The sequence below is a fragment of the Sebastes fasciatus genome, chromosome 10 (genome assembly GCF_043250625.1).
Source record: "Sebastes fasciatus isolate fSebFas1 chromosome 10, fSebFas1.pri, whole genome shotgun sequence".
NCBI lineage: Eukaryota > Metazoa > Chordata > Actinopteri > Perciformes > Sebastidae > Sebastes > Sebastes fasciatus.
The window spans coordinates 15,863,595-16,091,001 of NC_133804.1; the positions used below are offsets into that span (position 1 = coordinate 15,863,595).

The 227,407-nt window shown below is 41.1% G+C and overlaps 1 protein-coding gene and 1 long non-coding RNA gene across 5 annotated transcripts; one reads left to right on the plus strand and one right to left on the minus strand.

Moving 5' to 3' along the window:
• Nucleotides 1-30,636: 30,636 nt before the first annotated feature.
• LOC141774821 (uncharacterized) lies at nt 30,637-32,747 on the plus strand. The gene is made up of 3 exons (XR_012595474.1): nt 30,637-30,784; nt 32,360-32,439; nt 32,596-32,747. It is a non-coding gene; the product is annotated as an uncharacterized LOC141774821 (long non-coding RNA).
• Nucleotides 32,748-99,385: 66,638 nt separating this feature from the next.
• On the minus strand, nt 99,386-226,569 carry fgf13a (fibroblast growth factor 13a). Of its 4 annotated transcripts, XM_074648489.1 has the most exons (7): nt 225,960-226,569; nt 225,581-225,749; nt 168,742-168,909; nt 131,850-131,960; nt 123,418-123,521; nt 106,240-106,438; nt 99,825-101,358 (listed from the first exon to the last, which is right to left on the minus strand). In XM_074648489.1, the coding sequence occupies exons 2-7, from the start codon at nt 225,627-225,629 to the stop codon at nt 101,222-101,224; spliced, it is 768 nt and encodes a 255-aa protein (XP_074504590.1). In that variant the 5' UTR covers nt 225,630-225,749; nt 225,960-226,569; the 3' UTR covers nt 99,825-101,221. The 4 variants fall into 4 exon arrangements, with proteins under 4 accessions (XP_074504593.1, XP_074504591.1, XP_074504590.1 ...); XM_074648491.1 differs by lacking the exon at nt 168,742-168,909 and having other exon boundaries at nt 101,081-101,358; nt 225,960-226,091; XM_074648492.1 differs by lacking the exons at nt 168,742-168,909; nt 225,581-225,749; nt 225,960-226,569 and adding an exon at nt 137,947-138,280 and having other exon boundaries at nt 99,386-101,358.
• Nucleotides 226,570-227,407: the final 838 nt, after the last annotated feature.

Below are 227,407 nucleotides of genomic sequence, written 5' to 3' on the forward strand. Positions count from 1 at the left end.
CACACATATTTTATTTTAGTTTAATAGTTTGTCAATTTAAAACATCATTTTGCGAGTCAAGAAAGTCACAGTTTGTTGTAAAACTGTTGAAGTATAAGACTGTGAAAATACGTGATTAGAAAGAATACACACCCAAAATTTGGGTAAGTGATGTCTCTCTCGCGGAAGCTACGATGCCTGTGTGTTTCATATTTAGATGTACTCACACGAGCAACGAGTCTAGCTCGTTCTTTCGCTTCCCGGCTGATAAAAAGACCAGCAGTCGCTGGATAAAACACATCAGGTAAGATAACGTTTCATTAGTGGCTGGAACACAGCTAAGTTAGCTAGCTAGCTAGCGTTGGTGACGTATATTGTGCGAGACGAGAGATGTAGTTCACTGAGCGGTTTCACACAAAATGAAATGATACTACGACAAACTGTGACTTTCTTTTTAAATTGACCAACATGATATGTGTGATTCATGGCGCAATTCAAACGGGATCAAAAGGTATTTGTCTCTCGCCGTTGACTACCGTACATATTTGTTCCGAAATAAGGTCCCATGGGGTCCACTGGAAGGGGAGGGACTTCTCCCTTCTATAGTGGCAATGGAAAAACTAGCAGTTCCGGGCGACTATGAACAAGTTTCGTCTTGCTATGCAGGTTTTCAACATTAGTACAGGCCGTCGTATCAACATCCACAACACCAAAGTGTTTGCTGGGGTTGTTTACATGGATCTGACATTCACAAGCAGATCAACGGTGACTTTCCCTCCCACTTGCAGCCACAGATATAGACTTGCTGGCTGTCCTTCCTACGTGGCAGGGCAGCGTGGCGTCCCCAGGCTCGTTGGCACCGCAGCTGTCACCCACAGGATGGGAGAGTGGCAGGGTCGATGGCTCCGCGGCGTGGCTTCTGGCAGCATCCGTCCCTTCCTGGCCCGGCGAAAGGGCAGGGACGGGGAACCCGGTCTCTCAGAGCATTGATCGAGGGCCAGCCCTCCATTAGCCACCGTCGGAGCTAAAGGTCAGCTAAGGCCAACGGATGGGTCCTGTGTGCGCATCCTATGGAGTGACTCACTCTCACACCCGGGGAGTGAGTCCTTATCACTTTGGTCTGTGCTGCCCCCCTGCTCCTGGTGGACACATGACCATAGCTTTTCCTACACACCTCCCTGATGGGTGGACGCAGGCTAAACCTAATGCTATTTTTTGTTTGATGTCAGCCACATTATGCGTCATTGTTGCTTTTAGAGATCTTACTATCTGCCGCCACATTAAAAGAGCCTTCCTTCTAATTTTCCCCCAACCGAAATTGCTTAATAAATGAGCAGGCCCTGATTTACGCTGATGATCACACAGCAACACAAATTGCATCAAATTGCTCACCCAGAGATGGTGCACCACATCGTGCTCATCACTGAGTGGCAACTACTGCCTGGTGTGGTTTACATTAATGCAGTCAGGCTGTGAAAAGGGGATAATTGTGGTGCTAAATGCTGTAGAGGCTGACAGGATCCATTTCTTGACTTGTCAAGGGCAGCAGTGATAGAGAGGGTCATGCCGGGGTCTACACACACACATGGAGGCAGATGAGCGAATTTGCACCGACATGCATGCACACATGCAGGCACGCGAGCACACACACTGACAAAAATCAGCCACACTCCACATAGAGATGATTGTCTCCTGCCTCTGTCAGGTTGTGCTTTTTTTCTCCAGCCATGGAGACCTCATCCTGGGAAATTGAGCAATTTCTGATTGAAAACAGTGGCGGTAATTAGAGCACTCACTATTTGTAACCACTTGGCATTGCATTAGTATGCAAAGCTGGCAGCCAGCTTATCTTGGGGAAAACGTTTGTTTCCTTAATTGCCCTCTTAGGACAAAAGTGAAGGGGGTGGGTGGGGAGGGAAGAGAGTAAAATGTTAACGTGCTGCAGCGAGAATGGAGCCTGGTGTGTTGAGGGGATGTGACTCCCTGAACACAGGGGTTAAACTCCACTAATAGGCTGCATACAACACACATGGGCACACACAGGCACAGAGTAGCAGCGGAGCACTCATACACCCACATATGGGCACACACTTTGCGTTTGGCACACGGGCACACGGAGGCACAGACAAAAAGACAACTATGACGAGCGCACACATTCCAGGACACACACAATTAGGCACAATTAAACTCCATAGACATACTGTAAAATTAGACATGTAAAAATAACCGTTCACCACGCTAATGAATTCTTTAAATAAAGAAACCATTAAGACGTGAAGCAGGAAATGAGCTTTGTTCACTTTCATTCTGTCTCAGACATGCACAGCACATGTCCTGGAATACTCCAAAGTATTCATCATCCCTTGTCATCCATTCAGTGTGAAGCTTTCACTGCATTTACCACAGCTTTCAATGCATCTGAATAGTTAATAGTGTTAAATCTCAATCCTACATGACCTCTTCTCTTACAGAGAGGAGGCGGATGAGTCTTTCATGTCAAATTCTGCTGGACATCTCCTGTTCACATGTGTTCATGGGGTGGACATGGACATCTTGACTGACTGGACACTGATGGGATGAAAACAAAATGTTCCAACATTGAAATGATACTTTTTTTGCAGTGAAAACTAGAATTCAGGTTTTCAAAGATGCATTTTTTTTTTTTTTTTGCACCAGTGACTCATGCTGCCTTCTACTTTGCTGAATTACTATGATTCCCCCTGATTGTTGGACAGGAGTATCTGTTTCTCAGAGGAACAGATTCACAAAACACAGAGGAAACATTGTAGAATTAAGACTTTGTACCACATGTAAAGACAGTGTGGGACATGTTTACTTGTAATAACCACCTGTGCACATGTGGAATCAGTTTTTATAATCCTCACAATAACAGAGGCTTCTGAATAATTTGCTATTTTCAGAAAATATTTCTTGTTCCTTCATGAAAAAAAAGACATTGGTGTGAAGCTTTATTCTTTAAGAAAAAAAACTAATAACGCAGAAACAATAAAGGACGTGGCTGTTGAAGACAATTAACCCTTCACTTGCTTCAAACATGAATATTTTTGTCTGTTTTTCTAAAATATTAATAAAAAATCCTTAAATGAAATATAAGAAACTGTTGAAATGTTCTCCTCTTTGAAGAGGTTATCAGCACACGTTGAAAGTCCCCTAATCCGCTCTCTCACAAACACACACAGACGCAAAATAAATTCATATTAAGCAGAATCAAAGTCAGTCAGTGCGCTTTTATAGGCGATCTAAAGTCTAATAAAAACTGTATTTTTAATACCATAATATTTGGGTGATACACCATAAAAAAAACCTGAAAACGTCAATGATGCTAAATGTTTGTTTTTACCAATTATGACTTTAACACTAATGGTTTGCTGTTTTTTATAAGAAGAGGATGATTTCTAAATCGACATATGACAATTATAGATGAAGTGACGATTATTTACATGAATGACTTTTCCCCGAATGGGTCAGATAATAACACAAGGAGATATCTAACGGATTTTGGTGTCAAAATTGAGCGTCTGAATATGTTATTTATTCTAAATAAGCATGTCATGATGAAATAAATCCCGGTTTATATAACATGCAGCAAATTATTAAGCAAATAACCTAAAGAAAAAAACTCACAGCGGACAGATGTAAAACACTTCTATATGAAAAATAAGTTTTTATTTCTACACTTCAGCAGAAAGTGACCGGAGGCTCGCTGCTGCTGCTGCATGCAGGTGGATGAATCCTGATCTGAAAGCATCGAGGCCTATAGGCCTTCTGATGTCCTCTGGTGACTCAGCTTCTCATTAAAACACATCCCGATGATCAGCTTTTATTTATAATCACTAAAATGATAAAAGGGTCATTGCGTTACATATAGGCCAATTCCACATTAATTGGTGCCCCGATGAAATAACGTTTCCTCTTTCTTCTCAGAGATCTGGTGCGTCTCATGTTCACGATAAGGCAGCAGAGAGTGGAAGAGAGAGTAAATACAAGTTTCTGGAGAGAAACAGGTTGATAAATAAAAAAATAAATAAAAAAAAGACTTAATTTCTCTCCCATCAGCAACACAAATTAAAAAAAAGAGGATCTTATCAAAATAAAAGCACCTGACAGGGATGATGGACACCTGACCTGCAGCATCACACATCCTCTTTTAAATGATTTCTGATTATTAGGATGATTGATAGATAGATTAATTAGCCAGAGCTAATAAAACCAGAATTATCTGGCTTTAATTGGTCCAAATAGGGTTAATTTATTAATTATTAAGCGATACGTGCAAATGTTTATATTTACACCTCCAAATACAGTGCACGCGCAACTCACGTGCACACGCAGCGGGTGGGCTGTGTGTGTATGTGTGTGTTGAGGGTGTGCAACATGGCCACATTTCCTGATCATGTCAATCAAATCAATCGTTCCGGCTTCTGTTGATTATTTTTGATTTGATAATTAAAAAAGGTTGACCAAATTGTGGTGAGTTTAAGACATCAACAGGATCTTCTATTATTCTTTGTAAATTATAACGACTATAATAAAACCAGAATGGTGTGCAACTTGAAAAGGAGTCCCCCCCCTTCAGATCATGAAGGTTTTTGGGAATGTAAGACTTCCTTAAAGTTGTGAGGGCCAGAATGGCTTTAGTAGAGCTCAATCAGTGTCCGTGTGTGTACACACCAAGACCAACAAAAGCTGAGGCTAATCCACCTAATTTACACAATGCACAGGGCTCCTGTTTACACGGGATATACCCACATACCCACACTGGGCCTCTGTCTCGTCCTCCTGCGTCTCAGACCGGACAGAGGTAGAATATACTGTTGGTTCTCTCTCAGAGGAATGAATGAATGAATGAAAGGCAACGTGAAGGAGCAAAATCTGCATCCAAAGCACATAATGTGGCGCATAAACTTTCATTTAAAAAAGAGCCATCAGCATATTTTGCACTTGTTTATTTTTTACCTGCTCACACCTTATTTCATAAAGCCACTTCTTTCTATAGAGGGTAAAAAAAATCCAATTTTATATTTTATTGAAGCATTTTTGTCAGAAATGTTGCAAAAAGTCTCTTCCGCGAAATGTGCAACCTGATATTTACTAGATTTAATTAACGGATTAATGCTATTTATTTATGTATTTATACTTATAACAAGACTGGACAGTAACGAATATCATCATAGGAATACTGCCTTTTTTTTCTTCCTTTTTTCCTATAATAAAACAAGACTCTCGATGCAGCACCTGAACACATCACACAGACGAACAAGGGCAGAATGAACCTAAAGGATTATAACCAGGATATAAAGCCTATATGAGTCGAATTGATTGAATTAGGCTACAAAAAGTATTCATTTTGTACCTGGACTTTAAATGCACCAATAATGTAAATATAACCAACCGTTTACAGCATCAAGTCCAGTTTATTGTTAGCTGTAGGCCTACTGTAATATTAGCTAAATGTTTTTGGCCCATATACTTCTATTTTTGTTTTGTTTGTTTATTTACACATATAACAAATTAAAAAAAATACAATATATAATTTTCAATTGGATGTGAAGGAGAATTGGGGCTTGAAAAGTGTCATTCTCCAGGCAGCACATTACATGAAATAATTACAGTGATGTAAAATACACGATTTGTATATATCAATAATTTTAGACATAGTAAAAAATAGTTTTAAAAAAACGACACATAGTTTAACCTGACGACAATGCATCACATAAACACCCATCAGTTATGCAAATATCAAGAAGACTCATTCATAAAAACTAACTATACGCTCATGTGATGTATAGAGATTTCAAATCGATCTATTTCTATCCCTGTTTATGATTTCCATATATAACCTAAAATAATAATCAATCAGCTCGACCTGTAATTATTTTCCACAACGTCTTTTCCCGTATTATCCAAAAATATATAATAAAAATATATTTATTGAAATGTATTCCCTTCATTTTTTGTTCTGTGTGGCGTTCGAGTACACACATTGTGCATGGGGCCTATTTGAACAGCAGGCTTTTTATGATAGGCCTAAAATAAACACCAAATTGTGGATTTTCCTGCGATTATAAATAGCCTATTATTAAGATAGATATTTCAGATTCCTTTTTGCATTCCTTGAACGCATCCAAAACGATTCCAATACCTATTAAAACCCCATTATATTCACAAATGCTCTCCTTTCCGTTTAGATCTTCAAACACTGAATGCACCATTGTGTTATTTTATGTCTTTATCACCTTTTGTCTATTTAGGCAATAAATTAAGAGCTCTGGCACCTGCGCGTTTCTTTTTTTAATTGCTTTCATTTACAGTCCTAGATCTCCTGTTTATTTGTCTTGGAGCTCTTTTATATCTTCCGCCTGTCTGGAGGTGTGTTTTTCCATAATAGCATTTCTTTTTTTTTTCCAGAAGGGGTAATTACTTTGGCACAGCCAGGTAAATTCCGCCGCTAAATTGAAATATTGTGCTTTAATCCTCCCTAAATCCCAATTCTCAGGACACGGAGATGTGAGCAGCGGAGGAGTCATGCGGAGCTGCGGGTGCTTCTCCAGGTGAGCGGCGCGTCGCAGGGGGGCGGAGGGATCTCCTCTCTCCGTCAGGAGCAGAAAACAAGATTACTAGATCTTTATCAACGAAACCCCCCCCCCACCCATCCACCCATCCTCCTCTCACACAGAACAGCAACTCCACTATCTCTGCTTCACATAGAAAAGGTTGCATAATTAGCAGGAAATGATAAGTTGTTGGGTTGGTAAAATGAATAAGTCATAAATCAACATGTTTCTCAGGGGCTTTAACAAAAGAGAAGCAGGTGAATGGAAATGAATGAGGAGATGCAGCAGTAATAGGTGCTTGATATCTTTGTTTTGCATGCCATTGGAAGAGCTCCCAACATTTATAAAAAAAAATATAGATTCCAGTTTGAAAGTATCTTGCAGGAGTAAATGCTGGCAACTTCACAACCTCTGCTTCATATAGAAAATGTTGCATAATTAGCAGGAAATGATCAGTTGTTATTGGGTCATAAATTAACTTCCCTGCATGTTTCTCAGGGGTTTTAACAAAAGAAAAGCATGGTGAATGCAGAATTAACCTAAAGGATTATATAGCTTATTGCGTTAAATTGATTGAATTAGGCTACAAAAAGTATTCATTTTGTACCTGGACTTTAAATGCATCAATAATGTATTTATAACCAACCAACCCAACCAACCAATGAATGAGGAGATGCAGGAGTAATAGGTGCTTGATATCTTTGTTTTGCATGCTATTTGAAGAGCTCCCAACATTTATAAAAAAAACCCTATAGATTCCAGTTTGAAAGTATCTCTCAGGAGTAAATGCTGGCAACTTCACAATCTCTGCTTCAGATAGAAAAGGTTGCATTATTAGCAGGGAATGATAAGTTGTTGTTGGGTTGGTAAAATGAATAAGTCATAAATCAACTCCCCTGCATGTTTCTCAAGGGGGTTTTAACAAAAGAGAAGCAGGTGAATGTAAATGAATGAGGAGATGCAGCAGTAATAGGTGCTTGATATCTTTGTTTTTGCATGCTATTTGAAGAGCTCCCAACATTTATATAAAAAAAAATATAGATTCCAGTTTGAAAGTATCTTGCAGGAGTAAATGCTGGCAGAAGTTTCTGCTTGTCATGGTGCTGCCTGAATTTACCTTCCCCGTATCTTTAATTTGTAGTCACCAGGAATAAAAGGCTCAGCTCTGGCAGCTCCCATGTCAGTCTTTGCAGGAGTGGGTGACAGAGAACAGCAGAGGCAGATAGCATGCTAAAATCACTTCACTAGAGACCCCACATCAAAGTAGACCAAACCTCATATTGAGTGAACTTTTAAGCCAGCAAGACTGTGTGACATCAGAGCACCTAAAATGAGACTGTCATGTTTTTTCAAACTTCGCTGAACACAGGCTCAAAGACTTGAGAAGTATTCAATGCTGTTCAAACGCACACACACTAAGATTAGCAGTCTTTGTCTTACAGGAGCCTCAAAGACCAATTAGATTGAGAGACGGCTGTGACGAATTTGTCAAAAATAAGATGATAGATATCACTTTGGCAGTGAGCAAACATGGCTGGGGGATTTCACTCAAGCGCAAGTCATTGACAAGGCACTGTCAGGCAATGTGTCATCTTCAGCAGACCTGCCAGTTGACAAGGATGCAGCTTGGGATTGAGACTGATCAATTCCCAAACTGCCAACAAGACATGGCTCTGATAGCAGCGCTTTATTTTGTGAAGTCAAAAAAGTACTGCTTTGCTTGGATATATTGTCAACTTTTTATATGCGTCCCAAGATACAGAAGTAGGAGACAGTGAGCAGCAAATTTCAGATAAAGAAAAACATATTTAGGTTTCAAAACGTTGGACCTTCTCCCATTTCTGTTTGGACACGCTGGTGCATAGTGCACATGTCCTGCTTTGCTGTTTAATGTACAGCAATTCAACACGTCTAATACTTGAGCTCGTCTTCGGCCACGATTCCTAAAGTGAAATCCAATACTCAAAGCACTTTCCTCTTCAAAGTAGTTTCCTGTTGTGCTTTGTGACCACAATAGTGTCAATCTCGTACTTTGAAAGCCTCGTCTCCGTGTCAGCTCTGAGTAGCTGTCTATACATGTCTGCGAATAGAGTTGAGGCTTTGATGGCTGGTCTGAAAACAGTTGGGAACATTATGACAAAATCCAAAAAAGGAAAAAGAAATATTTCTATTGATTTTGGCTGCACATGAAATTTGACCTGGGGTTTGTGAAATTGCTTTCATAAGCAAAACATTGTGTTTGATGGTTACAGTGGATCGCAAACATGAGCTAGTTGGCTGAAAGGCGTTGTGGGAGATATAGGGAGGAAATTCCCAATCAGCTGTAAATTACAAAAGGAAGCTACTTAGAAAGAGCAGCATGTAGTGTCATGTTTGTAATTATTATATTGATATATTAAGGCTGTCAATTGATTAAAATATTTAATCACGATTAATCGCAAATGAATTGCAGATTTTGTATCTTTTCAAAATGTACCTTAAAGGGAGATTTGTCAAGTATTTAATTCTTTTATGAACATTGGAGTGGACAAATATGCTTGTTTTATGCAAATGTATGTATATATTTATTATTGGAAATCAATTAACAACACAAAACAATGACAAATATTGTCCAGAAACCCTCACAGGTACTGCATTTAGCATAAAAATATATGCTCAAATCATAACATAGCAAACTGCAGCCCAACAGGCAACAACAGCTGTCAGTATGTCAGTGTGCTGACTTGACTATGACTTGCCCCAAACTACATGTGATTATCATAAAGTGGGCATGTCTGTAAAGGGGAGACTCGTGGGTACCCATAGAATTCATTCACATATCTTGAGGTCAGAGGTCAAGGGACCCATCTAAAAAATGTCCATAACAGTTTTTCCTCTCCAAACTTTAGCGCAAGTTGGAGCGTTATTTAACCTCCTAACCTCCTCCACAGCAAGCTATGTCATAGATGATACAAATAGATTCCTCAGGTTTTCTAGTTTCATATGATACCAGTATCTTCACTCTGGCTTTAAACTGAGCCCGCTACAACCTAAAAATCACAAGTTGCGTTAATTCGTTAATGAAATTAGTGACGTTAAAAGATTTTGCGTTAACGGGTTATTATCGCGTTAACTTTGACGGCCCTAATAAAAACTAATGGACAGTTTTGATTAACAAATAATACCAATACCAAAAATACCAATCATTTGCAGCTGCCAGATGTTCATATTTCAGTATTTGCTGCTTTTCTTTGTTCATAATTTAAAATCGAATTTCTTTGACTGTTCATCAGACGGAACAAGCAATTTGTAGATGAAGCCTTGGATTATGAAAACGTTTAATGGCCATTTTCAAAATCCTAATTAATGGAAAGAAATCAATGCTATTATATAACGAATCAATACTTTTAGCCCTGCCTTCTACTGTATTTCTGTTCGAGATGAATACCTTTCAATTTCTACCACCATGAATCGTGTCTTCTTGTTTTCCCTGATATAATAGTCAAAGATATGAGGTTTGTGGACAGAGAAAAAGCTCTTAGCGTTGTCCTAAACAATGGCCGTTTGAAAAGCTGCGTTTGAAGCCACGCCAAGTGATCGGGAATAACCAAATGACAATAATCAGATGAAAAGAGAGGCAATCTCAATAAACTTTGTCATTCAACTATTCAAGGTTCAATCATATCAGAGGTGTTTTGCATAACTATGAGACCCTGGTTCTAATCCTCAAAGGGTTTGGGGGCTACTTGGCTTTGCACTGTAGTCATTCAAGGTCTCAACCCGGTAGGAAATATGGGCTGCCATAGCAACACAAAGATGGCCTCTAAAGGCTTAGCATAATTCTTCCCTAATAGAAAAATAACAGCGGCAAATCCCGTCCTTAGTGAACTGGCTTATTTGACAGAGGCAGACTCCCACCTGTGAAGCACATAGTCACCACGCCAATGCGCTAAGACTACGATAAGATGAAAAAGAGCCCATCTCTGGATGGGGATGGGCGGCCTAAGCTCAAGCCAAATTCTTTCTCTTTCTCTGAAGCTGAAAACAGCCCACAGTGTGTCTCTGACTAGCTTTAGGTTTTTGAAGCTGGACAATATGAGCTGCCAAATGAATCATACTCTCTATATAGTACTTAACTTTGAAGTGCTTAAGCCATACTCTGAGAAAGTTTTGGCAGGAGAAGATAGCTTATATTGGATCAGATCTCAGCCAGCGAATTGTTTTCACCTCCTCTCTCTGGTTTTAATGTTCACAGGATGTTCTAGTGGTAGCAGTGTGGCTTTAGGATGTTCTAAACCTGCCTGGTAACCGCTCCTCTCCCTTCTGATTGTGATCACAAAATATGTGATCCCCCCTCCCTTTCACCCCTCCTCCCGCTTTGTTGCCAGGTACCACAGAGATGGATTCTTGTCACTGTGTGAGTTGCATCGGGATGATGAGCACCGCGGTGGAGAGAATAAATTACCGCCACACTTTAGAGTGGGAGGCATGTAAGTATCAGCTGCTACAGCAGTGCGTTGCTCTCTGCTTATGGAATCGCTAATGAGGAAGCGGTACCCGGCGATGTTGCAGCCATGGTGATCGAGCTAAAATCAAAGGCTTTATGAAATCATTACTGTCAAAGCCGGCTACGGAAATCGCATCTTCCTGCCACTCGTCTTATTCAGCTGCGTTTTGAAGGGTATGTCAGTCCGCCGGGATGAGTCCTGCTAGCTCATTCCTGACTGCGTATAATCTCATCATTGTCGGCGATGTTTTCCCGCGTCACGGCGTTCAAGAGCATGCAGGCGAGATGACAGAGCAGAACTGAGAGCAAGATTATCGTTATATCATGATGTCCTCTCAGCTCAGGGCAGAGAAAGCTTTTAATTCGCTGTTACCTAACAACTATATCGATATAAAAATCTGATTCTCGTCTTAATATCTTAATTTCATTGAAGATAAATTCTCCCTATCTTAACATCTGGCACTTGTGGTTCAGATAACCATGAGGGTGATGTATTAGTACTCTAAAGGGACTTTTTTGTCATGCAAATTCACCAGCTTTCTTTTCTTATCAATTCATCTTTTTTGCTGTTGGGCAAATATGCAAAATTCGCATATTAATATTCAATTCCTCCTATTATATTAAGAGTTTTTCAATATATCGCCATCAAAAACAATATCTTTTTCTTTGCCCTTTATGCCTTGAGATTCTGCTATGGCAATGAAAGCCTCTTCACTGGATCCTATGCGTTCCTGCGGCTTGCCTATATTATGGCGTGATTGGCAGTGGTGCCTCCACATTAATGGCCATATGTGGGACTGAATCTGTTTTATAGTGAACAGCAGAATAGAGTAATTTAAATCAACACTGTATGGACGACTGTCCAATGAGAGGCCAGAAGGGAATCCCGCTGAACGCCGGCCCTGTAAGCCTCCTGTTTCAGTCCTACGCCGAGCACCTTCCTACATCAAAGCTTGCTCAGCACCGCGTCTCTAAGATTCACATCTCCAGGAAAGAATGGCCTCTGCTGAGATATGGGCACCTCTGGCCTCATTTAACGTGCACGGTCCCCTCCCCCCTCTCCAGGCCTGAATCCGAGGATAGAGTGGCTATCTGACGAGATCACACAGAGAGGTGCGGGAACTTAAAGGCAAAGAGTTACTGTGCATCCTACCAGGAGTCTCAAAAGGCTTCTATTAAAACACGTTCAATATGCCGGTCAGGGCTTTCAAAGTGCTGCACACCCTCTAGCCCCGGCAAACTCAAAGGGCATCCGTGCACATTCAGTGAGGGGAATCTGGCCCCCATTAATTTAATGAGTCCAGGGTATTAGTATGCCATAGCCAGCTGCGAAGTCTCCCTTTTTTCATCTCTGGCGGAGTTTTAAGGAAAGATCCACCAACTTGGGAGTGACAAAGGAGAGCGGGGAACGAGGTGCGCTCATCTAATCTGAGATCAATTTCTAGCCGTCAGTCCTTGGAGGGCAATTTCCAGTGGTTAAGATGTCTTTGTGCAAGCTGGAAATCCAGATAAAGAATGCAGAGTGGCACTTTTACTGTCACCCAGAGAACTTTGTAGTCTCTTAATCATGATTGCATCCTCCGAAAACAGACACAAAAGTTGTAAAAAAAAATAATGGGCAGGGGATCGGTGCTTCGAGACATATTTGCATAACATATTTGGAAACATGCTGTGGTCATTATAGCGCGGCGAGCCCTTTTTTTTTTCATTCAAATCTTGTCTACAGTCACTTCACAGTTAATTAGCTTGGTAAACAGCGACGTTGCTTTCTAAAGCTCTAACACCTGACTTAAAGAAGAACGCGCAGCCTGTCGCTGCACAACGAGCTGACATGTAACTGACAGTCACCTGTAAGAGATTACAGAGACAGTGGAGTTTACCACGGCCTGTCAACCAGGAAGTAGCAGCTGCTGGAGCTAATTAAAGGCATAGCAACGTGGTAACATAGCCCAGCTCAGGGCCACATCAAACACTCCTCTTCATGCCAGTCTGGAGTCTCATCTCTGGGATGTTGAGGCCCTCTGTGACCTGCGCTGGGAGCCTGCTGGGCCCTCGGCCTGACCCGAGAGCTGCGGAGTGAATCAGAATAGGTCAAGATCACCGTGGGGTGCACCTGGAGCAGACTTACCTGCGTCTGTGCATCTGCATACCAAAACGTGGCCATGCGGCTGCGTGGGCGCGGGTGCGTGGACTCTGACCTGCACAACAAAGCGAAAGAGAGAGGCAGGGTGAGAGGTCAGGAGGAGAGAGGAGGCTCAGGGAAAACACACGTAGGACGCTTTGGCTAAACACGATCAGAGGAACACATATGGCTCAGCTGAGGTAGAACCAGATGCCCTCAGATGTCCTGCTGAAACATAAGCTCAATGTAAACACATCACCTCAGTACGGATTGTGCTTAAGTTATGCTTCATTTAGAGATAAGCTTCAATTAAGAGTCAATAACACTGTGTTTATCTCCTGGTAAATTACTTATATTTTCCCAGAAACAAATGTGTTTCTCTCAAAATAACACTGAGCTCAGTCGTAATGAGCACTCTCGCTGAACAAAAGTACCTGAGGCCCACTGAGGAAAGGTTGTTCCAGCCAATATTTATAGACACGCGATAAAAGACAGAAGATAAAAGAGCGGGTAGTTGACTCTCACCGGTCCGTCTGTTTCTTCTCTCAATCTGTATGTCAGCTGTGGAGCCTAACCAGAGACACATATCCAAACAAATCTTTTATGAAACCACTGCTAAGATGCAGCCAAAGCTATGGAAATAGTTTTATCACAATAGAAAACCCAAATTCCTCCCATTAATATTGATTTAATCTGCATAAATAAGTTTATTTATGCAGGAACTATGTTCCAAATCACATACTTTTTCTTTTTACTCTTAGTACGTACTGCAGCTGCCCTTACAAAGTCTGCACTGTTGCATGCAGCATGCATACAATTGGGACATACTACTTCGTAAAAATAAAATTGCATCTTGAACTTTGACCCTCTTGCTCATATCTCCGCTGCGCAAAGGATTGTGGGTCAGAATAGTCAGAAAAGCATGCTGGCTTGCGTACTGCAAAATGCGACTGGATGTAGTAGGACGTCCTGGTATTTTTGGCATACTGCATTTGACATACTATGTTGGAACATACTAAATCTTTTTCTGGCATACTAAATAGTATGGTAGTATGTAAGGCTGCCCCCTCTTAGTCGATTAGTTAACTAATTGGTCATTTTGGTCATAGTCGACTAAGATTTCTTTGGTGGAATAGTCTTTATTTATACTTTTTTCTTACTGAATGACTTATTTCTAAGAAACTTATGAGCACATCTCTGGTAAACACAAGATTTAAAGTGGTGCTTTTGTGTGATTCTTTGTGAAGAAACTCACTGTCGATTAAATCAACTAATCAATTAACCGATAAAAGTGTTGTATGAGTGTTAGCTGAATAAGAATTTCTTTGGTTGAGGACAGTCCTAGTAGTATCCGTATTGGAATGCACAGCATGTTTGAATATAGCATCGCCATGTTTTGTTTAAATTTTCATCCCCTTCTGAACCAAATGTTTTCCTATTCACTTATGTCGAAGTCAGCTTTCAAGTCTCATAAACGGCATTATGGGGTTGATGAGCACGACTACGACATGCTGATTCAACATGGAATCTAAAAGGAGCGTGGCAGAAGGGCGTGGGCGTTGCTTATGTCCAGTGATCTGGCCCTGTTAGGTGGAAGGATCTGGATGGATGCTGGTGGTGCAGGAAGACATCTGCAGCGTGGCACCATGGGGCGTCTCCCCGGGGAGCCACGCTGCAGCACGCGGTCCACCTGAAGCAGGGTCTCTGTCTCCACCTGCCACACGGAGCGCTGACACATTGTCTCGCTGCGATGCATGCAGGCAGACCTGTCTGCAGGCATGTCACTGTCAGCCCAGACAGACACCCGTTTGCCACCGTCTTGGGGAAGGTGAGCGCAGCACGTCTGACGTATGCAGAGCGCATATTCACCATCAAAATAGAGGATTTTTTTCCTAACACTTCACAATAGCAGTGAAAAATTCAATCCGGCCCAGGTTGGATATTTTGTGCGCCTGCCGAGCAGCAGGCCTGAACAAAATGAGAAAGCCCTTGACTGGATTTGGGGGGCCTAATATTATTCTGCCACCGTGGGCAGCCCAGGTTCTCTTGTTGTGTAAAATAGAGTGAAGGCAACTTTCCGCTTCACGTCTTTATGGCCTCGTACTCGGAGTGACGGGCTGTGAGGGTCTGAGTGCTGTGTTCTTTCAGCAGTCGTCGTGTGGTCTCAATCTCTTTACACTTTTCCCTGCCAGGCTCCTCTCTACCAGGCCTCCCCAAACTGTGTAATCAGCAGATGTCTTTATAGAGCAGCCCACTGCCACATGCACACCCCGCATTCTTTGCCAATTTCATTTTGGCAATATTTAATTTTTTCTTTTAGATTATTATTATTCGTTGGTTGGTTCTTAATGTGGCCTGGGGTTGCAAATATCGCTTCACTCAGCAGTTTGTATTCACATGCCTGAAGGATATATCCCGAGTGTACTTAGGTTAGTCCGTTCTATTATACCGCAGACCTGCTGATTTAAACAAACTGACGTAAAGTAATTTGACAGAATCCCTTGACCTTCGCAAAGACAAAGTCAAACCAACTGAGCAGGTTTTAGGGCTCAACATCCCTGAATAGTTTCAGTTATATAATAGTATTATCAGCAAAGAAACCTAGGACTCTCACTTTTGTGAAAAAGACAAAAAAAACTGTAACAAAAATGCAAGTTATGCTAAACTCTAATGCTAAACATACGATGATGTGAAATGTATTAGCAGTGAAATTTGCAGTCTTGCACTAAAATTATTAAAAAAAAAAAATACCTGGTATTGCAATGCCTTATTTTCACTATGATGACATGGACATTATAGCCACACACATACATGAGACATTAGTCATAATATCAGTGCAGTACTTCAGTATAACTTTGACGCACTTTACTTGGGTATTTTAATTTCATGCTATACTTTATACTTCTACTACACCACATCTCAGAATGACATATTTTACTCCACTACAGCTATAGCTATAGGGCTGCAGCTATTGATTCATTACATTTATCAATTACACGTTTAGTCTATGAAACATCAAAACGTGAAAAACAGCCAATACAACTTCGCAGAGCCCAAAGTGATGTCTTTGTTTATCTGAGTAATAGTCCAAAAACCCCAAAATATTTATTTTACTGTCATAAATGATAGAAGCAAGCAGGAAATCCTCATATTGAGAAGACCAATTGGGCATTTTGCTTGAAAATGTTTGACACAATTAATCAATTAGTAAAATAGTTGCTGATTCATTTTCTTTTTCGATTGACCCATCGATTAGTCGACTAATCTTTGCAGCTGACAGTAATATATAAAGTAGGTAAATTTAGCTCCACGGTGTACACCTAGAGCATTAAAATGCTATATGTATATGTAGTATGAATCTGATAATATAATATATGATACATAAATGCAACACTGACAAGAATTCATATACTGCCTAATGAGTACTTTTACACTTTATCTTGCTGTTAATACTATTGTACTTAAAGGTGCTAAATGCGAGACTGGGAGCATTTCTTTTGCCTCCGCACGGCTCTCATCATGGCGACAGCTGAGCCGGGCGGCTAGCAGCTAACAGTGCAAACAACAGCAACAGTGTTGACAGAGCTGACAGTGTTTACCTGAGGGGGAACTGGAGGGTGGGTGCTACGCTTACTCGAAGACGCTGTTGGTCGGAATGGTGTTATCGGCTGTAACCGCCGTATGAGAGTAGTGCAGAGCGGCGGCCGTGAGCTAGCCAGTGTGGCACGCTCACATGCACCAAAAGGCACGCGTGGCCGGCCTGGCAATGTCAACAAAGCAAGGAGAAGCTCGGATTACAACACACACAGAGGGAGAGCGACTTCATTCTCTGTTCAGGTGGACGTTACTCCTCTATATCTTTACATGGCTAATAGTTGTTTGCTGCTATATTAATGCTCTGAATATCGTATAGAGCACCTTTAAAGCTACTACAAGGAGTTTTTAACTGTTTATGAAACAGCCTCAATTTAATACTGATGCCTCTATATGACTTACATAAGCAAACAAGACCATCAGATGTGTTTGCATTTTCACAGGCAAAGTTTGGCAGTGAGTACGTTAGCCAGTTAAAAGAAGCAGGAGGGGATTTTTCTGTTGCGAATTTTATTTTTGACGTTATATTTTGCAGTTATGGCTGATACTGGTGCAGGATCAGCAAATAGAAAAAGAAAAGAATTGACGAACAGCCAAAATAAAAGCTAGAAGGTCGGACACGCAACAGAACAGAGAGAATTGCGGGATTTGAAAGGATTCAAAACTGTCCCTCTAGGCTCTAGACTGGTATTTAATATGTCTATTTTATTTATGAAATACATTGCCAGTGTTTCCTCTAAGATTTTTCTGTCAGCAGCGGGGGGGAAGGGGTTTTGTTGTAGCGCTGGGGGTCACAGCGGGGTGGTGGTCAGCGGCAGAGCTGAGTCTGACCTGTGTAACTTTCTGTTGCTGCCGTTACACAGGTCAGACCCAGTGCTGCCGCTGACCACCACCCTGCTGTGACTCGCTACAGCCGCTAACTGAAGGTCCGTCACCGCCGGAGCTACCGCCTGCTTTGTCGAGCAAAGCAAGCACTGCAAACTTTCTGTAATTACGAGCATGATGAACAACATGCTCCAGGAGGTCGACAGTGTAAAGTTGAGAGGCTAGACCACTGAAGTGAGTAAATCTATTCATGTCCGAGTTTTCTTTCACTCGCTTCCGGGCAAGCTAGATCAAGATCTTTATGTCACTACCGCTTTTGTCCAGAGGGGCTGCCAAAATTAACACAAAATGAAAGTTCCTTGTAGTTGCTTTGAGTAGAATTTTGAAAGACTTTTACTTGTAACAAAGTATTTCTACAGTGTGGCACTGTACTCAAGTATCGGAATACTTCTCCTACCAATGTCCATATGTTTGTACATAAGTCAGAAACAGTTTGAAAAACTAACTTTTCTGGCCTGAACGTGGCCCCTCAAGGCCCATCGATGCACTTACTATGGGCATGTGGCAGCATGCGTCTCCTCACCACCTGGGCACCATCAGGGCACCAACATGCCAGTGCTCCTCGTCTGTCACCATCTCCAATGTTGCTGCAGAAGGTGGCAGACTTGTTAAGGGTTGGGTTCTCGTGAAGGGAGCTGTCAAAATTAGCAGCGTTTCTGGTTTGTGTAAAAGGCAAAATGGGTCGCGCGCCGCAGCAACAGCTAAGACCCAAGAGGGACGCCGTGATGTTCGGCGCTGAGAAATTATTCATTACTGTATGTTATCACATCAAGAAAATATTTTCAAATCTTTCTCTCATTACCATCTGAAATAACCTGCCAGTTATGGGGACTAATTATTTCTTCTAATTGTGTCATATTAAGTCATATAATAGTGTTGATACTTCTGTCACTTACCCCTTAATGTCTAACCTGACCTTTGATAGCGATTGTGTTAATGACAACTCCATGAATTCCCTTTTTATTAATTGGCGATTTTGCTAGTGTAATGACACGGAGATAGGGAGGTGTGTGTGTGTGTGTGTGTGTGTGTGTGTGTGTGTGTGTGCGTGTGTGTGTGTGTGTCATAAGTGATGATGTTAGACTTGTGCACTTGGCAAGCATTTTTTTTCCGCTCCATTTGGTGACAGATTGGGTTTAAATAACATTATAATCTTCACAGTTGTGACTCACAAACCTCAGCGTTGCAAAGTTGGGGTGAGGTTTAGCACTTGAGATGAGGACAAGGGAGGACCAGGTCGCCTCGCTTCGTCTTTTAGTTTATCGCTTTCTGCTGGGCCTGATCTGGGCCTCAATGAAACAAGCCTTCAACACTTATTGTTGTCAATCAATCCAGCCAAACCCATTCTGTCTCCACCTATCCCGCTGATCCAGTCACTGCATATCCAGAGCGTCTAGTGATATAAATGCTTAAGACACTTTGGTGTGACGTCCAAAATGCTTTAAAATGTAAATACAGCTAACCAGCTGATATTTCAACTGAAAAAAACATTGCAAAGGTTGTGATATTCAGTAAATCCAGGCCAATGTTTTCATGCTTTACAAGAGAAAAGCTCCACATTGATTATGTTGCATTGTGGGGTGCTTAACATTGCTGAATGCTTCTTAGCAACCATGCTAGCAACAGCGCTGCAGCTTTTGACATGACTTTGAGTTTTTCCGCTGAGGTCATAGCAGGGTGCGTCTCCTCCCTGAAGCCCAGGTAGGAGGGCATGCAGGGGGATCTTTTTTTAATATCTACGCTCTGGGCTCGAAACCAAATACTAAGGTTGCATCAACTCCCTGAATCGGTAGTATATTGTACGTTACTGTCGGCCCTGCCAACCCTCATCAGCCATGTTTGTTTTTGCTGGTGCTATCAAAAGGCTAACTGCTTTACAGCACCTCCTGGTGCTCCGCGGGAGGAAACTTTCCCTTCTGGAATAAAGAACTCAGCCTATAGATTTAAACGTAATAACAACAGCCTGCTTCGCTATGTTTTTATCATTCAGTTTCATAATTTAACTAAATGTTGTTGACTTGTAATGATTTTTGCTCTAGGGATCCAGTATCTGGGACCTTTAAAATACGATGTGAGGATTTGGATAGATCGACTTCACTCACTTCCTGCTCTTGTTTGTTGCCCTTTAACTTTTGTTTGGCTAAACCTGCCTGTATGGCAGACGGTGCATTAACTGTGACGTGTCCTTTTTAAGCAGCGAGCGTGGTGTGCTTGTTGTCTGAGAAAGATACACTGGGATGTGGCCTTTTTGCTCTAAAGCTTTGCTTACGCTTTGCTTTGGCGCACTTGTTCTGTCCTGAGCTGCCTGTCCTTCAAATCCAGGGCTTAGTTTGAGGTGGGGCACAGAGGAGGGATGAGGGCTGTCACCGCTGCTGCTGGGGTGCCCACGCCAGCAGTGCATGGAAACTAATAAAGACGCACACTGGCAGGACCCCGCCGACCAAGCAATGAGATGTCACCATAAACAAGCTGCAGGACGTTGGCAGTCAAACTTCCTGGTTATATAATGATGATCCAATTGTCAGCATTGTATAACCAGGAAGAACACCTCAAGTGTACTGCACAAATCGCAATTAATGTTTTTGTTATTTATGGATTTTCAAAAACGTTAGCACCCCTTTGTTTAATATTCTCCACTGTTTTTTATTTTTTTATTTAGGCAGATTTTTGCCAATCCCTCCACAGTAGAGATGGCAAATGTCGTCTAGCATCGATGCTAGTTGAAATTATGTGTTTTTAAAAAACAGAAGTCGAGCAGTAGGTTACTAAATCTCCTCACTTTGTCAGTTGCACTTCCTCTTTCAAACTTGCACATCCGAGTCCTTCAAATAAGCATCAACTTCAGCACTAACATGTGCACAGGTCACATATCATGTATGTCACCTTTTTTTGGAAATATTGAGTGACATGCAGCAGATATTCCCAGAACAAAAAGTGAAGAATGGCAGCGCTCAGCTCACAGACAAGTGTCGTGATGTGATGTGTCGTGATGGCATGACAGGTAATGCCATTGACAACAAATTTTCACCCGAAATATACATCAGCAGTCAAAATAGAGTACTGATAAATAAGAAATAGGACTCACATGTAGCCCAGATATGACTGCATGTCTTCAAATTTGAAAAAGCAGCGACTGAAAAGTGTCAATCCATCAATATCGAGTCAAAATGTAGGTTAAAATGGCGTACAGTATATTTCAAATAATCTCTTAACAGTTAAATTATTTATTCCTTTTACAAAATATATCTCATTTCGATTAATTTAACTCCAAAACATCATTTCTCAGATTGCATAAATTATACCTATGTGAAAAGAAAAAAGCCTGAAGACCAAACAGCAGGAATAACACTCATGGAACTAAAATATAAGGGAGCTTTAATTTGACGGTGTGAAATTGGAGCGCCTTTGAAGAACGTCCACAAAAACCTACTCCCTATTTATTTCTCGTCAATTGTGTGACTCTGACATGTCCCTTTTGTACACTAGAATTATGTCCGGGCTCATTTAAGGTGCATTTAGAGAAATATGTGACCAGAACCTTCAGGTGAATCAATTTAACTCGACAAAGTGAATGTGGGGCCTCTGTGATGTAGCCAGGCCTCCCACTTCTCTCAATGCATTCTTTTTACAGATACTGAGACTGTGTTCACAATACATCATTCATCATCATCAGCATCAGCATCATCATCATCAGCAGCAGCATCATCATCATCATCAGCAGCAGCATCAGCTCTGTTTCCTATTTTCAACGTATTCTGATTGGTACCAAATCATTCAGAATATCCGTTGCAAAACAAAACACGTTTATTCTAGTGCTTCCCTTTTACTAAAATACCAATAAGGTAAAAATATATATTTTTTTAAACTTTAGAAAAAAGAATTACAGTATTTCCATAATAACGAAATCATTAAAATAATACCACGGCGCATTAAATTGAAACGGTCAAATGTTGTTCGATGTTGAACTTTTACTTTTCTGATTAAGTAGTACTCCATAACCGTTGACTTTTAGTTAGGTATTTTTAAAATTAAATTAAGACACACAATAATTAATTTGATATTGTTACTGCAATTTAAAGCTGAGGTTGTAGGGTATGTGGTTTTTGGTTGGTTTTGGTTTTGGTTTTATTTTAGTTTTGGTCAAAACTAAACTTTTAAAATGAATCATATTATGGTAAATAGTTTTATTCAATATATAGATGTAGATAACGAAATACAAGATAAAAGCGATAATAAAAAGCAAGGTATTTAAATAGTTTTTATTCTAATTTTAAAAATACACAAACATTTAAAATTAGTATATTGATAAGATGAGTAACAGGGATATCTTTTTTTATTTGATTGTAAAAAAAACTATTGCTAAATTAAATAAAATGTAACAATCTCACCTTCAGTGAGCACAGGGTTTGTTTTTTTTACAATTTTTTACACAATTTATAAAATTGTAATTGAGTGTGCATGAACTTGGTTTTGACCTCATATACACACACAAATACTTTTCACTAAAGTGAAACAGTTATAAATGGACATTATAGTTTCTATCGTAGTTTCAGCAGATGGAGAAAAAGAAAGTTATTGTTGCATTGTTGAAAACTTTTCCAGCTTATGTCAGACAAATGGTATCGGCGAGAACAATCGGAGAGTGATTATACTTTGTGTTAGTTTAGCTGTTTGTTGAAGAAGCCATCTGTTTGTGCGATTCTTTGTAATTCTTTTTAATTGTTTTTTTTTTTCTTTTCATTTGCAAAACTTCACGCGCGGCATCAAAAGACAACGAAATTCATTAGCTCTCTATTTCAAGGTGGTATCTAACTGGCAGAAGATTCTTTTATTTCAAGTCGTTTTATTTCTTCAAGGGAGTATTGTCTCGAATGGGAGGCTCTCATCACAGTCTAATAATATGCAATGATAAATAAGAGGCAGAGTTTTTGATCAAATCAGATGTTTCTGCTAGATTGAAATGTGAAACTTGTCTCAGTTTGCAGAATGAAAGGCCACCATCTGTTTTTTGTATGCTCATCTGCAGAGAGGACATTGAACTGTCAGCAGAGTCCCTCCTACTTTATCAGGACACTTAGACGTCCCCACAACACACATCTTCAATTCTATACCAAGCTTTTGTATCGTATTTACATCAGTGGGTCAACTGTATTGAAAGTGCAAACAATAAAGGTGTTCATATAAATTGTTTTAATTATGTTAACCGTTATAATGTCATTGTGGAGGTTTATTTTAAAGTCAAAATCTGATTACAACATTCAAATAAAGTAGTGGTTTAAACAAATAAAATACTAAATTTAATTTCCATTATATTTTAAAGCTTCTTTCTTTCTTTAACCTACTTTAAACTGTCAAAGAAACTTATGGAGCATAGTGTAAAACCCCCCAAAAATATATTCACCCCCATAATCTACACTTTAAAATCAGAGATCAGTGGGAAAGTATACTGGGAGAGAAAGTTACCAATCTTATCCTTTAAATCTCGATGACAAAGAAAAGTATCTCTCACATGATTTCCCAAAGTTAACCTAACGCATAGGGAGAAAAGAAAAAAAAAAAAGGATAAAAAATGTGAAGGCTTTCCTTGTGTCATAGTATGAAGGCTTTCATCTGCAAAGACTCAAACAGACTTTCATATGAAGCTGTCACATTTTACTCATCTCATAACTCACAATCCTGGCTGAAAACATTTAAGTAGTCGCTCGTTCTATAATGCTGAAGTCTGTTGGAGTGTGTGCCGTTATTTTATGTACACTGCAATGGTGTAAATAAAAACAATCTCATGCTAAAGGAAACTATGACACGTGTTTTAAAAGTCAACCTGGAGCTGCAATGTCAGGGGACCTTTGAGAGAGTGAGTCGCTTCTATAACACAGAACATGCTGCAGATGTGAAACTAAATGCACGAGGAAGTGCAGTCAAACTGAGTATTAAGCTGCTCAAATGAGCAGGACAAAATGAGAAACCATTCTGTGTGTCGTGCGCTTTAATATTGCGAAAAATCAGCTATGAACGTGCTGCTTTCAAACAGCATTCAAAGAGCATCAGCTCCATCTTCTTCCTCCCCTGCTAGCTTAGCAACAGCGGCCATTTTGTCTGCATTTGCATTGGTCCAGACGTCTTTCTCAGGTCATGCCTCGTTTTCTTTTGAAATATTGCTCGGGGGATGATGGTAACATCAATTTTGAGACATTTCGCAGGAACGAGATCTCTTAATTTGTGCCTTTAACCGAGATATGTGCTGGAAAATGTGGATTATATATCAGGGCATGCGCCGTGCATGTTCGGAGCAGTATTGCTTTCATTTCCTGCTCAGACAGTGTTTAGTATGAACCACATGACTGTCACACAAATGCCTACAAGACACATTAGTGTGCACAATACACACACACACACACATATTGAATAGGATGAGCTGATCCCTTCCTTAGAGTCTGCGTCAACCACCCGCTGCTCCCACCGCCACATACGTAGACAACCAACCACAGGATGTATAAACCCAGCTGTCCAGAGGTCACCTTGGCTTGAGTGGATGCATAGTGGCAGAGTGGACCACCGCCATCCACGACAGCTCGCCTACCAACATGTGTTCAGCTCTCGTCTCTCACTGGACCCTCAGTCACGCTGTATGGGTGAGTAGCACAATCTGTACTTTCTTTTTAATATCTGCACCATGGAGGGAAAACTGTGATGGACAGACCTGCTGCACTCTCATGTCTTTCAACTCTTTGAAAATCTGCAATTTACACACACGTCATCAATTAGTTATGCTTCTACCAATTAGCGTCTTCCTTTTCGACTTTGCCAGAATAATTCACAGGAAATCAATACATTTTTAATCTGGTGGTTCACAGTAGTAGTTAGCTCGGGCTACCAGGAGACTACTGTAAAACGCTTTCCTCCATGCCCTTAAATAGAAATGACCACATCATGGAGATATTTTCATGTATGAGATCTTCTCCAAATTGCGTCTTTATGAAACAGCAGCTGTGCAAACGTACAAATAAACACAGCTTTAACAACTAAAACATGCTGACGTGTTAACTGTCTCTGCATTTGGGAGGTTTATGGGCCCGTTGTCACCTCACAGGCCGAGCCTCCAACCCTGACTACGCTTACACGGACCAGGTACTAACTCTATGTTGTCGCAGACAGCTCTTCACACACACACACACACACACACTCACACACACACACACACGCAGACACTCACCTCTGCACTGCTGCAACACACCACTATGGAAACACTGGAGCCTCGTCTGATTCTGGTAAGGTCCAAAGCGTCCAGGTTATTGGCACACAGGGGTAAAAAGAAGAGAAAGCCTGGGAGTGAGGCCCGAAGACTGGGCTCTCTGTGTTTCCAGAGAGCCTCCCTGACCACCCTGGTAAATATAAGAGAGCAAATCCTTTTCAGGTTGAGAGTATGACACGGGACTGCCACATAAATCAGTGCAGGCCCAGCCCGGCACAGGCTGGGAACGCCATGGGAGTGGTAGGCGGCACTACGGTGAGGTTTTTGGGGAAGGATTATGGATTGAGACGTACAGCTGGGAGGCTAAAGTTACACTTTTCATTACCACTTCGAGGGGGTCTTGGCTGCCTGGAAGCCAGTCAGATTTGTGAAGACCTCTTTCTCCCCCTGGAATGGTTGTAATTCTGCAGGCGCATTCTTCACCTGAGGACAATTGTTTTTGATATAGCAAAAACAATTTGGTGAAACGCGATGGGAAATGCTGTTTTTTTTTTTCTTTCTATTTTTTTGCCAATGGAAGAATGAAAAAATAAAAGAAAAAAGAGAGGGCATTGTGAAAAGTCCTCATTCACCAAAAGACCAGAGTAAAGAGAGAGCAGTATGCCCCCTTCTGGCTCTTTTCTTCTCTCCCTCTTTTCTTCTCCTTTTTTCCCTGGCGTCTGGAGATGTGAAGAAATGTCTTTTGATCAGCTCTGACAGAGCCTGGGCCATGTGAAGAGGGTGGCTAGCGGGACTCTGCCAAACCATGCGAGGCAAAAATGTTCCTAATAAGAGAGTAATAAGCTAAGGAGTGCTGGGTGTCTGTCTGATCCACATTCTGGGTACTGTTTGTGCCAGCACACCCAGCGCCGTCTGACGTGTACCCGGCTCTCATCAGCCTTTGGACTGTTTGCCAGGTCACTGCGTTTCACCTGGCCAGTCCCATATGCTCTCACCAATGCTGCAATAGCCTGAAATTTGGATCCTCGTGGGTACAACAAAATTGAAAGTGGGAGCATTTCTATTTCTGATTTTACACACATTGCAGGATGTTCAGAATGTAAAACGTGTTTCGTATTTGCTTTGCTGGAAATATACAGGGGTGGAAAAATAAAGTGCAGGTTGGTTTTGAGCAAAGCAAATTTGTCTCACCTTGCCCACACAACATCAACTTGGGCTATTTCCACAATTGACTGCTTCCATTGTATGTGTGGGTTTGAAGTGGTCACATATCAAAGGGCTCTGTCTCTGCAGGGTGGATTCTCTGGTACTCTGTGGAGCACAACAAGGAGATAGTTACCTCTCACAGCTTCTCACTGCAGCATCCCAGCCCAAATAAACACATCACCTCCACTGCAGGGGGAGGAGGACAACAGCACAGCTGCCAACCCCCTCGCTTTTTTCCTACCCAGCAGCAGCACCAGCCAAGTCCACAGTGCTGCGGGGCATCCCAGGCATGAACAGGTGCTCTGTTGGTGGAGCTGGGCCTGGTTTTAGGCCCGTCTCTGGGCCTGTGCTAAGTGCTGGATGTGTGAGGGCTGGTGAGGACTGGCTGGCCAGACTTTAATGGTGTGTTAGTGAGTCCTGGGCTCAGCACTGGTAATTATGGTGGGGAGAAGGCGATTAGGCAGCGCTGAGCAGCCCAGCGAGGGGGACGGGCCCACGCCCAGCAGGGAGGGGAGTCCTGCCACGGGAGGGACCAATCAAGTGTAAAGCCGAGCGCAGACCCTGGGCCTTGGTTCAGTGGGAAAAGGCTTGGCCACTGGTTCAGAGCGCCGCAACTTTCACGGATTAGTAGAGACACTATTCTGAAGACTGAAAGGGGGAACACAGCACGGAGGCAGCATCAATGCATGCGTGCACGCACACAAACACACAGTCTCTCTCTCTTTCCTTTTCTCTCTCTCTCACACACACACACAAAACCCACCAACAGCTGGGAGGAGGGCGACAGCCATTGCCATATTACCATAGCAACGGCATATCTCACATTTGAGCCCAAATGAAGACACTTTGGGCTGCAACCGGGGTATTTTTTCTCCCAGCTAATGGAAGTATTTTAATAGTTTCTCTCCGTGCTTGTAGAACGCTTCCCCCTGACTGAGTTAATGAGCTGCAATTGGAGGTGCTCGGTGCATCAGACAAGCATCTTGTCATTTTGCAAATTACAGGATATCTACACTGCGATTTTAACTTGTGTATTTATGTGGCAAAAAGGGGCTTCAAAATAGGCTGGGAAGACTTTCAAATTTTGGTTAATCCTCATTACTTCCTTAGGTCCACTGTGGAATTTAGTGCAAACACGTGGATCACATCTGAGAGGAAGAGCACTTTCAAGTAAAGTGATTGCAGTTTGCTCAAATTAAACAGTTTTCAGTGTTCAATGCCTTTAGCAGGTCCAACAACTTTGAAGAATAATCTTATGCTGCGCTCCGCACGCATTAGATCCTTTTATTCATTTGGGTTTAAATGTAATTCTTGAAAAGCAGATAAGAAACTGGAGAGCTGTTAAAAAGTGGGGTCTGGTGCTGTGTGGAAAAAGGGCCTTAGTCATGATGCAGTGACTAAAGATGACAAATCACTTAAAGCTGCAGTGGGTAGAAATGGAGTAAATATCATGTGCTTCTGTGTCCTCCGGTGTTCTCCAGTGCTCCTAATGGCATCTGCAAGATTTCACAGACTGGAGGAAAACAACCAATCAGAGCCAAGCTGGAGCCTTGCCGTCTCTGAGCAGCTGTCAATCACTCGCGAACTCTGATCAAAATGGTCAAACTAGGCAGCGCTGATCAAATATGAATCAATATTCTGTTACTATAATGCCTATTTCTCACTTCAAATGTTTTCAGAAACATCTTGTAGTGTACTGTTTAGCTGTAAAATTAGAAAGTTTGTGACACGGCTAGATGTTTTAAAGTCTGTAAACAGAGCCATGAGGAGGTGCAGAAGTCTAGTTTTCTCTCAGAACACTTGAATTACAATATGCTGAAAGGTTATTATGGGATTTTTTTGCCCAGTGATGCAAAAAACTTTCTGTCTACTAAAGCTTTAAAAGAGCTTTAAGAAACCTGTTTGTATTGTGGAAACTCTCAAAGTGTTGCAAATTGATTCGGATACACTTCCGAAGAACGTGTCACTTATCTTGGAACTTTCTCATCACAATAAACAAATTAAATAGACCATTTTGAATCGCCGTGTTGGCAGTGTAATCTAAAATTTCACCGGTATACTGTACGCTGAGAAGCGTATTTGCAGTGAAAACACAAAGTGTAACTATCACAGTAAACATCTGGCCTTGGCTGCTGTTGTTGAGGGAAACATTGGAGGCTTTTCATCAAGCATGACAAACGTCTTCAGATTCCTCAGCGTGACTGTTTTGGTTCAGTTTTGTCCTCATTTTTGGAGAGTAAACACGTAAATGGTGACGCTGATTTGTTTCTGGATGGGGTATGAGAGCTTGAGATCTATTCCATTCTGTTTAATGGCGTCTCATTCCCAGACAGCCAGTATGTCTGTGTGCATGTGTGTGTGTGTGTGTGTGATTTAGCATTCTTTGAGATGAGGAGAGTACTCCTGTATCCAGGGGCCTCCCCCCCATCCCGTGCTTTGGGTACTATCATCCTGCAGCTTTCTCTCTCTCTCTCTCTCTCTCTCTCTCTCTCTCTGACACACATATACACACACTTCCTGTCTCTCTCTCTCTCTCTCTCTCTCTCTCTCTCTCTCCATGCATTGCTCATCATGCTTCCACTTTGAAGTCACAGCTTTCTCTTTCCCCTTATTCTGTCTCTGTGTGGCTTTGATTCACTAACATTCTGCACATAGTTCCTCTAATGCCGGGATCCTCGTGCCTCATTCTTCCTCCTCTGCCGGCGTAGGAACGGTGAGTCCCTCTCGCCTTTGAAACGACGTCCATAAATTGCAACTTGTCAAGTGTCATTTTCCTTGTTTACAGCCATTTTGGGCTCCCACTCCCCCGTGTTCCTCCCTTGTGTTTCACATTTAATTGCACCAATAACGTTGGTGGTGCTCACCAGCTCTGCACATGCAGCTTGTTGCCGCTAAGGGGGTGCGGAAACTATTAAAATATTTTCCAGGCTTTACGAGTTTTCTGTGGATAATTTGTGTGGATATATCCCACTGTGTTACCACCAACCAGGAGAACAGAATGAGATTGTGCTGTGGCCTGTGTTACAACAGTGAGAGGGAGTCAGGAAGAGACGTAGGGCGAGAGGAGGAGTTAGAGAGGAAGAAGGAGAAGGTGAGTTAAAGTCTGTACAGGAAATCTGCACTAAGTGTTCCTAAAGAGCTTGTGTTTTTCCTCCCCTGCACAAACAGCTTAATTTATTGCATGTCTGCTGGAGTCAACAGCCCTTTATAACCCCACAATAATTTCCCATATGTTCCATATATCACCACAGAGAGAGAGGGAGGAGGAGAGAGGGAGAGCGGAGAGGGAAAAAAAGACTGAGGCAGCAAATACGTTCAAGACCCTACACACACACACACGCACACACACACACAGGATATCTGGCCAACCACAGCAGGGACAATACCCTCGTCTTAATCAGACCCGCATTGGTATGTGTGGATGTATGTGTTATTCCCAGCACACCGCTACACCTGTGGGTGGGCCATGAAATATTAAACACTCTTGCTCATGTTGTTTACTTTCATCATTAAGGGAGAGAGTCCTTGATAATAGGAAACTTCTCTCCTCTGGATCTGCAGCGGGGAGTACCTTGTAAGGGTCTGGCACAACCTCCACTCCTCCAGCAGGACCAGTTTGTTCTTGTCAAAACCCATGTGCCACGACGAGGCTGACGAGGTGTAGGAGTTCTGAACTAAGAGGGATTTGAGTCAGCAGTCCTCCAAATCTCCTGCTTAGTTTCAGCGTTTGGAACGAACACGGATGGGCAGAGTTTTACCTGTGCACTGTTGAAAGGCTATGAGTAATGAGTGTCCTTGTTTATGTGTGACTGTGTGAGCAATTACACACCACAAACAAGCATTTTATGAGCACTCAACATTTAATAAATGGTTTAAAATGGCATTTTAAGTGTATTGATTATTATTATTATATAACTGTGTTTTACTATCGTCACCAACCCACAGATGGAGTTCTAGTTGTTGACAAATAGGCCTTCCTTAACCCTCATCCTAACAACTAGGGTGCCCGCAGACTCCAAAAACGCTTTATTATATCATTGCAATTTATTTATATAGCACTTTCCACATTCAAACATCACAAAGTGCTTAACAAGATCATTATGTAAACATACAAGAAAGAGCTCATATAAAAATGCTGTGACCACATGAGCCATGTGATTAAGAAAGGAATAAATAAAACAAAATGCAAAGTACATTTTGAAGAAGACAGACACAGATTCCTCATGTGTTCTGTCTTTTTTCGTTTTACACAATATGCAGATTAACTGTAACTTTCCTAAAATGATAATAATTATTTTTCCTTCACATGACATTAACAATACCTAATAGTGTTTTTAGAAGTTAACATTTTACTATGATGGTTGTTTCTTACAGTAGTTTATTCTTGGGGTCCCCCAGTCGGTATAGTCCTTGTATGTTAAACAGGTTGCTAGGTAGAGGGTTAATAAACATTTATATCTGTTTATAACTACATTGTGTGTTATAAACCATTTATCATAATGAGTAGCTCAAATCAAGCAATCTGATTGGTTCATAGCCGGGATATAATTACCACGGCCTTTGCACTTTCAGTATCACTCCGCCTCTGAGGAAAAAACGTCAACACAGAACAGGTTAGTTACCTACAGATAGAAAGTAACAAAGTTAGCTGCTAAACCCGCAACAAAATGGAAATAAAATAACTTTGCTAAACGTCATCCAGCGCTACGTGAAGAGGAGGTTGCCAGAATACAGGCTACTAGCAGGTAAGCTACGCAGCAGAAATAGACTAACCACTGCCTCTGCAGCACCACCATTCAGAAGCTCTCTGATGCTGGTCTCTTGACACGTGTGGAACCAGGGCAGGTGATGCTGAAGTCTGTTGTAGTAGGGTTTGGTTAACCCAGGGGTCAGCAGCCTTTACTATCAAAAGAGACATTTTAGGCAAACAATAAATAAAAAAAAATCTGTCTGGAGCTGCAAAACATTTGAGCATTGTGATGAAGGTAACACAGTTTATAGTCTAAGTATATAGTATAAGTCTAATGCAGTGAGGGCCAAAGAGCAAATGTACTACAGAGTATTAGGGCCACATTGAGGGAAAAAACATCTGAGATTTCCAGAATAAAGTCATAATATTACGAGAATAAATTCATACCTTTGCGAGAAAGAAGTCATAATATTACAAGAATAAAGTCATAACTTAATGAGAAAAAAAGTCGGAATATTATGAGAATAAAGTCTTAGCTTTACGAGAAAAAATTCGTAATATTACAAGAATAAAGTCATAATTTTACAAGAAAAAAAGTCGTAATATTACGAGAATAAAGTCTTAACTTTACGAGAAAAAAGTCGTAATATTACGAGAATAAAGTAATAATTTTACAAGAAAAAAAGTCGGAATATTACGAGAATAAAATAACTTTACGAGAAAAAAAGGCGTAATATTACGAGAATAAAGTCATAACTTTACAAAAAAAAGAAAAAAAAAGACGTAAAATTACTACTTTATAATATTATGACTTTATTCTCATAATATTATGACTTTATTCTCATAATATTATGACTTTATTCCTCGAAATCTCAGATTTTCTTTTTTTTTCCTCAATGTGGCCCTAATACTCCGTCGTACCGTCGTACTATAGACTTACAACAATGATAAATAAAAATGAAAATGTAAACAAAAAAACAGTTATTCATTTCCATTTTTAAAAATCCACATGGAGCCACTGGAGAGGGACTAAAGAGCCGCATGTGGCTCCGGAGCCACAGGTTGCAGACCCCTGGGTTTACCAGACAAAGATTTAGTATGTCCCAATATATAGTATGTCAAATGCAAATGCAGTATGCCAAAAATACCAGGATGTACTTTCCTGACTATTCTGAGCAAGAGGGTCAAAGTTCAGGACAAGACAAGCGTTAGGATGACAAAGTACGTCCCAATTGTATGCACACTGCATGCAACAGTATGTACTTTTTAAGGGCAGCTGCAGTATGTACTAAAAGTAAAAAGTGAAAATAAAAAGTATGCGATTGGGTGTTAGCCCTGGTTTAGGTAGGGGGAAACACATATCGACAGGAAACAGTTCTTCTGGGAAAAAAATTCAAGCTGGGACTCTAAGGTCAGCTCAGGCCTGTCTCAACACATTCACAACAGACTACGTGTACTGTAACCGTATTTTTTTTGTTCACTGTTAATAGCTTTTAGTTTTTACTATATACAAAAACTGCTTCAGAGAACATCCAAAATAGTTAAAAACAACCAAGTGTCTTCAGTTTCCAGAGGAATAAAGAATATAGGTTATATAATTTAGGAGTGTTTGCACCTGTCATTTCCTCAGAGCTCTGACTGGACTTGTGTTGATCACCGTGAGGCTCTGGTAGCTCTGAGTACTTCCACCTGACAGAAAAGAGTATACAGGTATTCATTTTCAATATTATTTCCATGCATACACATCTCCTGCTTTCCTACAGAGTTGTAAATTATATATTATATATTTTGGTGGTCTACAGTTCTGAGTGTATCTGCCTTGTGTCGTTTTGATTTACACATTTAATTTAGCATTTTTAACACTAGCCAGGCACTCAGGGCCAATCACCTCTCCAGGCCGCCGCCGCTCCCCATGGCCAGTCCGGACCCGTGTGAAACCTCTATCTCCAGAGCTATTGTGAGCCGTAAAAGAGAAGCAACATCCTCGCCACGCCAAGCAACACACCACCACCTGACAAAAAAGGCAAGTCTAGTACAAGCAACTATCAAAGTCATCCAACTGATGCTGGACAGTTTTTCAGTGGTTGCTCAATAAATGGCAACATATAAATAATATAATAAATAGCCAAATAATGAAATCAATATAAAGCTGCCTCCGTATGTGCAGGCAGTCAGCCAGGAGGGCCTATTTGAACATTAATTATTTACCATAGGGCCTATACCACGGCCTGTCGTGAGCTGATCAAATGTTCATATACATTATATATATGCTAGATGGGGGTGGGGGGGGGGGTTATATAAATGTGTATATAAATGCACATTAAAAATAAACAAATACCGGATTTAACTGAAGCGTAGTACAATAACATGTTATCTAAAACACTTATTTCCATGTGGTATATGATAGCAAACAAAATAATTTAAAGGTGCTTAACGCAAAATTGAAAACATATCTATTGCCTCTCAACATGGCAATGGCTGAGCTGGTGGCTTGTACTTAACAGTGCTAACGGCGCTAACAGTGCAAACAACAACAACACTGCTGACAGAGCTAACAGTGTTTACCTGAGGGGGGACCGGAGGGTGGGTGCTACATTTCCACGACGACGACGATGACAATGGTCAGGACGGTGTTATCAGCTGTAACCCCCGTATGTGAGCAGTGCAGAGCGGCGGCTGTGAGCTAGCCAGTAGGGGTGGAAATCACAAGTTTCATCACGATACGTTATTATATAGATTCTTTGGACAACGATAAGATATTTGCTGATGTCACAAAGTCTGCCACCTGATATCATATATCATATGTCTATTTAACACAATCAGTTACATTTATCTGAACTCACAAAAATCAACTAAAATATGATTTGACAATTTTATTACTGGGCTCTACCAGACATTTAAATGAAAATCAATCTAATAAGAATAAATAAAAAGTGGGAATTTCAAAATAAAGGCGTGATGACATGTATCGATGTTTTCACTGTGCGTCAATGACATTGGTTCGTTGATCATTGAATCAATACATCAATCCAGATCAATGTATTGACCCTCATATGTATTACAGCCCAATATATTAGCCAGTAGGGCACGCTCACATGCATGAAACTGCACTAAAATGCAGGCGCGTCCGGCCCGGCTACGTCAACAAAGCAAGGAGAAGCTCTGATTACTACACACACGGAGGAAGAGTGACTTAATTCTCTGCTCAGGTAGACATTACGTAAGGGATAATGTACAGCGAGCCGGTCATTGTTGTGAAAGAATCCCCGACAGGGCGATGCTGCACCCCGACGCGAAGCTGTACATTATTACACGGCTACTTACTTAAGAAATCAATATTTTGACCGCCAGAGTACGACATCAGAGCTGCGCCCATGGCAACGCAGAACGCCGTAATTGACCAATCAGAATCGAGTATTCAACACAGCCGTGTAATAATCCTCTATACCTTTACATAGCAACTAGTTGTTGCTGCTATATTAATGCTCTGAATATCAAGTAGAGAATTATCCTGCTGTTGGCTGTATTCTTCTACATGACACATCTGTACATAGAGTAGCTTTGGTAGGTTTGGTGGTTTATGGTTTGTGAGTTTTGTCTCTAACTTCTGTCCTTTGACATGGTACGGATGTGAACTTCACTCAGACCAGAGAAATGAAGAAACTAGGCAGCCCCCTGTTGGTCTGCTTGATACAGCCAGGGATGGGATGGGATTGCGGAGGTGGGGGCCGGCTGGTGGGGGGTTAGGCTGGGGTGCCAGAGAGCTGATCGATCTCCAGCTGCAGGTGGCCGAGCTGGAGAACAGGCGCCGTGCGCTCCAAAACCTGTCCTGACTACCAAGCAAACTGCACACACAGGCACGTACGCACAACCAAAACGGCACAAATGGAGGGACTATACGCTCCAGCAGTCATCGGATCAGACAGACGTACTGACTTGAGAAAATAGTTTAGAGATTGATTCAATATTTTATTATGATCCTTATACGGAATGCTTCATCGTTTGATGACTTCTTACATGATAACAGAGCAACAGCTGTGAGGAGCTGTTATGTTTGGCTTAGCCTGTGATTTATGATGTATAATAAAGCTATATTCTATTTGTTAATGTGCTCAGAAAATGCTTATAATGGATGAGCATTGTGTTTGGAAATTGAACTTCCCCTTTAATCATCATACAGAAGAAATTGATGATCATATACATCTCATATTCAAGTAAGGGTTAAAGCTGTTTCTCTCCACGTATCCACAGATGAGTGAATCATCAAGTTATACGGTGAGAGCAGCCCCATCCCCCTGCAACTCCTTATGCATAAAGAAATAGGTTAAGCCTTGATGTTTAAATCACAGGCAGACTTTAAATCTCCTAAAATCCTTTCATGCTTGTTAAGACAAACGGGTCTTGTTTGGGAACACGTCTTTAAGATCATAGTTTGTAGTGGCAGCAGCTACGTTTGAATCAATATAGGATGCAACGGTGTGAGAGACGGATGCAAAGCTGGAGACGGAACACAGGAAGAATGAGAGTATTTCACTTTAAAGTTTGTCTATCCTGAGAGCTTTGGCAGCACTGCAGACGTACAAGTTAGCTTAAAATGAGAGAATGATTTAGTGTTTGGGTCCCTGGGGATGGAAACTGTCTGGACACAGTGTGCACTCAATAGCAGATCAATATCTCTACAATATCAAGCAGGCCCAACCTGGCTCCCTCCTCCCACTATCCCGAGCACAAACAACATGAAATGAAATGTTATTTGATGTTACTCTGTGGGCAGATGATTGAAGGTTGCCTTAGGCTAAAGAAGATTTGGTAGGAAAAGAAATCTTAAATACGTCCCCGGTGCTTAATGACTTACTGTACTTACAGGCGCTGCAGTGAGAAGCACAGATGTATCACAGGTATTGCCGTATCTTAACTCAGGTCTGTTGCTGTAACCTTGTAGGCTTGTGCGCTCAGGGCTGTAGGATGCAGAGTGGAGTTTTACTGCCTCTCTAAAATCAAACAAACAGGCTTTATTTGCCCTTTCCTACTGACACACAGGGAAATTATTATCCTTGTCGTGCAGCAGTAAAGAACTGATATTAAAGCGCTGATGAATCCAGTATGTTACAGCTGAGGCTACCAGTCTGGCTCATGAATGCTTATAGCAGTTGTTAGAATAGAAGGAAGAGAAAATTGGATCCTGCTTGAAACCCTGACCGCTCACTGGATACATGATGAAAGCCATATCCTCAGAAATGTGTATTAATGTTCCCCAAAGATTGTATGAAGATTAGGGGAAGATATGTAGCAGTGGCTTGAAATGATTCACACGCTGCAACTGCCATTTGCCAGATAAGAGGTTCTTCTATCCCACTTCTCCTTAGGATTTCTGTAACGTATAGCAAACAAACGCTGCCTTTCATTTACCTCGGAAATCTTACGTCGGAGCTGGGAATGACGTCACACCCCGGTCGGAAAATTGAATATACCAGTTGATAACTAGGGCTGTCGAGGTGAAGGAATTTCCCCTGTGGTGAAAATGACTGGCTCAACATATGCAGTATTATTGTAACTTTTTCTTTGCAAATTGTTTATCCTGATTTTAGTGCTATATAAATAAGCTTTATTGTTAGGTATTATTAGGTATATTGTTGCCTTTTAAAGCCCCCTCCAGTGTGTTTTGCCATTTTATAACTTAATTTTGTTCTCAAAGTTTAAAAAAAAGAAGGTTGTTACTGAAATGGGAATATGATGTATGATTACAGTAGAAGCTGTAAGTCATATGTCATCCTCGTTTGCATCTGAGCAGCGGCAAACCATTAAATCTGTTTATCTCAGTCAGTTTGTCTCTAGTAAGTTAGCTAGTTAGGTGTAGTTAGCTAGCCCAACTTGTTGCATCAGCTCATTTTATTTTTTGTTTCCTCCGCCTTACTTTAGTGTGTTTATTTTCACAATGGCATTTGTGTGTACGGTGAACAGGTGAAATCAACGCAGTGGATTATACGAATTAACTCACTGACTGTCTCTCTCACTCCCTGTTTTCTTTACCGTCTCCTCCTGCTGGAGATAAATTAACGAAAAGCAGCCAACGCCGTTTTGGAGGTTTGCCGAGAGCGCAACTTTCAGCCCAAGAGAAAACAAAGAGAAAAGTCCTGTTACAGAAATAAACGAATCACAGTGCAGCCCGGTGCGGCGTCGGTTGCTGGGAGCTGAAGCAAGAGCGGCCGATGCTGGTGGACGGCGCACCTCCAAAACGTCCTGAAACTGCATTTCCAACAGCGGACCTTGCCAACATGTCTATCCGTCTTCCAGTGCTCTGTGGCCGGCGTGCAGCGGTGCGGCTCCTCGGTGCAGCAGCAGCCTAACGGCTGCCTTGCTAGGAGGAGCGGGTAAAGAACAGAGCGAGTGAGAGAAAGTCGGTGTGTTGCGTTAATTCTTGTCCCATTTGTGGTCTGATAAACAGTAAATTCATCTAAACTGGTTTAAACTGTGAGGCGGAGGTGCTTTGGTTGCTATGATATGGAATATCAAAATTTCGACACAAGGTAGAGTACTTGCTCTGAATCGAAGGCTGAAGCATGAAGGGAGAGAGGATGGACCCGCAGGTCTATGTGTATTCATTTCTCCTCCACTGTTGTTGTTGTCCAGCACTTGTAGCTACACGTAGGATGTGACGGTTGGTAATTATGGATTTTTACCCAAAGTTGAAGATTTTTCAACTCTCTGCGAGCAGAAAAAAACACCAAACATGCAGCGCAGAATAGACGCTCAGCACCTCGACACGCTGCTGCTGTTCGTGGCGAAGTGTAAAAATGCGGCACTCAGCCCTTTTGATAACAACACATTACGCCGTTGTTTTGAGCATACAAACACTGTAGCGACATGTCCACTGATAGAAGATTTAATGAGACACAAATAAGACAGAAGTGCTAATAAACAGTATATTACGACATCTTTTTTACTGTTGATGCACGGAGCAGCCATCTTGGATTTGGAGGTCGAGGTTGGTGAGGTTTGTCTAACTTTCCGAATTGGAAATCCGACTTCAGGGGGCGTTCCAGTTGAAATTTCTGACCGGGAACTCGGAAATTCCGTCTTCCCTGTTCAAATGGAACGCAGCAAAAGACACAGAAAAAGAGGAAATCATGTAGTTGATTAGAGGAAATGAGTGAAATGTCAAGGACTTCTCTTCATCACCAGAAAAGCCTCCTCCCGGTGAATGAGCTCTTGTGAAAAGACTGCAGCATTCACCCACTATCCTATGCAAACAAGTTGTCCAAGAACCACATTGTTTCAAAGGACCTTGTGACACACAAAAAAAGCGGGCAATGTCTTGGACACACATGCTATCCCAGACTCTTTCACGCCCAGGCTAAACGTTTAGCCACCCTGGCTAATTAACTGCTGTGAAAGAGCGTGCATCAAAGGGAGGCGGAATTTGGAGACTCTCTGACCAACCCTCGGGTCCAAGGGGTCAGCCCTCTCCAAGACAGAAGTTAGGACGTCCTGGCCCCGGACCTCTGGACGCTAACCCTTAACCCCTGCTGGAGCATATCAAAGCTCCGGCAGCAGAGGGCTGCACAGACGTCCCCCCAACAATAACAGGAGGACATCAAAGAGCCGCTTGGAAAAAGACGAGAGGAAAAATAAAATAAAAGCGAGCCAATATCAAATTCCCTCTTATTCTGCAGATATTCCAAAAAGATGAATATAATTAATCTCTCCAAGTTGTCATGGGTCTAAAGGGCTCTTGCTGTGCTGCAGCCTCCTTGGGGCACTTGAGGAGAATTATGTGATTAAACAGACCTGTGAATTCTGGACACAGGCGGAGAGAAGAAAGCTGCAGTCCTCTTCATAATGCCCCTAATGAAGTGGCTGGTGGCTCCGTCATCCCTGGCCGGGCCTTGTGCAGCCTGTTCACAATCTGTCTAATGACAGAGCGGGGGCTGCCGAGCGCACCAGTGCTTCCCAATGAGCCACAAAGGGAGATCACAGGCTCCATTGTGGCTAGGCACAGGAGCTTAGCACTCATCAGGCCCAATAAACCTGTCTCTAGTCAGGGTAGGACACACCCCTCCGCCGCCAGCCAAGAGCCCCACGCAGCACACTCCTTCAGTCGCTCACTCTGTCATTATGACATCAGGGTGACATGGCCTTATCACCCGCTGAAACACAACGTACACTCTCCCTCACTACTGTTTATATTTACATGTTGACACTGGAATAACAGGCCTTTTTTCTCTCTTGGCCACTGCGGTCGTGTGTACTGTAGTGCGGATAATGTATGGGTATGTATCTGCATACACTGGGTGTTTACTTGCCCGCCCTTTCGCCTCCATTTTAAACAGGGCCGCTCCTCTTGGCCTGCGCTGCCTCCCGGAGCTCCTGCCAAACGTATGCAAATGAGCATGTCCACAATGGTGCCCACAGCTGCACGCAGTCGGCCAAAGACAGAGGACAAGGCGGCCGTCCCTTTCATCCGTAACCCCTGATCCCCTCTCAGTGACGCGTCATGTTCACCCCAACGCTGGTCCTCGCCAAAGAACCATGTCGCCTCCCAGCCCAAATACCCGCTCCCCACCGCTTTTCCTCTATACACACAGATGATCCTTTGGCCCGGCTGTTGGGAGCATTGGACAGACTGTCCGGCTCAGACACTCTGCGTCGTGATACACATACCTCCGCCCTGTCGATGGCTCTTGAACCTTTGTTCGACCAAAGTGAAAAAGGAAATGTGGGGAAAAGTAAACAACTTGTGCCTTTTTTTTTTCCCTCCACGCTTTTTGAACAGGCTTTTCCTCTGTGGTCATTATTTGGGCTAAAATGACTGTGCCGAGTGGACTGGGACAGAGGGAGGGAAGGAGGGAGGAGGAGGAGGGTTACCCAAAAAGAGTGGGGGTAAAGAACCTGATTGCTTTAATCTCAGTGCTCGCGGCGCACCCCTTTTCATAAAGCTCTTTGGCCGTGTGATTCAGACCCAGGCCCCAGTGTTCTGCGCCCCGCCATTGTTCTCACATGAAAATCAATTCCCTTGAAGACCCTCCTTAATCCCGTTTTTGGCGTCAACAATGGCCACTTGTGCACGGCCTGATAGACTAAGAGCCGGGATGATGCGGCTGTCTGCTCTGATTCCAGCCCATTCAGGTAACGGCGGCCCGCATCACTTTGTAGTGCCAAGTGCAGGACTCGACAGGAAGACGTTTGCGATCATAATTTCCTGCGGAGCAGAGGCCCAGGCACCCTACACACCCACAAGACTTTTAATTAGGGCAGACAACCACAGAGATTAGAGATCAGCCTGTAACAATGACTGTCCCTTTGAACGGGCCTCAGCCTCCATCCCCACTGAGCCCATATGGAGAGCATAGTGCCATGATCACGCTAATAACGATCACCTCAGCAATAGCACGCAGCAGCAGTCTCCACACTGGACCACATGTTCTGCAGACCTCTCTCTGTATGCAAATGGAATAATATAGTGATGTTGGCGGTCAGACTCAATCGTACTCAACTAAACTTTCATTTGAGTAAAAAGTATAAAAGAAAAAAAATTGAATTTAGTTTTTTTTTTTTTAAAGCTAGACTTTCAAAGGAAGATCAAAGCTTCTTCTGAGGTGTCTTGAGGACAACCCAGAGTGGTTTCCTGCAGCAGTGTGTTCATAATTCACTTTTCGGTTTCAGGTAGATTTTCAGATGCTCACACGTCTGTTTGTGTTGTTGAAGACAAAAACAGTCATGTCTCGGCCTGTCAGGTGCCGGTTCTCGACAAGTTCTGATGTCCGCTGGTCTTTTTTCATTAGATCCACACATCAAAACAGCGCAGTTCCCGTGATTGCTGGACTCAAGATATATAAGCTTTGATGCAGCCTTCCTCTAACTCTCCAAAGAGCAACAGGAAAGGCAGCAGAGAGCCGCATCACAGCAACAATCCCCCTTAATTACAGTCAGAGCTATATCTAAAAATCCTGATGAGGGATACAAAGGCCTAAGTCTACAGAAGAGATTTCATTACTCGTTCCTCTCCTTACCTTTTCTGTGTTTGGCAAAGAAAAGGAACAAAGGAGGAACCCTACTGATTGGAAACTAGCAGAACAGTGAAACAACAGGACACAACTGATCGCTCATGCATGGCTGGGATTAGGATAAAAGTAGAAAGAGCACGGAGAAGAAAGCACACAACAAAAGGAACAGGGGACTGACAAACTTTTTTCTTTTTCTTTTGTGGTGAAAAGGATGGAATGAAAGGTCTGGTCATATGAAAAGATAGATAGAGAGAGAGAGAGAGAGAGAGAGAGAGAGAGGGAGAGAGAGAACGATTACCACACAGAGGCGGTCCTTTTTAGCCTCTGTACGCCTCCACTCGCGTTCCTTTTAACCAGCTACATGAAAGATAAAGCTCAGGTCTCTGGTGGCCAATATGAGACAAACATACCAGATAAAAATGAATTGTTTATCACGATATTAGTATTAATTCATTCATTATTTGTTTAAAGACGAGGTGCTTACGTGCCAGCCATCTTCAATGTGAATTTCTAAGAGCACAAGAATGGAACATTGTGATTCCTATTGACCAACTGGCTTGTGAAAGTTGTTCATTACACACTAACTAACAAGACGGCACTCTTTTCAGCCCCTGCCTCCACTAAGTGGAGATCATCCAACAATACTTTGAGTGCCTCCCCTGCCTTTGGCCTCGGTTCAAATCGTAGTCTATTCTTTATTTATCTCCCCCGACAAAAAAAAGGAGGGGAAGGCAAGTGATTAGAATTTCTGTCTTTGACTTCTCCTCATTTAAGGGGGTAATTGTGAATGTGGGGAGGTGATGGCTACGCCTCTGTTTCGGCTCGTTTTGAGTGGTGCACCACTCATCCTCCCTCAGTTTGGACCAAGGGTGAGTGGGTGAGTGGAGGGGGGGGGGCATAGTTAACTTGTCTGGAGGTGAATGAGGTCACGGTGTGAGTGTGAAGAAGAGCACAGGCTTCCTAGATAGAGAGGAGGAAGAATTAACAGCTACTGTGTGGACAATAGCAGAGACTTAACTCACAGCTGAACACCTCATAGTGTTTGTGTTTCATTCAGTGAAGTGTTTGCATCCAAAGTAATTAGGTTGAAATGTACTATACGGCACACAAACTGCATCAGGCACCTCTGCCATTATGCGAGAGGGTTCGTTGTATCGTATAACTGATGAATTACAATTTTCATAAACTGGTGATAACCACAGATTTTCTGCTACGTTTATCTCCTATGTTTCGAGTTTGGTTATTTATAAAGCACAGTTAAAAACAACCAGAGTTAACCAAATGCTGTACCATAAAATAACATAAAATATCACAATGTAACATGGTAACAGCAAAAGGCAGTAGGGATGACATAAACAAAACTATCCCATACACAAATAAGTAAGTAAAGAAACAGGTGGAAAATATAAAACACACAAGTTGTTGATGTATCACATGTTCCCTACTCATAACTGAAGTATTTTCCCAGGTGGCATTGCATGTCTGCAGAAATCTGATGTGATGTAAGAGCATCATTTAAGTTTTTAGAAGGGCTTACAGGTTAAATAACTCTTGTTTTGTCCCACAAACTCCACTGTTTTGTGTGTAGAAAATAATAACAATAACTACAAATTTCTTCCATTATTTTTCTGCCAAATTCTTTTTTTCATTTCTCTCTGACCTTATAAACAACCCAATACTGTATGTAGAGAAGTATTGCAATGTGAATCCTTCACTTTTAAACAAACTGGACTTGCACATTTGATTAGGGCTGCAAATAATGATTATTTACATTAACCTGTCGATTATGTTCTCGATAAATCGATTAGTTGTTTGGTCTATAAAAAGTCAGAAAATGGTGAAAAATGTTGATCAGTGTTTCCCAAAGCCCAAGATGACGTCCTCAAATGTCTTGTTTTGTCCACAACTCAAAGATATTCAGTTTACTGTCATAGAGGAGTAAAGAAACCAGAAAGTATTCACATTTAAGAAGCTGGAATCAGAGAATTTTTATACTATTGTTTTCTTAAAAAAAAATGACTCAAACCGATTAATTGATTATCAAAATAGTTGGCGATTAATTTAATAGTTGATCGATTAATCGTTGCAGCTCTACATTTGATGAAGGTGACAAAATACAATAATAACCATAAAGCATTATTATTATACCAAATAAGGAAATATCTCATGTTTTGCATGTCATACAGGCTGTGCATGAACAAATATATATTCAGTGTATTTGCCTAAAAGTCATTCACAGCAAAAGAGATGTACAGTATGTTATCGTACAGATTGATGTTCCTTTGAGGTCAGTTAGACCCTATAACTCCCTGCTAGACCTCTTATGAACAAACTGTTATAAAGCTTGCATAACAGAAATCCAAATAGACCTAATTGGGAATGGGAGGGGGACTGTCAGCACCGATCACAGATGTAGAGCAGATGAAAAAACATTGTATTTAACAATGTTAAGCTCTCTGAGACCCCAAACAGAAGCAGTGCGTCATTTTCTGTAGCCAACGTCCGAAAATGTCATCGGTTCAAAATCAGGTTTATAGGCGATTCTCATATAATTAGGAAACGTCATGAAGTATTAAGCTGATGTGTTTTTGGAGCTGTGACAGAGGACCTGAAGTCTCCAGTTGAAATAACATACTGGTATTCATTATCACAGTGAATCCAGATAATATAACTGCAGTGTGAGAAGCAATGTGTTAGAATGACTTAGATTAAGGTTATTGATAATGATGTTTTTTTTTTTTTAGCATGTTGAATTGTAATCAGAGAGCAGTGTGCAATCCAAACTCTCCCTTTTCTGTAATTGTATTTATAAAACCTTCATTGGATTGATCAGGATAATAGCAAAAACAAGGCTGGAAATAACTGGAACTGTCCTTTAATTCTGTAAGTGCCTCTTGTGAGCACTGATGGATGCGGAATAAGCCGACAATAGCAGAGAACTAAAACTCAGTTTGATAGATTTTGTGTGCAGCATCACATCAGCGAGTCTCTGGAGCGCGCAGAAATCCCAGAAATACAGTTCGGCATAAATGAGAGAGATGAGTTTTTAAGTGGCTGCTGAGAGAAAATAGTCTGTCTCACTGGCCAGCTGTGCATGCACCAGCGAAAAATACACACACAGCCGCAGTGAAAGCTGTGTGTGGTTTGTATCTGCAAACAATAACTACAGGCTTGCACTGTAATACATTCACAGGCATAAAAAACTTGCTAATGTAAGTATCTTTTGTTGCTTGACCATGACATTTTGTCAGAGTAAACACTCGGTTTGTGCAGCTTCTTCAACTGTAAAATGAACACTTGATTTACACAATAATTAATCCTCTCGATGAGCATCTTTTTGCTATACATTTTCTGGATTATTTGCAAATAAAGAAGTAGACATTCTCTATTAAAGAAGTATTTATTCTTCAGTTTCTTTTTCCCAGTATAGGGGCAGTCTTGATAAAATCTTTGTGCTGATGGTGTAGGATAAACATGAAGTATTATGGTAGCCATCAACCCAAAAGTGACAGAACTACAGCACCTCAGGTCTCATACAACCAGAGGGAAAATGTAGAATTAGATCACATTTAAATGCATCATCAAGTGTCACTGACTTCTTGGAGCAATTAAACCAAACTAGAAACCACACTAAAGGTCTCAGAACACCAAGTCCGTATTTTTGGTCCGAAATTGTTGCATGTTTAAAAATAAATACAACCTCACATTGTGTCATCCAGGTTTAGACACCGACTGTGAAACATTCGTCCGTCATTAAAGTTTTTGAAGCAGGTTTGATTTTCTGCGTTATCCGGCATCCGTAAAAAGCCAAAAGAGGGTTGTTTGACCACTCAGAGCCACCGTCCATGCAAACTTCATCATCTGAATTAGCATGTGGTAAACATTCACTCCCATCTCCCAGCACAAAGCACTCAAGCTCACTCAGATTTAAATCAAATTTTTGTAGTGGCCAAATTACTACTTCCGTGTCGTCATATGATGCCATTGGGCCTAAAAAGACTTTTTCCAATAGACTTACATTGGGAATTGAGGTAAAACAACTTCCTCGTACAAACACTAGAATAGCCCTTATTTAAATCATTAGGTCCTAAAAGTTGTAAAAATGCACTAATGCCGAATCCAGAGTTATTTTCCTTCCTCCCAGACCGAGGCTGGAGCGAGGGCTGGGAGACGGAGTTAAAGAAAACGCTACTGCGCCTGCTCCATGGGCCCAATGGATGCGGAAGGTCGGCGGGAGATCTGGGTCATTTTATACTCGAAAGTCAAGGCTTCATGCGCTACTGAGAAACTTTCATAGGAATGAACGGGAGCCCGCCTCCAACGCTGTATCCAGCTCGCTTTATACATCCATGAAATCGCTTCATGATAAGGAAATGAAAGAATAGAGAGATGCGTAATTTAAAGACAGATTGTGGCAGGGGATTGCAGAACAGCTTGGAATCGGGGATGGTCGCAAAACAAAGGATGTAGGAAAGATTAGACAGCAGTGATTGTGGTCTAGGCAGCTAGCTTCTTGCTAATGTCATTCATTCATTAGCCTATTTTAGGACTAACGCTATCCATTGCACCCACGTAATTAATTCAGTTTCGACCTGTATTCCGAATTTTTGCAACGAAGAGAATAATAAAAGTGCAAGTTTCTGTGTGTAACGATTTTTATTCGATGTCGGATTAAAAAAAAACGCATACGAAAAATATAGACTTGGTGTGCAAAGACCTCAAGCCCCTATCATACATTAACTAGCAAAAATAACCTGTTTAAACACACACAGACAGGCTGTGCATGTGCAGACACACACAAACAACAATGAAAACAGTCAACAGAACAGACAGACTTATTGTCACATGTTATTCATATGTTTGCTTAAGTGCGGCCGTCTCTTTTGAGGAAGTCTCTCACTATTATCCTGAAATATAAACCACGCATGTCGTCAAAGTGGCTTTCTGGAAAACAATAGTGTCTGTCCTCGAACGCAGGGGTCCGTGGAGGGGATTTTTCCGTGCCACCCCCGATTCTCTCGTGTCTTGCGGATGGCTCCTCTAATCGCCGTGACTGGCTGACCTTTAGGCCGGTCCACTTCTGGGATTTACAGCTTTCACTGGCTTGACCTTTGCCACTCAAACACTCCTACAGACACTCCCTTCACGTGAATCCAGCCCCAAAGCCGGTACAAGAGCTACTGTGGGCCGGTGTGTCGGCCGCCACTGCTACCTCAGCATGTCAAAGCCTCTCTAGGTGGTACGATTCAGTCGGTGGTTCATTAACCCCCACCTCTGACCACCTCTCTACCCCCTTCTCACATAAAGAAAGTTCCCCTTTTGGCCTGGAGCAAGGTAGACCTGCTTAAAGCTCGGCCTAATGACGTGTGCCATGGTAGGGGAGGCTAAATGCCACCACCACATGTGGGGATGATTACAGGAAGTGGTGCAGAGTTGCAGGGGACCTCGGGACTTTGGGGGGTGGGTGCGGGGGACTCAGTTGGGGCACAGAGGCGGTGAATTCCCAGAGGCCATTGTGTCGAGCAACTCAGCACAAGCCCCTTCCTGGCCAGGTCACGCAAATTTAGGACCCAATGAAATTTAGGTCCGATGGGGGGTCGTGCTCTCTTAATCTTTAATTAAACAGCCCTCACACTTTGCCTCAGCAGATTTAAAACAAAACAATACAGAACAAAAAGTCTTCTTTTAATGCTAAGTACATAAGTGGGGCGACACTGCAGTTTTTGGGCTTTTGAATAAAACCCGCCGGGCTCAGTCTCAGGTCGAACTTCTTAGTCTATACTCAGCACTCTCGGAAACACAGTAGCTAAAGTAATACAGCATTTCCTCTTTGGGGGGCAGTTAATCACCCCTGAGCAAACGTGTGCGCTGGAGCGTGAAGGCACCATTTCTCGCACACTTCACAATGAACCTTGTTTTAGTCCGCTGCTCTGCTCCACCCTGCCACATCGGCCAACACTGACAAACCGCAGATTGCTTTTGCTGTTATTGGGAAAAAAAAATGGCCAGGGTGAGATTATGATAAAACAATAAGAATAACAGGTTTGCCCTTTGCCCAGCAAACAGTTTTAACAGACGTCTTTGTCAGTTTTTATTTTGACTCGCCAGATTGAAGCTCCACTTCTCCTTCTGTAAGACTTCAAAGGTCATAAGTTATTATTTATTGCCTTGTTTGACTGTGGCTTATGAAAACCCCAATGCCTTGATAGAGCAAGTTGGTAACCTCCCACCCAATGAAGTGGTCTTTTCTCTCTTTTCTCCCAGACAAACAAAAACAAAACAACAAAGAGAGGCGGTACATAAAGGGGCTTTGGTCAGATGGGTCACATGCTGTCCATTGAGGCTCCGGTCCATCAAGACCATTCAGCCGGCTCTATAAAACCGGCAGGCTGCTTAAATACCTGACAGTGAGAAAAGAAACAAAAACAAAGAGAAAGAGGGGGAACAACAGATAAAATAAATAAGACAGCCCCTGTGACTGATGTGTATAGATGGTGCCGGAGAGTCACTGACAATTCAAGAAATGTGGCTGTTGCCACAAAAGGCGGCTGGAAAATACTGAAGGAGCTTGCTGGGCACATTTTTTAGGCCTTTCCCACTTGGACCCCCTTTTGAGTCTTTGTCTGTGCTCTGGGTCCATGAGAAAAGTCAATCACACACACTTGGCTGTAGATTTTCTTTTCCTTACAGCAGTTAGTTCCCCAGTATTAAGCCAAAACCAAGATGCTCTATGTTTGTGTAACTAATTAAAGATGGGGATCTCTATTCCAGTGAAACAACAATTAAAGGAAATAGTAGAAATACAGTGCTTTTCCTGTCATACCCCGATTAAGATGTTACTCATATTTTAGCCGGAAAATATGGCAACATCAAAAGATGAGTGGAGAAGAAAGATAAATACCGGGCAGTGATTAAAATCCATATTTATGCAGCCCAATTTTCCTTGCGAGGGAATTCAATGTGTTGGTTAGCTGGCTCCATTTGATCTGTGCAGAGAAAAGAGATGTCTGAACCTCGGGGGCCTGTGATCCCAGGCTAATGCATGGGCAAAAACAGTCAATTATATTGTAAATTATGGGGAGAGGGGCGTCAAAATGTTTGAACGCCACAGTTATTTTTTTTCTTCTTCATAGATTAAAAAAGTCTGTGGAACACAAAACATGTGGAAATAAACAGGTTGGATCAGCGAGCATTTGGAGAATCAGATTTATCAACACTGACGTTCAATTACCGCGAGGTGATCGCGCAGTTTGTGCGACAGAGCGGCTCTGTTCAGGCAGACAAACAAGACAAAAATGACATGACCTTAAAATACCTCTTAAACCTCACACGGCACACAACAATGACATGGGGATTCTTTCAGAGACTATAAAGCAGGAAGTTTGCATCGGTGCCGCTCTACTTCTATGCCTGTGTCTCTTTTCCTGTCACAAAGAATAGGCTAAACAGTAAGATGTTGTTTAGATCTTTTATTTCCCAATTCCAGTCAAGTAATCCACCGTTGCACCGAAACCCCCTCCTTCTTTAACAGAGCCCCAGAAGAATTCAAGCTCCTCTGAAGCCTGCAAAATAACAGTAGTAGCAAAGTTTACTCTTTATTTGAATGGGAAGTGTTTTCATGTTCAAGCCGAGGAATAAGTGTATAATTTCCCCAATGCCCCATTTTCTTGCAGTGTTTGCTATAAATCAGAGTGTATGTGCCCTTGGGCCGTGTCGCGTGGGGAGCATTTACACTGTGTATCAAGCCTGTGTCTGTAACCCCACGTTCATTCTGACCCTGCAGATATCCTGTAAATCACAAATATTAACTTAACGCTGTAAACCAGTCTGCAGGCCTTTATGCTGTTTTGATCTGCATAGTGTGACCTTCTAATCCAGACTGATCTCTCTACAGTGAGACAAATACTCTTCATTAATACTGTGCATGTTTGATGAGATATTTTATCTGAGCTTTTCAAATTTTTGATTAAAGTAATAAAATGATCAATCAATCCCAGCAGTTATTGATGGGAATTGTATTGTCACTCATACTTAATCCATTTGTGCCCACAACTGACATTTTTAATTTGTTCCCTGGGCTCGCCTAAGCACAAATGTGCACAAATTTTCAAAATCGATCAAACCGGCTGAAAAGTGAGTTTTTCTTATCATACTATATCTAGTATTTGGGCACATGGGACTACTGTTTTTGCTCCATTATATCTCAGGAAAAAACAATAGTCCCATGTGCTCAAAGACTAGATATAGTATGATAAGAAATTGGCTGTATGTCAGAAACTACAAGGATCACAATCAAGTGTTTGGTATCTCTGAGCTCATAACAAGTTGAATATCAAGGATATGCTCACATATGCAATGTAAAAATCCTGATTTTGACTATTGATAAAATATAAATATATGTTTTTTTTCATGTGATCTAGAAACATCAAAGTTGTACTGTTAGATACTTGCCCAAATTATGTCCACACCAAATTTCAAGACTTTTAACCAATCAGAACAAATGTTGTTGTATTTTTTCCTTATTATACTTAATATAGTCTTTGGGCACAAATGGGTACATGTTACAGAGAAACAGGCCTGGTTAAGATTCTAATAGTAATGATGCATTACAAACAAAGTGAAACAAAACAAAGCACAAGTCTGCATAGTCTGACCCTCTAATCCAGACGGATCTCTCTGCAGTGATACAAAAAAACACTTCATTAAAGCTGCAGTAGGCAGAATATTTTTGGCATCATTGGGCCAAAAATCCCATAATAACCTTTCAGCATATTGTAATTCAAGTGTTCTGAGAAATAACTAGACTTCTGCACCTCCTCATTGCTCTTTTTTCATGCTTTAAAAAATCTAGCCTGTGACGGGAGACTTTGACCAATCACAGATCATTTCAGAGAGAGAGAGCGTTCCTATTGGCTGTGCTCCAGTCATGTGACCAGAACTTGTTGTTCCTTCAAGAGATTTCCCGGAGATTTCACAATGGCTGCCGTGTCAAAAACGTTCTCATTTTACAGCTAAACCGTGCACTACAAGATGATTCTGAAAACATTTGAGGTGAGAAATAGGCATTAATGTAACATAATATTGATTCATATTTGATCAGCACTGCCTAGTTTGACCGTTTGGTCGGAGTTTGCGAGTGATTGACAGACGGCTCTCAAAGATAGCAGCTGGATAGCAGACCTCAGATCAGCTCTGACTGCTTGTTTTCCTCCGGTCTGTGAAATCTTGCAGATGCTGTTAAGAGCACCGGAGGACACCGGAGGACACAAAGGCACATGAATTTTTTCAGGATATTTACCTGTTATATGCACTACCGTCAGGATATAGTGACCGTTTTATAAAAATAACTTTTTTTAATCATATCTGCTCCAATCTCGCCTACTTCAGCTTTAATACTTTGCATGTTTGATGGGATATTATATCTTAGCTTTCATATTGATCAACAAATGTTTGGTTAAAGCAATAAAATGATTAATCAGTGGGAATTATATTGTCATTCATATTTAAACCATTTTTGCCCGCAACTGAAATTTTTTTAATTTCCTTTGGTAGAAGTGTTCTCTGAGCTCGCCTAAGCACAAATGTGAAGAAATTTTCAAAATCCGTCAAACTGTCAACTGAAAAGTGAGTTTTTCTTATCATAATATACCTAGTTTTGGCACATGGTACAACGATATAGCATGATAAGCAAATGGCTGTATCTCAGAAACTACAAGAAACGCAATCAAGTATTTGTTATCTATGAACAAAGTTGAATATCAAAGATATGCACACATATGCTGTGTACAAAAACTATTTAATATGGAAAACATTTGATAAACACAATGTTACCAATTTCCCAATATGTTTTCAAAGATCCTGACGTTGACTATTAATAAAAGTGTGATTTTTCATGTGATCTAAAAAGTCCCAAGTGGTACTGTTAGATAATTGCTCAAAGTATGGCCGTACCAAATTTCAAGACTTTTGACCAATCGGAACAAATGTTTTGGTATTTTTCCTTATCATACTAAATATAGTTTTTGAGCACAAACCAGGCCTGGTTAAGATTCTAACAATCAAAATGTAATACAAAATGCATTACATTCAAAATGAAACAAAACAAAGACACAAAAAAGCATGATGAAAAGATATACTGCACAAGGTCCACCTCTTCTATCAACATTAGCTGCAGTGAAGACACATGATGATGTGTTCATACCTTCATTGAGCTATTTTGATTCCCTCATTCTGGTGTGCTTCACATCCAAAATTGCAATTTCCACTTTGTCACTGTGACCAGTGGGCAAAAACTAAACACCAGTTAATTCTCTGCTTGAAATAGCACACACATGAGTAATCATCTGTCGTAATCTTGGCAATGTTTTCCAGTAATGGAACAGATATTATGTTATTTCTTGCGTGATGAGATGTAGTCGGCTCCCTCTTTGATCTCGTGCACTCGCCAGGAAGAGGCAGATTAAAAGGTTCGTGGAATCGAAATAAAGCTCGGATTGGTTTTTAGTGGGGTGCTCGAATGCAAAAATTAGCTTTATGCAAAACATCGGGGGCACGTGCGCACGGCGGCAACACCAACAGCTGTCTCATGCTCGTATAACCTGGAGTATTTCTGATGTGCTCATTTGAAATGCAGTGCCAGCCAGCCAGCCGGGTTGCAGTTTTATTAAGGGATCACGTGTAACCTGAAAATCCACACTTTTAGGTTATGCTTTTACATGTGCTCCGAGATCACAGTCTATAAAATAATAAGCATGTCTTTGGTCATATTGCTGTGTGGTCAGAGGAAAGATGAGGGCTCCTTTTAGTGCAGGGCTGAAGGCAGGGGGGGTGGCTATTTGAAGTGAGCACAGAGAGCTGGGTTTGATTGGATAAATCTAGGGCTTCACAGAGGAGCTGCCCCTGGTACAGGAGGGGGAGAGTAGGTTTTTTTTTTTCCTGTGGCATTTTTCCCCATGCAAGAAAAAAAAAAGATGGGCACTGAAGCTGGGCTGGAACGTGATCATAGGCCAGCACCAGACCAGAGAGCTCCCCATTAAGGTTTTGGGTTATAAACAGCATCTGTTTCAAATAGGGCTAAGACTAGAGGAGCACTCACTCCCTCTTTCCCTCTGCCTGTACCACAGATCTGGCACGAACCATCAAGTCTCTCTTCTCTCCCCTTGCTTCTCCCATCTCATCTCATCTCTATTGCGTCTCTATTCTCCCTCCTCTTTAGAGTTTTAAACGCCTCCTGCTCATTATGGCCCTAAAAGAAAAGGATTTATTTAGTGTAAAAAAAATAAAAAAGCACAGCATAGGCCTGCATGCTAGTTTGGTGCCATAACTTTTCACGTGCAGAGCTTCCTGCAGCTTGCAGAGCCGTAGTGTCAACACGAACCACAAAATCACCAGTTTTCTTTACTGGTTTCCGAAACCTTGTCCTTATTATCCCCGTGAGCACAAAACAAGAAGGACGAGGGGTATTTCGAGCACAAATGGAAATGACATGTGGCCCACAGAGAAAAATAGCACTGACAGGTTCTATTCAAATCTTAAGTAAATAGCCTGATATTACAGTATAAGCAGCTTTTCAATTGTCTTAAACTGAAGAACAGTCTGCCAGCTTCTCTTAGAGAGACTCTCAGAGAGGCTGTGTGCCGCCCTCTGCTGGACAGCATACAGCATTATGTTTGTCTCTGCTATGAGATTTCACTTCATGGACATCAACTCTAATGTAGACATCACAATTTCCCTCCATAATATATATTTGATTGATTGATTCAAATGTGTCATTAAGAGGGTAATTTAAAAAAAAAAAATTCAAATGAAAGAACAGCATCTTTGTGTGAAGTGTTTTGAGACATTATAAAGCTCGAGACAGGCTCAAGTAGCTTCTGCTCAGAGTAAACAGGAAGTGTGTTATATTTACACCAAAACCCCACTAATCCTTTCTCTGTGGACTGGTATCATTAGGGACTAGCATGAGAGTGTTCTTGGCAAGTTGCCTCTTCAAATAACAGCTATTAGGGGGGATGCATGTTGTTTTTATCCAACACGACGGACACTCGATGTTAAGTCTTCCTCCAGAAAATGTCTGAGCCATTTCGGTTATTTGGACATTCAGATTTACTAGAAAAAAATAGACACTTTCTTTAAACCCGGTGTGCTTTTGTTGGTAAGTACTAAGGTGACTGATTTCAAGTTGAAAGGCTGAGGAGAGGGTGAGGTAGGCCTTTGTTCCCAGCTTGCTGAGTGTGTGTGCAGAGCTCTAAGCTGCACCTTATTTGAACACTATGTATTAAAGTTTATAGCAGCTCAAGGCCCCCGGAGAGAGAGGGAGAGAGAGGGAGAGAGAGGGAGAGAGAGAAATAAAGAGTTTCCAGAAAAGAGAAGTCACAGCTTTGTCTATTCAAAAATGACATGACACAAAGTTGCTCCTTTGTTCCACGCCTTACGGTGTGACAGCTGAGCTGCGATAAGAGATTCGTATGGGGGAGTACGTATGTACACTCTCTCTCTGACACCCCATGTCAAAATAAGCCCTTGCAAAATGCATTTTTTACCCCTTTAGTTTCCTTCAAATCAGCCAAAGGAGAGAGAAATGAAAGCATGTCAAACGGTCCACTCTGTGATTTAAGGGACTTTCTGACGAGACAGGTCTGCCTCGGTGTAATAGACCAGCCGTGCTGCTTGGCACGAAAGGTTGGGTGAGGACCGGCTTACGCTATCGCCGGACACTGTCTGGACTGAGACTGACCAACAGATGGTCACCTGGATTAATAGAGTCAATTAATTCATCCCATTATGTAATTAAGGAGGGAGTCTGATGAGCAGAGAGGGCTAGGCTTGGCTCTCTAAGAGGTTAAGCATCTGATTTATCTCCTAAAAAAAGCAAACGGGCGGCAGTTATCTATCAAACAGCACCACGGTGTGGAAAACACCTGGTCAAAACATGAGCAAAAGCAAGTTTAGTGGAGGCCACCCCTTTGTATTTCCTCACACTTTGTCTATATCTGTCATTAGGACGAAGATAATAAGAGTCACTTGAGATAGACTTTTTGCCCTTATTTAACCTCACAGATGAGTTCAGTCGACCTGGAACTGAAGAAGGGTGCTCTTATAAATAGATTTGTTGTTAAGAATGAGAAATTAAAACAGAAAAATATACTTTTGCAATGCCTTTATGTGATGTTACACCTCATTCAATGCATAATTTAGTATCCTAACAGTACCAGAACAAACTAGGATTAATGGTAATATCACATTCCTCTTTGCAGTGATCCTGTTTATCCACCAGAGAGAGCTCCAGTGTAGCAGCAGCTCTCTGATCTGCCCCCCTCGCATACATCGGCTCAGTGTGAGTTACAGAGTGGATCCGAGGTGAAACAAGTATTTCGAGGGCACAGCTGATGAAATGTTGGATCACAGCGAGGAAAGGGACGACATGAAAGTGTTGATGTCTTACTGCTCACGTCCTGCCTTCCTTTTCCTGAAATCTGTGAGCACATCCATTACATCTGGATTCACACAGAATTAAGTAATCCTCATTACGTGGCTTCCTGTGTTATTGCAATTGCTTTTTCAAGTGTGCGCAAGTCTTGTCTATCGCATTATTGTATAATACATGCTGTATTTACTCACCTGGAAACGATGTATGATGAGCATCAGTGCTGCAATAGTCGGCGTGAATGATTTCCTGTCAGGATCAATACTAGCTGTCACCACTTTAGCTCATGTTTCAATTATAAACCACACTCCTACTCTGATGAAAGCTCCCTAACAACATGTGTTCTGAAATGGAGGATGAAAAGCAACAGAAGAAGAACATTCATAGAGAGAGAATAAACGCGTATCTGGTGTAGCTTTATGTCACTCATAACGGTTCATTTCAAACAGAACAGAATGTTTTATAAGCAGAAACATGCACCAGGCGACACATTTTAATATCTACAAAAGTGACATTGTGTTAATTAGGCTAAAGGGGCAACGATAGAGGAATAGTGGGAAAACGTCTCGAATAGGGACTTTGGCTAGACACTTCCCAGTAGGGAGCATGGTCAGTGGGGGGTATGTCCGGCTGAAGACCTCCTGTGAGCTTGGGGGGTCACACATACACACACATACACACACAGACACACACACACACACACACACAGATACAAGCATTTTGTAATCTCAGCTACTCCTATTAATTACCACTCTGTAATCTCCCAGGGTTTTCACACATATCAAGAGCTGGCCCTGTGCTCATTTAATTTAATGTAGGTTAGTACGAGAGGATAAGAGGCAGGACGGTTAAGCTGATCTCTCTTGCCCCCCCCACCACCCCCTTTTGCCGCCCTCTTCCTCAGCATCCCGTTGAAGACCCAGCCCAGCCACAAAAGAGGATGCTGTCTAAGACTTGACTAATCTCGGTGCAAACTCTTAGTCTAGCCTGCTTGCAAACTGTTAAATGTCTCAGTTGCGTCTGACTCTCCACTGACCCTTCTTTCTTTGTTTTTGCCCTAGAAGACGGCCGTTTGGGACATGGCGGATTAGACCGCCTGTTTATGGGTCTGTGGAGCCTCGAGGTCTGAGTGATGGGAGGAAATAGCCTCGGCCCTCAGTGTGGCCGGTAGGGTGTGTCTCACTGCCCTTTGCTGGATTGCATTTGCAACATCAAAGAGCCGTACTTTCTCTGTGCTTATCCAAGAGCAAAGCTATCCAGTATGGAGTTTAGATCTCTCTGGGGAGCATGGGGAAATAAGGTTAGTGCCGCACACTTTAGAGGTTAGAGGGGTGGAGGAGAGGAGAGGAGGGGAGAGGAGGAGAGAGGAGAGAGGACAGGATAAGGGAGGCGAGGAGACAAGGTGCCAAAGAAGTCACACCAAATTTACACTTATATTTTTAGCTTCCACTGTTCAAAGCCAGTCTGTGAGATGCCGTAATTAAACATTTCAAACTTCACTTGGCACTTAACATTCCTAAAATAGAAACTTAACTGCAGCGCGAAAAAAGACTTTTACCCGACCTAAGTGGAACAGTTGAAAGACAAACCTGTCTTCCTGTTTGTTTTGATCCTAGTGAGATGTGACAGCTGATGCCAAATCTGTGTTGATCCCACGTCTCACTATGCTAATAATCTGCACCAGGTGAGATAAGACACCTCACATTTTATATTTAACAACTTATATTGTGTTGTTTTTCTACATTTCTATACCTTAACAGTAAGACACATAGCACCTTTTGTTTCTTCTTAAAATTCACAAATATGTCACACATCTTTAGTTTCAAGGTGTTTCAATATAAATCAGTTCCTTGTTTGTGTCAGCAGATGGCAGCATTGCACATAAAATACCACCCACAGAATGAGGGACACAAATCAGCAACATGTCATAGGGGTCATAATTAATTCCATCTATCTCCTTGATGTATTTATATCAGCAGCATTTTTGTTGTCATCAGGCGACAAATGGCGCATGTTCTTTTGTGGCAGACAGATCATTTTTTATGATCACGTAACAATGACAGAATGCAAGTGAACATGTTTTGACGTGAGTCTCATGGGATTGTTGCACCTCTGTCCCCTCATCATCTCACCACGCTATTATCTCTCTGAGAAATGACTGCAAATAGACCGGCTGAACCATTTATGTAAGACATATAAATATATAAATATTTTTAAAGAAGAAGTGCAGATGTGTTTGAGGTCCCCTGCGGCACAGAAAACTACAGCAAAAACAGTTGCTGGCGTATAGTAGTCAGTTGTCCTGTCTCACATCATCTTCCAACTTCAACTGAACAAAGTAGTTGAGGCTTGAGCCCTAAAGCAAGATAGTCCTAAAGTGCCTTCACTTGCCGTTATGTCTTGTCACGCAGGGCTGGTTATTGACTCTTCTGTGTGAATGTATCAGCCTGATAGGCCGTAACTCTACAGGGAACATTTCCACATTTGAGGGCTAACCTCTGGAGCCACTTTGTGAAAGCACTAATACGCGCTGTGGCTGGCTAATGCACCAAAAAGGAAATAGGGGGGTCGAGCAAAATCAGGAAGTTGGTGCAAAAATGAGATGATGCGATGTTGCTTAGGCGGAGGAGGAGGACTGGCGCGCTGAGCCAGTGGAGGAGGTGTGGAACTGTTAAGAGAAACATGACCCCAGGGCATTTTCCGTGTAAAGTGAGATTAGCTGGACCACAGGGGGCATTAACACTGGAGTCTCTGGCATCAGTAGATGATTGACCGGGGTTAAACCTTGAGAGTATCACAAGATACGACAAGGTGGATGTGGACAGTCAGGTATAGTACAACTAAAGAGACATGGATCATCTCATTTCTGTTTTTTTCTGGGTTCCTAATATGAATATAATGAGCCAGTGTTTCTGCTTGTGGGGCTCTTTGGAGATGAAATTAGCCAGTGGCGGACTCGGAGGGGCAGGGGCGCAAAATATAAAAAGGGCACTGGCTGCACACGGTGGGGCACCAGTGCACAGAAAGTACCCTAGAGGGCACTTAATCATGTTTTCTCCACTGGAAGGGCACACTAAAGGGCCCTTAATCATGTTTTATCTACCATAGGGGCATCAAAAAATCTAACAAACTAGTGATATTTGTGGATATTCTTGCTCTTACAAAGGTTACAACAGCCAATACAGATCATAACTATTTTTCTTTTCAGTTCGGCACTGCATAAGTTGCGCATATGTGAACCCACACTATTGTGCACACACAGTGTGCATGTCCAGACACCTGCACACACATGGCTTGTTGCTGGCAACGAGAACAGTATGGCTCCAGTCTATCTACCATGTAAGGTTAACTGCAAACGACAAGGCTTTGAGCATCTCCTTGCATGTACGCTATCTTCATTTCTCCTGTGTCACTATTCATTTTGCCCTGGAGGGAGATGAAAAGTACTGTAGCATCAAACACGCTGCCCCTCAACCAGCCCACCCACCCACTGCGGCCAGCCAGTGGATTATAACTCAATCCTTACAAGACTCTGAACTTCTATCTCCTCTGACAAAATCATTCACACTGTTAAAGGAAGATAGCGCTGTCATTCCCGCTCTTCTCTTTCACCGTCTCTGTCAGCGGAAGTCGTCTTCACCCGTTGCCCTGGCCTTGGCCAAATTCCATTTCTACCTGATCTCCATGCCGTTGAACTCAGATTGTTTTCCTGTTATTGAGCGGTAAGAAATGAGTGTTTGATGATGCATGCCCCCCCTCTCCAATACTCCTGATTGATCCGAATGACCAACCTAATTTAGAAGACGGCGTAGACTGCTCTGGAGAGCTCACAGAGGCTTTTGGGTTTATAAAAGATATATCTATATCCGCAGCCTAACATCCAACGCCGTCAGCCTCCACAGACCCAGCATGCTGTGATTACATAACCACAATCTGAATATGGGAGAGAAGACAGGAAGGAACAGACATACTGCACTGATGATAATTATCTAGCACTCCATCCCGGCGCTGTAACCTAGCCTCTGATAATACTGTCTGCACAATAGATCAGAGACGCAATCTTCAAATTCAGATTACTTCGGATTCTTTGAAAGGTGAATAGATATTATCTCTTTTGACGGTGACACTAATACTAAAATCTTCTCTGCCAGTGAAAGGTAGCACCTCTGCAGCATGTGTAATGACTTTTTTAATAATGGCTAATCTAATGATGAGCATTTATGTAATCTGACTGCACTATCCGTTAATTATGGATGTGCAGTTAAAGCTAGGGTCAGTAATGTTAAGAAACTAACAAGAGTACGCTAGATTTAAAAAATGATCCAACTGAAAACCCAGCCCATGAAGGTAGCTAGCAGCACTAGCTCCAAAAGTCCCTAAATCTAGTGAGTATACAACACTGACAGTCCATCCCTTCAGGAATCCTTCCAAAGCCACTCCCCCCAAATCATAATGAACGTAAACAACAAACATGCCTATTGTTAGTACTCCAACGTATCCTCATACAACGGTTCGTATGATATCTTACGAAGTTATTCCTAATTTTTTCGTGCATTTTCCTACGTGACGCACGCGTCAATTTCCACTCCAGTCTTTTCAAAATAAACTTCACTCTTCACAGGAAACAACTTGGTTAGGTTTAAGCAGCAAAACTACTTAGTTAGATTTAGGAAAAGATTGTGGTTTGGGTTAAAATAAATACAGTGTGTTACTTATGTACAGAAAATTATGTGACAAATACATGAACGTTGACTTCTGGTTTCGCACTGGACAAGAACACCGGTCTCTTACGCAAAAGTTTTTTTTTGACCCACCCATCCACCTGACCTCTTACCTACGCAGCGTTTGTTGTTCTTTATATTTCCTGGCTCATGATTGCGTGGATTACATACAAATTAATTTCGTGGGATATATATGAATTATAGTGCATTACTTTTCGTTGGTATACGATTGGTGTATGACAACGGCTTGTACTCACAGCTGTCAAGCTGAGCGCACAGAGAGGAAGACTCCACAATGACGCGCAATGAGTGTGCGCAGGCAGGTAGGCCGTCCAATAATTTAATTCGAACAGATTAAATGATTGGGCGGGTTTATTGCAGTTCTGCGAGAGCCACAGATACCAGATTTTGGTATCTGTGGCTCTCACAGCTCTGCAGATTTTCAGAACACTACCAACCCTAACTTCAATAAATCAATGGGTGGATGATTCATCACAATACAAAGATAAGTCAAAAGACCTCAATGTCAATTAACAGTCATATAGTTGTACTTACAGTAAATAAAGCAAAGACCAAGTTGAGATGTGACCTTGACATCTAAGAGGAAGTATCTTGATGAATCATGCATACATTATCAATCCCCAGCTATGTGCATTTTAAAAAAGGAGGGGCGCTATTGATTTCCTGGCCCGGGTTTTCTTTCAGGAGCAGTGGTGCATTTTTGTTTACTCTCTATTGATTGATGAAGATTAACTTTCCCATCTAGCTCATCCACCTGCCATCTGGCTGAAGTAAAAATGAGCTTGTGATACTGTTATGGGAGAGAATTTCTCTCGGCTATGTGTGAAAATGCCAAATGTTTAAACAGTGTGAACAAATGTGAATACAAGCTACTCAAAGTAAGTTCACTCCATGCTCCAGAGCCGAACGAAGATAAACTTCATGCCTTTAGACTTTAACACGAGGCCGAGTTTATGACACATTAGCCCCTCCAGGAGTCGTGTTTATAGGCCTAACTGTGTCTGATTATAATGTTGTGTTCTCCTGGGAGTTGCGAGGTCGGGGTTAAGTGCTGTCAGAGGTTAGGTTAGGGTTAAGGCCATGGGTGACATGACTGGGCTTGTAAATCACATGAAGGAAGCAATGAGACAGAAAGTGAATTCCAATCTGTGTAGAAGGAAGTCGAGCATTTTATGCCTCCTCTGCTAAGTGTAAAACTCTGTGACCAAAGGCTTACCGGTGCTGCAACAGCTTAGAGGGCCAGATGGAGGGAGAGGACTAAACGACTGGCCTCTGATGTGTCACTGAGGAGCGGACGGCGCTGACATGGACCCCCGGTACGGCCCCTGTGGAACTTAAAAGGCCTCTAAGTCAGCTACAGTGCCATTAATCTCCATCTATAAAGCTGCAGCTACAGTAGGCTACTTCTTGTTTAAAGTCAACAAGTGTGAGGTTAAATAAAAGCCATCCCACTTGAACAGGTAAATACTGTACAGCGGTAATTTGCACATACAATCACGGATGCAATGCTTAAAAATGCAGATGCAGATTGGAAATAACAAATAAATACATGCCAAAAACATGAACAATTTGATCAAGGCTATACATGGTGGCTATTACTGGTTCTGGCTGCAATGCAACCCTATTGATGTCTACACTGTCCTGCCTCTTATCCAGAGGCTAAAGGTGGTTGCCTTCCACATTTAGCTGTCATATTGTGTATGTGACTGACACGTCTGTGGTGACACAGAATATTCAGCCGATTAGGTTGTTGTCAGGCTATTAAATAGGTGTTATCACTTAAATGCACCATAGATATGGGTCAATAGGGGCCTATTACACCCAATAGTTGGTTTTATTATCTATTCACGTGGTAGATCACCGAAAGAAGGGATAAAAGAACACAACTGCGATCGTAGTAATTATGACAGGAGCTCATTATGAGTCAGGCGCTGTATAGGCAGCAAGAAACTCCATATGGGGTGGAGGTTGGGAGCGATAGCACAAGATTTTCACCCAGGAGGCTGGGGTTTGCATCCTGTGCGAAACCAACAATGTGTAGTTGCTTCACTTTTACTTTTGAAACATAGTTATTTTAAGACCAAACGCTGTTTTTTCCCTTAACTTAAGTAAGTGTTTTTGTTGCCTAAACCTGAAGATGCTGTTTTGTCTATGTTTAAAAAGTAACATTTTATTCAGTTTTACGTGTTAGAACATGTTGCTTTTATGTTTCACTTTGACTTTTACAATGTAGTAGGCGCACTAGGCATTAGACATGTCATTAGAGATTTAGCACGCTGCGGTGGAGAAGAACAATAGATTTCAGGTCGTCCACATGATGTCATGTTATTCTGTCGGACCAATTTTATAAGTGTGACTAATCCATAAAGGGTAGAGGTAAACTTATTATATGCAAGAACACTACTAATCATCTAAAACACCAAGTTCAGGTATTATATCTTTAAAAATTACACTCTTTGTCTTTGTGTCTGTCTAGGTCTTTGACCGTCGGGACATTTTCTGTCTGACCGCGCCCGAGCCTCAGAGTCCCCCCCCCCCTCTCCCCTCCATCCGTCCTCTCCATCCTCGGTGCCGCCTGATCCTCCCATAGGATCAGCCTCCTTCTCAGTGTCTCCAACGGTGGCTCCTCGGCTCCTGTGCAGGTTGTCCTGGGTGACATGAATTAATGATAACAGCAGAGGCTTCACAGACCGGGGCTCATCCATTACATAACCCAGGCAGGTCTGCAGCAGATCCACTCTGCTTTCGACACCACAGTATTGTACCTTGCACCTTCCACACACCGCTGACCCTTATTACCCTCCTTTTCTCATCCCCTCTGTGTTTTTGCCGCTTCACATGTGGTGCAGTGGGTATGCGGCCATATGGCGGCTGTCACAAGTATTTATCCCTAACCTGTGCAGTGGAAGGGGTATTTTTGAACACTAAACTTGGCTAGTAGAGCACTGCAGTATAGAAAGAGATAACCTGATTTGATGGTGGATGTTGAAGACCAACTTTTCCCTGAAAGTAACTTCCACAATCAGGATTCTGCAGTTACAGAGAAGGAGGCTCAATTGCTACCAATTAAAGGGGTGGCAATCTGCAAGTCATCTCTCCAGTGCCATTAGACAGCAGAAGGCTGTTGTGCATGATCATTAATAGAAATTCATGTGCCTCAATACCCCAGGGGAGGCCTGAATGCCATGGGTCCCCTCTGCACCTGGATGCACCTCATTACAGATTTTCTGCAAAGCCACACAGGAGACGGTAACGAGGCGCTGAGCTCTTCTGTTAGAAAGCACTTTAAAAAAAACAAGCGATCTGGCAAATTCTTGTTAATATCCACCCTTCAGCTGTGTTTTCAGAGGTGCTCACGGCTGCAGGAGACAGCAATGGAGTGGGAACAAAGTGTTCAGAACTTTGCTCCCTCTCAATAATGCAAATCTTATTTTAACTGCTCAGAGTGTACTCTATAAGATGACATGATGAACTAAGAATACCCCCCTTGACAAAAACATTGTTTGTGAAGTGATGAGCATGCTTTATAGCAGAGGTGTTTGGTCTGTTGAAACAGTTGAAATTAAGCTTTGTGTCAAGGCTGTTAGTTAAGCATCACGAGAGTTTTCCCCCATACGGGCCGTTTCTATTCATCCTACTTGGACATTCTGCGCAACAACCTTATGAAATATTGAGTAACTCCTTGCAGAATAACAAACCTACAGTAGAGTACATGCTGCCTGTATTTGTTTTGTTGCACTCTTTCCTTGTTCCTCACGTGCTGGACAAAGTTTGTGCACTTAGATGGAACAAAATCAGTCCACTCCTACAGTATATTGGGGATTACAAACAGTAGACTGCACATACACTTTCCTATGCAAGTTTAATGAACAGGATGGAATTGGTTGCTTCACAGAGGATCCTTCAGGAAACTGCGCTGTCTGCTAGAGAAGAAAGTATCAACACGCTGTCTAGAATTTCCATTTTTTCCTTCAGTGTTTCGACTGTTAAAACGTCTCATCCTAACGTGTGATTTTTATGTGCCGAATGACTCAACTATCTTAAATTGTTCCGAGTAGAATACAGCGAATTTCACAAAGCAAGCAGTGTTGGCACCACAGTGCTGACCCAGCTTCCTGTAGGGGGTTGATGAAAGAGTAACCCATCAAAAAGTATGCATGTGTTATTGATTTAAAAAATGTCTCTGCCTCATGTCTTTGTTTGCAAGAATGTAAATGTCTTACTGACTCCCTTCTCTCTCTGTCTCGCTTGTGTCTTCTTGACACAGTCTCACTGTTTTTCCCTCTAGCTTCGTCTCTCTCTCTCTCTCTCTCTCTCTCTCTCTCTCTCTCTCTCTCTCTCTCTCTCTCTCTCTCCTCCCCCTTATCCAGCTTCACGGTTAAAAAACTGCCATTACAGCTGTGGAAAAGGCCATTAACAATGGATTAGGCGTAACAATTCCATTTCCTCTCTCTCCCTGTGTGTAGTTATCACACTGTCAAACCTCTAATTATAGGCTGTTTGAATCATTGTCTCGGGACAAAGGGCTGGGCTGAATCGACTGAATTCAATTTACAAAACGCAAAAGGTGTGTGCCAAATACAATTTTATGCTCAGGTTACTCTACTGTATATTGTTACAATACTTACAGCAGCCAAAGTCGGGTAAAATGCCAAGTAGAATTCCAGCGGGTATTGACATAATAATAATAATGTTCTTTCTTTTATATATTAATCTTTTTTCAGGACTCTGGGCTGACAGCTCAGCTTTTAATGCACACACACACACTAATGCCAAAAAATGATCTTAATCGCTTCCGACCTCTGCCATGATGGAAACTTTGCACAGCTGTTAAAAAAAAATAGTAAAAGCATGAAGGAGCACCGTGGCTGTAATGGAAGTGTCATAAATAGTTCATTGCAGTTTTCCTGCAGGCAGCAGCACACCTTGCAGCCTCTGAATTGCTGCTCGGCTTTACAGTGGGAACTCCTCCAGAATTACATAATGCACCAGAAGTGTGTTCTGTTTGCCAATATGCTGGCACACATTGTGAGTGGTGCGTGCATTGCATGGAATTAGTGCTCTCTCACGCTCGCTCTTAAACACAAACCCCCACAATTTATATACATACATAGAGAGGTTACATTACAAATGGTCTCATTCCTTGCATTTTAATCTGTAAATGCTTGCAGCAATATGCCCTCTGCAGTCCTTCTGTCCAAAGTACAAAATCACATATGCTTGTGTGAGACAGTAAAAGAAGCTTATCTATCCAATAAATCCTGATTTGTGAGATAGATATTTGTATGTATATATGAGTGCCCACCTCCCTGTAAATATCATCTTTCTGTATGCTTGGAAGACTACAAACCTCAAATGGGAGGTCCAATGGAGGCTGAGCGGCAACACAACTGGCGAGCATGTAACCCTGAATCCCCTGTCTAAATATTGCCATTAAACAAGCCCTTATTTAGAAATCACTTTGGGAGGAGCCTTTGAATGTTTGCCTGAATGCTTATTGTAGAGTTGAATCACAGCTGAGTATGAAAGACGTTAATTGAAAAGGAGAGGCTTGTTGGGGAAATAGTCGACGTTGTCACGACTCACCGCTTCCCCCTCTTGTTGTCGCTGCCAACACTGAATGGCCATAAACATCCATTGAGATGCTGGAAAGGAGGAGAGTAATATGAAACCAGGCAAGTCAAGAAGTGACCACCTATACCTACTTTTGCAGTCTTGTTCAACGTGACCTCCAGTGCGCAGTAGGAGTGGCTGTTTTGATGAAGACGGAGCTGATTGATCCATGCTCCAACCCTGCGAGGTGGGTGAGCTCACCCTGAGGGACAGGGGAAGAAGCTCAGACATCCATTAGAAGCTTCAAGTAGATTGGATGCTCATTGACATTGACAGGCACCAGTTGAGGTGGTTGGAGCATCTGATTGGGATGTCAAACCCAGGACATATACAGTATATCCCATCTGACCTGGGAATTCCTGGATCCTCAGGAATCACTAAGTGACTGGTGGAGAAAGACATCTAGGCTACTGTTTTTTTTTCTGCTGCCACCTCAAGCCGGACACAAATAAAATTGATAGATAGACAGTAATCTATCATAAAATAAAAAAGGTCAACATATCTAAATGAAAGATAATCTAGTACAGAAATATACCACAAGACAAAATCTTGGGTAAAGCTATAGACTGTATATAAGAAGTGGACGTAGTCACCGTGACGTCATCCATTGATTTGTGGACTGCCGTTTTGAAGCCTTGAGTTTGGCATTTTTGATTTTGGATGTTGCCATCTTGGTGGAGGTTGATGTCTGGTTAAAGCTAGCTCTGCATGAAATTGGTTTCTATAAGTCACAACCGCGCTTACTGTGATCAGAACAGCTGGACTCATATGGGTCAAGAACACGCTGGAGCAACGAAACAATGTACTTTAGTTATATGAAACAAAAAAAAAGCAATCAGTACATACGTTCTCAGGTTTTAGAGCTGATTTCAAAGAGCTACCTGATAAATGAAAGAAAAAAGAAGTTTGAAAGAAATTGCCCATTTTCATGTCAGTATTATCCCCCGGTCATTGATTTCCACATTAAGCAGACCTTTACACTAACATTGTTCCCAGACACTGCCCAGAGAGCTTATTGATTGTGGTGGACAGCCAGACACCACAGACGCATCCTCAATCACCAATAGCAAAATTAAACATGTCCTCACGATAGCTGGGTATCTAACTCTAGTTTGAGTTTGGAGGAGGAGGTATGAGCATTACCGAGAAGAGAAACACGGAGAGAGAAACAGAAAGACCCTCTGGACTCACACTGCTAGATAATGAGGTGAATTCCTCCTGTATGCAGATTGGGTACTGCAGTAATTCGGTGTAAATAATGAATGGTGTGAAGCATCTAATCTAAGTTAAGATGGTATAAAGACAAGAATTATGATCGTCCAAATAAATATACAGCAATACATCAGTCACAGAGTGCATCTCCGTTGTACAGTAACGTCAACACAGACATCCATCAGACATTATTCTCAAGATACAGAATATCAAGACTGAAAAAAAGAAATGTGAGGAGTCAACCGCAGTCTCCATGACAGCGAGATCCGAAGGTGGGTGTTGAACCATTCACCAGGGAGCGGCCCCCGCAGCGTGACCCTGATCAGTGGAATCAGAGCAACTAAGCTACTCGCCTCCGTTGCTTTGGACCTGAAGCCAGGCTCTGGGATGCCCGCTCTCCTGCTCCAGGCTACAGCCTCCTCAAAGGCATATTAAGTCTTGGGCTGCTTTATTAAGGAATACAGTCGACACACAATTATAGGCTCTCTCATGGTGTTTGGTGTGGAAAGCAGAAGCCGGTGGGCAGAATGTGTGGGATTGGATCTGCATACTGTGCTTGGGTTGGCTCTCTGTGTGTGAGCAGGATGCGGTTGAAATTGCTCGACATATAAAATATGCATTTGTTTAGAAGTAGGTCATGAAATGTGAGAAAATGTGACGGGCTTGCGGATGTTTTCACTGTATGCATGTACTGTATGTATCAGTCTATCATTTGAATTTTACACTGACAGAATGGTTAAAAACACTGGTGTGAGAATTCATATGACTGCATGAATGTTGTTTTCTATATGTCCAAATGACCTGCACTATTTGTATATTATGTATATATTAGATCTATTTGCATGCATGTACTGCAGGGATCGCTTGTGGTTGTGAGGCACACTCATGTACCGACTCTTGATTGAGGAAAGAGACGGAGCGTGCTGGCTGTTTCTACCGAAGTGAGGTGATCGACAGGGGTGCATTTCGGCCCCCTGTCGAGGCGCAGCAGGGGGGCATGTAAAGGTGAAGTTCTGGGTCTCAGGGCCCACAAAGCCGACCCCCCGGGGAGGGTAATCACCATGAGGCCAGCAACAGTCAGCACAGCAGTGGCCCCTCGTCACAAAGACACTCCTCTCCAGAGACATGGCTGCGCCTTTGTGCTCCCCCGCACTCTGAGTGTGTCCCACTCCGGGGGGCTTGAGAGGCACCACAGGGTGCCCATTAAACCATTAGGAGTGGAGGATAGCCCTGACAGCCTGATACACAAATACGCACACACTCACGTACAAACACACACACAAGCCTTGGAGATCCTAGACATGTACTGTACGTACACAAATGCCCCGAGATGACAAAAGCAAAGCATTGTTCACTTAACACCGCTGTCAGCCGTTAAGCCGTTTGTCATTTCGTTGTTCCTTCACTCATTGACTCACTTTTACTGACTGACTAACCGGCTTACTCATGCACTGTTCAAGTACAATGATTTATTGCCATGTCACCCTGTAGCACTAATGAAGCAGACCATAAAATGTTAAGCAGACTATAAAAGAATATTGAATGTCAATATATACTGTAGCTAAGTGTAAAATGTAAGTGCCTGATGGCCTCAGGTTCTGTAGGTTCTGTCTCTACAGTGGAAAGTCTGGTGGGAACAGATTGGAGTAGAGCAATCTCTGGTTGTGCTTTTTTTCTCAGCAGATGCTATTAGCACCCAGGTGTCAGTAGCCAGCAATATTATTTGCATCCAACCCATGACACACATTACATACTGTATGTGTATATGTACTATATGTATATTTTTCCTAAACCTAACCAAGTAGTTTTATTGCCTAATACTAACCAAACTGTGACTGAAAACTGAAAATAATAATAAAAAAACTGAAAATAATAAGTCTTCTAAGTGGATAAATATGCATCTCATGGGACTCAACCCCTGACTTCCTAAGTGGCAGTCCTGAATCTGACCCAGTCATCCACCACAATATACTCCCTGTACATATTTTGTCTTTATTACTCCTTGAAGGAGGTTATGTTTTCACCGGCGTTGGTCTGTCTGTCTGTCTGTTATATTACTATTAGAGTTACTATTACTACTACTACTACATCCTTCTGCTAGAAAGGGCTTTCTGGCAGAAAACCCTTCGGCTAGCTAACTGTTGTCAACTTGGCTGGGTGTAAATAGCCAAATAGCTGCTATTCTCACCCGGGTGCAAATAGACACTCCATTTTTTCTCCCTCATTATTCTTGTTTAGAAATGTGAAGTAGGCTAATAAATAGTAAAAAGCAACCTACTGTTGGTAAGTATTGGTATTAGTATTTTGGTCTGGCCGCCATGTCCGTATCAAACAAGTATGTTAATGGTTTCAGAAGAAGTTGAGGAAGCTATGACTCAGTGATATCTCAATATCTAGTGATTGAACAACAGTAAACTATGAACTGAAGTCAATAAATAGATCTTAGACTTAATGCAAACTGACCAAGCACAACACTGGAGAGATGTTTACACGTCTCGTGTCATTAAGACGAAGAAGAGGTGATGTTTTTGATCCTCAGGCACTCAAATAATAACCTATACTTAGAGCAAGCAGAAACCTTTGGAGAGTTGTAGTGACCAATTAAAAATGGTAGTGAGCGCCAGGGTAAGTTCATCAGCACAGTGCTCGAGGGTGGCTGTAACACATCGGCCCTGTAGCCATGGTGTTCACTTGGCAGTGCAGGGCTCTGGCTTCCTTTTCTGAGATAGTAAACTGTTGGTTTGCCACTAACAAGATAAGAGGGGGTGGGTGGTGGTTTACATCAGCTCCAGATCTGCAGTATAATCCATTAAAACAGTCGAGGAAAGAAGCATTGCAGTTCAAACTACACTATGTGGTGCTTGATATTGTGCTCTGTGATGTCTTCAAGCCGTGACACTCTTGACATCTCTGCCCTGAAGCTTAGTCTCTAATTTGTCTTTGTAGCGAGCTTCAGTTTTTTTTCACAGCTTTGAAAGTTCAGACAGTTCAGACGTTTGTACTTAACTCTGACGCTTCAAGTTTCTTGCTACAAAGCAACCTGTCTTCATCCTTGAGTTGGGCTTATTTTTGGTAAAGACAGTGAGAATTCATGCGCTTTCTGAGAACTTGAAGTGAAATATTACAATATCATTGTCGACATCAATAATGTTCTCTTCATCAGTCTTAAAAACTCCAATCTGTGTGGCAGTGTGGCTGATTCAGTCTAATATTGTACTCAGCTTCAACCATTCAGCCTCATCAGTTTCACCAAATATTAGATGCTTTTTGTAAATTTAATTATATCTTCCACTGAATGGTTCCTCATATTAATAAACTGGTCATTGACACATATTTTTGCTCATGGGTATTGCACACACACAGATGCTGCTATACTTAAATAAGGTTAATTCCATCCATTTAATAACATTACAGGATTAAGGGCATTTATAGCATGGATCAGGGTAAACAGTATATTGAAAATACTGGATCTTAATCCAAGAATGGCCTCCAGATATTAGGCTATTTTGATGGTGAAACCATTACCAACAAACAGTTGAATTTGACTGTATTAAAATGTAAAGATGATGCACATTATAGTGTGCGTGTCCTGTACCTATCCATTATGTCAACATAATGGATTGGTATATGACAGGAGACACCTCCTAAGCTGAGATGCATAAATACATGTACCAGAAGAGAGAATTTAGAAAATGGTTAAGACCAACCTTAATTGTTTCAAATTAATCAGGCATTGCATAGCCACTCAGGAAGCCCGGTTATTTATGCACTCTATTATTTTCTCTAATTTTTCATATTGTATGACAGTGTGGGCTCAAGCATCACCATCTACAATCAAACATCGTACATCCTTATACAATCAGGCACTGAAAATAATGGACAAAAAGCCTGTCCGGTGGCATCATTGTCACATGCTAGAAAGACAATCTACATAGCTTTGAGAGCTTTTCTCATTTTTGTTTTATGAAATAGCTTTTTAAATGTGTTAGCAGTTTAGCCCCAGAGTTTCTTTCCAGATATATCCAACGACAAGTCAGTAATAGAGTAACTAGGAGCATGGTGAATGGCAACTGTAAAACACCACATCGAAGAACTACATTTGGATAATCAGCTTTCTCCATAAAGGGCTGCCAACTCTGGAACACATTACCAACGGAAATGAAATGAATTCCACATATAAATGCCTTTACAACAAAGTTTAAGTGCTGGCTAAAAACAAGAGGACTGTATCCGTTTTTTGAAAATTGTACTGTAAATCACCAAGGTTTATTGGTGTATGTGTATTAGGGAATGGTGGTATGTGTATTTTATTGTGTTTCCATATTTGTAGTGTATTGTGTTTTTATCATATTGAAAGCTGTATATTTTAATTACACTGTACATGTAAAAGCCCAACTACGGACAAGAGTTGGAAATTAACAATAGCTATAAACTCTGTGCAGCACATTCGTTTCAAGCCCTGTATTGGAACTATGTTAAATTGCATCATCCCTATTGTAAGATTAGATTTATGTTTGTAAAGATTTATTTTGTAGATTACCTTATTTTTCTCAGATTTATTATTTAGAATTTATGTAAGTTAATTAATGACAGTCACACATTGTATACAGTATACATATTGTATTCTGCTCCTTAATTTAGATCTGGAACTATATAATATGGCGCACATTACTTGTTTGTAATGTGAGTGATGATTAAGATTGGCGGAGTGATATGATGTTAGATGTGATGTGCCACTTTTTGGTTATCGGTGTTGAGTTGTCCTACGCTTGAGGTCAGACATTAAAGTGGATCCTGTTACACAGACGAATCTGTCCCCGTGCTCTTGCTTTACCCACAGCCCTACAGTATTTTAATTTAGTAACAAGTGAGTTTATAGTTAAGGCAACGAGAAGCCTGCCTTACATTATCAAATCAAAAAAAAAATAAATAATCAACATGCTAAAAATAAAAGCAACATTTTTAACAAGCACATTTCCTATTTTTAACAAGCCCATGTGGGACCTATTTAGTTGACCCAAGTGGGCCCCATTTGTGTTGCCCATTCTGAGCCCATGCACTACTTTCCCATTAGTGACCCACTTGGGTAGCCCACATGGGGAGCCCATGTGGGACCAACTTAGTTAACCCAAGTGGGCCCCAGATAAGATGCCCATTTTCGGCCCAGACCCACTTGGAACCCAGGTACCCCAGCATAACCCATGTGGGGCCCACATAACCATGTTGGCTGGGATAAGACACTGGCAAATCATAAGGATTAATTATTTTTCAATCCCAAATTACCTATAATTAGTTTATCTGTTGTGTCATTTCAGCATTGTTTTTCTTTTTCTTTTTTAAATGGAATTCCAAAAATGCCTGAAATGACGTCATTTCATCCGGTTTCCATATTTGGTTGTGTCAAGCAATCAAGAAACACCTGGTGAAACGGTGAAGACTTTGTGCCAGCAGAGGAGCAGTTTGTCAACACTTGATGGGTCAAAGACTCTAACTGGATATATTATTCACCTTCAAGAACTCAGGACTGTTTATTTAACGACCTGTCAACTTTTTCAAAAGTTAAATACCTTTTTATTTTCAACTAACGTTAAGTGTTTCACTGCTAATGTGTAGCACACCTGAACTAGCCAGAGGAGTCCGAACTAGGAAGCAGTGACGCTGAGTTGGCTAACATCCGTGGAGGAGAGCCTGATGCCACTGAAGGAAAGTGCACCTGAAAATATGTCAACATCCAGTTGTACTCGTCAAGGATGACTGTGAGCTGAAGTCATTGTTACCACAACCTACATGTAGACCTACAAACAGTAAGTGCAAGTCATTTTTATTTATGTTAGTGAATATTTGCATTCACTGTTTAGTCACCCTGTTTGTTTCACTGCCAACGAGAGTGGCATAGTCCTGCGTTATTTAACCAGTAGGCTGCAGTGTTTTTGTGACATTTTTTTGCATTGATTATGACTGTGAGTGCATGCTTATTTTTTATTTGCACTGATATGACTCTTCCTATCGTAAATTAATATTATACTTTCACCGAGCCAGCAATCCGATTTATCAAGGGTGACAGAGCTGAGGCCATTGTTACCACAACCTAGCCCAGGGGTCAGCAACCTTTACTATCAAAAGAGACATTTTAGGCAAAACATTTGAGCATTGTGATGAAGGTAACACAGTTTATAGTTTAAGTATATAGTATATAAGTCTAATGCAGTGAGGGCCAAAGTACAAATGTACGATGGAGTATTAGGGCCACATTGAGGGGAAAAACATCTGAGATTTCCAGAATAAAGTCATAATATTAGGAGAAAAAAGTGGTAATATTACCAGAATAAAGTCATAACTTTACGAGAAAAAAGTCGTAATATTACCAGAATAAAGTCATAACTTTACGAGAAAAAGTCGTAATATTACCAGAATAAATGCATAACTTTACGAGAAAAAAGTCGTAATATTACCAGAATAAAGTCATAACTTTACGAGAAAAAGTCGTAATATTACCAGAATAAAGTCATAACTTTACGAGAAAAAGTCGTAATATTACCAGAATAAATTCATAACTTTACGAGAAAACAAGTTGTAATATAACAAGAATAAAGTCATAACTTTACGAGAAAAAAAGAAAATAACACGTAAAATTACTACTACTATACTACTATATACTAATAGACCGATTTTTCATTTTTTTGCCTAAAATAGCTCTTTTGATAGTAAAGGTTGCCGACCCCTGTCATAATACTACAACTTTTTTCTCTTAAACGTATGACTTTATTCTCGTAATATTACGACTTTTTTCTCGTAAACCTATGACTTTATTCTCAGAATCTCAGATTTTTTTTTTTTCTCAATGTGGCCCTAATACTCCGTCATACCGTCGTACCATAGACCTACAACAATGATAAATAAAAATGAAAATGTAAACAAAAAAGCAGTTATTCATTTCCACTAATTTAAAAAAAAAAAATCCACAGGGAGCCACTGGAGAGCTGCAGGTTGCAGACCCCTGACCTTGACCTACAAACAGTAAGTGCAAATAATTTTTATTTATCTGATATTTGTGCCATCAGCTTATTGTGTTGAGATAAATTGTGCTAAATGTGTTCCTCTGCAGTTTGTTTGTATGTGGCTGCTGTGTTGTGTAGCTTTGTTATGATCATCCTCTGTCACACTGTTGGATTACATTAACTGAGTCTGGTTTAAGGCATATGAAATACTCTGTTGATCATTACATTAGGAATATGTTTTCTTTTAGCATTATATTCAGGTTTGGCTGCCATCATTAAACCTGCATGGGACTTTATGTTTGTCTGAGATTTGGTAGTTGGAGAGGAAAGCTAGACTTTATGGCAGAAAAAGTAAACATGGTCTGATATGAATGGCAGTTCATATCATTGGCATTCACCGTTTAGTCACCCTGTTAGTCCTGCAGTATTTAGCCAGTTGGTTGCAGTGTTTTTTACATTTTTGGCGTGTGATGCGTAATAATTTCTTGCACTGGTATGACTCTTCCTATCGTAAATTAATATCATAATACACACACTGCCAGTGTATTTCTGTTGCAGATTGCGTAAACCTGTGACCGAGCTCTGTGCTGACCATCTGATCTTGGTATTACATGTGAACATACGATGTACGCTATGGGTTATAAATATTCCATTCCACAATAACCCATTCCTTTCAGTCATGTTTGAGGCCCGTCAAGACTAAAAGGGCACAAAACATGAGAATGAAAAGTTGAGAGGCTGAGCCTGTAATTAAAGTTTTATGGCTGTAAGTTTCAAAAGCCTTTTACTGCATTTTTCCACATCACTCACTCAGTCTGTTGGGCACACACATTCATATATAATGTGTTCTTTTGGTCTTTCTTTTGTCCTTTGATTAAATTTGGTTTGATTTTGATTTAACAAAACTTAACTTGAAATGCTGCAGCTGGTAATCGGACTGAATTGGGATTTTGTTTCACTACATTATTCATGGAAGTCAGTGGCTCTAAATCGTGGTTACTTGGAGAGGCAAACAACAACAACACTGTGATCTTCAAGAGCTGTCATGTTGTTGTTTTAATACATGACTAGTTTTCTCGTTTGTGTACACATCTCAGAGCATGAAGGAAAGATGAGAACTGGGTCATCTAGCAAAAAGTGTTAAAGTGGCTCTGCTGCTGAAGAAGTTATGAATAATGAAGGTGTGGCTAACGCTGGTCCAAACGCTGAGGTGAAGTGGAACGGCCACTTGCATTAGCATGCAGTTAGTCTTTAAGGACCACGGCTAGAGACTTTCAGACTAACTAACTCTCACAAAGCAGTGTTAATATAGTACTCCTTCTCACACTTCTATTCTTCTGTGTATTGTGCTTGTGTCTGTCCTGGGAGAGGGATCCCTCCTCAGTTGCTCTTTCTGAGATATCTTCCTTTTTTTCCCCATTAATTATATTTTTTGGGGGAAGTTTTTCCTCATCCAAAGCAATAGATAGAGGGTGTCATATGAGGCAACTTTGTGATTTGTGATATTGGGCTGAAATTGACTTGATTTCTATGCTCTTTGGTTTCTTATTAAGATCACTGCTGTGACTACCAGGTTTGTGAGAGTCAGGCAGACGGCTGTATAACACCACACTTTAAAGAACAGCATTATGAAACTATTGACATACTCTGCTGGCTGTAGTGATGCTGTTTGTTTGTGGTTAGATACATCATTTTGTCTTTTTTAAGCTGGTCAGTATCAGGCTGCAATGATTCTATTCTACCAGAGCTGCACAACATGCTTAAAGCACTGTATGAGGGCGATGAGGTACTAATATGAGACAGGGCAGGCTTGGCGGTATGACATACTGTATACTGTGAGACGGTACATTTTGTCATACTGTTTACACCGTGGTAGCTTTCACTTTAATAATTTTTTGAGTGTAGCAACAGTGTTTTTTTTAATATGATTTTTACATGTACATGAAGCATTTTGAACTGTTATTTGATTCGCTGGATTAGTCAACATACATTTCTGTGAGTCAGACCGTTTCATCCTCTTCCGCTTCATCTATTATTCATCTATCTATCTACAACAGGGGTCTCAAACTCGCGGCCCGCGGGCCAATTGCGGCCCGCAAGACGATATTTTGTGGCCCCCACCTTGATATGAAAGTTTAATGTTAGTGCGGCCCGCAAATTTTTTTTTTTTTTATAAAGTTTTTTATAAAGTTTTTTTTGGGGGCATTTTTTCATTTTTATTGACAGGACAGTGGATAGAGTCTTGGAAAGGGGGGAGAGAGAGAGTGGATGCGGAAAGGGCCACAGGCCGGATTCGAACCCGGGCCGCCGCGGTCAGGACCAAGTCTTGTTACATGGGCGCCTGCTCTACCAACTGAGCTAACCAGGCGCCCTCGGCCCGCGAGTTTTATGTGAATGGCAGTTTGCCGTTGAAGGTCCCTTTGTTGCGCGAGCCCGAGCTGAACGAACCTACCAATCACAGTGGGGTATATGGCTCCCGGGGGCGGGCAATCGGCCGGGCTTGATGCAAGCAGAGAAACATTTCACAACAACTGTGGCGGCGCCCGTGTAACATCGCATAAGCTTGATTAAAGCTTGATTTATACTTCTGCGTTGAATCGACGCCGTAGCCTGACGTGCACCTCTCCAGAAATGTAACTACACGTCGCGGCGACGCAGACCGCAACAGCTGTGATTGGTCCAGTCTGTCAGCGATGCTGAGCGGCCAGGACCCCGGACAACCACAGAAAGTTCTACTTCTCTCTGCCTCCATCTTTTCAATGTTTGTTCACACAAATCCACTCAGATATATTTTCTCTTTTCGGCGTTGCAGTAATGTCAGTAAAAGTTCTGTGGTTCAACAGTTATTAGCTCCAACTCCGCTCAGTTTCTGTTTGTAGTACAAGAAGAAGAAGGAAACTCATAGAGACGCCGCCGCCAACTAGCGGTTTGGTGGTGTAATTGCAGAGCAACACAAACACAGCAGGCACAACTTTATTGCGGAGTGACACCAAGTGGAATGAATATATATCTTGTCACACAGCCCCAATCATGTCTTTTTCAAAGCCTGCAGTGAAGAGAAAGGTTGGTGACGAGCACAGACAATTTCAGGAAAAGTGGGAGACGCAATAGAGGCCATGTTCAGAAGAACCGTTCATGTTCTTCAATGTTCCATTAATGTTCAGGACAGTTCATGTTCAGAAGAACCCATTCAAGTTAAAGAACTGTTAATAATGACGTTTGAGAAGATTGTTTTTTTTTTTAACAAAGCTTTTTTTGTGGAATACCTGATGCGGCCCAGCCTCACCCAGACTCTGCCTCCAGCGGCCCCCAGGTAAATTGAGTTTGAGACCACTGATCTACAACATGTGATTCACTCAAATTTGAGGATGAATATAATACTAATTGAATTCCAAGATTAGAACTGCAACAATTATTTGATTAGTTGTCAACTATTAAATTAATCACCAAATATTTTGATTAACAATGAACTGCTTTGACACATTTTTTAAGAAAAAAAGTCAAAATTCTCTGATTCCAGCTTCTTAAATGTGAATATTTTCTGGTTTCTTTACTCCTCTATGTTAGTAAACTGAATATCTTTTGAGTTGTGGACAAAATAAGACATTTGAGGACTTCATCTTGGGCTTTGGGAAACACTGATCAACATGTTTCATCGTTTTCTGACATTTTATAGATCAAACAACTAATCGATTAATCGAGAAAAAAATCTACAGATTAAGCAACAATGAAAATAATCGTTAGTTGCTGCCCTATTCAAGATCAACCATAATCAAGTATTTTGGTCTTGTGACAATACCATGTATGTTTGACAGGTTATAACCCAGGGGTTTGATGATTTGAGTAATGCAGATAAACATGTACATCAGAGTAACACACTTGATTAGAAAAAGCACCGTAATTATTTTTTATCACAGAGACTTGCTTATTACATTACTCGGCTAATTGAAGAAAATCATACTCATGTTCTTGAGTTCTGTGTGAAAGTATCAAGACGTACATATGCTGTTGTGAGAAAATTGGGAATAGATGTTCACACGGTGTTTGGAGATTTTCATTTTAGGATTGTGCCAAAGAAACTGAGAAAAACTCTAAACGCTGGCCAAGCTGGATCAAGTCTTTACTTGATTTCGTCACAGTCACTGTTTAACTGGTGTTTTATCATGACTGAGGGAGTTGAGTGTTTTCATATCAGTGAATGGATTATGCTGTGTTCCGTCAGTCATCTCTGACACCCACAGAAAAATCAGGAACTAATCTCTCAAAACATGCTGCCATGCACATATAATTGTTTCATTCGTGCCCTCTTATTTTGGCCTTTAACTGGCAGCTAAAGCAGAAATCCAGCACTAAAAACTGCCATAATTTGTTCCATTTATAAAATTGGTGTCAGTGGCTGTGACCTTTTTCAAATGGATGATTGTTGGTTTTATAACACATCTGTGCAGATGCTAAAAACCATGAATGATGACATAGTGTGTTGGCCAGTCTTGTGCTGTTGTGCATTCACTGCAGGCAGGAACATCTGTTGGCCAATAAGCGTTGGTGTGTGCATGTGTGACGCTGTGTGTGTTCAGATGTGATGGGTGTGGTCCATCACATAATGGCTCATAACCGGGTTAGTTTCAACTGCATTGCCTCATTCATTGTGCATTATCTTGTGTGACACAGGCTTTGGGTGTGCGGGAAGTGCTGCTCCTGTAACTGACATGTCTTTGTGTTATTTTTAATTTTTTAATGAAAAAGATTACCTGATTGGATGTGCTGAATAGACAGTCATGAAAACTATTGTTACTGTCCGATCACTTAATAGCAAATAGGGCTGCAACTAACGATTATTTTCATTGTCGATTAATTTGTTGATTATCTTCTAGATAAATTTGAATAGTTGTTTAATCTATAAAATGGTGAAAAATGGCGATCGGTGTTTCCCAAAGCCCAAGATGACGTCCTCAAATGTCTTGTTTTGTCCACAACTCAAAGATATTGAGTTTACTGTCATAGAGGAGTAAAGAAACCAGGAAATATTCATTTAAGAAGCTGGAATCAGAAAATTGTTTGTGATGACTAATCGATTAATTGTGGCAGCTCTATAGCAAAGCATGGCTGTTCATTAAGTCCAGGTGAAAGCAGAAACATGGAGCGCATATTCCGTTCAGACGTGTCATTTTTAAAAAGATATAAAACAACTAAAGGGGCTGTTATTACAAATCTATGGTAAAAACATCAAGGGGATTTCTTCTCTGTCACACAAACAGAAAAAAACTAGTATGAATCAATACTTAATATGAAGATATTCTATCAGCCAGTATTCTAGGTGCTGTAAAAAAGCATCCTGCTGTGGGCAATTACAGTCTATGATTTATAGCTGTGTGAGAAATGCATACCACTCTACAGAAATGATGAATTGCCTGCTGCATCCTTGGGAGTGAATCAATACATCGAGTTCATACATCGGTATCATAGTGCACTACACATATTCGGTACAAGTGAATACGTTTTGCATATGCCAGTTCTCCTTATATACTCCATATACAATAACTTTGGAACTAAAGTGCAGTTCAACATAACTTAGCAGCAGCCTGAAGCCTGTGGTGAGTTTCTCAGCTTAATTTGACTGGCCTCTTCCATCTCTGTCATCGGAGGGCTGTTTTTGGACCTGGCTACCACATTATTAATAACGCTGATACATTCTCATTTGGCCCCGGCAGGGGAAATTAATTATTCTAATGGGCATAATTCCACTGTCGCTCCAATTCCCCCCGCTTAGCATGTGGGGAAAGATGGATGAGATGTGTTATTGAGGGGAACAGTGACATGGATGCAGCGAAAAAATTTTCTTAAGCTGAGCTGTGAGCACAACTGAAGTGTCTGTATGTGCTGCGCAAGAAAACACTTTCAGAGAGTCATTCAAGCAAGCGTAATACCAAAGACATCGTGGTGGGTGGGGAGCTGTTCAATGAGTAATCATGTCATAATGTAATGAATATTAATTAGCTGATATTAACAGGGTCCCCTCCGGTCAAACAATCTTTCAACTGCTCCACTCATCTGTAGGGAGGCCAGCCAAGCCAGTGCTGTCCAAACAGGAAGAACGCTGTTTGTTTATTGTGATGCTGCTGTAGTGTCGTTTGTGTTTCGTAGTGATGTTACGTTGTTTCCATACATATTTTACTTAGTTCACGCCAGTAGTTGCTTTAGACTTTCTCGTTGTCCGTCATTCTGATAGACAGGGTTGTACAAATTCCGTCCAAATCTATTATTGCCCGTCATTTTGTATTTTCCTTTTTAATGGAAATAAGACATGTCTATTTAAAGGTGTCTGTGATTCTAATCCAATACACTTTTTGTCAAATTCAGCAATCTCCTCATGGTCCGCTATCTCTCCGTTCTGTGTGTGCTGAAAAAAATCCAGTGTTGATGATACAAATCCTTGGCTCTGTAAATACTGAAACAAAGTTCATCGGACCAAGCCACGAGGGCTGCCCTACCAGATGTATTTTTTCACATTCAAAGCTTCTATTGAGGTTTTTGAATGAAGCCTACAGTATATGTCTGTTAGGTGCGAGCCTTCATTAGTGTGTGTGCGGCAGCAAGCGGGAGAGCAAACAGCTTTTGACCGCAGTGAAAATGTTTTTGAAAGGCTAAATGCCAACAAATATGGATTGAAGCAGAATATTTTGTTAGATAAAAACATGTTGTGAATTTTGTAAATGATTAAGTTACATTGATCTGTTTTCATAGCTAAATTTTGTCTTTTGGACTGAGTCAGCGGCACACACGGCTGCGGCGCCCGGCCTGCTGTGTGTATTTGTATTTTTTGATAATTAATAAAGCCTACAGAACAAGCTTATAGATTATTCATTTAAGGGCTTGGAGAGAAAAGATGAACGGAGACACAACACCGACCCGGGCGGTAACTTTTCATGTCAACACACATGAAGATGAATCCTTTTTTTTCCTGCCATCTTTTCCTTGGACAAACAACTTCTCGTGACCGTTTAATTTAGTTGCGAAGGCTTAACCTTTTTTTAATTTGACAGAAAATAATCAGTTAACGCAACCTCTGGTTTTATTTTAAGCCCAACCATGACGTTTTTCCTAAACCTCACTAAGCGGTTTTGTTCCCTAAATCTAAGTGAGTGGTTTTGTTGCCCCCTGCTGGTAGGCTACTGCACCTTCATACATGTGTAACATTCACGTCTTGGTGAGGCAAAACTTGACAGTGACACACCATCCTATGGTGGACAGGCGTCTATTACAAGCTTTGGCATGATATCGGGTTGCTTTTGCAGCCAGTGTTTTGGTCCAACTCTACTCTGCTACATGCTCTTCTTTGACGAATGTGCTGTCCGTGATGTATAATAAAATCCAGCAACCAGTTGGCATTGCTCGATTTGGTACAGAGCCATGCTCTAATTGGAAACAGTGCCATCATGCTGAACTCTAATTGTTTCCATAGCAACTGCACAAAAAAAAGGTTTCTTCTGTAGAGTCGTGATATACAGTATTTGAGGAAACAAATATCAAGAGCAAGGTATAGTATGCTTTCATCTGTTCTTTTCCTGCTCTCATACCTCTACTACCTGGTGTGCTTACATCCAATCTGTGTGATTTGATCCTGCCGGTATGGCAAAGAATTGCAATAGGATTATAGAAGTTCTTCTGTGTATTTCATATCTCATGCTGCTATTATTAGACTTATCTTACACAGGGTGAGAGCGCAGGTCTGTGAAGTTATTAAAGTTCAGAGTTGTGGGTTCAGTGATCCTCTGGTTATTGTTTTCAGCTGCCTCCTCTGCTCAGCTCTTTCTCAACTTTAAAATAACACCATACACGAGCACACGTGAACATGCACAGACACGTGCACTTGACCAGCAGAAGACAGCAGAAACCTACCACCGCCAACCTTAAGGCGCAGAAGAAGCAGCTTGGTACTACTGTATATATGCATGGGTGTGCACATGCGTGTGTTTTTTTTAAACAAAAACTGCCTAGTTAGGCTAAATATAGTTTCACAATACTTTGAGGGTTTTTAAGTTCATGCGCTTTTTGTGAGAGCTTCACTAGCTCAAGGAATACAACTGATTTGTGCTCCTGTAAAATGATCAGATAGAGACGGGGCCATTTATAGGCAGCATCCAAACAAAATAATACAGGAGATCATTTGTAATCCCACACTTATTGGTTTCAAAGTTCCCTTTGATGACAAGAGTGAATGATGTTTATACTTTTTTAATCCATCCATGTAAAAGTCTGTTTGCCATTCATTCAATTTAGGCTAGATCAAACTGTATTTCTTGTGCATGTTGTAAATCCAGTAGCAGAGTTCAGAGTCTCTACTTAAAGACAGCTGCCGTCATGGTGCTTTGTTCTATTCTGGTGGTGAAGATGCTGCTACATAAAAGGCTAAAAGCCTGCTAAAGCCCAGTCATGACTCCCCACGGAGTGGTCTGGTGTCTATCTCTTAGTGAGTGTGTGTGTGTGTGTGTGTGTGTGTGTGTGTGTACGTGTGCACTGTGCGTGGATAGGATAACGATGACGGAAATGATGTGACACATGTAGGCGAGGGACAGTGCCTGTGTGTTCTTGGAAACCTGCGTTGCTCCATCTGCTGCTGTTAGGCAACCAGCTGCCTGCCTCCCATCGGCCCAGCAACACCAGCCACAACTACTCCGAAACCATGGCAACCGGCTCCTTTCTGTGGGCAGCCCGGAAAGACTGACCCACCTCCTCTTTCTCCTTCCCATCTTCTCATCTTCTTTTTGTAAACAATGTCAAGGGTCTTATATATCTGAGATGAATCATGAGCTCCTCTTGCTCCACTTGTTTGAGATCCACTGTTCAAATGTTGCAAAGACAAACGTAACCCAGCCGGTACTGTACTATGCGGTGTACTGTACTCTCATGAAACATATGCACGGTGTGGCACTGAGAATGAACATTCACTAACCAATCGGAGCCATATTACACACCCACACATCAGGGTCCCGCTTTCTCACAGACTCACTCATATGCAGACACATAAATTCCAGCCATGGACACACACACACACACACACACACACACACTCATTAACTTTGACCCACACTGTCATCCTCTCTCCTCTCAGCCTGAAGTAAACTCAACCAGAGAGGATCCCTTCCGTTCAGTAAGGGCCTCTCTCTTTTCCACATGTCCTGTTGAGAGATTGATTATCAGCACTTAGAGCTCAGGGACCCACCCTCCCCCTGGCCCCCCACCACCACCTCAATCCTCATCACCAACAGAGCCTTCATATTCCCTACTTTACTTAACAGGCATCCACAACAAACAAGCACACTCAAAACATCAGAAAATGCTCAGAGCAGATGCACATAATTCATAGTAATTCATATTCAGAAAATGTGGATATCTACAGTATATGTCTATATTTACCAGCCGCAACAGTGATGTTGGTATTATTTTCTCCTTGTGAGTCTGTGTGTGTGTGTCATCGTGGCAAAATGTGGTCCTGGAGACACAAACTGTAGCGAGAACTACCACAGAAGTGGTTTTGAGCACTTTGCCAGGTGTTTATTTCTGTCTGTGGACAGATGTTGTCACTGCGGTAGCGTCACAACCACGCAAGATGCAGTCACGAAACTTTACAGGTGTGTAGTTAAGCTAAAAATGAAGGTCGAGTTCGAAGATGGGTGTGGTCTGAGCAAGGGTGCCAGAAGTAGGGGGGTGACGAAGTAGGGAAGGGGCCATTGGCCTCCCACTTTATGCCCTCTGGCCTGATTTGGCATTGTGGCTGGTGTGATCCCATTGCAAGATGGCCTCTAGTTTTGAATTGTCATATTGAGTATGTAGTGCATCGTATGCAATTTCGTATGCAGCAACAGTTTAAACCTTTACCTGGATGGCTGTGGCTCAGAAGTAGAGCAGGTCGTCCACCAATCGCAATGTCGGCGGTTCGGTCCTCAGCTCCTTTAGTCCACATGTCGAAGTGTCCTTGAGCAAGATACTTAACCCCACATTTCTCCAGAAGGCTGTGCCATCACTGTATGGATGAGTATTTAGATTAGATCCTTATGGGCACCTTTCATGGCAGCCTCTGCCATCAGTGTATGAATGGGTGAATGCTGACATGTTGTGTAAAGTGCTTTGAGTGGTCGGAAGACTAGAAAGGTATTATATAAATGCAAGTCCATTTACCATTTAGCTAACCCATGTCATGCAACACTGTGGGGAAATTGACTAGACAGTGTATCTGATCGTCTCATTACAAACAACAGAACTATTTAGGTTATTACAGATATTGTCTGACGATGTGTTTTATTTTTAAAGGGATTGAACAAGTGAGTGCTTAAACATAATGACTGAGAAATACATAATATATTTAAGCTCTTGCTTATTAAGTCAGCATTGCTGACACGAACATGATTAAGGATGCATTCAATAAGATGTATGTAAAAACAAGAGCGAAGCGATTGTGGCAATCTCTTTGACACGTAAATCATCATTCATGTTAAGTGACTGCAGAGCCTCGGGGCAATATGTTCATTCAACGTAGAACCTCTTAGCATGCAATAAGCTGTAATAGGTAATGACAAATGCAACACACACACACACACACTCTTCCTTTCTCAATATAGCAATCCCAATAGATGAAAACATACAGTATGCACACACGCAACCATCAACACCCACTCTTAACATACTGCTGATCTATCACCTGTCAATGAAAAGAACGGTTAAGAAGTGCAGTTTTACCGACTGTGAGCATCGGTAAGTTTCTCCAACAGTGCCAGAGCAGCTGTCATTACGCACGACCATAACACATACGCACAGTTGTGGCTATGTATAGCCCATACTGTACCACTAATGCATCACATGTACCTGTAAACCATCATTGATATCGTAATCGTCATTATTAAATATGGAATGAAATTTGCACCATGCCATCTGCCACATACAGGGTAAGTGTTGGCTGTGGCAGGTAAAACATGTATGGTCACCTGCCACCATGACAGTTTCCTTTTCTATTTAATACTATTTTTAAAAATCAATTCCTGAACTGAAAATGGTCAGGGATTAAGGTTACACGATGTATTCCATATTTCTACTACTTTCTAAAGCGTTCTATGTAGGCTAGATTTCAGAAATGTTCTTTGACTGGCCACAGTGGCAGGTGAGGAAAAAAACTTAATGTCAGACCCTTTTATTAAATGTCAGAAAGATGATATATGATTAGTTTATAGCGCTCTTATTGAAACAGACTTAATAGAGTGATTTACAAGCGAGGATAAAATGAAAAGACCATTAGCACAGAAATGGTTTGAATGTAAATAAAAATAATGGAAAAAAGACTATAAATGTGCCATTTGTTTTTTTTGCAAAAAATGAATAACTCAATCAAATGAAAAAAAAAAATTGTCAAACAACCTAACTTAACAATGTTTTGTTATCTGGATTAAGGATGCACCATCTGACTTTTTCATTCCTGATACTGATAGCAATACCTGGGCTTTGTACCGATCTTATTCAGTGTTTAATTAATAAACTGTACATTATGTGTAAGACAACAGCAGGCTTGACTTAAACATTGCTTTCTTAACTGTGTAAAACAAATTGTAACAAATAAATACATAGATATACATTTACTGAATTGTTATGCATTATCAAAATAATAAATACAGACACCAGCAACTTGGTAAAAAATCTTCAAAATGAACAGGAACCTGTCAAAACCTTAACAACCCGTTTTAATGTAGCTACAAATTGGTCAAAACTTAAAATAATTAAAGTTCCAGTATATAATGTATATAGTATATAAACATAGAAGTGAATTGAATAGATTGGCCCCATTGTCACAGATACCCGATCCAACTGTTTGAGTCTGTATCGGCCCGATATCCGATCCGGTATCGGTGCATCCCTAATTTAGATCCTCACCTTCTATTTCATGTCCACCTTATTATTTCACTTGCATCTGGCTCTAGAAAACCGTGTTTATGCATGAGGTGCACACATTCTCACCACACATTCTTCTTCTTATTATTACCACTTAATGTGTGGGGAAATGGTGTATGCATGGTTTTTGTGCATATGCAGCGTTTATACATCTGGTCCCAGTTCTTCATGGCGCTGGTTGGCTGTGCCACTAAGAAGGACCACAGCAGCATGACTATCCCCTGCTCCGAGGCAGTAAATGCCTGCCATGGCTTGGCACGGCTAAAGCACACTGAGCTCATGGAAAAACAGAGGGCAGAGTTACAATATGCTGAAAATTTTAAACCCACACCACGCACTGCAGTAGAATCTTTCTGCCATATATGACTAGAGACAAATGCTATGTCATCACTCATAAAATAAGTAGAATCTGCTACTATACAAAGACATATCTAGCTTTAAACATTATGTACTTTACAGTATTTGTTACATTTTTGTGTGTGTTAATGCTTTCGGTGTTTGTCCTGACTCATGACCCGTCACTGGCGATGCTGGGCAGTCTTGTCTTTCCATGCGAGCCTTTGTGCGTAAACGTACATATGTGTTGCTGATTAACAGTGGGTGGCAGAAATGATGAGTTCTTGCCAGCTCACCCTGGCAGACAGTACTGCCTCTTGGTGAAACAAGCTAAACTATTTGCTTCCCAAAGTAAACACTCAATGGCATTATGCTATAGTATCAGATAACACACCATATCGGTCCATATCTTGCCTAAACAGGGCAACTGAAATGACTTGCTCTGTCTCCTATCATGCTGTCATCATTATAATATCCAGATAAATGTTTCTGTGTTATTAGAGTAGCTCTTGGCAGTGAGGATGAAGCCATTTGGGGTGAAATCATGATCTCAGGAAACCCATGAGGCGCACAGGTGAACACAAATTCTCACCCACCTCCGCAAAGACTCTGGATCAGATTCCCTGAAGTGTTACTGCAGTGTGGTTGCCCGTAGGTAAAAGTCTTTTTTTTTTTTTATGATAAACAATAGATGAACTCTGAGTACTAAAAATCAAGAAGACTACAGAAATGTACTTTTTATGTTTTGCAAGACACTTCCTTTTTATAAGAAACAAGTTACCTAAGTGCTAGAAACATCCCGATGTAAATTAAGCACAGTAGACAGAAGTAGTAAAATGACGTACAAAGTGGAATTGGTTGTTCCCCTGACAGAAGATGACATTTCATAGTAATTATTAACAATGACAGTCCTTTTCATGGTGCTAGTGGCAACAGACAGTGTAGAGATTCGGTGAATTTCATTGAATACTGATACCTCATGCCCAGCAGGTCTCTGTAGGCTGCTGGCTCCAGCTCCACTTAGAAAGCTGATAGACAGCTGGCCAAGATATCGACATCCTGGTACATTTGAGCTCAGAGGCTGAGCTGTTAATGGGGATTTAAGCCACAGATCTCCAAGCATGTGCATTATTCATCCTAACCACCAGTCCCACTATTGACAAGTGGAATCAACACGAAATTATCAGGAAAGGGAAGGTGTACTGGATGAAAGCAATTTCCACAGCATTACGCCACTTGTGTGAAGCACAGAGACAACAATCGCATAGATGGAGACCATAGATATGACACACAAGCATAAAGAACACAAGAAAGCTTCAGCTGGAGGGAGAGAGAGAAAGTGATTGTGCGCTAGAGATAAGACTGGGAGATAGCAGAACAGAGGGCCATGAGAGAAAGGGAGTTGTAATGATGTAGAAGATGAGGAGAGACGGCGTGGAGTTGTGTGATAGAGAGGGATGAGAGAGGGCAAGAGATCTGAAAAAAGCTTGCAGCTTGGTGTGTAAAGATGGACACACGTTATAATTGTCTGGCCTATACTGATAATCCAGGCGTCGGAGCTGGACTGAGTCCGTTCTAGTGTGGTTTAGTTACTATTGATAAAGGGATAAAGCCGTATACATTGGAAATAACATAAATATCCTACATGGACAACAGCAGTTGATTTCCATGAGTGAAGAACTTAGACTGCATATGAAGATGGATGACGCGTCTCCAATCCCCAGCGAGAGAGACATGGAGGGGGCAGGATTTATGACCTATACTGCAGCCAGCCACCAGGGGGTGATCAATATGCTTTGGCTTCACGTTTGGGGAGCTGTCCTGTTGTCCATCTTTATATACAGTCTCTGGTGAAGAAGTACTGAAGGCTTTTTACATGCGTCTGAGTGAGAACATTTCCTTAGTATCATGACATTATAAAACTGAAATGAGAACAGCTGCCGTACATAAATGAGTCTCGTCCTTCCCTGTATTACCTGTAGATGGAACATGATGCTGATTTGCATTTTCTTCTGCCCATATTTATGTGAAATGGTTTTAGATTTCACGTTTGATCTTAATTTGGAAGTGCAGGGAATAAGATGGCACCGATGCAGTTGAATTTTTCAGCTTTGGCAGACTACATAGTAACCTGCTACGTTCAATTATTGCAAGCATTCAACCTATGATGAAATAGAGGGCTTCCCTGCAGGGAGCTTGATATTTTGCCCTATTTTTCTGTTCTGTTGATTTCATAATCTGTGTCTTCTCTCTTCCTCACCCTTTTGTGTTTCCTCTGACTCACACATGTCTCGAGTCCTTTTCATTATCTTCTGTTCACTCACTCCGTTCTCCCGTCACATGTTTAATGTCAAGGCCATTTATTTGTGTGGGGGTTGTTATTGGTTTGCATATGTAGAGGAGGAAATAGCCTTCACAAACTGTCATGTTTTCTCAGCAGAGCGAAACCTCAAATATCACATCAGTAAATCACGCCAGCCCATCAATACGATAAGGGCAGCAATATTGATTCATTCCCGGACTTCGGCTTGTGGCAGTCAATCCAGCCGGATATTAAAGCCGCTGCTGTTGTTGTTGTTGTTGTTGTGGGACAGACATCACAGACTACATCTTTTAAACATTCTAATTTAGTCTTGCTGTTTACCAGTGATACATATTCAACGCAATATCAAAACATTACGACACACATTTCATTATGTGATCTCAGTCAGTGATTCTATCCGATTTTCTGAATACATCCAGTCTTGCATCTGTTTGGCTTAGTTCTACACATTTTCTGGTGAGACAGGTAGTGATTTGAGTTCTCATTAATGTTCCCTCATGCTGTCGTGTTTCTTGTAACACTGTACTGTATGCTGCACCTCCCTATTTGGGGGTGGTTGCAGGAGTGAATGATGGAGGACCAGAGGCAAAATGTTTTCCCCACGCAACCGTTTACCAAGTGCTGTCTACTGTACTGTAGCAGGGGAAGAATGCATTTTTTGCTGCAGAGGCTTCATGAATATTAGATATGGCCCCTTCCCAATACTCACTGCCTGCCTTATTGCTTGACTGCATGCTAAGAGAGGTTGGTGCTGGCTGTCTGGCTCATTTGCTCCCCGTTACGTAACGCCTGACCTCATCCACTGCAGTGAGGCAAGAGTTGGGATTCCCTCCTGCACATGGAAACGAGTGGTGGGGAGAAGGGAGGAGTGAGATGATGGAGGGGAGGGAGGGAGGGAGGGAGGGAAGGGAGGGAAGGGAGAACACCATGCAGCACAGAGAGAAAAATGGGTGGTTATTAACGATGAGAGTGGGAACAGGCAAAATGGAAGGAGAATGCTAACTGAAATGCATTTCAGATGACAAGGATATGATGTTAACAAAAACAAGAGACAGGAAATGAGTATAGATTCTTTACGAATCAGATTCTTTACTTTGTGGTGGGAACGGGATTTGTGTTGTTCACTATTTGAGGCTGATATGGTAAATAGTAGGGGTGGGGGGAAAAAATCGATTCACCTATGTATCGCGATTTTCTTTTTTTTTACGATTTTGAATTTGAATATATTTGCTTCATTTGAGTTTATGGGGCGGTAGTAGGAAGTTACAACTTTTATCATTGTAGTCTGAATAATATGACGTCATAGCCGTTCTGTATCCGTCAATCAAAACAAACCGCAGAAAGTAGAAAACAGCGAAGGGTCCGCGTGGATACAACCTGCACCCTCACATTTTGGTAAACACTACACATACAGTAAAGTACCGAAACACTCTGGGTTTCACACATTGCCAAGAAAAGCAGAGCTAGACATCATGGCTAAAGCTGCATGCTAACTCTGTCATGGACAGGAAACGTTATCGTATTGCGGTAATGTGCAGTCAAGCCAGTCGTCGCTCTCATTTCCGTGGTCAAATCGTCAGATGCTAAAAACTGTAGAGCACCCGTATACTGACATTTATGTTAAATGCATTCAAACGGCCCCGATGGAGCTGACCATGGATGTATAAAGAGAATGGAGCTGACGGGGAGAGCTAGCGATGGACTTGGCGAAGTTAGCGGAAGTATATACGTGTGACTGTCTGTTTTTTAAAATAAGGTGTTAACAAAGGGAACTGTATATATAAAATGTATACTGGATATGGATATAAGATTGACTGGATTATATTCACCAGAAGTATAATGCATTACATGTCCCTTAAAAATTAAAAAGAAAATACTACTAATTTGTGAGTGAAATGTCTATATCCTTTGGTTTTTGGGTTGCTGGAAAGAAATTAGTAAATAATTCCAGTCATTGACTGATATATTTGAGTTCAGGACATCTGACTATATACTGTACATGCTGGAAATAAAACATTTTTACTGTATTAATTTAGATATTTTCTAAAGAACACATCCCTAGAAGTGTATGATTCAACTTTTCTCATGGTCTAATATATAAATCGTAATATCGAATCGCAATACATATCAAATCGGCACCCAAGTATCGTGATAGTATCGAATCGGGAGATAGGTGTATTGTCCCAGCCCTAGTAAATAGGAACGGTTATTCACAGTGCACATTGAGGATGTTAGTCAGGCAGGTTGAAATGAGTAGTACACCAGTGTTACCTCTAGTCCTGAGGGAATGACTTGGCTTTGCAGGACTGAGATTTGAATAAGTTGAGGTACTGAAGCAAATCCAATTGGAACAGGTAAAGAAGTAGTGAAATAAAAAAAAAATGAAAGCATTATTGAAATGTACTGCAGTTGCATAACACACCATGCTGGTTGTTTGGACACCTCTTGAATGAATCTAATTTCAAATAGTTTTTCAAGTGCAGTAGCTAAATTAATTGGTGATGTCCCTCTCTTTTTATAATTGATGACATTTATTTATATAGCAATGCAACATTGAAAGACTGCAGAGAATGCACACAATGGTAACTGAGAATAGAGTGTAGAAATATGGTCTGACACAAGATCACTTCATAGTATCTGATAAAAGAATCAAACAAACCTCTCAAAAACATGACTCAGAAGGTGTCATAATAAATAAAATGGTCTCACATTTTTGAAAAAAACAAAACAAAAAACAGGATTATGTAACATCTATCTTCTTTTGAGTGGTGTAGAGGAGAGTGACTGAAAAGACAGGAGAGAGTGAGGGTATGACCTCAGACAGTGGTTGCTATTTGAACCCACAATATCAAAGTAGATGAAATGTATCTGATCCTCTTCTCTTACGTAAGACTCACAGCCATACAATCCCAAACTCAGTGTACCAATAAATGTGTTTTCGCCAAGTAAAATGACAGTAAATGAATAGTAATAATGAATATGTAGATCACAAATTAACACACTGCAGATTTACAGCCAATTGTCACCCAAAAATACAAAATAAAAGCACTACACCTACATTTCACGGCCCATTATTCTGTTTCTGTGTGGTATATATTTATCTTTCTATTATCATACCAAGACATTTTAGGAAGGCTACAGTGTTAATTGGTTGCACAAAAAAAGTTCTAACATCTCTGACAGTGAACAGGCTTTGGTGTCAGCCCCTCAGATTCAAAGAGGAAGAGCTTCTTGCCTGATAACATTTTCCACTGACATTTAATAATCCTTTAGGGAGAAATGCATCATTAATGAACCAGAGATGCAAACTCCAGACTTTAACCTCGATAGACGAGAATACAATATAGCCACAAGGAAATATTGTAATTGTTTGTTTTTGCGCAAAATGACTCCTGGCATTTACTGATCACATGTATAATACTGGGAAGAGAGGTGTCGCTAAATATTGCATTTACACTAAGTATACCTTGAGCACACTATATCAAGATCTCAACAGCTGGATAAAACCTGGAAAGCTAAACCTTAAAGTTACTGTAGCATCCCCTCTGGATACTCCCCACGGCCCTCTCAGCGATAAGAGAGCTTTACATAAAACAATAAGAATACAGCTGGTGGCGTTTTTGGGGCGCAAATACATAATGCAAACTGTAATGAGAACAGCTGCCATGCACAACGGAGAAAGCATTTCCTCCTTACATTACCCATAATTCACATCCAAAGCTGCTCTGCTACGTTATTAACTGGGGATTATTCATTAAAGTAATGGGTTGCTCTCTTTGTCTGGATTATAATAATGTTAATCTGACTCTCCTGGCTGAGACCGGGATATGTGATCACTCATTGGTTCGTCGAAACCCTGTCAAACCATGTTCGTGCTGCTGCATTAACCATTATTTGTCTCCAATCAGTCAAATTACTCCTCGTGTATTTGTTTTATGTAATCTTTTGACACAATGGGTCTTGTGCACAACAGTCACTTAATATATTATCCCAGATAAAACATCCAGCTGGGCCAGATGTACAGCAGACCTATGACATATGACAGGTGTGCGAATTATTACGTCATTACTGGATTTAGCTAGAAGTTGGTCAAACCAGACAAACGGCTTTTAATAATGGATTTTTCCACCAGCTTTGTGTAATTTGTTATACTGTGTGGTCTAAATCTTGTTATCTAATACACAGGAAATACATTATTACAGTATGCCGAACTAAAGGCTTCCACAGCAGTTGCCCTGTCTAGCCAGATGTTCTGGATGTCCAAATGTTTTCAAGCAAAAAATCAGCAACTTGATTTCCTCTCTTGCGAGGTGATACCTTACTGAAATGGGAGTGCTACTAGAGAGTAGAGTCAACCTGCCCACAGCATCGTACTCTGAATACGCAAGCATTAATTTGCATTGAATTTGAACTATTCCCACTCTACACTGCTCTATCTGCAGCTACTGTGTGTGCCATCAATGGTAAATGAGATGAATGGACAAGTAGACAGACAGTGTAGTCAAACTATTAGGACAGTGATGTGTTTTTCATGATTTTCCGCATTTGATTTAAATGAAATGATGACTGAGGTTGAAATGCTGACGTTTTTTAGCCATGCTAGCAGCAATGTTGGTCAGTCAGCCTTTCGAAGAACGGTCGAATAGTTCCCAGTGAATATCGAATAGTGTTTTGGCTTGACATGCTCATCTCTAGGACAGCTGTGGAATGACATGCAACAAAGGTTACCAGCTGTAGCTGAACTAGGCTTGCCGCGTTAGTCTGTGTCACCGGGGCCATAGGCATCACCGTAACACCGGTAACACAGACACCGTCGTTGTTGGCTAAATAACGAAGTTAACAGCGAACATACGAAGGTTGCATTGAGTTACATTATGATGTGCTCTATTCAGTATAATTGAGTATCAGGCGAAGGTAAATTATAACGTTATCATGAGTGGTTCAAATGTATTCTTGTAAAATGTAGTTTTTGGCAAAAAATAATGATGCATTTGCAAAAAACAGTGCAGTGTTTATCACAGGATTTTGTGAGACTGTGGTGGGTGGATCTCACTGTGGACAGACACTGACTAATCACAACCAAGTTAGTTAAACTCATGCTTACATCATAGGCTTTCCCGTAGCCTAATCTGTTGCTACTGTTGTTACTGTAAAACGGTGGATAAATTGTTTTGAGCATCATAACCCCCATGAAATGAATCAGAATTTAATCGATTCGGTACACTTGTTTGAAAAAAAAAATTACTTATGTTAATCCAGTTCTGACCGTGTTAAACCTATAATGTTTTCTTAAAGTGGGAATCATCTTATAAATTATGCTAACTACATCTAGTGTTTCATTTCCACTTTCAACCTTATAGCCATTGCTTAATTTCAAATTCAGCGTGACACAAAAAAACGGTGTCACGAATTCTGTGTTCCAATGTATTTCCTTTTAGTTTCTTTCTCAGTAATCACAAGTGGGTCAAGCTCCCATCTCTGATAAACAATCCACATTAAATTCAACTACAGCCTGAAGAATCCAAGCAGGAGGCGACACCTCCGCTGTACTGCACCTCTAATGGGGGAAACAGTGATGTCTTGTGCTATTTGTGGTGGATGTTATCGACGTGTGTTCTCTGGGCAGTGAGTCTTACCCATCTTGTCTGCCTGTCCCTGGTGCTGTGATGTGCTGGTGGGTCTGATAAGCAGAGGTGCGAGACACTCTCTGCTCGGGGTAATCTGGTGAGAATGAAGCTACTGTCTTTCCCGTGCCAACCAGGGGCACATGGGGAGGATGATGGAGGAGAGGTTGTTAGAGGGACAAATAGCAGCAGACTCTATTTGGATTCTCGGTTCACCGAGGGCACCGGGGTCTCGTGGGATTTAGAGGCCTGGCACTTTCAGGGTTAGCAGTGGTGCATTTCATTCAATTTCATCAGTTTCTCGACCTGACTATTTTTCCTTGTGAGCTGACGGCCTGCAGAATGTTAGTCAGCTTATGTTTTTGACTGCTGTCACCTGATAAGCTTATTTTTTTTTGGATTTGTTTTCCATGTGAAAAGCGTATAAGCCAGCTCTGTGCATAGTTTTTACACATAACTAAACTCAAGTGTCATTTGTTTCTGCTGTTTTCTCCCTAGGAGGGATATGCACAACTTTGTTTCCTAACTCTAGCTGGCTGGGTGACTTTATCTCGCTGTTAAGCCTTTCTATCCTATTTCTTTCTCCTCTATGACAATTTCTTTGTCCCCTGTGGTCTCCTGCCTGTTTACTCTTGGTATGTCTCCTGGGTTTAGAGCCATATAGCTCGGCATTATTTATAGTCTGCTAGCTTCAATATCTCCCCTCTGTTTGTTTTGGTATAGTCCATTTTCAGGGCTTGGGACCTGTGAAAAATGATGATAAAAATGAATGTTCAAATTGACCAATTCCTGACAACACATACTTTTCAATTACCCCTTTCATTTGCAAATGACATATTAATGTAGAGAGCAAATGAGTTCTAAATTATCCACAAGAAACTAATGAAGAAGGAGATTGAGAAGGAGCAGAGGCCGTAAATGAGAGCTGCAGCTGCCCCTCGTGGGAGGTTTCTGCGTCAGCCAGTCAATTAAATTAAGTTGTCTTTGTCTCCTTCCGAACATTGTAAAAGTGTCAATTTCCCTGGGAAGCTGCATTTGACTCAGTTTGCTATACATTAAATTGGGTGCAAAATGCGGGGAGCAAATCACTCCAGCTTGTTTCATAATTAGAGTAATTTCATGCATTGACTTCTTGACTGGCAGGTGGAAAATTGTTTTCTGTATAACACACCTCTTGTGACAGCACTGTAAGAAACGCACATCTGTAGCATCAACATTGTAAGTGAGGAAGAACTAATCCCAGTGGACAGCCCTGTCTCCTAAAAATTACGTTCCCGTACATCTAAACTGCATTGTCAATTACGTTTGAAAGTGGAGCTGCACAATTAATCGAAATTTCATTGACATCGCAATATGGACTACTTCAAATTGCAAGAGGCGCAATATTTGTATTAAGGAAAAATGTGTGTCAAAATACCATTTCAAATGAATTGTCGTGCTGCAGAGATGTCCTACACAACATATTCTACAGATTTAAGAAAACATCTTTGTTTGCTACAGATCCCCGCAAGAATCACACCATAATCATTTGAATACGTTTTTCAATAAAAATGAGAATAATGATGAATATTGCAATATCAGTAAAAATAATCACAATTAGATATTTTTAAAAAATCGTGCAGCCCTATTTGGAAATATTTTGTCGCAGATTATGTTTGTCTTTGACGTGTCACAAATACGTTTGTAAATCCGCGGACGGCCGCAGCAAGTGACATACTACAATGATGGACGCGCAGAGCAGGAGATGTAGTATATCGAGCGACTGTTAATGAAAGTGACGTGGTATAATAACAAGCAAGAAAGTCCTCTACCGGCGGGCGGGTGGGGAGGTCGATGAGACTTCTTCCGTGCGCTTCTCATTGTTTACAGTCTGATTAGCAACTTGAGACTGGAGTTGAGAGAAGATGCGTATGATCGGATTGTTTTTACCAGTATCCAGTTCATTTTAAACCAATAAAAAGCTAAATCATCACCAGACGATAGCCGGTGGGTTCTGAGATTGCATTTTGGCCGATGCGCTCTGCCTCTTATGCTCTCCACACGGACTGTTTACCTGCATTCAACTAAAGCCTGCTCGAACGTGATCGGTCAGTACTACTCAGACTACAGTACAAATGGAAAACAGAATCAAAATATTGTGCTGTCATTTTGAGCCAAACCATGACGTCTTACAAAACCTAAATCCGTAGTTTTGTTGCCTAAACCTACTGTATCTAATTTACAACGTTAACCACGTGTTTAAAACTTTTAAAACTGCGACCTTAATCCGGGACAAAATACTTTTCCTTCCAAATGTTATTGAGAATACAGCTTAGTTGCATTGGAACGTAATTTTGTGGGAGACAGGTTTGCAATGGAATATTAAAGAACGTAACGATATATGAAATTGAAAAGGATTTATTTTACAGCTTTGATTACAGCTCAAGACTTGTAAATCTGATTAGGATACATATCCTCTACATAACACATACAGTAAAGCATAGTCATGAAGGGGTTGCAAATTGTTATTTATGATTTTATCACTGTTAATAAATCTTTCATTAATGCTTTGCTTACTGTAACAATAAAACATATTTTATTGCTTATTTGTAAAGCATTAATAAATAATTTAGTAACCATTAATGCAGTCAATAACAATTGTAAAGTGGCACTAAAAGATCATGCAGGGAGCCTTGCCATTCAATTTTCAATATAAAGCAAATTATAGACACATTCATGTAATTTCTGTACATTTAAAGAATGTTGCACTGAAAATTACAACAAAAAAGTGTAATTGTGAAGAAGATGACAAAGATGGAGAGACAGAGAGGAAGACTGGGTGTGAGAGAGAGGAAGGAAGCCAGTCAGCGTGTGCTGGCAGTGATAAAGGGTAATGAGTTGTAGCATTCACAGGTACACAGTGCTCACATATATCACAGCTCCATCAGCTCGGCCTGATTCGTGACGGATTATTGCAGACTGATCTCACTCGAGATCTCAAATCCTTGTACGGTGGAGTGGAAATAGCTTTGCTCGACGTACGTAAACAGTATATGTGCGTGTATGAGCGTGTGCATGAGCCACACCCTCAGGATTTGCATCTGCTCTTTTTGGGGGCTCCATGAAGACTCATTAGTCTGGCCAAGTGAGGGGCGGAATAACTGATTGGTCAGTGAGCGAGAGAAAGAAAGGGGGAAATGGAGGAAGAGATACCAGAGAATGAAAGTGGCTTCTCCTCACATCGCCATCTCTGAATAAGGCAGGCTGGCTCTGTTAATGAATTGGACTGCCTCATGCTAATGAATGGAGTCTAGAGATGGGCAAAAGGAAATGAAGGGAGTAGGGGGATGTCAAACTACATGAACGATGAAGTAGCTCATATCGGGGCCTATATTACAGAGGCCTATTAGTTCTCCTGTCTCTGCTGGCAATGGGCGTAATGAGGCAGTCTCCACAGACCAAATTGATGCCGACTCGCTATCACACACTCCAAGGATGGAGGGTGAGTTTAGTTGTGCAATAGGCTGTAGTGACCAGCGAAAGTCTCTTTTTGTCTTGCGCTTATACTATTGTACAATGACATGACTTTTTAAGTTAATTCTACTAGGACCTGAGTTTGTTTGCTATTTGTCTAATGCTGATTCAGAAAAAAAACTGTCCATCCATTGTCCATCACAGTAGAGTGGAAATTTGTCTTTTACATTTCTCTTTTTTAGTTTTCCTTTTCATAGTCCTTATTGCACATTAGTGGCACTCTGGACAGAATAGTGTTGTCACGATACTGGAATTTCTCGAAAAATATCCATATTCGATACCATTTTCATTACCACAGGGAACAATTGACACAACATTGAATGCATACAGTTTTAGATTTTTATTAAAAGATGAATAGCTATTAGCGGTGTGTTTGTGTGTGTTTGTGTCAACTCGCTGTCGGAGAGAAGAGAGAGCAGAAAGAGCAGCTGGTACCAGCACGTCGATACTGTTGAAAATGAGTATTGAAATTCTTTAAAATATTCAGTATCTTTCGATACTTTGATATTTTTGACAACGAGGACAGAATATCTGAATTGCCAACAGCAGTCTTTTGTGCTTTTGATGACATCAGATAAACAAATGTAAGCTGCATGCTGCTTGCAGAATACTTGGATCTTTGGTTTGGATAAAGAACACACAACTCTAGTAACATTTGTTTTTTTATCATTTTTTTTTTTGTTAATTGTAAACCGTTACCTAATGTACAGCAGTACAGTTTTGTGTTTGTACTATCCACTACACTATTGATCAGAATATATAATTCTGAAAGGTCTTTTACAAAATGTAGCAGTTTGCAAATATAAGGATATAATATTCTGATGCTTATTGTATGGAGGTGATGTAAGGCACTCACTGCAAATTGTTCTTTCAAAGTCTTTCTTTGAGCTTGACAGTTTAGAAAGAAAAAGAACAGGGACAAGTTGTTAAATATTGTTCATTCATATTTAAAAAGCATACAGGAGCTGATTTGAATGTCACAGCTTTGTTGCATGGTTATGGAGGAATTCCTGTGTTGTTCCTTGCGTGAACTTTTATTCAAATGTTTGAAGGGCGGGCCATTATTATTAATATTATTATTATTATTTTATTGATTTCTTTGAAGTGGCTAAACTATGTTTTTCTGCTGCTCCCGTCCGCAGCCGCTTTTCCTCACCGTCAGACAGAATTTTCAGGGGGAACTGAGGCCGTTATATTGCTCTATTCAAAGCCACCAGACTCCATATTCACAAAACTAATAATTTTACCTTGCAGAACACGTGAGTATACATACAACCCCACTTCAAAAAGTCCCTTTCAGTTATTTCCAAAGTTAGCACAGCTAACTTTGACTCTGCTAGTGCTAGCATTCACATTATTTATAACCTTATTGATTAGATTACTTTGGTAACATACATCACTGCTTTTAACGGTTGAGTGCAGCGTTTCAATATGAAAAATGCAGCAAAGGTTGAGGAGGATGTCTGTCAGCACAATTTCCTAGATTTTCAATCTAAAGGGTATTTTTTGAAAATGTAAGGTAATGTGTCCTTGATTGACATATCCTATTAGATACCTTTTTATTCATAAAACAAATTCAGCATACCTTAAAATTTCTTGTATTTCCATTGCACTACCATGTGCTTATGTGCATTCAACAGTAGTATTTGCAGGTAATTTTTTTCTTGCATTGCTTTATTCATTGCGTCACACTTTGACACCATTTACCCTTATCATTCCTGACATGTACTCTGGGCGACAATCAGCGCAGAGTGATCATGGACAAAACCCCTCATTAAAGAAAGTGCTTCTTCCCGAGATGACAGAGGCAGTGAGGGAGAGGGCTGACCTTATTAACAAAGCCTGGCAGGTTAACACAGCGCCATGCCATCACTCAGATCATTCTTCACCAGCTTGTTTTAGCAGCGACGGACTCGGCAGGTAATTACTAGCTAGTGTCACGTCCTCTCTTTACATATGAAGACCCTATAGCACTGATGTATTCTGATTTTACCCATCAAACGTTTTTTTTTTTTTAACTGGCCTAATTATGTAAAGACTGGTTTGATCATGCACAGCCTGCAGTTCCGTTCACTTAGAAGGGACTCTAAGACAGATAGGTCTAGATATGTGATCTCATGCATTGGCCCAACAATACCTTATCTTTTGGGATGAGAAGGTATTTGATCACTTGTACCAAAACCAAGATCAACCTTTGGGGAAAACCGTGAAAGTAATCTTACTGTACTTAACTAAATTATTGAGCCAAGGCAGCCCTCATACAGACACAGGAGCCACAGCAGTGGAGCAATTTCCAGGCATCTAGTCTTCAGCCTTTCAACTCCAAAAGAGATACTGATTTATTAGATAGAATAAGCCCCATAAGGCTTCGAAGCTTCGACCGTTGCCATGGTATTCAACCTCCAAATCAGTACTCAAATAATTCATTTTTTTTTTTTTATACATAAGTATGTAATAATGATGTATACATTTCCAAATAGCCCATGAAATAAGGAATAACCCCCAACATTATTCATTATTCATACTAAACATGAATTATTATTAGTTATTCTCAGACGGATATCGCTGTTTGTTATGTGTAGAAGTGCGTGTGTGTAAAGTAGTGCGGCAGCGGCACTGTCCCGAAGCTTCGAATACCTTTGAATATTTCTCACGAAATGAAGCTTCCGAGCCCAAAAAAAATGGTATTTGGGATAGTCCTAGTCCCCGGGACGACGGGACAACAGGGCGCCATTAGTCTCGAGCCCTGACGTTACCTACGGTACCTGCGGTACTGTATAAAAACGAGTATAGTCACATTTTCCGAATTTTGGCATCGACTTGGTACCGACGTTCTCGTGACATCCCTAGGCTGGACGGAGGAATACATAGATTGTGTTGAGTACATAAATAAGGCAATTGAAAGGACAAAGAAGAGAGTCTGACACATTTTAAAATTATATCTTAATATAAACATTTTATTCAGTGCATTTTTGTGTATACAACAAATAATAAACAACTGGAAGTTATCAGGCAGCCACAATGTCTGCCTGTAAATGTTGTTTTATCAGATTTAGCCTGGTAGTTTGGAACACATGATCCAACATGGGTTAATACACATAGCCTACATCATGCAGCTCTAGACCAGAATTTCCCTGCTTTCTCCCATGCAACAGATAGGTTCACCTAATACAAACCACCTCCGGAGGAAACCAAGAAAAGAAAGCCTCCCAGAAGCATGTACCAGAAAAAAGTTATGTAGCTGAAGGGAAGAGTACCTAGCCCACAAAAAGGGTCCTTTTTGTACATAATTGTGTTTGTACATGCCCTGTGCAAGAAAGGGAAGATGTTCATTTTTTTTTTTTTTTTTTTCTTTCCTTTTTTTCCACTTTTACAAATATGATGTGTCCTATAAAATGTTAAGCCACCTAAAAGTCCACAGTATTCTTTTTTAAATATAGAAAATATTGTCACCACAATAAGTTACTCAAACACATAACAAGCATCCTGGGGAAGGGGCTTGCACCATATTCCTATGGTGAACTGTATCAGTCGATAGAAGTCGACAAAAAAGGAGGGCGGGGGCGTAGAAGTATGACACAAGCACAGAGGGAGGAAACGGATCACGAGGACAAGAGACGGAGACATTGTGACACAGTGGTAACAGAAGGGAATGGGAACACAGAATAGTCATTTCATACCTCGGTCATCGAGCATATCAGCAAAAAGCACAACATCAAGCACGCTGCCAACTCCAAAGTGTTTTAAAATCACTTCCTTTGTCCATTGTTTACTTTTTTCCACCAAATCTTTGCTTTCTTTTATCAAAAATGTACAATGAAAAAAAAAAATTCCAGCTTTGCCTTTTATACTGGCTTGGTTTTCAGCGGCTTAAAGGGACACTCTTTCGTTCTGTCTTTGGTTTGCTGGAACCCCTTTCAATGATGAAACGGCAACAGAGATACAAATACTGAACAATGGTAAGGGAAGAGAACAAGAGGGGACAAAACCAAATAAAAAGCTCTCAGCTAATTCAGAAAATTAGCAAAAACCAAGGTGCAGCTGTGGCATTTCTGAAAAGAAAACAAAAACTGCAAGAGAGCCACACTGTCCTTTTATATTTCAGGTCAGCTGAACATAGGCTTCATTTTCCCATGCTAGAGAGCTCAGTCTCTGAGCGTGTGCACTAGGACGCAGGAGAGCTACCGTCTGGCTGGCCACAGTCCCAGCAGCGCTAAGGCTGTGCCACACCAGGGAGTTTATAGGCTTTGTATTCACAGAAGCATGGATGACAGAGATCAGGGCTTGTACTGTACTGTACCACTGCAGCCTTGTAGACTAGCGCTATCACTGGCTGCCCTGAATGCCTACGTGTCTAACTTCCTGTCCCTGTCTTACAGATGCACAAGTGCTTGGTGTCTAAATGAAAAAAGAAAAGTTAGTGTCCACAGGAAAATAAAGTAAGATAAAGATGAGCTAACTGGTTTGCAATAATCACCAACAGAGAGTGATGAAAGTAAGAGATAAACCAAAACAAAATATTAATTTGTCTTTCCAGATCCAGAATGGTTTATGTGCCGTTAAGTTTCTTACTATTGATGATTTTTTTTGGACGATGATTGACCAGGATGGTACCTAACTGTTTATTATCGATGGTGTTTGTGTGTGGATTGTTGTCGTAGCTAGTCCTGAACCGTTGATCGGTGAGAGAAGTCTGCTTGGATTCACGCTCTGCTGGAGGTAAGGTTTCGTGGTTCGGCCCCAGGCCTGGGTTCGGTTGCCGGGCTACGTCGACTCGTTCTGGCTCACGGCTTTGCCTCCGTTGAGCACGGCCGAGGCACTCCGACTCTTGGTGGGTGTGCCGCTGCCGGAGCGGGAGAACTCTGTCAAGTCATGCAGGGATGGCTCTCTGTACATTGCCACTGTGGAGACACAAAAGAAGTGAGAATCAGACAAACGGACATGTTGTACTCATTAGACAAGCAACAATAGAAAACAAGAACTGTAATCTATAGTACACAGATAGCAATAAAGAGGGACTGCGCTCTGTTTTGATTAGAATAGGTCCAGTTGGGGCTGCGCCCTCTTAGTTGATGAGTCGACTTGTCGGTCGTCTTGGTCTTAGTCAACTAAGATTTCTTTAGTCAATTAGCCGTTTTTTTTATTCTTTTTCATACTGAATGACTTATTTCCAAGAATTAAATCAACTTATTGATCAGTCGATAAAATTGTATAAAGGTCTTTGCACACCAAATCTTTATTTTTCTGTATTTTACTGGGTTTTTTTAATCCGTCAAACGATAACAAATGTTACACTCAGAAACTTTACACACAGAGTCTGATGCGTTTTATTATTCTATTCGTTGTGAAAGTTTGCAATACGATACAAAACTGAATTAATTGCGTGGGTGAAATGGATATTGCTGGTCCAAAACGGGGCTAATAAATGAATGACATTAACAAAAAGCTATTGTTTAGCTGCCCAGAGCACAATCACTACTGGCTAATCTTTCGTACATCCTTTGTTTTGCAACCATCTCCGAGTCCAAGCTGTTCTGCAATCGCCCGCCACAATCTGTCTTTTTATTCCACATCTCTGTATTCTTTATTTCTTTGCTTTGTGCTGGGAGGTGGAATGAATGTTTATCATACCAATTTGGATGATGACGTTTGCACGGATGGTGGCTCTGAGTGTCAAACAACCCTATTTTGGCTTTTGACGGATGCAAAAAAACGCAGAAAATCAAACTTATTCCGAAAATCGAACGTATTCCAAAAATCTTAAATGATGGACCAAAATTTCGGAGCTGGTATTTAAACGTGATTGACACAAAATGTGCGACGATTTCGAATGAAAAATACCAACTTGGTGTGCAAAGGCCTTACGTGTTAGTCGACCAAGAATTTCTTTGGTGGAGGACAGCCCTAGTTCCTGTGATGGTATAACACAAGATCGTACTTCTAGTTCCCTGCAAACTGCTGAATCGAAAGATTACAGCAGACTAGGTTGGTACTGAAGTATAAAATCCTATATTCACAGCACGGCATTATAAATTCAGGAGTTGCTAGTGCTCTAGCTTTGCTGTGTGTGCAGCATCGGCCCAATATGCATCTCAGCAGCCGCTTTTCAGAAGAAATATCAGTAATCTGAGTCTTTGGTTTCAGGATGTTGTCAACATCCTTCTGCCTGGGATGCTATTTGATGTTCGTTCCTAAGGGAGTGTGTGGCTGAAACGGCAAACCCGGTCCTTCAAACACTTCACTTAGCCCAGCATTTTTTGTTACAGCAGCAATCCAGAGACCATCCTTATACACATCAATCAATGGCAGGGTTTCACTGGGAAACTGCTGATGATTGGTTCCAGTCTTGTTAGTGACAGTATTGCATGATTTATAATGGTGCGCTTCTGACCTCGGGATTACGGTATCACCTCTGCTATTCATATTTAAACATTAATCCCCAATAACAACCATCCATCTTGTCATTTGCCAGTGTTTCTGTGACAGACGCCACTTGAAAGACTACAGTACACCCTTTTTTTCTGATAAAGGCAGCTCTCTGTGTCTTGCATCAAGAGTTTCCGTTAGAATTGTAAGAGGATTTTCCTGTTTGGGTTTGAATGACGTGAGCTGCGACTTGTTTCATCCAGAGGAAGACAGAATGAGAGGCTGTGGGCTGAGACTCACAGACTGGAACCAGAGGAGTAGTGAGTAATGGCTGGAGAAGATGCCATTGCCAATGCAGAGACAGCTTTTTAATTGGTGCCCTGTAACACCACTGCCTCTAAATCTTTATGAGCTGCTGGAACAAATTCTCCTTTATTTCTCTCTCTCTCTCGTTCCATTGAAAAGCTCTTTCCAAACCACTTGCTACATCTGGAATTTAAATTATGTAGAAGATTTAGTAAATATTGTGCATTACTGGATAATTTAAAGTTTGTGCAAAAGAAGGAGAATTACTTAAATCTTTGGGTATCACAACAAACATAGTTATTTATATTTCTCATTTTGGACTTGCTGTTTGATCCAAACATACTTTATTTCTCCTTGTAGATAAAATACACAAAAGGCAGCTGAGGGCAGCGGTTTTTAGAATCTGTTAGATTTACTGTCTCACCAGACTATATCTATCCTTGTTATCCTCTTTTTCTCTTGCTCAGTATTTTCCGCTCAGCATAAAGCGAGGCAATCATTCTCTGGTTATTGCTCTTAAGTGTGTTTGAGACCCCCTAGATGGCCTGGTAAATGGAAGAGAAAAGCTGTTATAGTGATCTCAGAGGGCAGACATGGATTCTTAATCAGATGTTGACTGGAGGAGCTCCACCAATGACGTTAGAATGGGCAGCATCACATTTGCAAACTGAAGCAATGAAGAATTTAACTCCAAACTGGAATATTCCAGTTTTGCAATCACTGCTGGATTACTGAATGAAAATCCATATTATTAAATTATTATTATTATCAACAAAAACTGAAAATGTATAAGCTTTGTAAAAGTAGACTTCATGGCAGAGCTGTTCTTTAGATTATTGATTGTGCAGGTGTACCTAATAAAGTGGTCAGTATAGTATGTATAGTGCGTGTCAGTCATAATGCACAGTAACGTAAAGTGATATCAAGATCGTCTAAGTTTTACCCAAATCACCTCATCCATGATCATTTTATGATAAAATACTATATCTGGTACTTCATAAAACAAATAATACTGTATATTAAATGGCTTGACTGGGTTTACGACTTAATCATCTTTTCACCCAGTTAGTGTAGAGGCCAGTTATAACTTGACAGTGCCAGTGGGCCAGTGGGCGTGTTAATGTGCACACACACACCCACAAGACTGTAGTGAAACTATAAAAAGAGACATGTGTGACGGATCCAAACCGTGAAACTCGACAATCTAAAGAAACTGCCCTCTTTTCGTCACTGTTTGGGCTTTTTGCGCTGCAAGCCTTTTATTCCTTCTGTAGGGAAAAAAAGTGCTCTTCTTTTATCCCGCTGAAGTGAAAACAGACTCTCTCTGTTGACAGGTAAATCTGTGTCTTGTTGGAGATGAAAGGAAACTGTGGCCTTTTCAACAGAGAGAAACATTTCTCCCTCTCCCTCCCGTTTCCTCTGTCTCCACATTCGCCACACTACCACACACACAGCCTGGATGGGTGGGGTTCTCTGTGACTTTACTGTACGGAGAATAAAGTCCCTATTCAAAGCATTAAACCTGCATTATTCCTCCTACTTCTGGTCACAGACAATGGCTTAGCATCGTTTTTCAGTGTGTCTGCAGCGGAGTGTGACCAGCTATAGGATGCTAAGTCTACGCCAGCATCTCTCAGGAGAATGCTAAATGGCAGAGGGTCATGTAGAAAGCAGCTCATTTAGTAAAAGAATATCCTAATGAACTGGAAGTATAAATAAAATTGGGACGTTTAATTAGAGAAAAGCCAAAAGGTCTCAGGGAAGGTCTCTTAGTGTGAAAAAACAACCACTTTGCCAACTAGAAAGTGACATTGCTGAATAATTAAGAACCTTTCTCAATAGATTAAGTAGTTACAGCAACTTTATCTCTGATGCCAAGCAGTGCACTTAAGCTGCCAGTATACTCAGTTAGAGGTGCTTGACAGATGGTCGAATAGCTTCGTAAACCCCCTCCCCCTTACACCTGTCTTTTTTTCATTCTTGACACAACTGTTTCTGTCACTTTTCATGTGACCAACGAAGTGACGCACTATAAATACATTCCAGGAGAGACGGTCTGAAAATGTGTGCGCTGTTATCAAAGAGTATTGAAGCAAAGAGACGAAACTCCGCTGCCACCATTTTAGAAAATGCTTATTATATTTTATTGTTCAACACAGGCCATTTTGGTAGAATATGACAATAGACAAGAAATAATTTTGTTTTACTTTTGTATGGCTCTTTTTAGGTGGACCTTTTACTGGCGCCCGGCAGTCACTTTCAGTCCAAAATGGTGGAAGCGTAACTTTGCTGCTGGGCGCTGATGTTGCAGTGGAATGAACAATCGATTTTCACTTCTTGGCAAAATACGTTCTTTGCCGTTATTCCCATATTTAAACTACGTCACGCCTCCCCCATCTCTATGGCGGCCAGCTTTTCACTCTGCCTTTGAGTGAAGACATTTAGAACAACTAGACTTGTCAGCGTGGTCGGACTGGGCATTGTATGAACCAGTTCTGATTGAGCATAACCTGACCATAGACTGTATATAAGAGGAGACGTCACCCATTGGTTTGTGGACTGCTGTTTTGAAGCCTTGAGTTGAGCATTTTGGCCATCCCCATCTTGTTTTTTTGCAACCAGAAGTGACACAAGAGGACGGAGCAAGTACAACCGACCGCTGAATAAGAAATTTTTTGGGCAACCAAAAAGGTTATAATAACTTTCATGAAATGTGAAAGGTATAAAGTTGTAAGACGAAAATATGGACAACTCCCACGCCGTGGTAGCAACCTGTCAATCACAAGGTAGCCACACCCTAAAGCATACCCTGCTTTATGGTCTATTTGACTCTAAATGGGAACATCATTTACTAAATCAACATCATGCTGTATTGAAGAACACGATTGAGCGATTGAGACCATAAACTCATGTTTACAATGTCTACTGACGTAATAAATCAAGTAAGAAGTAGGCTCATTTTCTCAAAGACAATTGCAACCAGAGGAGTCGCCCCCTGCCGGCTATTAGAAAGAATGCAAGTTTAAGGCACAGGCTTCACTTTTCAGACCCGGAGTTGCCCACTGAACCTGACCCTTAATGGTATAACAGTAAAATGTGAAAAGGCTTACCTTTTAGAGGTTTGGGAAGGAAGTGGGCTGCTGGCTTGTTCTTCTTGACATGGTTCCCCTTCATGATTTCTCCTTCCTTGTTCAGACCAAGGTACCAGCCCCTGCCCGACTGCTGCTGCCGGTATATCATGGAGGAGTATGTCACATAATAGTTCTCGAACACCGACTCCTTGAATTTGCACTCTGGTGTAAAGTGTTCCTGGGGGAAAAAGGAGAAGGAGATACAATGTATAGCAGTTGTTTGATACTAATTCACAAGCTCTCAGGAGGCTCTGACATCCTGGTATGAACAGCAGCGGCTGAAATGCAATAGTTCATTACTTGAGAGTGCAACTTAATAACGGTACATTGCGCTGCAACTTCAACTCGCACTAGGGCAAGGAAAGAGGGAAGAAACTATCTCAAGGCTCAGGCCCTTGCTTTAAAATTGTTGTCTCTTGAGAATCTTTTAGAACTATTCATTCCATTTACTGTCGTGAATAATGTAGCACTTTATATCATAGATAACGTTGATATGACAGATACAGAGGAGCATTAATAAAACATGTTCTCATTTGGCCCCTAGCTGTTAATTATGTATAGGCAGAGGATTATCTTTCATAGTATTGTCTGCTTTATTGAAGATTTTGTTGGACACAATAGTTTAGTGTTGCCATTTGACTTATTATATTACATATTTAAGTACTAACTTAATTTCAAACTACAAAAAAAGGATTGAAATGCTTTCACAAAGTGGCTTTATTAACTTTATATGCAATCTATATGCTTCCTTATCTCTTTCCCTAATGAACTGGCTGTGGGGAGACTCCCCAGGGACATGCGATTTTGCTGTTCATCCCCTGGCCTCCATACTGTGCAAGACTTCACTCCCCGTTTGTTTGGTTTAGAATCCAGTGCCTATATGGGATTTGGCCATTAATGCTACAACAGTGTGGCTGAGGTTTATTTCCTCTGGGGCAAGGATTGCGTGTGTGTGTGCTTAGGTCTATGAGTGTGTGTGTTTGTCCAATTTGTAATGGTGCTTGGGCAGTGAGTCTAGAAAAAAGATTCTAATCAGTTAGAAGACAATTCCCCCTGAGAGAGATCGAGGGACAGTGTGTGCTAGTCAGCAGTGAATTGTTCTTGCACATGCTTTTAAATTTTCTTCTTAGAAGTTAGAGCATTTTGTCCGCAAAAACAAATACATACAATATATGCAAACGCCACCATAACACACAGTTACATAGGAAGGTGGAATAGCCAACAGCTCAAACTTGCAATGTGTATTACAGAGTGAGCTCTTATAGGGCGCTTTCACAAGCCATAGTCCGTTTGGCTAATCGTAATTCATACTTTTGGTTCGTTTTCTATTTAGTCTGGTTCGGTTTCACGGTGCAAAAATTATACAGGACTGCTGCAACTTCTATGCAGGCAATCGCAGACTTTTAGTTATTGCTGTCAAAGCTTTTTCACTTCGACTTGGCACTGTTCTACTCTGCGCACAAAATCCCTTCTCCTCCAGTTTATCTCAAATGACTTCATAAGCGTCACTATTTTATTATAGCATATTCTGTATGTTCTCTTTGGCCCGGATGTCAAGCAAACATCAGACTTCTGTAGAAGTCCAGGTCGGTCCTCTCCCATTCAAGTTAACCTGTCATTTACCTGTGTCCATCTCAACAAATGCCCGTGCAGGTCAAAACGAACCAAAACGGAGGCTGCGTTTTGGTTCGCTTGGAAACAGTTGTTTTGGTCCGCACCAGAGTACGATTACCGCATTCACAGCTGTCCAAACGAACCGCACCAGAGTAAGATTAAAAGCTAAATGTTGGCTGGTGAAAGCGCCCTTAGCAAGAGAAGGATAGATGCCTCTTTCAGACCAACACCCAGGATCAGTCCTATCCCGCTCCCAGTTTAAAAAAAAACCAACCATGACTTTGGTGGATGTCTGGTGAGAGTGATGACGTGTCCCCAGGGCCAAAGACCCACTGTGAGATCATGACAAACAACATGTCACTACCAGACAGGGAGTCATCTATAACAGCTCTCTCTTCTAACAGCGTCGGTCTTCATGCGCAACACTAACAGGACTGAATGAGGTTCATGTCTGGTGATGAGCTTTACTCTGCTATTGAAGCTTTTCTATACAATGCTGCTAAAACATACAAAAGCTTTGTAATGTAAAAGCAGTGAACAGTAATGAGTCGGAAAATGTTCACTTGTTGAACTTGTTAAAAGAGAAACCTAGTGTTAATACTACCATGTTGTATTGTGTGCATTCGAGACACAAAACCCAGACACACCTACAGTAACTGACAACCACACTCATTCGTCATCCCCTCTCGCTGATCTAGCCTCAACAGACCACACTGGACTAAAAACTCTGACAGAAACAAAGTTGAAGTCACAGGAAGCTTGTGACATATCACCTCACTGGGTTACATCCTGTTGGATCAGCCTTGGTTCTCAGTTAAGCTGCAACATCACAGGGGTACCTAACACTCCATTTGAATAAATGCTAAGCCACCAGGAGGTCTGCAGAACCAGCTGGGAGCTTACAGTGTTATGGTTCAGGAAGAAATTAGTCTTTTAAAACATAAAGACAAAAAAGCTGAGGGAATAGTCAACGTGCACTCTTTGTTTTTCATCTCAGTTTATGCAGACAGATGAAGGTTTATGTTCAGGGTTAAGGTAAGAATAATGTTAGTTTTTTTCTTTCTGAGCTTCCTACCATACACATACACTTACACACTTGAACATATCCAACCACTGTCCCACAGATGCCCCATACCAAACGGTACTAGTACAGCAGTAATCACTAGTACAGTGACAACAACATGGCCCCTAAATGGCTTCCCACAAAGTGTTCAAAGCCAAAACAATCTCACCCAGATGCTCCGTAAAAAGAGTCTATAAGAGTCAGATATCATTACTCAACGTGCATTTTAAATACTCAATATTCTGAAATGATAAAGCCTTCCAAACCTTGTGAATGTTTAGTAAAGATGTAAAACTCGTAGTAGTATTCATGTAGCATGAACAACAATGATCAGAGCCCATGAAGGCTGAGGTTGCTATCTGTTCGATTGAGGTCAAAACAGGAATGTAGGAATGAAACAAAAGCTGGACATAGCGTGTCCGTCTCTTATCGTCTTCATGACCACACATGTTAATCCATCACTTTACCATGATGTACAGCTCAGTTGTGGTACACGACGGAAAACCGGGGCAGTGTATATAGAAATGTGCCTCGAAATAATATTTCATGTCAAAGAATGCCATTTTGTGCCAGTTGGAAAAATATGCAACAGTAATGTATTTGATATATCACTGTATGCAGCATAATATATTTGATTCACCAACAGATTAAGTGAAAGCCTACACAGAACAGTGAACTATACTAATTTATTAAAAAAAAAGAGATCTGTAGTGACTAACAGTGTGAGGTTCTGAGCTGATGCCACGGAGATCAATATCTGTTTGAGGCCATTTCTGCTCTTAGTTTTGCCTTTGATCTCAGCCTCAGTCCATATGTTCAATGAATGAGTTAATGGATTGGTTGCTGCAATTGTTCCTCCTGTCCACACAGCCTTCCTAAACAGGTAAGTGTGTAAGTGATGGAGGACAGAATCCACAATCCTTAGTCTGTACAAAACACATTCTTAAAGCCAGGGTTAGTAATCTTGAGAAACTAGTAAGAGTACGCTAAAAACCCAGCTCAGTGTTGCTATCTCTTCTCCAATGATATTAGCAATACTAGCTCTGAAAGTCCCTAAATCTAGAGAGAAAGTCACCAAGTCGGCACCACTGACAGTCTGTCCATCCAGGCCTCTCTCCAAAGCCACTCATCCAAAATGATCACTGTGAACACAAACAACGAACATGGCTATTGCTAGTACTCACAGCTATCAAGCTGTAGCAGCTTCTGGAAGACTCCCTTGATGTGCAAGGAGTGCACGCATGTAGACAGGCAGGTAGCCTTATTTATATATATATATATATATTTATATATATATATATATATATATATAAATATATAAATATATATATAAATATATATATAAATATATATATATATATATTTATATATATATATATATATATATAAATATATATATATATATATATAGGACTTATTATAGTCCTGCGACAGCCACCGATAACAGATTTTTTTTGTCAGAGCATTTGATTTATTGATTGCTGTTCGGGATGTAATGAGAATTTCAACAAATGTTTTTCAAGAAGATAACCAACCTAGTTTTGAGTACAGCTAAAAGCTAATATATATATATGAGGCAGCAACAGTCTGAGTAAGCCAAATTAAGTGGCTATCTTCCAAAGTTATAATATTTTCTCTACAAAATTGGCATTAAATTTACATTGGAATCACTTAACAAAGTGGTTTCTTCTGTGGCCAGTATGGAAAGGAGGGAACAAATTGCAGAGACCAACAACTCTTTCAATATATACTGTATACGGGCATGCTAGTATTGTTTTAAGATGGACTTAAAACAAATGTGAACCTCTTCTTTTAACTGTGCATCTGTAACTTGTGTTATCTGGCATCTCATTTTCTATATTTATAGCTACAGTGTGATTTTGTTTGTGTGACAATGTCACGTGTGTGTGTGATGTTTCTGCTTTGGCTTCAGATCAGTTCCAAGAATCTTGTACATGCAAAGGAACTAACATGAGCTTGTTAGTATGTCATATACAGTGTTATTGTTGTAACCATTTTTGTTTGCAACCACTATTTTTCTAGTTTAGTAAACTCCATGTATATTCGATTTTTAAAGATATTTATTTTAAATAAGAATACTTTTAATATATTAAATATAGGTATAGGACTTATTTAAGGGGTTCTGCAAATCCTTACGCCAAATATAACCACTGAATAATTTAACTACTGAAAGATTTCTGCTGTTTAGATCTTGAATTGGATGCAAGAGTGGTAAAAGATTTGCAACATCTTGCTGCACATATATAAAGGAACTAAGCTTCAGAGCAGATCACCGTGGCCTGTGAGTTCTTGAGTGGTAAGCTACAGCAGTATGCGTCAAGTAGACTGCTAATTTAAGGCCTTTACACACTAGGTGCTTTTTTTTCGTACGATTAATTCACACGTCAGTATATTTTTTCGAACTGTTGCGAAAATCAAAGTAATTTTTTTTAGGAACGAGGTAGATTTTTCTGAGCTTTTGTACGTACTGTACTGGACGGTTGATTTCTACCACCGTACACTATAGTGTACAACAACACGGAGACTCCATAGTCCGAACCAAGACGGCAAACTTAATTACTCCTTTCAAATTTCACAAAGGCAGCGCAGACCAGATCCACTCCTTCAGTTCTTACCTTTCACAATTAAATCCGTAGACATATTCACCGCGTAACTGTTAACCAGAGGCAAATTCACTCAGAGCATTACGCTAAAAGGAAACTAGAATAGCTTACATCAGTTGAGGCTATACAACATTTACCTCAGACAGATGCTGCTCTGGGTCAATAGGATCCCCGTAGTTGGTCCTCTGCTTGCGCAAATCTTTTATCGATAAAGTGCAAATATTTCTTTATTTGTTTTATTATTATTATCATTTATACAAACGCTACAATATATATGTGCAAACATAATGAACACAAAGACTGCAAAGTGTAAGCGGGAACAAGTAGCGTAAGTGTTTTCATGGTGCTTTGCTTTATTTCTTTGAACACAGTGTGTTAGGTCGAGGCTTTTGTCTAGATTGTTAAATGCATTTTAGATTCTCTCTCTCCTTTCATCTCTAATTATTAATTTGGATATTTTCTTAATCCTTCTCGCACATTGTTAATTTTTTGACTGTTCTCCTCCCTCAGTACCTCAACGACTTCTTTCTTTCTTGCTCTCTGACTGTGATTAGCAGCAGCAGTCTTAGAGAGGCTGGGCAGCATCCATCTCCGTTATGCACGGGCAGCGAGTGAGAGCCAAACAACGGGCTGCTCAGCTCGCGAGCCAGCAGTTCTGTTCTACCTCTAATAATGAGCTTATGTGGATTTGGCTGATTCCACTCGCCCTGGAGAAGAATAAGAGTCTATTGATAAACAGACGCATACAGATACAGGCAGATTTAGAGCCAAGATGGAGGAGAGGCTGCTGGCCGTGCTGCTGTGTTGGAGTGGCTCTATGGACAACAGGCTCTCTCAGACTGACACAAGGAGGGGCCAAATGGCAGGGGATCCCCATTTCTATTCTAACGGGGCTGTGATAGACAGAAACATTCAGATTCTTTTGAATGGGCTCCAGTATAGCGTCTCCTTCAGTCAATAGCATATCTATTGTTCAGTGAAACCAATCTCCCGGTGAAAAAATTTCACATCACTTTAATCATGACTCCAGTGCCAGATGGAGCGAGGGGAAATCACTTTAGAAAAAGCAGGACACTATCTGCATAGAAATAGTCGTGTCATCCCTCAACCACTCCCCCCCCCCCCCCCCCTCACATCTCTATGGTGGTTTGACTAAATGGACTTTTAATGATCCCATTACACTACATGGGCTTTTCCCTGAAATATGCAACTATGACAAGTCCTGGTCCAAATGATGCACAGCTGGCAACCTCGCTTACATAATGTCCAGGGAAGCGTTTTTGTAAAAAAAGAAAAGAAAAACACTGCATTGTTTGGGAGTACATTATGCTGTTAGGAGCTGTGCCCGTTTCATATAGAACCAATTTTGCTGAAGGAAAATGAGATGAAAGGCTCTGGTGCGTTTGATACAATAAAGACTTCGATGCCTGTTGTATAAGGGTGTCAGCTGTTCCTTACTCTCGCCCGTTTCTCTAGCTGTGAGAAAATGTGTTTAATAGTTGTGTTGCTGGGAGCTCTGCGACGCATTTCTCCACGTTTTATAGGAGTGGAATAGGAAAAATTCCATCCCTATTCATTCCTCTTTTCTATAGTGTCTGTGTGGGTGATGAGCAGTGATTTCATTTAACTTTATAGACCTTTCACTTTTAACCCATGCTGTTGGCTCTGTCTGATAGGTAGGAGAAAGAAAATGAACAAGAGGACAGAGGGTTGAAAGCTTCAGGGTTTTCTTTTCATGTTCAATACCAGATTCATTTTTCTTTAACCTAATACAGTGACGTGTAGTTTAACCTCCCCCTGCCCATTATTTACATATTCATTTTAAGGTTTGTTAGTATTTGTGTGCAGGGTGCCTTACATACATGTGTAACCACCCTGATGCTGGGCCAGTAATTCTATAACTTTCGTTTTTATCAAAATGACAGCTAGGGATGTCACGATACCATAAATTTTGTAGTTGATACCAATACCAGTGAAATTCCAATTTCATACCAAGGTAAAAAGCGAAAGTAAAACAATACATCCCATGTACTTCAATATTAGGGATGAACTGATACCGGATCAGCTATCGGGCTGATGCTGACTCAAATAGCTGAATCGGCTATCGGTGACAATGGGGCCGATCAATAAAATTCAATTCTATGTTTATACAGTATACCATATAAGTTATATACTGGAATTTTAATTCCTGTTTAAGACATGATCAATTTGTTGATGCCTTATAAAGGTTTACATTTAAAATTGTATTTTCTGCTAATTTTTCCAGATTTTCTACCCAGATGTTGGTGTACCATTTATTATTTTAATAATAAATATAATTTCAGTAAATTCATATCTAATGTATTTATTTGTTACATTTTGTTTCACAAAGTTAAGAAAGCAATGTTTAAGTCAAGCCTGATGTTTCCTGACACATAAAAGAATGATACCAGTCACTTCCACACAGTGAGGCATACAGCTTATTAATTAAACTCTGGTATTGGATCGGTACTCGGTATCAGTCAATGCCCAGGTATCGCTATCGGTATCGGGACTGAAAAAGTCGGATTGGCATGTACTTGGTACCGAGGTATCGCTCCTTGTGGCATCCCTAATGACAACTACTGTATAATCACCCTAACAGGACATCAGGATATAGCTTTTTATTTTTTAATCTTATTATTTTATGCTTTTTTCTTTGTTGGAAGCACGAAAGGTTTGCCGAAGAAATCCTCCCATCCTTTTTGCTCCATCATCCCTCCTCTCTTCTGAAAGTGTCTGTAGTTTCAGGCATGCAAATCTCATTTCAGTGCAGTGTAGTTCATTTCAAACCTTAACATACAATTGCAAACATGCCTGTACATTTGTATTTGTTCTTGCATACAGACATTTCTTATAAAGTGAATTTTATCTCATGGGCAAAGGGCAGAGAACGGTCTTATATTACAGCGAGAGGGAGTTGTTGCCTGAGCTCTTTATAATCCAGTAACTGCATAGGAAGGAGACATTTAAAGGCTGATGCAAGTGTTGAGTGTAACATACTGAAAGATGTTTCTCGGCCCATTTTTAATATCCATGAATGTAAAACAAACGGACAAACGGGCACAGGCACACACAATGCCCATCTGGGAAACCTCTCGTACTCTATCATACAATAACACAATTGCAGCAGTGGTAACTGTGAAATGAATATTGCATTAGCATGAGAGTCATGTCAAGAAAACACAATCTCTTATGATGTACTCTCAAACAGCGTTCTGGTTGTCTTTAGGGGAGTAATTACTACCCGATAGTGTTTTCCTGATCCAATCAGCAGGAGGAGAAATACTAGCATAATGGATCTGATCTCCTCTGTAAACGTATTGGCTGGAGTTTTCACAAGACGAGCCAAATCAATGCTGCACACTGCCCCGTGTGTACTCAGCTGCCATATCGAAACTAAGATGACACCAATTATGCCAATGCAATCAGCGCTGCTCTAGTTTCTTTGCAGACACATCAATGCATGTGACACTCACCAAAGCTAATGCTATGGCCGGGCACTGAAGACAAATCTTTCTAAATCCGGCTTTTCAATGCCCCAGTCTTTTCAGTAGAGTGGAAGTGGATTGAAAGGCACCTTTTATTCTTTAGCTAAAGATAAAGTACACTCATAGTGTTCATTTGTTTGGGAATAAATTGAAGAGCTTTAAGCTGGTGGAAAAGACCCGCGCAAATACCAAACACAAATAGACACACCCACACAGGGTACACTTTGGAGCCAGCAGCACATACACATAACACACACAACACAAAGTAGTTAATGACACAGCTCAATGGAGGGGAACCTTAGAGCAGTGGTTATTTACCAAAGGCATTGTGCTTGCTAAATGGTTGAAAAGGCATGTGTGTGAGCCAACTCCATATCTAACAAGGGTGTACAAATACATAATGTACAAGCACGATATACAGACTTTTTGTTATTTTTCTGTTTCTATTTTTATGCATGTTTATCCGCATACATATTAGTAATTTTACTTTTTGACTCACCGGCCAAGGGGACTGGTAGATGAAAAAAAATCCACCGGTCAAGCATATTTTTTACTGGCCAAAATAATCATTTGTGTCACATATACATTTGTTTCAGTACATTTCATTGAGATAATAAGGTATTATGTTGAACACAAATTTAAAGACGCTTTGTTTTATTTGTGCTTCGTCCTCCTTTTCATCTGTGCGTTTTCATTTTAAAGATTGACTTACTCCTTGTAAATAACGGTGAGAGCGCTCAAGACGGTCAGTTTTGCGGCACTGTTTAGACGCATGTAAAAACAGTGTGTGTGTGCGGGTGTCAAACTTCTACACAGACCGCAGAGGACAGAAGCAGCATGCTGTTAAATGACACCAAATCGCGGTAGAGACTCAGCATAGTTTTTTATTATGGAAAAAATGTACTTGATGACTTGAGTGAGTGTAGATGTAATGCTGGTGTCACATTCATCTAGCAACCTCTTTTTTATTTTTACCTCCTCATCATCATCATCATTCTTTTGTCTTCTCCTGTACATTATCCAGATGACCTTACTTTTCATTTTAGACATTTAGCTTGCACACAATGCATAACCAGAGTGTGTTTATAAATGAGTGAGAATGTGATGGGTTTAAAGTAGGGCTGTTAAAGTTATCGTGATAACAACTCGCTAACGTAAATTTGTTTTAACGCCACTACTTTCTTTAACACATTAACGCAACTTGCAATTTTTAGGTTGTAGCGGGCTCAGTTTTAAAGCTAGAGTGAAGATACTGGTATCATATGAAAACCTAAGGAATCTATTGGTACCAACCATACTAGCTTGTCGCGAAGGAGGTTAAATAACGCTCCAAACTTGCGCTAAATTTTGGCGGGGGAAAACTGTCATGGCCATTTTCAAAGGGGTCCCTTGACCTCTGACCTCAAGATATGTGAATGAAAATGGGTGATTTGAGTATATTTTTTATGTTAAATGCAGTAGTAGTAGGGTTTCTGGACAATATTTGTCATCGTTTTGTGTTAATTGATTTCCAATAATAAATAAATACATTTGTATAAAGCAAGCAAATTTGCATACTCCAGTGTTGATACGAATATTAAATACTTCACAAATCTCCCTTTACGGTAAATTTTGAACAGATAAAAAATATTTTATATATATATATATATATATATATATATTAATTTGCGATTAATTGTGATTAACTCTGGACAGTCATGTGATTTAAATATTTCAATCGATTGACAACCCTAGTTTAAAGTCTTGCAGTCTATGCAGGAACTCTTTCACAGGATGCCATTGCAGGGATTTAACTGGCCTGTCGATTTAGGAAAAAAAGCGCCTGTAAACCTCAATGCTAACTTGATAAATATCTCCACCCCAAGAGACCTGAACCTTCCATTTTACACACACTCGCAGAGAGCAGTCTAGACGAGATTCGACTGGAGCCTCAGTGACTCACACTAATTCAAATATGACCCACCAGGAAATTAATAACACCACTTCAAAGGCACCTCGTGAGATATGTGGACACCACTTAGCCCAGGATCTAAAAATATACCCACACATCTAAAATCATATCAAGAAAGCTCAAAGACTTTTTTTTTTTTTTTTTTCTCTGATTCAGTAGAAATATTCACTGCATTGCTACAGATAGTGAAAGGGTATCGGGTTGTATGTTTTAGCAATTTATTTTAGATTAGGTCGACAACAGTTTATACTTGTGTATAATAGAGGGCACCTTTGCAGTTCTGATGCAAAACTTGCTCCACTACTTTTGCAGAAGTAGAAGGGCAAACGGTACTAGACAGGATAGTAAAGAAAAATACATATTAATTGGTTCTTCCTCTCCCACACATTGACGCTGATGGATGAATATATTTTCACTCGTGCATTCTGCCTCACCCACACATGTGCACTCTTTTCTCACTCCTCGTTTCTCTCACTCTCTCTCTCTCTTTCTCTTATACACACAGAACACACAGTTATGTACAAACAGATGCACATATACCAGATGCACATGTGAGACAACTCAGTAGACGCTCAAATTAATCAGCTATAAAAGGAAATGGATAACATCGGGTTAACCGTAACGTACATATACATTTATAATTTAGTTTGCATTAGAATGATAGTCAAAAATGTAAATGGACCATACAAATCATATGAATCCTGTTTATTCTACTGCAAATATTCACTCACATTTCCATTCATGCATGCACAGCACTTATGCACACATGTAGAATAATGGGAAGCTTCCAGATCCCAGCAGCAGCAGCAGCAGCAGCACTTCATCCCCCCAACCCCCTCCAAACTACGTCATCTGTTGTCTCTCCACTGGTGATTGGGAATCTCCCTCTGATGCTGACCTGCTATTGGGTGGTTTAATGTGTGGCTTCAAGGCAGCACTTCACCATTGCAGCAATCCCCAGCAAGACAAGCACTATTAGGCAGCCAGCTACACATTGAATTCAATTCCCTCTCTAATTTAGCTGAAACTGAAAGCTCCACAACCCATCCCCCCCAACTGCTTTCTTCCAATTTAACACATCTACAGGATGTATTGTATTTCATATGAGGACTGGTATTTAAAACAGCATAGATGATATACTGTTTGTATGTAGCCAGCAGTATTTCTTTTTAGACTACAGCTTTTATGCTCTTCTCCATTTGGTGAAGATTTAACATATTTGTACACCACCAAAAAAAAATTGAATAAAATGCAAATTCAGTGCTTGCAAGAAAGGTTTAGTATTATTTAGATTTATTGATTGTGGTACGAATTCAGATTCTGCTTACTGATATTAGTTCTTTTTGAATCCATCCAATTTTTGTGTAGTCCAATATAAGAAACCACAATGTTTTATAGGTAAAATCGACCTTTATTTTTAACAGATAAAAAATGCATGTATCTTAAATGGGTAAGTAGCAATGAAGTGAAGTTTATCTACACTGTACTATTGTAGCATCTTTCTGGAGCAGCTGTCAGAAGTGCTTTGAAATTAAATATCAACACAAAAAAACAAAAATGAGACACAATTTAAGAAAGTAAAAACTAAACAAGGGGTAGTATGTTGAAGTGAGTTTCAAAGTTTAGAAGCCACAGCCTCAAATGAATAGACTCTTTCAGTTTAAGCCAGGGGCAAGGTAGCTCAGAGACCATCTAGTGATTTAGTGCTGTAATAGCTCACTGATGTAGGTGTGTGACCGATAGAAAGCTCTAAATGTGATCACATGGTCCTTGAACTGGATTCTGAATTTGATTAGGGCACAGTTTAAAGAAATGAAGATAGGTGTCAGATAGGGGTGGGAATCAACAGAGGCCCCACGATACAATATTATCACAATACCATCTTATTGCGATTTTAAATATGAAATATGCTGAGTATTGTGATAAAATGTATTGTGATTTATTGCCTTTTTTCAACTGTGAATTGTGCAGTTTGTCAACGTCTGTTTTATCTAATAAGATACAGTTTTCACTCTGTTCATCTCAGAGGTTTCAATCACATATCTTGAGGTGAGAGGTCAAGGGACCCCTTTTGAAAATGGTTTTACCAGCTTTTCCTTGCCAAAATTTAGCGTAACTTTGGAGTGTTTTTTAGCGTTCTTCCGGACAAGCTAACATGACGTGATTGGTACCAGTTGATTCCTTAGATTCTAGTTTCATGTGATACCAGTATCTTCACTCTAGCTTTAAGACTGAGCCTGCTACAACCTCAGAATAGCGGCTGCTACCGGCGGGCCCGTAATTAAGAGGTTAATAGTTTATATAGCAAAAGATTGATACTTGACATCCGTATTATCTATGCAATATTGCAGTTATTTTTTTCCCCTACCCCTAGTGCTTTCTGGAACGATGTCAGAAAGTGCTTCAAAATTAAAGATCAACACAAAAAACATAAAAAAGAGACACAATATAAGAAAGTAAAAACTAAACAAAGGCAATCCAAAGTGAAGTGGTAGTAGTGAGTTTTAAAGTGTAGAAGCCACAACCTCAAATGACTCATTTAGTTTTAAGCCTGGAGCAAGGTAACACACACAAACTTGAAGCTCAGAAACTAGTGTCATAGTGCTGTAATAGCTCACTAATGTAGGTGTGTGACCAATAGAAAACTCTAAATGTGATCACATGGTCCTTGAACTGGATTCTGATTTTGAGTACACAGTTTAAAGAAATCAAGATATATGTCACATTAGATTTTAGAAGACATGGACAAAAGCTTTGTGGTGGTATGCTCGATCACTAAATGTGTGAATATTCTCCATCTCATCTTGAGATACAATGGGCCTAATTTGAGGTTGAAAGGGATGTACAGTATAATTGGATGTCATCTGCATAGCATTGATAAATTATACCTTTAAAACTACTTATTCTTTATTTAGTGGAAAGCAAAGACAAACAAAAAAGGATCCAGGACAGAACCTTGGGGCACACCACAGAGCAAACTGAAACTCAACATTAGTATTATGCTAATCTAAGGTAGTTGTAAGCTGCTTGGCTTCCACTTTTTGCCTAAAACATTAGCAATAAAAGACAGTTTATAAATTGACCAATACTTATACTGCTGCTTCTCTCTGTTTTAGAGCCTTGCCAGCGTGATTCATCTTTATTAAATTAATCCTTTACAACTTGCCGCATAGGCTTAATTACTGACAGCCAAGCTCATATCATTAAAGTCACTACCTGGGAGCTGTGGACTGCTGGGGAGCCATGTTAAATACAGTGTGTATGTGTGTGTGTGTGGGAAGAGGTTGAAGGACTATGTTTAATTTCAATTATTCCTATATATTCCCCTCAGGCATACTTAGCTGGGGCAACCCCCATGGATATGTTGTCAAACAATTGCCAGCACTCATTAAAATGTAATTATGGCAGAACATTTTTCAAAAGGCTACAGTGATTTGGTTGTCACTCTTTCGGTCTTGGAAATACTACACTGAATTAGATTTTTTTTCCTAAAAATAAATGTTAATTAGATGTTTATAAAAATATTCAAATAGATTTGTAAAGAACAGCAGCTCCATTGGTTGTACTGACTATTGAATGCTGAATGACAGACAGCAGACAGCACAGTTTTCAAGGTTTGTTCGGGTTACATAACTGTGTTCAAATTATCAAATAAAACCTGCCAGTGTTCTACTGTTGTAATTGCAAAACTGTTGGACTACAAATTAAAAAACTTTAAATTCAGTACTGGATATGCACATTATAAGTGCAATTATTAATGTAATGCTATTCATCCGTGACACGAATAGTGCATATTTCATCCCTCCAATAAGAGGTCAAAGCATAGCAAGAACAATTGCACAGTAGCCTACTCTCAAAGCTACTATAGGGATTCAGTTAGAGGTCTCCAACTCAGCCAACGCCAGATAGGACCAGAGGGTATCAACTTTTTGCGGGGATCTGTGGCAAACAAAAATGTTTTCTAAGGTCTTTGGAATATGATGTGTAGACCAGGACATCGCTGGACAATATTCAATTTAAAATAATATTTTGACATTTTGCCTTTTAACAAATAGTGCGCCTCCTACGATTTGAAAATTGAAGAAGGCCATATTGCGATCAAATTTGTATTAATTGCGGTGCCCTAGCATTGACATAGTCACTCTGGGTTTGGTTTTATTTAAATATAAATACTCTATTATTATTATTAGGGCTGCCCCCTCTTAGTCAACTAATTGGTTGTTTTGGTCTTAATTGTCAAAGATTTCTTTAGTTGTTTTTCATTCTGAATGACTTACTTCCAAGAAACTTAAGAACATCTCGTGTGTGACTCTTTGTGGAAACGCTCAGTTTCACAGATCTGTCGATTAAATCAAGTAATGGATTAGTCGACAAAATCATCAATTCAAAAACCATGGGACATTAATCAATCCTATACAAACACTGTTTAAATATTTTGCTTATAGTAATCAAGTAGTCCACCTACAGTGTTCATTCAGGGTCTTTTCATACATGAAAACATACGGAAAACCATTTTAAAACTATGTTAGACTAACATTAGTTGAATTTCTGTTTTGTTTTTTTACTTTACTCCCTTGATAATTTGCCTTGCGGACCGTCTGCGTTCCGGATGGATACGTGAGGCTGATGCTGCTGATGCTTTCTGGTTTCATTCTCCTATTTAGTATGTGTTGAACCTTTTGGGATCATTGTCTTTGCTGAGTTCTAATGTTCAGCTGTGTGTTTGTTATTTAAGGTATTAGTCCTTTCAGCAGTATTCTTGTTGTTTCTTGGATTCCTTTAAAGCTCCCTCAAAGAGCAGCAGAGTCTCTTTCACTAAACTGTATAACCATCTGCAATTCCTTGACGTAAGTGTCTCTGACTGAGCTAATGCTTGGTGAGAGCTATCACATTAGCCCTGTTTCTTAATGCATTTGTTTGTGTGTATGTGAAGAGTGCGAGAAAAGAGCCAGAAGGCCTGTTTTCCTTCTTCCTTCATCACATTACTGTCTAACTATTTAACAGATTACTTGTCAGCAGCAGCTGCAGAATAAAAAGCTACACGATCATTAGGTTTTCTTAGCCGTTTCTAAGCTTGTTTCCATCAATCACCATTGTGCCCGCCCACTGAGACCTTTACCATAGGAACAATCTTTACTAATTTGACTAGGAGGATTGTCTGTTGGCGGCGGATGTGTGTGTGTCTGCACGCCCTCTGGCTGCACATCCAACCAGCCTGTCAGTCTTCTCAGTGACGCCTGCCACACAATGCGATGGTGACATTTGGGAGGAAGACGAACAGGAACATGAATTATTCATAACCTTGCACATTTAATCAAAGATGAGGAGCCAGCTGCCGCGATCGGATATGTCACTGCTCCACCCACCTGCTTACACTATCCTTGAACTTTTTATGAACACTGAATTATATCAGAACATGATGCTGCTCTTTCATTAGACTTAGGATGATGTTGTGTCTGAGTGGGCACGGTGAGAGTGAGTTACCCTTTCCCCACAGAATATGAATAAAAGAAAAAACAATTCTGCTAAAATATAAACACTTAAAGCCAAATCCCCGCTATTCCTTGATCTATCTTTTCTATCTCATGTTTGTTGTTGTGTTCCTTACTTAGACTGTATATAAGAAATTGTTGTCACTGTGGCATCACCAATTGGTTTGTGGACTGCCGTTTTGAAGCCTTGAGTTCGGCATTTTGGCCATCGCTATCTTGGATTTTGGCTGTTGCAATCTTGGTCATTTGCAACCACATTTGACATGAGGGGGTGGAGTTAAGTACAACCGAAAGCTGAATGAGACATTTTTAGGTGGCTAAATTGTTACAATTAACTTTGATGAACTGAAACCCACTGTGAAAGGGTTAAAGCTCTAAGACGAAAACACAGACAACTCCCAGACTGGAAAACGTCATGGTAGCGACCTGTCAATCACAAGGTAGCCCCGCCCTAAAGCATACCCTGCTTTATGGTCTATTTGACTGTAAATGGGACCATAATTTACTAAATGAACATCATGCTGTATTGAAGAAGACTTGAAACTAGCGATTGAGACCATAAACTCGTGTTTACAATGTTTACTGAGGTAATAAATCAAGTGAGAAGTAGGCTCATTTTCTCATAGACTTCTATACAATCTGACTTCTTTTTGCAACCAGAGGAGTCGCCCCCTGCTGGGTATTAGAAAGAATGCAAGTTTAAGGCACTTCCGCATTTGCTTCACTTTTCAGAATCACTGGTTTCTTCCAAACGCTTATGTCACTATAGTACCTCAGATTTCTGGTATTGTCTCTGCATACAGCTGGACTGGAAGGTCAGCCACTAGGATAGAGGCCAGGACCCCGTCTGATACACACATACATTCATACAAACACTCACACGTACATTAAGTGACACACTTACCGATGTGTACAGGTAGCCGTCACTGTTCATAGCCAGATAGAGTTTGGTCTGCACCCCCTGGATGGCCACCACTCGCAGCCCCACTGGAATAAGGTTGAACATGGCTGGAAAGAGACGAACAACAGAAACAAATGATTAACAAAGTGTGTACTTTCATCTCCATTACACTTTATTACATTTCAAAGAAAATAATTGAATGAATAACTATTATGCAGCTACCATAAATTGTCATGATTCTGTTAGATACTTGAGATACATAGCACTTCGTACCAGTACTTGAGTCATTTGGTGAGAAACGGAGTCAAACTTGACAGAGGCAAAATTAACACTGTCGTTGACATTTCCGTTTTCATATCACAAGCCAGAAAGTGGACAAAATGCTACTGAGAGAAATCCAAATTTTAGAGCAAGCCTAAAGCGCGAGTTGTCAAAACCAAACCACAAATAGAGGTACGACATAAGCTCAGGGACTCAGCCGCTCTCTCCCAAGGGTGTCTCAAAAAGCAAATGAACCAAATTAGAAACAAGAGACAGAGACATTGTTGAAATGACAAAGCAGCTCACAATTTAGTGTATTCACACACAGGAGCTGAAAATATAGGCCGTGTAAAGTAATTACAATATATAAAGCAAACTGTGGCCAAATGTACATCTATGATATGATGCTGCCAGCTGTTTTCTGACGATGCTGCTCTCTCCATCAAAGCATTTACCAGCAGTCGCTAGGGGCCAGTTGCGATGCGGCATTACATATGAGTGTGGAAAAAGAGAGCGAAAACACCTGCACACCTCTGTACGTAGGCTTCATGCTCAAACACACACACACACACATATAGACCTGTTTGTGACCAGCGGGCTGAACTCGAGTTGTGCGGCTGAGAGAGCCGGCGGCAGCCCAGCTGGTCAATGAGCTGCACCTCCACCTAATTAATGTCGGCCTGTGTGGTATACGAGTGTGTCTGCGTGTGTTTCATAAAATGCTGGCAGGGAACCCATGGGCTGAAGAGAGGGAAGCACATGTACATCCACCTGAAAGTCTGCAGTCGTGCTTCTATCCAAAAAAGGAAACCTCTCGCCTTTTGTTCTGCCTATTGTTGGACATACTGCCAGACACTGATGCCACCATCCACACTGTTGGATTTTAGTTTTACCCTTTTGATAATATCAAATACAGTAAATAATAGGGATGCACCGATTTATCGGCCGAACATCGGTATCCAATAGGCTTGTCGCAGTAGTCTGTCTTACCGGTGTTACACGGTGGTCGGGCACACACCGATTACATTACGTACCCAGCGTCGTTTTTCTTTTTTTACAGAACTAAAACCCATTTGGTTCATTTTGGCGTATCAGTGCCATGTTATCAATGGATAGTCGGACGCTATAAACTGAAAGTGAATGCATCTGCTCTGTAAGGAGTCTCAGCACAGAGTAGCAGGAGTCATATTTCACACACACGGGACGGGAGAGACGGCAGAGGATTTGGTGTCGAAGCGAAAAGCAAACGTGCCTATTTGTCAATATTTCAGATTTAAACCCAATACTATAAGGGAACCATAATGTAAATAAGGCAATCGTCGCAAGGACGATGGAGCGGTTACAGTCGGTGTGCGCGGTGCAGCAGCGCCAGGTGGAAACCTGCGGCCCCGCAGCGAAAGCTCTACCGGAGAGGCCAGACACACCGCCATCCGACGGTAAAGATCAAAGTAAGCGCGCAGCACATATTGACCGTCTTCTTTTCTTGTAAAATGTCTGGTGTTAGTGTTGTCACAAATTTATTAACCAGTGGGAAACTTTCCTCGGTAATAATTCCATCGGTAAATAAGATGACATTCGTCAATGGCATTGGCCAATGTTTTTATCTGTTGTGTCGCATCAATTTTGCGATTTGCAATTTTAGTTATTACATTTTCTAAAAAAGATTATTTTTCATATGAAAGAAGGTTATATTAAATGTTGTTTCACAAATGTGTATAATTGAATTTGTGCTCAAAGACAGTGTAATGAAATGCTGAATGACTTTAAAACAGCTCAGTTATTTTTTTTTATAATAAAGATGTCTTTGTTTCCCTGGCACAAAAGGGAAACAAATCATTGGTATCGGAATTGGCTATCGGCCAAATTGTTATTTTTAATCATCGGTATCGGCCCATTATAATGTCACATTATAATAGGGACTTCCCAGGGAGTTCCCAGTTCCCAGATGTAAGAGGAGAAATTAAACTTCATTCTTACATCAGTTAAGCTGTGAGTCAGAATGTGACGTGTCCTTACTATAGGTCCTCTTGTCGACCACTTAGTAGATCCCTATCTGCAGACTCCTGTGAGCGAAGTGCACTATAGAGGCTTTTTGATGGGCTATTTCATCTGCCCTTATCGCTTTAACACTGCAGACCTCCTTCTCTCTTTGCTTTCATTGTAAACAACAGCCACGGGAATGCATAATATATTTGCTTGGTAGAGTAAACAGGCATTGCCAGCTTTTCCCTGGTTCAGTGGAAAGATGTTTACGTCCCAGAACCACTCGCTTTGTGGTTCTGTCTTTCTCTCTGCCTCCCCCCTCTCTATCTCTCTGTCTCTTTATCGTTTTAAGTTTCTTCAAATGCCATGTTCTCACCATACACTCCTGTCTGTTCAGATGTCCCCAGTGACACGTTTGAAATGATTTAACGGTCAGAGTATATCAACAATAACAACAAAAGAATGTCAGGCTCTTGGACAGATAAAGATCCCCTGAGTCTATTTTCCAGCACTTTGAGAATGATGGATATATTGGACAGTGCCTCGGCTGATCAGAAGCAATATTTCCAAAACGGCGGGCACAAACATACATTATAATGCTTTAGTCTAGCCTGTGATATAATACTCAACAGAGTATACAGGAGTTGTCTTGTTGCTTTTATGTATTATATAATCAGAAATCCTGTCCATTTCCCCCTGAACCTGACTTCTACTTACTGATACTGATGTTGTTTTCTGCATGTTGGAGGGTGAGGCTGCATGATTATGGCCAAAATGATAGTCATGATTATTTTGATCAATATTGAGATCACGATTATTTACCACGTTTATTCAAAGATTTTAGGGACAAAATATTTTATTGCAATTTCACATTTAAATAAATAGAGCGCTGCTTTCACTTCCTTTTTGTGCTGCATTCCAACCATCAAAAACTCCTAATGTCTTCTGTAGTGGTTATTTGCATAAAAACACACAATTCAAATGATTAGGAAATAAAATTATTGTATTTTAATTTAAATATTTGCTTTCTAATTATATATTATAAGCTGCTTAGAGGTAGTGTTAGGAAGTTAATCAGGTCATAATTCCCTCTTTTATATCTATTTTAATTTACTGAGACACATCTCCTTCAAACAACTGCATTTATTCAAGTTTCTCGCCAAAAACTACATTTTACAAGATTACATTTTAACGCATCATGATGGCGTTATAATTTACCATCGCCCAATAGTCATTTTTACTGAGCAGAGCTTGAACGTATCATAATGTGCTCCATGCTGGTCACTGTGATTACTCTGAGCAGCATCATGAGAATAAATTACAATATAATAAGTGTCTGATTAAGTTAGTCGTTCCAGGTGTTTTAAGGTTGTTGCTCCACGGCTTATTTTTGACCTGCAGTTCTGACAAATTGCAGCTTTATGTCTTCTTCACTCACACTGAAGAACTTCCAACTTCTTTTTTTGTTTTAAACGTCAATATTGCAGTCGATTGTGTTCATTTAATCGTGGGAAGCCTAAAGCGTGATCGCAATTGATATTCTGTTAATTATGCAGCCCTAGTGGAGGGTCCTCCATGCATCTTAGATTCTCAATTATATTCTCAGGTACAGTTTGGTTGAGTTACTTTGTTAGTGTACATAGTTAATGACAGTCCTATAATGGTACAGCAATGAAATGATGGCTAGGGAAAGATGCACTGCTCTCTATGACAGATCTATTTTTTTTTTTTCTTGGGGTGATGCCTGCTTTGGCAGCTATGCACAGCAGATGCTGACAGTAAAATGTGTATCTCTAACAGATAGAACCTACTGTACTATTTACAACCTCGATACCTGCAGTATATGTGCACTGAACAATAATCTTGTGCTTGTATTAAGCTGACAAACCAATGATAGATCTGCTTGCCAAATTTGTAATGCATGGATGCAATGATGGGTCAAACCTGAGCAGCATTAAGAATAGCATCCTCTCTTAGCTCTAACATAAACTATAATTAGTGTATGTACTGTACATAACTGCTTAACTAGTTCACAATAAATCACTTCAATAAAATCAATAACAATTGGAAAGAGTGGAAGAGCATTCAATACTTTGGTAGTTTTCATTTTTTTTAAAAAATGTCCTTCCAGCTTTTGCTACTTTTTTGGAGCAGTCTTCAGTACTGCAGTGCAGAGGCTCAACAATTTCTTTCCAGAAATTCATGGTTACAGGTAACAGATGGCACTATCCGCAAACTTTCTCCACAACCATTGTTTGATTGATCCATCTTAGCTATGCTGTGTATGGAGCTGGAGGCGATGTTAGTAGTGAGGAGAGATTTCTTATGAAAACACTACCTACTGTATGCCAAAACGACAAGATCTGCAGACTTGATCAGGAATAAATTTAACACATTTGGATCTGTGTAAATACATTTTGTATCCTTTTATTCTTGTAGTTAGATTTGATCATTTATTTCTTCCTCTCCTGAAACATCTTGCTACCTGAGCGGTACTTTATAATTGTATAATTTAGTTTTCCTCCCTTCGTATACACATCCGCAGTCCACTTCATTTCAGAAGGATTACCAGCCGGTGGACTGATGGAGATGTTCAAGAGGGGAAACTCAATTACTTCCTGGCTCCTAGAAAACACCTGAGCACACTGAAGAGGATGACAGGGCCACCACCCACTCACAGACCTTCCCTAGTGCGGAGAGGCTCATAGAATAAGAAGGGCGAAGAGGCCTGAGGGAAAGTCTCCGTGCCGAAGTTCCACCCACTAACAGCATAGGAGTCATGACCAATTCGGTTCGACAGCAAACCTGAAGTTTTCAAGCAACCGCTAGTCACATTTTAAATATTTACAGTAGCCTATGACAGAACCACAGCTAAAAAGTAAGTTGTTGTTTCAACATTACATGGAATTTCTGTGGTCTAATTACAGTGGCTCTTTGGTTGGGGTAAATCATGTTACTTAAGAAAAAATGCAAGGCTTAATTAAATAATGTATGACTTGTATTCAGCAGCAACAACTTGATTTGATTGCATTAGTGAGTATAGTGCCGTTGCATTAAGGATGGCACAGTTTTTAGACTATTGTATGCGCAGGAAGCTCAAAAGGGACATTAGTTGTTCAATTCAGCCCGGTTGCACTAAAAGGCATGTGAATGACACGATAATGCGCAGGGCAAAAGTGTGTAATAAGAACGGCGTTCTTGCGTTAGTGATGTAGAATAAAAAGTGAGAAAGACTGCTTATGGCGGGCGGGAAGGGATGTGGATGGGTCCAACAAACACAGGACTTTCAACCAGGAGGCCGGTGATCGAGACTGGTGTTTTGTAAGTTACTTTAGTAACATTTGTGACGTGTTTTTTAGTAAACCCTATGATGCGTTTTCCGTACTTATGTAATGTTGTTTCCGTACATATTTTGCTTAGTTTACGTACTTATTTTAAGCCCATCCATGTGGTTTTTCCTAAACCTAAGTGGTTTTGTTGCCCCCTGCTGGTAGACTACTGCACCTTCATACATAAGTGTAATATTCACACCTTGGCGAGGCAAAACATGACACTGACACGCTATCCTCTGGTGGACAGGCGAGTCTGTTATACGCTTTGGCTTCATATTGGGTTGGTTCATTACTGAGGATTACAGTAACAACACAGAAATGTGTTCACTGTTAGGGAAATGTCATTAAAGATATAGGAACATTTTGTGACAGGAGTCAAGCTTGGAAACTTTAAGAAAAAATTGTCGGCTGCAATTAAATTGGCACTTATCTGATGTGAGTTACACTTCAGAAGACTTAGAATTCATTTGCCTGATTCTGGGATCCAGTGTGTCCTATCTTGTTGACAACAAATTGGAAAATTGGGCATTTTAACAATCTTTCAAATCCGAACTTTGTCTATTTACAAAGATGAGGGTTGAAAGCATAATATCTAGGACACGGAGTTGCCCTCCAGTTCTCTCTTCTTTTTTTTTTTCTCTCCCAGTGTTTGCTCGGTTGTGATGCAACACCAGAAAATGATTGAAACTGTATAAAATGGGAGAGAAATTACTTGGATTTATGAGACTAGGATTTTTTATATTTCTGACATTGTTCACCTTTCTAATGAAAATGTCACAGAAATATCAAACTTCTTTATGACCACAGCCAAATGGCCAAGGCTGTCTTCTCAGCAAGCTACGGTAGCAAAGATCAAATCCTTGTCTTTGTGTGAGTGTATGTGTGTGTGTGTGTGTGTATTTGAGTAGGTCCTCTCCCACCATCACAAGACACCAGTAGCTCCAAGAGGACTGCGCTCTCCGTCACCATGGAGACAAGCGCACCCAGCGCCTAACGCTATTTTTGGAGCAGTGCAAAGAGCTTCACTCTTTCTCCTTTTTCCTGTTCAGCAGCACTCTTTAATTTTCTCTTCAAAAACTATTTTAGTGCCAATGCGGACCAGTTGTTATGTAAGTCAACAGAAAAGTGAGTCCATGCAGACGAGATGGGCGGGGCGGCCGGCATGTGAAGTATAATATTGTGTGTGTAAAATGTTCATTTCATTATCTTCATTTCTACTCGTATGGTCTGCTTTTTGTAGTATTTAACTTTTCTATAATTTTATTTAGGAAACAAATTCCAAGGTGTTGTTCTGCTTAGACGACATCCCACAGCCACAGAGCTGCTGTTTCTATGTAAGATACGCACGGCATCTCCACCAGGGGAGTAATTGAATACAGGGGTGCTAATTCAGAAGCTCCAGAAGTGTTTACATCCGCTTAATGTCGGGATTACACTGTAAGTATTACATCAAAGCTGTTTCAGAGTGCCATGCAGATCTTCCTCTCAACATTATTGTTCTGGTTATATGGGCCAAAGTGGATTTCACATCAGGTCACTAAACGCTGTATGCTGTTCTAATCTTCAAAAGCATGTAGTGTTCATGGCGCTGTCTAATTATAAGGTGGTCTATTTCTGCTGTATTGTTACCAGACAAGTGTCTGAGCCGTTACTCTTCCATTGATCTCCTCTTTAATCTGTCTATTGGAAAAACAAAGAGCCGGTGGGTGTAATAGCAGTGATGGGGATGCATCAACACATAGTATAAGACAAGAATAGGCAGTGTGTAGGAGAGTAAAAAGCCAATCATCATCATCAGTGTTCCGGTTGCCATGACTTTGATTAGATAAAATCAACCACTACTCAGTACTGCAGCGCTTAAATACACTGGCAAAGAAAAAGCTAGTGTATTTCTCTGTACTATGAACCAACACTGTTTATTCGAACAGTTTGAATGCTGTTCAAAACTACAATTCAGCACTTCAGATGAAGATTTCAGCATTTATAATGCTAAGAAATGCAAAGCTACATTCTCTCTCTTAAACTCATCCCAGGTGTTTGTGTGTAATGTTGATACTCTGTTAAACAACGTATCCTCATACATTGGTTCGTATGATATGAAAAATGATTCCTCATTTTTGGTGCGTTTTCCTATAAATGTTCCGCAACACGTGACGCACATGCCAATTTCCGCTTATTACATACAGTCTTTTTCAAAATTAACTTCTGTCTTCATACAACTTGGTTAGGTTTAGGCAACAAAATCACTTAGCTTTGGGAAAAGGGCGACTTGGTTAGGTTTAGGCAAAAAAAGCACTTTGATAGGTTTAGTAAAAGACCAACTTGGTTAGATTTGGGAAACAAAGCCACTTGGCTTTGGGAAAAGGTCGACTTGGTTAGATTTAGGCAACAAAACGACTTAGTTAAGTTTAGGAAAAGATCGTGGTTTGGGTTAAAATAGCTCCGGAAGTGGCGTAACTTTAAGTACGAAGTTACTTGACAAATAAATCAACGTTGACTTTTGGTTTCACATGGAACATGAACAGCAGTCTCCTGGGCAAAGGTTCTGTGTTTTTTGACCCACCCCTCCACCTCGATCTCCTCCTTACGCAGCGTTTGTCGCTCTTTATTACTTCCTGATTCATGATTGCGTGAATTACATTCAAATTAATTTTACGGGATATGTATACACCGTTTGTAGTTATACCTACGAAAACGAATGCACTCTAATTCGTATGAGAACAGCCTGCATTAAATGGTACAGTTTATAGCTAATGCAGTCCTGACTCTAGTACAAGTGCAAAGCGAAATGTTCCCCCTGACCAACAGTACAGCATGCCAATGGAAATTAGATGAACAAAACATCAGAGCGAAACTTACTGTAACCATTGTCCTCCTCCTTCGTCCCATCAATGGTTCCATCCGCCTGCAGCTGCAGGTGGAATCCTTGTCGACTGTACAGCTTTGTCACAATCCCCTTTAGCTGGGGCTCTGTGGAAGCAGAGGGAAGACAGAGACAGGAAGACACGAGAATGAAACCACAGACTGTAGAAACACATGAACGTAGCAATGAGATGTCACCCGTAGCCTTCTAAAGGGACATTTTGAAGCTTCAGTTTCGGTTTATTGCTTGCTGCCAGTTTAGTCAAAGGGTGGTGAGGCTGAATGGAGACAAGGTGGGACAAAAAGGAGCAATTACTGTATGATAGCTGACTGTGATAGGCTGGTACACCTCGTCAATCAAGCAAACACGATCACCACCAAAAACATGTCAAAAGAAGCTGATTCAACTATTAAGATCTGGCCTCCTTGTAGAAAATAAGTAGAGACATTTTCATGGGAATCTTGTGTTATTTGATAAATTGTGAGGCAGAATGTCGCAGCCATTAGAGGAGCTGCAGATACTTTCACATTGGCTCGACCACTCAGTCGTGGTGGTTGCCACTTTATGAAACAACAGGACTGATGAAGGCTCTGAGCTAGCGGATATCCCCCTGATCCTATAGCCACTTTACAAGGACCATTTCACTTTTATTGTCCAGGTGGTATTTCAGCAACATAGCAACAAGTCTGTTGAATTGAAACAATTTAAATAACATTTATACTTTATTGAGCTGTAAGATCAGACACACACATTTATGTTAATTATATTTAATTGGCAAAATGGTAAGAATTACAGTACAGTTTGATCAATGTTGCTGTGTCCACAATCCATGTAACCTGTTTCTGTCGTTTCTGTACAGCGGAACAGAGGTGACTAAAAAGGCAGCCCCTATGGCTCGACAGCAGAGAAGTAAGACCAGAGATGGAGGAGAGAAAACAATATCAGATTTAAAAATGGCTTCGGGGGCGTGTGGTGGCTCCTCATGGCTGAGGAGATTTCACCTCAGCCCCTCTTTTTTTCTCCATGCTTCCCGTCACTTTGTGCCTGTGAAATGTCCAATAGAGGTTGAATTTTAGAGAGAAAATATTTCCAAAAAACTGACTTGGTTTCCAGAAAATCCTAATAACTCGGTTGAGATATGTGCGGTTAGGGCTGGGTGATAACTCAATATGATCATTTAAAGTCTCCATGGAATCGTATCGTTATAAAATCATATATAGAGATATTATGGTAATAAATATACTAACTCAATTTTCTCAGAAAATGTTATCATTACTCGGTATCTGTGTGCATGCATGTAAACATAGTCAGTGTATAGCTGGAAATATTTATTTATTTTTTGCTCAATAATTTCACTTAAAACTTATGTTCATTTTGCACTGAAGTTCTTAATAAAATAAGCAAATAATCATAGTACTTTTCATTTGTACCTACCTGTATTAAATTCACACGAGTATACAAAAATAGGCTTTACCATGTGTCTATTTCATATAGACTATTTATTGATTGAACAACCAGAAAACATGCTACGGCGTGATATATATCCTTATCGAGATTTGAAATTACCTTTATTGAGATATAATATTTTGTTCATATTGCCCAGCCCTATGTGCAGATAAACAAAATCTAAATATAATCTAAACTTATATAAAATCTATGATATTAAGTACATACTAGAAATTGAGAAAATTAAATTTAAAATTAAAGTACATTGACATTTACGTGCAAACGATGGAACATGTAAAAAACATAGTGCTCAACATTTCAACATATTTTTGAAATAGTGAAGGAGTTTTCAAATATCTGTTACTCTAGGGGATTTACAACAAGGATGAAATAGAATATAGAGCAATGAAAATAATTTTATAGCCACACTATTATGTGCAGCAACATATAAAACGAGGCCCATAAAGTCTAAAAGAGAATAGTTTGAAGTGGCAGACTATTTAGTTTTGAAGTGGCTGGGCAGCCTGTCTGTGTTCCATCAGTGTAATGTCTGATAAGAGCTAAGTGCTCTCCATTCCCTGGTTACTGTCCCTGGTGGAGTGTCCTTTACTGTGGTTTACCACACCTTTCATCTACGTATCCTTTCATCTCACTTACCTTTCAAATCTGACTTTTCTAACCTTACTCGGGTTACTTTTGCCACAGAGAAGCTTTATGTTGTAATGGGTTTGTTGTGAAACTTTGTACTTTTCAGTAGGACACCTAACTTTACATTGAGAAGTGTACATATGTCAGCATGTGCTGTATATACAGAGGAACATGACGACGTGCACACTGCATTACCAGACAATGCACCAAACTCCATACACACAAGACAACGCCTTCCTCCTGGCACTCAATGCTTCCTCCACAGGATAGAAATGGAAATTGGAAGAGAGAGGGGTGTAAAAACTGTAGGATAGTTGTTGTTTAAAAATGAGCCCTAGCCTCCAGGTATATAGGGAGTTACAAAACAGCTTGGAAATGGATGAAGTAAAGTTTGTGAGAAAACAACAGAGCTAAATCCTCATCGTCCTCATCAGGGTTGGAAATTAGCACCAACCACCAGCCAAATGCTGGTAAAATATGCAAGTGGCTGCTAGATTTTGCTTCAGTCACCAGCCAAAAACACAATGGTAATCTATGGAGTGGTGGGTAGATTTTGGAATCCACCAGCCACAGTGACCGGTGGACAACAAAGTTAATATACAACCCTGATCGAAACTGACACAAGTTGACAATAGGTGAGCTTTGGGCCTGATCTGTGATAAGATCCGATATGCAGCCGTGGTCACTTGCGCACTGGATCTTGGAAGGGAGCGGGTGCTTTAAGCTACAGAGACACACTTCTGTCACTGCAATAATACGAGTGCTTTAAGAGCCAGCCTGGACCGTGACTCACATGCCCTTACTATTATTATAAGTGTATAAGTATGAACATTTTCATTCTGACAATCAGGTACCACTTATTTCTTATTATCTGCTGAGTGTTTTCCAGTTCTGCGACAGAGAACTTGGCCCATACAGTACATGAGGAAATATAACTTTTGAGCTAATTGTGCTCTGCTTAAAATTGAAAATAAAGTTTAGTTATTTAAATCTGTGGGTGAACTGCTCTTACATTTAAGTTATATAGTCTACCAAAGGGGCACCATGTATTAATAGTGCTAATCCATTTTTGGAGACTGATAATACCGAATTGTTTAATGATGAACTGATTATCCAGTGCACAATGGAGCAGTAAGTGACAGTGATTTTTCAAAATCGACTTAATAAGCACTCTTGTATAACTTGTCCAGTGTGGCCTGGATAAGTGGACGGTGAGGGATGAAGTTTAATAATCTATCCCTCAGCAGTTTGAGATGCTCAAAGGTGACTTCTCTGTGGACAAACTTCACAGAGGAGCTCATCCTCACACCAACTTTGGCAAAGTCGTTAATCTGTTTTTTTTTTGCATAGAAATAGAGCAGTATATTCTGTGTTGTTTTAGATGAAATATAATGGCACCCTACTAATAGGTGGAGAGTTAGTGATCCTGATGAAATTGCACACAACAGACCTGGTCGTCTCCTTCGCCTCTTCTTGGAGCCAAAGAGTTTGACCCTGGAGAAAACGTTCAGCCGACTGGGCTTTTCACAGGTTCCCTTGGCTTTAGTGGGGCTGCTAACGCATCTGTGGGTATTAGTCTTCTCCCGCTCCCTCGCTTGCCTTTTCTGCCTTATGAGGGAGCTGGCGATCGCTGCAGCCATGGCCAGTTTGACTGCGCGCTGGGAACAACTTCCGAAGAAGCGTTAACAACAAATCACCCAGAAAATGTTCAAACGTCCAGACGCAGTGGTCGCAAAACTGCAACGATTCTGCAAATAAAGATTTTTGCAAAGTGGCGAATGAAGAGTAGACAGTGAAATAGTCCCAGTGGTGCGTAAAAGCCAGTTAGATAATGTCCGAGTGAATCATTTTGTCATGATTTTGGGCGTTATTCAGGAACTGTCCTTTGCATCTCCGAGAAAAAAGTGAAACTTAACCAAAAATAAAACCCCCGCTGCACAAAGACTTTCACCACAGCACTCCGCATGTTCCTCCAACTCTATCATGCTCTCTGCATCACAACAAACACGCACAAAGCCAGCCTCTGCAAGCAGGTTTGCATCATCCCACTACATGGTCGCGCACATGGTGTTCTGAGAGGCACAGAGTCGTGAATGAACCTCAACGCGCAGCAGCCAAAAAGGATGGAAACACCTGTTTGCAGACACCAGGAGTGTGTGTTTCTCTCTAATCCCTCTCTGAAGAAGCTGCTGCTGCTGTCACACAGACTTCACACCGAGTTTTTAAGAAAAGCCAACGCAGAGGATGTGAACGAGTCACTATAGAGAATCCATTTGTTTCATTGTGGATGCCGCAGCATCTATCCGAGCGCAGTGCAAAGCGCAGACTCAGCTGAGCATCCCACCGACAACCTGCATGGAGGATGAGCAGCAGTGGGGAGGAGGAAGAGGAGGAGGGAGAGGACAGCGAGTCTAACTAGTGAGGAGGCACACAGACCCAGTCAGTGTGCACAGTTAGGAACATCTCCATATAGGACGTTATATGGGATCATTCATGTTGCAGATCAAGAGAGAGGGGCGTATAGATGGCGAAGGGAGGGCGGGGAGATTCAACATTCACTTTATTGTCATTTCACTGAGTATTTGCATACACAAAAGGAAACGAAATATTGTTTCTACCAGCTCCCGTCAGTGCATTAAAAAGGATAGAATAAATAAGTATTAAAATGAACATAACTAAAAAATAACAATAAAAGAATAAAATAAGGAAACGTTTCAGACTCATTTCATACAATTTTCAGTCATACACCCAATTTGCAATTTTAGCAGCAGAGAAAAGTGCATTTATGTCCATAGTAAAGTGCTGTTTTGCATTACTGTTCCAAAAAATTGTCTTTGACAATTGACTTGCTTTAAAAACTGTTTCTGTGTTGATGCTGGGGGGTTGGATGTGAGCGTGTGTTTGTGTGTATGTGGCAGAAAGGAGAAGAGAGGGAGGAGTGGACACCACAGATTTAAGATATTTCATTAGACACAAAGTGGACAGAAAGTCAGGGGGAAAAAAGTAATACAATACTGATGCAGCTCGGTGATAGTGTTTTAAATAATGTTTTCTGACTTGTGTGGGGGCGAGCGTACAACGAAAAAATATGAACTAATATATGAAAATGTTATTTACCAACTGATGCAATTGCCCGCTTTAGCGTGCAGATAACTGCGAGGGATAAAACAGCAGATATAGGTCAGCAGTGATGTTAATGCCAGATGAATAAAGTAGAATAAAGCAGTGATTTTTAGTGGGATGAAATAACAGAATATCAAGCACATTTCCATATAATTCATATTAATTATTTCACTACAAAAAATCTGATGCCATTCCACCTTGTAAGACTTCTATCTTCATATATATTTTTTTAATTTAATGGGCTACTACTGGTAAATTTATATCATGAAAACGCCTCCTGAAAAGAGAAAGCTGTTTTATAAACTCCAGAGTCAAAGTCCTGAAACTGATGTCTGTGTCGTTTCCACCCCTCATCTCTCCCTTTCTTTCCCCTCAGTCCTATAACAGCCTAACCAATGGTGCCATCTACAGTCCTCAACCCAAACTGTCCTACACGTTTTATTCATTTCCTCTGATTTAATAATAGACACCACCCGATTATGTTTTTTTTGTTGCGTTGATTTAAATATGAGGCGTCGCTTAGTCTGAAATCTGGCGAAATAGAAGTAAACAAATAAATAAACTAACAAAAATATACAAAACTGTTCAGAATAAACACAAAAGCTCTGACCAAACAGTGCAGATATATAAAGTCTCCAAAGTGTTTCTCACTAAAGGCAGCTCCACTTCAGCACCACGGACAGCTCCTACAGCGCAGCACCAATAACATTATTATCAATAGAATAAACACCACTAACATCACTAAAAGCCACAAACTACATGTTTACTAAACATAACTTGGGAAGCTTTGTCTCAACAACACTTAACAAACATAATTTGAAGTAAAAAAAAAAAAAAAAGCACAGCAAAAATTCATAATCAAACCCAGCAGCCTACCTGAAACGGATTTTCTCAATGGAAAAGTCATAATCATCTCAAGCGAAGTCAAAGCTGCTGACTCTGGTACTTGCAGTGGTTGTGTGATGAAGTGAAGGCGAGTATAGTCTACATCCAGCAAAGTTCAAACCATAGTCAGACAACTGTCAAGAGGCGTAGTGGAGCAGAAAGCATCGAGGCGTGGCCATCAACAGGAAGATCATTACAGGACATTAGCGACATGCCATAATGACTCTTAAAAACGCTCATTAAACATTCATTTGGAGGTCTTGTTGATCCGGCACAACACATGGGCGTGTGTCCGTGTGGTACTGCGGATTGGAGAAAAGTGATCGAAAACGCAGGCTGGGTTTGGACTTCCTTCTTGGGGCTGGGAAGACTTTGCTCTCATGTTACAAAAAAAAATGTAAAATGATCCGATAATGCGTTGACTAACCCGGTTATACAGGCCTGTCCACTTTGGACTGAAAAGAAAAATATCGATGTACAATCAACTGAGACAACATGCATTAGGCAAAGTGTTTTCACAAAGACTATTCTCTTTCTCCTTGTTGTTTTTTTCTTTTACAAATCGCCCAGCTAATACTGAGATTGACCAAATATGGCATTTTATCAGCATCATAAATTACTATCAATACAATACATGAAGTGTGTACAGCTCTATTTAGTCCTGTTATGTCCAGTTGTCCATGTATCAGTCCAGTTTTTTTACCCCAGGCCATCATACTTTTAAATAGATAATTCATAAAACACCTTCTCACATAAAAAGTACCTCAATCATATATCTTATACTGTATATATTTTTAATGTTTATGTTCTTAATATGCCTTGTACAAAGTATTTCTTATATATGTACATTCATACTTCCTGATATGTATATGTTCTTACTATTTCCTTTTATAATTGTAATATAAATTATTATTGTCAATTGCATTTCACACGATTGTACTTGTATAACCGGCAAGACAATAAACATCTTGAATGTAAGGCATGTAATTACATGCAGAGTATCTCTTTTATAGACGTGATTACAGAAGTGAAAGCAGATTTATTGATGCACTCACTGTATGTAATACTAAACAATGAGCTCTGAGATATATTGAGCTCTTACAGTACAGTAGGTACTTGTGAGGTTTAGTGGGCTCTGGTGACTATGCACAACTTTGAACACTAGATGGAGCTAGTGGACAGGCTATCAAGAGCAGCAGATCCACCCTAAAGGGGAAATCCACCTAAAAACAAACTCTAGTCATTTGTTTGACATATACCTCTCTACCAGCCGATTCAACTGTTATCAGGCCATTAATAAGCATTATCAGTCACTATAAGCGTCATAGATGTGGGTCATTAGGGGCCTGCTATGTCTACTACATTGTGAAAGTGAAACTTAAAAGCAACACGTTCACACATGTAAAACTGAATGAAATGTTTTGAACACAAACTAAAAGACTTCTTTAGATTTAGGCAACAAAAACACTTAGTTAAGTTCAGGGAAAAACAGTGTTTTGGGTTAAAATAACTACGAACACAAAGACAACAACACATTGTTGGTTTCACACAGGATGCAAACTCCAGTCTCCTGGGTGAAAACCCTGTATTTATTGTCCCATCCATTGTCCCCGACCTCCACCCCTTCTAGAGTTTCACACTGTCTATACTACAGCGCCTGACTTCTGCAACTGGTCATGTCATAATTACTACGGTCACTAGAGGTCGCTGTTGTTCTTTTATACCTTCTTTCAGTGATCTATCATGTGAATAGATGATACAACCTACTAGTGGGTGTAGTAGGCCCCTATTGACCCACATATATGGTGCTTATAGCGACTGATAACGCCTATTTAATAGCCTGACAACAGTCTAATCAGCTGCCTCTACGCAGAGCAACAGGACTTAAATTAATGATTTAATGTCAATTTTTTTTAAATTGGTCTATTCACATTAAATTAGCGGCTGACTCTTTGATCCTGACAAACATAACTTTAACATGTAAATGTATTTCAATCAGAAAATGTTCCTCATATCCCAGTAAAAATCACCACCACCGAGGGAGTAGTTCCAGGATTTGTCTTTAAATGACCATACGCAAAACCACAGTCTCTGTTTTTGCTGTTCAGTTTACAGACCAACTTACAATTCACAAAGTAATACTGAGCAGCAGCACACACGGATCATATTTAAGGGTGGAATTTAAAGCAGTGTGGAATGATTATAGATTACCATGTATTTACGATTACAAATACCTCTCTGCAACATAGTTTAAACAGCAAATCAATGAAGTCACCTCTGCGAAAATAAATAAATATTTCACTCAGCCATGAGGAAGAATGCCATTTTTATGATTACGTACTGAAACTAGATAGGACTATAAATAATTCATGGGTCAATACCAATATATTGATTTCTAAGGGATGTGGCTTAAATAACACGAGGCATACCGTAAAGATAAAATCATTTGTTTTCCTGTTTACTGTCATTGGTGTTCTCTATAATGGCATTGAGGGAATGTAAGCTTTAACCACACACAGTCTAAGAAAAGATGTTTCAAGGTTGTTTCAATCATTATCTCAAGAGCAGCTGGTAACTTAATATATATATATATATAGTAGCAATCATATCCATAGGGGTAATCTTTACTGTGAGTTGAAGTAAGAATGCTTACAAAGTCACAACAGCTTTCCTAAAACCAAGAGAAACCAAAGCTATCTCACTTCAAGCTATACACAATGAAACATTTTCATTTTTAAGAAAGCAGTCTCAGAATAAACAAAACGTAAATGGTCCTCTTTGTGAAGCATGATTTTATGTTTTCCTTTCCTTTAGCCAGTAATAACCTTAACATAGTTAATGATGTTGTAATGTAATAAACGCTGTTAGTTGGTTCAGCCAAGAATCAATACTACACAATCATTTCCTTCCATCTGTGTCTTGAGCTCACAGGAAGCGTCCCTTTAAAATGGAAAATTATGTAGACAGAACACAGTCTCAGTAGAGCTGTAGATCTTCCACATACATAACATAAATAAGTAGTTTGTCTAGTTAAATTGTGTGCTCAGAGTTAAAGGGCCAGAAACCAGAGAAATGAGTCCAAAATGTGTGATGTCATAGGTATAAAGTCTGGAGTTTATAATATATTCTATAAATCAGGGCTGCCCCCTCTTAGTCGACTAACAGGTTGTTTTGGTCGGAGTCGACTAAGATTCCTTTGGACGATTAGTCATTTTTTATTCTTTTTTTCATGCTGAAGGACTTATTTCTAAGAAACTTATGAGCACATCTGGTAAACACAAGATTTAAAGTGATACTTTTGCATGATTCTTTGTGGAGAAACTCAGTTTTACAGATCTGTCGATTAAATCAACTAATCCATTAGTCGACAAAATTATATGAGTGTTAATTGACTAAGAATTTCTTTGGTCTAGGACAGCCCTATTATAAAATATGATATTATGTATTTGCACCACCGCTGCCAATGAACAATATTGGGCCGGGAAGTCAGAGGTTTCTTGTGTATAGCTATGATGATCAGCACAGTCAGTCCCGCAACAACACATTCATATTGAATAGTTCAATATTATGTAGGTTTATATGTTAAAAGAACCATGGAATGAAATTTACTGTATATTTTAATGATGACACTAAAAATTCAGTTCAGTCGATATGAATTAATTGTGACACTGTAGTGCAGCTTATTATTTATAAGAATGGCATGCTAAACTCCTGTAGTCTCACCCCTCTATTAAACTTTACAGTTCATACACAAACAGTCCGAGGCCTAAGTCAGTTATTAGTGCAAAACAAATTCACTAAAACGGTGACATTGCGACTGTTGCACGATCAGCACCATGGACAGCACAACACATCCAACACGCAAGACTACGACAGCGTGCGGCTCAGCGGACGTTTTATTTTACTCCCTCACTTATCTATTAGGCTACTCCAAATTTTGCAGATGCAGTTACGAACACCGGAGGACACAGAGGCTCATGATTTTTTTCCAGATTATCTGTCTCATGCACTACTGTCAGGATATAGTGACCGTTTTATAAAAATAACTTTTTAAAATCTTATTTGCTCCATTTCTATTCACTGCAGCTTTAAACAGGAATTAAAATTCAAGAATATAATGTATTTAGTATATACATATAGAATTGAATTGAATAGATCGGCCCTATTGTGACGGATACCCGATCCAGCTATTTGAATCCGTATCGGCCTGATATCAGTATCGCTGCATTCCTACTGTTAACTGATTAGGAGGACACTCCATTTACTGTTGGTCGCTGTCCATTGACGGAGGGTTCTGAATTAATCTGGCCATAGTGGCATATTGTGAAGGGAGGGAAGGGCCTCTAAACTGTCCGAAGCCCCAGGGCCTGATATTAAGGCACTTCTGTTTACACTGCAGCATACATACAGTCACTGCCTGCTTCTATCCGATACCTCTAATCCCGCCATGAGCAAACACAGACAGACAGATCTCACCGCTACCAGAAGCAGATCCCAGGTTTTGCTTCAGTCATCCCACTCCTGATAAACCTGGGCCATCACTCAAGCAGACAGTGTGGCCCTTCAGGAGGATGGCTGGGTTTATCTCTGACAGTTAGGAGGACAGGAAGAGGTGATGAGAGTCGGGCTGCTTTGTACGGCAGCGACACTAAACAAACACCTAAGATGACACTAAAGAAAGTGCAAATGTGTATAGGCCTGATAATGTCTGTCACACTCTCAGTGCTTTTCTTAGCAGCAGCCAAGCAGTGATGGAGGAGGAAAAATACAAAATAGCACACAATGGCACAAGTGGAAGTGGAGAGATAAGTACAGGAGAGAGACGTTTTATGTTTTAAATAGACAAGGTGTTAGAACAAAAATAGAATAAATCATTTGTTTTATTCTTATTTCTTCAGTATCATTTGTATTCAGAAGTCTCTGAAGCAAATATAGCTCTGGTCCTCTTTTGTCTTTTTGCGAGACAAAAGTGTACTTTAGCTATATTTGACTCATTTGAAGTCCACATACTTAAAGTGTTCTCATTTGAAAGTGAAAGTTTTATTCATGAGCTATGCTTTCAGAAAATCAAACCTAGCAGATGAGCGATAACGCACCACCAGCCTCTGGTTTTATCCAAATGCAAAATATGTTTAGACACCAAGTGACCTCTGTAACCTACACCTGTAGACACTGTAGATAAGCAAGAAAGACACAAGGACATTCACACAGAAACTGCCTCCGTCTCTCTGGTGTGTGTGTGTGCTTTGGTTGCTTGTGTAGCACTGTGCCATGGGCACATTAATTACTGTAGTGCCCCAGAATGCCAGTCTACTGTGGCCTCCCGGGGGCACCTTCACTGTACTACACTCTCTCTCTCACACACACACACACACACACACACACAGTGAGGGAGTGAGAAAATAGTTGAGAATAGCTGAAAGTGCACCCTTCTGTTAGCCTCCATCATGATGCAATCTTAGTATGTGTTATGTGTACAATAAACTCTATCACAAGAGTATAGCATCCAAACCTACAACACACATGCTTAATGGTTTTGTTTTGCAATATACTCAAATGTATAACATTAACAGTCCAAGATTAGATCCAGAGTTGATACACTACAGACTTTACTCACTTACTCGGTTATACTCCCAAGCCGAGGGACGCCACAGTGCGATGACTGGGGCTCCCCCGTCCACACCCGAGCTGCCGCTGATAGCTGCTCACCGAGTCGGTCCATGTGCACGTCAGCATGGGAGTATAACTGAGTGAGTGAGTTAGTTAAACGAGAACACAGTTAACATTAGGCCGATAATGTCTAGTGTTTTCACCCTGTGCGTGTCTGTAAGCTCTTTCACTGCCACTTAGCCAGGGCTGCAGTAAGTTACTGATCTCCGTTTCAGCTGCAGTTTATGAAATTGACTGTATTGTCCTTGGTTTTAACTTTGTAAAACTCATCTTTACATCTAGCGTCCCCTCTTCTGTCCTGTGTCTCCTCAGTTTCCGTCTTTCACGGTCTCTACCGTTGTTTCTGTGTAACTCCACCGAGCCAACCAACCTTGTGACGTCACAGACTAAAGTGCTGCGACATGGCGGCGCTCCTTTCACAAAAGAGGAAACGGATTTTCCTTTTTTCTTTTAAATGCTTACATTTGTCATGTTTGTTATATAATAGTTAATTCGAGTGGAAATCCATTTAGTAAACCAGCTCAACTTGCTTGAATGTTTCATTTCCACTTTAAGAGCCAGAACTGTAAAAAGAAGTGTACTGCAGAAAAAGCTGTCATAGAAAGCGTCAGAGGTAGCTACTCCTCCTAACACAGTTAACTGTTCAAACATAGTTCTACCAAAAGCCCCACTCAGTCTGCAAACACACCTCACTGTTCTGGACCGCATGACTTCACACAGGAAGGTTCCCAGCAGCACTGTGCTGCTCTTTCCATCTCTGGCCACTAGAGGGCAGAGCTCCAAAGTAAAAGCGTGGGATATAGTCCTGTGTGTGCTGCCAAGGTTGAGCACTGTGTTGACCTTTGTATTATTAAATATAACCAAACAATTAAAGCTATCTCTTCTTATTAATAACCCAAAGGCTGTCATGATAACGCCCAGGGTTTAATGAATTTATAAATTCATGGAGAAAAGCTTCCTCCAAGGGCAGCGTGAATAAACGGGGAGGTTAACCTTGCTCGTGGTGTGTAATAGAGGGCAAAGTTGCATACGAGGAATGTGCCACTGATTATATTGAGATATTAACTATCCAAGCAAATGAATATCTTAACATTGGAAACTGCAACAGTGGGATTTTTTAGTTTGAACCTCTTGCTACAGAGTTAGGGGATGAAGAGAAATATTATCAGGGGGAAAAGGAATGATCAGTGATGATCTCAAAGGGTCGCTGCTCCAACCGTTCAGCCCTCTGGCAGCGCTCTGCTGGCTGTCTGCTCTTTGTGCATGCGCTGGTACAGTAAATCCACTACAACAACAGCTTGCCGCATGCTAGGCCACCAGTGTCATAGTGATACCACGCGTTACCATGGAGACTGCACATACGTAAGAGGGTGTGTGTGAAAGATGGAGAGAGAGAGAGTATGTGCGCTGAGGATGGGGGTTGGATATTACAGAGGGAAGAAACCATAACTCAAGGCTCCGGTAGAGGAGGGGGTTAGAATACAGTCGTGGCCGTTTGCCAGACTCTGGCAGTGATTGCGTGATCCATCCCACCCCCCTTTTAGAAGCAAAGGACTGTGTTCAGGACACAAAAGAAAGGAGGAGTCAGTAGACGGAGACTAGAGGATATTATTCCCATTATACCTCCCAGCGGGTAGACCAGGATGATCTCCTCCTTAGGGACAAACAGTGTAGAGAAAAGTGTGAGCTAACCGTCAGCGAGGAACAGTAATATGCCACACATCTTTTTATATGCTGGAAACTCTTAGATATACAGTAGATATTATGAGTCATCAGCTGTGGTTTATTATGTGTTGTTTTTGTGCTGTGTCTAAAGTGCCAGAAAGATTTTTTTTATAGTCATTTATTAACGGTGTAAATCTTGTTTTTAGTCGCAGTGAAAATAACATATATTTTTAAACATCAATACTGTGTTCATAAGATGATATCTGGGCTGTGTGCCAGTCTGCTCCTCATTAAACCGCCACCAGTTCGATCTCCATCTCACTTTAAAACTAATTAGGAGCACAAATAACACAATGCCTGGCATTTTTCACATCACCTCTCACCTTTTGTATAACAACTGGCTTCAAAGTGTCTTCTGATCAGCACTGCCATATTTCCTCTCACACAAAGGAAATAACTGTAGATATTTTTGTTTCCCAAGTGAAAGGAACAAATTTCTATTTTATACATCAATAAAAGCTAAATATGGCACTGAAACACAGAAGTGAAGCAATTTCAGGGAGCTGAGCATCTGCCAGACACATTGTGTGCGTCTGCTTGATAATGACACAAATAGATGGAGATAGAGGAGATGCACTGCTGAATAATGCTCATCCATTAGATGTTTACCTGCAATCTGGACCTTCGCTGCAAGAGTCATTAAGTGGAAGAAGAGGTTATGATAATCTCTGAAAGTGAGATTTCAATTAATCTTCATTCATGTGTGCCTCAACCCATTGCACAATATATGACGTAAATATTTAATTATGTAAATACAACACTTTGACCATACAGGAACTGCAGCTATTGTGATTATAATAGGACATTGAGGACATTGCAGACACAAGAACACACTGTAATGAGAGTATATTGGTTCATCTTTCTGCTTTTCTCTTAGTGCCATCTATATAGCTATCTAAATATTTGATTCCCTATTTTTAATAAGCAGTGATGAGACAGCAGCAACAGCGGTGAAGAGACAAGTTAGAGGGGCTTTATACTGAAAATTAGGCTGAAAATGAAAATGTTTATATGTTCCTCTTCAACCTGTACTGTCAATTTGAAAATAACCCTTGCACCATGCACGTTGGGTGTTTGGAAGTTTATCACATTAGCTCCTCCTTGCAGGTTCTTGGTATACATCTACCTTAAAAGGACCTATTGTGCTTATTTTCAGGGGCATACTTGAATTATGGATTTTTTACTAGAACTTGTTTACATGCTTTAATGTTCAAAAAACATTGTGCAAAAAAAAAGCCTAGTCTGCCCAAACCAAACACTTTGGACTCCACTCCAGCTCCACTCTAACTAGCTGTGTTTGAGGGCATGCCAAACTAGCCGCTAGGCAGGTATTATGCAAATGTGTTACTTGGTGACATCACCATGTTAGGGAAGAAAAGTCAGGACTTCAATCAAGGCGGTTCAGTTCAGGAGCAGTGTTTCTTTGGGGAAGAGTAACTCCCTTTAGCATGGGCTTTGTAACTTTGCAGACCTTTTACATGCACCAAAAACACCAAAGGAAAAATGCAAAAGCATAATAGGTCCTCTTTAATAAAAATCAGCAAATAAAACACAGCAAATACACGAGTGAATATATTTACAGCCTGGTTCTACAATCTGTCACTTCTTAATTTAACTGCATGTGAAGTGCATAATTTAGCTGGGAAGCATACTGTGGACTTTCGCATACTATGGCTTCTGCGCTCTCTGTGTCTGTATGTGTGTATCTGTCTGAGTGTGTGTGTGTGTGTGTGTGTGTGTGTGTGTGTGTGTGTGTAAGGCTTAATGACGTGGAGAAATCTCAATTGGAGGCACCAAACGGTGTGTGAAATGGCCAGAGTTCAGACAGCAGCCTGCTCGGAATGACTAATGCTGTACCAGCGATGTGCTCTCATTCCCCTCAACACAAGACTGTAAAACTACAGGCCACAGAGGCTCCCTATTTCTCTCGAACTCTAACCAGCTGACCCTTATTTCTCTTTTGAAATAAAAAAAAAAGATTTATATAGTTGGTGATACTTTACTAAAAAGCTCCAGGCCAAAGACCCCTGAAGCTCTTTGTTCCTCAAGAGCCCTGAGCAGGAATATTAAAAAGAGGCCGGTTTATTTAACTCTCAGGATCGGTTATGAAACATCAATGAGATGATGTCAGCAGGCTGCGGCTTTGTTTGGGCCACTAATGGAAATTGAAATGTAATATCTGTGTGTACGTGCCGTGGACGCAATTGCATGACCCTGCAGTTCTCAGGTCCCCAGGGGGATTGTGGGTGAATCATAGCCAATGTTGTTGTAAGCCGGAGGAAGGTGGCTAAAAGTCCCTGTGACTGATTGCTGTGTGTGGAGACCAGACAGGGCAAAGGCTTTAAACAGCAGCAGGTCTGCCACACTGTAAGGTTGATTCAATAAACAAGACTCAGTTCAGATTATATGGAACGCAGTTTAGCTGCACGAAAGGCAGAGGACAAAGTTCAAAGTGATTTCCTGGATTACAATAATGTCATTTTGTACACGTTATCTGTTTCTAAGTTAGCTAAAGCACACCTACTCGAATGCCACATTACTTTTTCATCAGAAGATAAGATCATAGCACCGATCTCCTGATTCGATATATCACGATACTTAGGTGCCGATTCAATATGTATTGCGATTTTTAAGTATTGCGTTTCGATATGATTTATGATGATTGCGTTTCGACCATGGGAAAAAATTTAATCATATACTTCTAGGGACTTTTGCTTTGGAAAATATCTAAATTAATACATTAAAAGGTTTGATTTTCAGCATGTTTGTAGTCAGAGATGTCCTGAAGTCAAATATATCATTCATTATTACACAGTGTTGTTGAATACTCAATTCTGATTGGTTCATCACGGCGTTCTGTGGTCTGTTATTTCTTTATAAATGTCTTGGTTGCCGGATATGGAAAGGATATGACGTCACATTACTCAGACTACAACAATAAAAGCGGTAACTTCCTTCTACCTCCACATAGACCCAAATGAAGCAAATATATCGATTCTGACATCGAAAATCTGGCTTTTTTTTTCACCCCAAGTATGTACACATGCCCTTGTGTATGTAGATAATCCAACAAGCACACATACATAATAGACACACACATGCACACACAGGCAGCCAGCGTGCCATATCTAATAGGAGTCTCTAAATGCCTGTTATCAGAACAACATCCAGTAACTATCAGTGCCAGCATCACAACAGGAGGTAGCCGGAGGAGGAAATCAAATGCGGGAGATGCTCCCTTGCCAAAATGGATGACTGCACAGTAACATGTGTGAATCATAGATGATGATGAGTCAATGGAAGAAGCCCTTTGGCAATATCCATCACGGTGGGAAAGCTACAGAGGCAGCATTTAGGAGTTGAGAGACCATGAACAGCAAAAATCACTTTTATTCTCTTTCAAGTTATCCCTCCTCCGTTAACCAGAACACACCCAGGAAATGGGCTCTCGTCACAGCGGAGAGGGACATCTGGTATCAAAGAGGAATCAAGGAAGTGTGCTGCAGCCAAAATAAAGCAGCTCAGACTTTCTGGAAGTTTGTATTAATAACTCCATGCTAATTACGCCCCGTCTAGCAAGAGCAGTCTTAGTCCCAGAATACAGTAAAGTGAAGGGATGTTGTCCTACATATCCCTTCCAGTATGATACATCAAGGAAGGGAATGGAGTGAGATTAAAGGCATCATCTCAGACACTAGCTGGCTTAAACTGTCTACTTACTGATGGAGACACAAAGGGAAGCTCTGAGACTGGTGCGAGAGCACAAGGTCATGCTTGCTTTAATAGTTGCTAACTTAGGACACATTGTTGTTTTAGGTGATGGACTCTTCTTAGTGAGGATGATGACAGCATAAACGATGCTATTCTTGAAGCTAAAACTGGATTCTATGGGTACCCACGAGTCTCCCCTTTACAGACATGCCCACTTCATGCACTGTAAAGCTGAGACTCTTGTGGATCCAATGAGCCCAATTGTGTTGATGTGTGATGATAGTAGCCATTTCATTTTATTGAGACCATTTATTTTTTTTATTTGACCTCACTGTATAAAATGACCTGTGGTGACCTCTAGGATAATCACAGCCTCTTGAAACTTTGCAGCCACAAATAGAGACCTAGGACCAAATCTGTTTAACTAATGGTATCAACCAACAAACTGCTGCAACAACTTATGAGACATGATAGAGCATGGGAATGGCCACTATATACTTCTATCATAATTTTCTAAGCCTTTACACACATTTACAATTTATTTTACTTAATGAATTGTTTATTACAGATTTATGACAAGAACAACTTGACACCCAGCGCTGAGCTGCATCCCAAATTAATCTTCAGGTTCCCAGCTCTCAGATGATGTAAAACACTTCTATGTGCCATATACGGATGACCTGCTATCTCCCCTTAAAGACCTCCTGTCCCCTTCTACAAAAAGACAAAAACTGGTCTAATGTGGGCCTCAAAGGGTTAACGGAGATGAAAACATTTCGTCTCATGTGCTCATAAGGTGAGAAGAAACGCTGACTCCTGTGTCGGCGTTTGTCGTTTCTTTCAGCCAAGTATTTGTAATAGACCCTGATCTTGTCTATTAACCAGGTCCCTGTCCTCAGACTAACCCCATTACATCTCTTGTCTGGCCTCAAGAATAACTGTGGATATTATGCAATGAGGTCAAATGCAGTGCAGCGAACTGGGTGTGAACATTAATGAAGCTCATTTAGTCCGGCCACACGCTCTTTATTTCCCCTGCCGCTGATGCATTTCCTTAAGGAAGGTATTGGGGGGGGTTTCATTCCCCAGACTTGGAAGCAATGAATGGTCGTATATAGGTTCTACATACACTTGAGTTTAAAATGATTATGTATATTTTACAAAAAAAGGTCTGAATGTGTGTAAACATGCCAGTGCGATTGCATGGTTCAGATTGGCATGGATTATTTCAGTGTACTTAAAAGCCCAACGTGTCGGGCGGAACGGATCGACTAAGCTGGAAATGACACGACAGAGAGACATGACTCAACTTATGGGAGTGGGTGGGTATATAGGTCATGTTCCCCACCCAACGCAGAGTATCCCACTTTTCACATTCAGTCCCTGCGCTTGTTAGTGAAGTCAGCACACAGAGAAATCAATGGGAACATAATGACAATGGATGGTAGTGATCCAGTGTTTGGAGGAGCTGTGCCGAGCTGATAGAGAACCCTACGGAGGTATGAAAAAGTAGGCCAAAACTCAGCAGTAAGGCAGTAATGGCTCTCTGTGGTCTGTAGTAGGCATATAATATGAAATGCAACGCTATTACAGAGTAGCACATTGGTGTTGTAAATCATAATGAAGCCTGCAGCAATAACAAAACGGTATCTAATCCCTTTGCAGACCTTACGTCATGCCAAGAAATTAACACCAGCCACCACCCAAATGTTTGGTAACCACAGTACTATGTCTGATAACAGTGTCTTTAATGACCTTTTATAAAACTTCTTAAAGTTAAGACTACTAAATATCAAAACTAAACTCTTTCTCTCTTTGTCCATGTAGTGAATTTGCAGCCCCTTCCTCTTATTTTGAAAGGCTTCACATATATTAACACACATTCAAAAACTGCAAACCAGAAGTGAGGGTGGAGTTAAGTACAATCGAAGGCTGAATAAGACATTTTTAGGCGACCAAAACGGTTATAATTAACTTTCACAAACTGAAAAAACACTGTGAAAGGGTTAAAGTTGTCAGATTAAAACACAGACAACTCTCAGACCGGACAACGTCGTGGTAGCAACCTGTCAATCACAAGGTAGCCACACCCTAAAGCATCCCCTGCTTTATGGTCTATTTGACTCTAGATGGGACCATAATTTACTCAATGAACATCATGCTGTATTGAAGAAGACTTGAAACTAGCGATTAAGACCACAAACTCATGTTTAAAATGTTTACTGAGGTAATAAATCAAGTGAGAAGTAGGCTCATTTTCTCATAGACTTCTATACAATCAGACTTCTTTTTGCAACCAGAGGAGGCGCCCCCTGCTGGCTGTTAGAAAGAATGCAAGTTTAATGCACTTCATCATTGGCTTCACTTTTCAGACCACGGAGGTTGCCCACTGGTCAAGCTGAGACTACTAAACTATTATATTACCTGTTCTGTGTCAGTGAATACCCTTGAATTCATACCCTTTCTATGTGTAAACAAGTGTCATGAACTATGAAAAATGCTGATAAAGAAAATGAAAAAAACAGTCAGAGCAGGCAAACGTGATTTCAGTTGAAACAGCCAATTTAGTGAACATTATGCCATTATGCCTTCTTGGAGACCCTGAATGGAGTCCTGTATGGGGCTCCAGTAGGGGACTCCATAGTTCTCCTGGGAGACTTCAACGCGCACGTGGGCAACGATGGAGACACCTGGAGTGGCGTGATTGGGAGGAACGGCCTCCCTGATCTAAACCCGAGTGGTCGTTTGTTGTTGGACTTCTGTGCTAGTCATGGATTGTCCATAACGAACACCATGTTCGAACATAAGGATGCTCATAAGTGTACGTGGTACCAGAGCACCCTAGGCCGAAGGTCGATGATCGATTTTGTAATCGTATCATCTGATCTGAGGCCGCATGTTTTGGACACTCGGGTGAAGAGAGGGGCGGAGCTGTCAACTGATCACCATCTGGTGGTGAGTTGGGTCAGAGGGTGGGGGAAGACTCTGGACAGACCTGGTAAGCCCAAACGCGTAGTGAGGGTGAACTGGGAACGTCTGGAGGAGGCCCCTGTCCGAGAGATCTTCAACTCACACCTCCGGCGGAGCTTTTCTGGCATCCCTGTGGAGGTTGGGGGCATTGAACCCGAGTGGACGATGTTCAAAGCTTCCATTGCTGAAGCTGCGGCGGTGAGCTGTGGTTTTAAGGTCTTAGGTGCCTCAAGGGGCGGCAATCCTCGAACACCGTGGTGGACACCGGTGGTCAGGGAAGCCGTCCGACTGAAGAAGGAGGCCTTCCGGGATATGTTATCTCGGAGGTCTCCGGAGGCAGTTGCAGGGTACCGACGGGCCCGAAGAGCAGCAGCCACTGCCGTGACGGAGGCAAAGCAGCGGGTGTGGGAGGAGTTCGGAGCAGCCATGGAGAAGGACTTTCGGTCGGCACCAAAGTGCTTCTGGAAAACCATCCGGCACCTTAGGAGGGGGAAACGGGGAACCATCCAAGCTGTGTACAGTAAGGATGGGACACTGTTGACCTCAACTGAGGAGGTAATCGGGCGGTGGAAGGAGCACTTTGAGGAACTTCTGAATCCGACCAATACGCCCTCTATGGTAGAGGCAGAGCTGGAAGCTGATGGGGGACCATCATCAATTACCCTGGTGGAAGTCACTGAGGTAGTCAAACAACTCCACAGTGGCAAAGCCCCGGGGGTTGATGAGATCCGCCCAGAAATGCTGAAGGCTCTGGGTGGGGAGGGGCTGTCTTGGATGACACGTCTCTTCAACACCGCGTGGAAGTCGGTGACAGTGCCTAAGGAGTGGCAGACCGGGGTGGTGGTTCCCCTTTTCAAAAAGGGGGACCAGAGAGTGTGTGCCAATTACAGGGGTATCACACTGCTCAGCCTCCCTGGTAAAGTCTACTCCAAGGTGCTGGAAAGGAGGGTTCGGCCGATAGTCGAACCTCAGATCGAAGAGGAACAATGCGGATTCCGTCCTGGCCGTGGAACAACGGACCAGCTTTTCACTCTCGCAAGGATCCTGGAGGGGGCCTGGGAGTATGCCCATCCAGTCTACATGTGTTTTGTGGACTTGGAGAAGGCATATGACCGGGTCCCCCGGGAGATACTGTGGGGGGTGCTGCGGGAGTATGGGGTGAGGGGGGCACTTCTCAGGGCCATCCAATCCCTGTACGCCCAAAGCGAGAGCTGTGTTCGGATCCTCGGCAATAAGTCGGACTCGTTTCCGGTGGGGGTTGGCCTCCGCCAGGGCTGCGCTTTGTCACCAATCCTGTTCGTGATATTCATGGACAGGATATCGAGGCGTAGTCGGGTGGAGGAGGGTTTGCAGATCGGTGTGCTGAGGATCTCATCGCTGCTTTTTGCAGATGATGTGGTCCTGTTGGCATCATCGGTCTGCGACCTCCAGCACTCACTGGATCGGTTCGCAGCCGAGTGTGACGCAGTCGGGATGAGAATCAGCACCTCTAAATCTGAGGCCATGGTTCTCAGCAGGAAACCGGTGGTTTGCCTACTCCGGGTAGGGAATGAGTCCTTACCCCAAGTGAAGGAGTTTAAGTATCTCGGGGTCTTGTTCGCGAGTGAGGGGACGATGGAACGTGAGATTGGTCGGAGAATCGGAGCAGCAGGGGCGGTATTGCATTCGCTTTACCGCACCGTTGTGACGAAAAGAGAGCTGAGCCGGAAGGCAAAGCTCTCGATCTACCGTTCAATCTTCGTTCCTACTCTCACCTATGGTCATGAGGGTTGGGTCATGACCGAAAGAACGAGGTCGCGGGTGCAAGCGGCCGAAATGGGTTTCCTCAGGAGGGTGGCTGGCGTCTCCCTTAGAGATAGGGTAAGAAGCTCAGTCATCCGTGAGGGACTCGGAGTAGAGTCCTTGCTCCTTTGCGTCGAAAGGAGCCAGTTGAGGTGGTTCGGGCATCTAGCAAGGATGCCTCCTGGGCGCCTCCCTTGGGAGGTGTTCCAGGCACGACCAGCTGGGAGGAGACCACGGGGAAGACCCAGGACTAGATGGAGAGATTATATCTCTACTCTGGCCTGGGAACGCCTCGGGATCCCCCAGTCAGAGCTGGTTAATGTGGCCCGGGAAAGGGAAGTTTGGGGTCCCCTGCTGGAGCTGTTGCCCCCGCGACCCGATCCCGGATAAGCGGTTGAAGATGGATGGATGGATGGATGCCTTTTTGTTAGTTATATTATCATTGTATGGTAACTGAAAACTTCTTATTTGCAAGTGCAGCTGAGTGAGCTGCTGAACAGTATTGCATTCGTAAGCTACAGTATGTTGTAACATAGATCTAAAGAAAGAGCTTAGAGCTACGTTAGCCTCATAGTTGTATGCCAAACATGCAGTATATGCCAAGAAATGTTTAACAGCGTTGCAGTTGTAAAGTTTTAAAGACAAACACTCTTTTAATTCTGCTTTATTTGTTTTACAAAATGGGGTTATAGAAACAGGTGGACTGTTATGTTAAAGTTGTCCACCTCCCACTGTGGCCAGCTGATTCCTAAAATCTGAAATCTGACTATTCTCAACAGCAGCAGCAGCATCTTATATCTCTTCTTCTCTTTGATTTGGGCTGCGAACAGTTAAATAGGAACGAACCGTGTGCAATATTCATGCCTTCTCAAATCCTGCTGTCTTTATGAACTCATCAAAAAGGATCCAAAAAATCCAAAGGCAGCAGAGTAGATACCTTGCTGCAGTGCATCCTGTGTGTGTGTGTGTGGTGCATCCCTGGTGAGAGAGGGGATCTGGGGGATTTTAAGGTACTTCTTCCTTTACGACCCACAAGTCCCACCTGTTGATAGGCTGAAACATATACTGTATGTAATGTATTGTATATATCTTTGGACTTGTATTGCTATTTTTGTGAGGACCAAATTCCGTTTCAAACCATCGTAGTGAGAACATTTCTGCATTGTAAGGACATTTTGCGGATCCTCACTACTTCAAAGGACTGTTTGAGGGTCAAGACTTGTCATACTATCTTGTCGCGAAGGAGCCTAAATAACGCTCCAAACTTGCGCAAAAGTGGCCATTTTCAAAGGGGTCCCTTGACCTCTGACCTCAAGATATGTGAATGGAAATGGGTTCTACGATTACCCACGAGTCTCTACTTTACAGACATGCCCACTTTATGATAATCACATGCAGTTTGTGGCAAATCATAGTCAAGTCAGCACACTGACACACTGACAGCTGTTGTTGCCTGTTGGGCTGCAGTTTGCCATGTTATGATTTCAGCATATTTTTTATGCTAAATGCAGTACCTGTGAGGGTTTCTGGACAATATTTATCATTGTTTTGTGTTGTTAATTGAGTTACAATAATAAACATATACATACATTTGCATAAAGCAGCATATTTGCCCACTTCGATGTTGATAAGAGTATTAAATACTTGAAAAATCTCCCTTTAAGATACATCTTAAACAGATAAAATAATGTGTGATAAAGTTGCGATTAATCACGATCAAATATATTAATCAATTGACAGCCCTAGTTTTTTGCCTTATGTTGTGTTAACAAGGATCTTATGGGCTGTCAGCTGAGCTTTAAATGTTTTTAACTCACACAGAGAAATTCAACAATCTCCTAGAATCCTTACAATTACATGCCAACTTTAGCATAAAATGTGAATACCTGCTCCGATAGCAAGCACAAAAACAGACACATTTTACATTAATTCTAGAGATGATGGTGAAAAGAGATTGGATGAATCTACCACTTCAGAATACAGAGAATCTGCATTCTTTGAATGACCTACAGTGTAGGGGGATAATGTCCCTCGTTCTCTCCGGGCTCCTCCCTCTATCAGGCCCTATAGCCAGACCGACCCGTTTGGCGTGCAGTGAGTCAGAGGTCATGCTTTAACATGAGTGAATGATTGCACTGAGCCTTCTGCTACCGATTGAAGGATCAGTGCAAATGACTGAAGCCCATATCATATTACGAGGGCTAAGTTCGCCGAGCAGCACAGCTGCTGTGGTATTTTGTGTCTGAAGCTCTGTCAGTTTACAAAAGTAGCTGCCGCAAACATACATTCAACAAGTCAGAACAAGTTTGTCTCGGCACTGCTGGATCAGATTTGTGCCACGGACTGTAGGAAAATAACCATGCTGGAATGTCTAGTATGACCTGTGACATTTCCATCCAGGGTCAATGTGTGTGTGTTTGCATTTGAGGAGATTAAGAGATATAAACCAGTGCTATGGCTGTCAGAGGGCACAGATTAGTGATGCGTGACACTGGCCTGTTGTGATGATGGTTTACGTGTCATCATCTGTGCTGCTGGAGGACTGCCTCCCTGCCTGCCTGCCTGCCTGCCTGCCTGATTGCTACCCATTACATCACACTGAACATGCATCTAAGGCCTGTGACATCCGACTCACACACACACCAGCAAAACAGAGCCAAGAGACATTCTCAGTATTTTCACGATTACATTTAGGAGGCACTCATTTTTATGACAACACGTCAGTAACATGTCGTTGCCTTTTTTGGTTCACGACGTCGTAACACTCTGACTTATCATAACCTTTTGAAGACATTAGTTTTTAACCTTTTAGAAAACACATGAGATGGGGAGAGAAAATATGAGAGCGCGACAGAGAGAGAGACAGCTGTAACTGTATGCTGGCCGGGCCTGACGAGATGTGCGATGTCTAATTATCTCTCCAGCCAGTGGATTAGCGAGCTAACACTAATGGCTGCCATAAGGCCGTGGGTCCCGCAGCACACAGACCCACACACACATGCACACACACACTCTCACAAAGCTCAAAAATGTGGATCAGACAGACAAGTGCAACAAGATAATTCCCCTATGATAGATGTGCTGTGTTTTTTTTTGTATTTTGGGAGGACATTTGGCAGAGGGGTCTGTGGGGTTATCCAGGTTGGACAACGCACGGTTGGCTGAGTAGTGGTAGAATTTAGCTACGTGTGTCGTCTGCCTTCATTACTGTATGTGTTTGTTTGTGCTTGAGCATGCATCCCGCCATGTCTCACCGGCACCTGTGTGTCTCTTTGTTGTTTATTCAGTCCAACGCCCCAGCCTGTCCCGCTTGGTTGCTCGTACGCGTGCCGCAAAATTCGATTTGGGTCTAAGATAATGACTCGCGGGCCTCATGTTCACAGCATACTGATGTAAGACAACCAACTGTGTGTGAGAATGATGAGGAACAACAACAACGCTGTAGGACACAGGAGCACTAGCTTGTTAGAGGTGAAAGGCATGTCATACATTACAGGGAAATTGACTTACTTACATCAGGGCTCCTTTTAAAAAACACCTGCAGAGGGTATAGGAGGAGCACTGTACACCTTAGTGGATGGTGACGCATGCTGGAGGGAGCTGACGAAAGAGAGAGGACTGCCAAAAAGAGAGAGCACTCTTTGGCAGTTGAAGAATTATCATTTCATTAAGAGTATGCATTATTTATGTCTAACCCATCTATTGTTCTGGCACATCCAATGACCTTGAGCGATCACACTAGTCTACTAATGATGGAGAGATATGATATCATGTTTGAGAAGATTGCTCCACATTTAACTATTATCATACTCAAGTGTTTTCATTAAATATTTCTGTCTGATAAATTTCTAGGCAGAGATTTCCTTTTAATGAACAAAAGATCCGTGTGATGATTCTTGAGCAAATCCTAAATTTGAGAGAGCGTAAGACGTCTGAGTATTTGAATTATGACACCAATATGTACTAGGGGTGGAAAAAAAAAAAACGTTCACCTACGTATTGCGTTTTTTGAATTTTTCGTAACACATCGTAATATCCAATCGCAATACTTGTAGAATCGCAATACATATTGAATCGGCATCCAAGTATCGTGATAGTATTGAATCGGGAGATAAGTGTAACGTCCCAGCCCTAATATGTATACTCCTCCTACCCATATTAATATGATACACTATTGTCACTTGGATGTATGAAGCTGTGGAGGGGTAGGGTTAAGCAAACAGATCAGGGGTGAAACCCAAGACTCCGTAAGCATAAGTGCAGAATACCAATGTAAACAGACATTATAATACATCATCATAATGATTAAATATATAACTTGGATCACGCTTTAGCTGTTTTTTACAGTAGCTGCTGTTCCAAAGTTGGGGAGGAGATTGCACAGCGCACAGATCAGAGAGTCGGCATTAAACTGTCTAAGGCAACTGAGGAATACCCTGGACACTTTCCAGACATTTATAACACAAAAACCAAGAAAGGGAGAGGGGGGGGAAGAAGACCGAAACACTGTCTGGCTGCAGCATTTAACACGACTAGTGTTACAAGACTGATCTGATTCTTGACTAAAGGTTCTTGAATTTAAGCTGACCAACTTTCCTGGTCTTTAAGTTGGGTTTCATCAGGCTCCCTGGAAGAGCCAAGACCTCTCGGGGGCTGGCAGGCGATATGATGGGAGAAATTGGGTGTCTGTATGAATCCTAGCCAACATCAGCCCTTTGCCGCAGACTGGCACATGACTCGGTGCCCCCTGAGATGAAACATGCAAAGTCTTTACATAACCCCGCCAGCACCCAAGATGACCCTCAAACGGTTTGTGTGCTTCAGCCAAACTGGCCTGTTCTCTTAGTCTCTGCTAATGTGGTGCTTAGGCAGTTCTGGTGTCCCCTTCACATAAATTAGGAAGTCTATGGAACTCTTAAGGTCTTAAATCGTCACAGCGCAATCTTTAGTGTCCTTTTTGACAATCTGTAAAGGGTAACTTTGGTATTTTTCAACATGGACCCTATTTGCCCATGTTTTTCTCTAATTGGGGACAACAATTTTTTAATTTGGTCCAGGGTTGGACATTAAACCATGGCCCGAGGCCACAAAAAGTTACTCTGTGGCCACCAAATATTCCCTTGTAGGTGGCCCCCTGTGGCCAACAAGTTTTATCAGGTCTCTCTACATTAATGTCATAAAAACATCTGTGCAATCTGGGTCATAAAGGTAGCAAAAGAATTGTAAATTTCTCTCACAGGAGCCTTTGCAACGGAGAGTATAAGAAGGAGGAATATAACAATTTATGGTACCTAGTACCAAGATTCAGTATTTGTTCACATTTAATATTCTGCATCCACTAAAGTTCTTCTTCTCCTTAATAAGTGACACTATTATGTGTGTATCTGTAATCGCTATCCTGGCAGCTGTATGGAGCCACTTTAGACTCCCATTATTGTGGTGCTGACTCAGCAGTGTGCCTCATTGCCCCAATTAAATAGCTTGTTCACTCTGGGGAAAACTTACACACTTGCTTGTGTCACAGTTACTATAACCTGTCTACTCTACCGAAGGTTCCCGTTTAGCTCAGATTTACTGTACTCGTGGTTAAACAGGAATTCTACTGAATAAAACAATAATACACTATATCCATTAGAGACATAAGCCGGGATTTCAGGGTCAAGCTGTGTGAAGGTTCGTCGTATCTAAATCAGGCAGTGGGAGTGCTGGGGAGTAAAGCTGCTGATGTGGACATGGAAGATAAATACGCATGCTGCATTTGGCGGTGTGGTATAAAACAGCATGTTACTACTGTAGCCGACTGTACCTGCATCTTTTTATTCACTGATATGCAGTAAATATTAATTATTTCACAGTCCATTAACATAAGACAAATTTTGATATTTATAAACATTAGCCTCAAAGCATGCAATATAAAAAATTATATATATACAACAGATGTGGACTGTTCAGTATGGAGAAGGGAACCTACCAGAATTAAAAATAAACATGACCTGATAAATAAATAAATATGCCATTAAATGAACCAGAAATAACATTAAAAATACATGTAGGCATTAATTAATTAATCAAATGTGACATAAATTGATATATCTGTTTTAATTTGCTTATTTATTTGTGTATCTTTGTATTACTTCCCCTATCTGTCTACCATTCTATTTAATTTTCCCATTTATATGTTTATTTATTTTTATAAACTTTTAAATGTATTTATTTTTAAATTCATTCATTATTAAATTGTATATAGATTTGAGCAATTAAAAGATAAATATCAATGTATGTCACATTTCGTCAATTAATTAGTGCCTACATTTATTTGTAACATTATTTTTGGATCATTTAATGGCATATTTATTTATTTATCAATTCATTAATTTATTTATTTGTGATTTTGGCAGGTTCCTTCCTGCATAGTTGAGATGAAGCCATCCACTGGTCGACTACTACTACTTCTTCCTTTCCACCCCTCCTTTCATTCTCTTGCCATTTTTGATGATGAACAACGACAAACAGTGTATTTAGCTGACAAGCTACATGCTAACAATGCAAAAGTCTAAAAAAAAGTTGTCATAAAGCAGATAATTTGTGCTACATTTATCAGGAGCACTGTGCAATTTCGGCCTGCCATTCTGATCGGTTTCATGAGATTTTCAAATATATTTTAAGTGCAAATTTAGAGTTAACATTCATAATATTCATTCATAACCGAATCACTGTATTTCTGAACGGAATAGTCCCGGCCTGTTTGGCTGTTGCTTCGTCTGCCACGAGGAGAGGACCTGGGGTGTGGGGGCGAATACGAGAGAAGCGTTAATTAAATAGACAATGATGGAATGTAATAGGCCTGGCAACTTTACTCTGCTTCACTTCTCTGCTGGTCTCCAGAGTAGTTTCTCATTAATGTTGTCATAAACGCCCACTCCCGCTGTTTGTTTATGCCTTTTAGTTTAAACCCCAGAGAAGCCAGAAATTAACACAGAGTCAGCATTTCTGCCTCAATCTGAGGAAATAAGTCAAAACTGTGTGTTTGTACAGTATGTATGAAGTTAAACGAGCATGTTCACTTGAGCAGGTAGATGTCAACTATTTTGCGCTTACAGGTGAAAACACAAGGCTGACATTTAATGTGCAATGTAAACTAGGCTAATAAAACACTACTCCTTCATATATATGGGATTATTTGACATAAATATTGTCTCACTGTAGCTTTGAAAAGAAATTAAACTCATGCGAGGCACACGCTAAAACTTTGAAATGTCGCAAAATGCAGACTTCCAAGCAACCCGAGAGGTCAGGTAAGCACTGCAGAACTTACAGTGCTGATGTGACATTGACACTCTCCTCCCAGCCTCCTCTCTCCAGGCACCAAATCACATTATCATACCCATTACTTATTCATGCGTAGGCTATTTATGTATTGACTTAGACAAACAGAGCTGTTGCTTTCGTGCAGAAAGACTGCAGAGGAGAAAGAGAGAGAATTCAACTAGCTGTTATTGGAGCACGAGCGCATCCTGAGGCTGCGTGTTTGCCTCTTGTCAACATCGCGGTAGTGTGCAGGACTCGCTGAGACTCTGCAATGGGATACTCTGTTATAAGGAGCGACGCGAAATGTAATTGCGCCGTGTCGACGTTGTGTATCACCACCATGCATTTTACATTGGGTGTGGGGAATGAATGGGGCTGCTGTTCATTCCTCTTGCTCCTCTGCTTACATTTTCTTGGCTGAGTGGGCAGCAGATGACTTATTTTGTCAATAAGGCTGAAACAGATTAGATGGTGGCCTGAATGTGGAGCAGCACAGGTGCTGGACTTAATTCTGTCTGTAAGAGACATATCACTTTACTGATTTCATTACATTGCTTTAGTGCATCCTAGAGTTCACAGTTGGTTACTGTGCGACGAATACAAACACATGATTGCCTCATGTTGATGTTCAAACAAAGCTTTGTATTGGCCTGGTTAGACTGTTTTTAGTTGAACCACTGCTCCTCAAAATGCACATACACTTGTTTGCTTGTTTGGGCCTGCACGGTTAAAACTCAAATATCGAGAGTTTTCTAAACAGTCCCTGCACAAAACTGCACTACCATACAAAAAGATAAACATCAAGTAATTGCGCCACAAAGTTCATTATGATGGATTACCATTCAAGCAAGTTTCACATTTCTGCAAGCTATGGTGAAATGAACAGAAACAAAAGGCTGCTTAGAGCGTTGGAAGCCAACCTAGCAATTTATTGTATGCTCTACCGAAAGGTCAGCAGTAATGTGAAATATGATGTGATTTGTAGATGAAGGATAAGACACGCAAAGCCACCAGTGTGATACTTTAAAGAGGACCTATTACTGTAGGCGTATTATCAGGTGCATACTTGTATTTTGGGTTTCTATATGTACTTTAATGTTCAAAACACGCTTTATTTTTTCTCATACTGGCTGTGCTGCTGCACCTCTTTTCACCCTCTGTCTGAAATACTCTGTTTGAGCTACCCCGCCACCCCCCGCACTGAAAAGCCCAGTCTGCTCTGATTGGTCAGCTAGCCCTCTCTGTTGTGATTCGTCAACCAAACCAAACTCTTCAGACTCAGCCCAGCTCCGCTCTAACTAGCTTTGTTTGAGGTGAAGCCAAACTAGCTGCTAGGCAGGTATTATGCAAATGTGTTACTCGGTGACATCACAACGACTTCAATCAAGGCGTTTCAGGAAGTTCAGGAGCAGTGTTTCTGTGGGGAAGAGTAACTCCCTTTGGCGTGGACTTTTGGCTCTGTAATTTTGCAGACACTAAAGGAAAAGGCACTAGAGCATAATAGGTCCTCTTTAAAGGTTAGGTTCACAGTTTTCAACAATAAAATAATGTGCTTCAGATGTAAGTGGGGACAAAATCCAGTCCTTGTTCTGTGCAACAATGTACTTCGAAGTTTATCTGAGGCTAATATGTGGCTTCAGTCATCTGAGTTAACAAAAATCATGTGGCTATCTCCCAAAGTTTGTCTTTTTAGAGTGAAATTAACCCGTTTGTGTTACTTTCTTTTTGTTAACACTGTGTATGGAAACACAAAGAACATTTTGTACTGAAAAGACTAACTTTGGAAGATACCCACATGAATTGACTAACTCAGACTGATGAGTATTACAGCAAGCAAACCTGAAGTTTATACCTGACTATTGTTTTAAGGCAGACTTGAAAACTTGTAAACCTATCATTTAAAGCTGCACTTGTCATGAGTTGCTATGTACTGTAAAAGTACAGTTGTCTTTTCAGTCTAAATCACGAATGCTGGTAACGAATGAACAATGTTTGGGCTTTGAGTTTTATTGTTGACCCAGAAAACAGCTGGCTCAACTGTAACTCTTACAGATCAAATCTGAATCTGACAACCTGTTACAGCCCAAGTCATCTCCAACCTTTTTAATATTAATAATGCGTGAATCTCGGTGGTATGGTGACCGTAAACATTTGAAAAAGCAACAGAGTGTAGTGAAGTAGCATTCAAGAGTTGAAAAGATAGAGAAAATATGAATGTGTTTGAGCACAAGACTGTCTGTGTGTGAGAAAGAGCTTGAGGATACATGTCAGACAGATGCTCATATTACAAAGTTGTCTGACGTTACTGACCACCTTCAGCTTTTTCATCCCTCTGTGACATTTTATATCTGTGATGCAGTCAAATTTCTAAGTCGTTTGGCATTTTAAAACTCTTGTAATCTAAACTCAGCACACGTGAGGCAACAGTTGTGTAAGTCGTGGCCAGGACATCTAAGATGGTGCAGAGGAAGTGAAAATATATCTAATTATTATAACAGAGTATTCCTATTCTGGGGCTACAAATAGACAAACACTGCCTAATTCAACTAGAAAAACACTCATTATTTGAGTTAATCTCACACAAATGAAAATATACAGATACTGCTCACGCCCTATACATCTGTGATTACATCTCTATATGGATATGTCTCTGTGGCCTGGAACAATAAACACAAAGTCTCGCAGACGTCTGAATTATGGATGGGATATTTACACAGATCGGTCCCCTCGGGCACCATCTTTTGTTGTTGCTGCGGAGAAATGGAACGGAGCCAAAGAGAGAGAAACAGACGCAGAGGAAACAGGAGGGAGTGATTTGAGAATGAAGAGGAATCGAGAGGTGGTGGTGACACAGATTGAGCCAAAGAGCGCGTCAAAGTGAAGTTCAAGATAGAGAGCAAACTGTCCGATTGACGGCCGGCAGCACACTCAGACCTGAGCATGGAGGAGGCAAGTCCAGTGCTCTCTCTGTCTGTGTTCTTATGCTCCCTGCAGCTCCACAGAGATGAACTGGTTTGATTTTGAACTCATCCTCTGGGGTGCCACAACCCAAGCCCCGTGTGCTGCTGATGTGTTGTTCTGTCAAGCATATCTCCAGTGAGTGGTGAAACCAATATCTTGGTTTTCTGTATCAGCCACCTCAGTGTCGTGCTGCTGCATCAGAGGAATTAGAGTCAGAGGAAATGAGACTGCAGATAACTGACGTCAAAGCCTCGTTAGATCTTACCGTTAATGTTTGTACCTTTCAGAGCACTTTGCACCCATACAGCAGCAGTCACACTCCAGCATCTCAACTGAACACCGATAAAATCTTAGAAAAACTGCTTTTTACTGCTTACTGTATAATAGCTGTCAAATCTAACCATGTAGGGGAAATAGGCAACCAACCAGAGTTCCTGACTGAACCATCTGTGCTGCAAGCCACTCTGACTTACAAACTAAAGCCCCCCTTCAGTGTATTATGGCATTTTTATATTTCATATTTATTTGAGTCGTTTTCCGACAATGTTGATTAGTCACACTGTTCACCAATTTGTTTTTGACAAATAACTTTAAAACTGAAAAAGAAGGTTGTTGTTAAAACGGGATGTTGATGTATGACTAGGGCTGCACAATTAATCGAATATTAATCACTATGACAATTTTGGCTTCCCACAATTAAATGACCATGATTGACCGCAATATCTCTATTTATTTATTGCTCATAGAAAACACAGCTGTATATCAAATCAGGCACTTCCTAAACTAACAGCCAGATGTTTTGGCTTCACTTTTGGGGAGCTGTCATATGCTGTGCGGGCAACCTACAGCGACAGCCCGTGAGAAACTTTCCTGAATGTTTCGTCTGCGGTCCAGAGTAGAAAAGTAATATACTGTATATTACTCATTTTAACATAGAGCAGAAAAGAAAAAAACGAAAATGCACTGTATGCAGGTGAAGAAGGACCTTATTTTAAAGCTGCTGTGGGTAGAAATGGAGCAAATATGATTTTAAAAAAAAGTTATTTTTATAAAACGGTCACGATGTCCTGACAGTAGTTCATGGGAGGTAATCTGAAAAAAATCATGTGCCTCTGTGTCCTCCGTAGCTCCTGATGGCATCTGCAAGATTTCACAGACCTGAGGAAAACAACCAATCAGAGCTGATCTGGAGTCTGCCATCCAGCTGCCGTCTATGAACCGGCTGTCAATCACTCGCAAACTCCGGTCAAACTAGGCAGCGCTGATTAAATATAAATCAATATTCTGTTACTGTAATGCTTTTTTCTCATCTCAAAAGTGTTCAGAAACATCTTGTAGTGTACTGTTTAGCTGTAAAATGAGAAAGTTTATTTAGATTTATATAGATTTTTTAAAGCCTGAAAACAGAGCCATGAGGAGGTGCAGAAGTTTAGTTTTCTCTCAGAGCACTTGAGTTACAATTTGCTGAAAAGGAAACGTGCCTACTGCACGTTTAAGTCTTATTTTGATGCAGAAATGTTTTAATTAGCACAATGTGAAAGTGATTTAATTTGGGGTAAAAAGTTTTGGTTTTATTTTGCTTCAAGGAGATGCACTGTGGACGAGTCTTATTTTAATGCAACGTTTTTTAAATTGGCAGGAATGTAGCACATCATGGAAGTGAAAGCAGTGCTTTGTTTATTTAAATGGGAAAGTGCGATAAAAAATATTTTGTCCCTAAAATCACTGAATAATCATGATCTCAATATTGATTAAACTAAACGTGATCATCATTTTGGCCATAATTGTGCAGCCCTACGTATGACTATAGTAGAAGCTACAGGTTACACGTCATCCTCTAAGCTTGCGCAGGTGCACTCATGCTTCTTTACCATCTCTTCCTGCTGGAGATAAATTAACGGAAAGCAGCCGATGCCACGCGCTGCTGGTGTTCTGTCCAGCCACAGCGTGCCGCAGGACGGATCATAGACACCTCCAAAACGTCCCGAAACTGCATTTCAAATGGCGGACCTTGGCAACATGTCTATCCATCCTGCGGTGCGCTGTGAACAGCATTCGGCGCTGCGGCTCCTCAGTGCAGCAGACAGCTGCATCGCCAGGAGGAGACGATAAAGAAGAGAAGGAGTGAGAGAGAGTCAGTATGTTGTGCTAATTCTTGTCTCATTTGTGGTCTGATAAACAGTAAATTCATCAAATTCAGTGCCGTATAGCTGTTTTTCAAGCTACTCTAGCTGGTTTCATCTCGACTGGGTTGAGAAACAATACAATCTGGTTGCCATGGTAATGAATTACGTCTGACTATTAACCACACCCCCATTCTCTGTTTGAGAATACCCGAAAAAACAGGAAGTAACACTGTCTGAAGGGGGGCTTCAACGTGTAGCTAAGTGATCTGCAATCCATGAAAGTCATTCATGAGTGCAACACAAAGCAGTTGGAATGTTATTGCCATAGTAACGATGTGACAAGGCTGACTTTGCTGCTCCGATCTCTCAAAACATACATCCTTCTTGTTCTTCATTTCATATAAAAAAATATCATTTCCAACAAAAACTAGTGCAAATACAGTACATCAACATCTATCTCACTAAGTATGCACACTCTGTATTGTAGGTTTTGTGTGTGTGTATATAACCTGCTCCACACACGGTCAGACGCACAGTTTCCATCCACATCATACATCAACTTTAATGACGTCCTCATGAACAGCTTACGTAACAGCTGTAGTCTCCCCTCCTTCCTTTGTAAATTCAGTCACGTCCAACTGGAGCTGCAGCCAAACTGAATAATACATCTGTACTTCTCTAGCCAGACCTCTGCTAGTATTTCTCCTCTTTATCTCCCTCTCTCTCTGGCTCACAAGTGCCTGTGCTTGAGTCCTTCAGCGGGCACCCAGACATCCATCAACAGGTTAACCGATGTCTAAGTGTAGCATTACTGTACCAAACATGGTCCTCTCTTCGATGCATCAGAAGACAGAGCAATACATTGCAGAAAACATATCAAGAGCGACGATAATTCATATCTTACCTATCGGGAAGTCTGCAAAGGAAAGCAATTTCTACAATCTTAGCACTCTATTGGGGGATAGATGACGAATGAGGCAGTCAAAGAGCCTGAGTGCCAGACAGTGCGGGGTATGGAAGCATGCTTGGAGACTTTGCTGCGTGTCCTAACTGTACAAACGTTGATAACATATACAGTACGCAGGCTTATCCTCATGCTGTTACAAGCACTAAAGATGTAGAAATATAGGTGGGCACGGTTGCAGTAGGGAGGCAAGGAAGGAAGGAAGGAAGAAAGCACGGTAATACTTCATTTTACAGGTCTGCAAATTTCATGGTTATAGGTTATTCGCTAATCACCTATTTGAAATTTCTTTGGAATTACTGCCAAATTACCCCAATATTTACCTCAAAAATTACTTTATTATAAACATTATTTAATAATTATATTCTGCTATTTCCCAAAAGCTGGTAATTTATTCAAAACATTTCCAGGAAAAGAATACATAGTTAATTGATATGCTTTATTTCCATGTCTGCTGGTAAAAAGATAATAATTAGCAAATAACTTCTTTGAAATTTCTTTAAAAATTCCCTGAATCATTATATTTGCTACCAGGTTACATACGTGTAGACAATAAGTCACACAATGGTGATATTTATGGCTGATCAGAGTTATGGTTTTCCACCTCCGAGGAAGAGCGGCAAAAGTGATTTTCGATTAATTTTGAGGTAAATATTGGGGCAATTTGGCAGGATTTCCAAAGAAATTTCAAATGGGTTACTTCTAATCATCACCTAATTACCATGAAATTTGCGGACCTGTAAAATGAAGTGCTACCGGAAGCGCTGAGAGGATAGGATGCACCAGGACCACAGAGCCACAGGCAGAAGCATAGGAAGCACAGGGAACAAGAAGGGAAGGGGAGTTGCTGACTTGCAGTCCGTAGCGGAGTAGTTCACTATTTAGTCATGAATATGAAACATTTCATTCTCATACATTCTCCAGGACAGGAAGATAAAAGAGCTTCACCTTTTTTTTGTTCTATGAGGCCGGTTGAAGTGGAAGCACACGCTGAAATTGCCCAGTCATTGAACTCATTAGGGCGGCAGCTGCCTCCATCTATTACGCCTTTTTATTTTTGCACTTTGTTTTGGTCTGTGCATGTGCCTCGGGGTTGCAATGACCGAGTTAATGGTTTTGGGGTCGGGAGGGGAGGGCAGGAGCTACAAATGCTGTGCTCCTCACTCAGTCCAACGTAAGAGGTGTGCAGGCAGACACACACACACACACACACACACTCATACAGTACAAACATACCACACTGCTGCAGGGCCCCAGAGGGAGATGCCCTCCTACAGGTTCTCTGCAAGAAAACATGCCCTTAGCATTCAGTCTTATACTACGCTCAAACACACACTCACACTTCCGCGCGTTCATGCACAAACACACACATGCTAGAAAGGGGCAGAAGCAGACCAGATGCTCTCGAAAAATGGGACAGGAATGAAAGAGAACTTTAGTTTGAAGGGGGCGGAGAACTATCAGTTCACACAGAATATGAGAGAGAGGGGAAAACAAGACGGGGGAGTGGGCAGGAGGGGATACGAGGAGCATCGGCAAAATCAAAACAAGGAGGGGGTGCGAACAAACCTTCGGGCTCTGAGCTCTCTTTGTGGATGGCTTGCTTCAGCGGGCAGCAGAAGATTTCGTGACACTTAGCACGAAAGGGGGACCCTTTACTCCTTATATCCGCAGAGTGGATGGAGTCCTGCCGTAACATAATGTACTCCTGGGTACCTGGGGCAGCGTCATCCTGGACTGCGGTGGTGCCATAACAGAATGAACTAGGGTTAGAAAGCTCACCACATAAAGGAATGAAAGAAAACAACAACAACAGCAATATCACGGGGCAGAAACACAGGCAAATAAAATACATCAACTATTAGCAACAGCTATAGCTTTAAATAAGTTATATTGCACATAGTGACAGAGAGAGAAGGAGGAGAGAGGGACAGAAGAGATCAAGAACACCAAGTTCACAAAACAACTAAAATTATAGACAACCAACAACAGTGGGGGCTGTTATTTAAATATATCCTTGGTTGCTGAAAAGGAAAAGTGATAAAACAACACGAAGAAAAGGGAAAAGGAAAGTTCATAATCAGTGTTATGGCAGGTTTTTTGTAGCAGGCCAGAACCACAAGCTGCTGCACTTCAATGAGGTGACTGTGGGGCCGATGAAGGAGTAAAAAGTTGTGGGATTTGCAGGGCAAGCGTGCATTCTGCTACGGTGTATGTCAAGTCAGCATTACTGAAACTAAGGTCAGGTGGTGGGTGAGTATGACCCCATTTCCACCTTATTTATTGTATGAGTAGGCAAGCAGATGCAAAGGCATGCACAGGCCTCCAGGTCCCTCTGGAGCGACTTGCAGTGAAGTCATTAGTGTTGTTCCGATACCGATTCCAGTATCGGAAATGCGTCCAATACTGCCCAAACTTCGGGATCGGGTATCGGCGAGTACACCAGTCTATGCATCGATGTGATACCAGGGTTTCCGCCAGGCCTGAGACGACTCCCCGCCAGGCCAAAGCATCAGCGAATTATGTATTTTTAAGATGTTTTTTAAACTAAAACGTGTTATACAAGTACCAAACTCCTTTAAGGAATAACTAAGTGCATAGAATGTGAGTTGTGAGCGCTAGTGTTTGTGGTCAAGAGAAAAAGAGACCGAGAGAGTGAAGAAGCCTGTGTGTGTGTGATGGCGTGAAGGTGAGATGAAGTCAGCCGTAACGAGCTGTGAACGTAGCAGTGCAGCGTGTGAACTGTTTTGGCTGTCGGTGAATAAATACTACAACTCCTCAAGACACAAGCCAAGTTCCCGTTTATTTTAGGGTTTTTCCATACATGACTCGGCGCGTCGGCCCAGCACGGCAGGGATTTAAATCTCCATTACAACAGAGCTACCTGCTTTGGTGTGTGTTTACCACGGCTGTGGTCAAAGGCGCGGCTGTAAAACGGCGATAAACACTTTTCATATCCTAGATTCTTCACAATAAAAGTCCCCAATTATATTATTATTTAAAAGCTTTTATTATGAAGCAGCAAAATCAGGAAAAGTTGGTTTTCATCAGCAGCAAATTAACACGACTCCTATGCAGCTGAAAGGGAAACAGTATGAGCAGAAGCAGCTGTAATAATAATAATAATAATAATGATAATAACTATGCTTTTTTTATCACGCTGGTATCGGATTGGTACTCGGTATCGGGAAGGAAAAAATGGCATCGGAACATCTCTAGAAGTCATGCTTACTGTAAGTGACGTCAAGGAGAGCTTCTATAATGTCACTCTGCTGCATGTGTGTCTACAGGAATCCTGTACTGGGATCCTGTGAAAAGCCCTGTGTTTCCGTCTGTGTGTGTTGGATCTATTGCATCTGTCCTCTTCGGGGCACAGTCCCTGCTTGGTTTCGATCATTGACCTATTTTTCTCTGTGTTGATGGATTAGCTACAAGCGAATCAACCCAAATAAACGGTATCTTCTTTTCCTAATGGAGTTGAGGGCCATGCCTTCCTCTGACACATTTACTACTTTAATGAGTAGCCACTATCCAAACACAACAATACTTAACCCCCCCTCCGTTAATGACATTATTTTCAGTTCAACTAAACCAGAAAAATGGCATCACGAATAGTGTTAAAGTTGTCCACACAGAACTGATGTCCCATTTTCACACAGTTTGTTCTTGATGACCCGTTATCCACTTTTCATACTGTGATAATATCACGATCTCTGACCGCATGTAAGCCTCAGCCAGCTTTATTCGGAAAGCTGAATGGACTTCAGCGCCGCGTCAGTCTCTGCTCCTAGTAAGAATACACTAAACTACTAAATATAAACTAAAGCATTATGTAGACAGACTCCCACACACTGACTTCCGTGTACTGTATTTTCACACAGAGTGCACAGTGTGTCTTCTTCACAGAAATAAGATCAAGAAGCACACATTTCTCTCCCTTTGTGTCTCGCACACAAACAAAAACAGATCCAGGAAATAAAAAAAAACAAGACCGCATGTACATAAGTATTAGAGGCACATGGGTCCAATTAAAATAGTTTTAAAAGGACTAGAAGATAGTGAACACTGTGTACACACTGCAAATGTACAGGAAAAGTACTAATTGGAGTTTAAGGGCACAGTAATTGAAAACAACCTTAAACTTCAGCCTAATGAGAATGTAAAGTGAAGGTTTATGTAGTGTATTTAAACATAGTTTTATGAATGAATCCTGAAACTATTTGACTATTCTTCTCTATTGACTATTGAGTAATAGACCTGTGTGGGTGTGATGTTACCAGCAGCAAAGAACAGTGAGTTTCTGCTCCATATTCATAAACCCGACACACTCACCCTTACTGCCAACTAGGAATAAAGCGCCAAAAGCATTTACTGCTGATAATTGGCTGTAGGTTTACTTTCATTCATAAAACCCTTTTACACCTATTTTATTTAAGTGTGAACTGTACAGTAAGCCAAATTGGTCTTAATGGGAGTAAAGTGGCACAATTAACAGGAGAGTGCAGAATATAATTATATCAGAAATAATTTGGTTAATGAGGCGGGGATGACCCTTAACTGTACAACCTAAGGCAACAGAACTTTAGGATTTAAAACATTTCATTGTAAGCCTTGCCTTGACATACAAATAAAGAATTGGAGACTTGAACTTACAATATAAATAAATAGCCGTCCCGAGAGTCATTTTATTCTGGTTTGGCAGAGCCACGGATAAATCAACTTGAGAAAGATGATCATTGATAAAGATGTCAAGTGGGCCGCACAAAATATTGACAGTTATCTTTTTCACAGAAACAAAAATAAACCCCCTACACCAGATCCCTGAAGGGTTATTGATCTTTGCATGCGATTTTCATACTCAAACAAACTGAAAAACATGATGGCTGCACAGACCTCAAAATACATACTGCATATTTTTATTGTATATGTCTACAATATTTGAATATGCTGTATTTCTTTTAGTTTAGATGGCAATAATTAACCTTTTAACCGTTAACTGACATTAAGAATATTTACGGATTAAAGCTATCAGTTAAACGGTTAAAAGAAATATAAAAAATTACATAAAGAGCTGAGCAAAACTCAGAGGAGCAGCTTTTCACTTAAAGGAGAATAGCTGGTCCACCTTAAAGCTGCAGTAGGCAACAATTTTTTGGCATCATTGGGCAAAAAATCCATAATAACCTTTCAGCATATTGTATTCAAGTGTTCTGAGAGAAAACTAGACTACTGCACCTCCTCATGGCTCTGTTTTCAGGCTTTAAAATATCTAGCCCGTGACGGGAGACTTTGACCAATCACAGGTCATTTTAAAATGATCCCGTTTAGAAAGTGAAAATGAAACTTAACATACGAAGAGTGGTCTCCTGGATGAAAGCTCTCTGTTTGTTGGACCCATCCACCAAGCTGTGGGGCGTGACAAAACGTCTGTATTTGACGGCCTGAGAATGTTAACAGGCTGCTTGACCTTATCGTTTAAATGTCCACTAACTGGTCAGTGTGTATCTGTTGTATCCAGACTTAAATATCATTGTAGAAACTGAACTCACTATAGAGAACAGCGGATGAGATGGATCAGGAGGAAAAAATACCCCTCGGCCCATAAATTTGGCCACAGGTCCTGCAGACGGATTAAAAAATGAATTCTCATAAGCCGTCAAGAGCAGGTCCATTAACCAGTAGGTCAGCCATTGCCAGACACCAGCCTCTCTAGTGTAAAAAACACACCCACACTAACAGGAAGATAATCAGGGTTCAACGCCCAGTAGTGCAATTAATCACCACATGCTTTTTGCCCTACGGCGCCTCCTTCAGGCTGCTGGATGACCTGCTATCCTACCACCTCCGCACCTGCAGAAGGTCCTGAACCCCCCACAGATACTACCTATCCATCGCAGGCCCTCGCCAAGAATACCACAGTGCTACTGAAACTTTAATGGTGCTTTGGAATGACAAGAGAGGAGGTCTAAGTTTCCTTCCAGGAATATGACCCCATTCTCTGCCCCAGAGGCCCAGAGGTGCTGCTACTGTATTTGATCCAGTGGAAATTGAGCTAAACTAAGCTAATCTCCCCTTTTTTATTACAATAATCTGTAAACTGCACACAGTTTGTACCGTCTGGTTCATTCGTGTACTGCTGCTGTGACACGCAAATGCACCCCCGGGTATAATTAAACGATCTATCTAGATTGATGAGTAGATAAAAGTAAAATATACAAACTGTCTCTTTTTAACGAGTGATATCCTCTATATTTCCCTGTTGCCCGATCAGTTTCTTTTCTTCCCAAACGAACTAAACAAATAATGAAGGGTTTGTTTCATCTGCACCAGACAGGTGTTAAGGTGCACTGAAGATCTGACTGTCTGTCTGTCTGTCTAAGACGGGAGGACTCTTGAGAACTTTAACAAATGTCCAATTCCAGCCGGCGTTTATTAATGAGCCCGCTAACTGCCGGCTCATCCGAGGTAATAAAAGTGAGTGACGGCGGGGCTAAGAGGACGAACAGAGGAGGGGGTGGGCACCATCCTTTACAGCCCGTCTCTTTCATCCTTGCCCCAGCCTTGATGAAGAGCGCATATTGGGATTGAAGGATGCCTGATGAATGACGCAGCAGGACCTGGGAGCTCACTCTCTATCAGACCAGCCACTCAGAGTGAGCTGTCACCCAGGTTCATAATAGTCGGTGATCTACAGGCACCAGTGTTGCCACGCTGGACCTTCAGCACACAGCAATGGATGTCCTTGCCCCTCTGACAGGAATAAATCTCCTAGTAAGGAGGAATGGGTACAAATAGGAGGAGGGGGGTGAGATGCATCTTGCTTCGGTTAGTTGCTCATCTATTTAGTTCAGGTTTTATGGCAACAGTATGGTAGATGTGCTATCTGTGTGGGCAGTATTTACCGTAAAGCAAGCGATATTTAATGACCGCGCTGCGCTTATGTTCAAGTGTGAGAATAGAAAAAGCAAGCTTAATGTGACAGAGCGTCATCAGTGACACCCAGGCTCATAAATGCCAACCGCCTCATGTTCAAATGGGGTTCAAGGACGTGTGTAATCAACTGAAGCACCGCCGGGGCCCCGAGAAATGAAGTACGCTTCCATATATGAGGAGCAATCTGCACAATACACTCAAGTCATGGCTCATATCCATCAGGAAGGTGGAACACATTCATCATGACTTGACGAATAGCACACTCACTAAATTAGAATCAGAATTAAGCACAGGAACGGGTCTGTAGCCTGAGGTTTGCGTTTCGAAAATAGCCTGGCCTCAATGTGGTTTCACAAGGAGCAGAATCTAGCACATTGTCTTCTGGGATGCCTTCGGGTTCAGTGTGGCTCCATCTCAAGAAAGAATAGTTTTATTTTGGTTATAAGTCACCTTGCAGGCAGCAGAGGAAGTGAGTTGATTTGAACTTGAGGTTTGCTTTGAAACGCAGAATGAGCTTGCATTTTTATTCATGCTCTTTCATCCCTCTGAGCTCATTGTTTCTCCCTTTCTTTGTCTCTCCCTCTCTCTTGTTCTTTGTTCCTTTGCCTTTTCTTGTTATAAACAGAGGCTCTATAAGGTGACATGATAGCTCGGGACAAATATTGTAGCCTTTTGTAATCAAAACATGAATTGCTGGATAACTGGAGTGATGACAATTCAAATAAATATGAAACTAATAGAAGAAATCAGCAGTCTCAATGTTAGGTCCATGTCTATGGCTATATCTTAGTCAGGGCTTTAGTATACCTACATTGTTATCTTTCATAACTGTGTAGTATGATACTGTATAACATACTGTAGTGCCATTAAAGTGTAGCAAAATTTAAAATAACATGTATATTTTTAAATTAGGGCTGTTAATCGATTCAAATATTTAATTTCGATAAATCGCATGATTGTCCATAGATGATTGCGATAATTGCAAATTAATTATACATTTTCAAAATGTATCTTAAAGGTAGATTTGTCAAATATTTAATACTCTTATCAACATGGGAGTGGGTAAATATGCTTGCTTTATGCAACTGTGTGTATATATTTATTATTGTAAATCAATTAACAACACAAAACAAAACCCTCACAGGTACTGCATTTAGCATAAAAAAATATGCTGAAATCATAACATGGCAAACTGCAGCTCAACAGGCAACAACAGCCGTCAGTGTGTTGACTTGACGATGACTTGCCCCAAACTGCATGTGATTATCATAAAGTGGGCATGTCTGTAAAGTAGAGACTCGTGGGTAATCGTAGAACCCATTTCCATTCACATATCTTGAGGTCAGAGGTCAAGGGACCCCTTTGAAAATGGCCATGTCAGTTTTTCCTTGCCAAAATTTAGCGCAAGTTTGGAGCGTTATTTAACTTTCTTTGCGACAAGCTATTATGACATGTTTGGTACCAATGGATTCCTTACGTTTTTATAGATTCATATGATGCCAGTATTTTCACTCTAGCTTTAAAACCTTCAAAATCACAAGTTGCGTTAATGCTTTAAAGAAAGTAGTGGTGTTAAAACAAATTTGTGATAAGATGTTATTATTGCGTTAACTTTGACAGCCCTATTTTAAATATATTTGTGCATGCTCCATTGATAATATATCAATCATAGTCTAATCCATTAATATAAAGAAGATATGATGCGTAAAAGAGTACAGGAAATCTAAGGCTGGCTGGCAATTACTCAAATGCAATACAATATGGTCATGGCTCTCTAGCCATGCTCTCTACGCAAAAGCAATCCATTCACGCCAGTATGTAAAGAAGCTATGAATCTGCCTCAGAGGGAAGTCTGCCATCTTATTCTATTTTTTTGTCTGGAAATCTGCCTGTAGTCAGACTGTAGGTGTTCCATACAATTCAGACGTACAGTGTAGAGCTGACCTTTGAGGCACCTGCAGCCTGTATGATAAGGGGAAATTCTGGGAATGAAGCACAGAACCATATTGAGTAGAGTCACTCCTACTTTGACAGGCTGTCACATACAGTAGAGTATGCACCCCATCATCAGAGGTTTGGAAATGTGTCTGTGTGGTGGCGTTCTTGCAGCAGAGGAGGAGAGCGAGTGTAATACTACTGCCTGCCAATACAGCTTGTCTGCAGAGATGACCGTGATGAAACTGTTGGTGAAGGCACAATGATAGACACATACAGCACTCATATGAAAAAGTATTGATCCAGCATCAAAGAGTGGCCTTGCAGAGAGCCCATTTTACCCATTTAGTAGTCCATCCATGCACACAATCATTTGACTCCCACTTGATGAAGCAGAGATATACTGTACGTCATATGCCATGTGTTTATGAGCATGTCTGTGGTGGTGGTAGTTGTGGGTGGTGGTCTCTATAGAGACGTATCCCTTTTGGACAGTCAAAGTCTCATCATAAAAATTGTACACCTCTCTGTTGTGATTTATAATCAGTTATAAGAAAACTGCACTTTTAAACCTGGGTTTTGTCTTCCCAACGACATAAAGAGTTTACCTCCTTTACTCTTTAAGTCCCATTTAAAGAGATAGTCAGGGTGGTTTGAAGTGGGGTTGTATGAGATACTTCTCCATAATCAGTGTATTACAGTACCTACAATAGATGTAGAAGCAGACAGGAGTTACCACACGGAACCAAAGCAATGTACTGCTGTGGATGGGGACGGCAGCAAAACGTATTTTAGCCACCTAAAAGAAAGACTCACCTAAAAACATCAATATCAGTTTAAGTGTACGCTATATTTAGAATATTTTCTTCGCTTTACCTCGCCATCAGACACTTCAGGGACCTCAAGCCGTTGTATACATCTATGCTGTCTTCAATGCCACCAGACTACATTTACAAAACCTATAATTTTACCTCGCAGCTCACGGGGGTTGCTGTTCTACTGCTGCCTCAATCGGTTAGTTTGTTTGTGCTATTGTGGGACTTTGGTGTATCCAAACTGTAACCAAAGTCACAAAACAAACTAACCGATCGAGACAGTGGTAGACCAGCAACTCCCATTTTCTTTGAGGTTAAATTACAGTTTTTTTCAATGGAGTCTGGTTGCTTTGGCGAGAGCATATATAACAGCTTCAGTTCCCAGTCTGAAACGTAGACTGTATAGCAGCAAGGTAAACTGGCAACAATAGTCTAAATATGGCGTACACTTAAACTGATATTGATTTTTTTTAAGGTGGGCCTTTCTTTTTTACGTGACTAAACTTGCTGTCCACAGAACTATATTGCTTTGGTTCCGCGCGGTAACTCCTGTCTGCTTCTCTCCACCACCGTCTACTGTAGGTAAAACTGACTATGGATGAGTACCTCATACAACCCCATTTCAAAACACCTGAACTATCCCTTTTAAGAGACAGAAACAAAACAAAAACTATTCTTGTTTCACCTTTTCACCCTGAAAACTATTTTTTCACACCCAATAGTTTTATAATGGAGGCTTAAATCCTTGTAATGCATCTGTTGGCTTGAGAATATGCCAAGTTGAGAAAAATCAATGTGGAGAGACTCGCTCCCTCTGCACTGTATCTCTGACACACACAGACACATACAACTGTTTTTCTAACTTTTAGTACTACTTCAATATGTTGTTTAGATGGCAGAGTGACAGCAGATTGCAGTACAACACACACAAATATGCAAACACAAAGACACTCGGGAACATAAAAACAGTGAAAAGCACAACTAATTTCTGGTATATTAAAGTCAAACATCATGTTCACATGGACACACACCGAAGCAGAGTGTGTTCATAGATGGCTACTGCAGGAGAATTAAATGTTGTCTCCCTCTGTGTAGGCTACAGACATTATGTAAGACTATCTAAGGACAACTACCCAAGCAATATAGCAAATGAGCATGTACATGCACAAACCCACACAGATGACCTCATAATACTTTGTTAGTCACACAACCTCCATCCCTATCATGGATTCAAATGTCTCATGGATGCCGTGTCAACAGACAGGGATCAAACACACACTCCTGCTTAGGTGGATTAATGCTAAGGATCCTTTTCACGGCAATTAACAGCTGACAAGAGCAAATAGGATTGTAAAGCATCATATACTACTGCCTGCCCTTCATCAGGCCTTTGAGTTCAGGAAGACTGAAACACTGTGGGAGGAGGTTCAAGTGTAATAGGATCAACAACCCTGAGCAGTAAGTGATACCAAGTAGCTTATGATATATCACATGTCAAATCAGCTCCAAAGTCACACATGATTCATATGTGTTCTGTTCAAACGTCAAACAATCAGGTTATAAGGACGGAAGGATGCGCCGCCTGTCCATCTCGCCATGGTTTGCCGGCAGCTGACAGTGTGTTTTATGAGTCGCGGTTCATGTCCAGTCAAGGATTTTAATAGGAGACATCCGTCTTCTTTTATGCATCAGACGATTAGCACAGTGTCGACTACCTCGACTCCTTCACAGAATTATCATGAACTAGTGAACTAAGTGCACCAGTGCCCAGTTCATCAGTCACACAGCCTGTTTAAGGTAGGACTGTTGCGCCGTTATTCCGCCTCGCTGTTCTGTATAAAAGGTACAGAAGCGGAGTGTGGGGACAGAGCTGCTCCGCCGCTGAGCCAGCAGCAGAGGTAGTCACAAAGCCGAGCCGACGTTTGTGTAAAAGGGAGAGCCGGCACGGTGGGACTACACGCACACATAATCCAGAGGCTGTTGTGTTAAACGTCATGCCACTTTCGTTCCTGTGATGCCGCCGTGTTATCTAAAATCACACACTGGGGTGGCATTATGCCACCGTTGTTTGGTTTAGTGTAGAAAAGCAAAGCAGGTCTTAGTCGATTAGTCGTCTTATCGGTCGTTTTGATCTTAGTCGTCTTAGATTTCTTTAGTTGACTAGTCATTTTTTATGCTTTTTTTTAATGCTGAATGACTTATTTCCAAGAAACTTATGATTTAACTCGAGATTGAAAGTGGTGCTTTTGTCTGATCCTTTGTGGAAAAACTCAGTTTTACAGATCTGTTGATTAAATGTTGTTAAAAGTGTTAGTCGACTACAATATCTTTGGTCAAGGACAGCCCTAGTTCCTTTAACCTCCAAATGTTATCTGTAGAAAGTAATGAAGAAGTCACCACAAGACGTAAGCTAAACATTTGCTTTTTAAAGCCTGCTCTGTTTTATAAAAGGTTAAATTCCAGTTGGTATCAGCAGTGACTGTGTACTGTACTTGGCTCCAAGCAGCACATTTGTTGCTTCATGCTGAGGAAAGCATATGCCATATACACAGCTACTGTATATAGCCAAGGTGTAAAGACTGATACATACACTATGAACCACTTTGGGATACAGTATTAGACTAAAAAGATGTTGATCTATTTATTGAAACGAACGGGCTCCCGCCATTATGAAAGCATACAAATAAATAAGCTGACAGTATACGACCTTAGCCAACAAAGGATTACCTTTACAGTTACCATAAAAACTTAACTATAGTAATGTATAAACAGGTTTAAAGTTAGCAAAAGTCACAAATGTGTGACCTTCTTTGACCCGGTGGCCAGAAATGCTCAACTCAGGGAAAAAAAAAATTTTCTCTGCCAACAGAACGCTGTCGTCTAGCGAGTTGCATAACGGGAGGCAATCTCAGTGTGAGACCTGCAGCTCATGAGCAAAAGAGACGGAGAGTCCGAGCTGCTGGATCATGACGCCCAGCATAACTGTCTGTCAGATAGAAATCTTCAATTGAAAGATCAGAGATCTGATCAGAGATCTGATCAGAAACCAATCTGTTGACTATTTACAGGGTGTGGAAGAGCATCGGATACTGTCAAATCAACTATTTCAACCCAAGGCTACCTCACATATGTACCTTGTCTGAATAAATAGCATTATATAATTGGAACAGTATATTTAGCAGTGGCAGCAGTGACCGTCCCCAACCTTCTGTTCTGCCACAACCCTCAGTGCACTTACTGATGTCTGCACGGCTGACTAAGTGCACAGGCCCATTCCACATCCACACATCGCTATAAGTCAGGGGTCTCAAACTCGCGGCCCGCGGGCCAATTGCGGCCCGCAAGACGATATTTTGTGGCCCCCACCTTGATATGAAAGTTTAATGTTAGTGCGGCCCGCAAATTTTTTTTTTTTTATAAAGTTTTTTATAAAGTTTTTTTTGGGGGCATTTTTTCATTTTTATTGACAGGACAGTGGATAGAGTCTTGGAAAGGGGGGAGAGAGAGAGTGGATGCGGAAAGGGCCACAGGCCGGATTCGAACCCGGGCCGCCGCGGTCAGGACCAAGTCTTGTTACATGGGCGCCCGCTCTACCAACTGAGCTAACCAGGCGCCCTCGGCCCGCGAGTTTTATGTGAATGGCAGTTTGCCGTTGAAGGTCCCTTTGTTGCGCGAGCCCGAGCTGAACGAACCTACCAATCACAGCGGGGTATATGGCTCCCGGGGACGGGCAATCGGCCGGGCTTGATGCAAGCAGAGAAACATTTCACAACAACTGTGGCGGCGCCCGTGTAACATCGCATAAGCTTGATTAAAGCTTGATTTATACTTCTGCGTTGAATCGACGCCGTAGCCTGACGTGCACCTCTCCAGAAATGTAACTACACGTCGCGGCGACGCAGACCGCAACAGCTGTGATTGGTCCAGTCTCTCAGCGATGCTGAGCGGCCAGGACCCCGGACAACCACAGAAAGTTCTACTTCTCTCTGCCTCCATCTTTTCAATGTTTGTTCACACAAATCCACTCAGATATATTTTCTCTTTTCGGCGTTGCAGTAATGTCAGTAAAAGTTCTGTGGTTCAACAGTTATTAGCTCCAACTCCACTCAGTTTCTGTTTGTAGTACAAGAAGAAGGAAACTCATAGAGACGCCGCCGCCAACTAGCGGTTTGGTGGTGTAATTGCAGAGCAACACAAACACAGCAGGCACAACTTTATTGCGGAGTGACACCAAGTGGAATGAATATATATCTTGTCACACAGCCCCAATCATGTCTTTTTCAAAGCCTGCAGTGAAGAGAAAGGTTGGTGACGAGCACAGACAATTTCAGGAAAAGTGGGAGACGCAATAGAGGCCATGTTCAGAAGAACCGTTCATGTTCTTCAATGTTCCATTAATGTTCAGGACAGTTCATGTTCAGAAGAACCCATTCAAGTTAAAGAACTGTTAATAATGACGTTTGAGAAGATTGTTTTTTTTTTTAACAAAGCTTTTTTTGTGGAATACCTGATGCGGCCCAGCCTCACCCAGACTCTGCCTCCAGCGGCCCCCAGGTAAATTGAGTTTGAGACCACTGCTATAAGTTAATGTGGGGTCGAGAGGTCATGGCTCACTCAGTGCTCGATAACACTTCAGCTCTGTAGGACACTGAAAACTTTAATTATCTACCAGCATCCCTCTCTCTCTCGCGACATCCTCTAGATATCACTCATTTGACAAAACAGATATTCCAAACATGAAATCACTAAATTCAACCCAACAGTTATATAATGATTGCGAGCACCATATGATCATATCACCACTAAACCTTCACAAGTTGTGACAAGCATCTTTATTAATTACTTTACCAAAAAAACCTCCTTGATCCAAGCGTCTCTGCCAAGAGCAGATATGGAAGGCAGCGTCTTCCTCTGCCCTCTGCCAAGCAGATCAGATCCCAGATGGACAACGGAAACAACACACACACACATTACGCAGTTTATTAATGCACATTTACAGCCTTTCCTGTTTGTTAGAGGAGGAAAGGTAGCAGAGGGAGAGGGGGCGGAGAAGGAAAGAGGAGGGAGTGGAGGCATGTGTACAGTTTTAAAGAATAGGAGTAAGAGGAGGAGCAGAGGAAGGAGGGTGACCTTAAAACGGCGTTGGTGAGAGGCTCAGCGCTGCAGAGATTTTACTCAACGTCTGTAGCAAACACAAACAGAGTCTGCCATTTATTTACAGATCAATATTTTACAGAGAAACAGCAGAATGGAAGGAAATGAGAGACCGTTAGGTTTGAAGTTGATGTGCACAACAAAAACGTCCATCTTCATCAGCTATATCGCATTTGTTCTGCAAGTGTTCAACGCTGTTTGATCAGATTCTTTTAGTTCCCTTGACATTAAGATGCACAATGTGTAATTGATTCTGATTAGAATGAAACATTAAAGGAACAGTGTGTAACATTTTGGGGGATCTATTTGCAGAAATGTAATATTATATTCCTAACTATGTTTTCATCAGTGTATAATCACCTGGACCTAAGAATCATTGTGTTAGAATGAGCCCTTCAAATCTACATAGGGAGTGGTTCCTCCTCATGCAGTCCGCCATGTTGCTCTGCCATGTTTCTACCAAACACTGGCTCTAGCCTTTCGCGTTTTTACGTTACATGAAGGCCACACTGCAGTAAAGTTGTGTTATTAAGGTAAAGACGGCCACTGAGTGAGGCGAACGGCGTTACCGCGGTTTTGTACTCGGCAGCTCACGTTAACGCAGTCTCGGAAAGGGAAGAGTGAGCGGAGGGTTACTCAGTTGGTTGCAATCTGCAACCACACCACTAGATGCCATCAAATCCTACACACTGTACCTTTAATGTCTGTTTCATTTTAAAATGGAGCATTGAGCCTTGAAGTCATCAGAATTGGTGGTTACTACTTAATTAATTACTAAATATGTTGAAATTCTTCTGCAAGTTTCTACAAATGGCCATTTTGCTTTTGGAAACTTTTAATGTATTATCCTTATTACATTAGTTGTGAGTGTATGTGTTTGAGTGAATCGGTTTCTGTGTGTGTGCTTGTGTAAAGATGTTCTCCAAAATTTCATCATTTCATGGTTTATTGACTGGGGGAGTTTTTCTTTGCTCCCAGATGAAGATAAATTCCAATGAACAATAAAACCCCTGATGATCCACTAATAACCAGCAATAAAACACTTGATAAACTCTATAGCATTTAATAGACACTGGTTTTATGAAGCTTGGTAAGCGGTTGAATACTCCAGAGTTAAATTGTTTTCCGGTTGTTTCAAGTGTTCCCACAGCCCTTATGTACAGTAAATATGAGAATTTCAATTCACATTTTTGCGTCGGTTACCGTAGTTCTCCGACATAACACGCTTGCCACACGGGACAAGTTTAAGTTGGTTACAATCTCCACCTTTAAATCGACTTATCGATTAGTCGTCAAAATCGTGAGTGTTAGGCAACTAAGAATTTCTTCAGTCGAGGACAGCCCTACATATTATTTATTTGCAGTTATTGAGAGGGAGTTTATTCATGAGGAAATGAGCTCACACCAAATAGAAATGAATCAGTGGTTGGGAGGTACTGTAGAGTTTTAAATGTGCATTCTACATGATGCTTTGTGAATATTTTAATTATGTTTTCCCATTAACTTATCTACGCAAGTAAACATGTTCCTGCCTGTGTCTCACTGATAAACTGTAGCGGTTAAACAAAATCAGGTGAACATTGCCAGAGGAGAAGATGGGAACAAAGAGTACTGGCCCACATAAAAATGAGAACAAGAGCGAGAGGATTGAACAATAGCTCTGTACATTATACTGTATAAGTGAATAAAATAGAAAAAAATACACTATCAGAGAAAAGGATTACGCTGGTATTATGGCTAACCCTTCTGCTATATTAACAAGTGAAGAACACACTGTCAATTCCAATTGACCCACGAGTCCCAACTAGCTTGGCCTTGATGCAGGATTACATAAAGGATTCAAATCCAGGCATTCAGAGAGAGGAGATTTAGGAACAGCTAACGCCAACGCTATCTGAATCATCAAAAATATGGGATTAGTGTTTGATGGCTCAGTTTCTTGATGATGCATTTTAAGAGGGACGAAATCCAAACACACACACACACACAAATGCATGCACATGCCTTAGTTGTTTTGCTTGTGTAAATTGGGAACACATCCAGTCGTTTGTTAGGCTTTGTGATGGGAACCACAGCAAGAGACGAGCCGAACTGGAATACATGAGGTTATTTAGAGCAATGGTCCTTGTTGGAGACGGTGGTCCCTCTGAACTTAAGTGACAGGAGAGCTCACCGATCACACAAACCTTTTCTCATCCCGTGTGCTTCTTGCATGTGCAGTAACTTTGTGATTTAATGACCAAACCCTTTATACTGTAATTGAAAATGCTAATCCTTAATACATTTTACAAAATAACATTTACTGTAACATGGGAAATTTGCTGATTTTTCAAGCAAGGACTTGAAAACAACCCAGAAATGCAGTTAATCTGACCCAGAAAGCTGTATAAATAGATCCATGCTGTACTTTGGAAAGTTTGGCTAAACTAGAAATACAGATTATGTGCTGATTTTTGTTTTTGCAGATTTAGAATGACCCTGTCTGCAGCAGAGGCCAAGTTATAAAGCCAACCCAGGTCAAATGTGTCGCTGAGTTCCCTTCCTGTCTCATAGAACAAACCAAAGTACACTGGCTGGGTGCATCATTGTCATCGTAGCTCACTATTTAGAATGTGAATCGACTCCGGACGGATCCTGTTCACTCGCAGCTGTTCCTCAGCCTGGACATTTCGTACTACATTAGCCAAGTCATCCCACCTGTTAACCTATCATGTGCTCAACACACTCCGAAACACACGCACACACATACTCACAAACCAGAAGAAAGCGGATTGACATGCAGGGACAATGAAGGTTGGTGCTGGTGGCAGCCAACAGTGATAGTAACGCCAGAATAGTTGCGCAACGGTGACTGTATAGCATCTGTTCATTTGATAACACATTCTGCTACACAGAAGCCTCTTCATGGTGTTTGGTTTTGACTTTCTAAGTAGATCTACAGAGTTAGACACAGATCCACACACACTATCTTCTCCTGTTTGACCGTTCTGTATTGAAACATCAGGTAACCAGTCGTATTTTTTAAGTTTTGCTCAGTGGTGGTTTCTTTTTTATCAAGCTCTGACTTTTTCCACGCATGAATCTTTTAGTGCCCGGTAGATGTCCACAGAAAAGGTGACATTCATTTTGTCACCCTGTCCAAAATACTACACAACCTCTGAAGACAGTCTGTCAGGCAGCGCTGTGAAAACAACAGCCTGTTCCGTGAGCGCCGTCACTTTGAAGAAATCAAACCAGAGCTGAACAACAGCAACGACTACAATATCCGCCGCGCTGTCTATGATGAGGTCATGGCCCCTGGTCATCTTGCTTTTTATGTTTCTCACAGCAGAATCACACAAATGTGAGTGTGTGTGTTCAGTGTGTCCAATATGCTTGTATAGCAAATATCAAAGTGCATACTGCAGTGTGCGTAGGCGGGCTTGTCTGGGGAGTCCATCTGCCCAAGGGGCCTTAGGGCATCTGGAGAATGTGCATGCACTAAACAATCAACTATGACATTTTAATGGATAAAAGGAACTGTTGTCATTTGTGATATGGGAGGACAGATTCACTAAAGTCCATCAAAAACTACAGGATAACAACATTATCCATTTGTCTGTTTGATACTGCTTAACTGTATGCACACTATTAGTGTGATGCTGTAGTAATGCCTTTACTCTCTGCTGCTGGCGACTCACTCGTCTGCACTAAAAGTAAAATAAAACCAAATCGGATGAGCGGTTCTTGAGATTCGCGAAGGACATACAGAGATTCCTTGCTTTTATAGTTAGATTTAGCCTGTGAACATCCGGTTACAAGTTTAACTAACTGCCTGATAATTCTGTTTCGCTAAAACTGTTGCAGAGATGCAAATCGTAATGTTGCCATTTGGATTTTGGACAGAAAAAAACCAAAACATTTAGGACAAACTGAGCTTGTTGTGGGGTATATTTAGTTTGTTTACATGCATGGATTTTTGTCGGTCTGTGTACGCTTTGTGTATAACTATCTCTGGGGTAACTCGTCTGTGTGTGTTTAAACTGCCATGGGCCGCCCGTGAGACATGTAGTCTGCACTGGTCTGATCCCAAGTTGCACTCTCCCCATCTTAACACTAATTCACTCCAGCAAACGCTGTCCAAACAAAAGCCTGTACACCACCAACTTCAGGGCAAGGATCCCACTTCTTTACTTATTTCTGGCCTGTGCTAATAGCTCTAGATGTTAATAGATTATGTGTTAACAGGCGAATACATTAAACAATCCTCTTGAAGGGAGCAGAGAAAATAGCGCCTGATGAATTCTGTAACTTTCTATATACATTTTTGAGGATATACCTAATAATTGTGTCACCAGCTGCTTCCATGTAGACATGACTACTACGATTACAACCAGGGAAAAGAGAAAAAAAAGTGTAATTTGGAAAATGAAATAAAAACCAAATGGGATAAGAGCATGCTCATTATATAAAATGCAATGTCCGTCTAGTTTATCAAATACAGTGTGGCACAAGCAGAATGTGCACCTTAAAACCTTGAAAACAACCATGTTTGGACTGAAGGACAGTGTGATAAATAAAGTATGGCTAAAAAGAGCAGTTCTGGTTCTGACTCCGCACCAGGTTGCTTGTGATGTGTGATGTTTGTGTGTGTGGAGGAGGTAGGGTGGGCATTAGTTGATGCTGCCAGCGTTTTATGACTACACAGAACCCATTACACAGTTGAGGAGTACAGCGGAGGGAGATGGAGAGAGGATTTAGCTCTACACCAAGACATGAATTATGTAGTCGGGCCATCCAGACATGTAGCTCTGTATATCTTTTATAAATGCCTTACACAGGCAAAGCAAGTTTAGCCAACATTTCCTGCCGCCGCTCAGCGCTACACGCCGAGAGAGAGAGAGCGAGCGAGTAAGGGAGAGAAAGAAAGAAGAAAAAGGGAAGGAGGGTATCTCAACGGAAGCTTCTGGCACAACCCGTGATAAATAAACTGACATCCAAGAGCGATGCAGAAAAAAGAGTTCATTCCATCCATACGGCACTCGAGGGATTTAAAATTGATACACGGATAAGAGGTCTCCCACCCTCTCACTTTGATCCCGAGTGAGCGTTTTTACAAGAATCGTATAAGCATAAATAGGGCAAGGGGGTACCATTTGTGTGAATTTGCAATGATTAAGGGGGTCGTCATGTTAAGCTCTGCAGATGGTGACCAATCAAAAGCACAAGTGCTGTAAGTGGCTCGTCATTTTTTCAAGCATTATGTGATTTTTTTAAGGACAATTCAAGGACCGAGAGGCTTCTGTGTATACATCCAGGTGTCTTCGTACTGGCATGGGAAAAAGAGAGGAAGAGAGAAAAGTGTCGCTGAGTCGAGCTCCGGGCTAGGTTTACTATCTGGTGTTTACAGAGCGCCTGATCAGAGGGATTACAATTACACAGGAACTGCTTAAGACGGCTGCTTTACTCAGCGTTATCAAACCTCCCACGCTCGCCATACGCTGACACCCGACAGCACACACACACACACACACAACACAACAAGTGGTAAATCTACACCCTTCCCGGTATTTACGAGCACTTGCAGTAGCAACAGGTGACTAACCAGGGTTTCTGGTTGTTTTTATTGACAACATTTCTCCAGGGATTACTGGCACCAGACATTTCTAACAGGCGAGTCAAACGGTGTCTGGAATTAGAATTATTTCAGTCTGCATGACATGTCTCAATAGAACAGTTTAGACCGTGTCATAATTCAGTTTCCTGTACTGTAACTGTTCTGTAAAGTACTGTAAGTGCTAACAGTAATCTGAACGACGAAACCCATCAATTACATTTATATAAAGCTGGATTTCTAATGATGCAAGAGAATAACAGGACTAGATACCGATGCTGTAAATTTTGATTTATAGTTCAGCATCTAATTTTACCCGTTAATAGCACCACTGCAACACTAGACGAATCGTAAGCGTGTTTACATTCCTTTGTTTATTTTGTTTTGTTGGGCAACACACATACTCGTAGAATTGGAGTTACATCCAGGTGACTCTGTTTTGCTTAGTCTCGAGGAGACACTTTCACCAAAAACTACATTTTACAAGATTACATTTGAACACCTCATGATGACGTAACAAATTTACCTTCACCAAATACTAATTTTTTTTAAGATAATGACTCATTCTAAGCTGACGAAAACACAACGATTCTTATTTTCAGGTGATTATACACTAAAGAAAATATGCTTATTATTTTCTATTTCACATCCTCTAAATGTTACACACTGTTCCTTTAATTGGCTGAAGTACTTAAACAGCCCAATTTTTAAATGTAGTTATTATTCTAATTGTCAAAATGCACCAATGCAATCAAAAACCAGTGAAGCATTTATTTGCTCTTTATTGTAAAACATGATAACTTTCAATTTTGGCTTGGGTCAGCTCTGCAACTATAAATAGTTGTATAGTATAAACTGTAAATAAAGTGTGACACGTTTGGTCTGATCTGGCTCAGGAGGCAGAAAACCTTATAACCTTGTAACCTTATAGCTCAAACCACTGGAGAAAAGCTGGTGATATGATTAGACACAGCAGAATAAAACTACATTAGTGAGGTTTCAGGTTGTCCCGGCAGCTATCTTTTCCACAACACAACTTAAGCCTTAACACCTTGAAAGAAGGCCGCCAAACTATTTATTGATGTCGTGCGAGTGAATGACAGCTACAGGGAGGGAGGGTGTGAGCTGAAGGAAAGGGCCAGTTGTTGATGATACCCAAGTGAAAATGGTTCTGTAACTTAAAACCGCTTGTTGGCCTGCCGCACTATTCCAGAAGAGTCTACACTGCGAGGCCAGGGGAGCAGCTGGTGAACCACACCGAAGTGCTCCGTCTCAGGTTTAGCTCCAGTTTAATTTTTTTGTATGACTTCATTGATTTCATTCATGTATTCACTCATTGACTGTTTGCTGATGGATGAATGAATAGCTGAAATACTTGCGTTCTCTTCCACCTGCACAGAGAGATTATTGTGTTCTTCCCTCATTAATGGTGCCACAGCTGTTTGGGTGTTTGTGAACAGCCAACACCGACGAGCGGGAGCCAAGGCCACAAAACACTAAACTGCTTCACAACGTAGCAGATAATTACCATGACAACATCCACGGCTGGAAAGGCGAAATGAGACAGAATGGCTGGTGTAGAAACACTGCAGCGTTACAGAAACTAGGCAGTATTTCTCCTGGGATATGGCCTATTAGCGTGGTCGATACCTGTTTAATGAGGAACAATTGTAACAATTAAGCATTAACATCATACTTATCTGCCCTGATGCCTACATTGTTGAGTAAATTGCGAGTGGGCTTCACCTGCTGATTCGTGTCAGAGTTGATTCTCTTCAAAACACAGCCGCCCATCATTCAAAACAAGCAGTGCTGGTGAATCAGTATGCATGTCAGGATTCATATGCTGTCAACTTGTCAATGAGCAAAGTGTGTATACATCCTTGTCTATACATGCTAACTTGGATTTTGTACTTCTGTTTTGAACCAAACAAATCGTAGACGTCACTTCAGCAAACATTCCTGAAATAAAAGATGTGTTTGCCTACTGCTCCTCTGCAGTAGAAATCCTTGTCAACTACACAACGGTATGTTAAATATTTGATCGTCATGTATATGCAGTACATGGCTATTTACAGCAAGCAAGGCTGACTTTGGCTCAATCACTGCAAAGTGCATTAGTGCTGTATGTTATTTGCAATAGATTGCCATACGGTTGCCCCCTCTTAGTCGATTAGTCGACTAATCAGTCGTTTTGGTCTTAGTTGACTCAGATTTCTTTCGTCGATTAGTTATTTTTTATGCTTTTTTATGCTTTTATGCTTATTTCCAAGAAACTTATGAGCACATCTCTGGTAAACACAAGACTTGAAGTGGTGCTTTTGTGTGATTCTGTATGGAGAAACTGAGTTTTACAGATCTGTCGACTAAATCAACTAATAGATTAGTCGACAAAATTGTATGAGTGTTAGTCGACTAAGAATTTCTTTGGTCGAGGACAGCCTTAGATTGCAATGACAGCAAAGAGGCAGAAATTGTATTAATGTCATTTGTAAAAATGTTGATTTTATGCTTATGATTTTAGGCTTACAGTTCATGCTAAAACTAACAATACTGGAAAAAAAAAATCCTACTGCTTCCTTGCTTTTTAATAAACTGATGAGAATTACTGCCATGTCTCAAAGCAATGCACTTCATTATAAACAATAAGATCGTATGTATCTGGACAGCCATTCGGTGGAGATAATGAGCTTTTCATAGGTCAGTTTGTACTAACAACTCTGCCCTTTTGTTTTAACACAAAACCAAGCAGCGCACTGGAAACAAATGCCACGCTGCTTTCCTCAGACGGATGAAAATGGCACTGAGAGAGAGATTTTTGATACAGCATCCATTTCCTCATGTTATTATGGTTGTATTGCTACAGGGCCAGATGTCCTATTCAACTGAGATGAAGAGATACTAAGAATAAACTCAATATCCTCAGTGCTTCATTATATTACAGCATGCGACATAAAGGAGTGCAGCATTTGAAATCATGCAGCATGGCTCACATCACATGTGATGATCGATAGCAGCAGCTCTTGTCTTGAATCACAGCCAGAATTTGGCCTCATCCGCGGCACATAATGCAGAGTAGTGGAGGTCAATATCCACTCCAGGTCCATCATGATCAAGCTAAGCATCGTTTTTTGTAAAGGCTTCAAGAACAACCTCCCTGGTCTTACAGACCTCATATTTTACATAGATACAGAAGGACATAGATATACAACTTTTTCCACAAGCCGAGTATTCGCATCTCATTTTTTGTGCATTCTCCAACGAATTTCCAGCAACACGTGTCAACTTCCACTAGTTAGTCTTTTCAAAATAAACTTCCTTCTTCACAGGAAACTACTTGGTTAGGTTAAGAAAAGATTGTGGTTTGAGTTATAATAACTATGGAAGTGGTGTTACTTATGTACAGAAGTTATGCGACAAATAAATCAATGTTTGGGTTGGAATAACTACGGAAGTGACGTTACTTATGTACGGAAGTTAAGTGACAAATAAATCAACGTTTCGGTTAAAATAATACGGAAGTGGCTTTACTTCTGTACGGAAGTTAAGTGACAAATACATCAACATTGACTCGTGGTTTCACGTGGGACACCACCCGTCTCCTGGGCGAAAGTCTGGTGTCTTTTAACCCATCCATCCAGCCCGATCTCCTCCCTACACAACGTTTGTCGCTCTTTAAACTTCCTGGTTCACAATTGCGTGGATTAAATACAAATTGATTTTGTGGGATATATACGAATTACAGTGCATTACTTTTCGTGTGTATAGCTACAAACTGTGTATGAGAACAGCCTGCACAGACAGGAAGTCCCAATCACTATAGGCCCATATACTGTGTCATCTTCGCATTGTTGCAGCCCACTTGTGTCCCAAATTATATTTCGGGGTTGTTTTTTTTAATTCTAGCTAGACTAACTGATAAAAATTCATAAGAAGAGAGAAAAGGCCAGGCTTTCACATCACAGCTGTTTGTCGGCAATCTGGGGTCATGGATCCATTAAATTGTTTTGGTTGGAGGTTGTTGTTTTATTTTCTGCCGACTCCTATGTGGAGGCTTTACATCACAGCTCTTATTAATGTCAGAGCAGTAGACCTTAGCCAGTAAACATGAACACACTACCACTGGCGACATACAGTATATGGAGGAGCTTACAAGTGTACACATCATGCTCACCGACTACAACTGGTGCTCTCGCCACAGTATGTCAGGTTTAAATCGAATGCAGACTGTACTAGCCTTTGTCCTTCATATGACCTAAACACACACATTCCATTATGGCTTGAGGCCATAAAACCCAGAGGGACCATAGTTCAGTACATAAAGCACCTCTGATCCAGCGCAATTCCCTTAACTGAACTTTTCCAGCGTAACTCTGATTACCAGGGTACGTCAAAAAGCCATTAGGGTCAAGTAGCCATTCTACGCAGTGAGCCTTTTTGTGTGTCTAGTCTGAAATATCAGTCATAGGCTTTCACTAGAAATACCTGAAAATGAAAGAAGGGAAAATCCAGGTAAAGTGGATTGTTACAATATATTGTGATATAACATTTTCCTGGATAGCAGGGTAAGCTTAAGAGCAAGGTTTAGTTATGTAGGTTAGGAAAATAATCAACAAAGGGAGCAGCAGTGGTTTTCCATGACCTTTGCTGCTGCTGGCCTGCAGTTTCACTATCCACAGGGGATTGTGGGTAAAGCAGCTAGAGATGATGGGAGGTGTCTCTCAGGATAGCATCATTCTGAGGAGGAAGAGGAAGAGACAGATATAGACGGAGAGAAAGATGAGGAGACCTGTAGAAGTTATAACACCGAGGGAGAGAGACTGAAAAGACGAATAGAGTGAGATTGCTGTCTTATGGATAAAACAAGTCTTTCGGTTAATGCAAATTACAATAAATATATAAGTATCATCGCTCCATCTACTGCACCGACACCAAGTTCAGATTTGAAGAGCTTGTTATTTAGAAAGATTAAAAAAAGGTCATGTTTTTTACAACAAATGACCTTTGGCTAAAAGAGGGCTAAATATAGCACAGTCAGGCTATGTAACCATAATGACCTATTCCTTTTCTGACAAGTCGTAGAACGCACTTTCTTTATCCCTCCACCTGTCACACCTCGGCACCTCAGGGGTCACCCTGAAAAAAAGCAAAAAAAAAGCACCCTAACCACGAGCTAAGGGAAATAGCACAGTAGCAATCAGCACCACATTACTCCATCCATCATCATCCTCAGCAGGCCCACTCCGTGCCCTGCCCCCTGACTTGTGCCATAAACAGGTGTAATGACACTATGCGAACATGGCACTCCAAGGCTGAGAGCATGATGACAGCTTAGCTGCCAAATCAATTCTTTAAATATGTCTAGTTCTGCAATTCAACAACTGACTACAACCTTGGGTTTGACAACTAGAATGGATGGTGGACTTTGACTGGTGGCACCCGGAGAGCTGAGTTTAACAACAGGCCGGAGGGAATATGTGAGCTGATGAGACTGCAGCTATTAAGCTTCTGACCTTGGGAAGATGTTAATGTATAGAGACAACAACAGACATAGTTTATGGCAGCCTGGTCTCCTAAAAATTACCGCCACCATACAACGAAACTGCATTGTCAATTACATTGCGAGGGAATGTATTTTCACCCGTATCATAAATACGTTTAATCAAAGTCCGTGTAGGAGGCCATCAAGGAGACCGATGTTCGTGTCCCGTGTGAAACCAAAAGTAACTTATTTTAACCCAAAACATGATGTTTTATTAAACCTAACCAAATAGTTTTGTTGCCTAAACCTAAACGTAATTGAGAATGTAGTTTCGAAACAGCAAAAGTGGTTAAAACACTATAACGCTGATATACACGTATGTATAAATGTTGATATGAAAAGTAATCTTGGTTCAGAAACGTAGAGATTCTACGCATCCGTGGTTTGCAGGATCTTAAAATGCCAACATTTTATTCTGGTGACTGTGTTGTGTATCTGGTGTTTTTATAATGTAGTTTCCTTGTTTTTTTCCTTTTTGTCCTAATTTGGAATAACTAAATCTCCCTGCGCTGCAGTCATAGTCCCACCAGGGTTAGGTGTGGACTGCCATGTGTTGTAATAGCGTTTGATAGGGTGCCTGGCCAAGTTGGAAACTACTCTACTGTGTTTAATTTTACCTCTACCAGAGTGCTGCTGTGCAAACCGGGCCTCTAAAAATAATTTAAAAATATTTTATTTAATTAATTGTGCCTATTTGACAGTTTAAAATGGAAGAGAAAATGTTTTTGGCGATGTATATAAACACGTCCACAGTAAGACAACAATCCGTACCAATGACTTTGTGCATGACAGCCACTCTGGTTTAATATACCACTGCTATATGTCATTCTCCATGAGAGACACAGAAATAGAGAGAAGATGGATTTGATCAGGTCTCATCTGACTCCACGATCACACACTCAGTATGTATATTTCATTGTCTGACGAGGAAACGAGGCAGAGACGAGGAAGATATGCGCAGTTTAGCTCTGAACCCCGGGGACTAGATTCACTAATAGAGGCAACAAGGGCCACAATAAAAACAAGTCAAATACTTCTTCCGAATCCTTGAAAACCTCTTGTCCTCCTGCTTACATGCTATATGTTTTAAATTTGTCGAATGAAGAACAGAAAAACATGGCAATTTATTTGCGAGGGATTTCTTTGTTTATATAATATTCAAATGTGACTTTCCAGAAATAGCTTATTGTCAGCTCCATCCAGTTTAGCTCTCCACTCATGAATAATTCAGTGAGCATTTTACAGGTGAGAATGAGCTCATCCACATATACTCCTACAGTGCTGCATCACAGGCGACAAAGATGCTAGAAAATAACACACCACATATAGTCACATACGTCCACAACCGCACACGACAAGCATTCTACATGTGCTACATCACATATGCTGCTGGTGACACATCCACCCATTTATAGACACGCATGTTACCATACTTGGACTATACGTAGCCTACATTATGACCTAGATGGGAGAAAGGGGGGCAGCGAGGAGACTTAAACACTTTTCTCTGTCTGCTTTCTCAGTGGAAGTGTAAGGCCCTCCTTCTCCGACACACTTTACTTGACACACGTTAATCCCACCTCCCCTGCCAACCGGCACCACGACCACCTCACCAGCCACACTAGGCTCAAGCACAGAGCATGCTGTTTAAAGGCCCAACAACATGTGCTGCAATTGCCTGCTGCAATTTATAAAATGGGCTGAGCTCTGCAGGTTTCTGGGTAGAGAAGATGAGAATCATGTAAAGGCACAGTCCACTGGGATAACTTCTGATTTGCAAGTTTAAATTGACCAGTGATATTCTAAATTTATATGTTTGTATCTTGTATTGCTATCATATTTGATATTATCAGTTCTATTTTGATATATTCTGTATACCTTTTTATAGATCTTCCAATACTCATTACAGTTCAGGCTGGCATTATTGCATGTGTGTGTAGGCTGGAGGGAGATGGAGGTCATGGTCAGTAGCTCCAGGTCCTCAAATTGGCTTTGTTATTGCACTCATTGTATAGACTGTATATGTCATCTGGTGCTCCTGGCAGCGCAGGCTTCAGCATACCCCACAGTAGACGTGGACCATGTCACGTTGCCAGAGACACAGACAATAATGGGCCTGCATGTTTTACATACATCTGGCTAGGGGTGGGATTCACCAGAGGACCCACAATACGATATTATCACAATACTTAAGTCACTATACGATCTTATTGCGATTTTAAACATTTTGCGTTATGTTAAGTATTGCGATAAGATATATTGTGATTTATTATCTTGTTTGTTTGTTTGTCAACATCTGTTTTATCTAATAAGATACAGTTTTCACTCTGCTCATCTCAGAGTTTTCATTCACATATCTTCAGGTCAGAGGTCAAGGGACCCCTTTGAAAATGGCCATGCTAGTTTTTCCTCGCCAAAATTTAACGTAACTTTGGGACGTTATTTTGTGTTCTTCCAAGCTCCATGACATCGTCGGTACCAATGGATTTCTTAGTTTTATTTAGATTCATTTGATACCAGTATCTTCACTCTAGCTTTAAGACTGAGCCATAACAGCGGACTCAGACAGACTAGCAGCCAGATTGATAAGAGGTTGATGGTTTATATAATAAAAGATCGATACTTGATGCCCGTGTATCGATACAATATTGCTACGCAAAATATCCCGATACTATGCTGTATCTATTTTTTTTCCCACTCCTACATCTGGCACTTGCAATCTTTTGTTCAAATCAGATGATTCTCAGTGTACCTGTACTCTGTGATGTCATCTCCACACGTGTAAATAAATGCGCCTAAATCAAGAATCGACCTGATGCCTGAATGATCTCAACTTCCTCGGACCGGTGACTTCCGAATCACCCTTTCAATCAGTTTGATCTTAAGTGGACTGAGTAACTGGGCTATAGTCTGATCTGGTCTAATCTGGGCCAGGTTGTTCTGAGTCTGTGTGTTGACTGTCCCCTGCTCAGCTCTGCCACTCTGTACCCAGAGGGCCTGTTATTTTGGGAGCTCAGCTGAGAAGAGATGACAACATCATGGGCTGCTTAAGCTGCTTACATTTCCTCAAGCGCTCCCAGTGCACCCTGGGAATGACACCCCTTGTGTTGCTACTGTCACTGTTGCTCCAACGCGCACCGATTGCATGTTAACAGGCATTGTGTTGCATGTGCACACTCAAAGCATTCAAATCTATACAGGCAAACACGTGATTAGAAAAAGACTTCTGGTTTGGGCAACAATCATATGGAGTGCAAAGTTTAGTGCAAAACATGAGGACAAGTCAGTGAAGCTTGAAGATGAGGTGATGGAGGGATACGTGTGTGTAGGGGAGGTTACAGCTAAAAGACCCTTTTACACTAAACAATGATGACGTATGTAAGTGTGTGCACACAGTTTGGCAACGGAAGCACGGCGGAGTGCAATAGCTTGTCAAGCTATGCAAGGGCATTAACCACCAAAGGTCGTGAATGCAACATAAACAAATTGACTTTCCAGATCCGTTAGCTATTAGTAAGAGAGTAGAAGACATTAACAAGTGGCTCAATATTCAGTGGCCAGATATGTACACGTATTAGGTGGAGAAACCTAGCATCTAACGTTACACCAGCGAGAAATTACAAGCATACAAGTCACTTTGCTTACAACTATGCTATCTGTGGTACAGATCGTCAGATGACCGAAGAGTTTTGAGTTTGAGTTTTAAAATGGGCGCTACAAACATGGCCATTTTTGATCATGTCCTCAGTCCAGTGGTAGTCAACACGTTTCACAGCTTGCAGCCATAGACGCTGCCTGTGACCGTGTTAACTGCCGACTCTCAGCCAAATGCGTCATGGTTGCTCGTAGTGACGGCAGCTGGTGAAAACACCAACAACAGAGCATGTAGGTTTCCTTGTAAAGGCATTCAATCATTAAAACCGAAACACCTGTTGCCCTGAAACGATCATAATCCTGTCGGAATTCTGTAGAACTTGAGTCAGCTGTTGGTATATCGATTCTCACAACCGAACGCAGCAACCAGACATATTGATGCCGATAAACGTTTTAATTCAACGTTTAAAGTTAGTGAAGTCGTCTGGATGGCTGGTGCAAACGCCACTTCTGTTGCCAACATGCACACGCATATTTTTACTGTCATTCTTAAAGTGTCAGTACTAATAAAACGTGGGTACCGTACCGTTTTTGATGGCAGGGTATTGCAATATCTTTCTAGTATCCATATACCGTGCAACAATAAAAAAACACAAGTTTCCGATGAATGAGAGCCCAATTTATCTCTGCTGTAGAGGCTCTTTTCTACAAGTACATCTAATCAAATAGCTCTTTGTGTTTCTCTTCATGCATTATTTCGACATTCAAATTTTACAGCACTTTAATTTTACCTCAGTCCTCTGCGGTTATGACTGCTCACTCTGCTCTCATGCAACCAGCCCCTGATACAAACAGCACTGTAAAACTCCTGGCCCAGGATATTACAAGCTCGTTGGCCAGCAGAGCGACATCAAATTTGACAACATGAAATCTAAGTGTTGCTGAGGGAGGAAGAGGAGTAGTCGAGCGGCATGTTATTCTCAGTTCAATGTTAAGAGAGTACAGTTGAAGTGGAAGTGGTCAGGCGGAAAACCTTTCTAAAAAAGGGAGTACTAATGTGCTGCTAGAAGTGATGAAAAAGAAGTAAGTGTTGTGAGCAGAAAGGAAAGGTAATGATAAAAAGTCTAGAGGAGTTTTCTGGTTATTGAAGTGGGATTGTTACTGAAGCACTGACAGAAAAATCTTTGGACAGGGTAATATATAAGTGATGATTATTTCTCTGTCAATAGACTATCATTGGAATCGATTTGAATAAGGTATTAGCTCCTAACTGCAGCTACTTATCTGCCAAAACAGTCACTCCCAACTCGTCAAATACCACCGTTTAGTAAGTGCCCCTGGTCCTCAGAAACCTACCCACAGAGGCACACTTTAGCGACTGTATGTAACGCAAAGGGCTTTCAACTAACTCCGATATAAACGCATCCGCAGCGTTATTCAAAGGTCGGATCAAGTGACGTAGTATTAATAGCGTGAGAGTCCGCTCAGGGAGGACAGGATGGGTGGTGGATTAGTCAAACAAACAAGAGACTTTAAAACCAGGAGACCGGTGTCTGTGTCCTGTGTGAAACTAAAAGTAATGTTGACTTATTTTGCCACGTCAGTCTTTAGTCACGTGACTCGTCGGCATCGTCATTCCTGTGAGTCATGTGAGTCGCTAGTCAGTGAAGTTAACAACAACCTTGACCGTTTCCTAACCCTAACTAAGTGGTTGTGTTGCCTAAACCTAATTTCCTGTGAAAATGGAAGTTTATTTATACATACTATGGATGTAACGAGCGTATATTGACACATCGTCCCTAGTCCGTCCAAACATAACGTTACGCAAGAGGGGTACCCCAATGCGTCGGCCTCCGATGCAGAGGGGGAACTGACCATGTGGCGGTATTAGACGAGTTGGGAGTGAGAATGTGTTGACCAAAACTGCACTTGGTGTAGTCCTGAACAGTTCCCAAGTAAGATAAGATAAGATATACTTTTATTGTCCCCGTGGGGAAATTGTTCCTGGACTCCGTCCAACTGAAGTTACAAACACTATGTAAATGTATGAAGCCCCCAGTCACCCAGCTAAATGCTGCAAATAAGGATGCATTCCTTCTTCTTCTTTTTTTAACTTGCCTGGCTACTCAAGGGTTACATTTGAGGGGAGTCAGACAGTGAGATCAGTCGCAGGTTATCTGTGCAGACAGTCATCAGCATTCAGACTGCTGCTGGCTCAGACAGCATCCTACAGCACAGCACGCTTCAAAGTGGGAGAGACAGAGAGGAGCGAGGCAGAGAGAAACCCTCCAGCCAGAGGAGTCACATGAAGTAACCTCGCAAGACCGCTTGAATGGGCCTCTGCCATGCAAACCCTCCACATACATAGAGTCACAATGCTCACAAAGGAGGACAGCTTTGCACAGTGAGTGGGTGCTACTCACACGTGAACATTTCTGCGTGTTATCGTGTGGGGGAAAAACGCTACCTGGCTTTAGCTTTATCCCTTTACACACAGTTTACTTTCTAAAAAAGGGCAAGTCACTTTTAGTAAGTAAGTAAGTAAGTAAGTAAGACTTTATTTATATAGCACATTTCATACAGGAGTTGCAGTTCAAAGTGCTTTACATAAAATAAATTTAAAAAAAAACAAGCAGCAAGAGCAGTGCATGGAGTCAACAAAATCATGATAAAAATAATAAAACATTTTAGAACAGTAGAAATAGTAAAATATAAATAGTGCAGGATAAAATTCGTAGTGCAAGTTACAGAGAAAATGCGCTGGTAAAAAGATAGGTTTTAAGATGTCTTTTAAAAATGTCTAGCGTGTTTGCTTCCCTAATGTTTATGGGTAGTGCGTTCCATAATTTTGGGGCATAGTTGACAAAGGCCGCATCACCAATCTTCTTACGACTGCTTCTGGTGACCTCTAATAGACCTGCATCTGATGATCGCAGTGTTCTCGCTGGTGTGTAGTTTGTAAGGGAGTTAGCAATGTAGCTAGGTCCTTGTCCATTTAGTGCTTTGTATGTGAGGAGGAGGACCTTGAAGTCAATTCTGAAAGTAACAGGTAGCCAGTGTAAAGTAGCTAGGACAGGACTGATGTGTTCTCTCCTCTTAGTTTTTGTTAATAATCTAGCTGCAGAGTTTTGAATGAGCTGGAGTCTTCCAGTGGTTTTCTTGGGAAGACCAGCGAAGAGTGCATTACAGTAGTCCAACCGGCTGGATATGAAAGCATGAATTAGCTTCTCAGCATCATTTTGTTTTATGAATGATCGTACCTTCGCTATGTTCCTGAGGTGAAAGAAAGCTGTTTTGGTCACTTTGTTAATGTGGGAGTTGAAATTCAAATCTGCGTCCAGGATGACACCGAGACTTGTCACCTCAGGTTTAAGCCAGGCGGTTAAACCTCCGAGATTCGTGGTTAGCATCTCTCTTTTAGATTTGGGGCCGATAAGTAGAACTTCTGTTTTGTCCTCATTTAATTTGAGAAAGTTATTGTTCATCCATTTGTTTATTGCCAACAAGCAGTTTGTAATGGAATTTATGGCTGTCGCATCATTAGGTTCAGCTGATATATACAATTGTGTGTCATCCGCGTAGCTATGGAAATCAATATTATGTTCTCTGATGATGTCACCAAGTGGTAACATATAAAGAGAAAAGAGTGATGGACCTAAGCAGCTCCCTTGTGCAACCCCGTAGCAGTTTTCATGTTTCTTAGACATATGGTCTCCTAGGCTAACATAAAACTTCCTTCCTCTGATATATGTTTTGATCCAGTTCAGTACACTATCAGTGAGCCCAATAAGCTTTTCAAGTCTATTGATTAGGATGTCGTGATCAATGGTATCAAATGCCGCACTAAGATCTAACAGGATAAGGATAGATACTTTATTTGCATCAGAGTTAAGTCTGAGGTCGCTAATTATTTTGGTGAGAGCAGTTTCAGTACTGTGATATTTTCTGAAACCTGACTGAGAGACTTCCAAGATATTATTTTCTTCAAGAAAGGAATTTAATTGGACTAATACTATCTTTTCCAATACTTTACTAATAAAAGGTAGATTTGATATCGGTCTGTAGTTTGCTAGTATACTGGTATCCAATTTGGGTTTCTTTAATAAGGGCTTTACAACAGCTGTTTTAAAAGCATCTGGAAAAACGCCAGTTTTAAGGGATGTGTTTATAATGTGTAGGACCGGACCTGAGACACTATCAAACACTCGCTTAAAGAATGTTGTGGGTATAGGATCGATATCTGATGTTGTAGAGTTACATTCACTGACAGTTTTGGAAAGTTCACCTAGTGTGATACATGTAAAAGTGCTCATGGTTACATTGCGGGATCTACTGATGTCAGTTTCACCTCCACTAGTAGTGATACTAGCTCTGATTGAAGTTATTTTGTTCATGAAGAATAGGGCAAGCTCTTCACACTTAGCTGCTGAGGATAGTGGGGGGACAGGAACAGTGTTTAGCAGCTGGTCAATGGTGGAAAAAAGAACTCTGGAATTTCCGGCGTGTTCTGTAATAATGCTGGAAAAATAATCTTTCCTTGCTAGACGGATGGTTTTGTTATAGGTAGATAGTGCATCTTTATAGATGTCGTGGTGGATAGTGATCTTTGTTTTTCTCCATTTTCTCTCTGCTGCGCGGCATTTTCTTTTATTTTCACTAACATTTTTATTTCTCAGCCATGGGGAGGTTCTGCTTGTAAACTTCTTTTTGGTTTTCAGTGGAGCTACAGAGTTTAACACAGATGATAGTGCATCATTGAGGTTCTCTACCATTTCATTCAGAGAGCATTCATGACTAGTTGGCTCATATAGAGCAATCTGCTCTGCAAATTTTGCTGTAGCGTCATCATCTAGATGTCTTCTTTGGACTAAGAATTCTGTTGTGGTTTCTGTTAAGGTGATTTCCACATCAAAAAGTATACAGTGATGGTCAGAGAGGGGTAGATCAGTTATTGAAATATTATTGATGTTTAGTCCAGTTGTTATTACTAGGTCTAGTGTGTTTCCGTGCCGGTGTGTTGGATCTGTAATGTGTTGAGTCAGATCGAAACTGTCGAGGAGATTTAAAAGCTCAATAGTTCTTGGGTCTGCTTTTTTATTTGCGTGGATATTTAGGTCTCCGTTTAGAACTACTTTGTCATATCCAGTGACACATAGTGATAATAGTTCAGAGAATTCTTGTAAGAATATTGGCGATTGCTTAGGTGGCCGGTATATAATAACAAGCAGTAGTGATTCAGTTTTGAGCTCTATAGCAAGATATTCAAATGATGTAAATTCACCTAGCTCAGTGATTTTGAACAACAGTTTAGATGAGAAAATAGCTGCGACTCCTCCACCTCTTTTTGATTTCCTAGAAACTTGGTGGAAGCTGTAATCAGGCGGACACGCTTCTATCAGTGTTGCTGTTGCCGTGTCATCGTTTAGCCAAGTTTCTGTTAGACAGATGCAATCTAAGTTGTTTTCTTTGACCAGATCGTTAACTAGAAAGGTTTTGTTATTTAGAGATCTGACATTAAGAAGGGCCAGTTTCATCTGTGGGGTATTAATAGATAAAACAGGAGGAGATATATTTGTAACATGGATAGTTTTCAGACTTCTAGGACGAGTTTCAGGTTTATAACCACGCATTTTACCATGCCATTTGCTGTTTATGATGACCGGTATGTTTAATGAAATAGCATGGTGGCTGTCCTAACGTTGCTTTTCTTCAGGCTGAAAGTCCATAACACTGAGTTCAAGGTGGCTTGCTATCAGAGGGGAATTTGTTGAGGAGGTGAGGGACTGTGCAGGGCTCGTGTCCTTGCAGGAGGTTGTTTGAGTGTTCTGTTCTGTTCCATGGGAGGAGGTTTGGGATGCGTAAGTCAACTTAGACACAGCAGCTGTCCAGGAAAAGCTTCTCTTCAACATTCAAACGTTGTCCTGTTTTGGTGGGAGTTCCTATTCATTTGTAGTACTCTGAAAGGTGATGCTGTGCCTTGAATGAGAATGAGCGTGTGTAGATTATTCTGCATGTGACCACATGCTGTGACTTCATCCGCGATAGAATATTCACGCTACAGCACATAAATGCATCTGCATGCAAATGTTCATTTATATACTTGCCATCACACATGCATATGCACGCATAGCCTTGACATTCTCTGATCATGGATTCAATCAGACATGCACACACTAACACTTTGATTCCAGTAATGTGTTCAGAATAAGCTCAAATCACCCGACTGCCCTCCCTCTCCCTCCATGTTGTGTATTAGATGACACGAAGGAGCACAGGGCTCCTCCACATCCTCTCACTACCCAGAGACAGCAGATGGGAAAGCCATTAGGTCTATAGGCTACCAGCTCACACACACAACCCCTGCCTCTGAGGTTTTGCTTTTACACACTCTTGAGGTGAGGGTTCAAACACTGATTCTTCAAAATAAAAGCTAGGACTTCACTTTCCGCTGCTATAATAGTCGGACTCAACACATGTGGTCAGCAGGGATAAGCTACTGACTCCCCCTTTCTTCCTTCTGCTCTCGCCTTCCACTCTGTCATTTTTAACATCCCCATCTATGGGAAACAACAATTGCAAGCACTCAAGTAACAAGTTACAAAAACTGACAGAAATGGCAGGTAACTTAATGGGCATGTGTACATTTGATGACTGTTTGGTTCAGGAAATCAAACCACACAGATAATGTCCATAGGTCCTGGTATGAGACTTGTGTTTCTTCACCCAAAACCGTGATAGATTTGATGGAACGTGTCCACAGGGGCGTTTTTTATCGCAAGGGATCGCCTCGCTTCCCAGCTTTTGACACTTGATGGGCTGCCACTAGACACTAGGCACTCATTACCTGATTGGATGAACGCTACCAACACCCCGTCTCTCGAATTGCGCCGCCACGCTACCAGAATGCATTGCAGGGCTGCTTACAAAGCTAATGAATGGGAAGCGTGGAAAGGACGTAGGCTGTGGACACGTACCATCCCTCCTGGTAGACTTTACAGTTAAAGGTGCTTTATATGAAATCCAGAGCATTAATTTAGCATCAAACAACTATTAGCTATGTAAAGATATAGAGGAGTAATGTCTACCTGAGCAGAGAATGAAGTCGCTCTCCCTCTGTGTGTGTTGTAATCCGAGCTGCTCCGTGATTTGAAAACATAGCCCGGCCGGCTGCGCCTTTTAGTGCATGTGAGCGTGCCCCACTGGCTTGCTCACGGCCGCCGCTCTGCACTGCTCTCATACGGCGGTTACAGCTGATAACGCCGTCCAACCAATAGAGTCATCACAGAAGCGTAGCGCCCATCCTCCGGTTCCCCCCTAGGTTAACACCGTTAGCTCTGTCAGCACTATTGCCTTTGTTTTCACTGTTAGCACCGTTAGCTGTGAGCCGCTGGCTCAGCTGTCGCCATGTTGAGAGTCGTGCAAAGGCAATAGAAATGCTCCCAATCACACATTTAGCATCTTTAGTAGCTGTTAAACAGTATAACCATTAAATATGGCTTTATATAGTTTGGCCCATCACAAAGAACTGAGGTTGTAGACTTAGAAACAGAAGTTTTTAGGGGAGAAAAATGTCCATAGAAACTTCTCAAACCGCTCCTGCAACATAATCCACTTTTCCATTGTCCATCTGTGTGCTCAGTATGTTCCAGCCATTGTTTTTGCCAAAATATGAGTAAATACACTGCTTTAGTGTCGTCGCTTTATTGGCCTCCTCCAGCCCCGCCAGTATTTACCCATATTTTGGCAAAACTATGATTCTTTGCAACATGCTGAGCATACAGATGGACAGAAGTAGATTCTGCCGCAGTGTTACAAGAGTTTTTATGAACATTTTATCATGTGTTATCTTGACTAATTTTTCCACTGTGAAAATTTGCTGCCATGGGAATGCAATTTAACAGACATGAATTCAAGCAGGCCACAGTTGCTGTTCTAATAAGTAAACTCTTATGAGCTTAAGAGGCATGAACGAAAAGAAAGATTGAATGGAATATCGGCGTCTAATTGTATAATTCTTATGAATAATACTCCAATGTGTAACAGCGTAGCTCAATTTCTTCTAAAACTTCAGTGTCTGTGTTGTCTATAACCTCCACAGGAACCTTCAGAGCACCCACACAACTGCCGGTTAACAAGCCCAAACTGGCACGACTCAGCGGCGTGTACGCCTGTTAGAAAATCTGCCACCATTCACGGGGTCATTTTTCTTCCATCTTTCTACTTTCATCGCCCCTTCAATCAGTAGGCAGGGTGCCGTGACACAACTACTCATTAGTAAGCAGCAGTGGGCAAGCGGAGATCGCTTTGCGAAGACAAACAACTTAATTAGTGGCGGCGCAGCTTTAATAAGTTCAGCTGAAAATAGTTTGGAAAAGCGAGTGAGAAGCATAACATCACCGTTATTACTGTAATTATGTCTGGGCTGGATTTGGATTTCACATTTAAAGGGGGAGGCACAATTATTGTGGTGGAGGTTTACTGAAGCTTTTACTGTATTTATGTTTTTTTTCTGAATGTCAACAAGCCAACGAGTGATGCAACTGTTTATATTATAATAACGGGATGTTCATGAGCTTTCAATAATAGGGCATTCTTCTATACTGAGCATAGACTACCGTGTAAGAGACGTCCGCGAGAAAAAAATTGCTTTACTTTGTAAATCTTAGTGATTTAAAAAGATATATGACCCTGCAGTGACAACCCATATCCTCTGCTGAGTTGTGTATGTGTGTTTCAGCCTGTGTTGTGTGCAGGTTTGTGTCTGCGTTCTAGCTCAGCCTGTTTGGAGCAAAGAGAGAAAAGTGCTTCCTGTACACTTGCAGCATTTTATCCGTCTCAAAATCTGCTACAAAGAAGAGCAAACACACAGATGATTGAATAAAAACACTCCTATCTGCACCCTACACACCTGCACAAACACACATGCAAATATATATATATATACCCGCCAGGATTTTTTAGTTTTATTCAGAGCCGGATGAGCAGAGCTGCAGCAGCTGCCATCAAATCCACCACAAACTAGGGATGTATTAACCGTTTCTCATTATTTCGCTGTCTCTACACCGTGAATAGTAGATAACCAGGGCCAGATTTACGCAGAGCAAATTCACACTGCATCTTTCATTCAATTTGCGCTAGCAATATGCTGGTAATTAGTGGCTAATTATTAAGGTAGTGGCTAATTACGCAATCAGGGACTGGGACTGCCTTCTAACGCGCAGTTTCACTGGGGTGAATTTGTCCGACAACAGCAAACTCAGAATAGAAGTTATAAAGTAGTGCTGTTGCATAAAGATACAAACACATCTACAAAGGTCACAGTTCAATTGCAAATAAGAAACACATATTTGAGCGTTTATAACAAGATAGAAGCATCTAAGACGGAGGTTTTCAAACTGTGAGGTTTGCAAAAGTTGCAGGGGGAAGCAAAGGAAGAGACATGAGGCAGAGATGGTGCATGAGGTGAAAGGGACAGGTGCAAGGTGTTCCAAAAACAACAGGAAGTTGTTGGAAGTGATTGTAGTTTAATCCTGCTGACTTTGCCAGCTCGTCAACACAGGCAGCAGTTATAGGCAGCAGTAGTGGCTTTGACACCCAGCTCATGGAGGCAATTAAGGTACTTTAAAACCCTCAGCGTCTGCTCCACTCATCCCTGATGTTCACTGCAAACAACTGATGCATAAATCCGCTTAGAAATGATAGAAAAAAGACCTAATAACTGCAGAACTTGCCTGAGAATCATCACATTTTTAAGTTTTCTTCAGTATCAAAGTAATCCAGTGATGGTTAGACAGGAACTACAAAAAGCAAATTTTGCGTACTTTTAATGGTGCCAATTTGCCAAAATGTCAACAAATATCGATCTGGGAACCCATCGGCTTTCAGTCTGACGGCAGATAAGCCTTTGGGGACAAGGGGCTATATTTCTGGGGTTGTGGTGTAGCCAGCAGTTATCCAGGCAAAGACTTCCTTTTCCGTGCGCTGCTGATTGTTTACAGACCGATTCTCAGTTTGATACGCGAGACTGGAGTTGGAGTTGAGAGACGTATACGTGTACGACCGGATTGTTTCACAATTAGCCAGTTTACAAGCTAATTCTAAACCAGAATTAGGGGTTCGCAGATTGCATTTCGGCCCATGCGTTCCGCCCCTTTTGTTCTCCACACAGACTGTTTACCTGCATTCAATCAAAGCCTGCTCGAACGTGATTGGTCAATACCACTCTTGGACTACAAACGGAAACCAGAACGCTTCCGATGCCAAAATCTTGTGCCGTAGCCTACAGATTCTATATGAATGCAGAATCTATTTATAGAGATTAACAAATATAGGCTATAAAAAAGTGAGGCACTGTTGTCTCGATTTGAAAACCCCTGATCTGAAATAATGAAATGCACTCGCATAGTAATTCACAAATAGCTAAACCCATATACCGAACTATTGCAACTGATAATGTGGACGCTTTTAAGTTAAATTCATGTTGAACTAAATTCTATAGGCTCACATATGCTTGTAAAGCAATGAGGTGTCATGAAGTTTAATGAAAAAAGCTGCTGAGCCAGTAGCCTGTCGCAGCGATTAGCGTGTTGCATCAGATTCCAGCAGGGGTCAGGTCACTTTCAGCAGCAAGGTTAGTGGTTATCGCAAAGTAGGCAGCTTGGTTAGCCTGCTGGCTAAAAGGAACTGGGAGGCTTCCAAATGTGTGTGTGTACTGTATGGGCGGGTGGGTATTACTGTGATGCTACGGCCAAGACAGGATAAAGACCCAGAGCCAAAGACAAGCGACCGGTAGAGCAACTCGCAATGAGACTGAGCAACCATCTGTCCCTTAGAGCTGTACAGCGTGGGGCGCTGAACACCCACCCACACAAACCCTACACACATACATGCTATAAACAATCCCCCAAACACATTTAGCTGATGGAGCCTGTACATTTGTAGAGTAGCATGTTGTTGTAAGCATTAAGCTTCAACACTTCCTGAATCTGCAGAATTGGTTGCTGCTCCAGGTCCTACTCTAAACATAAGTCAAACATGTCATCCCTCAAAATCCATGAATGAATGAAAGAATGAATGGATAAATATGACAAATCAATATCTATATTTTGTTTGGATTATAAGTAGGGCTGTCAAAGTTAACGTGAAAATAACACGTTAACGCAAATTTGTTTTAACGCCACTAATTTCATAACACATTAACACAACTTGCGATTTTTAGGTTGGAGCGGGCTCAATTTTAAAGCTAGAGTGAAGATACTGGTATCATATGAGACTAGAAAACCTAATGAATCCATTGGTACCATGTCATACTAGGTTGTTATGAAGGAGGTTAAATAACGCTCCAAACTTGTACTAAATTTTGGCGAGGAAAAACTGGCATGGCCATTTTTAAAGGAGTCCTTTGACCCCTGACCTCAAGACATGTGAATGAAAATGGGTTCTATGGGTACCGACGAGTCTCCCCTTTACAGACATGCCCACTTTATGATAATCACATGCAGTTTTGGTCAAGTCATAGTCAAGTCAGCACACTGACACACTGACAGCTGTTGTTGCCTGTTGGGCTGCAGTTTGCCATGTTGTGATTTGAGCACATTATTTATGCTAAATGCAGTACCTGTGAGGGTTTCTGGACAATATTTGTCTTGTTGTGTTGTTAATTGATTTACAATATTAAATATATACATACATTTGCATAAAGCAAGCATATTTGCTCACTCACATGTTGATACTAGTATTAAATATTTGACAAATCTCCCTTTTAAGGTACATTTTGAACAGATAAAGAAATGTGTGATTAATTTGTGATTTATTGTGATTAACTATGGACAATCATGCGATTAATTGCAATTAAATCTTTTAATCATTTGACAGCTCTAATTATAAGAAAGTTTGGCAGTCTACAACCAAAGTAAAGCATCTTCTTTGTTGATGCATTAGTGCATTAGTAAAAGGATTGGCGGGGGATGGGTAGAGGAAGGAATTGTGCACCACAAGCCCGTTATGGAAAGGTTTCAAACCGCCAGTGGTTCAAAGAAAATACACAATGAATGAAGTTCAGACGGACAAAAATATTATTTTGTATTCTTTTTCACTTTCTTGTGTCTCACAGCTAAAGAGCCATGCAAGTGTTTTTTTTGTGGGGTTATTAATGGCTGTGATGACTGATTTTAGAGCAAGTGTGAGGACTGCCTCCACACAGTGTTAACAACACATTCTGTTCATCCCACCAAAAATGCCCACAGAGTCCAAATACAGTTTCTCAGCAGACACACAAGTTCACACAATACGTAATCATCCCATAAAACTGTTGGATGTGTAGAAGTAATGACGCTCACTGGGTTGGTATTTTTATAGACGGCTCATCAACTCAACACTTGATATCAAGAGCCTTCCTGAAATATCAAATGTCTGGCTTTTTATACGAGGATGTGCATGTTTTCACTGGCGACATGAGCATGAAGGCATAATTATGTGGAAATGTGCGAGTGCATGCGAGTGTCTACAGATGTTCACATTTCATAAATTATTCATGCGCCAGAGTGAATGTGTTACGTTTTAAGTGCGGGTAAGATTACACCATATTATTTTGTAGGCAAGAAAAAATTTTGTCAATCGACTAATTGATTAAGGGACTAATTGTTCCTTTTGTACCACAGACACACACACACACACACATCAACAATGAGACGCACAGACTGTGTATAGATCCATACGTGCGCAGCACACAGACGACATAGAAAAAAGATAAAGATAAAATCTGGGCTATAAACAAACACCAGATGCCTTCCATTCTGATCTACAGAGCACGGCCAAATACAAAGACAGCCCTGCTAAATCCTGAGAACACACTGGCAGACCAGAGAGAAAACACATGAACACACACACACACATATAGACATTTATATACTGTATATATAGATAGATATAGACCATCATGTGAAAACAAGAGCCATTTCAGACTCATGGTCATGTTCTGAAGGTTGCTGTGATACAAAGTCGTTGTGCTATGAATAGTACAACAGAGAAAAAAGACTTAAGGTGTGTGTTGTTGTCGTGTAAGGCCGGGAGAACAACTGACCATTTGAAACATGAAACACAAGGACACGGCATAAAGGTCAGAAATCCAAGGATGGGCTATAACTATTGAGTATTAAGCAGTACTTTATTTAGACGTGGTGTACTGAGGCTCATCTGCTCTTTTGAAAAGACTACTCGCTGAGGAGTGGAATCGAATCAAACTGGAATCAGAAATGAAACCGCTACGGTTACCGTAGAAGGTTTTAGTCAAGGAGCCACAGTAAATCAGGCAATTTAACATCGTCACTATCTAAATTTTCCACTGTAACCTTTAAGCAAAGCTGAGGCGTTTTGCCGTTGTTGCGTGTAACCTTTTCATCTCGCCTACAGCGCTGTTCATCTTCTTTATGGTAGCCAGTTCTGCTGTTATGGATTACTGTTAGATCACTGGCTGCCATCTCTCTCTCTCTCTCTCTCTCTCTCTCTCTCTCTCTCTCTCTCTCTCTCTCTCTCTCTCTCTCTCTCTCTCTCTCTCTCTCTCTCTCTCTCTCTCTCTCTCTCTCTCTCTCTCTCTCTCTCTCTCTCTCTCTCTCTCTCTCTCTCTCTCACTCCCTCTCTTTGTCCCTTTGCTTCGCTCTCTCCATCTCTTTATCTCTCTCTCTCTCTCTGTACTGCAGTGTAGGCAGCGACTTGTCTCCTCTAATTACTTTGAAAATGATGTGATCATTCACCACACAGAATCTCTGATGACATCTGACAAAACAAAACAAAAAAATTGTCCGGTGGGAAACTGAAATCACGCTGCAGACTAGCTAAAGCTCCACCGACTGCCAGGTTAAGTTAAGGTTTTTGTGGAACTACAGCACCAGTGTATCTTTTAAATCATTTTCAACTGTTCCTAAAGTATTAATTTAATACACTGCTCTAAAAATGTGATTGTGTGAGGCTAGTATTTGTTTTAATTCTATAGTTTGTATCAGAGATGTATGGAAACAAATGTTTATGGTAACAGATAACCGAGCTAATTCACAGATGTGTGTTAAGGTGTGAACATGCTTCTCCAGGCTTTTTTTTGTAGAAGTTCACATAGCTGTGACCTTTTATATTTGTACAAATATTTGCACAATGTTTAAAGATTTTTTTATTCTACATTTGAACCCACCTCCCGACAGGAGTTGGATCGACCAATCCGCTTGCGTGACGCTCGGGTCACCACACGTTGAGATTTTAGAGGTGTAACGTACGGTTAACCATAAAACCCTTCCCAGCATAACACTGCGGAGAAGTTCATGGGTATCTTCAGCCCTGACTGCTCATGGTGGGCAGAAGAGGAAGTGGATGGGTCCAACAAACCCAGGACTTTCAAACAGGAGACCAGTGTTCAAGACTGGTGTTTTGTAAGTTACGTTAGTGACGTTTTTTCTGCACTGATGTTACGTTGTTTCTATACGTATTGCACCTACTTTACATACTTATTTTTAAGGCCAACCATGACGGTTTTCCTAAACCTAACTATGTAATTTGTTGCCCCATGCTGATACTGCACCTTCATACAGGTGTAATATTCACACCTCAGCAAAGCAAAACGTGACACTGATGCTATCCTCTGGTGGACAGGCGGGTCTATTACACACTTCGGCGTGATCCCGGGTCGGTCTGAAATAATATATCCACGTAGATGCTATATCTGGTTTCAAGTGCTGTATATGAAAATATAATTGCTTTGTTTCAACCTAAAACATAAAGGAATAATATTAAAGGTTTTGGTCTTGGTTGGCAGAAATACCAATTTCATGCTGACAGCAGCATCAATAAATCAGAATGCAGAGCTGCTACAAGACATTTAACTCTTTGAGAAAAATCTGTGCTTTTTCTCATTTTGAATAAACTCTTCATTTCGCTTTTACAACGCCGCCTACTACCGCTATTGCTTTTGGTTTCTCCACACACACACATCATGTAAACAGTAGCTTAAATCTTGGTGTAAACTAATCTGGGAAAAGTATTATATGGGAAGTGGGTCCACCAAAAAAGGGCATTACAACTGATCTCATAAAAAATATCTGGACCCATTGAACAGCATAAAGTTGATATTTAAAGCTGTAAGCAATTTTTACAATATTAGAATAATTTAAAAAAAATACAAAGACAAATACTAGTGGCCGAAAGCTGTCAAACACACCAACATGCTCGAAACACCAAAACACAGATAACTCACAAACACCCAACACACACCTCCAACCCCAGAGGACGCCCATTTACAGTTGCCTTCCCACCCTTTATTTTCTAATCAAGTGTGTCTCTCCATACGGACTCTCTCTCTCTCGGGCTCCGAGCGTATGTTTGTGTGTGTGCATGTGTGACGGCGTTCACAACGCTGCAGCCTGCAGCGCATCAAGAGCTGCATGTTAGGAAGGCACCTTGGTACCCACCCCCCATGACTGACGACTCCCGTGCTTATAGGGGCTTTGTTGCCGTGGCAGCGTCTCATTATGTAAATGATGTCTCCCTGATGAGAAGAAGGCAGGCGCAGCCGTGATGTTCACTGCTCCAGACTGTGTAAAATTGGCTTCAGGGACCAGTGAAGGATCGTTGCTATATTTAGCACTCGTCTTAACAATGTCTTTATTCCCCATTCTTTCTCACTTCCACGAAACAGAAGACCCCTCACATTTAACACTCGCGTCATCATTTTCACACAGTGAGTACTAAAATATTACTAAAAAAGAAGACATAAAGACACATGCCCACATTTCATTTGAGAGGTTGACATTTACTACTTCATATACTGTGGTTTTAGCCATCCACCATTGTATCTGAATTTCTTTTATCTTCTTCTCCCTGTTGAATATTTCACTCTGAATGTATTAACCTTCCATCCTCCATGTCCTCATCAATGCTGAATGAATGAGCTTCCTCTGAGGAATGGTACTAATGGCTTTCTGCTATATATCATCTTTCATATTCCGGCTCAAGAGAAGCCAATACTAAGTGCCTCGGTCATCGCAGACGTTAAACATGGCCCAAAGATGTGAATCTATACACTACGCATATATGACTTTAAAGTAGCTACAGTTATTTCTTTTGTGTCCTTCTTAGCATCTATGTATTATATTCATAATAGTCTTTCAGCAGTCTTATGTCACTAGATATTTGATCTACACCTATGTTTAGTTTGTGTTGACCCCTCCTACTTGTCGGTCAAGACACCTGGAAGCTCTTATTTCCTGTATCCCCATACCTTCCTTCTAATGAAACTGCTATTTTGAGTGAGTGACCCAGAGATCAATATGGTCAATAGCATTATCCTCCAGAGTGCACACAAATTGGTGAAGGTAGGGGGCGCAGGGGGGGTCGACCAAGACCTTAATTAATGAGCAACGACCCATATAGCTTACTCTTCTTCAATGTTAAACCAGGGTTTCACATTGATTATGGCCCGATGGCCCGTGGCCACAAAAAGTTACTCTGTGGCCACCAAGTTTTATCAGGTCAGAATGAGACTGCGTGTCTCAATGAGATTTCGGTGTCACAGAATGTGACCCCAGCGAGCACCAGCAACAAAATGAGTTTGATTGCATTGTTTCCTATTGGAGTGAACTTTTATCGTACGCTATGTTTTTAATTTATACCTGTTGCTCGCTGTGAAAGCGCCGCAATGGATGAGGAGCGGCTGATTAGTGGCCGGCACAGTCCTGCTTGGCTAAAAGCTAATATCTAACGTTAACGGAGAGAGGTTCCATTGAGTTACATTATGATGCATTCAGGCTATATTCTGTAAAAATGACGATGGGTGAAGGCAAATTATAATGTTATCATGATATGTTCAAATGTAATCTTGTAACATTTTGTTTTTGGCGAGAAACTTGAATAAATATAGTTGTTTGAAGGAGATGTTTTCACAGCAATATAAAATAGACACCGGTATTAGAGAGGGAATTATGACCTGTTTAACTTCCTAACAAAAGACAAATAGTAAACTATGAGACACAAATGAGAACATAAATTAATCAGAACGAGGAACTTTTTCTATATTTTCCTTCTGTTAATGTCTTTTCATTTAATGAAGTGTCACAGTAAAGGAGTGCTGTGTTAATTTGCATTTATTGTTTTTACTTAAGTTTACATTTTGGCTTGGTGGCCCATTGGGCCAGTGCTTGAAAATATTAGGGTCTATCCCTGTAAACTTTATCTCCTATATGAATAACTTACATGTAAATATTTGGCATTAGTAACAAAACTTTGGGGAAAACTTAATGTTACTGCAAACATTCACTGCAAGTTGCTGTTGGATATTTTCCTGCATTTTTTGCATGTTTGTAAGGTTGATTTTTGGCAATTAAAACCACTTGTTAAAGGTTGGAAAAGTTTGTGGTCCTGATTAACACACCAGAACATCCTGAACACCACACTACCCCCACACATTTCTGGCCAATATTTCCATTCCCACAAAACCTTATTTCTAAAACAAAATAGCTGCATATGGATGTAATTTACAGGTGGGGGCTGCAATGAAACAATAGGTGTCAACAATTGCTAAATTGCATGTGTCCAGAAGTGCTGATAATAAGTCTAAGCTTTTCCAGTTTATAGAAAATATGTCTGACAACTGAGTAGCTCTGCTTTAAGTTTGCATCACAGCTTTCCTTTAACGGATTCAATGATAAATATTATATGCAAAACCAAATTCAAATGCAGTTTTCAGATAACTACACGGCACAATGTTGTTTAGATAAATGCAAAACAATTATATATTTAAACCCGGTCCTCAGCGTAGATATCATTAACTTCAACTGCAGGCTGCCTTTTTGTTCTTGCTGCCACACACTTCACTCACACACAAGTCTGTGTGTTAGCAAACAGTTTCCAGGGTTTTTAAGAAGCACAGTTGGGTGTTTTTGACACTTGGCGCCATAGGTTACAACGAACAATGCATCAGTCTTCAAAAAGCCATTACCAGCCTCTTTTAAATACTTTTCAGGTCAGCTTTGATTTCCACACTGATGTTTCTTCTCATGCAGTGAAACCTGCTGAGGTGGAACGCTGATGTGAGGCTCTGTTTGTAACTTGCTTGTGAAATGAGCTGCAGGATTGGGGAAGAGCAAGAAGCAGGTAATCCTGTTAACTATTCTCTGCATGCGTGCAGACGAGATGGTTGTTTGCTGTTCTGGTGTCTTCCTTGAGAATCATCACTACAGAGACTACAGCCTCGCTCAACCTGCCAATCACTAATCTGCATTCTGCTCATACCAGAGGCAATCATTTGCCCTTCCCATCAGCATGACTACTGGCCAGTTAGACTCTGTCTCCCAGGCCTGCTCTGTTCCAGCCTGTAGCTCCTGTTTATTACCACTGGTCCAGCCTTATCGCCTCCCTTTCTTACCTCGCCTTAATCCCCTTTATAATTTTCACCAACTTTAATTAGTTCATGTCCAGAGCTACTATTAATCCTGAGCTTGATTTAAAATATGTGAATCCAGCAGCAGGCCATAAAACCTTTGCACACTACATGATTTTGAGACCTTGACTTTGCTCACAAGTATTCCACTGGTGGCGCTCTGACCAGAACTCAACATTCAACCCGGTATCATGGGAAGGCGTATAACTAGCACGACATTACACGGACATTCATAGTGTCATGAAGACGCATTTTAGCCTTAGCCTAGCCGCGTGTCATTTGCACACCATGCAACAAAACTACGATAACGTCCGCTGTTGGTTGAGGCAACAAAAACACTAACTTAGGTTCAGGCAACAAAACCACTTGGTTAGGATTAGGAAAACTGTCATGGTTGGGCTTAAATAAGTATGTAAACTCAGTAAAATACTTCGGAAATCACGTCACAAACGTTGCTAAAATACATATGACATACGTCACTAATGTGATTTGCAAAACAAAACACAGGTCTTAAACACCGGTTTCCTGGTTGAAAGTCCTGTGTTTGTTGGACCCATCGACCTCCCCTCCAGCCCGCCATAAGCGGTCTTTCTCGCTTTTTATTCTACGTCAGCCTCTTTGTGACATATTTACGTGTCTGCGTTTACATTGGACTCCACACAGACTACATGCCGTACAAATGACATGCCAAAAGCAAGAAAGGTGTTCGTATTGCACGCTAAATGCCTTGTGCATTATCGTGACATTCATGCGCCTTTTCATGCGAACGGGTTTTGGACGACGACGACAACTCGTGGCTTCTACGTGACCTGGGTTTACTGTAATTTCTTCTCTGACCTCTTTGTGCCCTCAAAACCTCCAATAGCGCTCTGCAGTGCCATACATGGTCTGTTTTAGTAGTATTTATACTGTTACTGTGCATGAAAACTTTGCCTTAAGTATAAGTTTGGGTTTCACTTCTATGTTTTTGAAATATGTTTTGCATAACATATTATTCTATTCTGAAGCAAACCTGATCTATAGAACAGTTACATTAATAACCACTTGAAGCTGCTCAGACCTTCAGTAGTGCCTTTGAGATACTGTAAGTGAAGAAGACATCTGTGGTATTCAGCTCCAGTAGAAATGCATGTGGCACATATACTGAACCAAGTCTGAAAGTGAGCTCAGGGTGGTGTGAAGGCTTACAGACAAATGAGTCAGTGCTGCTTCATGCTCAGTTGAACAGATGAGCTCTTTCCTTCATCTCAGATGGGCTAAAAGCATTTGATCTGCGGTGAGCCCATTAGCACTCAGAGTTGGACGCCTGGTCACATGCCTGGAAATGGTATTGTTTGGGGAGGAATTGATTCAGTTTGCCATTTGTCACCTCCTCTATACGATGAGTGTAAGAAAGGAAACTCAACGACGTCATGTTTTCCGAGCAGCAGTGGAGGCATACCAGATAATGATACCATTTTCTGCTGATGTCATCTCTGTTCAATGTAGCAGATAATCCAATGGAAAAGCTGTCATGTCCTCTGCGTCCTCGTCACTGCACCAGATGAAGACTGCTAACCTCAATTTGGCTTTAAGCTATTAGCGTTTATAGGAAAGGGTTAGCAGGTCCTATATCGCTGATGTCGATGTAAAGCCTTACAGTATGTGACATAGTTTTTAATATGCACTAAAAACCAAATTCATTCCTCTCTGAAATATTTCAGTGTTCTGGCCATGTGGAGAGACATCATTTATGTTATCGAGGCAGTTTGACACACATAACCACAATTACGGGGATTATCTTTAGATGGGATTATGTACTGTAGCATAGAGTGCATTTCTGAAAGTAAAATTGCAGTAATCCAAAATCCACAGGTAGTAGTTAATGCCACACACACCTATTTGTCAGCGGGGATCTGCACCATTATTTAGATGAAAGCAATGTTCAACATCAGTGACCTGTAGATAGAGAATTATTATATTACAGTGCCAAGTCTGGCTGCAATAAAATCCACTTCAACGCTGAACACTAAACCTATGAAACTTATTGTTGAAAGAAAACACATTGCATACAATAATTTCAAAATTATGTTTTGTGCATGCATTTTTTATATCATGAGTTTTGGCTGGGGCTGGGCGATAATTCACTTTGAGAATTTATCATCTTTCAATGGAATCATATAGTAATAAAATCATATTGACAATTACACGGTCTAAATTGACAACAACAAGCACGTACTAACTATATTTCTCAGAAAATGTGATTAAATGAGAACAATACTCACACTGGTACACAATATCAGATTTTGGCCATATTGCCCAGCCCTAGTTTTAGCATGGCATTAATGTCCCTCACAGCTACAGTGTCACTAATACACACTTGAAAACACATTTTTAGAGTGCTGGTTTGTGAGATTACGCTAACACAGAACCACGTCTGCTGATATGTCTGTGTATTTCCGTGTATTTGCGGAAAAAGCAGTGAGAGTCAGCGCAGAGCCAGATGTTTTAACATTCATGGCCATTTTGTTAACGAGGATTAAAACCCTTCAGTCCCTCTGAGTGACAGTATTTAGAGAGGAAACCAGATGACGTGAGCAACTTAATGTCTACCAAGAGGAGTATTACCACTTCAAGAAAAGATGACAACACTGAGGAAGAGAAAACGCTATGCAGGGAACCAGTGACACCAGGGACGTGTTTTCACTGGTTCTGTGGCACGGCAGATTAAAACCAGAGGTAATTATGTCCCAGGAGGTTATGAGGGGACAACTAACCTCAGAAGACATGCAGCTCTGTGGATTACTAGCAGCAGGCTGACTAATGCACCAGAACAGTCAGGTATTTAGAGATTTTAAGGGCAGAACACTTCTGGCAGTGATGACGTAAGACAGAGCGTGAATCCACTTCAAAGTCAAGAAAAATTAATAGGATGCAAAATGTGTGTTGCCTGAACATGTTAGCAGATATATTTCACCACTATTTGATCACTAACTGTCCACTTCAAACTTTGGCACAACCAACTCCAATGATGCGGCTGGCTGACTTAAAAGAACTTTGTTTTCAAAGAAACAAATTGTACAAAATCCAGAGAGAACACGACAGACCGAGAACCAGAAACCAATGCACCAGTCACAGTGCACCCTGTGTCACTCAGGAACCTAAACTGACAGAGAAATTGAAGAGAGTGACTCTCAACATTCCCAAACAGCGATCAGCGTGCGAGTCAGCGATGGAGAGTGGCAGATCTCTGATGCGAGGCGAACCAGTTTCCTCTGGGCAATGTGGCCGGATCTGCGTCAGTACCAGGAAAGCATCTGACAGGCAACAACTCCACCACCCTGACACCACGAATACTTCCACAGGAACATGTCCTCACAAACCCCAGTGTTGACAAACTGTTTTTGTTCTGTTGAAAATATTGCTGGCAATATAGAGTTGACTTTTAATTGAGTACATTAAATTTATATTTTTCTTAATTGCATGCTTTTACTTAAGATTTTTATATAAAGCTTTCTACTGAGTCAGATCTACACCTAAAGAGAAAAATAACATGCCACTTTTTAAGGCCCTGACACACCAAGGCCATCTGGACAGTTTGAGGTCGTCATGAGCATCTGTTGGCCTAGTTTTTGCGGTGTGTCCTGCATCGTCGCCTCTAGTCTGCCCGTGTTGGAGGTTTTTTGGCTGATTCAGCATGTTGAGTCTGCGGCAGAGGCCGTCGGTGAGAGAAATCACTGATTGATTGGTGGTTCAGCTTAAACAAATCAGTGCATGAGAAGAGAAACGGAAGTGAGGAAAGCAAGCTAACAAGTAAAGTCAAGCAGGCACACACAGAAGGCTCTGATCATTGCAATACATGGATATTTTTACAACAACATGGTCGTCTGGCATGAAGCTAAGTGGCGAGTGAGAGTGGTGTGAAAATGGTCGGCAAACACCGCTTTGTTTCGTGGACGTATCATAACAATGGCTTGTATATCCGCAGTCCTCGGTCTTCTGGTTTCCCTTTTTGAATGACGAATACAGACTACCACCGCCTGCTGGTGTGGAGAGTTATTTCTCCACACCAGCAGGCGCAGAACGTACATGCTAACTGGCTGTCGGCTGTAGTCTTTGCAGTTTGTGAGTGGGCAAGACGACATGAGACGATGCAACAGTCGGCCTTCATTGCTGATAGTGCTTTGATGTCGGCTTGGTGTGTCTGGGCCTTTAAAGAGGACCTATCTCGCTCATTTTCAGGCGCATACTTGTATTTTGGGTTTCTACTATAACATGTTTACATGCCGGCTGTGTTGCAGCACCTCGTTTCACTCTGTCTGAAATGCTCTGTTTGAGCGATGGAAGTTACTTTGTTCTGTTTTGATCAAGTTGATCGATCAAGTTGATCGATCCCATAGCTTTTGCATTGGGATATCATGATAAAATAGTCGTAGTGACACGTGGTAGTCCAAAAAACTCCACTATTGGGATTGCACAGTCACTAAGAAGGATAGAAATGAAAAAAGCTTGAACTGAATTTTGTAATAGTATATTAGAGAAAAAAACATTTTTAAGCTGACCCTGTCAAATAGCAGGAAATCCCATGAGCTTGCTGGGTTCAAGATTTATTTAGAATAATTTTCCAAACCCTGGGATTAGAATTTGAGGACCCCCTGCATGAAAATCTTCTGCACTACCAGATGAGCTCACACACACCAATGTGACTGCACAAGTGTGTATCGCTGCAACCTGTCAAAGTATGCACTGTGGGATGTGTACATTGACTGCCGGCCACCACTTTACTTTGCAAACAGTTTCAATGTATTTTAATACTTTACTTCTGCTTAACTAGAATTCCAGCAAAGTAGTCGTGCATGTAGTATTTCCACTTCTGCAGATATCTTTCAAACATTCAGTGAGATGACAACTAAAGCAGACAGTGCCGATATTGACTACGTATGAAATTATGTCATAATTAAACAGTGGCCGAAATCTCCCATCACCACATGCTATTCAAAGGAGTTTCTCTGAGATCAAAAGATTTTAACGCCACCGTAGACAGCGTGTGGTTTTAGTTTTATGAGATTAGAGCAGGTGTCAGTGTTGTGGAGGATTGAGCTGCCTGCATTGTGATTAATGAAGCAGCTCTGAGCTCCTCTCTGGGCATCTATTGATTCAGCTCTGTGGCCGGCCTCGCGCTGAATTAATCGGCCTGCAAATATGCAAGACTTATGCCTTCTGCTCGGCTCGGGCCGGCAATTTGAAGCGGACATGAATCCACTGTCTGACATTCACGCCCAAGAGTGGAGTCTATCAATGCCCTGCTCTGTGATGAAGTGTGAGGAGAGTGACAGTGAGCAGTGCAGTCAAAGTTATTTGTTCACGGGAATGTGGCATTTATGAACTGAATCTGCAAGAAAAGTGATCATAAAACTAAACATGATGGCTTTCTTAAACTGAACATGATGGTGACTATTAGATTAGAGTGTATTAATGCCATGAGGCCAAACAGTTAGAGTGGAAATGTCTGCATAATCGATGCACAATGCATCACTGCAGCTCTGTTGATGTTTGTCTAGCAGAGTTTTCAGGCTCTGGAAAGTTGTAAAGCGGAGAGTGTCTGCACGTCAGGATTCGACACATCACTTTGTCTGCACAGCTTAGCTTCACAAGGACAGGGGGCAACGAACACAACGTGATTCACTGGTGTTGATATTGGAGCTCCGCTACACACCACTTCCCCTTCTACCCCACCCTGTCGCTCTCTCTCTCTCTGTCTGTCTGTCTCTGCATACTTTCTGTTTTCACATGTGCTGCTACAGGATAGCTTTTCTGACAGAGTCACAGAGGAGAGAACTGATCACTGTCACAAAACTGAACTGAAGGGACAAAAAGTGATTTTGTCTTGAGCTGCACAGTTTTAAATGGCACTTTTTTTATATATGAATACAACTGGGACCACCATCAGCCCGTTAGTCGTCTGTACTGACTGCAATGTAAACGCAGCCGCGTAAATATGCTATGCTCAGAGCTAGTGACACAGAATAAAAAGCGAGAAAGGCCGCTTATGGCGCGCAGGGGGTGAGGTTGATGGATGCAACAAACACTCAACACAGACTTTTAACCAGGAGACCAGTGTTAGAGACCAGTGTTTTGTTTTGTACGATACGTTTGTCACATGTTTTCCGTACTTATGTTACTTTACTTACTTATTTTTGTTTAGTTTACATACTCATACCTAAAGCCCAACCATGACGTTTTTCCTAAACCTAACTAAGTGGTATTGTTGCCTAAACCTAAGTGAGTGGTTTTGTTGCGCCATGCTGATACTGCACCTTCATACACGTGTAATATTCACACCTCAGCAAAGCAAAATGTGAGACTGATGCTATCCTATCCTGCTATTAACTGCGGACATTACTGTAGATTTATTACACAGCTTTATTGAATACTTGATTCTGATTAGTCAACCATGGCGTTCTACAGTCTGTAATTTCTTTATAGCAGACCGTTGCTATGTATAACAGACCGTTGCTATGGACGCAGTTCTGAACTCGGACTCGGGCAGACCATTTTTGTGTCAAGATATTGATTTCTTAAGTAAGTAGTCATGTAATAAGTTGGATAATGTGAAGCTAGGGGGTCATTGTTGTGACCCTGTCTGGGGTTATTTGACAACAATATCCGGCTCGCTGCACATTATCCCTTACTTGTTGTTACTATTAGATTAGATTACATTAATGCCATGAGGCCAAACAATTAGAGTGGAAATGGCTGCATAATCGATGCACAATGCATTAATGCATCAATGCTTACTTGTTGCATAGCGTACAAATGACACGCAAAAAGCCTTCCTTTGAGACCTGGTTGGTGAAAATACATTAATTCAATATAATTTTATTTGGAGAGAAGTAACTCTTTCCATCTATTCGATCTCTATTCTGCTGGAGTACTTGTCCCTATCATCTTTTTCTAAATTATTGTGTCAAATAACCTTTTGCGTTTTCCAAACCTGTCATTCAATTTCCAAGATCTGGATTATGTTGAATACTTGAATCAGCTTTAGTTGGATGTTCAGAGAGCTTGATATGGGGTAACTGAAAGCCTCATATGCAAGTAGACACTACACTAACGTAATAATGATTACATACTTTCATATGTCACTTTAGTAGCCTGGTAAATTAGCATAGATAGCTGAGACTCTATAATGATGAGAGTAGATGAGAGGAAATGTGGGGTTTCACTTTACTTCTGAATAAGCAGGGCAGTCCGAAGCTTCTGTGGGCCAACAGCTTGCAGAAAAAACGCTGTGGAGATGGCAGGTGGTTCCGGCTTTAATGGACTGTTTCCCTAAAATAATTTGTGGGGCAGGTGGTTGCCAACGTTGGCAGGGTCAGTACTGATTTCCCCCAGTGCAATTCCCTGCTCTTGTGCCATTCAAGTCTCTGATGGAGGACAGCTGGCACCAAGTGACCCTCTCAGTGATGCAGATAATGAACTGCAGTTTTGTTTTTTTTGGAACGCAGCAGATCCACACCAGCTTTTGGCTCTCTGCTGCTCATCTATCAAACTAGACCACGCTTTGTTGAGTCTTCTTGGTTAAGGTGAAAGATGTTTTCTTTCTTTTTTTTTTCATCTCATCTGAGAGTTTTGGAGATGGTGTTGCCCTAGAGCTTAAATGAGTCAGCCACTCACACATGTCTCCAGCGGGAGATGAGAGGGAAAGTTGCCGTGGAGGTTAATCTTGAAATCAATTCTTTTGAGCATATTTTGTCAGCACAACATGCCGGGCTGCCTCTATTCTGTAACTGGTGTTTTGTTTGTTTTGTTTTAGCTTTGTAAGTTAGTTTTGTTACATGCATTTGTTGGGCACCACGTACAGAAAGCATGAATCACATACAAAGAGAAGGGATGCCCTGTACCAGATTTAGCTGTTAGCTCTGCAGACCCAGGGCAGATAAATGTAAAAAAAACGTCTTTTATGATCAGGACAGTTGAGACGAAATAATTGCTGTCATCTCTAAAATTGGGAAGTTTGATGAAAGGGTTATACATCAAACTAAGGCCCATTATGTAATGTATTATATACATAGTGTGTACATGAGGGTATGTATGATCCATGTTTTATGCGTGTATGTACATTGTGACTTTGGTATGTTGTGTGATGCAGTGGCCTGGAGCCCAAGACAAATGTCCCTGTGGGACTATGCAGTACAGTCTCTTTGGTATAGTAGCCTATGGTAGGGTATCACAATAGTTCATTATCCATTTAACCCTCTGAAACCCACGGGATCGCGTGCAATCCCAACTGACTTTACTGTCTTTCAGAGGTTGTAGCAATGAGACCATTTTTTTAAATTTGACCTCTCTGTATAAAATGACCTGTGGTGACCTCTAGGATAATCACAGCCTCATGAAACTTAACAGCAACAAACTAGAAACCTAGAGCATTCAGATTAGGTGTAGCTTTCCTATAGTTAGATTGACAATAAGGGGGTTTCTGAGCAGTTTCCAGAACATAAGTGCTCGCCATCCAATCGCCAAAAAATGCAATTCTGGCAAAAATCTTGAAATGTCAAAAGTTTTTCATACCACAATCACAGCATGGCTTTTTCTATGGCGTTCCTCAAGGTCTTGGTGTCTTAATGTGATATTTTGGAGGGATTATTGATTATTTTGATCAATTCTCGAGTAGTAAAAATTGTTGAATTTAGCACCAAATCTGTGTAACAAATGGTATCAACTTAAAAATTGCTGCAACAACTTATGAGACATAATAGAGCATGGGGATGACCATCAAATACTTCTATCATAATGTTCTAAACCCTTTTACAATTTCTTTTAAATAATTAATTAATTGAATCCATATTTATTTCTGATTTATGACTGGAACAATTTGACACATTGCTGAGCTGCATCTCAAATTAATCTTCAGGTTCCCAGCTTTCAGGTGATGCACACCACTTCTATCTGACATCTACTGTTGACCTGCCATCTCCCCATAAAGACGCCCTGTACTCCCCTAAAAAAAAGACAAAAACGGATCTAAGTGGGTTTCAGAAGGTTAATAATTGGCCTCTGAGCTGCTATAATTCTGGAGGATAATAACTCACATGACCTATAAATGAAACAAAATGTAAAAGTTCCCACACACAGTTTGGTGTAGGTTACAGTGCCTCCATCACTGTACTCTCTATGTACCATTTATAGTAACATCAACAGGCCCACGTCATCACTTGTAGCAGTGCTGCCAAAATAAGCCAATTAGGTTTATTGATTTGTTGTGAGCACCTTAAACAGAGCGGGAACCTGACGACAAGGGGATCCAATTCAATTGCTCCAGTGTACTGTAAATAAACAGGAAGGCTGCAGCGGGCAAGCTGCCACAGTGTATAGTGCAGGTTGTGATTATATTACACTCAGGAAACCCTGTTTATTCACTGACCACAGATATATCTTTAGCTTATAGAAAGTCATGAATTCCAATATAAGGGCTAAAAAAAGACAAAGGAACTACAATCGAAATTGTTGCATCTGAAAAAAATAATGTACTGAAGCAATAAAACTGCGTCAATGTTAACCACCATGTGGTTCATTTGTTGTTTTTGTGATGGTTTAATATAAAAAAAACGAGCGCCAACACAAAGGTGCAGTAACGTGTGCGCCGGTGCGTAAAGTGTCGTGCTGCACATCCCTGTTGTATAGATGGAGAGGTTTCTCTATGGCAACCCTGTCTCTCCTCCGTGTCCATGGCAATGCCTAGGCACTTTACTTCTTTTATTCTCTCTCTCTCTCTCTGTCTCTCTCTCTCTCTCTCTCTCTCTCTCTCTCTCTCTCTCTCTCTCTCTCTCTCTCTCTCTCTCTCTCTCTCTCTCTCTCTCTCTGAGGGGTGATTTTTCACGCCATAAATCATAAAGCTGCAAGCTTTACGAGACGGAACAGGCTCCGCGCGCTTCATGCTCGTCCAGATGTGATGAGATAATGTGCGCATCTGTATGCGGAGCGTTTGAAACACAAAGGGACATTTCAACAGGGTGCCACAGTGACACAATGGGACATCACTGTCATCATTTCAACGTTAGGATGTTTACTTTTATTGTAAACATCAGTCGTATAGCTTAATGGCAGCAACATATTGGCTCTTCTTTGCCTAATTGTCTGCTTTTTGACAAGTCAGTGTAAGTATAACGCATGTGCATCTCAAAGCAACACATCGTGTGCAGCATGTACAGGCCTATACAGCTTTAGATCTCCAACAGCAACATCCACATGCACCGTGCTGCTGCTGCTGGGATCCACGGCTCAGCATCCATCCATCCAGTGGCTGCTGTTGTCTCCAGTGTAACCTCTCAAAGGGGTGATTTGGAGCGCCATGTATAGGGGATGAATGAATGGCTGCATGGTCGCGTTAAAACCTGTGATTTTAGGGGGGTAAAGCAGTGTTTAAGGCTCGCCTCTCTTACCCTTGGAAGCATCCTTGTCTTCTTTAGGCTTCGCCACTTTTCCGCTCATAGATCCCAGTTTGGATGTGTAATTCCCGATTTAGACAAGAATGGAAAGCCCCAATTCTTAATTGTGGACTGTCCTCAATGAAATCCTTAACCCCAGGTTCCAGGTGCTGAGATAAGGGTTCTGTGGATGGAGAGAGAGAGGGGAATATTCATCAGAAATGTCAATAACAGCCGCACATAACGAGACAATGGACCGTGGGAGCTATACCCGAGAAGCATCAGTGTAAACATCCAACTAGTGATGATAAAAGAGCCTCCATATGGTTCCAAATAAACACCAAGAATCAGCATCATCCTCATAAAGTGTGCATCTCTTTCCCAGTGGTCTTACCTTATCTCCTCCACGTTTTCTGCTACATCAATGCACATTGATGAAAGGAAACGCTCCCACCATGAATCCCGTTATGTTGCATGTACAAAAAAATCACGACCTGCTCTGTCTGCTGTGACAAAGGAGAAGGAGAAGGAGAAGGAGCGAAAAGCTGAGAAAAGACGCGCAGGTTTTTTTTTTTTTCTCCCCACAGAGGTTCTTCAATTAACGTTGAAAAGAAGAAAAAAAATAGAGGTCAAAACATTGAACCGTCCAATAGTGCAAACAAAGGGGAGAAATGTCATCCAGGGTGTCTGGAGCGAGCAGGTTTGTCTTGTCTGAGGCTGACGAGCTCCTCTCTGCTCTGCTCCTCTTTCAACGCGCAGAAGAATCAACAGGATCCACAACGAGAGAGAGAGAGCGCTCCAACACAGCGCCAATTCACACCGTGGACATTTGTTGTTGTTTTACTTCACTTAAGTGTAGCACCGCTGGGATGGAAACGAGCCACCATCCGTAAATGCAGTCAGTGTGCGAGTTGTGTTGTCGACGTGGTGGAGAATTAAAGCTGCTGCTGCTGCTGCATGCTGCACATCACCATCTTTGCTGTTGCTCTCAATCAGTTGCCTTTTTGCAGCGCTCTGCGTCATCCCATTCACATACAGCTTACGCATTTACCTCATTGTATGTATGATCTGAGGGGGTTTCTTTTTTTTTTTTCTTTTTTTTTTTTTTTTACTTTATTGCCATTAATACAAATTAACAGGCAATTAATCATCACAAAACAAAACCGCCTTGAGACTGGGCTTCACCTGACATACATGTGCACACTGTAAACAAGTGCTGTTAATTTACAGCAGGATTTCAACAGTATTAACCTGTTATTGATAGAAACAGTGCTTTACTGTTAATACAAAAGAAAACCTGTTAAATTACGCTCATAGGCCGTTTTTTAACTGAACTATAATGCATTCTTAAACATCACTTTACTGCTGATCAGCTGTCTAAAGTATCATCAGTAACAGTTTCATGCAGTATTTTTTTAATTCTGGGACCTGATCTGCACATGTGAGGTTTGTACATTGTACATCAGTGGTCTCAAACTCAATTTACCTGGGGGCCGCTGGAGGCAGAGTCTGGGTGAGGCTGGGCCGCATCAGGTATTCCACAAAAAAAGCTTTGTTAAAAAAAAAAACAATCTTCTCAAACGTCATTATTAACAGTTCTTTAACTTGAATGGGTTCTTCTGAACATGAACTGTCCTGAACATTAATGGAACATTGAAGAACATGAACGGTTCTTCTGAACATGGCCTCTATTGCGTCTCCCACTTTTCCTGAAATTGTCTGTGCTCGTCACCAACCTTTCTCTTCACTGCAGGCTTTGAAAAAGACATGATTGGGGCTGTGTGACAAGATATATATTCATTCCACTTGGTGTCACTCCGCAATAAAGTTGTGCCTGCTGTG

Bases quoted from the DNA above. Each gene is read 5' to 3' on its own strand.
- fgf13a (XM_074648489.1), bottom strand. From the start codon at position 225,629: ATGAGCGGAAAAGTGGCGAAGCCTAAAGAAGACAAGGATGCTTCCAAG. The intron at 123,522-131,849 runs GTAAGTTTCGCT...GTCTCTTTCCAG, and splicing joins GGAGGAGGACAATGGTTACA to CCATGTTCAACCTTATTCCA. The intron at 101,359-106,239 runs GTAAGCCTTTTC...GTGTCTCCACAG, and splicing joins CCTTCCCAAACCTCTAAAAG to TGGCAATGTACAGAGAGCCA.